Below are 288,358 nucleotides of genomic sequence, written 5' to 3' on the forward strand. Positions count from 1 at the left end.
GTCTGGTTTTTACACTAATCATTAAGTATTACTTTTTAAACGTGTGAAGACTGAATTGTTTGCAGGAAGAAAATAGTTTATTGCATCGTTTATTATATTTATGAATACATGAAATTAGTTTTAAATGTTTTAATATCCTATACAACTTCTTAATGCTTAATAAACAAAGATACTCCACCACAGTTGTTTTAGTGTGCGTTCTCTTATGAGAATTAATTAATTTACAAATAAATAAAGTTGTCTGTTAACTTTCAAAATGTGTAAGCTACATTTCGAGGTACAAGACCCTCTTTTTATCGGTTGTTTCAAAACTAACTAAACCATTTTATTTTCAAACTTTGAAAATCCATGCACATTTAAATAAATGTCTACTTACATACGTTAGAAACTACTGTACACCGTAAAAAGGCTGAAAACGTTTTTGTTTGACACAACTTTATTTTATTTATTATTTTTAAACAAAAACTTACTAGCTTCAAATTGCTATTTTTCTGTACATCTTATACTAATGGTAGGTTTTATATGATATTCATTATAGATATTATAAATCTAAACTGAAAATGATACATCATTTTGAAATTTAAACTTCTATAAAAATATTATCGGTTTTTTTTAATTTATGTTATTATAAAACTTTAATCTTTGTCTCAAAGTGTTATTGATAACATTCTTGAAATCGTAATAATTCCGATTACAAATTGTATTATTGAAATATGTGCATGTGATAAATAATAAATATTATCATCTGCAATAGATTATAGTAATATGTATTCGAAGATTAAACATTTGCTCTTGCGTAATAATTTTCATTTGGTCATTAGTATTATATTTATTTTCATTAGTATCAGTATTATTATATAATAATATAACTGTATAAGCATTGATTAAGTACATTGCTAACCATCTATGTACTTAATCAATGGTTTATATTATTAAGATACACAGTTATTAATTGTACTCGATAGTGGCAGGATTTGCATTTGTAAATAATAATAATACGTTATATTTTTACTCGATAAATACGTTTTAAACAATTAAATTAATAAGCACTGAGAAGAAAAACTAATAATTTATTACAGATATTATATACTATATTTCTGAAAATATTTCAATACATAAAATTTAAATTTTAAACAAAATAAAATTGTTCATCGATATTATAATATGCATTATATATTTGTGTGTATAAAAATGTAATAAAGATCAAGTGTGTTCGTTTATAATATAGGTATGGTAAATATTTTAATATAATTAAATGAAATATAAAAATAGCTCTAAAACATAATTTAAATCATAAATTGGAAAACATAATAATTTTAATCTATTAATATAATAATTATAATAGTTCATATTCGTTAATCGAATTGTATAAATATATTTTGTGACATATATAATATATATATACACAGTTAATTTAAACCAACACTACGGTCACTCGAGATAATATAGTGAATTTTATTCATTATATTATATAGTTAATACGACGTGGGCTGTTGCAGGCACACTCAAGTACTTGCATCCTATAGCAGTATACTGTATAGTACATACAAATATATATATTATAGATATTATGTGAGTGTATGTGCGCGTGCGAGATGTACATGCATGCCACTGTATTTATGAATAAGAAAATTATCGAACGGCCATACATACTACATAATATATTATGAACATATACTTACATATAATATACTCAAACCTTTCTAGAAATAATAATACGCACTACTGCAACACATGGGTCAGAGAGCCACGCACATTTCTCCGCGGATTACATATTATTATACTTATAATATACGTGTTATTTAAACAAAATTTTTGGTGCAAACTAATTACACAGATACATTATGTATGTATAATGTATACATGCATGTGTATTATAATATATAAGTATGCATGTATTCATGCATCTATGTATTAATGTATGTACTATTGTAAATATTATGCTTATAAGACGAGTTTTGTCTTGTTTCACACCACCAAAATTCTCAGCTCAACTCGCGTGTGTTCCCATTGAAAAGTTATTCATTTTTGTGATACATATACTTAAATTTAACCCGGCAATTTTAGCCGAAACAGGCATCAAAACTCAATACAATATAATATGATTTTAACATTTATATGTATATAAAAAATCATACGTGACTTGGATGTATATTTTTTTCTATAGGTAACTATTTTTCTCGTACCTATGTACTATGCATAATATCATAAATATTCAAATTTCATAAATATTTCATTAGTAAAGAACACGCTTTTTTTAATGGCAGAAATTATTATAAGCACACATGTTTTCAATTGACCGTCGCTTCTAATGGAGTTTTCAACTAATAAGTCGCTTATACTCATATTATACAAATCACGTGTTGTATTTTATTTAAAACATAAACATTGTACTTAGGCTTGGAACTATTTCAAAAATGCAATAACATTTATTAAAAAATATGCTGTGTAGTTTTTATAATAATATTTTATACCATACAACATGTATGAAACGTCTTTAATAAATTGTTTGTTTAATTTTAATCGAATAATAATATTTTCAAATTTTTAAATACGAATAATTAAACGAAAAAAAAAAATGGGGAAAGTAGGTTATTACTCTACTGTACAGTATGTATCGAGTCTCGTGTGTACCTCATCATTGAAGAGTAAGTCAATGTAATTTATTTGTTAAATTTGAATTCAATGATAAATCATTGCGTACAAAAAACGAGATTAAAGTAATTTATTTTAGTATTAGTATTTTAATAATTTAATAGGTTAAATTATTTTGTTCATAAAACATTGTATTTTAGAATGTCATTGTGTGTATAAAATATAATAATTAATAATATACGTTCGATAATATACGTATTTTAACTGTTTTAAGTACTTATAAATAATATTTTTAAATACTTCAAAATAACTAAAATCAATATTCTCTGTTTAAACATCTCGTTTTGTCTAAATAAAACTTAGAATGTCTATAAAAAAAAATTTATTACATTTTCAATCTTTACTTATAATAATTGAACATTTTATACATTTTAACTATACAATTATTTGTATATTTATAAATATTTATGATTTCGACTGAACTTCAAAATGCATGCTTAAAAACAAAATGCATCTTTAATGATTTTAAATAAATTTAATAATTACTTTTGAAGAATTTTGTATTAAATTTTCAATCTGGTTTACCCAGTGACCATTTTTTTATTTGACATAAATAAAAAAAATAAATAATATTAAATATGTTATCATGTATAGAATACGTTAATATTATTAATTTCGTAAAAATTTCAAGTATCTAATTTTATTTGTACATAAAAAAAAATCAGTTTTGGTAAATTTTCTTGGTTTTTTTGGCCTTAAAAAGTGATGACGAACAGAATAACATATAAATTACACATTGATACATTTAAAAAGTAACACATCATTCTAAAATAAATATATTTATCGCTCATCCTTACAAAATCTAATATTTTAAATTACATATTATTATTATTTTTTTTTACTTTATTATTTGTTATTATATTATGCTAACATTAAATAAAAAATCAATTTAAGTTTGGTTTATTATTTTAATTTATGTTTAGTATTTTTATTATTAGAATTTAAGTTTTGGTGATGCATTAAAACAAAAATCATTTTATTTTAAAAAGAACGTGAGGGAAGACTGATAAGGCGAACCATTAAATTGTATTCTCTATAAGTGATATAGAGAATTGTCTATCATAAAACGTAAGATAATAATAATAATTTTAATGCCATAAATTATTAAATCGACTATCGATAAAACATAATGTATAACTACTTTTAATAATTATGGTGTTCAATGATTACTGATTGTACTTATTTTTATAGAGCAAAAGATATTTCCTTTTTTGTACGTATCTATTCATGTTATATTTATATTTTTTTATTGTTTATATAATTAATCTGCAGTAGTAAACCACCCCGTTTAATTTTTACGCTTGCACTATTCAGCACAAGTAAAATATTAGTACAATTATAACTTGAGTGAGGAGGAAAGAATTATTGAAATCGTCTTAGAATTGTTTGTGTAAATGTATATACTTATTACAAGAACATTATTTTTGTTTTACAATTTTAAAAATTACAAAATTGTCGAATTTGCTATCTACATGTCTTATCTATTATATTTAATATAAACCATTACTAAAAATATTCAATAGTCTTAGAGTATAGATGAAAATAATGAATTATTAACTTAAATATCATGGAATAATAATAATAAACCATAAACTGTATTATATTAAGTAGCTATTCATTTTTAAATCTTAATTTTTTTTATTTGGTATACGAGTATTTAAATATACAAAAATAAGTATTAAATCATTGTACTCGCATAAGCATAATTATAAGCATTTCAGTTATGGAAGGTGGCTATATAGTATATATATATATATTTTTTTTTTTTTTTGATTGTAAATTAAGGTATTGAGAAATGGGATAGTAAAAGTTATAAAATATTACTATTAGTCGTTCTTATTTCTTCAAATGTATTAACATCGTGCATCGTAAAATATACAGCTTATTAAATCCAATGTATCCTCTTGAACGATTTCTGTAATTATTTCATAGTTAATGTTTATGATATAATATAATATATTCAAAATGAATAATAATCTTTTTATACGTTATAATATTCATAATATTATTATACATAGATGAATGTATATAAATGTCCTCCTCCTTGCGTTCGATCATTATAATAATACGTTGGCAACTGCATAATATTATTAAGAGTCAGTCACACGCACACACATGCAAAAAAGGACATGGTGATAGCTAGTGAGTAGGAGGGAGTTGAGACGGACAAGTGTATATATATTTGCGCGCGCTTATGTGTGCTTGTATTTGTAGTGTGAGTATGTCCCGTCGAAACGAGTTTCATGACCCCAACGCGAGATTCCTTAACCCGTTTTGCAAACACCGTATGAAAAAAAAGTTCTATCCTCCGAGGAGTACGTTATCCGCATGCACAATTATTAATATAAATATAATATCCAAACGCGGGCTCCTTATATGCCGCCGTAGCCTGTTGTTTATCAACAATGTTTAATTTCGCCATGTTAGTCTGTTGCCGTTATTATTGTTTTAAATTTTTGTCCGATCAGATCATCGATGATTGGGTAAGCTAACGAGTTCGACGATGGCCACGCGATTGATTATTATTACATACTTATATAGTTATATACTTGGAGTTACGCAACGTCGGTGGCGGTGGCGACGTCGACCTCCGCACGCACTTTCTATGAATGAACAACCGCCGCTGCGTGCCGGTTCGATCGAACAGTTGTATTATAGTATTATAGGACATCGCACACACAACGACAATAATAATAATAACATACGCGTCATGTTATATTATATTGCACATTATGTCGTGTATGTACGCTGGTACGCGTTTGTGCATGTATCTGTACAAACCGCTGTCGGAATGCACCGACGTGTGCGGTTTAGTGCAGTGTTTGTATAGGCACGCATAGTATTATTACGATGGTAATAATATATGCATTTATATGCGTATTTGGACATGGGGATCATGGTGACAATGGTTATTGAAGGTAGAAAATTCGTCTAATTTTACTCTTAAATACTCGGAACTATAAACCATTATATGTGTTGTATAATGTTATCATATTATTAATTAATTATAATTCATAACGAATACCAACTCGCCGCATTCGAAAAAGTACAGTTAAGATTTCGAACTTCATGAAGTATAATAATAATACCTATATCTTAATTTATAATCGCGCCTTGTACAATACATTTATGTGAAATTAAAAATCTAAATATCCACTAAAGTATAATATCGCTGTGTAATAAATTCGTGTAGGACGATTTATATTTAATATTTTTTTGATTCGAGTTTTGTGAATAGGTAATTTTTTCGAATGTTTTAAACTTGTACATTTCTAACCAAACGATAAACCGCGTCACATTTTTGATCACTCTTATTCTGATTGAAAAAATCATAATAAATTATAAATGAAAATCATTTTTACAATTTATTTTTTTTATGTTAAGACTGCATTATATACCGTATACCTGGAAGAAGTTTATATCTACTAGAAAAATTCACTGTAGATCGCCATTTAAAAAAACAATTAATGTTATTAATACAGAATTAAAATTATTATAAGTACTGGACTTTCATGTAGTACATTAAAAAAATATAATTCTAATGTTTTAGGTGGTATAAATAATAGTAAAAACGTTTTGTATCACTACATGAATCACAACCCTATCCCCTAGGTAAATGGTAATCCGTATCATTGAATTCATATTCTTGGTTTTACCAAAATCAATGTTTTATTAATTTGTATTTAATTTATATTTTTGATAATTTATCGAAAATAATTTTAAATATGAAAAAATAGTAACGATAATAAATTCTTAAAACATATTATAATTTTATAATATAAGCAAATACTTGTATTATATATGGGTACATAAATTCTATTTACTGTACATAATATATGAGTATTTAACACATTATTATAGGTCTATGTTATATGTAGTTCAGACACATAGCTTCTTAAATACGCAGTGAAATCGGCTAAAAATATATCGTATCCCCATAAAGTAGTTGAATATTACTATGCTTTTATATATTGGTGTATTTTTCGTAGGAAACGACACAGTAACATAATAACGTAGCATTATTATTATTACTTACGATAGGTACTTAAATCCATTCCGCAAGTGTGGCTGGGATGGTATTTATGACTGTGTTATTTTGTTTGAAATTAGTTACAATAAGTTAATGTAAAAATAGTAATAAATGATAATAGCACGCGAATCGGCACGCTCGTATTTTTCACTGCCGTTATAGCTAGGCGGCGTCGGGTGGTAACAGCAGCGTCGCGCTGACACATTTGGTCGTAAATAACTAACACGCGAATGACGGATGGTGACCGTCGAACGACTATCCTCAGCAAAGAAAAAAAATTGTTTTGCAGATTTATTATTATGATTTAATACTTAAGTCTCGTTTTATTGATTCCAATAGCGGAAAAGATAAAACTTAAAAAATAATAGGTTTTTTCTTGGTCTCGTTATGTTTATTGGATGTCTTTGTTTATTATGTATACCTAAATTAACTGTTTATTTTAAATATATAGATAAGTCAATACTATAGGCTATAGTATTCGATTACATAAAGTTGTATGATGGCGTTTACTTCATTATTCCTCATTAAATATATTATATTATGTTTAAAATTCTATCATATTTTTTTCCATTGTTAAAATAATAAGGGTTGCATCTTATATATTTATGGATTATACATAAATACAACTTATTAGCTAGTTACTATAATCTGGATAACTCTTAATCAAATAAACATGTAATTTTATGTTTAAAAAATAATCTCCGTAACAACAAGCAACAATATACCAACAAATAAGGTTACAAATTATATTTTGTTTGCAAGTTAAAGTTAAATAAAATAAAGTGGTCAACCTACAAGTCAAAACAATAAATCTATTGTCTTACATTTTATGAAGTTCAGAAATTATTTACTATTATATTTGTACAAAATAGTTAAAGTAATTTTTTTTTTAATAAATCTCATTTCGAAAGCCAGAAAAGAAAGTCATATCCCATAGACAACATATTTTATTAAAATACAACTAGGTAATTGTACATATCCATATTAAATGTTACATATAAGCTTTTTGAAGATAAACTATTATTTATTAAAATAATATAAATTATAAGTAATGAGGTATTATGTTTAAATTGCTTTTATAACATGCTAAGTTATACGATTTTATAACTTTGAAATAAAATAACTAAACATATAGATACAATATATAATATATATAATTAGTAAAAAGTTAAATTTTGGTCAACTACTGTTTTCATTTATTTATTTATATATTTTTTGATAAAAATACAAAATATTTTTTATTTTAATCACAATATTTATGATGGTTAACTCGAATGTAGATAGTACATGCACTATCATGCCATGTAATGTTTAGAATTAAATTAAATACTTTTATTTGTAATTTGTTTGTAAGATTAAAACCAAAACAGTTTGATGTAACTATGTAAGGCAGTATTACTACTAAAGCAGTAATAGGTATACAACGATGATATTTCTAAATGTTTTAACTGCAGATTATATTGATTATAAGAAAATAAAAATTCTAAGTTTATATTTTTGTATAACTCAAATATCTATAACGGAGGATTTTGTAGATATATATATATATATATAAAGGTGAATTGTATGTATTTATTTCATATAAGTAAATTACCTATAAAAGAAAATATTGGGAATAATAATGTAATATCTCTCTGTATCTATGTATATATATAATACATTATACTTTTAGTCAAGCGAGGATAAAAAGCTTTTGCCAATTCCATTATAAGCTAAATAGACGAAACATTATGTTTTATAATAGTATTGATTTTAAGACTTGACATTTTCAGTCGATTAAATTTAAAACCAAAAGGAACTAAAGATCAAACTGCAATAAGAACCTATTAACTTTCACGGATGAATGAACGGCACAAAACTTGGTATCTTTTTATCACAAATTTTCTTTTTTCCTTTATTTTAGACAAAAACACAATGTAAAGATAATACTGATGTATTTTAAATAAATAATAATCTAATAAGCATTAAAAATTAGCATACATTCTAGTTCTTTAATTTAAAAGACTGCATTATATTAAACATTAAACGTAATATTAATACCATTAACTTATAAATTCCTAAAGGTATTATATATTTATATATTAAAGTTATTGGTTTTTTATTAGAATAAAAAAATATTAAACCATAATAAAACTAAAAAGAGTTATTATAATAATAAATGAAAATAGAGATAATTCTACTACAACGTTAGACAACATTTATATTATATGAAACAACTAACAATGCGAAAACAACTAACTTTAATATACATCAACATGTCTAATACTACTGTATATCAAAAGAAAATAAACTTTATTTTAGTTTTGGAACAGTTAGAAATTAGCGTATATATCATACAATTAATTTAAATTTAATAATATGATGTATTTTCTATCTTTACCTTAATTTTAATATTATAGAAAATCAAAATATAATTTCGTATAATATTAATTGTGTTTTTCGTATTGTAACTGACAAGGTAGTACATATAATATTGCATTTTTACACCAGTTTTCACAAAAATTTTGTTGTACCTACATGATTTACGTATTTATATAAGTTTATTTATATTTTATGATGTTCGTGTTTTAAAAACAAATATTTCATTTTATTGCGATGATGGGAAAATTATTACATTCTTTCAAAATTATAGTTGACCAACATTGCGAAAATTATATAAACAATATAGTTACAAAAATAAATAAATTAAGCAGTAACCTCAATAATTATCATTTGTTTTTTATATATAATATATAGTATTTACTATATACTTATTTTACACCATACTTTACAATTAAGTAGAAATATGATGAGTTTTCTAAATTCAATTCGTCATACGTGTCAAAAATATTTAAGATGTTTAAAATTAAAGGTATATGAAATATGAATAGGATTCAACTAGTCACGGTGATAATATTTTTATAATGTAATTAATATTCTTTATTCATTTTATACATGGTTTATCGGTATATATATATATTTATATGTTACTTGGATTATACTATATGATGTGATAAGAAGCTTTTTAGACATATATTTTATAAATAATTATATAAACAATAGGCTTAAACAATAATAACATATCATAACCGTCCTATCGTATACGTTACTCCTGTATAAAATGTTCTCCATTAGGTGTCATTGACTGGTACTTTCACTTTACATTTGTATTCTTGGGAAGACTTAACTACTAAGAATTATGTGGCATTTAAAACAATGCAAGTTCGTGTTGTTTATTACTCTTTGTGATTTTGCAATAATGACAAAAAGAAAGTCCATGACATATTGACATGTCAAATCTAACTTTGAAAGACTCGACTGACAATAATTTCTGAATTGAAATCATTAAAAAAAAGAAAAAGAAAAAGGATATTCTTTGGACGTTTCAATATATTTTAAAATATAAAATAAATAACGTGAATAGCTTTTGTATGTTAAACAATTTTTTTAATGTATTAAGTTGTAAAAAGTCATATTATTTTAAATTTTTAAATCATAAATGATAATTTTGGTTACAATTTAATTTCAAATTAAAACATATACTTTATTTAAATGTCACGATGTACAAAATCTATATAAATTATATTATATGTTATATTTATTTGAGATGCCTGCGCCGTAACTCTCATAAATCAGACAGTGAATAGTGTCTAACTTTTGCTAGTTTTTACTTGTAGAAAAATAAAAGAGCATATTATATTAAACGATGAATAAAAAAATTAAAATTATAAAAATGTCAAAGTTACATAAAAAATGCATTTAAAGTTTTGATTAAATTATTTTGCTATAGGTAATTTAGTTTTTTTTATTATCGATTGAAAGTATAATATTATAGTCATGAACAGTAAGTTATGTATTTGGTAATACATAATATAATAATACAATTAATTTATATACATACAACTTTTCAACCTAATATAATATATATATATATATATTATTATATCGAACGTAAATTATTGCAGAATTCCATATGAACCTTTACTGTATATTAAATATATATAAATATATTTCTTAATCTAGTTAAATCTGTCGTATAAAACCTATTGAAACGTAAGATTCGGTGATAACGCGCTCTTTTGTTGATATAATGTACGAGGTACTTAAAAAAAGTTTCAAACAGTAAGTTATTGAATAATTAACAAACATGGTTTATTGAAACAGGAAGTTATTAAAATTTAATATTAATTGACGCGGAGAAAAGAATGTTGGTAAAAAAAACAATATAAACGATAAACAAATTAATATATCATTTTAGTACTAGGTATGTAGTTATTAGTCACAGTGCTGATAATAATATTATTATTCTAACATTATAGCCGCATGTAGGTACGGTATATATGTGTATTGTAAACTACGTTTTATGTTTACCTATACATAAAAACATTAATATTGATGATAATCGATAATTATTGTAAATACTATGTTGACATTCGGTTTTTGTTTGCACGCGTGTGTGCATGCAAATTTGTATAATATGTTACATTATAATCTTAGAAAATGTATAGTGTTTAATTTTATTTTTGGATCAGAAAAATAAGTGTAATTTTTTGTAGGACACATTAAACGGTCATCCGTAAGTTGGTGTTGAATCTTTTTGGCGTTTGTAGGTAGTTACACGCACTTCACACACTGAAATAATAGTGTATACTGTATGTATATTATTATAACCGGTTATCATATTATTATAATATTAAATTCCCACCGTCCGATAATATACACGTGGACGTACACGTTCATTAATGATATTATACATAATAATAAACTTGGCATATCACTCACCAATTCAAATTATCTAAAACATCAAGTCCACCTGCAGCATAAGGTGAATTCGATATAGTCTGCGATATAATATAGTATAGTCTGAGACTATAAAATGGTATGGAAAACAGCATTCTTTTAGCTGCCTCCGTTCGGCGGGCGGTATATACGTTTTGGCCACGTGAGCCCCACTGTGAAAATGTCTGGGTGATGTCTTTGGTTTGAGCGGGTGCGGTTTTGTGGATTTGAAGTTTGTCGTGTAATCTATAAATGTATTTTACATACATATTACATATTATAGGGATATAGTGACCAAGAGATCACGTATTGCTCAATGGAAAATAAAAATATACATATATATATATATATGATATTTTAGTATTTGTATTTTACTTTTTTAGTATACAATATAATATATTATTTAATATTTTGCATTGAATTATTTGAATTAATGGTTAAACCAATAGATTGAATATTGTATTTTTATCAAGACTGGGCATTAATGATTAAAATATTTAATTTCATTCAATTTTAACTTTTAACTTAATTATAGTTATTTTTGTCTTTAAATACATGTGAAATCATTGAACTAAATTTTCATTTTAAAAAGTTAAATTAATTTATTTTGTTTTAAATTTTATTTTATTATATTTCGATTCTTTTTCTATTAAAAAAAATCGGCTAACGTTTGAAGTGAATTTTTATCATTTTATTTAGTGAAAATAAATTTAAAATTAGGCTATACCTAGTGTTATAAACAAAACTAAAATGTTCAGGGAATGCTTAAAAATTGTGTATTAACTTTTGGTTTAAATAAATTAAATTTTAACTATTTCTTACTATTGTGAATTAACTTAATTTGACTGAGTTATAAAAAAAAAAATGAACTTTCCCGCTTCACCAGCTTTAGTTTTAATTATATACTATACTAATTTATACCAAATGTAGCATGTAGGTATTTACAGGTATAATTTGGTTGAAGAGAAGCTTAAAACCAAAATATTGCGAAAAAGACTTTACACAGATTCGGGTACATGTATGATAATATATTATTTTATTATTATACAAAATATATAATAAATATAATAATATAATATACCTATTTTTTGTAACCTTCTCTTCAAACAAACTATAATACCTATACATACCTAAATAGTAAACACATATTATTTTATAAATTAATAAAATAAAATGAATAAATTATATAATATATATATATATATATAATAATGAATAGGTATATTGAAACACTAACCGGGCATTATATTATTATTAACATAAATTTGCGCGGGAGTATTAGTGATACGAGCGGCTAGTGAAACACGATATATTATCATGACATGTGGTGCCGGGATATTTAAGAAAAAAAATAAAAATATTTGCAATATCCGGAGATTTGGTGGCGGCGGCTAGCTGGGTCTACCGAGCCGATAGATGGCGTTGTCGACGGAGGCCGCGCGCGCTCGGTCTCTACGCATAATCGAATATCGTATTCGTGTATGCGCGCGAACGGGTAAACTCGCCGCGCCGGCACCGGCAAAATTACAGTGTTCAGTCGCGAGCGAGAACACGGGCCACCACTTGCCGCTTCTGTACGCCATAAATCGTTATCCGTTGTGTTATTTTTTCGAATTCTCGTCGCCTTGCTCGTTTTAGTTTTTTTTTCGATTCGTACTCATTATTTTTCTTTTTTTTTTAATACCGATACATGTATAGTGCTTTCCGTTGTGACGTGTTTTAACTGTGGAAATATTATCAATACTATTATATTATTATTACTATTATTAGGTATTTTCATCGTTTTTATTATTATTGTCAATACCGCGCTAATATAATATTATTATAGCCTACATTAATTTTTGCCGAGTGTCCAACACGTTCGTGTATATCTACGGTTTTTACGCCATAATTATTACTACCGTCACTGTATCTAATATTATTAGATAAATTCGGTCGCGCATTCGTTTATTACAATATTTTAATAATAACAGTCGATCGACGACGATGACCGTTTTCCCGGTGATCTAATATTGTTGTGCATAATACGTCCACACAAAATATTATCATTACACGTATATACTGTGAATATATTGTTACACCTAACATATATTTTGACCGTATAGACTAAGCTGATCAGCTGCCGTTATCGACGCCACTGCCGATAAGGAATCTCGCAAGTTCGGACGTGCTTTTGACAACGCATCCACGATGGACGTGCTACCGAGTGGTAACATATTCCGGGAACTTCAAGACATACACGATACCGGTTATTTCTCTGCACACGTATCACTCGAGGATCACTGGCAACAGGTAATTCACTTGCATATGATGATACAAAAAATAAAAACTTATTTCGAAAGCTCTCAAATCAGTATTAAACGTTACAAATTTACAATATAAACTTAATTTGTTTTATATAGTGGGTACATGGTACACACGAGTCATGTGTTATAAGTCATAAGCACTGGCATCGGAGTGAACCGCAGTAGGGTGTCTGGTGGACAGATATCGAAATGTATACAAATATGTGCATAGGAACGTCCAATTATACCCGCCTTATATTAATATATTATTTTAACTTAAATTGTATTTTTACAATTAGTCACATAATATGTCCTGGGCAATAGATGGGTTTTAGTTTGATAAAACAGTGTAAGTGGATGGATGAAATAATCATCCCGTTTGACGAACTTTGGACTATATTATATTATAATATTGTTTTTAAATAACGTCATTGCAGTAGCGAGTTTCTGTGCGGTCGCACGTGCGTCGCGTCCTTATGTAACAACATAATATTATAATTATATTTATCTCATGTAGGTACTATAGGTAGTATAGGTACACACATTCCACCTTTCACGCATAATATAAAATTTCATGTATTGTTGTGTCACACGTGAGCTCTAGCACACGGGGGTTGGCTGCGGTAGATTAATACGATTATCTTACCATAATTATTGTTTTTTTTAGTGTTGTATTTCTGTTAGAATTTTTTAAATTTATTTTTTAATGTACACAATTTTATTTTTGAATCCTATTCTACTGAAACGCCTGTTGTGGGTTCAGCAGCACCACATTTTACGACTACTGTGATTAATCGTATTTCATCAACTTATTCATTCGGTCGCCAATATCAATATAGAATTAATTAATTTATCATTACCAATGAAACATTAACATACAGTTTTGCGCGTTTGTAGTACACTTTGTATACTGATACAATAATTATTGGTAATTAAGTAAACAAAAAAAAAAATCGTATTACGGTTCGTGGCTTATTTAGAAATATTTACAATTATCATTAACAGAAAAAAATAACTAGCAAAAAATGTGTAGGTATGTAACAAAAAATGTGTGTAGGTATGAACAAAAAATTAAAATGATTAAAAGTCGGTGATTGAAAACCTTTTTAATTTTGATAAATTGATAGTGAATACAGTGGGACTGTTTTTATGTTAAGATTTTTTTTCTATGTCAGCAGTTTTTGATTTAACGTATACAATTTTTTTTTGTTTGTCACCGTATGTGTTGGTATGCATTATATTTATGTATATAATATAAACGTATGTATAATATTGTGCGTATGTGTACCTATGTGATTCATTTACTGTTGTTATCAGAGGCTCAGGCTGTAAAATAAATTATGAGTCCCGAGGAAACACAAACACACGTCTTTCTCGGTAACAAAATAGCGAATGACAAAATTATTAAAAAAAAATTAAGTTGAGATAACTAACTATAATAGTCTAATATAGTAGCATTACTCATTTAAAATGTATATATATATATATATATATATTATAAATGGCTAAATATATTTAGCTAGCACGATAATATATTTAGGATAAGTACATATATGTTATAGAGTTAAAACTGTATGGTTTATGAGTCGTTCTTAATGAAATTACAAAAATTGAAGGCCATTTATAATAAAAGTTTTTGGTTCATTTTCCATGAAATGAAATCTGATTGTCGAATAACTCGTGGGTCCATTGAAAAGAAAAGTTTTATACGATTTTTTGAGAATGAAAATGTTATGCCATAAAATGCAATAGTTTTGAAATGCATTTTTAATATCGTGCAGTCGCATATTGTATTGTATACGAGTAGCAGCATGTTACTTTAAATTTTTATTCAAATTATTTTATATTAAAATGAAAATAACAATATTATAGTAATCCTTTTTTTTCATTCAATTCCGTTTAACATAAAATCGATATTGTCTAGTTGATGAATTATGATTTGTATTTTGTGCGTTTATCTGTTTAATCACTGACCAGTAACAGACTAGCAGACCGAATAATAGTAAAATGATTATTGTGACATTTGACCACAAACTATTTAGGAAATGACTGACGAGTAAAACTATTCTAATTGCTATGGTTCTTTGAACTTACAATATATCTTTAAATACCATAATGTAAAACAGTGTTTATTATAATAATTGTATTGAAATGAAATGCCAGCAACAAAACTGATAAACCGCGATTTATATCCCTGGAATGGTTTAGTAATCAATTGAAAAAATATCATATTTTAATTGATTTAATTAAAAATGACCTTACATATTATACACCATTAAAAGCCTCATAGTTATGGCTTCCATGTAGGTACATACGTAAAGAATTTTGGTAGTACAATTCATAATTGCTTTATAACGTAGAAATAGATTCTTTTTTCATTCAGTAATAATTGTTTAATGATACTTATAAAAATATATGTGTTATGTAACTTAACTGCAACCATTGATAATGACATTGTATATTGTGAGTCTTACAGCACACAAATCCAATATATTATCATAGGCCAACACAAACCCCTTATTGTCACTTAAATATAATATAGTGGTATAATATCTATTTCTATTATCTTTCGATTTAATCGGTAGAAAAGAAAATATAGGTTTACCCGTATCTCTGCCCCCTTTAGTATAATTTTAGTGGATCAAAAGACATGTCGTTCAAAACTAAAGTAAAACATTGTATAGAAAATCTCTGACACGAGTTTTGTGGGATACATCCAAAATGTAATTTAGTGGCACATTGTGTGCTGGTTTTTTTCGTTAAATGATCATCAACTTAAAAAAAAATCGGATGATAAAGACTAGGGATCGATTGGTAGACGTGTAATTTAGAATTTTAGATACGAAAATGAATAATTTATCGTTCTTGGCATGCCATAGTCGTAAGGAACACGTACAATATTATAGTTGATGATGACGCCACGTTACTCGCAGATGAAAATGACGACGACAAACCTAATGAATGAACTTTTTCTCGTTTGGATACATATTATTATAGTATACTACTAAATTCATTGAACACTGTCTATAAGTACGATAATACTGTCAATCGTGCTTTAGATTGTAGTGATATCGAAAACTACCTACTGACAATATTAATTTACACGAATACATGATAAAACAAACATATTATCTATTCTAACGGCTAATTTTTAAAATCTTTTTTTCTCAGAATATCGTGTAAACGACAATCTTAGCCACAAGCCTGCGAAATAAAAAAATAATACTAAACTACCACCAATAATATCGATAAATTTATTCCGAAATACAATAGTATACGTATGTAAATATTTTTCTTCTATCTAGTGATGAGGTATACATCGATATAATTAAATACTTTCTTTCCGCATTAGCATGGAAATTTCAAATCTTTTTTGTCTTAGGACAGTTAGGTTTTATCTCGATCTGCATTTGTTGTACAGAACTGTGTAATATACGTACCGAATTTTAGAAAACACCGTGCGTGTGTCCTGTATTTAATAAAATATATTTCGTTTTTGCATTCGTATGTAGTGTATAAGTGCAGTTGTGCAGAAGTATTATAATCTATATTAATGCATGTATATGATACACACACACGTAGGACGGGAGGCGAGGAGAACGAGGACGACGTGCGTGCAGAGTTAGTGTTGCGACGGCGGCGAATGCGTTGTAAAACGGGCGCGCGGTAAAGTGATCTGAAAAGCGTCGGCGGGGGCGGTATGATCCCCGCGCGCTTTAACGGTGTCCCATTAACGCGGTGGCCGTGTGGTGGGGTGGTGTGGTGAGGGAGAGGAGACCCCGGGCCGGATCGATGCGGCGGTGGCGGCGGCAGCGTGTACAGAGCGGCAGCGCAGTTTTGGCGGGGCCGTTATACGGCCGATGACGGCCCTGCAGCAGTCGTGTATACGCGGTTGAGCTCGCGCGGTACGCGTCTCGCACGCTCTTCGAAATATTAAACCATCACAATCATTATCATTATATTGTTACCGTGCATAGGTGTTATACTTTTTCCGTGTACACACTGCCCACGTTAATAATATTTTATTATCTCGTTGTACGCATTATGTGTTGAAACCATTACACCAGTAATGCATCTGAAGTTCAGGTTAATAAACACCTCTTGAATTTATTTTTTACCAGTAAATTTTATCAAATTTGCTGATTTTACAATTTTATTATTCGATTCACCCTTTTTCCTCTCAAACTCGCCATTGAATAATCGATCACTTCTACTATAATTCCAGTTTTCCGCAAGTACTTGTAGTCGTCCACAGAGGGTCTCGTATATTATTTTGTTCTGCCGGACTTATATAAAACAATATGCTCTATAACGTTGCCGAGATGATTAAAACCTTAATTTATACGGATTTTTTGAAAACTAGTTGAATATATTATAGTACGTATATATGGCGTTCGAGCGGTATATATATACGCAACCGCCAACCGGTGACGGGCATAATATTTAGGTCATTAATATATGTATGTATGATGTTCATCTTTTTCTGAAAATGTTAAGTTCGCCACATACACTTGAATTCATAATAATAATATGTACTTATGTATATAATATAATAATTATTAATTATGTTACGTGTACAACGACGACAGCGATTACATTATATTTTAATGTTATACACAACGGGCGGCGAATTTTCTCACGGGTCGTCTCCGCCGGTTCTCGGACCATCATCAATAACGTTGCCGTAGTATATGCGCAAGTGGCGTGCGATGTATAATACACGTCGCAAAGGCGCGGTAATAAATAAATATCGCACGTATCCTGATGGCTTGTACATAAAATATCCTTCCGGTGGTGCCCTTTTCGCTGTGGTAGCGGTACGAAGTGAGGGGGGGGGTTGGTGGATGATGCGAAATTATATGATGGCGAATCGTCTCGTTTCCTCTATTCCACCACCACCGCCGCCGACCATTGCACTTTCTCCTTATTCGTATATTACTATTATTATTGTGCTTGTACACTTATACAATGACGTGTACAATGATGAACGTGTAGTGTATAATATATATATATATATATTATAGGTATATGTATTGTGTGTGTGAGTGTGTGTATAATATGTATTGTTGACGTAGCTTGCGCCGCAGCACTATACATCATTCACGCGGGCTAAATGATAAATGGGCGCGGACCTAAAGTGTATATATATATAAATACACACTATCCAGTACCTACACACTTTGAGTATCATATAGTGATGTGCGCGCGCGCTTGAGGCAATGTGTGTGTGTGTGTGTGAGAGAGAAAGCAATTGCTTCGGGATAAAAAAAGGACTATACGGCAAAGACGACGCGTCCTGCGACGTAGCGACGACAGGTGGGCACAGGTGCGATGCTCGATATATACGATATTATATTCATACGCGCTATCTCTTTGCCTATATATTATTATATACTGTGTGCGTGTGCGTGTGTGCACTATAAGCGAACCGACCCCTATAGTCAAAGAGTCCAATCGGAAAACCGGTAATGTGTATTTCACCGCCTCCTGCACCACCGTCGTCGTCGTCGTCGTCAAACGCGCGCGAATGAGTGTGTATAGTATAGGTATATATAATAATACAATATATTATATTGTGTTGGTGCCTAAAACGAAACCATTTGTCTCGTCGCCATCAACGCGCGGCGCGGTATAGCAATTTCGGCTGAAATCGTTTGTCAACCCTTCTCTCTTTCTGCGTCCTCTATTTCGAGGATTAATGCCATCTGTGATCTGCTCTATACCCGGCTCATTGTGCTCATATATACGCGCGTACGCGCTCTCGTATGTATATAGATAGTGGATACCTATATACACTGCACTGCAGCCGATGTGTGGGCGTGCGCGGAAAAATAATACCGTACGATTTTTCGAAAAATCTACCTCGGAAACGTTGTCGTCGGGCTCACGGCAATTTTTCTTTCGCGTCGCCAAAAATGGTCGGATAGTTTGTAAATGTTTGTAAAGTATATTATGTAGGCGGTAGGTATACGCACACATAATATAACATAGGCATTATTCGTAATATAATTAATGATATTGCACGTATTGCAGTCGTGTGAAGTACTCGTAAAACGACTTATCAGATGATGTGGTTACTTGGTCTTTGGGTTAGGTTAATGATCTTAGCATTAAACGCATAATATATTATTAGGTACACGATTGCAGGTAATATTACTGTCATAGATGAACGAAATTGTATTTCTTTTTTTCGTTTTTTCAAGGCGAATAACATTATATTTGCTTACGAATTTATCTATGGATTGTATTTAATTTTAATGCAGTTGCGTATAATAATAATTGTGTTAAGTGTAAATGTAATGTTCACTGGTAGAAATCTTTTGGTTTAATGTTATGTAACACAAAACTGTGTATGAACAAATTTGCATGAATTTAAATTTATTTTATTTTCATCTCTTCGTTATTTTTAGAATAATTCATAAAACAACAATCGTTTATTAAAAATAAATTCATTGTTTAACAAGAAAAATGTATAATATAACTTAAATGAAATAAATATTTTTTTTTTTTGTGCGTTAGTCAAATAAAGTGATTTCAATAATAATGATTGCCAGTTATAGACAAAAAAACATGATTTGCCAATGCTAAAAAATGTACTATAATGCTTTATGCATACACTTGTCAAAAACTTTTGTTTTTATCCAATCGCGTTTATCTTGTTTCTCGTTTTATTCTTGCTCGTGAGTTGCAGCATTGGTCGTTACAAAAGGAAACATTGCCCTTTTAACTACAGAACTACTTAATAACTCTCACGTTTTCAACTCTAGCGATTTCTGAGAAGTCAGCACGCAAAAAGTGTCTGCGTGTTACACACACATTTGGCTAGGGTCGATCTTCTTATCTTGCTGAGTAATTGACGGATTTCTAGTACACTTTATCCACCACACGTAGTTAAAGGGAAAAATCGGAAATCAGACGTGGGTTTACGCTACATATTGTGCGGATAAGGTACCAATCGAGAGGCTTTACATTTTAAAATGCAGATAGATGTTTTAAACATACGGATGGTTATATATACATAATATTATCTTTTATTTCGTACATAACCTGCATGATTTATGTTCAAGTTGAAACTTTATCGCACTGTTCCGGAATATTAAAAATATAAAATGCAATTTAAATGTAATAATAATATATTGTAAGCCTGGTAAAAGACGTTTAAAAATTTCTTTGTAAATTTTTTTTTGGTTTCACGATAAAAGTGGATATTGCTATTTTTCACTGTACAGTCGTTGACCTCTACCATTTTTTCTTAATCTTTATGACGTTTTGAATAATTGAAAATAAATTATGACGATTAGCTGCCTACTTAAACATTTTATCTGATACTAAATTATTCAATGTGACCGATGGATTTAAGTTCTGGGAATCACTTCTATAGATAATAATAATGCACTGGTATTAACTAGAATGACATTTTCTGTTCATTGAGGATCACATTCTACTGATACAGTCGTCTTATCGGTTTATTATGTAAATCACTTGAAAGACAATTATTGTTAATTTTTTCAAATTTACCAGTCTGGTATAATATATACATTATAAATAATATGGTATTATAATTATTATGTCGGTACCTATGTATGTTTTTAAAAAGATATGATTAGTGCTGTGGCTTATAATGAATAGTGAATTGAATATTATAAGTGGGTACTCATGATTTTCCAAAATTAAATTTATTGTCCAACTTATAGCTTTAAATGACACCTGTTTGGTTTGAAATATTTAAATAAAATATGTAGAACACATTATTATTTTTATTAACATTATTAGGTACAACACGGCCATTAATTGATTTAAGTTTATATTGCTTCGCGTATAATATATTTTCATGTTAACCAAGTCGGTTAATTACTTTTGTCCTTAATTTATTCATAAATCACATTGTTTTAATTTTTTGACGAAATAAACAGCATACCTAACTTTAAACACTATTATATGGATATATAGCGAGGTAATGAAACAGTTAAATTAGATATAATATAAAATCTCAGTGTCGCCTAATATTTTTATAACAATCCGATAAACAGAGGAATGTTATAATAATAATAATTATTATTATTATTTCTTAACGAATAAATCTGAATAATTTAGGATCGACAGTTTGATGAGTAGTATTGTAATACATATTAAATACGGTAAATTTTTTTATTTTTCTAACGGTTTCGTAAAGTATAGTTAATGTAAAAGTCGCGCACGTATAAATAATTCATTTAATCAATCACACACACACACAATCAAATATATATATTCAACTATATAATGAACATTATAGATAGATTATCCACATTTTTCAGTGTCAAACTATAGTAGAAAACAACACGAATCTAGAGTATAATAATATTAATATAATATAATACTAAATATTATCACTTAACCTCAAGTTGATATCAACCCTTTATTAATTCTTTAGAGAAATATCCAAAATATCTAATTTTTTTAAAATTTATATTATTATTAAGTCGCTATAACTCAAACATTGGCTTGCATTACATATTTATAAGTTAAGATTAAATTATATTTTATAAATAATATATTCAATAATTATACATATTTTAATCATATGCAATAGAGTAAAAATTACCCTATTTTTGTATTATACTTTAATTTAATTTTAATATAAAATAAAATGCAATATATTTATTATTTATAAGAAACGCCAATAACCATATCAGTTTAGGCGTATATAAGAAAAAAAAACAAAAATATAATTTTATTTTGTATAATAACATTATGAAATCATCACTATCAAACCTCTTTAAGTGCCAATCAAAATGTCATTTCGGACGATTATTGAAAAAAATACCATGTACTTATTATAATATAGAACTGAATAATTTGAAAGTTTGGCCGTCAGTTTTCCAAGCTGCGGGCTTAGTATGATTTGTAATAAATATTCTAACGTTAATAATATATTATATGTATGTGATATAATCCAACGAGGTGATTGCATAGGTGATGAGTGATGACAATAATAAAACAACGTCTGCTGCGCGCCTCGGAAATAGACACAATTATCGTTATTATTGTAAACAGGCCGAATATAACAGCAATTATAATATTGTTTGACGAAATAATTACGCTTTATTGTGTATAATAACACTTATAATATAATATATACATAAATTATATCTACAAAGTATAATATTGGTACTACTAATCGGTTAGGGAATTGTGTACGTTTTAAATTCAATTAACCCGTTCATTCGACTGGCGTTAGTTTAGGGGGTTCAAATGCGTGGATAAAGTTGTATATATAATGCCTACAATTTATACTAGTTGGCGGTCACCTCAAACGTATTCTAAACAATCAAAAGTGTTTTATTAATTATTAATTACGTTACACCTATGTAAAAATATATAGGTTTAAGTTAATTTACATATTTTATTATTATTATAACTTTTTTTAAATTATTAGTTTTATTTTTTACATAATTTGATGTAATTTTGCATGCAAAACAATAGTTTTGAAAAACCTATTTTTATCATTATCATTTTTAAGTTCAATTTTTTTGAAAGACGACAGGTACATATTTAATGTATCAAAGTAAAATATTTTTTGGAGTTTTTCGATATGCAGACATCGAACTTTGAACGAGTAGTTAATTACCTAGTTATGACATTTGCAATTATCGATGTTAAGAAGTAGACCGACCTTTTGCTGTGTTTTCCTACGCCAATTTTCTCCGTTCACCTATTATACCTCTATTACTTATAATTATAAATAATTAAATAATCGGTTGAAATGTGACTGCTTAGAAAAATTATATTAAATGTAAGTAGTCGTTCTAAAAAGTAAAAAAAAAAAATTACAATTATAAAATATATATTTTAGCAATGACATCAGATTATGTAAAAATATATTTGCAAAAAAAGTAAAATGGTTTAAACTTCAAAATAATGAGTGTAGACACTTAAATGGATCATTTTGTGTATACTGTCGTTTGTTGATAATATACTGTATTATAATTTATAATACAATCGTTATGGTAGAAGGATTAAACGCTATATTATTATTATTATAGGAAATAATACGGCAAACAATATTTCAATAAATAAAACCTCGCGTATCCATATCGACCATTGGATTTATCATAAAGTAATTTCTACACTTAGGCCTGCAGGACAAGGATTAGGTGTTTCTCTTCTTCTCACCGTCAATTTTAACCTTTTCAACGACTAACGAATATACATAATACAATTCATTTATGTGGACATTCATATTACACATTTATAATGTACAGCTAGAGGAAATAGTGGTATTCAAAACAACTACCAGACATTAATATTAATCAAACGCACCATCATATATTTTATCGAGACGCACAGCTCGGTTCATTTAGTCCTCTCAATTAACCATTACCCATCATGTGGCGACATCGCACGACCGATGACACGAACTGGGTATGAACACATTGGCGATCGGAATCGTCGTGCAAAACCCTTTGAATGTGTATATTGTATATAGTCTTACAAGTAACACATGCGACCGTATGTAGTAAAGCTTTGAAAACAATATTTATAGTGCCTTAGCTACTACGATCATGCTACCACTGCTACAACATCTGGTGGTTCTATCGCGTGCGGTACCAAGGAAAACAGTTTGAATAATATCAAAATCAATTTTTTGTTTTCAATCTCTATTTTTGTGACATTCCACGTTTATTATATTTGGTTGGTGTTTTACGCTTAAATATACGAGTAAAAACTATATAAGACGAAAAATAACATTACTCAAAAATAAAAACCATAAATATAAATAATAAATATATAGGTAATATAATGCTTGTATAAAAATTGAGTGTAGTAGTTTTTTATATGTAAATATGCTACGTGCCTTTGAGGATCGATGACCTTTGATGGTTAAAAAAGGTCTATAACTTAACGGTTTCGATAGTTTTTTTCCCTGTTAATATAATGTGCAGAGACCGTAAGATATTTGAAACGAAAAATCACACGTAGCGGGAATAAAAAGTGGACTATTTATATTTTAACTGAGATGACGGGCGTATATAACAGGAAATAACAGGAAAAAAAATATTTTTTAGTAATTTTCTTTGAATTTAGATTACGTATTATTGTGTACAACTCACATTTTATATCGTTCAATTTTTTTTTTGCAATATATATTTTGCATATCATTTTATTGATAATTTATTAAGATAAAACAAAAATTATATAAACTATTATATCGATTATTGTTTAATTTATAATACATAGCTTTTCTTTTTTTGTTATTTTACTTGATTTTATTATCCTTTAAACATAATGGATTTAAATAAAATAAAACCATTATTAAATTACTTTCGATTGGAAGAATCATTTTCAAAAGTTAGACTTGAATTAAAAATACAATTAAATTTTAAATAAAAAAAATAAAATAAAAAATATCGTTATACGTTTTATTATTTTACATTCCGTGTTCAATATTAATTTAATATAATTGTATACATTTTTTATGTAGAATTAAATATAATTAATATAATGTATTAAATGTAGAATGACAATTTATAACGCGTTTGTCGATCGTCTATTGATTGTTTATTTTATTCGAAGTTAATCCGGAGGGTACGACTTAAAATTCTTATTGGCACCTTTATTTTTCATATGGACGTATTAATATTATATTGGTCATTGTAAGTTAGATCATGTATACATATTGTAAAAGGGACGATTTCGATATAGTCTATTGAATGCAATTATTAATTAAAAAAAAAAAAAAAAACCAAAGAAAATTGTTTGATATAGTTTTTTAATTAAAATTCATCAATCACACGCACAATGAACTTGCCGATAATGCTGTCGCCGCCACTGCAGAGCTGCTGTTGTTGTAAGCGTATGTGTGTGTATTAGTTTTTTAGAGAGCTATTCAAGGGCACAGGATCAGTTTATCGAACCGTTTCTTCCTAACACTTTCTCTCTCTTTCTCTCTCTGTCTTTCCTCTCTTTTTGTCTATCTCTCTGTCACTCCATAATATTATTTCTCTATTTCTCCTTCAAGTGGCACGTATTAATATTTCACGGTCCCGGAAAATATGTATTAGCGTTTCGTATATTATTATACACATCGGTTGACTATATATATATATATATATATATATATATATATATTATATACCTAAACCTAACCTCTGGTATATATAATATATTTGTGTATAAAAATACCATCACGGCAACGATGACGATATATAGTCGATAATACCTATATTGTGTTGTATATGTATATTATACATAATGCCTGCGAACGTTTCGTATAATATAAGCACATTATTATTATTATTATTATCATTATTATTATTGTTGTTATGCATTATAGTGGATTCTCGTAGTTTTTCGACGATGCATAGCTCTTTCGAAAGAATCTTTTCTTTTAGGTTTTTGAAGATGATGGTGTGCCGGCGCGTGCAGCGTCTGTACACGCGTGTAATATTTTGCCTAAGAAGAATAGTACGTGTACGTAATAATAATATAATGGTAATAATAATAATAATAATAACTAATAATAATCATAATGGCGCGATCCATAATAATGAAATAACTTAGCGCCTCGATCAGTCTGCAACGGTGCAGTGTTTGAATATTCCCCCATTTTTTTTATACACTCACATACCTGTATTACACCTATATTAATAGTATAATATGTTTTGTTTGTGTGTATTATGAGGCCACGTGTCGAAGCCGTTGTTCTTCTAGCCCATGTAGGATATATGTATAATGTATATTGTACATAACCACCGTCTTATTAATCCGATGTTGTCTACTCGTCTATTATGCGGCGATGACGACGACAACGATGGTAATAACGCGACGCGCGTGTATAAACCTCCGTCAAACGAGCCGAATCAAACACACGTATACACACACACACACACACACACACACACACACATACTTTATGTTTTATTTGTTATTACTTTTTTTTTTGGTTTGATTAATGGACATTGTAGTATTCGTAAATGAACCTGTAAAATACTGTACCAATATAATATTTATAATGTATATTCTTCGGTATACATTGGAATGACGACGACGTTCGTCGTGCCAATTTTGTTTACTGCAGTAGGTATTATAGTTTAATATATTATCAATTATGATAATATGTTATAAAGAATTATTATTATTATTTTTTATTACAAAGAAACGTCCTCGGTTACAGTGGCTATTAGAGTAATAATAGTAATTCACAAATTTTAAACTTTAACTAAATATATATAAATATTTTTAAATTTATTTTATATATTAAAAAAATTAATATTAATTTTAAGTTTTAAGTCTTAAGTGAATAGTATTATGTATTTAAATAACTTATTGATTGAAGAATTATGCCAGATTATGAATTTCGCGGAAGTAGGTGGAGGAATACATTTCTTTCCTTTCTATTTAGAGATTATGCATTTTAGTTAGTAGATGTTTGGTATAGAGTTCTACGCCGTGATGAATGAAAGAGGATCCTATCTTGACTACGTGACCATAGGTATAAGATTTTATTTTTCTATTCCAGTCAGTTTAAAATAGTTTCGTACCTACTGGTAGAATTTTTAAGGTAGGAAAAGCTTATGAGATAATTGTTGATCTTATAGTTTTGCTTAATATTTAGTCCACTTTTTTTACCAAATGTCTTGAGTATAGCTTTTATAACTTTATGAGAACTTGAGTATGGGTTTAAAATTGGGTTAAACGTGTATGAGTTTTGCTGATTTGTTGGCTCTATCGTTACCGGTTATATTTATGTGACTTGGGATCCACAAAAAATAGGAATATTTTGTTTTTTATATACAGCCGATGTAATTAAATAAATATTCTGTATATTTCTTACAATATCGGTTGGATGGAGAGTGTTGTTGATACTAATTATAGTGCTGAATCATTAACTATTATGATTTGATATACTTCTACTATAATATTATTGATTGTACAGTACCTAATAAAAAAACGAAACTCTCTCTAGAAAATTAAAACTTCTTACGTACCTACATGCATGCTATTATAACATAATTTCATTATATGCGCTGTGCTTAAAATTACTGTAAGATGATGGGGTGACCATGCAGCGGTATGTAGACGTTTTAGGTGTGGAGGGTGGACCCATAAAAACTTCACGGTCGTTATACATATATTATGTTTTTTTTTTTTAAACAAATTTGTTTTTAATTATGCGCGACTCCAAAGTAGTACCTACGCCGGTGGTAGAGGTATAACTATATATGCCTATATATATATATATATATTTGTAGTGGCGTCGGTGATAATTGCGCGTCCGTTAACGTAAAAAATTGCTTTGGGTTTGTCATCGGCGCGGCGGCTGTAAATGCCATCGTCGTCGTCATTACATAATGTATGCCCAGGCACGTGGACGACTGTGGTGTGTATAATATACACATACACGAATACAAGAAAAACAATGGTCGGATGTTATCCACACGTAAAACGTAATAAAAAAAAAACTAAAAAATACGGGAGCTATAGATCACAAAATAAATATAAAACATTTTTATTTTATTTTTTTATTTTCTTGGACGCACATTAATATAATATATATTGCGTAGCATAAAATTCTTCCGGTTAACGCCATGCATAGTGTCGCAGCTGAGCAGACGTCTACGACCATACATGAGGTGCCAGTGGAATTTTAATAACAATAATAATAATAATAATAACAGCAGCAGAGGCGACCACCCGCTGTGGCCGCATGACGTTGTACGTGAAATAATTATTTTCTGTAAGGGTGGAGGTGCGCCGTGAGAGGTGTGACGACGACTCAATGTGTGTATAGGTGTGTGGGTGCACTTAGACCAAGACCCGAGTCGTATCATCATACCATTATAATATACGCATCGTCCGCTAAACGGAAACAAACTATATGAGTTTATAGGGTTGTTTAAAAGACTTGGGTCCGGTAAAATTTGCTAAACGTAATTATAATATACCCCCTACAGCTTGCGGATGAGATAAAAATGCTAGTGACCGGTGAGATTGACCCTGTTGGCAGTTTTTTAAAAAGGTATATTTTTTGAGTTTATAATAATTGTTATACTTTTAGACATTTTTATTTATTACAATAATATAGTGTAAAATTATTATTATCTAACCTTCACTATAATCCAATCTTATTTCCTAATCAGCATTAAAAATCAATTTTTACTACAATGAATATTTATTTATATTTAATAATCATATTTATTTGCTAAGAGTTACCTATTGATTGTTATAGTGCTTGTTTAACAGTAGACGTCTTCATTTTTTATTTATCAGCCTTTTGTTTCCTATAACATAATATTTTATTTAAATATACACTTTAAATTGCAATTACGTGTCGATGGAGGTATTAATGAAGGGGAATGCAACCCTCTCCAAAATCAAATTAGAACAATTTAAAAATGATTTTAGTGTTTTCGAATGTATTGCGTAAGATACAACTATTTATTAACTTTCATATACCCATTATAGCATCAATATACCAAACTTATGAAGGATCCTAGTTAAGCTTTTTCTATATAGCCTCACTGATTAATAGTATTACTGTAAAAATTTGACATTTTTAATAACGAAGGGGTTGGTGAACAATTAGGATTTACCGAAAAACTTCTCAGTAAATCTCTGTACAGACGTAATATATTTTCAAAAAATACACATCACTATTGGTGAATGTATATGATAAGCATTATGTACTAGTATATTAATTAAAAAAAAAAAAAAAAACCTTTGACGTTTAATACATACGTGAGCATAATGCGCACGTGTTTATATTGTATTGTATATAGGGACAGAGTTGCGAGTGATACTTTGTTGGATACTATGTCAAAATGGCTGAAGTAGTTCTAACTCCATTACACCCCCCTCTTATCATACAACTTTAAATCAGCATATCCTTGCATGACTACCTGTTAAATATATTTTATTTAATATAGGTATACAATAATATACATGCCGTGTATAATCATATTTTTTTTTTTTATTTCGACGCGACCATGCGACGTGTTACTGATTATATTCGTTATTCGTTTGACCATGCACAGGACTATTCTGGATTCAACACCGTTCTCTACTTTGTTGAATATGCGATTGTAAATGTATACCTGCAGCATATTAAGTGCCTGAGTTGATTTCATTTATTTTATATTTCAAAACTGATTAATTCACAGCAATAGTTTTGTCGACACTGTTAACCTCTCAAAACTATATTGTAATCTAAGTATTTTATTTTATACGTTTTAATGTACCAATCAAACGTGCAACCCTATGACGTGTACCTGTATATAAGAGGTAATTATAATTTTATAATAAGTAAAAAATGATTTTTTTTTATTAACCTAAACTGAGACACTCGTAAAGACGTTTAATTATTATTTTGCATGCAGTGACAAAGAAAATATTTTATTATTATGAGAGATTTATATAATTTAATATATTATATTTTGTTATCAAGTATTTTTAGTAATTTAACATCATAGAAATGATGATTATTTTACATTACGTCATTATGTAAGATTTTTTGATTAAATAAATAATAAACAATGCTAGTTGAATTTTAACGGATATATTTAAAATACAACTTAAGTGTATTAATCAGAAAGAGTTCAATTTTTTAGATCGAATTTTATTGTAATTAATATTTACCACGAATACAATAATATTTGTTGTTTTAAAAAATATAAAATAATAAGAGATAATTTTAATTAATTTCGTAGGCATTATATTAATTTTTTACAAATTATTAAATACATTTCTTAGAAAAGTTGTTAGTATTAGCGTTTTACTATATACAACAATATATTTTTATAACAAACTTAAATGCGTTAACTCTGCATTCATAATACAACATCACCGTTTATATTGTATATAATTAAATATTATTCAGAATAATACACCCAAACGCAAGTCTATTTGAAACATCATGTAATATAATAATGTATATAATACGGAAACGGTTTTCAACTTTTTGAGGTTCGATATAAAAGTCATTAATAACAATACAAAGAGTTACGACAAAAAAAACTCCATATGCGTCACCATATAAAAACTATAGTTGTTGACCGGAAATAATTGATTTTTTTCGCGTCATATATTACGAAACATTCGTAAAACGCGTAAACTTTGAAAGATTTGTTTACCGCCTTGACTATTCCCGTCGACCGACGTGGTTTTCCGCTAACATCGTATACTTGGTATACATACACATTTAAACTGCTGGGCCGTCCACGTTGTATAATTTACCGATGATCGCATCAAAGGCGATAAGTCGTACGCGGGTCGTTGGTTGGTAAAGGGATGGGAAAAGTTAAATTCGGAAATTGTACTTCTATACACCGCGTGTATAATATAAATAATATATATACGTTTGAACCAAATCTAATCGCAATATCTCTCCATAAATGAATATTATATATATATATGTATAGAAATGTGCAAAAAAAAAGAATCGTAGCTACCCTAATATATATCTCAAATACGTATGAGATAAACTTTTCAAATAAATACGTAACGGATTGAGGTCATCGGAGGAATCGTTTACTAAACGTACATAAATTCGCTTAGCCGGCCGAACAGCGTATAATACATGTATATATATATATATATATATATATATATATATATATATGTGTGTGTCTACAATTCTAAATGGGTATGTCGGTGTTAAAAGTTTAAGACGTATTATATTGTGCTAAACGGCGCAACTACCTAGTCGCGGGTTTAGAAATAATATATCCAGATAAACTTTCCGGTTGAATTTATGAATTTTTTTTTGTGAAATTATAATATATAATGCGCTTAAACTTATAACTGTATAATGTATTACTATCACGATCATCGTTCTGCCTACGTTCATTCGTGGAAAAGGGATGATTTTTATATTTTTTAAGACTGAAAATGTAATGCTATGTATGATATTTGATTGTGTAAAATAAACGAATGTTATAAATATGGCCGAATAAAGTAAGACTTTCCAGCACGACCACCAAGATTTTGGCAATAATATTATACGATGCATTGGTGTCTAGCGGGATGCGGTCGAAACTCAGGGTGAAAACAGACCGCATAAAGTAAATCCGTTCTATTCACTTACGGAATCGGTAAAACCGCAGTGACGGACGCGCACACATGTGACAATTATGTATTCATAATTACATATTTTAATTACGGAAGCTTTAACCAAGTGAAAACAAAGAGTGATGGGCTGGCCCGAGAATTTTATATAATATTATGATTATTGTTATTACACTACTGAACACTGAACTGCAACACGATGCAGTGTAGTGTAAAAAACCGTGTTTTGGTTCGCCGTCGTTATCTCTCCGTATACACAAATACACACGTATCCCACAAATTAATATAATATGCGTCTGTGTGGGTGGGTTTGTGTTTACGTCTGCGTGTTTGCGCAAAGCGTGGGCAAGTATAGACTCGGTGGCGGAGACCCCCAGCGAACACTGCAGAGCCGGCCGGTGCACGCACGTCAAACGCATCCAGCCGGCAACCAGATGTTGCCGCGCGCCAAAAATTGCCACCGCTGGTCTATTTCCGTACACCGGAAGTAAAGGGTCGACTGCTGTACAAGCGAGCGAAAGGGGTTTACGGCGAGACGGTTAGGTGGCCGGACGAACTGGCGGCGACAGTGGTGGTGGTGATAGAGGGAGGGGGGCACTCGCTCGAAAATGCATTTCGCGCCGCTTCCCGAACGACGTCTAAAAATACGTGATTGTAGTATTAAATGTAGACGGTTTTTTTTTATCGGCGGCGACAGCAATGGCTGTGGCTCATCCGTGCGTCTGGTCCGAGTCTAAACGAGAGTTACATGAATACTTACCTAAATACATATCATAATAATAAATTGATGTATATATATTAACCGTCAAATTGTATTAAAAAAAATTACTACACGAAAAATTCGAATAATACCGGCATCAAATTATTATTAAAATATTATGCACATCGCAACCCGGTGTTGTTTTCCGGGAAACGAGTTAGATAGGTACCTATCAACGGGATTTTGGATATATATATGTATACTGTGATCGTGGTCCGTGACGCGTCCGAACTGGACGGTAAAAAATTATTGTGAACAGGCTTCGCGGTTGTAATGATAATATTATTAATATTCCGTTGCGTACTGTGTGCAGCTCTGAATACTCAAGGGGGTTTGTTTGGCGGTCGAGAAATTGTAGGGGTACGATCGCCGGTATGGAGATTTATGTTTTAATAATCATTATTAATAATTAATATCGCCAAAAACACGATTACGATGTAAGCTTCATAAAATATATATCTAATAATTCTATAAATAATGCACAGTCATTTATACGTTCCCCGAAAAGCATTTTCTCAAATATATGCTTTCGAGTTTATAATCAATAATATTATTCCGTTGATTTAATAATAATAAAAATGCTTTGATTTTTAATCGATAAAAATAACTATAGGTATAGTATATATACTACCGCAATATGATATAATATATCTACGTTTTTGATTCCGATGATGCACAATACAATATTACAACTGCATCTTGTCAAACAATTATTCGTCCGTATAAAATAGGTAATAGATAATTATTATTATTATTATGTTGTTACTAAGCATTGCATTTGGCGTAGGTAGATATGCTCTGTTTTGCCACAGTGCGTTGTCAGGGTCTTCTTATAATATTATTACGCAAATAGTTCTAGTGGGTACACGGCGCGTGTGTATATTATAGTCTCGTTCATATAGAATATTATATTACAACCTAACCGCAGGAAAGATGGTGCGCAAAGTACAAAGTTAATACGAGTTCGTTGAAAACAAGGCGACGATGTGGTGACGGGGTGTGGTAGCTGTGTACCACATATGTATAGTATAAGATCTCGTGAACAACATATATGCGGAGTATGACTTGTGTGCGCCAAAGCGGCAAATCGTGAAAAGTTTCCAAGTCAACAGCATATAATAATAACAATAATAATAATTACGAATAAGAATAGCTTGCTACGACACGCCGACCTTAATGATAATAATAATAATAATAATAATAATATATATCGTTTACGATTACACAATACAATACACGCTGACTTCAGCGCTAAAGCTACTATAATAGTATAGTTTATAATATCGTGAATTATTGTATACATATAATAATATGTGATAATATTTATTGTGCCTTTGTCATATCTCTTGAAAACTCATTTTAAAGCTCATATTGTACCATATATATAATATAATAATATATACATGCACTGTGACGTCTCATTTGGAAACAGACATTGCACAGTTTATCGTATACGTCTTACGCTATGATAACAGTATACATTATCATTATTATTATTGTAGTATAACAGTAGAAGACATTTGAGATTTTTATAATAACGGTCCACTGCAGACTATCGCAGCAAGGTGGAGAACCGGGTTCGGGGTTATAAGAGCAGGACAATTAATTTGTGCTCGTTTATAGAAAAACAGCTTATACGGGGCAATCCGATTACTCGGTCGCCGTTATAGTCGTATAGAGAGACTTCAGCAAAAGAATTACACGCGCAATGCACATGCACATGTACACAATACATAGTACGTCATTCCGTACACATATACTTATGGCGGGTACATTCCGCTGTGTCGCGGTCGCAACAGCGGAGAAACGACTGCAGATTGTCATCCGTCTGTCATGTTCGGCGGCCGCGGGGTCCGTATTCCATAACATAATATTATAATCCCATGCCATCACGACAATCGTATATTGTTATATTATATGACTGCGATGTCGCGGAATCGGCATCTGGCGGGGATTTGAATTGGCGAACGGGAAAAATAATAAATTAATATATCGTAGAAAATCATGTACGCATAAAATATGCGAAATTCCATTGTTATAATGTATATGCATATAAGAAATAGGACGTCGTGTTGTTGTCGTCGTCGTCGCATAATTATAATATGTATGTGCAGTATAGGTCAAGAGAGGCGATTTGTTTTATCGTCCGCAAGCGCGTGGGACTGTATGATACCGCCGCCGGGGACGCATACTGCAGTATTGTAATAATAATAGTAGTAATAGTAATATGCGAGTAATAGAAATCTCATCGCCGAACTATGTCGTGTTTTGCGGTTATTTTTCTAAATCATTTCCTTCTCACCGGCTGCTGTTTTGCAGTTCTTCTGATTTTTCTTAAGCATACATAATAATAAATTATAATTTACATATATTATGTACATGATTATTATATTATCGTTTAAATTTTCGGGAACGCGATCGTTGTTTAAACACCGCACAAGTGCTATAATACACAGCCATCGGTCGTGAGTGCAGTTTTGTAATATCTTGAGTAATGTCGCTTGTATTTACCTAAGCGCATACATTATATCTAATAATATTATTATATTACTATTGTATGTGTAATAATATATGTGTGTGTGTTCATATATATATATATGAGCGCCATGACGTGCGACGGAATATCAGACGAGCATACATAAATATAATAATAATAATAATAATAATAATTGAATTGTCGCCGCCGCCGTCGTCGAGAGTTTAATAAAGTAGTCAGCTGTGTGTGTATATGTATATGTGTAGTCTCTTCGCCCGACGTCGCGCACTCGCGTTGTATTACCAGGAAATTAGATCGGATGCGTGTTCATTGGTGCCGAGGGTGAGCCTTATTGAGTTACCGAGTTATGGTCGGGTGGGTACATACACGACACGACACACACACATATACACATCCTCATTGACGTATGTTGTACATGTGGACGGGTAGGTATATATGTATATATATATATATATTATATTCGAATCGACGGTCGTAGTAGAACGACGCACGTCCTATATAGGTATTTATCTATCTATCTATATATATATATATATATACGTATAATATAATATTATATTATATCTGTATATACGGGTATTGCGCTGCAAGCAAAATAATAATTGCTTTAAAACCTTTGAAAAGTGTCTTGTACGTACACATAGGAGAGGCAGCAGTGCGTTTGTGTGTAGTGCAGGGCCGCCGGGCCAGAGCGAATGACGGTACGACGGGTCGTAACTACCGACATCCCCTCGACTCTTTCAATCGAAAGTCGGTAGTCAGTCGATTCTCGACTACATTCTTTTTTTCTTACCTATTTACTTTGTAAAATGCTTTTTTTTTAATCAGTTTTTTTTTTTTTTATCAAGGGACAAGGTCTATATTATCACATAATTAAATTTTTCGATTGAGACGTTCAAGAGTATTTTCTTTTTTTTTTTTGTACGGGAATCTTTTATTATCGGCCAATTGGCGGCATGAATAGAAATATAATGCATTCATCTCTGTTATTGTATTTTTTTAGATCATGCGAAGCGTATATGTATATATATTATGTGATATAAGATCACTGAAAAATGTTCAGTGAATTTATTCCTTCTTTATTTTCTACACACATACACACACACACACACACACACACACAAATTGTTTTAACAAAATAATATAACTGATTTCTTATATTTTTTTATAGTAAGTTATATACTATATTATATGCGCATTTCGAATGAGTAATACAATACAATTATACCTGTGTATGTCATTACTCATTACATTTATTTAGTTAGGCATAAAAATGTAATGAAAAAAATTCTAAACTTTTCGCCATATAATTACATTAATATAATGTGTCTCTGCCGTACACGAGCTTTCGTACAATTCGTGTATGCTATTCAGTGAGACTTCCTTAAATCAGTCAACTGTTTTGGACGTGTTCGGGAATAGTAATATGATATAAACGCATCGTTAATACATGTTTGGAGCCACTGTACACACATATTATCGTGTCGAGCAACAACTTCTGATGTATACGACGAAACATTATATTTTAAGCTTATTTTTCTTTCGAAAATGTAATTATACGCGTATATTTACGCGAGCACACAGAACCGTCTGGGTTTTGTGCTATCAAAATGCGCTGTCGTATATATTACTAAAATATAATATTATAATATTATTATAATGTATACACTATACACGCATAAGCTAACTAAATTCAGTCGGCAAGACGAGCAGCTTCACCGTGTAGTGTTTATGCACAACGTGCTTTCGAAACGATATACATAATATCATAACGATAATATAAATTTATGGTGTGCAAAAGAGTCATTGTAAGTGTTCGAGATAAACCGTGAGGTGAACGTGATTTTCAAAAAATACAGAAAACACAATACGCGTGAAACGGATTTAATATTTATTATTTTATCATATAATGTGTATATTGTCTTAATCACAGATTAACATTTAAACAATCATGAACTAAGATAATATACATAGACAGGCAACGAGCGTAATAGTATAGTATTAATTATTAATGGTTATTTAAAGACTAATAATTAATTTAAGTATTAAAATACTTGATATAATGTATTCTACAAACTTTTTGCATCAGGCCTTTATACTTAGTTATTGTTCGTATATGAATATAATTCTATAATATAGATCTATATGAGTTTAACATAAGTACATGGTTAGTGGCGTAGACAAGAATAAGTCAAGTGAGAAGTCTTAAACAAATATGATATTATAATAACGATCTACCGTCTACTTGGCTACTTGAATATAAAAATACCATTTTATTAGGTGTATTTGTTGTTTCTTATCATTCGAACGATTGCGCATGTTGTACATAGTTACTGTACTGAGCATCGTTGATAAGAACAATTCGGCTATCTAGTTATTATACATGTCTTTGGTTGCAACCAAGCTCGAAAAATATTTTGTTAAGGTTTTATGTTTTCACAAGAAGTACATAAAAAAAAAATAATATTGCTTAGTAAACCATGCGACGTTCTGCAGTATGCAGAAAACCGCATACATATTTGTTCGGCCGACACAATATTGCAATAGAATTATAACGACCACAAGGCACAAGTATGTCATCGTTTATATGGATAATACGTCGCAAATCTGTCGTTAGCATACTTGCCGATTGAGCAACAGAGTAAAAATAATTACCAATCTCGTGGAAATATACCGCCGATGTCGTAAACAATTTCAGGTCACCATCGTTATCGATTACAGTACAATACCTAATATACATACTTATTATAAGGGTTTGTCCGAAATACGATATTAATAAATAGGTTAAAACATTAATTGTCGATAATCGTTTAAATACCCCATAATTACCAACACAAAATGCATACATTTAGTTTTATGGTTATTATATATTTTAAAAGTAAGTTAATACAGTGATTTACACTGGAAAAATGTGTTATTAAAAATAAACACATAGGTACACACAATTATAGTTTATAATATTATACACATTGCAGTAGAAAATGCAATAATTATTGGTTTTAAGCATTTAAAGAGACTTGATGATGTGGTTACACTTATAATTATATTTAATTTGTATACATTATTTATTAAGTACGGAAATTATGGTAATACTAATTGATCGTTAACAAACTAGTTTTATAAATGTATTAATTGTTCATTCAATATTATATATTTCAATAATAAATTCGTATGTTGTTATGTATCATTATGTATCAAAAGAAATGTATTTATTGTTCTCGTAAGTTGTTTTAAATTGTTGTCAAATGCTTCGCCTAAGTGTCATCCAGTGCATATTTGTAAAAAAAAAAGTTTAGTCACCCACTGAGTGTGAAACCAAAAAAGGCTGGTTTTTACTCTTCGACAGTTGCATTATTTGGAATGATATATATAATTTTATGTTTATAAGCTCACTTACACCTTATTACTGAACAATTATATAATGTTCGCATTTTTTAGTCATCTGTCGCATTGTAATCATATAAATATGTGACATTCAAAGACAGAAATATTTTTTGGACCTATATAATACTAATACATTAATACGACGTCATTTAATTATGTACGAGTCTGATGGACGTCTTAAAATCAAATCCATTTTATAATTCGTTTATCGTCTATTTGTCGATGGTAGATATCGTGGCTATGTTAGATGTAGTTAGATGCTTTTTTTGGGTTCTCGCAGATCTATTAAATATTATCATTGCTATTATTATTATTATGTACGCGTACGTAGTAAAATCGTTACCTATCTCTTTGTATAATATTATATTGTACGCGTTTGTATATATTATTATAATAACAGCGTGCATTGTTGTAGTAAACAGGTACACGAGCGCTGTACTATAGCCATGTTATACTAATAATAATAACGATACGCGTATTCTTACACCGTTTTCGACGATTCGGTTGTGTGTGCGAGTAAAATAAATCATAGCCGCGACAACGGACGGCCGTTAAAAACTCAACAACGACTCTCTAGAGGGCTATTGGACGCGAACGGAACCACTACCGCTGCCTGCCTTCGAGTGTTTTACTATTTTTCGTACGCGCCTGAAAATATTGCGCGATAATGGCGATGAAATAAATTTCAAGACTTCGTACACGCGAATATACGGTGTATTTGTTATATATGTATTCTTGTGCACATCTAGACTATACGAGAAAAGAATAAAAATCGTACGTAATATACCTTCGTCGTGTAACGCGTGTTCTAACGATTTGTTGTACCGCGGGTAAGTTTCGTTTGTTGACAACGGCGAGGCCTAATTTTCTAACACTCTACAATACCGTCTTACAATAACACATAGCTATTTAATAATACGACGGTATAAACTATGTGTAAATGTTTAAATTTAAAAATGACATTATAGTGAACTGTTTAATGGAGAAGCACATCTGATATTTATATTCTATATAATACTGCGATATTAACAGACGGTAACTTACTCTACATGGCTTTTATATAATTGTTATCGTCGCAGAGTGCGTGCATATCGAAAAGTTTAATAACACAACGTTATAATAATAATAATAATAATAATACACGCGTCGTGATATAATGTTATAATATATATATATGGGTGTAATAACAGTATATATAATATTATGTACACGCGGAGACTTATACACTATAGGTACCCATAACGACGAAACCATATCATGTTTACCGACTGCGCTGCGCCGTCGTGTTCGACAAACAATAAATTTTGCAAACGCGGACATTTTTTTAAAAATCTTTAGTTATCTTTATTTTAACCGGTCTCGTTCAATTTAAAACACGGATTACCTACGAAAATAAAACCATCATGTCGTCAGAGTTCTGCGGGCCTTGCGCCGACATCGAGTGTATGGAGGTTACGGATTGCGAATCGGCCGCGCTCAAGACGCTCTATCAGCGGATGGCGGACGAGCGGCCGTCCGTCGACTGCGACCCGCCGAAGAAGCCCACGCCGGCGGAGGCCAGGGCGGCGGCGGACGCAGCGGCCGAGGCGTGCGGCCGGCCACACGTATCGCCGTTGAAATACTTCGACGTGCAGATGATGGCCGCGCTGGACGCCCGTGCAGTGAGCACCGCCGACACCAGCGCTAACGACAAGGCCACCGTGCCGGACCCGGTGCTGTTCGCCCGGTGCAAGGCCGTGCCGCCCGGTGCGATAAACGCCGTGCTGTGCGGCATGGACGTGGAACGGGCCGTCACGGGCCGGCCGGCCGAGCGGGACGCCGTGCAAGAAGCGGCAGAGTGGCTCCTTATGGCCGAGGCGGCGTGCAAGCACAGCGGCGCGGTGCACGCCGCCCAAGTGGCGGCTATTGTGCAGCCCGAGCCCAAGTACGCAGAGGACGCGGCCCGAATCGGCGCCAAGGCGTACACGGCAGCTGCACGGGGCGACAGACCTGGTGGATCCACGTCCGAGACGCCGGTCGAGGTGGTCGGCTATGTGGGATGCACCAGACCGCCGGCCAGCGATGATGCACCCAAGAGGAACGCTTGCTGAAGATCGCGAGCGCACATCCATGTATATACTCTTGTACGATTTTAAAATCCGTTGTATATAATACATATTTTTTAAACATAATTATTCGCGATGCCGCCTTATTATTGAATTCAGTCTTGCCGTTGGAATGGTTATGGTTAACCGTTTTGCAATGGTCACCGACAACGACGTAAGCTAACTGTTAGATTTCTTTATTTCACATCCCTATTGTGCAGTTGTTTTGCCAATATTTTATATACCCTACTATTGAAAAGTTTTAAATTAAATGAACGAATATTTTTTTCTTAATAATTATTATATATTTTGTATTATGGTACATATCGGCTCTTCGAACTTATAATTTTTATTTACATTCATTTTTGTTTTCAATTCTCAAGTAGTCGCGAAAACTATATTACCTGGGTTTCTCGCAGTACTATTTTCTTACACACACAGTAGTTATATAATTCGTAAATAATAATATTATACTTACTAATATAAAATGATTGATAAATTTTTTTAAGGATTATTACGGGGTATAAAGGTCTTCCGCTGACATAGCCCTTAGGTACACACCACGCCGTATATAACAAAAAAAAAAAAAAAACCGCTCTTCGCATAGTACCAATATTTGGTTTTTTTAATAAGGATTTTTGACGTCATACTATTGTTTGAGCAGAGAACAGAGTAGTAGAGAGAGAAAAAAAGAGAGAGAGAGAGAGAGAGAGAGAGAGTGAGAGAGAGGTGTATACCCTATATAGGTGTATACCCCTTAACGTCACGCCAGTGTATGGGTTTTTTATTTCGGAGGATTAAAATTATATTGTTTTCATATAAAAAATAAAATGGAACTTTGAAACGAAACTCGTCGCTTCAATTCCACCGTCGGATTTCGGAACTAAAACGTGTGTGTGGCCAGGGATTTTGGTGCAGGTTTCGTCCTAGACTAGTTAGTGTTCCGAACGTTGCATTCAACACGTTAATTATACACATGTAAAAAAAACTGTCCCGATGTAATTATTTTTTTAGTCGGATCCTTGAAGCGCATCGTTGCATAACGTTTGATGAGAAACAAACCGGCGTCTCAATTTTGTAAACAATTCGTGTGACGTTTGAATGTAGTGAAAAAAAAATTATTATCATAATAATAAAACGAGAAGGCAAATAACTAGGTGAACAATGTAACTGCAAAATGAAATGTGTGTATGATTGTTCCGTTCGAGTGTGTGAGTGTAAAACAAAATGTGCATTTCTCGATTATATATTAAACGTATACCTACGTAAATACATACTATTTTTTTATTTTTGTATACAGAGTGAATACGAAAATATATAATATTCGTTAATATTAAAACAACACGTTTACTGTGTTCTATATAGTCAAACACTATTCAGCGATACGGGTTAATGGTCACAAAACGTCATGTGGAAATCATTTCTTTTTGTTTTCCTTTACCCCATTATTGACTTGTGCGTTACCGTTGTTTAGTACTAATCAACATAAAGTTTGTCGTCTTATGAACATTTCATTGGATATTCTGTATGTTTATAGAAGTACTGCGCCATTTAGAGCTAATTACGGGGTTAGCGATACAATATAATTAGTATATTGGGTATACCTATAATAATTATTAATATGTTTACTATAATTGTACTGTACAACATTAAAGGTTGTGTTTTACTATCACCTATTAAAAATGTTATCACAAAATGGAAAATATAAATAAGTTAGGAAAGCTCACTCTGAGAGCGTACTTAATTTCCGATTTCTAAACGTATTTTAATACAACAGTATAAGTATAAATAATTTAGTATCATTTATATTTTTTCACCTATTTTTAATATTGGCGAATATGAATCTATAGTAAATACTTATATTTTACAATTTTTAAACTGTCTATTATTAATTTCATTTTTTAATTTCAACAACCGTAACAATGTATTGGTAACTAACAGAATACAGGGGTAAAGGAATTCTAAACTTATAATTAGAAATCTAAAACAGAACTAAATCTGTAATATTATTATATTTTTTTTAAAACAATACAAATCTTGGTTTTGTGTAATGGAATACTGATATACTCCATATCTTCCCACTCGTAATATTATATCCATCTCTAAACATTTGGCACACTGATTTCTAATTCAATAAGGTGCACGTTTCCTAAAAATAATATTCCGAATAATTTACTTATATTTTCAGGGATATTTTCTGTATAAATTATCGATCTTTTGGGTTAAGCATTTTATTCAACATCGGCATCGTTGTGTATAGAACTAAAGGGTAACAAAATGTAGTAGGGATTTAAGTATCATAACCTAAGGTTTACACGAGTCTATTGGTGCATACTGTTACAATATATATACGCTGTAACAACAATAAGACTTGCGTATTTGTTTGTTTGAGTGTAGTGTATTCACATCGACGGTGACAATTTAATAATTATAATTATCAGGGTTGAAACGCGATAATAACAATAATTTCCAATTTACCATTCAGTACAATAGTAATATTGTACCTCTAGTTTTCCGCGACAGAACTAAATAACGATAATAAATTCACCATCATTATACGTTATGGGATTTAGGTACCGACGTTTAAAATGGGCTAGTAGAGAAAAAAAACCAAAAACACACGAACCGCATATACGTGTACGATGGTATTATTTTATATTATTTTTTGCTACTTGTATAATACAAGGTGATTCATTTTAGCGTATATTATGCTCACTAATTAATAGTCATGTTAAAACGTTTTAACTGTTTAGAAAATTGTCTTTTTAATTATTTTTATGTCATTTAAAAAAATAACACTTAATAAATAATTATTTTATTCATAATTTGTATTTATATGGTTATTATTTTTATGTTTAACTTTTTTAAAAGACTACATGTATTTCTGTTTTTAGTACTAAAATATACAATAATTCTATCTCAAATGAATATTATTAGTAAGTTGTTATAAATATTTAAAGTATTTATAGGTGAAGTGGAGTAAATTAGTAAAGAGATACCTCGAAAAATGTCGGTCCACATTTTGGCTATCCTATCTTCAAATACTTACTCGTATGACAAAGACAAATTAACTAGGTATTAGTTTTAAATTGAATTTTTATGTATCAAAGTTCTTTTAAAAATATTCTATTAAGGATTCAAAATTAGAAGTGTATGTTGTTTATAAAAAAATAATAAAACTTGATAATAAATACGATTAAAATATTATTTGTGTTTATCACAATGCCATCAAATAATGTAAAAAAAGTCAAAACTTTTCAATATAATGAGGAGACACTTAAATAGATCACCTTATAAAGGTACTATAATCACTCCGTTGATTTTAAAAACAATACATATTATTTGAAACGGAACGTCGCTAAATATACATTTCTATCTAATACAATATTACTGTATATTTAGTATAATATTACGATGTTTATACCTTATATCTTTATAAACCTATAAGCAGTTATATATAGCAGTTTTAATGTTTTCTATCTATTGGTAACATCACAATATATTTTATAGTATTACGTATTTTGGTTTTAATTTTTTTTTCTAAGTATTTTTGATTTGACCGACGTAGGCGCAAGTACCGTTTAAAATCCTAGATACTATTTAGATAGTAACTAATAAGTTATTAGTAATAACTGAAAAGTAATCCATTAGGAGAGTTATATAATATTTATAATAATATGTTTGGACGTAAAGTGTAATTTATCAATTGTCTTTGATTTTATACTTTTCCTGTCAATGGCTTTACAATATGAATTTATATAGAAATATGAGTATATGTGTGTGTATGTAGTTAGATAGTATTTTTAAATTATTCATATATTAAATAGGTATCTATACGATATTCTCTCGAATTTATTGTTATTACGCAACATTTTACATAACCAGCCGGCAGTCAGTATTATAGAAAACACATCGTATAAAAACACAACGTATGTTTTCACTCCATATTGTATTATTTAATATTGTTCAGGATACTTATTAACTTAATTTGTTTTGTTAATTTTTTTTCGTTAGTTATTTTAAGTAGGGTCACATATTATATTCAAAACACACATTCCTCAAGAAACTTATTTTGTAGAGTAGAATATTATTATAAAACTACGTACATCTTTACTGCAGTTCTTACCTTGAAAAAATTTTTGTTTAATATCGCCAAATTATTAAAAACTGTTATTAAAATAATTGTTATGATGATTATGACATTGTAAAAATATGTGTTAACATAATATTACTGTAATATGTATGTACTATGTATATTTATATATTTGAATGAAATAATATTTCTATTACCAGAATAACGGGCAATAATTATAATATATTCTTAAATGTTTTTTTAATTTTTATATTCATGGTCAACGCGATTCAAGCAATATTATTTTTGACTTGTTTTTCTTTTATTTTTACAAATGATAACATTTATCTATTTGAAATTCATAGAAAACTTCCAGTGTTATTGTGAAAAAAAATAGTTGACGCGATGCGTGTAAAATGTTTACATAATACGTTATACCTACTATTAAATCGAAAAATACGATTGGTTCATAGAAATTTGCCTAAAATAACAGGTTTAGACGAGAGCGATAAATACTTTTTACGAGAACGGAAAAAAATAAATACAAATTAGGAATATGAATATAATAAGATAGAACATAATAAAATACAAAATATGTATAAAAATATAATGTTCATCGTATTATGTTTAATTCCCGATAGAAACAATGACTTAGTTTATAATTTTTACTAATTATCGGTTAAAAATGTTGGATCTTGGATCAAAATATTGTCAACGGAATTTCATTTATTTAGATAGTCGTAAATAATTTGTATAAACTTATTGCGTTTTCATGCTATATAAAAAAAAAGATTTCATCGGTGGTCTAAAAATACGTACAGATACGCTTATAAACAGGAAAGACTTTCGGAATTGTAGTGTATTCGTTATAATAATAATATTAAGTTAACTTTTTAGCTATTGATTTAATTATTTCCTGCATGTATCGCGCAGTCACACCTACAATTATCAACGCATTTATTATTATTTTTTATAATAATATAGTATATTTGTATTGTTTATATTATTTTCTCACTTGTTTGAGATGAACGTCGGCGTATGTTGATTACTTTGTGTGCTGTAAAATTGTACGTCATCGTCACTTGGTTTAATATAGAATGTATCACCAGGCATGCTCATACCTACCACTACCACAACGGCACTACCATATTTCCTTATAATTTATTGATTAAAATTCTGATTTTTGGGATTTTTAAATATACTTAATGCCATATTATCTTTAAATACTATTAGGTGTTGAATTATATTTGAGGATTTTCTAATGAAATTACCAATTTCTGTTTTTAAAATTGTTTCAAGATTATGATGGATCTAGATCAAAAGTTAAATGAGTAATTTTTGAGTGTATATTTAAGAAATAGGTCTATGATGATTTGTTAATTTGAGCTATTAAAATTACAATATATCATAGTTGTATTATTTGTAAAATTTTCTGAGTATAATAAACACTATATTTGTATTGTTATGTTTTTATATTATTTTAAAATGATTTATCCTTAGTTTATACATATTAGTAACATAGAAACTACTCCTCAACATTTTTATTTAGATTCATCAATAAATTATAGTAAACCAGATTGGTTCTATGTAGAAGTTTTTATTGCCACAGGAAACTCCTTAAATGTTATAAAAATCTATAAGTAATTTTAAACATGGTCATTGTGTGTACTTAAAAACTCAAAAAATTAGAATTTAAATTAATTAATTATTGAAGTAAAAAAGTGAATGATGAATCACTCTATACATTGCTGGTAACTACGACATAATAATAACAAGGAATGTACGCAAATAAAATATTACATATTTTTCGTTGATATAATTTTTTTTTAATCATGGTATTGTTTACTTGTCTAAGAAAAAAAAATTAACTTTATGTTGTACATTTTATTTGGAAACTGCATCATAACAACAGACAATTTTTTTATATAACCACGCGTGACGGTAAATATTCAAATTACCGATACTTGAACCTTTCTGCAGCGTGCTGAAAAGTTCAAATGACATATTATTTTGACTTTGAACAATTATTCGAAATAATAAAAATATGGCGTGTTTGTATGGCTTTGTCCTGGGTCGTCAAATCCTCCCTTGCGATTTAACTTTCGACCCTTGAGCTATGTGCCACACAATGGAAATCATTGGTCGCCATTCGAAAACTAAAAGACTGTGTTTTATTAATATCTTCATTGAATTGGTTGAAGTTTGTTTTTTACAAAAACTTTTTTTTGTCCTCTTTACGGACAATACATTTTTGGTCTAAAAATTGGTATTATTTGTTATTTTTGACTCAAAATGACCTATATTGGTAATGTTTTTTTTTTACTATAACTGATAACCTTTTATTTCTTATACCTATTTATTTTTTATTTTTAAGGTTTATATGGTTCTAGCAACCAGCTAGTCGTAGTTGCGTAGAATTGTAAAGTACAGCGTAAAGTAGAGACAAGCGTGTAGTGATACATTATATGATTTATGACGTAAAATATAATTAAATAATGTGATTAGAGTTTTAAAAAAAAGACCGGAATTTTTTTTTTAACTCAAATTTACAAGATTTTAATGTAAGTAATTGGATTTAAAATGTATGAGATATTCGATTATCCAAAGATATCTAATTTAGGAAAAAGCTTACAAAGTACTACAATATAATTAGATAATTTTTTTTTTAATAAATCAAATTTAGAAAAGTGCAATTTGTACTCACAGCATATTATTAACTTATAGTTATTTTTTTTTTAGCACAAATCATTCATTTATTAATGTTATCATATTATTATATATTGTATAAGTAACATGATAAGTTGAACACAAATCATTCATATTATTGAAAATTTACATCAAAGGGTTGTATCTTGCCGAATTCCATGGAAAATTATAAATTCAATCGATCAATTATATTTCCTTTGACGCTTCGGTATCCTCGGAATTCACGCTTCCACCGGAAGTGCCGCATTTGTCATAACGGTCGCAACAGTCACCGTTGCCATGAATAGCTTTAATATTTTTTGTGTCAAAATGCGAATAAATAAATAGTATTGAAATACCTTGAAGTTACTTATCTTTGTTTATTTCATTCTGTGAAAGCTATTACAACAGATACATACGCACTTGGTGTGAAAATGCTAATCGCTATAAGAAAACGAAAATGTCTAGAACATTTTTAATTTATATCTTATATTATGAACATTTTAATAAAAAACCTCGTAATATGACGTATGGGAGTGTTAAAATGAAGGTGTATCTTGTTGTGGTACCGAGAAAAAATTAATAACATAGCGTATTAAAACTCGTTCCTCGTATATTATAGTACTATATTTATTATACGACAAAACAAAACAAAACCATAAAAACACGTGCACTATATCGGAGTATACATGGTATGCGGTAACCAGTTACGGTTATGGTCGTGGTACCGGAAACGATTGTCATTCTAGGTATACAGCGATTATGTATAATAATATAATACCTAAAACAGCAGCGCGTGATATTTGTACTGAAAGAAAACCCATATTGTGTGCACTGTTTGAATTCCATTCGCGTGTATATAATTTTACAATCTGTGTTTACGTTTTAATAATAATAATGATAGTATCATTTAATTTATAAGGTACACAAATACAGTGCCATCACTGCATATATGATTGTCACCAACTATAATATAGGTACGCGTTTATAACGGTGGTTGCTCACAGCGTTCTTTAAAGTCGACTAAAAACATTAAAAATATGATAAGACATTTTTATTTGAAAAATTAACTTATAAAAAAATATATACAAATGTATCAGATGTAAAATATTTTAAATTAAACATATTATTAAGTGTAATGTAGTAACAGAGCATACACAAAATATTTGTGAGATGAAAATAAAAAAAAAATGCATGCAATTTGTGTACAAAGTTTTGATTAACAAAAATAATTTAAAATATCGGAAAAAGTAATAAAAAATAATGAAAACAAATACTCAAAAAGATAAGAAAAATCCTAAAATATCAAAATAAAATAAAAAAGTTAAGTTTTATTCAGTATTAGTGCTTACTTAATTCAACCTTTGTGTTTAAGAATTTTATTTTAAAGTTCGTAAGCTTAAAATAATGCATTTTTCTAGAAATAGCTCTAGTTATTTGTAATATAACGCTAACTTTATTAACGTATATATTTTAAAGTATTGTATGTTATAGACGCCGGGCAATGCCTACGCGTAATATAATATATACAATATCGTACGCGTCAACATACGTACGATTAATTGGTATTACATATTATAGATGCATATGATTCATTGTGAATGTGGCACGTTATGCCGATTATCAGTGTAAGCGGAAAGAAAGGTTGCGATAGGGGAGCTCTGACTGTGAAAGAGGATGCAGAATAATAATAATGTTGGTGCGCCTAAATTTTGGCGACCACGTTAATCGTGTGTCAATTTTAATTTACTGTCCTTCTCATTGGCGGTATGTACCCTAATATATATATTCCGAAGTCGCTTGCACATACACATCACACAAAATCCGTCAGGAAGGTATATAATACAAATATATATATATATAAATATAAACGTTCCTAAATAATATCTGTATACATAAAGCGAGTAATTCACGCTTATTTTTCTTCTTCAATATTACACATTAATATATACTTAAAGACCATATTTTTTAAATTCTGGAGATTTTTTGGTACTAGATACAAAAGGGTCCAGATACAAATTTCTGTTCTTAAATAAAATACACCCCTTTTCTACTGTAAATTATTTAATGAAAAATGTTACTGGAACATTTGTCGTATTTAAATAATTTTTATTAAAACATCTTAAAGACTAATTATTTTTGAAAAAATAAATTGAATATTAAGAAACTAGTTAACATTTTTAATTAGAAAAAATCGAAACTAAAATAGTATATCCTCTAAATAATTTACAGTAATAAAGGAAGGTTTTCATTTAAAAAACCAAAGTTTGTATCATCTCAAGAAAATCCATTAGTAGTACAAATATTCCAAGAATTTTAAATTATCTAAGTATACTGAACAGTTCCAAAAATCAGAATTTTAAAACATTCATTACCAAAAAAAGAAGAGGTGCGTCAAAATGCTTAATGAATCACCCTGTATATATGTGCAAACTTACTGTGTGTGGGTGTAGACTAGAGTAAATCGTTTCCACTACGGAAGTCGAGAACAAAGTCTGACTTCGAATGTATATGTGCATTGTGCATGTTGCCAAATGACTGGCACGTAATAAATTCGCAAACCACCAAACCATACACCTGGCAACGTCGCACGTCATGTCGGAAGTACGGCAAGCCGCCGGTGACGTTGAGTCTGTCCGCGTATCGTGGATCTTAAACCACACAACTTCCGGACGATAGGTGTTGGTGCAGGTGGTGTCGGTACTGCGGGGGTGCGGGGGTGCAAGTTTTTGTGGAAAATAAAAACCAAACTAATGGTTTATCTCAAAGAAATGTCGCCCACTGACACAACCGAAATATCGTTGTAGAACTAGTCAGAAGTACTTCAGTATAGCTACTATTATTCCTATTATTTAAGGCCTTTTATACGAATTTTATCGTATCGTCATCTTACCGGAAACGTTTATAGTTTCTTTCTAATTGGTGTGCACCCTTTCTTCAATTTTTTTTTTATTTTGAAAGACCTCTGTGACTTAGTTCTTACACACGTTTAATAGAAATATGCACGATTATAATATTGCGTATATTATTCTCGTATACGCAACCGCCGCTTCTGTGGAGTTTTAACGCCATCCGTGCTCGTGTATTCCGACTTAAATCACATCGTTCATCATTTTAAGCCATGCAATTGAGCAACACTCCTCCTCATCTCGCCTTGAACACCCGTCTTGTTTCATCCACACACTTATCATTTTGACAACAATATGCGTGTATATAGATATATACGCGTATTACGCGATTACGCCCTCCTCTTATTATCATCGTTCAAATCGTTATTTATTCTTATACTAAACGTACACACTACCACAACAACAATAATGTATGTATATGTACTGCACTTGTATTCAGCCGATGGATGACATATATATATATATATAGTGATGTATTTAAATGGTCTATCAAGGGAGGAGGGTAGACGATCGACCCAAGCGAAACTTTTGTTATGTGTGAGACATTTTTGTACGTAGTGTTTAATAACTTTATAATGTTTTGTATCGAAAATGTAATCTAGATTTGGACTCTCGTCTACTGTTGATCATATGTATTTAATTAAATTTATTTTAATGTTTAAATTATTATTTAACTTTATTACAAGTTTAGTATATTATTATTACACTCAATGCTAGTTCAAACGGTGAAAACATCTCGGTTTATTTCAAACGTTATATTGCTAATTTTCAATTGGTTTACGACGTTTACGTACTATCAATATTCCAATAGTATAGATCCTGGGTTAACATAAGACTATATATTATATATTATATACACATAAATATATAAATACATAATATACGATAGATTTTACTGTTGCATACTCTTAAAAAAATGTTGATTAAAATTTGAGAAATAAAATATTAACTGAAACTTATATACTATTTTGAAAAGTACAATTCGTGGTGGCCAATTTACTGTACCATAATCCTTTAGTACGAAGGTATATAACTAACGAATTTAAATTCGATTAGGTTAGTCACTTAAGTCTTAGATGCTCGCAAAAAATATAATACCTATTATTAATGGCAGGTTTTGATTTTGTTATTTATCTAGTTTTTTTTTTATTGAGAATAGAAAATAAGACAATTTATACACATAATTTGTGCAATAAGTCATTGTGATAACAATAATACATAATGGGAAATATGACATGAGTCACTTGATAGAGGAAGTCACCCACTGGTAATACCCTATCAAAAATTCCCTAGATTAAATTACTTATCTATTTATTTAGTTTAAATCTTATATAAATAAGTTATACATACATGTATCTAACTGAATGCATATATTGTATAAATGCAGTATAATACATATATTATGTACCATGATTTACAGTCAAACCTATATTTATTACTAGCTGGTTTTTAGTTGTCGTCACTTAAATTTTTCATTTTAATTTGATTATAAGATTTTTGGATTAGAAAACAATTATCTGTTGTCAAAAATGTATAAGAATATGTAGGGAGAAAGGATGCGAAAAATAGCGCGGGGTTTCTCAAATCGTTAGTACGTCTCAGTATAGTATTAGTATATATAAAAACTAATCATTAAACTTTTATTGGATTACAACAACGGGTTCTGTGGACTGCGTATCTCATCGTACTACGTTTTAATTATCGTATTTACTCACCAGATCTGAATTATTTATTAACAATTTCGTTAACAAATTTCATTTGCGAATTATATTTTTTTAAATAATCGTTACACTTCATTCCGGTGGTTTTACACATTCGGGTGGACCTCTGTCTCACGGTTTTTATTATGCTGTGGATTGGCGTCAAGTTCGTTTAATGTATTTGATGAGTTTCTATACCATGCAAAAATCAAAATGAAAAAAAAAACTGATTAAGTGACCCTGATACATGCATATTATTATCCGTAGACGTTTATCGACGGAATGTCTAATATTTAATTACCATTCCATATAATGGCTATACAAATTATAACGACTCGTTGTATAGGTTTATCGTAGTTTAGTTGTTGCGGTACAGTACAGTGTCATTAGTTATTACCAGTGTAGTATATATATACGTATACTTTAGTGAAACTACTGTACGAATAACAAATATTTGGCTCCATAATTATTAATGCACACGTCTTGTGTTATCATAATAATTATTGAGTTATCGTAATTCGCAAACGCAGTTTGACCGCAACAATATAAACTAAAACATATACTAATCGTATAAGAAAGGGAAAAAAATACCTATTTACAAAACTATCGTGCCGTGGTGCTTTACAGTCAATTGTGAAGCGACGTTGGAATTTTATTTTTGTAGCATTTTTATAATTAAAACTAAATAAAAAAAAAAAATACAAAACAACGAATAATAGCTGCAGTTGAATAATATTTTTCATTTTAAAATTTTGTAGATACCGTGTTTTCCACCGTTTAGGCATATAAATTTTCTAATTTTTAACAAGACACATAATATTATAACGTGATTGGCAAAATATTAAGATATATTTTTATTGTGGTGAATCGGGAATAGTTTCATTTTATTATTATAGCTGACAATATAGTTAATTAGATAATCTGTTAAAATAAAACAACCTTCGATGCAGGTGGCTATTACTTAATATTAGAACGGTGTTTTTCGATCGTGCACTTTTCATTTCATTTATTAGTTATTATTCACACAGGTATAATGTAGTATAAAATATTTTTAGTATGAAGTTAATGTTAATACTTTTATGGTGGTAAAAAAAAATAATATAGTATGTAGTAAATTGGTAGGTATAATACAGATATTGTAATTTAATCACACGAATTATTTATGACTGCTTATTACGAACAAAAATATTCGATTTTCCTTTCGATCGCTATAATTTATCTTATTTAAGTAGGTAAATATATTTATAAAAGCAATAAATAATAATGAGAAATTATTTTCCTTTCTTATTACATTTCAAAGGTATCAGTGGTTAAAATTAGCCGATTAATTTATATTATTATATTAAACATGATACTATGAATTATCTGCTGTAATAAAATAATGAACATAATTAATGTTTGGATAACAATAGATAAGATTCAATTTTTAAGTGAATCTGTTTTCAATGTAAACAAATTTGAGGGACAGTTTACGCGTTGTTTCTTTTGATCAATGACTTTATATTTATGTTAAATTTGTTTTAATTAAAATGTATTAACGTTTCATTTAATTTAATTTTTCTTGTTATTTTTAAAGTTTTTTTATAATCTAAATAATATATTTATCTTGTATAAATTAATATAATAATATTCTAAGATTGTATAATTATGATTACTTTAAATGATTCCGTAGATGAATATTAGTTGACAATAATGATAAGACGCATTGTGCATATACATTATACATACACGATCCATTATTGGACTGCTGATTTATTCACTTAAAAAAATATTTCTAATATAAATTATAGTTAGATTTTAGTTTAAATTATTAACCGAATGCTTTTACAATGAATCACAGAGTAAAACTAAGAATAACTTTAGTTTGAATTACATTATCAATTATTATGTACGAATAAATAATGCGCTTGTATTTCTATACTATTTTGATATTTTTATAAAAATAATTTTTAATAGATAATAGTATCGCAGTAAACACTATTTTTAGTCTAACAAATACGCAAAAGCGATAAAAACAGTCAGCGAAAATCTGTTTACGAAAAAAAAATGTTTTATTATTTTTCAATAGGATTATGAAATAATAAAATTAATAATGATAGTTTATATTTAATAGTAGCGTGGAATGTATTATGTTATATATATTTTTATTTCAAGTTGAATTTATAATAATATATTATTAATTATCATCGTTTTACTGAAAACAAATTTTGCATATAATAATATAAATAGCTTAGTCCTTAAAAAATGACCAAGGAAAAAACATGTTTAAAAAATAAATAAAAAAAACATGTTTAAACATATCCTATATTTAGAGAAGAGAACTAAAATAGTAGTTCTTAGTATCCTAGGACTATTTGTTGTATTTTTTGTGGAATATTTCCAAATAAAATAATTTTTAGCCATTTTGTACCCAATTAGTATTTTAAAATACGAGTGTTGTGTGTATCCCTCAAAACTTACTTTCATCGCCTTTATTGAATTTAAAATTTCAATCTCTAATAATTAACACCTTGTTAACAATAACAATTTGTATACCTACTAATACAAAATTTTTATCAGATTTTTTAAAATGCTTTCATTTTATTCGTTTTTACCGATTATGAATATACACGTAAGTACACGTAATACTATATAATGCGTTCATACAATATAGTTATTATATTCATAATATACAATATTCCTGTGATATTCTAGTAAGTGTAACTTTAGGTATTTAATAATATTTTACATTAATCATTAAGTGCTACCCTCCGCAAGTAGTATGATTATTTCATTATCAAATTCAATTATTTCCATACGTCTGTATGTTATTACATATCACACGTACACTTGAATAAAAAACGTGATTTTTTCGAGTTAAAAATCGTACACAATTCATTATCATTAGGTGCCTTCTTAATAAGACCTTGTGATTCAGCAAAGGATGATATAATATTATTTCTGTGTATACCGTAGCGGATGAGCGCGCCGGCGGTGATGTGTGGGGCCGAGCGACTGAGCGAATGCGGACGTAGAAAACCTGAAGGCAGCATAGATAAGCTTAGATAACTTACGGGCAATTGATGTTTTGGTCACTGTATATTAGAAATACAGTGAAACTTCTCCTGAAGAACTATCTAAATTATGGAAATTTCCAAATAGTGTGGACAATTTTATGATATTTTGATTTTTGATTTTGAACAGTATTCTTGAAATTTAGAATAATAAAATAGAAAATAAAAGTTGACCACATTTACCAATATCGATTGTAACTGAAACAAAATGGGTGTAGATAATAATTAAAAAAATAGGTGTCAGGTTTATGCAATTTACTTTTTTATCAATTATTTTAGTTACAAATAGGTTGGTACATAATTATAAATAATTACACAAACAAACAAATTCGGAACATTATCATCATTATACTGGGTTGTAATTATTAGTCTTATAAAGTATAATTCATTTCTCCTTTTAAAAATTGAATTTCCATTGAATGATTTCAGCGACTGTTTCGCCTTTTCTACTTTTTCATTGCGTGTTACGCCGCAACACCACTTTACACCGCGTAATAAAAATAAATTATTCTCTGTGGAATAAACAATTGATGGACGCACGTTACGGGTTCGATAAAATAATGTTTATCTTAACGCGTGTAAGTGAATTGCTTATTCTACAAATGATAATTTTGATTATATTTTGTTGTTATAATAATGTAAAGGTCCTCGTAAGTTTTTCGCGTGAAATAAAATTGTTCCGAAAAAAAATAAAAACATTATTTCGTTGATTCTGCACGGTGATGTGCCACGTCAGTGGAGTCAGTATGTAATCGAAACGTATAATAATAATAATAATACATAGGTACCAATACAATATAAATAAGTATCTACGCAATTCGTGGTATTATTTGTGCGTAAGGGTGCGCCACGCACAAAATATTAATGTAAAGGGAATTGGTGAATTTCCGTGGATATGAAAACCGAGGGGGTCGTGATAGTGGTGGCGGTGGTAGCGGGGAGTGTACCGTAATTTTTGAACTTTCCAATTGTAAAAAGCTTCGGGGGTCTTGGGTGATGAATCCCTATGTATAATTCCTGCAGTATATACATGTTCGCCCCGCTCTCTCTTCCCATATACACGTGCAGCTCTCACAGACACACACGGCGTACGAGTTGTTTGGTCTCCAGATTACATTGTAGCCCGATTCCCCCGCGAACCCTTACCCGACTGACTTTGAGAAGGCTTATGAACGGACGGTGTTCGGAGTGGTGGTGGCGGTAACGCGGTTAAATCCGAAGGCGAAGGGATGCGCGCGTTCGGACCAACAATACATAACGGACTACATAACCCGTGTGCAATACACATGTACTATATACAGCGTTCTAGAGTACCAGAGGTATGGTGTATATATATATATATATATATATATGTACAGTGGTTATAGACGTCATTGTTTACCGATAGTTACCTCGGGGAAACCAAACGAACCGCTGTGCGCTCGTCCTCAGTCCGTATAGTACTGCAGGTCTCTGTGCACCGTCTTTCTCTATTTCTCGAATATATATATATATATATATACCTCTGTGCGTGGCTGCTGCGACGCTACCGTTCCATCTCGATCAAATAAATTTATATTAAATTTACTCTACCGTATATTATATATATATATATAATGTGTAGGTACATTGCTACGACGTACAACATGTATATATGCGTGTGTGTACTACTCAGATGAAAGGGCCGAAGGCATTCGGGCCGCGGGGTGATGGTGAAAAATTATCGTCGAGTAAGTTGGAAAATTAAAAAAAAACTGTGCTGCTCACTCGTTTATTGTATATGCGTTTTATATAGGTACCTATAGCTATTATTAAGTACACGAGACATCACGCGTCTTTGTGGTTATCGATAAAATATTTTGCATCGCTGCAGCAGAAGTTCGCATTGTGTATACAGCCTGATCAGTGGTATTATTCTAAAAATTTAAATTTTTTTCCTGATAACTCGGACAATTCTTTAAAATAACTGATTAATGCAGAGGTTGTGTCACTTTCGTTGTTTAATATAGCTAAGGAATATTCGCTAAATAATGATAATGTAAAATATGGCGAGACAGATTTAAGAATATAGTTTTAACTGTATACGAAATAATTGATCGGAATTATAAGAGGATTCAAACAATTAAAAAAATTAAAATAGCATATTGGGGCAACAGTTTTTTGTTGATCCCCCTCTAAATATGGACAGACCGTAATCTTTAATAGGACTTATTGGATATTGCCTGACCGGATTCTATATAATATATAGAATATAATATCACAGTATCAACGCCATCGTCATGGCTAGCCGTTTTCAATATTGCAATATTATTAGTTAGTTACCCAATACTTTTCGAATTACGATGATTTATAATCAAACTAGCTTGCGCTCACCTTTACTTATACAATAGTTTGTACAAAATAAATATCGAATACATTATCGACATATCTGTATACATAATTAAATAAAACCCTGATTTAATATAATGATGAATAACGAGCGTGCAGCACGCTAGACTTGGATATTATACACAATAATACTCTCAGTTCTCAGACTTTTCAAGATTTCTTTCGTACAATATATGTTATTACTCTTCAGTTTTTTTTTTTTATAATAACATCATAATAATTTTGAAAATAGATGTTTCTTCATTTTCCATAAATATCATAAAAGGTAAATAGAGCTTATTAAAATAGAATCCTTGTAATCTAGTAAGAAAAATGGTTAATAATGACATTGTTTTAGTTTATATACTGAAAACTCTCAATCCAAATCAAGTATGAATTAAAACATGTATGTCTTACATACATAAAACTTATATATTATCACACGCTTACAATGTTTAAATATTTGATAGTATTGAGTGCTTCAAATTTTTCTGTACTGTATTTTGTACTCTTTACTGTTGGGTTATGATATTATTTAATGTTCATAGTCTATAAGCACTTTATATATAGAAGATTATTATTATTGACTTTTCAACGATAATTTAATACATTACTATATTTGTTTTACGCGTGCTGCCTAGCACATGATATAATATATTTTATTACTCAAATAAAAACTCCGATGTGGATCATAATTTATAGTAGATTTAACTAATTTGGTATAATATTTTCAGATTATCAAATGAAATACAACATATTGTTAATTTTTAATATTCAGGTGCATGTGCGCTTACTGTTTTGTGTATCAATAATGTTTCATATTTTATATTGCCATATTATGCATATTCACTCTCTCGTATGAGATAAAACAAATTATTTTTATAGATATATTATCCTTATGTCCTCGCTTTATGCTTTTTAGCTAAAAAGCATGATAATCAACTATGTTGAATTATTACACAATTGTGTATATTTTATTATTTTATTTAATTTGAAAATTACGAGAATTGTTTTTAAAAAATAATAATATTTTTTATAAAATATGGTGTATACTTATAGTTAATATATTATTTAAGAAGATATTTATATATATATATATATATATATAGATATTTTTATTATTATTATTATTACTATTGAATTATAACTGCTACAGTTTCTAAATTAGGAAATGATATAATAATTATTAATGTATAATAAGTATATTATCATAAAATTATTTTTGTCTACAAAGAGACAAATAATAATATTATGGTAGAGGAATGTCAATAACTTTTTAAATTGAAAATATTATTTACACCATTCATGTTTAAAACATTCGTTGGAAAAAAACGTCATGGATTAAATATTGGATTGAATATTTTATACATAAAACAGACATCGAATGAGTAACGATTATATATTATTATCTATTTGTATTTTAATTTATAATTCGCTAATGATCTATAATACGTCTATGTATTTTATGTTCATGCTATATAATGTGTTTTAAATTATTTACTTGCTACCTTCAATAGTGTTCGTTAAATCTTTGAGGGTTATCGATTTTTCGTGTAGTCACGTCTGGACACTTACGTGGTCACAAATCCACTAGTGTGGGTCTATAATGTCGAGTACGGGTTGTCGTGTAGTATTGCACTGTACGTAAATCTGAAGAGATTAACCTTAGAAAATAATATCAGAACGTTTCATTTGACGTTCTTATATTATATTATTATTGACAGTAGCACTTTAAGCACATATTATGTGTTATTTGTACATGAAATAACTTTATAACATTATATATACGTTTTTGTTTTGAGGGTTATAATATTTAATTATTTATTTGTTCCGTTAGCGATAAAGTACTAATAAAAATGTTTTATTTTTGTTGTTGCAGGTAATATTTTAAACCGATAAGTTGTATTGAAATACCAATATGTAGAAGTAAGTACGTACGCATTATAGTTAATATTATCACTTATCAGTAATACCTATCATATCTAACACGCGAATTTAACAATCAAAACCGGTAGCTTGTGTAATATAAAAACAAGATAGTTTCAATTGTTCCCACTGTTTGGTGGATAATAATATAGTATAATAATTAAACTCTTAAGTAAATTTAATTTATATTTCATCAGAATAAGACGTTTAGCCTCCATGTTCGATACACTCGTCTACATAATGTAATATCAATAAAACAAATCGTCATTGGTTTTCAATTAATAATATAAACCCGTTAAAATATATATTTTTTCCCTATCGAATTTATTTCGTTTACCATTTTTTTAGTACTTTTAGGCTGCAGTAAGTCGTGTATAGTGCTGGAATCGACGTTTAATTCATCTAAGATGTAGTAAACGGCGTTTGACTACCGTCTAAGTTTCACATGTAATAAACGACTGTTGGGCACAAAAAGCTTTTGGCACAGGTTTCTGTCATTTCGCAAAACCTTCTCACTGAATTTTTTTTTCAATCTCTATAGATAATTGAAACCGAAATCCTGCCAGAAAATCGCTGCAGTCTATATCGACGGGAATCGAAACCGTCCAAGCGTCACATCGCACTCTTTCCTGTAGTAATGGGTTGTTTCCTACTGACGCGGAGTCGTAGCAAGTGGCGCGCAAGGACGGTGTGAACGTTGGTGGTTGTGGTAGTATATTCGGGTACACAGTAAAAAAAGTTTTCACGGCAGTTAAAAAGAGAAAGAGAAAGATATAGAGAGACCGATAGTAGGAAAAAGTCGATCCGCTGCAATGCGTCCGTTTTAAGGAATATTTTAAGCATACTTACAACTTATGGATATGTATATTATACTTGGTTATAAGCTCTACTGGGATCAAAGGGTGCAAATTCAAATTTACGTGGTTGATTTTTACGAGTGCCGTTTTTGTCTCTTCTGCGTTTATTATTATAATATTATTTTAATAGTAATTTCCCCCACGATGCGAAATAGTAATAAATACATAAAATATCAATAGCAGTCATTCTTGTACCTAATTTATAATAATGTACTGGCATAGCAGCTGATAAATAAATATATTTACAAGACTAATGGGTGTACACGAACTTGTCATATTACAGAAACGAACACCGTTTACGCGCGCCGACCGTAACAGACCGGAAGTTACCAATAAGCTTTATTAGTATTCAATTAAATGTTTCGCAAACACACAATTTAACGTGTCCATTGGAAATAACTATAGCACAGAAGTTTTTTTTTCGCTTAAGGTCATCCTGCATTGCAGTAAATTCCATAACACTATGGCGTCAACGACTAATCATTAAAATATGTCAGAGGAATTTATATAGGTATTGTTGTTTATAATCGAATCGCGCATTTTATAATAGGAATTTCATAAATTATAATCGCTTCTTTTTTATATATATATATGTATTGTTTAGGACGAAAATCATCGTACAAACCTTAAATCACGCTAGTTCAACAAAATGTAATTTATATAATATATCATAATATATTATCTAGTGCGTGTTTCGTCTAGTGGCTGTGTAATATATAATAACACTGTTTGTAGTGTAGCGCCCATATACCACGTCTAACCATATACCTGTTATATGCTATAATCGATTAGACATAATATTGTAAATTATCGGGAATATTCGAGGATAATTGGAAACGATATTTAGAGAAATGTTATCCAATAAAAATCTATTACGTCAATGACTAATAAACACGTGATAAAAAAAAAACCTAGTTGAACAAATTTGATGTATCTTATGTTATAATATTTGTATACTATAATTTAATAGAATATTATTATTATATAATGCATTTTTTGGAAATTCGATAAAGGACTTTTCTGAGACAAATGCGTTTATATTTCGTCGTGTCACCGCAAACTTTTCAAATTCGATGTTTTTGAGCTTTCAAAACACGTATATAAAGTTTCAAAATATATCTGATTGTATAATAAAAATAAAATCAACAAAACCATTGTAAAAATATAAACAAAATTCCAACTGATGGTTCGCAATATTCTTCTTATCTCTACAATGTATAATAATGAGATATTATTTTTTATTTTATTTATTATTATTTAAACTTGCTCTCAACGGGTGAGCTCGTAACATAAAGCTAACCATATCTCGTGAACTCGAATAAAACTTTGTTGCGGTAGAAAATCCACTCTAGACAAACGATGAGACTTCTAAGAATAATAATAACAACAGCAATTATAATAATGTCTGTTCACCGCGTGCTTGTAAAAGTATCGAGTGTACGTTTTAACGTATATTACAAATTTTTAGGTTCTTATAATCTCTATTTGTTACGAATGCAACATGATATTTTTTTAGGTAGCGCAAGAAGTACCTCATTTTAAATTTGGAGTAAATAATGCTTAATAATTTCTTAATGAAATATTGTATAAGTTTTGATTTAATTATAAAGTCTAGAAAACAAATCACCGATTTTAGGACAAATTACGTTGTTGTTTCGTTATCATATAATTTTAAGTTATAATGATGTTACAAATTTTATCTTTGTATCAAATCGAACTATAAAACGGAATTAAAACGATTCAAATCAATTTCTTATTGTTTGAAAAATGAATTACTAATAATCTAATAAATATAATAATTAATAGTAAGGGATATGATAATATGTTATAGTGTTTGGCCACAGCCACTGATTGGTGCAGTGACCAACCACTGCCTAGCATTGATAGCTTTTGGATGTTCTTAACGGTGAAATTATATTCTACTTACAAGAACTCGCGTTCCACAAACACTATACGCAAAAAAAAAAAAAATCCCACAGTAATAGCCATAGTTGTTATAGCATAAGATTAATAATAAAAGAAATATAATGTATATAATAATAATAGGTTTTTAAACATATGCATTGAATAAAAAAATTATAATTCCTTTTACTATTTTATTTGTATTAAATTAAAATACAATTATTTTATGACACATTGGTAATATATTTTATATATATTGTTTGGTCGACACATCGATACAAAAATCGAACATTTCAATTACACCACTAGCTTTATATCTTCTAAGTACCTTTGATTTTGCATTAAAATAATATATTATTGTATAAATCGATCGAACGGATGAAGACTTTAGTCGGTTTTTGCAGTGTAATAGCATAATGTAATATTGCTCACGCGTGCCACGTACGAGTATAGGATGACGACCAATCGATTTCCACACAACACTCACACATTCGTTCGCCGAGTTGTCCGTTTCGTATTGTTTATAGTTTAATATATTATTATTGTTATTGTTACCGTTGTTGGCATTGTCACCCGCGTTTCCAGTCACGTTTTCGGAAAACTATTTCAACCGCGCACACATAATATATATATATATATATAAAGTTTTCCTTATAATAATCGAATTATAGTATTATATGCCGCGCACACGCTCGCCAGTAAAAACACACGATATTATAAACGGACCATAAACCGTCTCTAATCGGTTTTCGGTCTCCGCGCAGCCGACGTTATTCCGCGAGGGATTTGTCACCCACCGCCTAGTCCGTGATCGTCCGTTCCGTGGATACGTGCGCGTGACGCACACAATATTACTACGCCACTGACTGTCAAAATATTCCCGAAATCCTGGTCGATCCGTGTTCCGGCGGATAAAGCATGAACCCGGCATGCGTGCGCTTAGGCTCGGGATTAAAACGTGCGGTCGTGGTAACGTGGTGCGACGAGTGACAACACTACTGCACGCATGCCGGTGGTGATGAGGCTGCATCCGAGGTAGGTACGAAAATAATTACAGTTTTAAATTGCGTACGAATTGGGTTTGGGGGAATAAAATATTTTGTCTGAATTGGTTTCGGGTGTAAAAAATTATGTGTTCGAATTGGTCCGTAAAACATTGTCTTATCATCATGTGCGATGGACGAATACAACATATTCATACTTACCAACATTTAAGATTAAGTGATTACAAGATAATTCAGAGTTAGGTAATTGTTTTACAAATTATATATTCTACCAGATAACAAACAATCGTGAAAGTTCACAGTTTATTTAGTAAAAAATATATTTATTTTATAAGTTCTCAACAATATTATTGGCTAAATTTAAATCTTCAATAATTCGAACTACACAAAGCATGTTAGTTATTCCATTTACACTTAAATTGTATAGATGAGGGGTGGCTAAATCGCGGCTCGCGTCATAGACTTTTGTGGCTCGCATCTTAACATTTTTTTAATATGAATTTAGGTTCTTCCATATTTATTAATATATTTGGTGGCTCGCGAATTTCTTCTCGCTGGCCACCCCTGGACTATAGACAGTCCTAAGTTAGTTAAATGGGATAAAAAATTATTTTTTCTGGAACCCAACCATAGTGCATTAGTATGAATTTTACCACGGATTATAACTAGTTGATATTTCAAGTTTTTATCATCATAAAGTAAATTTAATTAAATTTAATCAACCAAAAATACCATAAGTACTTAATTCAGGATAAGAGCCATGTATTATACGCAGTGACTAGTTTAAAGTATAAATACTTTTACTTTTGTTTAATTTATCTAAAAAACCTAGAGCCGCCACCGAATGGAGAGTAATTAACCCAAAACGTACCAATAAATTATATAGTGGAACATTTGACTGTTTCACATTCATCGCTGGAGTAAGTTTATATATCACCGGCGTATAAAACGTGCGGTCACCAAATAACAAGGATTACAAAATTACTTTAATGAATTAAAAAAAAAAAAGGTTAATGTCGGCTTCGATGCAGTGTAACCAATCTCGCGTTGTGATTTCGTTATGCTATACATAAATGTATTACGGTCTATGGACAAATATAATATAATATAACCAAGAGCTCAATTTCGATACATACGTTCTCCAGGGAGTACTATAAAAGTTTAATCGAATCCACTTTTTCCCTTCACTCTAATAATTTATACTCTACGCTGTATCTTTATTATATGGTGCACATCTATTGATTATAATATTATTTCACCTCGATACAAAAGTATTAAAGAATTATAAAAAAACACAGATTTATTGTATTTTGGGAAATATTCAATGTCGTAAAACTGCAGTGGCACACGAGCTTACTCACTCTACTGAACCAGTATAAACAGTATAGTGTAGTGAGTACCTATATATAGCAAGTATATTGTACCTATCTTTTAATATTATTTTCAATACATATAACATTAATTAATGTTTTAAAACACCCGATAAGCATATCAAAATATTATGTTTTTGTAGTTTTGCACGTCACTAAATTACTATAAGGCACCACCTATACAATTTGTATTGTGTATACTCGTAGTATTTTAGTAGTGAATTTTATTATGTATATATATAATTCATAAAATATATCAATGATAACAATATTTTGTATTAATATAGCGTTAACTTAGATAGCTGTTTGTTAATTTTATTCATACAGTAGTAGTACATGATATATTGCGTTTACGGCCTTATCGCAAAACTATTGAGATTAATCAACATACCCTAATTGAATTGAACTGTTATAGTTATTGGTATATCCGGTGACTTCTTACAAAAGGATAATTCTACAGAGTTTCAACGGGGGGATGAATTTATCTGTAACCAAATTATCGATATAGCGTAAATTTAACACTTGGTTTGGATATAGACCAGAATTTACATGAAAGTTTCGAATACGTATATAACACTATACAGTTATTATTACAAATTGTTTTGTGCGTCTATAACCTTTTGAATGAAATATAATTTGCTCGTGACATCATGATATATATATAAATGCATTAATTTGTTATTTGATTTGAGCGAGAATTGTGTTGCTTTTATTCAAACTTCACAACTCATAATCTTAAATTAATACAGATTATATTAATTTAAGATTTGTCATATGTATACAAAACTTACCTATATAATATAATCAGGTAAATTAAATTGCTATTCATCAGACTAAATTTATCATCATAAAATCGGTTTTATTTTATTTTTTTAACATTCTGTTCCATTGAAATATAAAAGTTTATTGTATTTGTATAGGTAGCATAAGATGTAATTTATTATTTACCGACAATGTGAGTGGTACGTGTCTAAATCATAAATTAAAATAAAGTTCTTTTAATTTAGTAGGTCAAGCACAACAAGTGATCTCTACTTGAGGCTTATCAAATATTTAATACATGTGCCCGATTTATTAATGGGTTCATACCAGCCAAATGTTTGATAATATTTAACGTATCTCAATAAGTTTTACTGTTATGCTGGTATGATAAATTAAAATAATTGCCGAGTAATCGTCGTGACTAAAACGCAATCAATAAAATATCACTACAAATTGGTCGTAAAATATTTATTGATAATATAACAACCAAGATGTCAGCGATTTTCGAGTGTTAGATTTTACTTATGCATTATATTGAATGTCAAAAATATGATAGGTAATAATCATCATAAGCTTCCGATATTCCAAAAAAACTTCCTAGGGCTATCACTTTGTTCGATAGTTGTATGACTGCCGTGTATTGGTACTAAAAAAAATCATGCCCAATATGATATATTGTGACATTTTCCAAGCCGATCACAAGTATTTTCTCATAATCATGTGATCACAATAATATACATATAATCATCATACGATATTAAAATGTTACAAAATTATATAAACATGCATTCATTCAACTGACTAGTACACAGGCACCTATTGCTTAAGTTAAAATATTGAAAACAACAGTACTTTCCCTATTTTTATCTGGTCTGAAAGTTTGAAAAATACTATAAGGTCATCTACAGTAGGTACGCATACTTTATAATAATTTATCGAATCAGGCTATTTAATGAGCGTGCACTCGTAGAAAATACACAATAGTGTGAATAGTCGGTGAAATTTCACTCTCAAGTGGCACGTAATCCTATTAAATTTATCATATTTATATGATAAACACGTATTATATCACGTAGAAAACGAGAATACTACTCGATGACGTCAATAACACAGAGGACTCGATGAAAGTGAATTTTAACATGCGGCTATACGTTCTCGCTCGACATCTGTAATACTACTAATAATAATATAATATTCGAACACATACAAAACGCGATTATCTTTATCGTTACTATGAATAAACATACGTGTGTGTGAATAGATGGGTACATGTGTGCATCATAAAAAAAGATGTGTACATAATATTACATATTTATACACTATAGTTCAAAAAAATGTGCCAAGTCTAAACCAATATAGTTCATTGGCGGGGAGTAGAAAGTTGTAATAATTATCAGACTAAACAGTCATTAATAAAAACTGAGTTTTTCTACAATAACACATCATTAGTATGTATTTTTTTTCATACTGCCATCAAATAATGTTAAAACATTTTTTATTTAATAAATTAACGGCTTTGACCAATACGGTGGTTTAAATATTGACAACCAAAGGTTAGATTTGATTTCGGTATTTCAATAAAGTGAACAATAAGCGTTTACATTGTAGGTATAATATAGATACTTACATATTGTCTTTCGAATCCAATTAGTTTTATCCGATTACACGCCTTACTGAATAACAAAATCGTCTTATAAAAATTACCGAATATTAAACTAATACTAATGTATATATATATAGCTGCGCATAATAATTTATAGTACATAGAAACTTATCATATCTCATGTTTTTTTTTAGAGTATTTACGATTAATTGACAAAATTGTTTTTGCACATGTATAATTGGAGATTTTTGTACAGTGTTTTCATAATCATAATCAATTTTACAGTTGTAAACTTGTAACCCTGTCTAGTTTTTACCCTCTCCATATTGCTAAACTTGCGTAATTACATGTAGCTGTCTACTAGCATAAAACTAGATTACCACAAGAACTTTACTATTCGAACTGGTTCCGTCGAGATTCGTGGAATCGATGACACTGAAAAATCCCGAAAAATGCTTACAAATACATCGGCCGTTGGAGTTTTCTAAAAAAGCGCGACCATTGTCAGCTTGCGTCACGTGGCAGTCGTAAAGACGAAGAGTGCGTATTACTGCGTTAGATCGTTATATTTTCAGTCCCCGTGATTACAATCGTATTTTAAATTTTGTTTTAGTTAGGTGTACACTAATAGTAATATTTTTGTATTAGTTTTTTGATTATTCGTCGTTGTATGCGTTTATTCATCGGAAATGACGTTTACACGCATGTTTTTACCACCGAAACGGTTATGGCTGGATCCGAACCATTGTTGCCAGAGTATCTAAGTAGCAGCACGAGTCGTTTTCGTGACCGAGGACCGGGTATTTGGTAGGTCGTGACCTGACGCCTTATCTTATCACTGTAATAAACACCGGTGGCGGCTATAGGCGTGTTTCGCGTTTACATCGCATTATGTTTTTGTAAAAGTTCTCTGCACGGCTGACATACCTTGCATACCTTCTAAATACAAGCTGATACTACTATTACCTACTACTATTTACTATTACCGCAGCGTTGTCGTAATAACATATGATTATAATAAAATACGAGTATAGTAACCATATTATTATATATATATTTATCCTTATTGTACGTTTTTATATATATATAAACAATTTATACGCCTATGACTGCATAACTAATACATAATATATTATACAGGATGATTCTTTTATTTCGAACCAGACGATATAAATTTTTTTTTTTGAAAAAAATGTGTATCTTAAGTTGTAAAAAATATGTTACTTACGTTACGTTAGTTTTTACACGTTTAAAAAAAAAAACTATTAATAACGCATTGTATTTTCTAATATTATGTAAGCTGTTTGGTCCAAGACAAAATAAACACCCTGTATACAATATCATATATGTCTAATAATAATAGTATGTATTACAATAGACGTTCGTACCACTGCCCTACTTAGTGAAACACGCGCGGCTCGGCTGCACGAGCTGTCGTCTATCCTCGAGGGGCTTACGAACCTACCTATATGCATATTGTAAAAGGCGTATGTAAAATTAATTTATCTTTAATCTATATACATGAACTTCTAGATCTTTGACACATGATGATTATAAAAATATTACAATTATGCACTTATATGTTGTATATATGTAGTCCTAATAAATTCGTAATAGTAAGTGAGATATATAAAACAACCGGTCTCTTTTCTTGCACGTCTATATATATTGACACGTAGAAGCTTAATATAATATATTTGTTACAACATTATTATTATTATTATTATTATTATATGCATAAATCTGTCGACGAGTATATTATATTTATTCAACATTTTATATCTTTCGAGTAAAAATAAAAATGTGAGAAGGTACCTATATAATCAAAATAATACGGCGTGTATATAATAAAATATTGTATCTAACGATACGGACACGAATGAATTCCGCGCGTGTTATACTGTCTTATACCACTACTCTCGGAGTTTTACTGTGTGTTTATTAAAATAATATTATTATTAAGGACGCCTATGCGTGTCGTTATCTAAAATTTTCCATCACATAGTCATAGGTAGTTTGCAGAATGGTTGTTTACTTACATATTTGTAAAAGTTTTAACTAGGGTTTGGATATGAAGGCAAATATTTTCTATTTTGTATTATTATAGAAAAATAAGTCTTACATAAAAAAATGTTAATTTTATTTTTAAAATAAACATTATTTTTTTACCTTTTTACCTAAAAATTCCTTTTTTCTTATTTTTCCTATTTTTGGTGTTGAAATTATCAATTGATTATAATAGTTGTATATATATTTACCGTACAAATCGATAAAAACTAGAGTAGACAAAGCATTTCCGATGTTATGTTTAAAATTATCTTTAATGAATATTTATTCGGTGAAGTTATTTTGGTGATTATTAAAGTGTCTATATAATATATACAGATTAAAAGGTTCTTGATGGGTACATTTAAAATTGTTTATCAAGAAATGCCTTTTTGTCATTTATTACATTTTAATTTTTTTTAATTGTTTTTATTTCCTTCAAATTCTAAGTTATAATAAAATATTCCCGGAAATACATAGGTGAATGTTATTATATTTTTTGAGTATACGAAAATCACATATAGAGGCATCGGCAATTGACTGATAGTCTTTGTTTGGAGAAAGTTCCCAATCTAGAAATGAAAAATTATAAATTTAGTAGTATGGTTTGGATTTGCAATATGCTATTCGAAACTTATGAAAATATTTCAGCCATACCGGATCAATTCTCATTTCTATTTTTCTTTATAATTTATTATGTTCGTAATTTTTTTATAACATATATATTTCATTTTTCGTTTAATCACCACCGTTAGGGAGCACAATACATTGCACTTCACGGCGAGTGGTGGTTCCGTCCGATTGCTGTTTTGTCGTTAATGTTTTCGCGCTATACACCCATATTTTATATTATGTATATAATATATGTTCACATACATATGTTTAATATTTGTGACGGGGACTCAAGTGGTACTCATATGTGGTGCTATACGTTGTGTCACCACGGTAGGCAGTTGACCTTTCACATTTTCCCGGAAAATGCATGAAACCGCGTAAGTCGAGAGCGCTATAACGAGCAGCGAGTGTATATTATGTAACTGCAAGTATGGTGAGGAACTACTGGAACATATAGTATTATGTTTTTTCGTCACAATGATGAGTGCATAATATTAAGGAAAATTATATATTTTTCTATAATATTTGTTGGCGTACCTAATACTATAAATTATGATACTATCTAATTTACTTTAAGAATATTTTGTATAAACTATATGTGTACTTAAATACGACTATAGTTAATATAAAATATAGGTAATATTACTACTTTAGACTGTTTGAATAGTGTTTGGACCCATGATAAATGTGTATAATCAGATTACTTTTAAATTACTTGTTTTGAAAACGTTAGACTTTATTTTTAGACTCTATTCTATACTTAAATATATGAGTACACACGACGAGTCTATAATAATTTGCACTATAAAGACATTTTTTTTTTAATCATTATTGTTATAGTATATAGTAGTAAATTTAATTCTATGTAGGCATATCTGTGCGTCAAAAATTATATTATAGGCTGAACGCTAAGTTAAAAACAATTACAATGATACAATTATTGCATTTACCGGCAGCATTCGTATTATGCACGAATTTAACGGTTTTTTTTTTTTATTACAACCAACTGCTATTTTGTATCGTATTAAAATGTAATATCGGTTATTTGAAACCTATTGTATAGTAGCAGACAGCAGTCGTGCATGTGTGTGTCATTTACTCATATCATGCCGCAATGAGTATTTCGTTCCGAAAGTTAGAGTTAATTTTTTTTTAAATGGTTAAAGCTCCTATATTCCATATTAGAAGAATTTTAAACAATATATTTTTTGAGCTGACATAATATATATATATATATATATATGTATATATTGTAATAGCGCATATACAGCAAAAGCCAAAAGGTAATGGTGTAAAATCAAAAAGAAAAAAATACCCATCAAACTTATATTTTTTTCGACAAATTACATCGAGATTAATATAGAATGACATGACATAATAAATACTACTCAGTTTACTACAATACAGTCTGTCCGTGGCATATATATATACATATAGACATAGGTGTGTGTGTGTGTACGCAAACGCAATATACTATGCGTATAGGAAACAAAGCATTTTACGACATTTCGTTGCTCAATTCCACCTTGTTATATTACTACCCTGCACCAAGTTGAAATAATATAGCGGTCACGCAATTATTTTGTATATACTACAAGGAACGAAAATCGTTATGATCGATGCGAAAACGTTTTCATAAGCCTCAATTGTTTCCGAATACGCAGAATATGTATGAGAGGGTCCAGTGGTAGAAATGTGACATGCAGTACAGTTGAGTTCGTTCATACTTTATATTTATATATATATAAAAAAAAAAAATCAATAAATATTAAAAACGGGCCCCTCGTTTAGGTAATATACGTATATATTTTATTGGCATATTCTAGCAAGTTGAAAATAATTACTGAAAAAATGCAAAACTCATCAAACTACACCACCAACGTCATTGCCCAAAATCCAAAAAAATAATCTATTATGACCTTAAACTCTGTATCGCGTCATAGTTTTCTGCTGTAACTGTCGCCTTATGTAGATTATGTGTAGATATATATGGTATACAATAGTATAGTGTGCTAATATGTTTTTGAAGCTGGGCGTTTACGTTTATCACTTAACTTTACAGCGATACCCGATATAGATCGTATTTTTATATAGTATTCCTTACAGTTCATTACAGCCAAGTATAGGTATAATATTTCAAATTTGAGTTTGTAAAACTATCTTAAACACTTCTGTTAAAAAATATATGATATAATAGTATGGCTAGATAATATTTTTTTTCAACGTGCCGTTGATTTTTTTAAATTGATATAACACTGACGGGAGGAAAAAGGAAAATTAACTGTGACCAAAAAAAAGTAAAAATAATTCGTTAGGTACACGAAATGGATGATGTGGGGCCTCTCCACCCCGCAACCGAAGGCTGCACAGCTCCGCATGTTGTGTACACAAACACACTATACACACCCATACACCCATACAGATGTGCTCGTATTCACTCACAGGCGCACGCGCATATAAATATATTTGTTTATCTTGGCTCGTTGAACAGCACTTTAGACTGCGAGTCCTTTTAGCTTAGGGTCTCTCGGTGATTATTTAAGTGGCTGACGACGACTACGACGGCAGCGACGGTGTTTTAAAGTTTCACTACGATAAGGGCGCGAGCAAAGACTTTACGCGTTTACGTAGTCAATAATATATATTATATAATATATACATATATGTATACTGAATGTTATTATTATTATTATGTATATGCTACTTGCGTATAAAGAGACGGCAGAGCTACTGCGTTCGGGATATTCGTCGTCTGCGTGTTTACACGAGCAATTGTGTACTTCTTACCACCCTCCACCATCTCACGTCTTGTCAACCCTTCCGACCACCATTTTATCGGGAATGACGCCGCCGCCGTTATATTTGTGTGCATATTTTATTGCTCTCTAAAGTGAGTTCCCCACCATCGTCCGAGTATATAATAATAATAATAATTATATTATAATATCACAAGTATATAAAATATGTGCATGATACCAGCAGTGCGTCGTACCTTTACATACGCACAACACAATGTAATGTGGCATGATATATTATAACTGTTTTATGAACGGCCTTAACAGCTCTTATTTCGGTAATTCACGAATATACATACATGAGTGTGCATGTGTGTTTGTGCACGCCTGCCCGTGTGTTTGCTAGCGCAGGACGTCATTAAATATTTGCTATTCAATGTCAGTTCGTACTTAACAAAATGACCTATCCTCTTAGCTGCATTAAAAGGTTCCACTAGTTGGCACACATTATCCTATACATATATACGCATATAAAATAATATCTACATTTATATTGTACGTGTTTGTTCGACGCATTAGATGTACGCGACCTATAGCATTCTATATTATAAGACCTATCGGCCACCATGGGACGCACCCGTCGACCGATTATTGTTACCGCACCCTAAACCATCGGGGAAGGTTTTGACGGGATTAGAATATCGTCGTAGTAGTAATAATAATAATATTATACATATACTATTATACTACGTTATCGTACGTATAAAAAAATCGTGTTTTTCATTACTCCAAGTGTTTGCTTGCCGATTAGATATACATATTGCAATATGAATTTTTTCGATCGAAAAATTGTTTTGGAGGTTAAGTCGTGTGCCGGAAAAACGGTGGTTGGAGAACAGTGTAGTGGTGGAGTAAGAATTCTGGTGAACTCCAGTCGCCTATGGTGGCGTAATGCCAGAAAAGTTTTTCTTTTTGCTCGAATATAATATACGTATGTAGGTTGGTACCGTTTCGGACGAGTGACGGTAGTACAAAGGGGTGCGTTACCTCGACTTTATGACATATATACAATTTAATGGGAAAACAATTAATTCAACTGCCACTGCCTTCTCATCATTTTATTCCGCTATAGTGTATACCTACGACTAATCTGAATTTATCGTCTTTGACAACCGCCAGGTTTTTTTTAACATTTTATTTCATATGACACAAAATTAACTGGTACTATTTCGTTGATTTAAAGTACATGGTTTGGTGTGTGTGTATGTATTATTTATATGTACGTAAACACTAAGCATCAGCATATTGTATTTTGTGGAATGTGAAATTATATCATTTTACGTGCTTAATTTTTTTTTAGGAATTGTGAGTAATCATCTGTATTATAATAATGTATAGAAGTAACTGATGCTCATCAGTTATAGTTTAAAATGGTCGGTCAAATATCGAAGTTTTTATAATCTGTGAAACATATAATTTAAGTTATTATCTTTCCACGTATAAAGAAATTAAAATAATTAAAATAAAACTTATATTAAATAATTAGGGCAATAGTAAATTTTGGATTTAAACCCTTCATATATGTATAATAAATATACTATAATTATTGATATAATAATTTAGTATTAGAATTATATACAATATATATTAGTTAATTACATTCTATTATAGTAATACATAAAATAGTTACCTAAAAATGTATTTTATATTGGCATATTGTATATTATAACCTTATTTATAGGTATTATGTGATCTGTAAGTATTACATTATGGCTGTATGACTGATATGTGCTTGTGGCGTACGAGGCTGTTACTATTTATTTTGAACGGTTTTATTTAAAATATATTTTTCTTCAATAAAATCGATTTTAAGTACGGTGCAAGGGTAGTTAAGTTTTAAATAATTTCGACTATCATAACGTCCATAAAAAAAAACAAAACAAACGTTCATGCAGATTCGTTCATGTCCAACATATTATAAGACAATTTGGGTTACAAATATAATACCTACCAACATACTTTGATATATACTTAGACGGAATACTCGTGTTCATATGTTTAATATATATATATACTATTAGCGTGTATAGTATACACATATTTTTGCTATAAGCACAGACCGTTTTCAATGCTCTTGAATTATATATAATAGCATATATATTTATTGAAGTACTAGTAATTTTTTAAACGTTTAATTTGCTCGGATAAACGTTATTTATTTTTGAGTAACAAATAATAATATGCGTTCTCAAGTATCATTTTATCAAAAATAAAATTATCTCATAAATGATGTTTTAAGTTACACAGTGTTATGAGAAGATAAATATTATACGCTGATATACCTGCGTATAACATAATATAATAACAATAAAGGTAAAAATGTGTTAATTATTTAAGTATCTATTAACTTTCATAAAATAAACCTTAATATAATAACAATAAGTGTAATAAGTAAGGCTCGGATTTATATGTAAATACATATTTTTACTGTGATTTGATAAATTAATTTAAGTGAGTACAAATTCGTTTCAAGAGATTTCCAATGAAATTTACTATATTTTATTTTACATATTTTTACATAGTTTGCCATAAGTACATGTTTTTACATATTTCTTAATAACTCCATTTTTTCCTACATATTTTGACAATTTGTTCATTTACGATTTTTTAATAATTATTAACTATGTACGATTGTATTTTTAATGCAAACAATTTCCCATATTTTCAAAAGTACATAATAGTAATAAGATAATAACAATTATTGAACTTAATTTACGGTAGATATAACTTACTTCTTAAGACATAGTCAAAATGCAATACTATCCAATAACATCAGTGGAATTTCAAAATTCAAAAATGGCTGTTATCATAAATTGTAATCAAGATAATTAAAATTTTTATTTTTTTTCAGCTTTTTTTATTTATATTTTATAATTTGTAACAACTTATTTTAAATAATTTTACTATTTAAAATATAATTTGTTTCATTAGAAACTCATATGAATATAATATTATAATGTATAATTAAATATTCATAAATAAATACATATTTTGGTTTTATAAATACATACAAATCCGAGCCCCTAGTAATAAGAATAAATAAGTTTGTATTTATATACATATATATATATAATGTTACAATAATGTGTCGTCACTTTATACACATTTTTACGTATTCAATATATATTATATACTTGCACGCGTTTTGAAAATTAAATGTTATTCGAACAATAATTACCACCCTCAATTGCAGTAAAAAAGATACGCCAATGTAAATATTTTGTCAATATTAGTTTTCAAAAGCGGCAAGTCGTAAAGTATATTTACTCATTCGCTTTCGTTGTATTTTTAGTCTATTTTTAGAAACGATTTCCTCAAGTCTTTTTATTTATTTATTTTTCGCTCGTGTTTATATTTATATATAAATATGTGTATCTGAAAAGCTATTCAATATTTTCTTTTTATTTGAAGCTATTGACGTACATTGTGAAACTGATTAAAAATATTTTGGAAACCAAACCAAATGTCATTGTACTTTTTTATACAAAAAATCGTCCGCATATCATAAAATAATATTTTTTTTTTGTATATACTTACTACTCTTATGCCGTCAAAATTAATTACTATATTAAGCTAGGCGTTCATTTTTGAAACATCAAATACGATTTCTAAAAAATAAAGAGTCACCAAATGTATTTTGTGATCTCTTATACGATTGCAGCTGATGAATCATAAACAACAGCAAATTCTGTACAAATTATGTGATGTTATCGTTTCGGTTGATGTAGTATATTTTTAAAAGTATAAAGAAGAGACATAATATGTTTTATATATAATATAAATATAGCTGGTAATAGGTATCTCGATGTTACCGGAGACGCAACCACAAACAGTCAAAAATGTTTGTTTTTATACAAGTATAGTAACACAAACGTTACTAAATATTCCAATTAAATTCGTTAATTATGATTTTCGAATAACTGATTTTGTGGTTATTATCAGTTAATGATAAAAAAAAAAAATGCTTTACACAATATACAATTTATTGGTTAAAATCTTTTCGATATTTCACGGTAAAAGATTATTACGTTCTAAAAATAAAACGATTTAAGGTGAACGTTCTATAATATATAGTATATACATTTTTATTTTACATATTTATAAACCGTTGTGTTTTGTCAGTCACAATGCTATGCTTGTAAATATAACGGCCATTAAAAAATATCACATTGGGTATACTAAGTTAATTCAACTGACAGCAAATAAGTTTCGCTAGTTTTACCATAATTACCTGAATTGTTAATTTCGATTATAACACGAAACAACTGTGCAATCTATCCGTTTACTTTACTATATAATTATAAATTTAGATTTATAAACATATTTTGATTTTACACTACGTAATTTAAATATATTGGTAGACATGTTAACAGGTACACTTAATAACACAATAATAGGTCATTGTTATCATTGAACGTAATATAAATCGAAATTTTTAATTTTCATAAAAGCTGCATATTTTGTACATTTTATCAAATATTTTAAAGAAAAAATTATTTCTCAATAAATAAGTTATATTTGAGTTTGGCCATAACTGTTTAATATTGGTTGATTTCGACTTATTTAACACAATGAGCATCTGATTCTAACGACAGTATTTAATCGTCCTTAGAAGTAATTAATTTGTTTTGAATGTACATCGGAACTTCATATGTACCAATGTTAAACTATGCCGGTGCTAAAATTAAAAGATAATAATAACATGTTCATAGCATTATTAAATAAATAGAAAATGAATTTATTATGAGTTTATTATTCGATAATCTTAAATAATTATATCAGGTTAGAACGTTTTAATACTGGCTATTCTTTTATTTGATAAAAATATTCAACTTATTTGGGCCAAGAACTCGTTGAAATAAAGATTTTTCATTTTATAGCTACAACTATTACTGCGTTTACGTAATTAAGATCATATATAATGAGAGAAATTGACTCAGCACTTTAAAATATTTAAAAACATAGGTATGAGGGTGGCACAGTATAAAATAAATAATTTTTCGAAAAATGTTTCGCGTTACATATATTTTATAGACGTTTTAGAGTTTGATTACCATTTTTGAAAAGTGGTAGATATTTTTTGCGATCAAAATTTCTATATTTTATTACAAAAAAAAATATACATACAAAAATACATACATCAACGTTTACCCCTGTAATACTTAGATACCTGGCATTTAAAGTGAGTATATGATTGTATATTACGTCGAGGTTGAAACAATATACATAGATATATACGTATATTAGTGTGATGGTGTCGAATACGCAAATCGTAATTTGACAACGGCATATGATAATAATGTTCTCGAAATCGTGTATACCGTTATCGTACACTATTATATATATATATATATATATATATAAATGTAGAAAATAATTAAAACCTCTCATAAGTGCTATACGCACGCGTCTGGACTGATGTATTTAATAAGGGGTTGGGGTCACTATTTAACCTCGAGTGACTTCTACTGTATGAATAGTCATTCATTGTTGTCCGTTAGCCGCCACCGCAGCTACCATATCGTTTTCATCACTCTTGTGGCAGGCCTTACAATTATACGAATATAATAACAATAGTTTTACGAGTCGCCAAGCCTCGTTTTTCTTTCCGTTGAAATTTTTCTCTGTGATAGTCACTTGCTATAACTACTATACTATACGTCGTCGACCATAATATTTTCTTTTCTACACGCCTCGTCTGTTAATTTGCACTTTAATTGCCGTGTCATCGGCACACACTACTAAATATACGCTATGTTCTATATAGTATTCTGGCACGCAAAACGCAATAATAATATTATATTGTGTACGCAGTGGCAATTAAATTCATTGGAGAGACGGGTCAATTAATATATATATCGAGAAAAAATATTGCACCCTCGTTGGTGGTGTCCGGGAAATGCATAAAACAAACTTTGTGACGCCGGTCTTTGCACCGGGTGGAGCAATCACTTAAAAACGTCGCGACAATTACCGTCCATTTTTAATTCTTTTAAGTAACCCCGGCTATAGGTTGTAAAACTCACCCTTAAACGATCCACAAGCTTTTAACACTCACTTATTTCTTCGTTCGGACGACCCCGCCAAATGTGTATATTTCTACGAGTGTTGTAACTATATAATATATATATTATAGATTCTCGAGAGATCCGAACTACACACATGCACTCAGTAGCGGTTCAGCCACTACCTCAGACGCGGATAGCTGCGCGTGACTAGCGTTTAAAAATATTTTTTTCGTCGATTTTTTTGTTGGATGATATTATATAATGTATTATATTATATATTAAGGATTTCATAAAAACGTTTTTCACGCGACGATCGACAAAGATGGGCATAGTATAATAATATAATGCCGATACTATTATTATTACTTTTAAAAAAAAGTTTTTTTCTGGTAATAATCCGATATTTAATATATATATATATATATATAAATGCGTATACCGATACTTGATACAGAAACGTTATTCGTTTTAAAGTAAACGCGATTTAATGAAAATCGTGTTTTGAATTCTATATTTTCGTTATTATGAGAATAATATAACAACACGTCTTTATATTACTCTAGTCGTGGTTAAATAAATTACAAAAAAAAAAAAAAAAACAAATATACAGTAAAAGCAGTTACAATAAACTAACGATTTGTACTCTGTAATGATAATAATATGTATCTAATATATAAATATTATACATACGAGTATACATAGTCTATCTATACAAGAGTAAAATGTTCGTAAATTTAAAATGTATGGTAGTGTTAAATGTATTTCATATTAATGTATATAAATAATAATATTATAAAATATATATCATTTTATGATTAATTATGAAAACACAAATCAATAGTATCATTATGGATCCAATTTATACATAGAAAAGTTAAATTGTATAATTCATACTGATTTCGTGACTAATTTTCATGTGCTTATAAAGAAGTATTTTTTTTTACACATACGATATAACATAATATTTACCTACGTATAATATGAGCAGTGGAAACAGAATTACCATAATTTATTATCCATATCAAATATACCAAGCAATAGTGTTAAAGTCTATACAAATTGTCTCTGATATTTTACAAACTTACCTTTTCATAAAGACATTCAGTTACAAATCATGAATGTACTAGCAATTTATGGGTACAGATAATTCAATGAAAAGTTTTTCAACAAAGTAAAAAAAATTATCCTTATCAATGAAATAAAATTACCTTATGCCATCGTAGAAGAGGCTAGTCAAGAGACTTAATGACAAAGCTTATGGTACCTATTTTAATAGAGAAGATTAGCCAAAATTATATAACTGTTATTATCTTTATTATATATTCTGTAAATAAACACAGATTCAAATCACATATTTTGACAAAAAAAAAAAATAATAATATATTATATTACGACTCACAACTATTTTTCTCATATTGTCAATATGCGATCATTAAATTAAAAGTTTAAAATAAATATTAAATATAGTATTCAGTTCAATACATGCACACCGTGATAAATATATGTCATATTCGTTATGCTTTTAATTTGATTCAAGATTGTGTAATAATGTATAGTTAATATGCAATAATAACGAATACAGTGATTAATATTTGATAATTACAGGAATAATTCCATGAGATATTTGATCTAGGATTTAAATTTGACAGTTTAAAACCGAAACAATTGTTTTAATTGATAACATATTATGCTGATGTGTTAATAAAGTGCAAGCAAACGTGATTGTGAGTAGTAAATCAAAACTATTTATATAAAGATTGGTAATTTGAATTGGAAAAATGTCTGTGGTAACTACTATATAGTACATTATACATTTGTATTATAGTTTAATGTACATACCGATTATATATAATATGTAGATGTAGATATGTTAGGATTAACAAACTTTCAAGATGCAACTATAAAAATGTGTTTCAAAGATATAAATTTGTTGTGTTAAATTGTTTTGTAATTTTTTGTTATTAATATGTAAAACGAGCGTATTATGTTTTTTTATTTCAAACGAACCATTCGATAAGATAAGTTTTAAATGAAACGGAAAGATTATAAAAAAAAAAAAACAAATAAATAATAAAAACAATCTCAATGCGGGAAACAAAATGTTTTCTTTTTATTGTAAAAAAAACCATGAAAAAACCCTCCTTTTAGGTATGACATTGATAAATTAAAAACAAAAATACAATTTTTATACGTAATTTTTGACAAAAGGTGAATAAAACGGTAAAACGAAATTAATTAAAACAAATAGTGTAATAATGATATTCAGATGTGAAAAATACAACCTCGGTGAAATAATAATATATATTATATATTTATATAACATGCGTTTAATGTTATGTACGAGCAGTTTGTTGAGGGGTGGTGGGGATGAGAAAAATTACCAGTTTTCGAGGTCTGCGTGCTCAGTATTCGCAATAAAAATGCTGTGCGTTGTTAAACCGATTGTTAAGTCTAAGGATAGAAAAAATCGAAAGATAGACGAACGGACGGATAAACAAACGAGAACAGGATCGCGTGTAGAAGAATCGCAGAAAAAGAGAGACGGTGTTTCGGCGTCAACGGTGCAGGTGGGTGGGCACAGAGGACGCGTTAGTGGTGAAAAAAGAGGAAGAGGAGATGGTATTACGTCACAAAGTGATTGCCCGTCATGAATCATTTAGCAGGCGCCTAGGCATCAGCACACACACAACCACGCTTATATACTCACACACTTACATATAACGTGTGCAAAGAAAGTATATACACGCGAATACGTTATGTTTATGTATACATACATATAACCTTTTTTACTCCATCTTTCACACACATATACACGTTTTATACGATCACTTTTATATGTATATATATATATAAATATATACGTATACCTTAAACCACCACCACTGGTGTTGTAGTATAGCCGGCGCCTTCGACCATTTATCAAGTCAGACCGACCGATAAACTGTGCGTGTGAAGGCTTATAAATACGTACACACACACACACATATATATATTCACACACGATGTATAAGTCTGCACAGTGAACGGGATCGAGGAGAAAAGCGCGGCAGCGGTGAAGGGTTAACAGGTGTTTGAGCTTCTGTATATTATTATATACATATATCTTGTATAGTTCGTTGCGTGCACGCAATGAGGGGTGGGGGTGCCGTTAAAAGGAGAATCGGAAGATTTTGTGGGTAAAAATGTTGAGACGACGGAATGGTAGATATTTGCAAACCACGCTATTCAATTTTTATTTCTTTTCATAGTCGCCTTTCTCAACCCTTTCAGTGCGCGAGTATAATATTGTGTATTTAGCCGACCGATTCACGTGAAGGCGTTCGATTATACTGACGATAAATCAACATAATATAATACGACAATCACAATACTAATAAACGGCATACTCGTTATACCTTACGCCAAAGTACGCCAAGGCCACCGATCTCGACGCTAGTACGGGCACACATGTATACTGCAAGTTATATTATACAATATTATATATATATACCTATAATGTAGTATTATTCCGCTCGCATGATCTACGCCGCCAGAGAGAATGAGTTTAATTTTTACATGGTTTTCCTGTTTTACCACAGCGTTTGTTCATGCGCATACAATATAACCATAAATACATTACCTAATTATACAGACTTCCTCTAATTTATGAGTGAGTACAAAGTCATTATATTTTATTATAAAGTTAGTGCAAACGACACGCTGATATCGACATAGAAATATTTACTATTTATGCTGAATATTAGTCGTTGTCAATAGTACCACTTCCCCAATAGCTTAACACTTTTTCAGAAAAAAATAAGTCAGTGCTATTATAAGGTTGCCCGGCGCTGAAAACAATTTAGTTTAACTAAATATTTATACTAAATATAAAATCGAAGACGTTGACACAGGCCTTCAAACACTTATATTTTTTAATATTTTGATAATTCAATAATCTATTTTAGGTTGGTATGTGCAGTTAGCTTTACCATTCGTTTCTAATATAAATATTTTAATATATATGATGGTATAGTAGTACAATAAATAAAGATTCGTGTGACTTAACTTTCAAAACAACTTATTTAGTTTTCAATTCGCGGCTGAAATTATTTAAAACTAATTCTGATAATGATTGTTTTGAATACAATACGGATTTCGTTTTAAGAAAACACTTTAAACATATTAGTTCAATAAACTTATGTAATTGATAAGTATGTAAACGTTAACTGTGTAATATTATTTAAAGTATTAAAAGACCAAATAGAGTATATTAAATTATCATTTCTAAATACATTTTAAATTATTAATATTATACAATTTTTTTTATAGTATTTTTTTGCTGTGTTTTTTAAAAATAAAAACATTTTGTTTAAAAACGTGTACATTTGAATACGATTGTTAAAGAACATGTTTTTAAGAAAAAAATATTTTAGAAATAATAATCTAGCCAATATAGGATATTTATAATATTGGACCAAGTTGAAAGTATGATTGATAGTTATTAAACTTAAATAACTTTATAAACTTGTACGGATATGGAATATAAAAATATAGGATATCTACTGTTGTAATAGCATTAATATGGTGACGTTTTATTAATTTACTAATTTTCTTTTTTTATTGATCTAAAATTAACTTCAGCTGCGTAGATGATTTTTTATGTATAATTTTTTGACTTTAACTATAGTTATTTGTAATAACATGAATATTCATCAACATAATAAAGATTCGTCTTATCCTGTTTTTTATTTGGTAGATCGTGTATATTCAGTAGATCATACGTAGTATCAGGGACATTTTTATTTTTAAACTTATAATTTTAGCGTAGTCACTAATTTGGACGTTATACAAATATTGTAATAGAATATATATATAATATATGTTTTATATGCAATGCAGTCTTATTAAATTTATCTCATGTAAAATATAAAAATAATATATTTTTTTTTTTTGTATTGCTATTATATTTTGTATTTTGATGAAGTTTTGGTGTTTCTGGGCTTACCTACCAGTGTTTACAATTCAGAAAGCAAGAAGAACGAATTAACAGTCAGGTTAATTTAATTTTCGTGTTTGGGCTAATTCAGTTGAATTACTTAGAGTTCACTAAAACTTATTAATTGCAAGACTAATATTCTATAATAATACAAACCTAATTGCTTTGTTTATTTTCAAGACATTTGGTTAAACACTTTTCACTATTAAAGTCTGGTTGATTAAAATTAATTAACGACAGTTTATGGTAAATTGTATACATTTGTTTGCAAAAAAATAAAAATATTTGTTATTATTTTGAACATGGTTTATATACAATAATGGTATTATTACGTACCATATTATTTTAAATAATATCATGTTACGATTTAAATGTGAAAACAAAAGAATAAAAGTAATATTTATTACAATTCGCGATGAAAAGATAACGTTTATCAATGAATTATTTTAAATTCGTGCCAAGTTAAGACCGTATCATCTGTATAAATGGTATTACAAAAAATAACAAACTAAAACCCATATTCAATTTAAGATTTCACCTCTGAGATAGGAATTTTTTTTCCATTTTACTGTTTATACGAGTATACATATTTTACGCATTATCTTTTGTATATAGGTAGCTGTTTATATCGTGTATTATATATGTATGTATAGTGGCCCTTAATTTGTTCATTTGCGTAGTATAAATCATATAATATAAATATATATATATATATAAATCTATATAAAGATAGGAGAGTTTATGTTTCAAAACTGTGTATGATATATCCATGTATTTATTATTTTTGCACAACGATTTCAGAAAAGGATTCAAAATACAGCGTTGTTGGTCGAGTATAATAAGATACCGTTAGATTTGGGACTTTGAGAGTAGGTATTGCGTTTTCGTTTTATATACTTATAGTAATAATTCGCAAATTTGATAAAGGTATGACATATTTTTAATTGACTAACGGCGGCTAACGCTGGTGGCAATGGCGTCGCAGGAGAAACGGCCAACATCAGCAAGACATGGTATTCGTCGTATTATTATTATCTCCCCGGGGCCCAAAAAGCGAGATTGAAATATTGTCCGAAAAAAACCCCAGGTTTTCCAGTGCGCGCATGTGGTTTCGCATAATGTTATATTATAGTGGCGTTGACACGTAAATATAAAAACGGGGAAAAAACTATTTTATTATATACACGTATAATACGTATATATATATATATATAGAGGTACCTACATGAAAACGAAATTATCGCGTGCACTCGAGCCTTGAGATGGTAATTCGATTTACACAACCAAAATATATATATATGAGTAAGTGTAATACGTATATATATATAAATTATATATATACATACAATATAGGTACCTCTCTCATACATATTATACATTATGTAATGTTGTTTGTCCGGCATAAAACCTCTGGGGGATTATCCTTCGGATTGACCGAGCGTTGGGTTGGTACTTTATTATATACACCATAGTGAGGAAAAGGAAAAATATTTATTTTATATTATTATATACCTACGCTGTAATAACAATAATCATGTTAAAATATAGGGAAGAAAATAATAATAATAAATACATACCGTTCGGAATTAATCTTAAAAGTCGAGCAACTACGTTGTATATATATTTTATATATATAAAATTATTTGTGCTGAAGCTTCCGTTTAGTGATAAACGGAAGTGATTTCGGAGAAGAGACGGGTAAAAATCTTTTATCGGTTACACCGTATGGATAGTAGCATATTATATGTCTTGTATTATTCGGAGAACGCTCAAAAATGATACCCAGAAACATACTTTTATCGTATATTCTGCGCTTCACTGGTGGTGGAAAATTCTCGCCTCAAGTAAAACTTTTCCTGACCCTCTCACGCCATAAGTTCACCCGTTTGTCTTACTGTCTTTCTCCTTGTCCCCTAAACCTGTATCTAATAAGTGCACGCACAAAAACTTTCTGGTCAAACTTTTTTAATAATTCGTCTGAGCAAATGTGTCTGTGTCTAGACAACACTTGAGTATAATAGTCGTGTGCCCTTTGGAATCTCCGCTTTTCCTTTACCAAGTACTACTGCAGTCCTTACCTAGAAACACGTACACGCGTATAATTCTACAACACACTGGAACATCCCGTATACACATATCTGGAGTGTTTGCCACCAGTGGAGTAAGAACGATTGCCACACATTATGGATTGTATGTGTGTGCAGCATATATATATATATATATATATATATATATATATATATATATGCGTGTGTGTGTGTGTGTGTGTGTGTTTCGTAATAGATATTTGCTTTACAAAGTTAAATACTTTGTACGATTTTTCTGATCCTTATTCTACAGTACTCTTTCAGTCCAATTCGTGTCTACGTTTATACTCCTCTTCCTCCACCACTATATTTTATTGGTCATGGGAAATCACTACCACTACTATAGCGTAGAATTGCGTTCATTCTCCAATGAACGTACGTAATATGTGGTCATCGGAAAAGAGCGGAAAACCACTCCACGGAACGCTGAACTATCAAATGATTGTACTCATATTTTTTTTGAGACCACCACTGCAACGTTAATTGTGTTCTCCCAAAAACGTACGTAGTTCTCTTTTTCTCTTTTGATGGTTGTAAAATTAATAATATAATAATACTGCAATGTGACGACATGAAAAATATGTAGTGTAATAATTTTACCATGGCTGGCACGTGGCCGCGTATTATACATCAAACGACGCGAAATATATAATAATAATAATAATATATCTACACATGCCGTAACCTATATACTTATAATTATGGTGCACCTCGTGTGTGTATTTGTATAAAAATACATCTATATCGTTAAAAAAGCACTTTCCTATGATTAGGTATTAGCTACGACTAAACGCGCGGCACTGTACATTGCAGTAGCATTAGTGCAGATAATAATAAACATCACAGAAATAACAGACTGAAGAGACCTCCCCTAGTGGATATACTTTGTCAAGAGATAAAAGTTACTGTAGTTACTTTATTTACACACTTATAATTTTTTAATTTTATGTATCTAAGCAGGCCACAATAACTGCTTTAATTTTAAATCAACTTCTAAGTCACAGCTATTTTGTTTCACATGTTTTTGATTAGTTTAGGTGATTGCCAACGTTATACAATTTTATGTTTATTGGTTTAATTTTACTCGAACCTAATAACTCTTGGAATTTTGGAACAATTTTTGTCTTTTAAATAACTTTTAAATAACTTTTTTTTTAATTGTTTAGTTTATATCGTCTTTTGAACAAAAGAACATCACTAAAATAAACATAATAATTTCAATTCACTCATCCAGAAATTCATACGAGTGAAACCACAGAAATAATATTTCTAGAAATAAAAATAATAATAACAATAAACAATATTTGTATTTTAATAACGCTAAATCAACATCTTGGCGACTACCGGTTATGGAAACAAAAATAAATTAAAAATTACATTATAATATATTATTATAACACACATACATACACAACCAAAACTCCCTATAAAAGTGCAAAGTCGATGCGGGGACGGTTAGGGTAAAATATATTTTTATTAGACTTTAACCCCGAATTTAAACTTCGATATTTACTATAAAACACGGGCGTGTCGCCTTCGCATCTAAAATGTTGTCTACATAGCCGAAAGTCGTAAAAACTAGAACCACGCACCCGCCCGATTCGGAGGTTTTATAACAGAGTGCGATTTTACCATCGTAAAAACGCAAAAAAAAGTATCCAACCGTTACGATGGTCTTTATACTATAATATAATAGAATACATATATATATATTTATATGCATACATACATTCATACATATACATATAAATACTTATACGCTTAATGATATTAAAGCCTATTGGTTCCCTAATATAGATGATAGCTCACAATAATAATTACGATTATTTGGTCCAATAACCAGAAGTTGTCGTATATTTCGCGCAATATTCAGCATTCCGTTTATTAAAATAAAATGTGTCGTTATATAAATTGTATACGGTTAAAAATAATATAATATCAACAGTTTAAAAAATATTTTGACGATTAACGTTCTTTTGATAGGCTTGAATGTTGTTAAGCTTATGATTTCCATAACATTGTCAATATAGTTATGTCGAATTGAAAACGGATCATTAGATCGTTCTGGTTGTTGCATTATACCATAATACTGCAATGTTTGAGTACAAACGTTATGATTATGTTATTATGTCTAGTATATACATATATATCAATTAAATATTTGTCAAAGTAATAATATTATATTTTGTCAAAATCAATTTGATTCTTAAACACTGATTAATGGCTAGGGAAAATAATACAATGAATATATGAATACTTGATGGGCTGTTTGTGCGATGGCAAAATATCGTGTTGACAGAAAGGTTTTTTTTTATTTATTTGTTTTATATATAACGATGTGCATAGACAGTTTTGTAATAAAATATTATTATTATATGGTTACAATGAATTTATAACATCTAAAAAAATTTTTTCTAAACGATCGATATAATTTGCTTTCTAAATGGCTATATAGATTAAAGGTATTGTGTAATTGTGTATTATAGTATATACTTTGTATCTATATATTATTTTATTTTATTTTATTATACGGGATAGACCCATTTTTACAAGACATATTGTATAGTTTACATTTAAATTTAAATTTAAGAGAGTTAGTAGTTATATTATAACAAAGAAGGAATATAAAATATTATACAGAGAGAACTTAAAGTAGAAAAGAGGGATCAGCATTATAATAAGGATATTATAATAATATGAAACACAATCAATGTGTATTCTAATGAAGCGGGCTTTTAAAATAATTTAATTGTAAAAATAAAACACATACAGATAAAAAGAAAAAAATACTCGACCGATATCGTATGACTATATGTCTGATAATGGTTTAAAGTGTACACTTGTGTTTATCATTTATATATTATTATAATTTAAATGTATTCAGATTTGTATTTTACAATTTGTACGCGACATGAGTGTTATCTGATATAAAAATGAAATTATATTGCTGTATATATAGTAGTTATAGCATGGTTTAAAGTCGTGTTCATGAAAACGTATTACAAAACCAATTAATTATGTTGCTGAATTTTGAAGAATTTTATCAGTAGATAATATGAGTGTTGAAACGAAGATGAAAATTATGTTGTTTGTACACACGTACCTACTATTTTAGTATTTTTTGTTGTTACAATTTTTAAAATATTAAGCGTAATTAATCGAATAATTAAACTAATGTACACTTATATACAGGATGAATACGTTAATTAAAGCAGTAATTTACATTTTTTTTTTAAATATTAATATATTTTACAGCAAAGTTATTAATATAATATATTGATTTGTAAATAAGATCGAATTAACTAATTGTTTGTATTAGAGACTATTGGTTTAACACTCAATGCTTGTTGATAAAAATTATTTAATTAATTTGATTTCAAGATAAAAATAATGGTGATCAAAAATAAACTTTTAAAAAAAAAAATAGGCAGGTATAGTTGTTGAAATTTCATAGCGTTAAAAATACATCTACTATTAAAACGAAATGAAAATAAAATGAAAACATTAATGTAACACAGTAACGATAATCAATCCGTAATAATTCTAGACCTATAATAATTTAATTGATATAAAAATTATGAATGAAATGCACAATATAACAACATACACCTTTAAAAATTTAACCCGGAATCACGTGAATACTGATTAACAAATAAATATATTGAATTTATAATCATAATAATATTGCTCGACATGGTTTTGTTTTAAAGGTAATTATACCACCTATTCGTATAACGCATGAGTCGCGACAACCACTTTTCTATACATAATTGTGTAATATATATATAGGTACTAAAATTACTACCTAGCATAATATCATCCCTTTATGGATAAATAAGTAAATATTTGCATAATAACAATTAATTGTATGACCTCTTGGAAATTGAACACAAAACTCGTAAGGATCCCCCGTCTTATTATAATTATTTTTATTTTTACTATTATTATTATGATTCTTATTATTACAGGATCGTCTGACGGTGTAGTAAACGATTAATGGGTATCTATAATGTACGTTTAACATATAAAATAATATAATTTATTAAAAATGACTCTTCCATATAGGAGTGCGTTTTGCGAAAACTATTTACCTACACATCGATAATGCCGGGCATGTTAATTAAAAATTTAACGGAAGTGGGTGTAATTCGTGCTAGTACTCATTGTTACTATATTATTAAACAGTTTTCGATGAAACATTTTTTTTTTAAAAATCGAGGCGATATAGTATGGCGAAGACGCAGTGTAATATTCACATAATTTACTATATTATATTAATTTGTATAATCTCTCCACGACCAACAAGGCGCATAAAAAACCGATCCGCTATAATAATGTATTTATACTCACTGCGGAATTCGTAAATAAGTTATCGTAAATTAAAGTATATGATACTAAATTACACTATACGACGCTAACGCCGCTAACCTATATTGTGGCACTACTTTTTTTTAGACTACCTTTTCCCGGGATTTTTTTTTCTCACGCCTTTTCCTATTCTCTGCAGTAGTTGTTCGCCGTCGTCGCCTTTTCATCTTTTCACTTGCCGTGTTTTGGTTTTCGTTGCTACTGCATATTATTATTTATTTTCAAACTGACTTACTGACAGACGGGTGGAGCGTGGAGCGGCTTTAAGTTTAACTATATGGGTGTATGGCGTCGGGACGTCTTGCGTGCACACGATTTTTACAGACGGGCGCCCGGGTGTCGGCGGCGGCGGCGGTGGTGGTGGCGTCGTCGAGCCATACACAGCCACTAGTAGGAGGGTGGTTATTGTAGGAGAGGAAAGAGGTGATGTGTACTGTGTAGGACATGGTGAAAATGCGAATAACCTTTTTTTTTTTTTTAGACAGAATTAATAGTATTATTTTTTTTTGTGAACGTGCATAGTGGGATAATAATATGAATAATTTAACGTTGTCTGCACACGGAAAAACCTGCCTCGTATTATTATAATAATATATATGTCGTGTGCGAAAGACTATTTTTTTGTTATATTATTATTATTATTTTCGCTATATATTATTTGCTTTCGTCGTCCGCCGAACGAAACCGGCTGCGCTTTTGAGTTTTGATCATATCTCTTGGGTCGAACACACGATGACGTAATACGCACACATTGCAACCAGCCGCGACTTGCTGCAAGTCTGCGTGTATGCATATAATAAAATATTATACGTTTACTACAATACTGCTCCACCAATATATATATCGGTCGTGCAGTGTTAGATCGTGTGCGTGTATGTGTGCCGACTGGTCCGTTGCCAATTTTTTCCGTCCCCTGACCTTTACAATTCGATAATAATAACACCATCATAACGCGTCATTTGCACCCTTAGGGAGAAAATATTCACGTATACTTTTTCTCTTTTTAATTATACATTATTTTCCAACCCCTTTTATATTATATACTACAGTTACTACAATATATATATAATACTATGTAGGACTGTTTAAATTGTATATTATAGTCCTCGCACGTTACAAATACTACGAATGCTGCAGTATACGCAAATTGTTATTATTATAACCTACCTACTATTTTATTTGAATATATTCGTATAGTATTACGTGATTTGCCTTCACGTATATTATGCATGTTTTGAACTCCAAAACCGGTTAGATACCAGAATTTTTGTCAGACAAAATATTGCGTTTGGGTGGTAATAAAACCTATGCTATACGCTTTATATTCCTACTTCTATAGTCGTAACTCGTAACAGTATTGTAGGTGTTTCGATCATCAGTTGAGATCCAAAATTGTGATAATAGTATTTGTAAATTTCAAAGAAAAAACAATAATCGTAAAATGTGCTTTATTGCAAATATTATGTTACTCAAACAATGCATTTTTTGCTTGAATTTTTTTTCTGTTATTATTGACGAGTCCCTAAACAAGGGAATATTTACCGTTTATGGTGCATCGTAAATAATAGTTGAAATGTGACAATATAGATAAATAATAATATTAAAATTTATCCGATCTCCGCTAGGTACATAATATTATATAAGTCAAGGAGAAATTCGGTGGTAAATATAAGTAATAAAATATTCATGATGAAAAAAAATGTTTGAAGAACCATAATTTAATTCGACTGTCGGTTATAAATACGTTTCCAAATGCCAATTATTATTTTTTAGCATGTTTCTTGAAAAATAAAAAAAATATATTAAGATAAAGATAGTTAAGAATAAAGTGTCAAAATAGGGAGTTAAATAATGTTCACCGAAGCTGTTCGTCAATTAGTTCATTGTTATAATTTAAATGATATTTATCTTGGTGGTCGTGATAAATAATTGAAAATTGTTGACGTCATTTGCAATCAAAACAAAAAGGAAAAAATATTACAAAGGAATTATAATATTTTTAAAATTAACCAATTTATTTTAAATTAAACTACCATATAGTTGAGCATTGTATTCCTTAACTATAAAGAAATAGCTGGTTTCTTAAAATGTGCGGAATTTCGTTTTAATATATTTGTCAGTTATATGAATATTATTTAGTTGTAAATATTTCTACCATGCATCTATTAAAATATATACTTAGAATAATACGTTTAATGGAGTTATGTAATCTCATACGCTTTATGATCTTATTATAATATATCTTTGCCATTGTAGGCACTATTCTAAAATAATATTATAGCTCATTCAAAGTTGTTTCAACAATATATTTTTTTTTTTTTTAAATAAATTATTATTATAGTCACACTTTTACATATTATTATGAGTTATAATTTTATTACTTTAATAATAACTAATATTTATTAATATGCATTTTGTATGATATTGCATAATGTTATATAACAATGTTTAAATTTGCATCAATTATATTTTTCATGTGTAAATTTGCAGTGCGGGTAAAAAGTGAGAGCAGGATAGATATGACTATAGCTATCATTGGTAATATATTTAATTAATACTTTATTTTCTTATAATGTGATGTACCTACATATTATAATGTGAATAATGTGAAACTATATTAATTGTGTTTGTTTATTAAAATATATGGTACCTACACGTAAGTAGGCGGTAGCCTAGAGTTGCGTATTGGGCATGTTATTATACAGCGTGAATAATTATTAATACTCAAAAAGTACTCATAGAATTAATTAACCAATAACCAAGGCTAGAGCTTAGAATAAAGTTTGAATATTTTTTTTATCTTTCTTTTATATATTAAATGCTTATAATGTTTATCTTTGATTTCACAATTTACAGATAGCGTATTGCGAAAACTTCTAAAACGATTAATTTGTAAGAATAAACTAACACTCGGCATATCGGCGTATATAAATATCAAATATACATTGTAATTATGTTCCCAATTATTAATATTAGATATCTAACATATTTCTAAGCGTTTTAACTTATAACTTATAAGCATATATCAGGAATATAATTAGGAATATTCAGTGAATTCGTTTCCTATGAATGATTCCGGCCACAGTACGTCTTTGAAAATTGATAGATAAATATTAAACGATCTGGTTGTTATAATAACTGTCAAAGTATCCCTAATTATATGCATCCGTTCTCTGAGCCGTACACAAGAATTCAAGTGATATAATTCCAAAATAATATTATATAAAAAAATTAATCTTGTACTGCAGCAGTTATAATTATCTATAATTGTTATTCATTGAGATTATCATAAAAGCTGTAGGTACGTTCAGTGGGTATATATTATATTATCATATACACGTAGAGAATGAATCGAATTTGACAGTTTAATAACAATTTAAAACGTGCAATTATCAATTACACTAGATACATCTTATATATAACAATAAGTATAGGATATTTCAACATCGATATTTGCTAGATTAATATAGACGTTCATTCCTTAATAATATTACACTCGATAATATAGTATTATGTGTAATGTTTGGATTTTGATAAAATATCTCAATGGTTTTGTTTTTTCATTTTTCTAAATTTCGGTGGGATTAAATATTAGTTTTTATCTTTACACTTTGAAGTCTAAATGTATTATTGAATTTAATTTCAACTATTTACTAAAACCGATAGACACATATTTCGTGTAAACCATTTATTGCATTCTATAAAATCGTTATCTATTCAATTTGATTGAATACTACTTAATTATTATTTCAAACAAAGTTGAAGTTTGCGTTTTCTTTATACATTTTCATATATAGTAGATAACATGTAATATGAATGAGATAGTTTGGGTTTATTATTGTGCGCTTTGTTAAAATCTAAAATCCTCATTAACTGCCATAAACATCCTATATGCGTAAAGTTATTTATGATAAATGTTCTAAATGACTAGGAGAAATTAAATAAAATGATATACTTCAGAAATGTTTTGTATAAATAATTTAAATCATCGCATCATACAAATAAAAGAAGGAAAACACGTATTTAAAATAATGATGATTACTCAAATTTGGTTATTTTAACTGATTAAATGTTATAATTTATTATTTCAAATTTATACAATACAATTTATTTATACAGTATAGTTCTACAATTATTCAGTCATTAGTTTTGCTTTATGAATGCGATGAAAGTTTAAAATTAAATTAAACGGTGAATATTGGTAGAACTCGTTGTCTCTATAACTGCAAAGGCTTATATATACATAAAAAATAAATAACAAAATACCAACAGTTAAGATAATTAATTTAACCGAGTATAATTCTGTAATAACGTTTTGTTTGTACACATAATATTATAATTTGTGTGATATAATAGTCCTTGTATTAGAAACTGATGAAAAAAATAGGGTATAATTAATGTAATATGCATAAAAGGTAGAAAGTATAATTTAACAATTTTATAAGATAAGTATACATTTACACTTAATCGTAATAACATTATCTTGAAACCGGAGAAGGTTTTTAGTATAATAGTTACTATATTTTATATTACTTGAAAATTATATTTGATTAAAATTCTTTTTTTACAAGTGAATGTTTAATGTAACCGAAATCAATTAAAAAATATATGTTTTGATTGTTTCTGACACATGGTAGATACATGAAAATTAATATATATAGATTAAATGTCATTAAATTAATAATGGTGTTCTCGGTGGTCGTATTATTTTGTATACTAATGAATTTTAAATATAACTCTTTGCCAAATAAAACGAAATGCTTCAATCGCGCGTAGTCACGGAAAAGTGTGAGAGAGAGAGAAAGTAAGTGTACGAGCACGTTTCTAGATCAATAGTGTATACACCCTAATAAAAATGATTGCGCTCCGAGATGTAATATACATAGAGACTATTTCTTCGATAAGGGTAGCCGACACATCGAAACAACAGCTTCGACTTTGTTTATTTAAACCGTATTATACTGCAAAATAATGCGAAATTCTTTTTTTCCATAATTTAAATATTCTAAAAATAGTTTTCATCAAATATAATAAACAATGACAACGAATGTGACTTAGAAAATAAAAACTTTAATTGCGAATAAAAATTAGTGGTCTTACTTATACTTACTATTACTATTACTATTACTTACTTTTACTTACATAAAAGTTAAACGTTTTTTATTTTAAATTTCTATTCTATTAATTTTATTCCAAGAAAAAAATAAATCGATATAAATGAAAAATAACTGATTTAATATTAGATACATTTTATTTGGACGTTTAAAAATATCGATTACGAATAAACATAATTACAATATACCTAATCTATGTAGTATGAATATCATTGAATTGAATTTTCGCCTTCGTTTCATGTTGTATAATATATATTATTATATTTATACGTTTCCCTGACGAGAAGAACGCATACAATAATAATAAATACATAAATTAAGAGATTTATAAGTTACAAACAATGAAACAACTGCAGCTCGCTCTTACAATTAACTTTTAGATTTATTTAAAAAAAATCCTGTATCTTTAAGTCAATGATGATGGTTATTATCACGAGCATTTAGGGCTACTGTGAGAACATTGAACAACCGTTTTTCGGTTGGATTAACAATAATTTCGTTTATCGTTGGTCAACTACATCCTTAATTGTTTTTAAACTGATGACTGCGAAGATCCTTTTCCATAAAAACAGTACATATATAACATACTAAAAGTACATAATTTACTGTTTGTAGATATGATGGTTTATTATTAGTTAATTTATCTGCAGGTACATGCCACATGGGAGATGCTTATCGCCGTTTATACCTTTACAATACGTTAATACTAAGTCAATGAGTTAACCTAACTTAACTTTACTGATAGAATTAGGTTTCTTTTGATTTCTATGTTATATTAGATTCATGTATTTTATGGTTCTGTGATAAGAAAATCAATCTGTATATCATAACAGCAATGAATCAATAATGTACATACCGGTATATTACATGTGACGCCAGCAAACGTGTGTCTTTAGTTCAATTTTATAATTTTTTTTTTTACAAATTTTCATTTATGATCTTGTTTAAAAAGATTTCAATTAGAACAAATATAATATACTAGAACTGAATACCTATGTACTATTTTTTTGAGCAAATGTTGCTGTCGACAAAACAGACTTCTATTTAAGTACGTGTTTTTACATGCGCATTTCATTATATGACTGCATTATTAACGCAGGCATACAACAGTAATTCAGTATTAAGCGGATTAGACAATGCCACTATTGTTTACACTCGTGCTTCTGTTAGTACATTTCTATGAAATTCTAGTTATCAAACGCAAACAGAGACCCCGCGCGTCGAATAATCCTTTCATTCGCACCATAGTAAGTTATTATATAAATATGATTTCCATCCAGCATAAATGATAGATGGTTGTAAAAAAAAAATATGTAAAAACAAAACCCGCCGGGAACACGTGTATAAATATAAAATTTTATTTAAAATAATATTAATTTAATCATTGTAACTTGAATTTGTGACAGAATAACCACATATTATTTTATTGCTCTATGCGACGTATACACATTATGCATCGAACTGATCAAATTAATACCTAATACGCGTGATAATAAATAATAACGTAGTTTGGTATACCCCGGTCGCATAGAACACGATCGGAATCGCAGAAGCGGTAAGTTGTAAGAGGTAAATGTAGCTTGAAACCATGAACTTATATGATGTACATTTCACACTGATGTATAGTATGGTGTACCCTTGCCGTTAATTTGCTTTATAATCGACTTTTCAGCGAACCAGGCTTTGAAGGTTTTTATAAACATGTGATCTTGTGATATTGTTCACACCTTCAAAACTTTCTGAACTTAACGCTAAGAATGATTGAAGTTTTTTTTTACTTCCGTTTTAATAGATTTTGTTACAATTTTTTAAGAGAGTAGATTAATATTTTTTTTATGTTCTCATAATAATTTTTGAGGTATTGTCTTAACAGCTATTATACCATCGTTGATTGGTTGTAATACGTAATACATTTTTTTTTTTTTTTACAAAATAGTTGATTATAATATACTGATCACATCGATCAGTATAAGCTATAATACTACATATATTACACTAATATTTTACTTTCAATCGCTAGTTATATAATTATTTTACAGTAACTTTTTCGTCCAACATATATTATTGGGTTATACATTTCAGTTAAATGGAAGGTAGACGATTTCCGTATGATACGACGAGCTAAACACTGGGGTATTTATAGGCGTTAAATATTTTAACGAAAAGCTCAATTATAGTATTGACTGCACGTCCATCTATTATTACCTATGTTATTTTTTTAATTCGAGTGCCATGTGAAAATTAAGTTGTAGTTATACTATTTACAATAACGTTATTACCTTCAGTAAATTAGTCATCACAGACAGTTAAATTTAAATGTAAATTAGATGATCTATCGATGTCCGAATATGTATGAAGTCAATTTTAATTTTATTATTATTGGTATAAAATTCGCTGTCATATTATAAGGTTAGGGTGTGCTTATATCAACATTATATGATGAAAATTATATATTGTAAATATTTTCGACATTCATGAAAATATAAAATATTTCTTAAATTATGTAACTCTATATTATTATACAATAATATTATTTATACTTATGGCGTGGTGTACTTGCTTTTATCGATAATATAAAATTTAAATAAAGTTTTGAACAGTATAATATATATTATAGAGTTATTGATGTCTTTACTACAGTGACAGTGCATTTGCCGATTACTATGCATAACTTATACACGTATATCTCTATAGTCATATATGCGCGTATTATATATATGTTTATTGTATATATATATATGAATGTAATAAAACATAACTTATACCAACGGTAGGTATATGTACAGCAGGTACCACTTTATGTAGCTGGCCGTTCAAAGTGTAACGATAAAACTCGTTTGGGGTGGTGTGAGTGTGTAGAAGTTTTTACGCCAAAGTCGTATTTGTAAGCCGATCGGTGTTGGTGGAGGGTCGAAGTTGTAGGTGAATGTATAAAATGCCACGTACAAATACGACGCGAAACGGTCCTCGTCCTCCTAATAATATATATTATATATCTATACCGGAAGTTTAGTGTATATATATATAAAGTCTGCCGGGGATATGTACATACACGCTACCGTGGGGACAGTGTTGGGGTGGGATGCGAGAGTAGGAAATGTGTCGCAATGGCGCAAAGGTTTGTTTAATCCCTTGCGGTCGAACCTTTCGGCTTTAATTACCCGTGTCCTAGGGAAAACGCGGTAAACGCTCGTTATACTCGTCGTCGTTGTACATTATATATTGTGAACGAACTCTGTGCGTTTGCGCTTATGCTATGTTATTATTATTTTCGTTTGGTAGTTTCATTTTCATCCCGGACGATAGTGAGAAAAGGAAAATAGTGCTAGCGCACTGAAATTTGATATTTTCGTCGTACACTCGTAATTCCCAACTAGCATTTAACTATTATTATAATAAATAATAATTATATATACTAATATACTATATACAATTATGTATTTATTATATTATTTAATTGCCAGAGAGGGATAGCGTTTACAACTTTAATACATTCGAAAATGCGTTTTTCTCGTTTTTACTTTCTATAATATGCTATATAAAACAAAATACCAATACCAATTTCAATAATATGTTTTTTTTTTTTGTTTAATGTTTCAGGTAATAAACGAAAATTAGTTTTATACTATACATACAGCCGTTGTTAAAGCGATTATGCATATGATCAGAGTTTATGGTAACGTACATATTATTATTACTTGAAATGTGTTTATTTATTTATATAATTTAGTCTAATACGTGCACAAACAAAATACCGTGACAGCGCACATTTGCAAGATTAAATTTTAGTTGAATTATAACAAACCGAACAATGGAACGATATAACAATATAATAAATAGTAATAATGCCTATATATGTTACTGAACAAGTAACAATAACGTTGACAATAATCCTACGCATAGTTTTGTTAGGACATAGGTACTGTAGTTTAATGTGATTTATATTAATAATTAACGCTGCGATATTATAATTAAAAATTGATTGAAAGTGTTTTGTACTGAATTGATTATTATATCACAATATTATTATAACCGCGAACGATCAATAAATTCACGTATTATAATAAAAAAAATATTCAAATATATTTATTATTAGTCGCTATTTTTTAGATTTTGAGAGGAGCAATTAATTATACTTTTTATTTTATTGATTTTATAATGATGATTTTTTTTTATATGTGTCTCATCACTTTCCGGACCAGTAAAAATGATTTGATTTTCAACTTTAGGGGTGGTTTTTTTATCATAAAATTGGATTTAGTAGGTACTCACTTTAAAATGTTATCACATCTAATGTAGTTATTTATTTTTTAAATTTTATAAAAATTTGGGACTTGTTAATTCGTTATACAAATTTTTTTTTATAGACTTAGGTATGCAATTTTAAGAAAATGTCTTGGCACACATTAATTGTTAGACCCATTTTGTCTTAAATAAATAATTTCCTGTATTTTTTATTATTAACAGCTTTCAATTTATTATGGTAGATATAACTGCTATACACTTGCAATCGTTGATCTTTATAATTGCATTATAAAATTCATGACTATTGTTGGTCACATATTAAATCACAATTAATATCAACCAAGTTTTTATATTATAATTGTTGTGTATACGATTTATGGTATAATTTTCAAAATATTTTAACTTTCTGAGCCATTTATACATGACTGCAGTTTTTGATTTCTACATTTGTTTTTTGAATAAAAATAATTGCATAAATCTAAAATATATTTTTATAGACATTCGAAGTTACTTTATGAATTTTGTCAAAAGATCGAAATTAGTAAATTATTTTATATATAAATTCATAAGATTTTTAATATTCATACCTAAGATTTGAAAATGTAATAAAATGTTCTTTATAAGTTTTCATTTTTTATTTAAAAAAAAAAAATATATGTAGGAAAATTAAATTAATTTTTAATGAGTGTTTGAAGTTCAAATTTTTATTTCATTATAGTTTCACCCATAAATTAGCTATTTTCTGGATATTTTTTTCATGTGTTTAAAAACCTCTCCGTTGAACTTTATGTGTATCGAATACCTCACATTCAATTATTATTGTAAATCTTTAGTGCAGACAACAGTAGCAACAAAACAATTTTATATTTAGTAATTAGATAGATACTAAGTACTAACTAGTAACTACTATTATTATTATTACAATAGTAGTAGTCTTTTTTAATCTTGGGTTGTGTACTGTATAGGTAGGCATAATAAAAATGTATAATAAGTTTCAGTAAATGATAAGCAAAAAAAAATGTTTGATTTGAAAAAAAAATCAGACAGAAAGTAAAATTGATAACATTTTATACAAATAATTAAATTTGTCTTTAACGAGTAATATTACGAGTATATTATTATCACAGGTAATAAAAATATTTTTCGTTTATTTTTCAAACGAATTTTATAAATGTCGTTATACTATATTATCCCTATTTACTAGACACAATTTTGTTCAATCTTGTACAAGTCGCTTCAGTCCATTTTTGATTGTATTATTTTAAATGAATATTAAACGTTTCGTCGGAAGATGACGATGCGACGTTTTGTTCAAGTTAACGCTTGACAAGCTAGGTATGTACTATGTATACGCTCGCTTGTTTTGCAGCGTAAAACAATGCAACAAACATGCGTCCCATGTGGTATTATTATGATCTGTGACTTATTACTGCGTATCTTATTACCGTAGTATACGACTTCATATTTTATAATACATTTTATTTAATTATTTTTATGAAGTAAAAACGATGTATTCACGCGACTGACGACCACTGTGGTTTCCCACGGTTTCTCCCGAGTCTTTCGACGCAAGTGGTAGTATAACTGTTATCTATATTTGATATACTCACTATACGTGACCTACCCATATTATATTTTATTTTAGTATATATATATATATTATATATACATATATTTATAGTATATAGGTATGTAAATAATATAAAATGTATGTCGCGCGACCGGTGTGTGACCAAAAAGACGAAGTAGACCTATCATTAGCCTTCACCACAACCGACACTGCGGGACCCGTGATGTCCGATGCTCAGCCACAAATAATAATAATGTAATGTCGCGTAGAATAAACTTAGTTGACTTTCACGTGTCATGTGTGATGATATTGTCGTATAATACCTACCTATGATACGATAGACTGCTATACAATTATAATATCTGTAATAAGCCATATAGATTGAACGTTCTACATAATAATAATAATTATTATAATAGGATAATAATCTCATATATCTATTAATTGGAGTGGTCGAAACCACATTATAAATATATTACATACGTATTATTATTATTATTTTTATTAATATTTTATTTTATGTCGTTTATATACAAATTTGTGATGTTGTAGTTCTGCAAACGACATTCAACCTCTATATAGTATATTATTATAATCATAATGGTGGTATATGATTATACTAAAGACCCGCACGTCGACCAAACGTGGAACTAGGAATGAATACCGTTTCAACCGCCACCACATAAGTCTATTCTGTGGTGTTAAGACCCCTTCCGTAAGCGTTTATAGTTTTCTCCATGAGGGCATCTCGCTATTCAAGCGCAATTAAACCATTTGATCCGTCGTTGGTGGCGGATATGGGTCAAATTAATGACTAATGGGGTTTGTTTGGTTTTTTTCGTGATGAGGGTTACACGTGAATTAAGTATTGAAAGATTTGAAAGTAATTAAGTTATCGAATTTAAAAAAAAAACTGTACGTCTACAGTACAAGCAATATATCCAGTGCTTATATTTTTATCGGTGAATTATTGTTAGACTACAGTTTGGATTGATAGACAAGGTGACAATATCATATTTTACACGAAATTTTCAGAGAATCTACCCTAAACATTTTACACTTATAATATGAACAAATATAATTTCATTTTTAATTAATAAAATATTTTACAAATGCGTTGAAGCCTTTTTTTTTTATTAATTGTAATAATTATAATTCGTATAAAAAGATTAGTGTAGGCAATGTGAAAGTCAAAAAACATTTTTTTATAAAATGTTCTTACTTATTCATAAATAACTTAATTATGATTTATTACACAAGTATGTTCGTTGAATTGTATACCTACCTATATTAATATTATAACATAATATTATTATATTTATTCGTGTCATACATAATCTATAATATAATTATATTCTAGGTAATATGACTAATTATTTTCATCATATATTTAAACGCTTATTTTAACTACGTATATTTTGATTATTAAATACGCATGCTTATGCAAATTAGAAAATGGATAAGTTTTAAAGTGTCTAATTTATTTTAGTTGAACGCTCCGAGGTGGCTTATAACTTTTGTAAGTAATGCGAGAGTTGTACAAAACGAATGAACGCGATTTAATGTAAACATAAATCATAATCATAAGTTCAATCAAAATGTGTAAATATATACATTTGTATACATTTGAGGTAGACTCTATATACATACATTTTACTATAGAAGTAATGTGAACTTGATCTTTAATGATATTTTATACGAGTGAAGTCAATAGCGCACACAATAATATTTTAAGAATAAATTATTATTTAAGCACATATTATTAAAATATAATAATATATACAAAGATTGAAATGTGAAACATAAAAACTCATGCGTCGGCATACAGATGCGTTAATGATAGTGTTAATATATGATTACATAGGTAGGTACATATAAGAACATTTGAAATTATTTAAGTTAGTTTAGAATGAATACGTTATATATTCAACGAATACGTCTTGAATAATACATCCACTAAATTATTTTTAAATTCTTTAACCCATAAAAATTAAAAAAAAATTGCAAATTAAGAACGTAATTATATTGAAAAAAATCTAACGATTTATCATCAAACTCATGTGTTGTTGTGTTTATAACAGTACATTAAAAAATTACACCTTATTGTTATTCGTTTCATTCATAAAATATACTGAATAATTGTGAAACGTGTTATTGTTCTTAGCTAGTGTATTTGAGACTATAATTAATGACAATTATTTAATGCAGTATTTACAATCGGCAAGTCAGCAATTATGATGTACATATTATACGTACTTGTGGATTGTATCGGAAGTGTGCGATATTGGCTTTGTAGAAATTACACTCCATTTTATTTATTAACGTTCTTCGTTCCTCTCATTATGTTTTACGTCAAATATATTATATCTAACTGTTTTCACATTACTAGAAATAATTAGTGATTATTAATTATCCATTGCAATAAATGTACATAGGAAAAAAAATCGTTTTCGTTAATAGATGTATAAAACAATTATTTTCATTTGAATTTTCGAGTTAAAAATTTATAATGTGAACATATTGTATTATACCCCTAGTATATATCTATACACTCTTCTTTTATGTTACCTAATATAATAAGATAATTACTACATATTTTGGGAAATTTATTAATTGCACCTAAAATTACTTTTTTTATATACCAATTGTGTTCCAAACATTTTTTGGTCGATAGACCAATAAATTGAGTTTAAAACATTTTACAATACCTAAGATAAATGTATTAGTTAATTATAATTATTATATAATAAAAGAAAACACTAACTGATTTTTTTGTAAAAATACATAATATAATATGAAAAATAAATATTTTTTTTCCCATTTTACAAGCTATTTTTTGATCGTCAATTATTCAAAATTAAATGGCAGTTATATTACATTATAATTCATTTCATAATATTCCGATACTGTTATAATATGTATTATACCCTGTCACTTTAACCAGTAATCTGCAATTTATCAATAAATAGGTTTTAATTGTCAATCATTTTAGTGTGTTATACAAGCAACATTTGTATACTGACCTTAAACAAAAATTTTGTGTTAAGCGCAATTGGCACATGCCCATATTTTGTACTCTGACAAATATTGCATGACAAAATAATACAACAGAATTCTAGTATTGTCTTTCTTCGAATACCCATGTAATCGAATTATTGTTGATTGTGTATGATCGTATGTGTGTTTGTGTGTATGCACTATGCAGGTCATTGGTTACTGAGGTGAAAACTTGTTATTTTTAATTCCTCCATAATTTGTGATATTTTTACTATACTAGTATTATATTATTTTCATCAGCGCTAATGATATACGAAGGGAACAAATTTAACGTGTTATTTCTTTCGTATTAAATTAATTACTCGAATAGTGGATAGACTACATTGGATTTGACCTTCGGTGATTAGCCATTCCTAAAATAGTTACATACATATTATTATATTTTGTAGGAATCTGTTTTTTTTTTCTTTTTTCTTTTTTTTTTTCGCTGTTACTTATAAATTTATGTCATATATATATAAAATCAAACTAGACATATTATTGTGTGTTATGTAATATTGAATTTTAGATTGCATTATAATTATCTGTAGAATGTTTTAGTTAAAAGATATGCTACTTATTTGATTTTTTTCTGCGAATAAAGTTATTTTGTTTCCCTTCACAAATGTAAATATCTATTTTTAAATTTCTTGGTTAAATTTGTATAATTTTTTTCATCATAAAATAGAAACATATCGTTAGATAGTATCATAATAGTTTTTCAATTACGTTGAATAAATAATGAAGCAAAATCATAAGATACAGAAAAAATGAGAACAAGAGAAATAAAATATGTAATAAAAAATGTCCGAATGTCTTCGAATTTATTATTTTATCAAGATTATATATTATATATATTTATATATTGAGACAAGTAAAGTATCTTCCTATAAATACCTTATAAATATAAGAACCTAAGAGTTATGAAAAGGTTTTAAGACTCGAAGTGACTTACCCGCCTATAGTAATAACTTGAGTGTACGATTCCAATCATAATAAGTATTATGACCATTATAATTTAAGAGTGATTACTTATAATATAATAAAGTTAATTATTTTATCATGAACTACAACATCGGTATTTTTTATATAGATACTCATCCAGAAAAGTGATGTGACTTCGTTTGAATTATGAAAATGTAAATAGCTATAATAACAAATAATAATGAACCAGTGATATCCATTTTTTTGCAGTCATAATAATAGTTTTCTTTTAACGATGTAAAAAAACACTGGTATGTTTAGATATGATTCTAAAATGTATGTATACTGTTGACAATAATATATAAATAACGAATACGACACCGTAATAACACTATTTCAGTGTACAATATATACACGATAAAAGCATATCAATTAAGATTTAAGTTATTCCAAAATTCTTAACTCTTCTAAAATTAACGCGTCAAGTCTTCAACAAAATGATTTCCCGTTACAAAACGAAATTTGCCTTTATGGGTCGTAGTCGTTATAATAATGACTTCCTCACAATCAACTTTTATTTAGTTATTATACGTTTTTATTGTGTACTCGTGTTATCTCAGTGTTCACACGAATTCCGATTATTTAGCTCAGTAAGTTATCAAATTATCGGCTCCCATTCTAGTATTTATCCGGTGAATGACATCGAAGTTCTAATATAATTTTATATGCATGCAGTTAATCAGTAGGAAATTTTGCTGTACAGTTTACATTTATTTTTCGTAAGACCGCAGGTTAGGACAGAAACTGGAGTGAAAAAATTCTCACTTTTGTCTCGCTCCCTATCTTTTTATACGTGGCTACTATAGGATCCCATTAACTCGAACGTGCCTTGATGCAGTGTATAATATATTATTATATTATATATGTATATAATATAGGTCAAAGACTTATCCGGTGCCGTGACCGAGTCTCACGTCGACCAAATCTCTTTGGACTGAAAAAAAAAAAAAACATTTATACGTATTGTGCACTAACCAAAGCCCTCCACCACCCTTATACTGCGTGGAAAAGCACGTGCGTAATACATATTATATCGCGACCACGACAATGGCTAGACGCACAATTGAACCGGCGGTGGCGACAGTAGAACTCCCTATCCCTGTGTGACATAGAGAATGCATTAAAAACTTTTGGCGACGATCGGGTGGGAGGAGGTCGAAGAGAGCTAAATAAATTTACTCGTTGCGAAAGTGTATATATAGGGCACACCAAAAGGCAGCATTTGAAGCGCATATACATAGTACCCGAATTTCCTCTTTTCTTTTTTCTGCCCACTCTATCTCTCTTTCTCGCCTTTTCTGCCCGCATATATAAATAAATACAGCCTTCACCGCTGTCGTATTCTCGCTGTTTCACTGTTTTTCTCTCACCCCTTCTCTCTCCAACTTCACGCTAGTGCGTCACTTTACCCCGGCGCGAGCTATGTGTACGAGCAATGTAGTGTCGGGGGTGCCCCGAAACGAGTGCCTAGGGTTTTTATTTTTATTATTTGGCCCCCAACCCTACTTTTGTCTCTTTTATTTATTTATTTACTTTTATCTTTAGCCCTCGTTACCCACCCCTTAACTTCCCCCTGCAGCCCATACTACCCCACCGTGGACCCCACAGCCACGCGTATACACCCCGACCAATACTGGCACGGGTATACGAAACCGGCGGCGGTCCTTCCACTCTGCACCGGCACCATCACTCCCGCGTCCGTTACGAGTCCACACCACCGGGGGCTCGTTATATACTCGTCGCTGCAAACTACGTGCACCATGCACTGTATTGTCTGCAGCAGGGTTAAAATTTACTAGCACTTAGATACCGATCGATATATATATATAACGAAATAATAACTTTATTTTATATATAAATGTACACGTCCACTTAGCATAACTCGTATCATAACTTATTAGATATCATAATACTATATACATATATATATATAACCATATATCGGCATAATACTTCATAATATTATGCGCGCACGTGTATGCATATGCATATGTATACAATTAAGTTAGTTTCAACTAATATCTATATCCATAATAATATTATGTCCATCGTAAAGTTTATTAAAAATTAATCACGGTGAGCGTTGATCTTTATGTACTTACATATTATATAGATTAAGTGTATCTATAACGTTAATCATTATTGACTAAAAACTTTTCTCCCGAGCAGAATTTCACATAAAAAAAATGATAATTGATATGTCAGTTGAAAATATAAAAGTGAGTACCTATACCGGCTATACCCACGCACTAATGTACATGGAACGCTCATAATTTTTTACTCAAATTTATAATATTGCTGTTTCAAATACAATCATAATTGAGAGTTACAAATTAAAATTATTATAATAATAACCAATTACTTATCATCTCAATGACATTGGTCAAAGTTCCTGTGGCACTTATGATTTAGTTGACAAAAAAATAGCATATATACCTATATTGTGTATCTATACTTAATATTTATACACGTAATATTGTAAATAGTGATATAGTGTTGTGTACATATTGTTCGACTCAATGTATCGTTTTATTACTAGACTAGAATCGTATTACATGCAAACTACATATAACAGTACATTTTATAAATATATATGAGCACTGTTGTGCAGTGTGCACGTCAATAATTTTTCACGGAATATCCACCGGAAAAGAATATTGGTACATAGTTGTACGACGGGAAAATTGTATACACGCGCACGCGCGAAATGAGCAATTTTATATATTTTTTGTATGTGAGTGCGCACTGCGCATGTTATTATTGAAAACTAAAAAATATATACCTAATAGATATGAAACAATATATAAAATACTGGTAGTTATTGTTTTCTAAAAGTTGGAAAATGATCATGTTTTTCTGTGATACCGGTGTTTAAACTGCAATAATAATCGTGAAACAATATTTATAAATTGTTCGGTGAGCTGGTGTACCTTTTATGTTGTTCTATAATATTAAACGGCCACGGCTACACTTACGCAAAAACAAAGAGCTCTACTAGCTAGAATACACGAATTGATTTCATAGTATTATTTATACAGTTTAATAAAATATAATATAATATAGTATAATAGCTATAATAATTATTATTTTAATGGGAAACGCACTATGCACGGTTGTTTTAACCTGTGGAGTACTTACCATCTGCAGATATGTGTAATTCCCGCTCTTCTGTTTTAAATTCGTTTCAAAAGGCACACTATTATGTTTCTGAGTATAATACATTTAAATTATAATTTTAGAGAAATGCTTTGTTTATGTTTATTACAATAACTATAATATACGTGTACTTTTGTATAAACACTAATTATCCGCTTGAAAATATATTTGTATTAGAATAATTAAAATCTGAATCGTGTTACTGTCTCTGCGCATCTCGTCCGTATTTACAATTATTACAAGTTATAATCATTATTATTTGTCCCATCTCTTATAGAATAGATCATAATTTATAATTTATTATTTGTATCACTCTTTGCGTGATAGTTTAATAGCCTAATATTGTATTACGTGTAATAACTAATGAGTATACTGTCATATTATATTAATATAATACAAATCATTCAATGTTTTTAACATATAAACATATTATTAAGCATGCATTATTATAACGATTATGATCGTTATTGGTTAGGTTAATATATACAAAGAAAATACGATTTGAATGTAATAACGATGGCTAATTTGGTGTACACAAAAATTCGGAAACAACGACCTTTGTAGTCGTGTTATTTACTTAAATCTAAACATAGACTGTTTATACAAAAACGTTATCTACATTTTTTATAACTCCATGAGATTTAAATATTACAAATCATTATAATACTATAAACATTGTCCGAGTCCATTAAATTTCGAGTAATGATCGTTTCGGCCGTGAGTTAAAGTTATTGTTTAATCAACGAATAATTTTATCTCGTTGTATACAAACTAATACGAATACACGACGATGTCTATTTTATTTAAAATAGTTAATAATGTTAAAGAGTTGATTACAATATATTGTACTGTTAGCTTTATCGTTTAATGGACGATTGGACTGAATATTTGTTCTAAGAATGCTTTTCAAAAAATTTCCCATCCATATCTCGCTTGTAGAGATTTACGTTACCCAAACAAATCATTACGCTTTACATTATTACATATCATTGTTATTTCAAATTTCATCTAAAAAATGAACAAGCTCGAAACCGATGTTAAGATAATTGAAAACAATTTTAGTTAGACTTTTTGTTTAATTTAACGAATATTGATAATTTTTACGTGTCAGCAAGGGTATAATTACTCACTATCGTAGGTTAGGTTAGGATGGTCTTCCCTACCTATCTAGTACCGGCTTGAGTAGCGGATAAACTTTCTTGACTTGAATTCTAAAAAATAGAAACAACACATCGTTATAAAAATGATTAGTATGTATATTATATATATATATATATACATGACAGGATTCAATAGTGTCGCTCGAAATAAAATACAAATTGAAATAAGTTATAAATAACGATTTTCCACAAAAGCTTTTAATTAACGTAATTATATGATAAAAAATAAAATAAAAAAATGTTATGGTCATAGGCAGTACTGTACCTAAAACTCCGCTTAGTGACATTGAACTAGAAGTCATAAATGTGTATATTATTGACACACGCGTTCATAAATCCAATGTATAATTTTCTCCGAACTAACTATACAGTACACATCTACTATATTAGTATCTTTACTGGAACGGTGCGCAGTTAAATTTATAGTGCAGTAGGCATTGTTGTTATTGTTTTCGTCGTTGTTTTTATTGCACGTTACACATATAAAGTAACAGCGTTAGAAAAAAAAAATTAAATACAATTGTTTATAAAAAATATTGTGCAAACGTCTTGAAACTATGTATAGGACCATCGCATCTGTAGAATATATAACCTATATAATGTATACATATATTCTGTGAGCTGTAACAAACTAATACAAACTAATACGCACGCAAGACACCTATTATTATTATTATTATTATTACATGGGGTAAGGTATTTCGTATAATTTTGTTTCGTTTAAAATTTTGTATTCGGATCGTAAATAACATTATTATGTAAGAGCAAGTCGTATCGAATGTTATGGTAGTGGTTGGTTGAAAAACACGAGTTTTCAAACAAAAAAAACCTTATTGTGTACTAGGGAAAAGGGTCACTGCTGCTGACGACCACACGACGAAAATGTAAAATCAAAATGCTGATTTGCAAACAACTTTCATCGGAGGTACTCCAGCTTTTGTCGTCCTTTTTTTCTGTTTATTTTTATTTTCCTGGCCATCTGCCTTCCTTTCGGACACGCGCTCGTAAATATATTACCTGACCGAATATTGCATAATTTATCCTGATTTACGATGGGCTGAACAAAACCGTTCACTCTCCCCCACCATGGTTGAGAACTGTCGGACGTGATGGTATGAATGGAATAGTTGGAGGGGGATAAATTGGGTCGGCGAGACGCAGTAATTTTGGGTCCTTTTCCAGTGTCCTCTTCACCGATGAGCATGTTGGGATGCACACATATTGTCATCGGTACACTGATGGGTCCCTTGTCGACGTCTTTTTAATATGGTCGAAGATGACGTATAAAATTTAACGTTCTTACGTACGTGTATAAAGTATCCTGTAACACGAGAAATTACTGTACCGTACAATACTGTTGCCAGTTAGTTGTCAGTGGTATATACAGTGTTTATTAATATAAAAAAAAAAACGTTGATGACTGTAGCAAAAAAGTATTTTTATATGTATTCGTTTTTATGTAATACTAGTCACATATCCCAATGAAATTTAATCAAACATTTATTTTTTTGGTTAATTTAATATAATATGCGTTAATAAAACAGTTCTATAGCTAGACTTATAAACACTAAAAAATTTATTTTTATTAATTTTACACTATAAAGTATAGTTGTGTTTATTTTTTGTAGACCAAATTCGTTAATATGACTTCATCGGGGGATGTGATTTTGTTGTTTCTATTTTCACCGATAGAGCTGACCCATGTTTCCTTTTTTTTCTTTTACAAAATATTACTGAAACGAGAAAATACCAGTCATGGTTGCTTTAAAACGTAAAATAAAACAAAACGGTAAGTGAAACGTTTTTGTTATTCCTTATTGATTTTACTGTCAAAAACATAATCATTTTATTTTAAATAATTATAATTTATTATAAAAAAAAAATGTCATCACGCGGTAAGGGTGAAACAATAAAACAATATTTATACTGTACGTAAATAATTGAAAAATATTATCTAGTTTGAAAGAACGATTCTAATGGCTGAATAAAAAAAAACCAAAACTTAACATATTTATATACAGTCCCGTTTTCTATTACGGAAGTTCCTGTTTCTATGTCTTATTATACAGGGATCTTTGAAATCAATAAATTACATATACTGTATTATTAATCTATGTATTTCGAAAAAAAACGTATTACTGGTATAGTTTTTGTTCTGTACTGTACAGATTGAACGATTAAGTTAGTTAAAAAGAAAAAAAACAATGGAAAAAATAAATAATAATTACAACAAGAAAAATTTGCGAAATTCTCGCACACGAGCATTCTGCTGACAGTTTATGATATGCTATTTATCATTTAGTTTTTCATACTATACATGTATAGGTATTGTACGTAGGTGGTATAACGTATAAACCACCAATTCGTCGACCAACAGGTCGAATTAGCTTTTGAAAACATAACGCATCAAGAATTTTTAATCTCTGGAACTTGGATAAAATAGACTCACAGATCCGTACCTATTATATTTATACATGTGAATTTATGTGAAGTAAAACCTACATCGTTATATTATGTGTAAATTATGCTACCTGTATAAGTAAATTAGTAATAATAATAATTATAATGTATAGATTCTACATACCTTCGTCTGGTGTATACGGTGTCTTGCTGTAATGTATGATACGTTTTTAAAATATAACTTGTTCACTAATTCACTAACATAATTATACGATATTGCATTATATTATCTAATACAGCACGTATAGTAATGACCAATGGCCATATACACTATAACACCTTTATTGTTAAGTTAAGAACATGTGCGTCAGGATTTGATTTTTAAAAAGTAGCGTATCATTTTTACATTTCATAATTCGAAACAATATACATTTCTAAAAACTTATTTAATAATAATATATAGGTATAATTGTTGGTGTACTAATAAATTTATGGATAAAGATTTTTAATACTTATTATTATATATTATGTTTTTTATAGTTGTTCAATGAGTTATATTAATTTATTGAAAAGCTCACAAACGAGGTTTCATTTATACTATATTATAATAATTGACAAAATTATTTTGAATACCATTTAAAAATCATAAATTAATATATTTGTTTTACGAATAAGTAAGTAAAGGGAAAATAAATATGGAAATATTTATATAATAATACTAATTAATATGGTAATATGTAAATCTTGAATTTGAAGAAAAAGTTCGAAATTAATGTGTTCTCTGTTTTAATAGTAAAAAAAAAAATAATTTAATAATAATAATAATTTATTATCTCAATTTAATATTTTTTTATTTGTTTTTTATACATTTTACTCGTTGTATTTTTATATATAATATATTATATATATACTATAATTTAGAGTACTCCGTTTACCGTAATGTATAGATAATATTATTTTCTTGTATTTGAGCGGTCATCAGCTTACATATGTGAGTTCTCTTTACAATTTATATGGTAGCAGTGTCTATCGTAAAAACTGATCGTTTTACTATGTAGGTATAAGCATTAGCTGCATAATTGTACAAAAGTTAAACTTAATGTCACGGTTGCATACTTCATCGAATTTAAATGTAAATTCTAACTTATACATACTTCATGTCCCCATATGCGCACACATATTATATTTTGCTTTTGAAGTAAACCCGAAATAGTTGTAAAAGCAACCGTCATCGTTTGAGTCTGAAATTACAGGGTATTCATAGAATGAATAAGGTAGCTGTGTGCGGTGGTCTCGGTGGCGGTTATAAAGTTTTTAAATCCGACAAACATTATTAGGAAATTAGGTTCACCTATATATTTTATGTTATACAATTCCTACATATTAATATATGTATACCGTGTAATAATTTTTTTTAAATTTTGATCAATATTTTATGTGTTTGATTAGAAAAATACTGTAAACTGAACATTGATCATAATGTATAGAATGATTCACCAAGCATACTCACCCCTAGTTTTTATTAAACCATACTGTTTATCAAAATCTAATTTTTTGAATTTCAAAATATGTATATCTATTAAACATTATATATTTAAATACTTGAGATTGTTTTTACTATTCAATGATTGACCTCCGGAGTTTTTAAATGAAGACTCTAACCTTCCCAATTTTAAATACTAAATTAAAATTCAAACGAGCAGTTTTTGAGAAACTTTGTTTACTAATAGGAAACTATTGTTCATAATAATAAGTTAGGACTTTTTGGAGGATGTGGTTATATGAAATATTGGAAATTAATAATAATCAATCAATATATTTATTATTCGTAAAATGGTTAGTTAATTAAACATTAAATCCTATATTATCTTATTGTATGTATAATATATATACTACATCTATTGTATATATCTGTAAGATCAATTTTAAGAGTTGTTATCTTCTTAAATATAACAATTTTATTAACTGAAAAAATACATCAAAATTAATTTTTAAATTTTAAGTACCTACATTAACATTTAACAAAAAAAACTTATCCTCTAAATAATTTACAGCGAAAAGAGGCTTATTATTTAAGAAAAAAGTTTGCATCACCACATAACACTTCTTAAGTTCGATAATACACACAAGTTCATGAATCTAAAAATATAGTCTTTAGTATGTTTAAAAATAAGAATTTAAATAAATTTATTGAATCAAATATACAATTAGATTTTTTATCGAAAATTAAGAAAATAAAAAGGGATAACAACAATTTTTAATATTATTTGTTATCTTAAAAAATGGAACTGGTAAATTGATAAATTACAATTAAGAAATATGGTGAATATTGAGAGATGCGTTGGTGTTGGCGCCTCTGTAAATACCATAATATATAATCCCATGATACAGCGATAGACCACATTTTCGTTTAACAGTTAATTAAAAAACGTAATCTCTATAAGAACTGTTATATTTCACAAAATAATAATAACATACAAATTATTATGTCTGAAATTATAATTGCGAAATAGTAATTAAAAAATTGACTTGTCAAATATTCACTCGCACATCAAACATTTTTTTTTTTTTTTTTTGACCCTTTCGTTTTTGGTAAACGCTATACAAGGCATTAACTGCAAATTGCTTATTCATTATCATGATCATTATTTTCCGAGTCAACTTGTTTGTATATTAAAAGTTATCATTCAATCAAGAAAATATTCATCATCACAGGCGTCTTTTTGTCTGTGCGGCAATCGAAACGAACGTTCGTTATTCGTGATCCTAATGGTGAATTGTCATTTTGTGTAATTAAATTGAATGTGCGAGGTATTATTGTGCTATATACCAGCCGCAAAACGCAGTTCACAATTAAACAAATTTCGGTCTTGGCAGAAAATTATGTGTAGATGTATATTGTATGACATTGTTAGTATTAAGTAGACATAAAAAATATAATTTTAATTGTTATTTTACCATGATTTAAAACTAATATATGTAAATACAAAACATCATCAGTGTTTATACATGTTCGTATAATTATATCTATATTATATTGTACGTGTCTATTGGACGTAATGTGCAAATCGAACGAGTCACACACGCGTTGGCGTATGCATAATAATATTATGTACAGTGACACGGCCATATGACACACCACGCACCTAGATAAAATAGTGTAAAATATAATATGATAGAATCGTGTAAATAATATAACATAATTTTATGAACAATAACTGTGTTCATTAAATAATAATTCCTATTGTTTCTAATATTAGATCGATTCGTGACTTTAAGTTTAACTGAACACGACGAAATAATCCATTATTCGATACGTATTTTTTCATTTTCATACATTTTATGCGGACACTTTTTTATGAACAATTATTATTCATTTTTGATTACTGTTTCCGGAGATTGTAGTCCTCACAATATTACACACACATGTATATATATATATAATTAGCGTTCGTTCTTCATTATAAAATATTAAATTTAAAAAAAATATATTATTTAGGGTGTCTGCAATAATTAAATTTGAAGGAAGTTCCCCCCCATTTTTTTAATTTTTCTTATCATTTAATTTTTGATCAGATTTCTATTAAATTTACTATTTATTTATCACTGTACTCGTTGATTCCGTTGTCGACCACGTTTGTATTTAAATTAGGTATGTCCATTATTATATCTATTATATATTTTGATGCCGTCCGTAATATAATAATATAATAATCGGAATCACGATTTACAAAGGCTTGATTTTTATGGCATGTACAAAAATAAGCTCTGTGATCGAGTGAAATACAGTCGCGTATAGTGTGCCGGCGACGAATAACGTTCATATATTATATACAGTATTCACGTAGACGAAACAATGGTGTTATATAGATCGCACGCGGTGAAGATCGACGAATATCATCGTGATTTATCTTCTTTTCTTCGAACTCGTGGAAATCAGACGCGAACGCGCATACCACATACACATATCGTGTAGTGTCGCCTATACCAGAAAACACATGATGATTATATTATATTTTGGTCGGAGGTGGCGGTGGGCTTGTGCTTTGCACATGTGTTTCAACTGTGCAGATTTCCACAGTAAAAATAGCTATGGATATAATGTATATTATAAAAAAAAACACGCCGGGTACGAAAAATAAATTATCGACGTGGTATTTGAGATCAAGAGGAATCGTTAAAAAGTTTCGAAGATTGATGAATTACGCGTATATACAGTATACATATTATAATATGCATATGTGCGTTAGTCACATACGTATTATAGTTATAGTAATAGACAATAGTACATTAAATATTTATAGATCTAGGATACATGATATGTTATGTGACGTGTATAATAAACGATCGGCGTGCAGCCACTGCAGTTGTCTTAGCGTACGACAAATGTGAAAAATGCGAAGTCGAATGGCGTCAGCCGGTATAATTCCACTGTCGTCATCGGTGGACGTTTCTGTAATAATATTTAAGACCATATAGCCCACGTGTAACACTATATATATATATAGTTTATAAAAACAATTGTAATATCATACGCATAACGTTTATCTCGTTGGAAGATATCGAAACGCCTCGATGGGCATAACGACAAAATACAATAATATTAATAAAAAATTCTATTAAATGCTAATAATATAATATTGTTAATAGTTTACGACTATCGACGACACACGACTACACAAGCCGGTTTCCAGAGAAATCTTGAGACGCGCATTTCAATTCCATGTATAGAAGTAGCGCTTTCTAACGGACGACCATAAATTGGCACTATATATACGTAGACAATAATAATAATAATAATAATACTATAAAACAATATCTCTATGTAATAATAATAAATCGGCACAACAACCTGGGTACACTCGTTGTATGGGTTTAGTATTAATAATAATAATAATAATAATAAATATGTAGTTCATGGGAGTATAATATAATATTTATATATGTATAGTAACCAACCACGGACCCCTGTGTATATGTACAATGTGATATTGTATATTATATTATATTATTATTACAGTTATCGGTATTGAATTATATGTTTTTTTTCCGTACGGATTTCGGTGACAAACGAGTTTCATTGTTTTCCACTGCATAGTTGAAAACACGCCGTGATCGTGAAAACTTATCGTCAACGGCGTCGATATGGCGTATATATATATAATATGTGTGTAGGTAAAGAAAGTTTGGAGTCCCTCGACCGTACTACCAGTATGAAACGGGGCGTATAATATTATTATCATTATTATTGGCGCACTGACGATCAAAGATTAATTAAATTCGCTATTCACGTCGCATAGAATAGATAGAAGTGTTGAGTGTCGTTATCGCATAATGTCCTATAATAATTCATTACATTACGGCGAACCCTATAAACTCGAAATTTCTAAACTCAGGATAGTTTTAAAAGAAAAAAAATTATTCAATAATTTGAAAACATGGTCTTTAATTGTATATCATCCCCGTTCATGCAAAACACACTAAGTCTAAAAATCGATTTTCCCTGTTTATTATTAAACAAAGTTCAGTTTAAAAATATCTACAACATGTTACATTCAACTAAATCCTAATAATATTCTAAAATATTAAATAATTTAAAATTTCAACTAAGTCTATTCAATACTTTTCTTAATACGCAGAAAAAAAAAGTCCACGTGTCTATTAAGTCCATGTGATTTTGATAAATTTAGGTTGTGCTAGGTCAACAATTACATGTATGCAAAAGACACCAAGTCCATCTTAGTTATTTGTATTTTAACAATACTATGAGAAATATAAATTTCACATTGCCGTGTTATTTACAACTATTCATAAAATAACTACTATTCTTAAAAAACAATCAATTAAAATAAGCAAAAATAAAATTAGGTTTTATTTTGCATACGTTTAAAGTTTGAATAAATTTTCAAAGCTGAAACTTAACAATCACGTTTTTAAATTTGGTGTGTATTGCATGAACAGGGACGATACATAAAACTTCCAAAAATTAGATTTGGAATAACTGTTACAGAAGAAAAAAATTGCGTGAATATACTTGGTGAATCATTCTGCTTAACTATATATTAATATACATAAATACACCGTAATCTGTTCTAAACGGTTTGTAAATGCGGTGTATATGGTATTATAATCGGAACGTGTGGCTCATTAGTTTTTCCGCACCTATTTTACTGTCTTACTCATAAACGTAATTAAACGGGTTACCAAATCGATTTCGGCCTTCGGTTCTTCCAACTGATTATATGACTTCGAGGCTACTACGTAGAGTGCGTGCGTGAGGGCTTAGGATACAATAATGTATGCGTTTTAAAATTATTTATAGAATATAATATTTATTTTCGTTATTTTCTGTTACACGGTATTTTAATAAATTGCTATTGCGCTCACAAAATCATTCGATCCGATTGTGTAATCTAATAAAATCTCTGTACCGACAAAATCTATTGTGTAGCTCGCGATTTTATATGATTAGATTCACTGTCACGGTTAATAACAGAATATTTTGCTTACATAATAATAAAATATTATAAATTTCAATCTTTACGATGAGACATACTTTTTTCGCATAATATATTATTATATGGTAAGTGACTCATTGTCGTCCAACACATGCAAAATGTATTATTACGAATATATATTTTGAACCGTCGCATGATCGCTCGCACGGGTTGTAACCCGTTGCGCTACTGGTGGTGGAGGTGCACAACTTAATCTTTTATTTCGAATGATCGCGTACCCTCTATAAGGTTAGGAAAATGGACCATAATCATGGTAATATGATAACCTGCCTAACAATTTCCCAAAGAGTATAACTCCCCAACTAAATGTCAATTTATTTAAGTATTGCGTACTTACCATTTTGACGAAATGTTTATTATATTCACGTGTAAACTTCAACAAAATAAACTATAAGATCGAAGGATACATATTAATATATTATTAACATAATTGTTGAAAATTGTTCATAAATATCATACTATTTATTTGTAGGTCAGGTAATTTATTTGTTGTTTCTGACATTTCCAAGGGTTAACACCCCTTCTATGTTCACGTCTGCTGTTTTCACAAAATATTGAATAACAATATTAAACGCTGTAAGTGTATTTAAAAACAATACAATTTATATATAAAAATTGGTAAGATATAACTTAATGTATGATAATTAAGTTTTTATAATAAGGAATTAGTATATCTACTTAAAATAATTTTTCACTTACAAACATTGTAGTTAACTTTCTTTTTTATATTAAGGACGATATTAATATATATATATCTGTTTTAACTGGGACGGAATTGGTGTGTAACGTTATTTTCAATCCGGACGGGATTGGTATGTACCCACCTTTTTTTTAACCGGGACGGAATTGGTATAAAAAGAAGTTCTTGGGACGAAACTCGAATGCAGTCCACTTACCTATCAGATCTTAGATGTTTAGAATTTTTAAGTAGTCTATTAAAGATTCATACTATATTTTTAAATACTTAGATTTTTATATAATTCAAATTTAAAAGAGTGTCCTGCAATATATACTTATTTATTCAAATTAAAATCACTATTTTAGCTGTAAATATTTTTAGCAGTTGATTTTTTTTTTAATGTTAATGTATCTAAATCGAAAATCTTTAATAATGGTTTTACATAAATTTAAAATTATACCTAATACCTAATAACCTAATAGTTAATAAAGTAGATAAATAATTAGGAAATAAATCTAAGATTTTGAAAATGTAATAATATTAAGAATACTTCCAAAGTTTTCATAAATCAATATTGGCATTAATATCACCTGTTTAAAACAGGACGGTGGGTTACGATCACATTAGTATTAGTTATTAATAATAACTTAATAATTACTAATTATTAACTATTATCATAGACTAAGATTTAAATGTGTACATTTCTTATACATATATATAATATACAATGTGCTCGTTTCGATGACAATAGCATGTGTAATGCGCGTGTAAAATGATATATATATATAGAAGTAGAACGTGTGCTCGTGCTGTACACAAATACTATATAAATCGAGGCCGTGAAATTTTATAATTATTAATCATTTAGTCGATTTTTATTGATTATATATAGGCGTGCAGAATAAACATGATATTAGTTTTTATTTATGTAATGATATTAACAATCTGTATGAATAGGTTTTACCTATTGTACATAATATGCATTTTTTCTGAATGGTATGAACAGATACAAAAAAAAAAAAAAAAAATTAAATACTTGGTTTACTATATTGTCAGAAAATACACAGATAACACTGCTAATTTTAAATTTATTAGTTTGATAATTTAATACGATGATTATTTAAATAATTGTGCTTTAAACGTTTAAATAAAGAAATATTTGTTAATTTTCTAAATAAATATTTGAAAATTTCGTATTTAATTTAAGTTTGTTTTCTTAGAACTTCTCCATAACTAAAGTCCAACCTTATTTTAAGAGTTTTTAATATTAGCATTTTGGTTTAATATGTTTGCATGCTTATTTTCAACACTCATATTTCTGAAGGATAGGCAGTGTAATGATCATAAAAATCAAACGCTCTCAAAAAATTTCTCTTATCATTCTTTTCTACGAAAATATTACATTCGCCTAAATCTGTGGGTTGTGAGATAAATTGTTAATATTAGCATACTAACCAAATCGCGATGTTCTCGTTTATCAGGTCGATCAAAAGCGTATTTATAATTAACCCTCTTGTCTCGCACATGCGTTGCCGCGCGTTCACCGCGAAAATCGTTGAAGCAAAATAACATAACATCTATTATGTTATTATGTATATATTGCAGAAGTTTTCACTCTGCAGACAACGACACTGATAGCCGTCGCCTATTAGAATGGAACCCGCTCTATATTGTACAATGTATATTATGGAACCAGATTCGAGAGAAATATTTTCGCCCGAAAATTCCACACGCCAATATCACATATATTATATATGTGTGTATACATCGAAGTATAATAAAGTATGCTTGAATCACGAATTGAGATTGGCAGCCGAACACATATATGTACACGTGTGTGTATTCATACACACGGCTTGAAGAGTAATTACGCGTCTATCTGGCCCCATTGTTTGAGCGCGCATATATTGTTTTCCTGTGAGACGGCATAATGTATCGTTAACGGCATCACTATATTACATATTATTGTATTATATTGTATGTATACCGTTATAAACCTATACCTATACCTATACCTATGTATTTTATTATGAACTCATCGTTCTTGTTTCGAGGATCCCGTGCTCTCGGGTCTTTCGACATCCTATCTCCCTTCGCGACGGTGGTCGTATTATAATACGAGTTTAGCCCCGTGAAGATATAAGAATATAATAAACTAAACCTGCATCAGGCCTTAGAGGCACTCAACGGTCGAGTGGAAAACCGTAAAAATCAAACCGACAAGTCAATAATACAAAATATACGGGGATAGGAAGATAAAAAGAAAATGTTTAAGAAATAGAAACAGAGAGAAATACGATGCCTAGCTATTAATAGTAGGCAGTATCATACATCCTGAGCAAACGTGCAAATATTCATATAATAATATAATGCTCTGGTCAGCTGATGGGTGTAATTCTCTCTTTCTCTACGTGTATAAGAGCTAAAATATATACATTCCGAAATTGTAAATGGAGATGACGACGAATCAGTGTACGTCTTGAATATATCTGTTTATGTAACTACGTGTTATTTTTACACAATTCCTCAAGTACGCTGTATTGGCCAACCGTCGCCGGTACCGGACATCACGTGCACACAATACGCGAAGAATTATTATTGCCGTATATAAAATATATTTTCACGCCTATTAATATTACTAGAAATGTATAATATGTATATCTCATATAAATTAATAAAAATACACAGTACCTTTAATCTACTGCGAGTATGTTTTATGAAACTAAAATGTAAAAAGTACAGTATATATTATAATTTTTAACTACATAACATATATATTCGATCATCATGCCATAAAAATTATTATATTGTGTTTGTACTTTGAACTTTTTAGTATTGCCCAATTGACTCACTTAAGTATTAAATAAAAATCAATCATTTTTAAGAAATGATAAATATTGTTCTTATTATTGTTTTTGGTTTTTACTTATTATTAAGTAGACGATTTTTTAAATACTAAAGATACCTTTCTGTAGAATAAAACAACATCTTAAACATTATAATTATAAATCACAATTTACGAGTTAGGTGACTTATTCAATTTTAAATATCTAATAACAGTATAGCTTGTAATATTTTAATATAATTACTATACTTTTTTGACTAAACAGAATGTATTTTAAAGAAAAATCAGTGTAGGTAATAAACTAAATAGAATAACGCATAGTCTAAAACAAAATAATACATTTATAAAATAACAAAATAAAAATAACTCATTAAAAAAGTAGTTTCTCGAATGTGAAATTGCATGGAATTTAAAAAAATATATTATAAACGATTTCACGACATCGTTAAAATATTACGTGATACGGAATAAGTCAAACTCGTTCCAATTTACTTAAATATAATGATAATAATAATTTATCTAACAAATAAACGGACATAAAGAACGTTGTTGATATAATATATATTTAAACATGATATTTAAAAACTTAATGAGGTTGACTATAAAATTCAAATTAATTTTAAGATTGTATTTGATATAGTATGAACGGCTTGATTGCAGCTTAATCAGTTATGCGTAATACGGATAGATCGACTGTTCCTTTATTGCACTCCAGCAACAAACGAAAGTTAGAAAATTCAATTTTTGTTTTTATTTTAGTTGCATAATGAAAATAGCTCGGTGAAAAAGGTTTTATGACGTCTAAGTGATGGTGAAAATTCGTTGAAGGTGTAGAGGTTTAGATACATCTTGGTATTATACATAGTATAAACAAACATTATACATATATAAAATTATATCTATTATACTTATATTATTTTATTATATTAAAGGGTTTACGGGTGACTATAATATACTAAAATGTATGTCGTACGTGATAGTCTATAAATGTTCAGTACATCATTAATAAATATACATAATACCTACCCTATATCAAAGTATCATCGCTGATAATAATATTATACAATTCGATTTTATTTGTTTGCACAGTCGATCTTTCTAGAGCACATAATATTTGGAATACCCTTGGTATCAGAGCATTTCGAGTATAACGATATTGGGTTGTTTGTAGTAATTGATGTAAGCATATATTGTAATAACATTATAGATACTGCAGTAATGACACGTTCAACAAGTTCGCGGTATTTGAACACGAATTCGACTAAATTATATCCGTGCGTTTTTAGTCGGTCACACCTTGTCGTACAACAATGTACTCAATACCTATAAACGGCGCTTATTATAGTGTTTTCCGACTATTTATTTTCTTTTCTTTTTTTTAACGTGGTCAATTTGACGCCGCTCGATGAGTAATAAAACACGCCATGAGATGAGTAGCGTATAAATATAATAATAATATACACGCATGCCCCACTCATGAAACCCGGAGACTGTCACCGAATGTGAAATAAAAATTTTTATAGTGTTACAAAATAAAAGAGCTAGGTACGTCCATAAATAATGTTTTATTGACAAATGTCTTCTTACTTGATCATTATTATGCTTCGTACAATATCATACGAGATATCTATACAGACGGTTAGATAGGCATGACCAACGGAGTTACAATATATATATATATATATATATATGTACTTCGTCGAGGTTTTCACCATCGGGATGTCTTAGTCGACAGCAGTAACATCGAGACCGTACAGTAAACGATAATATTAATATAATAAAAATTAAAAACCAAACGCATTTAGTATATTATCATTAATGTGTATAAAATATAATTAAATTTTATTTATTTAATTAACGACGCAAACAATAATTAAAGTACTGTCATTGTATTAACATAATATATTTTGGATGTATAATCCGTAGCCTATAATATGTCATAATACTTGAAAGGTAAGCACTTTCCATGCACTAAACAAATTAAGATTTATATAATATTAAGAAATATCAACAAAATTGTAAAAGTTTAAAAAAAAAAATCAATAGTTTCCTTCCCATTTTTTTCAGACTTAGGGTTGTCATAATTATTGCCACGATATTGGTGTTAAGTATTTTTATAATTCTTGACAATTACCATGTCTTTCCAGTTATGTATTTATAGTATTCTGTAAGTAAAATTATAGTTACTTATATAGTTATATCATTATCCGACGACCATAGATATACATTTTTTCTTCTGAAACTAAGATTTCATTGCAATGTACAATTGCCTACTATTATTCCATAGAAACAAAAATTATTTGATTTTTTTTTTTACGATTCTAACATTTAGCATTATCATTGCACGTTTAATTTACTAGCTGGCACATTTACAATGGAAAATATTGTAATTCCAGATAAATAAATTACACATGTTTTTTTAAAGATATTTTCATATCAAATACTATATGATGATGTGTGTGTGTGCGTGTGTATTTATGTATATATAATGGTGTAAAAAATGTATAAAATTAAAATGTCAGAATAAAAAAATAAAATTTAAATAACAATAATAATAGCTATGGCTTACACTTTTTTTTTTTTTACTTGACGTTTGAATATACTGCAGTTATTTGTAGCGTAAAAATATAAAGTGAACATCAGTGAACCGTATGAACTATATTATAACATATAAACATATTATTTTTACACACATTGCACTTGGTTAAGGTAATATTTTTCCGTTATACTATAAAATAATTAAACTTCATACACACTTCTTTGTTATACTTTTATAACTTGGAATACTTTGGTATTTGTGTATGTTATATTATTGTACAACATATGATGTATACATTAATATATTATACTACGTTCAATACTTAAGATGTAATAATACAGTAATTAAATAATGGAATTTCGTAATTAGATATATGGTAAGGTATAATATTTAATAATAAAAAGTCAAATCCGGGTAGTATTAATGATTACATACAAAATATTATTATTTTATTTATACAAAAATGTATTTTTATTTTAAAAAAACATTACTTCCTAAAAAACGTTTGCATTTTTACAAAAGATAAATATAATAATAATTGCATATATAAAATTGTTCGTGTATTAATTTAAAATAAATAACTTTTGTGTGTGTCGCATAAATAAGATTTGTTATTTATTACAAAAATAAAAAAAAAATGAATATATTTTTCAGATTACTAAATTTTGCTTAAATTCCGTATTGAACTTGATTTTTTTAATTTAAAAATGTTCAAACAGAAAAGAAAAGTAATTTTACAACAATACTTCTTAGAGCTGTAGTTCCAATAAGTTCTTTACAATCATTGGTATTCTGCATGACGGCCGCAATATTATTTTTTTAACTGTTTTTGGTCGTTATTACGATTTGTTGTATCATTAATATATACAAAATTACTACAATAACATTTTGATAATAGATATATATTAAAGTTCCTAATTATTTAAATTATTAAATTTATTCGAAAGTTTTTACTTTTAACTGTATAATCTTTTTTTTTTGTCCAAGTTATTTAAGTTTATGGCTTATTTATGGCTTGTTTGTCTATTTGTTTGTTTGTTTGTTTTTTTTTTTTATTTACTTTATTTCCTAAATATAAACCACGTTGAAGAAATAGCTTAATTTGATTATTAATATAACTGAATAAATAAACAGTGTTGACATTTTTCATACCAAAATATTTTGAATTTTTTATTACGACATTGTCATTTGTTTAGATAATAATATGCACCTGGAAATATTTAACAGAAAAGCTACCGTTTATTCCATCTCTTGTATAATATATTTTAATTTGTTTTTATTATTTGATTTAAAAGACAATTCATGTTTTTATGAATTTTCATTTATATTCTACATTTACAATTTAAAATTTATGTTTAACCTATCTGGTATAACTTAATTTTATCTTCTGATTTCACATTTGTATTTATGTTTTTTGCGTATACTCCATGCATAGGTATCTTTTAGATTTTATGATGCAATTGTACATGAGTACAATAAAATAAATTATACGAATATAGTATAATAATTATATTGTTATATTGTTATAATATATAATAATGTAATAGATAATTTAATTAAATACAATAATTTTCATGTAATGATATTCATTACGTATTTTTTAAAAGATTATTGTTTTATGTACCGCTTTGTGAAAATAAGGTTTCAAAATAAATACATATTTTTATACATTTTATCTATATTTTTATTGAAAATAATGTTTAGTATTTTCACTTGAAATATATGAAGCATGTAACCTTTATTAAATTGTTATCGTTTTTTTTTTTTCCATAGTTGGTACTTTTTAAAAGCAATACACATTATACCATTTATTAAAATAAAAACAATTGTTTAATCTCAAATATTTAAATATCATACCTTTAGAATGTGTGTCAAATATTACATACTATATCTACTTTACCTGTATACTGATTTTAACTTGATTTGTTTCATTATTAATGAAATAGACTTTATAAATACTCATAGAAAAAAAAAATTCTGTTGGGATTTATATATTTACATTTTTTGTTTACTCCCTCTGGACACGCTGTTGTTATATTTGCTGTTAATAAATTAATTTCGTATACCACGTGTTGACTTATAGATAAAAAATAATAACGAACACTATTTGAAACCCTCATGGTTTGCTAGAATTTTCAACTCACGAAAATCTCGACGAGGCTGTTGTTATTTCACAGCGTCATCAACGCTGTTACATAGTTATCGCAGCGGTAGTGGTATACAAATATTTATAGTTGGACACCGTTTTCCTGTTGTAATCCTTATGGAAAATCGGAAAATACAATTCCTTACCCTACACACAAACCCACATACGTACTAGTTACGGTTTCTAACACCAAAACAACCCATATCCTACACCAGTACACTACTACCAGCTTCCACCGACGGCACCTCGATATACTACGCCTACGGCGGTGACACCATTTGTGTGTACAGTGCAGTACACTTATATAGAGGTATATGCATGTTCTCGGTCACCGCTGCATTGAAGAAAAATAAATAAAAAAGGGAAAAGGGAAATAGCATTCGGGGAAGGAAAAACATTGGTTTTTACGGGGATTTCCGCCGCAGGATGCAAAGCAAATATAATAGCTACGTATATATACCCCCCTGGTTTTATTGGATTGTGGGGTCGCAGTCGTGTCACAAAGGCCATAAAATGGCCGTTCTATTTATCTTGGTCTCGCCCTGGATTTTGTGAAACGATGTTTCGGAGGTGTTTTGAATTACGTCATTACGCGGCGGTAATGCGGCTCGCACCGTCCTCGTTACTCTTACCCGCTCCATAGAATATTTATATATATATATATATGATGGCTGAGGTGGTTTTTGTAGCTTTTATTTCCGCGCGAATATTATTCACATTACTTTTTATATACGCGGTTGTATTTTCACTTTTATTAATGTTCCACTGATATAGTTATTTGACGGAAGACTACGTGCGTTGCATATACATATATAGTCCATATTACTTACTTAATTAACATTAACGATTAGTAAAATTGTCTATCTCATAAAATTCTACAATTCTATTGTAGTTTTAATAAAATTACTTAAAATTAAAATCTTTCGCAATAACACGTTATACTTGTTATGTAAATTTGAATTATACGAATACAAGGTATTTACTGATAAAACAATTTACCTAAATGTATATTAAAGGGATAATATTTTTAATTTGTTTGCATTTGACGTTGATGTAAACAATAAAGATTAGCACACTAATATTTAAACACGAAAGAATTCCTTATTTAAAATATCGGTTATTGTAATATATTCTGATAAAATAACATATTTTGTTATATTATTATCATATTATTGTTGTATGTCTTAGTCATGAGTAATGACTAATTTTTTAATTGTAGACCACACCTTGTATTAGTTTAATTATAATATGATATTATTTTAATAATGATTATACATTTATAAAAATATCTAATTCATATAATTCCCAGAGTGTTGAACACCATAACCGGAACATCCGGATCCATAATCATTAATACAAGGAGACGTACGTATTGACATATGTGCGTTAAAGTGTTAATCATATATATATTTTTAAATATGAACATTAAATTAATCAAAACTACTTTTATTATTATTATTAGACCTATGAAAACATGAGCCATCTGGGTGTACAATTAACAATTATCAATTATTATAAGGTATACAAATAAAACAATGTTTATACATTGAATGCGTCACGTACATTTTGTAGGTTTATATTGAAGACTAGTGGTGAATTTGATGATTTTGGAAGTTGACTGATGATGATTTTGTAGAATTTCAGCCTTTGATTTTGAAAGGTTGAGGCGTTTTTTGTGTCGAAATATATTCTGAACTCAGTGAGTATGTGTTTTATCGTGACTTAGTTTCTACATCCTTAGCCATTAAGAAACTATATGTTATTTGAGTGTGACCGATTCTGAGTCTTGTTATATTAACTCCAAATTTTCTTGATATTTCATAGGGAAGGTCTAATTGTTGATGTTTTGTTTTATTCTATTCAATTTGACAGAGCATGATATCTATCTCTGATGCCATGGCATTTTTTTTTTTTGTTTTAATCATTTTAACGGCTCTATAAAAGCTGATTGATATGAATGAAAACAGTGGTGAGGTTATTGCAGTTTTGGCTACGAGGTGAGTGAGTTCATTTTCATTTATGTTGGAGTTTCGGGGTATCCAAAAACGTTTAATTTTGTAACTAAAATTGTTTTGTAAAGCAAAAAAACTAATTTTTATGCGTGCTTCTATCTTTTTAGTACATTTCACTTTAAATGTATATAAAAATAATAGGATTGATTATATAATAGATCGATAATAGGTATGTTCTCTACGTTATTCGCTGAATTTTGAACTACGGCGTAATCACTCGACCGTTGTCTTACACGCAGTCTGATTCAAGTTTGATAAGTATATTATTCTCGTTTTGTTTAACAATATATAAACATTTTCCTACCACGCGTGCCACGCTGCTGACACAATACTATAGTTTAGTGTGTGTATATGTATATTATCTAAAGATCTCGGTGTATCTAGATTACACACTTTAATGGGATAAAAGTTCAATTTTCCAAAGTCCATATGCCATTACAAAAGGTAGAACGTCAGAAAAACAAATAAAAGATTTCCATATAAATTCTAAGTATTTGCTTGATATTTTCCCTAGTTTTTTTTATGTCTTCTGTTAAATTCAATGCATTATTCTCCGTGTCTTATAGTGCTAAAATAACCATATTGTTAAAAACGATTTTAATTATTTTATTATAATTTTTTATAATTTTATTTTTTTTTATTTTTTTTTTATCTATATACCACGTGAAAAGTTAAACATTCTTTATTGGTTATTTCGAATTTAAATCAACAAAAAATAAAAATAAACAGCCGTTTATTTTCCATGCGCCACAACCTACATAAATACATTTCTATCTATATATTCGTCATATAATATTAAGTCACAATTAAGTTCTATAAAAATAAATAAGCAATAAGCAGCATATTTTTATTTGAGTGTTTCGATTTTAATTTAAATATGCATATGTCTTTTTTATTTTTATTTTTCAGAGCCTATTATTATCATATTATCATATTATATTAAATTGTATGGATAATGTCGAGAAGTGATCTATTTTAGTCGCAAGTAACGTGTGGCACGAGTCGCAGTTAAAGGCTGTATTTCACCCAAGACTGAAATTGGCTTGCGCACGACCCATACACATACTATTTTTTGTTTCAACTCTGCCTCTTATCGATTTTACCGTGGCCATAGATGATAGTAATTTATAACACAAACATTGTAATAGTATAACATTTTTGCTCGAAAGATTTTCAATTTCATATTTTGTTGATAATAATTGTATTATTACAAAAAAAAGATAAATAATTGGCATGATCGACGATAGTTTCGTTGTTGGAGAAGCGAGCCGAATCTAAATCAAACTCTGATGGAACAATACCGACACAACGATATAAAGTAGATACATATATTATTTATAATTTATAATTTATATATAGTATATTATACTATATTTAATATTGATATCCTAATTATACCTATACCTTAAACTTGTTATTATTGTATATACTATACTATAATAGTTTCAGTTATTTAAATCGTAATAGTTAAGAAAAACTGCTCTTGAATATGACTTACACATCGTTGTGATTTTGCCGTGAATCGTAGTTCCGTTGGATTTAAATGCAAATAATATATTATATATATATATATATGTATTGGTTATTTACATAAATTTACCAACTACTTCCATTATATTATAATAAACATTAATATTTATAATTTTTTCGCTTATAGTTAACACGTAATTTGTATGCATGATGAAGATTTTTTTTGAATTTAACTTACCCCGTGTTTCCGTAAAATCAATCGTAAAAACTACCGTAATATTCTAATTATTTTCTGGGAAGAAAATAAGGAATGCAAATTTTTGAGATAGATTAAGTACACGGATATAAACCTTTTTATACAATTATAATATAACAATTGTATGAATAACGATCGGTGGCTGTGTATAAATAAATTATATATGTGAACAATGGCATGTCTACTATCGTATAGTGGTGCTCTAAACTATGCACATTATATTTTGTATTATACATCGGTGATTATTACGATGGTCTTATAATATTTTCAAGACTCGTCGGTGAAAACTGAAGTATTTTACGGTATCTTATATTTATAATAAATAATAATATAGGTAGGTTGTAGGTGTAATGTATGCTCTTGTCGCATGTATATTATACATATAGTCATAATATTATATGAAAGTTTTATATTAAATCGCTAAGCTCAATACTAGAACCACAGAAGATCCGTAAGACCGCACTTCATGTTACGATTGTAAATTTTCAATAATAAGAGAGCATATTCATTTATTATATTATAACAACGCGCTCACAAGAATGTTATATATTATTGCGATATACCTAATAGTTAAGTAATAACTATGTATTTACCAGAAATTAGGATATTATATCTAGCTTTAAATCCAGCGTGAAATTTTAAAATCTTTGAAAACAAATCTATTTTCTATTACAGTTAGTATTTATACTCTCGCGTATACCTGTTATAGTTGACAGTTATCTTTTGTTTAAATCATCAAACCTCTCAGATACACCTCTGTTTTTTTTTTTTTTTATCAATTAATCAATACCACATATTTTGTTGTATTTATCATAGTTACAATTATATATATATATTATATTTAAATGGCATAATATATTCGATTAGAGGTGCATACCAATTGCATCTGCGCAAAGGTACAAAAATAAGTAAATATAATATTATTGTACACGCGTTGGTATATTAGTATTAATAGTAGACTTTGTTGCACGTATACATATATGACATGTCTAATTCCACATTTACTGTCATCAGTTGTAGACCATCATTACACATAATAGTCACCGTTAATGAACGAAAAAAAATCAATAAACCGGGGTAGAATACTAATGTTATAGTATAGTATGGTACCTATGTATGTGCATACCAATGATGGTATACGACTACGACTGGTGACATACTACGTTATTAGTCGTACTGATAATGTTGGTAAGCGGAGTAATTGTACAGTAACAGTATAATGTGTATACATATACACACACACATATAGAGTGACGTATATAATTACATGGTTTCTTGTTGGATTTTTATTTGAATCGCGACATCACGTATATTATATAATATGAAATATAATCTAGCTATTGGTCGACGTACAGTATTAGGTACTATTGTACCTTCATCATAGTCACTGTTTTCGTAATTGGCCGAAAGCCATTTCGAAACTTACCGGGAAAATGGATGGTGGTGGTCGGAAACGTTTCAATTACCGACAACGGTCGGGCGGTGAGTGTTAACTAGGACTCTCTATGAATCGACCCAACCGCTGCCACGTTATCCGAATTTTAAGCGAGATCAATGTAGCAGTATAAATATATATGCGATTTCCTCTCCAGTTCACTAACTTCGTCATTCCCGGGCCCCCTCCCTAACAACACAAAAATCAAAAGATTAAACTCTAGTTTTTTATACTTAGAGGTTCGCCGTGATAGAGAAAGAAAATTTTATTTTCCAAGTTTTTAATTACTTTAGCACGTGTATTAATTTATGTTCGGAATTTTGTAGGTTTTACTATATCGTGTCATGTTTGCGACAAATAATTTTATGTACATTATTTATAGCTTTTAGGTACCTGTATACCATATTATACATTTACCTACACTGAATTTGGTTGAAGTTACGAAATGCGCATATAATCATCAGAGATGTTATGTCCTGCGCAAAGTTTTTAAATTCCTGTTGGGGCACGTATGAGATGTTATATTGTGGTAGTTGTATATTTATTATATATATGTCCATTATATGGCAGGGTAATGTCTCTAGACCATGTACATGTATATATATTTTCACGCGTGTTCTTAAATTTCCAAAGGGTCGTTATGGCGTGGGAGCGCACTCTCGCGATTTTTATTATTGTTATTAGGGTCTTATATGTTCCATATAATATATAATATTATATCATGTACGCTACGCGTATAATAAAAATAATAATAACAATAATGTATGGTGTGCGGGAAAGAAGAGTCGACCGGTCGTCTCCGTATATTATAAAACGTATAAAATATAATAATTCTTGTTCTCTCAATATATCGTTCGACATCGTCATATAATATAATATAATATGAATGTGTGCGCGCGCGCTTTTTATAATATATATATATAATATTTATAATATTGTACGGCCGTGCAGGGTCCGGGACAAATATTTATTACGTTCGTGCATGACGGATGATACGTACGTGACCCCGGGGTGAAATTAATAATAATTCACATCCTGTGGTGAAATATCCTGGAATCACGTATATAGGTATTATATTATTATTACATTGTACATATAGGTAGCTATAGCCTTTAGGCATAAATAGGTATACTTACCTACATGCGTGTAGGTGTGTATAATAACATTGTCGTGGATAAGTCCCCGGCGGTCAGCACATGAGTTACTGTAACTTACAAAATACGACTCGTCTGTAAGATATATTATTTTAACGCTAGAAATATATGACCTGTTGTTATACAATTCATCGTGATAGATAAAAAAGTTTAAACATTTACGAAAAGAATAATTTGATTCTTCCTGCCGTTTTGAGTGTGCTGCCGCCGTGAAACCAATTATTGTCCTGGCGTTCCGTGAAAACGTTCCGATACTACACGGCGCATGTTTTCTCAGAATTCGAATTTTAATTTATATCATAATAATATTTGCTTAAAAATGTATTTAGTTTTTTTTTTTTTTTTTTTTTAATTACTTCGTTTCTGTCGCCTTTCCCAGATAACATTGTAATACATAACCTGCTGCCACGTCGTGTTGGGTTAAATGACGCGAGATTTTTTTTATTTAAAAAAACCTTCGGTCGTTGTATTTTGTTTTGTTTCCGCAAAATTTGTCTGTTGGGAGGGACGTAAAAAAAAAAATGATAAATGATAAACGTTTCGTCGATATCATATTATTATCATTGTATACTAGCTATGTGTGCTCATAATACTCAACTGCATAGCACGCGGTCGTCCTTGTTTCGGAAAACAACAATGCAGAGAAAAACATAACGTCACGCATGAAATTATCCGTAACTCTTTGCAATTGGGTCATGGTTGGAAAATATTATTTTTTTTTATACATACATATTGCATATAGGTATTATAGACATTTTACCGCGTGCGATATATTCGCCGCCAACCGATTGTTTGGCGAACCCGTTTTCCTGTGCGTCGTAGTTATTATAGTATTATCGTTAAACACGAGTACATTTTTTTTTCATACACATGTGTGCGTGTATCACAGAAACGAAAATAATGTGCGCAATAGCACGCAGTCGCGTTCATATTATAATGATAATATTATTATGAATGAACGAATAATATACGGCATGCAGCGTATCACCCATATTATTCATTGTGTTATAAGACGACCTTCCTGGTGGTGCATTGATTTTGAAAAAAAAAAAAAAAACGAAAATCGTTCGAGGCACGGTTCGTTTTCCATGCGTGGCCGTTACCATATACAACATAATATAATAATATCATTATGATATATTACATATTTCTATGTGTATATTGTATTTGTGACCGCCGATATAAAAGACACCAGTGTTTTCGCCACCGTCGCAACAGAAGGGATTGATGACATAATATATCATAAATATTTTCGTATATATATTATACTGTACTTTTTTTCTACGTATTATACCCCTTATGTATACATATTGTGTATTATTAAATCGATCAAGCCAAGCTGATGAACCTGCATGAGAATAGAAAATATAATATACAAATGGCGCGGATTGTTATAGTGGCACGATTCAAAAACTCGTGTCAAAAATCGAGTTCTATATGTCGTCATAATATTATAAGCTCATTGCCGAGAGTTATTTTTTCGTAAGTTTCTTAGAATTAAAAAAATAATGTCCTTACAAGATTTCTATTTTAATATAAAATAGTACTATTACATTTATTACATTTTTCCATTTTACCTATACATATAGAATTGAAATAAATTAATTAAAAAAAAAAAAAAAACAAATACCTACTTAACCCCCCAAGAACACGCGATCCATCATGCTCCAAATTTAACTTATATAATTAATAATTGTGTAAACTAACTTAAGGAGTATCGTAAATAAATGGTTTCTCTCTATCTGTCCACGTTTACGTTATAAATTAATTAACCACATAAAGCTACTTATTATACAGTATAGTGCACTTAGTTTTAAAAAAAAAGTCTCTTGTAGGACGACTTAAAAACCAAAACTGTAATTTTAATTTTTGAGATTAAGATAAAAATTTCCTTTTAATAATCATATCTCTTATTTTTACATTTTTTCTATATCATCCGTGTAAGATTGTTCACTGTGCCTGCGTTGAGATGGTAGACATCTTTGTTTATTGCCGCGTTTAATATTGAATATAGCTGTAACGTGCATTTATAAACGGCTCTAGGACACTCGAACACAATACCCTTTATCAAATGTGAAACGGATTGGTGATACAAATATTAGACATAATGACTTTACCCTTTACAGGTACAATAATATCGTGTATCGCTACACGCGCGTACATAATAATATGTATAATGTTATTATAGTTACGTTTCTGCCACACCGTGACAGTAGATACGCTATGTAGATAGTAGTTATGTTTACTTAATATTATATGATATTGTTACTTGAGTATAATTTGATGGAATAAGCAGCAGTTATAAGTATTGTCTAATGACGACAAAAATGCGGCAACACCGTAGACTCGACAGAGGAAGTGGTGGAGAAGGAATGTATAGACGTATTGGATTTCTACGCGACTTACCTGCAGCTTGTATACAGGGCGCGTATGGTGAAGACGTGACGATTTAACGGTTATATGCCAGCTATTCGTGATGCGTACCCTGTATTTTAAATATTATTATTTTTAATACACACTCCATGGTATTGTTATGAGACAACAGTAGCGTACGAGTTACTTTCAAACGTCGTTTTATCTACGCAAAAATGTGCCTGTATTATTACTATTATGTGCACGCATACTATAATACCGTCGTCTGACACTCACCCCCCCCCCCCCCTTACAGTGACTTCCATCACGCATTTAAATATATATATATATGCCGTGTAACACAAGTACAATAATAATAATAATAATAATAATAATATAATGTAATACGCTCTTTGCCTACGACGTCTGTTATGGTATTTGACAAGTAGACGCCGCCATAAAGTTATCTGTGCCGCGATAGCAGCTATGCGGTGACCGGGGACGTCATGAACACTGTCGACGACGACGTCAGACAGTTGTGCCTTCTTCTAGTCGTTGTCGTGTCATCGCTTGGTATAATATTATTATATTATTATTATTATTATTATTAAAACATCTAACCCGACGATGATAACGACTGAGCGACGACGACGATGACAAAAACGATTATAGTAACATAATAATATGAGTAGTGTTGAAGAGATCGAGGAAATAAATTGATACGAATTCAGCGATAGTGTAGTGGTATACTTAGTTGCGTGTATCAATTTCTAGATGGATTTCTAATCGTTACACTTATATAAATTGCATATACCTCTATATTTTGATAAAATAAGTGAACATCTCTGTGGTGACTTTTTCAGAAACCTGTTTAGGAAATAACAATATCGCCATAGAGTTATCAAACATAGCCCAATTCTACTTGACCCAACCCAAGAGTAAAAAACAACGCATCCCACAAAACCTGTAGTGACGGTGATATCTTATCGCACAGGGTACTCTAGCTATCGTTTAGGTAAACAACTTATATGATCGTCTGTTGATTTAAATATTAACCTTATAGTGAGACGTATTTTGTATTATGATTTATACATAATTTTTTTTACAAATTTTGATAAAATACAATACAGTGCGATTTCCGATGAGCTAAAACCAACTTTTAGATATTAATTGCAAAAATATTTTTTTATTAACTTAATTATAGTAATTTTATTCTTCTTAACCATAATGAATTTCATGTTTTTTTTTAATAAAAAAATATATTAAAATTGTATAAATATACTAACATAATAAAATGAATTATCATTAAACCTCAACTATCAACAAATGGGGTTCTATCGATTCCGCCATTTTAATATTAAAATATATATATATATATTTATTATTACTTGAATGCATGTCAAACATTATCGTCCCATTGGGAAAATCTAAATAGGTTTGATACAGAAAAAAAGTAAAAATAAATAAAATATTCAATGTAAGATTTGTTTATATGTTAAATTTAATTATAATTTTTTTAAATAGTAATTTGTTGCCAATTTTATATAATTGAATCTATCAATGTTTTTTTTATTTAAATAATTGTCAACATTTGTTTTTATATATTTGTCTTTATTTTTTCTTATTTAATATATGCAATCAAGTTTAATGTTTTTCTAATTAAATACATATAAAAACAAAAATATATAGGAAGGCATGTTCTAATATTTAATGAACTGTGCGTCAACACGTAGACGTACTGGAAAATTTAAGAACATAATAATCGATTATACTTTTATCTGTAATAGAATCGATTTATATATCTAATTAATCTTTTTTGATATAACATAAATATTTTAATACATACTAATGCCTTATATACTTATATATTTAGGATACAATATAAATTTTAGGAGATACTTTATCACTGTTGGATTATATGTTTATATTTATTATGTTACATTTAGAGTATTTGATAACGTTATTTTCTTATGAATTTACTACAAATATCTATCAGCTAATGTTTTTATTAATATAATAATATACGAGTTATTGGAATCAATATGAGTGTATCTATATGAAAGTAAGCGTAGTTGATAGTAAACGCAATCGATAATTTTCCAGTATTGGTAATAAGATAATTTCGGTGGAATTTATATACACTCCGAAAAATGTCCCTACACAATCGTAAAATGTTTAGATAGGATTATGTTTCGGTGAACTGTACGTCTGTACAGTAACCGCATTTTCAAAAGTATAACACTATATTTTTTCTTTTCTGTCGAAAAATACTTGTTCGTTAGACTGGTCTATTATAACATTGTTGTTGTTTTTGTAATTGTTGACGTTGTTTTAGCCGTAAACCACGGTATATATACAGACGACGAAATATTTAAAAATATTCACACGCGCATTGTGTGTATGTGTGTGTAAAAATAACGACGTAATAAACATTAAAATATGTGTACGAACGTGGTCGGGTGCGTGCGTGTGACGTGTGTCCCGCCGAACGGATTCGTGTACACAATGTAATAATTTTTACGGGTTTCGGTCAAGTGATCACGAGGAGAAACGGACTACAACGGACGCCGGAGTCGGCGGTGGAGCGCGCGTACATAGAAAACGCATAAATAACACACTACAAGTAGATAAAGGACACACACTCACACACACACACACGCTTGCATAAATATATTATGTACCTATTGTTTTATGTATATATGTATATATACGTTCTTTTGTCAACGCCACAAAATTTGTGGTGCGCATACATTTTACAACAATAATATGTACACTTAACTCGTACTGCACACATACGCATATGTACGCGTTTAAGTCGGATATTGTTTGAGCGCACAATGAATCTGTACGAAATTATAATAACCAGCGCAGGGCCCGTTGAAACAATGCGCACAAACTTTTAGGTTTACACGGAAAAAATCGGTTGGAAATGGATAATAATGTAGATATGTATAATAATATCCTATAATATTCACTATGTGTAGTGTTTGTACCATCGATTTTTAACCAGAACCGGTTCGATTATTTTCTGAAAAAAAGCATCTGACATAATAATTATTATTGATATAAGTAACGCGAAAAACATGTTTTTCAATATCAGTAAATCAAAAACAAATCAGTTTTACATTCAGAAATTAAAAAAAAATAATAATAATATGTAATAACGTAAAAAATAGGAGAATAAGAAATATAAAATTGTGATAACTAAGGAGAGCTAAAACTAAAATATGATAGGTCCAAGGTCTGGGGGATTCTTTTCTACACTTGTAAGTGACGAAGAATAAAATAACCTACCAAACACAAATGTTAAATCCATGCTATTACCTTTCTTCTGCGATCTTCGGAAGTCTTTCGAAGTCGTGTATTCTGATCAAGTACCTATTCCATTTAATACAATTTATATCTTAAGTATCAATACGAAATAAATGTAATTAGCTCGAAGCTGTATTTATATATATATATATATATATATAGTGGATTAATAATAGTAATGTGACACAAATGACGAACTCTATCAACACGTGAATCCAAATAAACACTGATTTAGTTTATTAAAATAGAGATAAAATTGTCGTTCTCGGATTTGGCGTTGAAAGGTATTGCTAATGTGACTGGTGCGCATGCACTGACGAAAAATACGATACGGTTATATCAACCAGAGAAGCTGGCATTATCAAAGGCTTCTGAGATTCCAAGAAACTAGCTTTCTCCTTGATGACAGAGACCCTTAATTCGTCTGATGCCACATAAGAAAATATCTATTATCTGCGTACGATAACTTGATCGAAATTTATTTGTCATTTTTAAGCTGTAACACAGTGATAATATGTTAGCATATCATTACACATATAATACACTTTATCTGTGATTCAATAATATACACGTATATTCACTATTTATACCATGCTAATTGCTCATATTTTTCGAGAAATAAACCCGATTTTTATAGAAAACTAAAACTTTTATTTGTAGAAATATACGTAAATGTCTCAAGGGTCTCTTCAAACTTTTCAAAAGTATACACCACTTTGTATGTATTTACCTATATATATACACACACACACACACACACACATATATATATATATATATAGAGAGAGAGAGAGAGAGTGCACGAATAATAAAACTCAATTTATTCTGTTGAATGCCCTTAATAATCTTTTGGAAATTCAAAATTGTTTAATTCATGTACATATATACAATTATTTTTCTTGATATCTCAAAAAAGTTTCGTCTTGTTTTTTTTAACAAAACAACCTATTGTCTCAAAGACAATTACATTACAAAAGAAATACTTGTCGACTTACTTTAATTATGCGCCGTACTGCAGATATCACAGGGGGAATGAGTTACGTCTTTGCTCTTATTTCTTCAAATAATTGTGGCAAAAAATATGTATTATAATAAAATAACACAAACACACACACACACACGCACATGGCACATATACTACATAATGTTTTTAAATTAATAGTATCTTGAATACGAGTATATGCAGGTTTATTTACCAATAATACTTGCTAATCCCAAACCACTCCTTTAATCATTATCATTTGATAAATAATTTCTTCAATATATTTTTTTTCGAATTTAAACCATTATTAGTTAAATTCAACAGTAACCAGATGATTATTTTGAAAATGTCTATATACTTTCATCAATACTCAAAATAATTTAGTTTCTAAGTTATTAAATTGCATGTTCTAAAGATAATAGCTTATAATAATTAATAATAATTGTTTTAAGTAAAATAAATTGTGGTTTATTATCGTAATACTTACTTAAATGGTAAGGTATAATTAAATAATTTTTATATTTTATTATAATATTTTAATAAATTACTAATCGGTATAATTACTCATTGCATTTAATTATTTAAATTCGTTAAACATATAATTAACAATTTACAAAAACAAAATACTGCCTAACTCGATACTCCTAGAACGGTATAAAAATTTAAGGTGATTTAAAGATAATATTATTTATTAAATAAATATTTAACATTTTCTAAAAAATAAAAATTCGACTAAATTTATTATTTAACTATTAAAGTTAAGAAATGTGAAATGTGGATCTCCAAATTGTGTATTTAATTATTAATTCCTATTAGATGACGCCTTTAAAAATATAAAGTTGATTATATAATAATAATGCCTGTGAAACCCGAGTAAAAAACCCCACTACGCGTGTGCGTGTTGATTGTTTCACTCATCTCACCATCCCACAATAGTATAATATATATTATATACACGTGTATATATACGGTTATGCGTGTTTATTTATGTTACGGTTGTATACTGAGAATGTCACATAATCATAGTGTGTATTGAGAATCTGTTATATGCAATATTATATTCTAATGTATACTATAACGCTATAGGTCATACGATGCGCTGACCGTATTTTATTATAATGATAATAATAATGTATTAAACTGTGTAGGCACTGGACATCTATATGATATATACGACAATTATATCAGTATGCTATCATAGGAATTTTATATATACATGTGTGTGTGTGTGTGTGTACAATATGTATTATCATTATTATCTTGACGTATCCTGTGCACGCAGTAGATTTCGATCAGTGCAGTTGTTATTTTATATCCACACTATTATAATTTTATTATTTGTTGTTAGACTGCGTTTTTTGTAAAGCATTTTTCATTTAACGCAATATTTTTTTAATGCACAATCAACTACCTACAACACAAATATGATTATTTTTGGACGTGGTAAATTAGATATTTAATAAAAAAATATCTTCTTTCTGATTTATTTTTATTTATTTTAACGTAGATTTTTGTAAGTCCTTTTTAACAATAAATATTTAGATTATGTCACGAAAAACACTCAAAGAGTTGTGGATGCATATATGGTACACAGTGCACGTGTCCTACGCATCGTCATATATATATTAGTTAATAATATCCTTCGCCCGACGCGCCATCATCGTTGACGATAGTGGAAATCCCGTATATATAGGTACATGACACATGTGTATAATATAAAAATATTTTTCGCGAACTACATTATATCGTTGGTAATGTCGTGTTTCACGGCCTCGCGTATTTGACGTATAGTTGCTCTTGTACGGCTCACGTAACGTAAAGCGTACGCGGTACAGTATATATGATTATTATTATATGATGTACGCCGTCACACGTGATCAACGAGGTTTCTCTCGGTAAGGATTTGTTGTAGCTGGCAAAAAACACTATATATAATATCATAACGTACAGATATGGATAAAATGTGTGTCGCGCTTAGACGTGTCTCGAGGGGAGTGAAAATATATATCATTCTTTTTTTCCTTTTTGGGAATGGGGGAGAGCTTAACTCGTATGACGATTGTCAAATCGGTCGTCACGTTTGTCCGCGGTATACCGCTAATACTATTGCAGTATTATGTAATATACACCGGAGCGAGAATTTCGTTATGAATAGCTTCATCAGTCCCTAGAACCCGATGATCGCCCGGAATATGGTCATTAAATGCGCGTGTTTGTGTGTAAGCGCGTACGCACGCTTGGTATGTTCGCGTCCCCGTTATCGCATAAGCAGTGCTCTTATTGTATAACATACAGGGTGATTATAGTGTTTATTTTGTTGATTACCGAGAGATGTTATTGAGAAAAGAGATTTTTTTTTTTTAATTATGAAAATAATTTGTAGAAATACGTAAAAATAAAATAGTTTATTACTTAACGATCAAATACAATTTAAGACATTGTATTTACAATTTCCCAGTCTACGATAAAATTAGCACTCTGTATACACCTAATTTCGTGGCTGTTGTTGTTCAACTACCAACCACAACCACCGCTATTTCTACTATTGTAAACAATATATATATATAAGAGACCCCGCCGTTAAAATTTTATTTTCAATTGTATATATAACTATATAAAAGTATACGTGTGTTGCCGGACGTTCTGAACTTTCTCACACACTATTAGAACAATATTTAGTTGGTGTGTGTATACAAACGTTGTTGCAATGTATTGTAAATCGTATAATATTGTACGCATCAAATATGACGCCGGAGGAGTAATTACACATGTTAAAAACGGACCGTGTTTCGTATACAACAATAGACGATCATTTGTACAAATCGGTCTAAATATACGATGATAATATATCGTAATGAAGGAGTTTTATTGTCGAAAATTTTTTTGCCAGCCGAATGCCATGAAAATCACATTCTATGTATAATAAGTCATATTGTATATTTGAGTTTATTTATACACTGTACTTACTTATTAAATACATTTAAATCGATCGGCCACTACAATATATTATATTATTATATGATATTTGGATTGTAGAATGTTCAACAAATTTAAGTATTGTCTTATACGCGTAAACCTCATTTCGTGGTATAATTTATAATAATGTAACTATTTTTTTTTTGTTTGTTTCAGGTAATTTGAATAAATCAAAATAGAATTTAGAACTTCGTGTCTTCGTTTGTTTATTGGTAATGTACTTTTAGAATCATACCTACATAATAACAAAACATAATATGCGTGCAATACGCGTTTGATAGCGTTGATTCGATTATTCGCTAAAGTTTATAATTAAGCATAGGTTCGACGCAGTGAAAATTGAAACTGTACAGTCCAGTTGGTCATATTATAATAACAAATAGTTGTACTAAAACACAATGATATAAATATATAAATAACATATAAACTTAACGGTGGTTGAATATTTTGATTTCCAAACTTTTTGAGGTATCTAACGTCCGCGATTGTAATTAATTGCATTGGATCTAGTTTGGCCAACGTATTGTATACAATCAAAATTCATATTGTTATGTTAATTTACAGTGTTTCTTTAGTCAAAAATATTTTTTTTATTTTTATAATTTGAATAATAAAAAAAAAAAAACGACAGCTGATATAGGTAATGTAATGGTTGATTTATTGCTATTTTATATCCCGAACAGTGTGAGATTGTATAGATTTTAGTGATTTTACAATGTTTATTTGTGTGTGTGTGAGAGAGAGAGTGCTTAATCACACGCGATATATTGTCTATACAATTATTCGAGAATATTATCGATTTTCAACTAAATATCACGTTACTGTTGTGTTATCGTAAAGCGTATATTTTTATTTATTTTATTCTTATCGTTCCTTATATTATTATACTATATACATTCTTCAGCAGCAGTGTACAACGATAATTCGGCGACTGTATTCCGTCCGCGCGCTCGGCCAAAATGGATATTTGCGGTTCGCGCGCAAAGCTTTTTTCCATGCATGTATATACATTATACATACTATGCCAACTCATTCTTAATATATACATGTTTACATTAACCAAGATAGTGCCGCGAGCTTATAATAATATAATACATGCATGATGTATATTGCGCGTACTGTATATGTATATATTTATATATTGTAGGTACCTACTCATACGTCGCATAATATAAACCTAACACAGCCGGGTATACATATGTGTTTATATATCTGACTTCGTGTGTCAACCGTAGGTTTTTTTGAGTGGCTTATCCCCGTCAGCCCACACATGCACACCACAATAAGCTGCTACTGCTCTTGAGTAAGTACGTGATCGACTAAAAATCCGTACAGTACGATGACGTATAAATGTATAATATACAATACATATATATATATACGAATAAAATACTATTATAATATAAACACATCAGCGTGCAGCGCAAGCGCACATTTGCGAGTTTATTCGCGATATGAATAAGCTTATCGTGCGTTTTATCAGCCTATCGCAATAGTAACAATATTTTTTTCACTGCTGTATATTTACGTTGTTGCTTTTATTAAATAGGTATTTTTTATATACATGCCTCGTGTTTATTAGTGTGTTTATATATAATTGTTTTCCTATTTCGTTCTTACTGTTCAAAGGGGCCCAATAAATATCAAGCGAAATCATTATTAAGATACTAAATTGCACAGTATATCTACCTTCGTTGTTTTCGTCTACACACGTTTAATAAATGTATTATTATTTACTATAACAATATACACGGGATACAACTTTTGTCTAATTAATATTTTTGAAGCACAATTTTGGAAAATTACTTCTATACAGTAATATACTAAAATACTTGATATCTACAGTTAATTATATATACATGATATGGTTTATCGCGAGCTTAAATAAAAAATAAATAAATAAGAATAAAAAGTTTGTTTCTTATATTTCGTGAAATTAAAAAAAAAAAAAATAGTTTGATTTTCCTCATTCGTTTATAATATATTAATAGATTAACACACAACTTGGAAATGAAAAAGAATCCTATCTGTAGAATTTATACTTTATTTAATGTTATATAAATATACGTATAAGAAATACTCGGTGCACTGTACATATTACCATAATGCGTAGGTATCACGAGGAACGATTTTTACATAGACATTAAAACCATGGTCAAAACGTCCTGAAGTCCATCGTCGTCGTGGACCCTGTTCGTGACCTACATGCATGTTGATTTATTAGGCATGCTCGTCCCCATTTTTGCTTCAATTATTTGTTTGTTTGAATTTTGATTCAATTACACAGGTTTATCGTGCAATTTAAGGAGTATCTAGTGACGATATAAACTTCTTTTTCAATTAAGAATCACCATTTTTTACTGTATGGTTAAATAATATATAATTTTTTTTATTAGTTGTATACTTTTTTTCGTTGAACCATGTGTTTATCTACTTAACATTCGAAGTATACTATTATGGTTTTCATTCTATGACTATACATTTCTGAGAGGGAAAACTAGTGTACAGGGAAATATGTGACGATATAAAATAACAGTACAAAGTTCTGTTTATGCCCACTGTGGTTTTATATTATCAAACGTTTATCGACGTGATTTAAAATATGTATCTTAATATTTCCTTGTAGTAAAGATATTATACTAACTTCGTTATAGTATATATAAATATATTATTAACTTATCTGTCTCCGAAATGCGTTATTTATGACATAATTATAATATTACTAAATAAATTATATTTGCCATATCTGGTTAATCAGTTGGTTAATGTTTCAACGTTAAGATGTATTGTTAAATCGTGTAAGACCCAATATTAGTTGTATGTTGGCCCGATACAACGTAATCTGACTTGCACGCGTGTAATGTAATTTAATAGGTACTTACCATCATGTATCGTTTGTCACACAATCTGTTAGCGTAATAGTGCGTATATAATTACGTATAAAATATTATTATGTTTATCGTTATAATCTTGATTATTAATTTCGGAAAAAAGAGTGTGATAGGTTTAATTTTTAGTTTTTATTTCACGCCGTCGAATTTTCGTTATTTTTCAGTTGGCGCGTCTTTTATTAATAATCGTCCGTTACGTATACGCTGTAGCACATTAACATAAACATACTAGGTATTAAACATATATATATAGTTCTTTCTCCAGAATTCAAGAGATCGTTAATTTGTAATTCAATTAAAAATCCATTTACCTAATACTGCGAGAGAAAAAAAAATAAGCGGCCGTGTAAAGTTCGGTGATGGTGGTGCAGTGGTTGAGAAAGGGAGAATAACGAGAGGTGTTAGCGTAAGGGAGTTAAATATAATATAATATTATTATATATTACAATAACGTCATGGTGAAAATGCGGGTCTACCGCTGAATCCCTGTGCGAACAGATCGACCGTATAAGCAACCTAAATATATTATATATCCATCATATAAAATACCGTTATTATGTTCAGCAACGTTTTGGATCTTTCGCTGTGCGCTTACCTACCATCGCTGCCGCTGTTGTTCCGCTTGGTCGTTGAAAAATGTAAGTTTTCATTCGTGATTTGTATTCGAACCGATCATTTTCCATAGTCTTATATATATATATATTATTACATAGGCTTCCTAGTAGCATTCAGCATGCTAAAATAAATAATTTTACGTTGTGAAATTACTTTAAATTCTACACATTTAATTATCCAGACGACCTAAAACAATTGTTTAATAAGTATCAGTGAAAATAATAAGTGATTTAAATTGTTTGTCTAATCGACTACTAAATGTTATACTTATAACTATAAACTAACTGTATTATGATATATATGGTAGTTATTTTACATTTGTGATTGTTTAATACGTCAAAAACAAAATTGCACAATTCCTAAAATATTAAAATAATAATAGTATTTTATATTAAAGAACATTAGTCATACTATAGATATTAAAATCAAAATAATATATACACTTATATTGCAAATTGAAGCCATATTTTATTAATTTGGTTTGTATCTATTTTATGTATTTCGTATTTACACCGCAATAAGAACGGGAATTAATATCACATACATTTATCAAGAACGATTAAATTGAAGATTTCAGGAAGGAAGATTTAGTTATTTGTTGATAAATTAGACAAAAACGAAAAAAAGTCTCGTCCTTAGTTACGAAAAAAAATGGTAAACACTGATTTTAACACTGCAGCGGTAATACAATATATTGGTCTAAATCTTTAAACTTAAGCAATCTTTGTATACTTGTCGACTGTATTTCTCGCCGAAGTTCATACGAATAAAACACGTTATGATAACATAAGGTTACAGCGGTTGTTTCGTGTTCGATTGGATTTCAAAATATTTAGGGAAACAAACTACCCGTTCCCATGCTTTTCGAAACAGTCCGGAAGACAACATGAGATTAAACAAAAACCACAAGCGGGTCGTAGTTAATGACACCACATATTATATAAATATATTATTATTCTGAGATGGGCTGCGTGACGTGGACACAGCACTGACTTTGGGTGTTTTCAAATAGTCGGGGTTTAAAAAACGTTATGTGGATAAATAAACACGGACTAATGCCATTATTAGTAGAGTAGCAGAGTACTATTATACACACACACACACACATATATATATATTATTTATGTTATACAAATATCGTGTATTTACGCGCGTCTTACGCGGTTGCATGGGTAGCATAGTCATAAGTGTAAATATAGGATAGGGATAAGGGTCTTAGCCTCGCTTAGACCATTTTAGTAGTATTTTTTCTCTTTATCCTCTTTTCTGGTTAAAATCCAAATTCTCGCATTAAAAAACTTTCATCGATTGAATATGTAAAATAATCAATTATATACTGTTTCAAGTCAATCATGACTTAAAACATATTCAATAATCTGTCTATTATAAAGATAATTATAATATAAGATTATCGAATACCGTTAATAAATATAGGTAATTTATTCATCATAAATATTAAGCATATATAGTTATAAAATATATATTCTACTTATTTGATTTTTTTTATCTACGAAGTTAAAAGTTTTTACTCTACACTAGAGTTTATTTTTATTTTACAAGACTTCCCGTAACCACGAAACTCCCGTACGATCATGATAAGTGGCGTGGGAGCTTTATTCTAAACTTTTATTTTTCAGGATACTAGCCTGTGCATCTAGTTAATCATAGTTACGCCCATTCATATTGATCCGTCGTTTTCTAAATGATTTGTTGAAACGGATGAATATCGCAGCATCATCGATTACGTATAACGCATGTTCGTATATGAATGAACACGTTTTATATATTATATATGTATAATGTATAATATTACATAGTACAGACGCAGACTTCGCGCAGCCTATTAATTATAAATAATTAATAAATAAACATCATACGAGGAAATCGCGTAGTATACGGTCGCCTAGAATCACTGCAGCGTGAAATCTTCCAACATAACCTCTAAGTCACGCATTCGAATGAGTTATATCTTCTTGTGATATTATTGTGTAATTAAACACAGTGGTCAGGCATAAATGGTTAATAAAATGTCAGTGTTTAATGAGATTTATCAATTTACTAATAATATTACAGTGTGCACTTGTATACGGAATGTGCCCGTCACTACATATATAGGTATAATATATAATAGTACCTACCTATTATACTCTGTCGATAATATAACAGCACAGCAATAAATCCATAAATAATAATAATTGCGTCGGCGAGTTTTTAATTACTATTGTGGGTACTGGGTAGGGATCCTAGGTTTTCTGATCCAAAGCATTTTTTTTTTTTTTAAACTCATCGGTTCACTAACGTTGGTCAGAAAATTATTATTATTATTCATTATTAAATCGATTTTGTGAGCCAAACATCACGGGGTGGATGGGAATAATTATTATTTTTAAAACATTTTAATCACTATACCTATGTATATTGTATACAAAATAAAAATGTGACATTATGATAATATACTATATGAACGCAACAAGAACCTCATTATTGGATGGAGATAATTTTCAGTCAGTGTGCAACACTAAAATTTTTCAATAAGTTCGTATGCAGTCAATTGTTTTACGAACAAAAGAAATATATCAATCAGTTAATATAATATACAACATTAACAACATTGAAATGTCATCGGCTACTCGTACAATGATCATATCATATGTCCTCTGACATACATATATTGTGCTAAAAAACAAATGTATTAACATTTTATCATTAATGTGAATAATAATCAAAAGCCAATGAAAAAAGTATATGTTTTATACAAAGGAGATAGAAATAAAAAAATTGTTTCTCCTAAAAATGTCATTTCTTACTTAAAAAAAAATAAATATTGCTTATCGAAAAAAATTAAAACTATTAAGATCACAATAAAATGTTTTTGACTTTCCTGATAAACTCTCTTTTTCAGTTTTATCGCGTAACCATCGATATTATTATTACATAAACCGTAAACAGTTCTCTGCCGCCCGTTGTCCGATTATGTGCAGAAGCAGAACTACGTACAAACCTTACGACGGTTTATGATTGATGAACTGGCGGATGACGAACGAGAGCTCTTATATTCGTGTACGACGTTCATCAACTAGCTGACGTGCTGCCGCACACACTATACATTGTATATTATATATATATATATTTTATATTTTATATACGCGTACAATAATGATATACAGTAGTTGTAGAGTTGTAGTTAATGTATCTCGATTGCGATCAAACAGTATTGATTGATCTCTGCCCGCCGGAGTCGTTGTCGACGGGGGTATGGGGAACTACGCGGCGTCAACGCGGTCAGACGGGTGTACTAACGGCCAACTGTCAAGAGAATGGCGGGTTGTATCACCAGTAGCGATGGAAGCGTTTTTTGTCGTTAAGGATGCCGGGATAAGTGATTATTACACGCAAATAGGTACTGTAGGTAATATATAGATAACTGTAATAATATTGTCTAGATAGACTTGTGGTCTACATATTAGAATATTATACATGCAGAGATTGGAAGTATACTCTTAGATATATTTATATCTATTGTATTTTCCATCTATATTTCACATAAGTAAAATATTATATTGAGTATTGTGCATCTGTTTGATTTACTTTTTGATTTTAGATACTAGATGGAAATTAAAATACACTTTACAAAAATTAATACGTTTTCAAAGTATTTACAATATTGTATTTGTCTAGTTGATTAACAGAATCATAAAACAAACTTAAAATACGAGTACTCTGAATTTTGCAATGTATACATAGTACAAGTTAAAATCATTCACTCAAATAATATACAATTTATAGTGTATAAGTATGTTGTTTATGTATAAATAAAGATTAAAGTGACAGGTGGTTTTAGTTCTGGGGACAAAATGTTTTAGGTGTTCATTATTTTTTCTAAGTTGAGCAAACAATATTCAAATATTTTAAATTTTATCAATTATACTTACTAAAATAAAATAAATAAGTACATTTATAGTATAGCGTAGTATTTACTCAGAATTTTTGAATGTATCTTGTATTTATGTAAATATAAGTATGTATAAAACAGTCGTATTAAATCGACAGTAAGATAAAAATTCCTATTTGAAAAGAAGTATAATTTGTGAGATATCAGGTGCGCATCCATATTCGGTTTTTACTTCGACTATCAATGGGAAGATGATTTCTTATTTTTCAAGCCCTATGGCTGCAGTTATGAAGACTGTACAACTACCATATAATATACGTACAACAGTAGAACACGTGTTGGAATAATTTTCTGAAAATGCGTGAGGTTGTTTATACACGCATATACGGTGCTCAGAGAAACAGGCGAGAGTTTTTGTTGGAGAAGTTTTAAATTAAATCCGTCGAGTCACGGTGCGGTGGCGGTGGACCCTGCATGCATACTAGTATACTCGTGTATGTGTGTGTGTGTGTATATTATACAGAACGATCTCTCAGACCGCTTCTGAGCTCCTTTCCCCTGTGTATCACCCGTCATTCTCAATCTCCCCTACCCGCCACAACTAAGCAAGTCTTTCTCTCCCCTCTTATGATAGTATATGCGTGTTTTTCTATTCCGAATACACAATCGCATCCCTTCTAAACCCCACCACCGTTTACACAGAAATACGCGACGCTGTCGCGTCTGTCTCGGCATATATATTATTGTCCTTTTTCGGAATTAACTCGGATCGCAAAGAATAAAAAAAAATATAATATTAAAATAATAATAAAATGAAATTACTGTAGTCCCCTCTACTGCTGTTTTCCGTCTTTTGTTTTAACGCGACATAATTAAATGTCGTCGGTGACGTTGTCGTCTCGGAGTCACAAAGAGTTGGCTAAATGTGGTGGGTGGATCGCGACAAGGCACTAAGAAATAATAATATCACATGGAATGGAGAGAGCACTACAGTACTCAATATAATACGCTATATTAAGAGGTGTCTGAGGCGTACTTTGGAAGAATAACGTGTACAGACAACATATTTATAATACTATGATATATGTTGATATATAAGTATAACGTAGGTATAGCTAGGTATACCAGATGTAATCTGGTATTTTATCTGTTTTGATTTTTTTCTGTCAGTCACGTGCAACGATATTATATTATATTTTGTGTATTTGAAAAATGTGGCATGATAAAATGTCCAGTGTAAAGTTGTTAAATTTTCCAAGTGCATACTTTATACTGAATTAGCTATGTGAATGTGGCCGTGGTTTCTTAATTTTAATATTTCACGTCTATATACGTGGTATAAATTTAAAAATTATTCGTTAACGTAAGATTATATAATGTTTTATTAGTAATTATTTAAGAAATTTCACATTGTTCGATATCAACGGTTTTTTTTTTTTATTTACTTTTATTGGGGGTTATCATTGTGCGCCTGTTAGAGTACAAAAAAAAAAAAATATCGTATAATTCCTAATGATTTTTTAAATCACATTGGTCTAATTTATTGCTGTTTTGTTGGTTTATTTTTCATTTTTAAAAACAACTTGGCTGAAAGTATGTAAAATGTTGAAAAAATACCGTAATTGTATTGATACATAAGACAGTAAAACCCGAACTAGTCCGGCCATCGTCAACCCTCATACATCATACTAAAAAATACATCAACGACGAAAAACATTCTAAATACCGTTGTTAATATATTATTAATTATATTTTCTATATGAACAGTGAGATATAACATATTTAATATAAAATTATCAATGCATAAAGGCTTGAATATTATACTTTAAATTATTTTCTTCAATATGATAAAATAATAATTAATATATATCTTATGGCTACTTTGTCCAGTGAAAGATCACACTATAACCCATAAAAGAAATTGATTCTTCTGCCTTCTGCGCATACCCACGTGGTATTCTGCAAGTAAAATGGAACCTATCTCGATAGCAGGGTGTTGCACGGGGATGTGAAAAATTGGCATAGTGTCTCGTTGGATAGAGTGTAGGTATAGGTATTAGTATTATAATGATTATGATGGGTATGTTGTTGTAATTTTTTCTAGAAAAGTCTTGTTTCCAATTTCGTAAATATTTCGTAAAATCAAGCAAAAACCATAAAGTTACATTCTGGTATATATTATTCATGATATATGAATTTCCGAACTGCAGTATTGGGTTCGAAGCAAAATTAAAATTATAATGTAGTTTTGTGAAAAGAAAATTAGAAAACAATGTTAGCTATTTGCGAGTACACTCCGAGTTTGAAACTTTAAGCTTTGTTTCGGTTCGGATTTTTGTAAAACCACGACGACGTACAGAAAAAGTTTTTTATACACAGTGCGACAAGCGTGCGTACCACCACGCTACTTAGAAATAAAATGGAACGCCAGTGGGCTTGAAATTCAATTTTAACTATATAGAAAGAGAGACCTGCATAAATATATGCATTTTTTATTTTTTTATATATATATTCGCGTATACAACAAATTCAATATCATCACTTTATGCGTTTTATTTTTAGTCACACTGCGGTGGTACTTCGTTAGAAATAAATATTGGATATCCAAAGTATTATATTATTGTACGTACGTATATATCGTCTACTCAAAGTTATTTGTTTGTATATATATATATATAAAAAAAAAAAAAAGAAATACAAATAGTTACACACTGTTTGCTATTGCCATGTACACATATGTATAGGTAATAATATAATATTATGTATAGCTTATATAGATGCATAAGTTAAACATTATATTAAAAAACTTTGAATTCGTTTGACGTGGGATATGTATGTGAAAATAGATGATATTGTATTACATATTATCGTTACATGCTCAACGTAAAAAAAAACGGTATGGCAGTAGGTATATGTAGGTGTTCGTGAAACAAATGTGTCGCAATCAATTTCGTTTTGGTAATATACGTACGTGTGCGGTTAATCTACTTTGATTCGTGTGGTGGATTTGCCGTGTCGTACCCAACCTATATAAATTGTAGGAAATGTGTTTTTATTTTTTTTAATTTAATTTATCATAAAATTTAAATTCGCAAAATTTATCATCGTAGCGAATTTGACTGATGCTAATTAATCGATCTATAAAGTGAAATATTTTGTAATTTTATTTGTGAAAAAAATATTTTTAAAGTTATGTCATAAAAGCAGCACTGTTGTGCAAAAAATATCTACAATTAAAATTATTTGAACGCACTATACTTTAATTTAAATGCATTACATTTTTCATAACCCTAAGCAGTATAGTTAAATATAATAATAATTTAAATTTTATTATATTACTTATACTATTTTTATACGAATAAAGTATGATTTATTTTTAATCAGTTATACTTATTTCTTACTCTAATTGTATTTATTCTAACATTATAATAAATTATTCTAATCTTTTAGTATTGCCAAATTAATTGAATAATTAAATGTAATTTTTATAAACTTTAATCAGCTGTTAATCGTAGAACTGTTTTGCCCAACACGCAATATCATTACTATACTCGATGTGTTCAAATTAGATCTAAACAAAAATGTATTATATATTCGATTAAATAGCACACTGATTCAAACGACTTTGCGCCAATAATAATAATATTAAATCATGTATAATGTTCACATTAATATTACAATAAAAATAATAATGTATTTATTATTGTATAATATTATACAATTTGTGGATTTATTTTATTTATTTATGTATAATATAATAATTCGTTTCCAAGGACTCGTCAATTTATTTATACGTCAAACGTATAATAATATGATATAAATGAAACACAAACCGGTTTACATACTATTATTGTCATGTTATCGTACACGTCAACAGTAAATATAGATTTAGCGTATTATACTGATTCACCGGTTAATTCACCTTCAGCTGTTTCCCAGATGACACTACCTACATAATAATAATATTATCATTATATTATTCTAGTCTCTGCGTTTGTTTTCTCGTTGATATTTTTAGGCCTTGAATTACGATCTCTATACAAGTACCAATATGTCTTGTATTATAGTAGTACATAATGATATTTTATGTCTTAAGGTTAACGGTCGGCGCCGTGACGAATACGAATGTACGTTTGCTACTGTTTTAGCGTCATCCATTAATATTTTGCAATATTGTTATGGATATTGTGTAGATAAAATAACATTAAAAAATAGTTTGCTATACGAACGAATTTTATTAGATAATTTACGTCGAGTTTCCGATCGAAACTCTAATGTATGGTAATGAGTACTTAGTCAAATGTACGTACGAACAAATACATACAGCAAATAATATCTTTGGTAATTAAAATACATCGCCCAAATACTTGAAGAAACATTATTTCATATTATTATTGTTGAATGTTTACTACGTAACGTCGTTAATAATTATTATGTTTTCATAAGTTGCTTTTCTCGCCTAAATATAATATACATAACATTTGCGACGTAAATTGTCAGCGCAAACACTATAACATTGGCGTTTTAATAAAACCGACAAATAGATGGACATAGCGATTACATATCGACGCCTATATTATTATTATCATTATTATAATATATAGGTCACCAGTGTGGCAGCTGCCATTTTTTTTTTTAAATGTATAACATAGAAATAGCTCAATTTTACGGATCACCTAATTCTGACAAAAAAAATAAAAATATGATTAATGCCCAAACATTTAAAAAAATACCACCGAGAGAACCGACTCGGATGACACGAAAAGTCCTTTGCCAGCGAATTTCTCAGAGTTTGTCAAATGGTCTATTGTTTTACGATGAAAAGCGGAATATTGTGCGGATATTGTCTTGTCTTAGGTTTTGTTATTGCGTCTCTTCATTTTGAATTAAGAGAATTTTCACGTTTAAGACTCCGGAGCTATATTATAATAAATACGCATTTAGAACGATTAAAAAAAAAAAAAAACTGCGAAAAAAGCGTTACAAACTATTCCACGAGACGCACATCGTCTATATATAAGGTACCGATTATATTATTATTATTATTATTATTATTGTCGTGACTCGTAACAAACGATTTTTATTAAAAGCAATGGTTTTCGAGATCAAAGACGACGATAATTATTCTTCGATTGATCCATCTTCATTCATCTACGGACTTCCTTCACGTAAACATTTCATTATAAAAAATGAAAGTAAATACCTAGTAATAATTTTCCGCGTTTTCATTAACAATATTAATTAATTATTATTTACGTTGTCGAAGAGCCGATTGGAATTTGTTTTTCAGAAGACGTCTCGCCAACGATATATTAAGTATTGAACGTAGTATATACACACAATACGACGTACGAAATAGTATTTTTTTTCCTTACAGGGTTCCATTCTCTGAGTTCCTTGGATGAAAAAAGACTGCTCTGCTACAATACGACCGTTTTTCAATAATTCTACACAATTCGATCTGAACGGCGCGACGTGCATTTCCGACGATTCCTATTCATCAATAGACCTCGTATATACATGCATACAACACTGTATGTGTTTCCTCCGTGCATATAATATATAATATATATTTTCGTACCCCTCGTTTTATGCGCATACGGTCTCTTAACATTGTTTGCATACCGAGTGGTATTGAAAAATGTGCGGGAAAATAAGTAATATTTCACCGTTTCTAGAGAGCTTGGGAATGCGTTGTGGAACCATGAGCGTCAGTCGAAATAACCGCGTGCACACCAAAGTATGTCCCGCATACATACTCATAATAATAATAATAATAATAATAATATTATTATTATATTGTTGTCAGTGGCATAACTAAGCAAGGAACTAGGAAAGGAGGGGTGAGGTAAAAATATTGTATTCATCAAAATCGAAACCATTGCATTATTGTTGGTCTTTACATAAATCCTAAAACTTTACGGTATAGAAATAAATCGTAGTGTAGTCATATCAATAAGTAACATTAAGTAGGTACATAGGTATATTCATTAAAAAGAATAATGCAATAACTACTATTTTAAAAACATGATGTGATGATAACAATGTTATTGTAGTTCATAAAATAATATTATTGGGATATTTTTGTAATTTAAATAATATGATAACGTCATTATCATTACGTCAAATTAGTCAAATAGTCAAATATTAAACAACAAAACAAATTAAATAAATTTAATATTAAGAAAAAAAACACTTTTGTCTTATACATTTTTTTATTGTATCAATTAATTACTATAGACAATTAAAAGAATTCCACTGTTTGCATATCTATAGAGCAAAATAATATCTTTGCCTCTTAAAATTTTAGAGGAAAAGTTTACCTAAGGTTAGACACAAATTAAGTTGTCATGGAGGTTACTAAAATTATTTAAATTACTTCAAACTGTCTTTTACCGTTCTTGACTTACTGTAGATATTTTAGAAAATCTATATTTTTGTACTATTTTCATAATTTACGTCACTGATTACATAACATCAATTCTAATAACTATTAAATTACAAGACAGTGTCTTAACAATCATTTGTTTCGTTTTAATTATTATAGTCTGACATAATGTTTTATAACAATGACGATATCGTACGTTCGTGAAAAAAAAACGCAAAACTAACATCCGTCCACATATATCTATGTAGCTTTTAGGTAGGATTTTTATTTTTTTATAATCCGTCTGTATATATTATATATAATACATCCCGTTTTTGACGTAGATAAAGCACTGTATATAAGTCATATACTATTATTATACGATCGTGACACGAATAAATACTGACGGCGACGACAACTATGAGGTATAATAGGATATTATATAGGTGTGCGTGGTATCACATTATTGCCGTTCTTACGTTACCTGCTGTATGACTATACGTATCACAAAAAGGATTGCTATTTATATATATATATATATATAGGCTTATTTTTACGAAATAAATTCGTAAACGAAATTTGTATTGATATAACGTAACGATGATTCGTTTGGTAAACGTTAACAGTGGCAGCAACCTCACAAACTGTTGTTCTATTACTCCAATCTTAAATTTAATAATAATAAAATAAACTTATTACTAATTATTACTCAACTTTTGTGCATTAAAATAATCAGAAATAATTAACGTTATAAATGGAGTATGAAAAAAAAGAAGATATATGGAAGATTATTCAAACAATTAAAATCCATCAAAAATATTTTAATTATAGAAATGTGATTGCTTAATAACTTTCAAGCATGTAAAAAAATATTTTTAGAATTTAGGTTAAATAATAAAATTTTAAAAGGAGCATCATCTGAAGATAGGTAATTATATATACAATAGCGTATAATACTATAATTTTTGGAAAGCTCTAGACAGAGAGTTGAGAATTGGGTACTCTTGACACGGAGAGTGAGTGGGAGCGATGACGGAAAGAGTGGCTTACATTTTCGGGGGCTGTTGTTTTTGTCGGAGCATTCAGTAGGGCTGTGGGTCGTCGAGACTGGAAAAAAACAGAGAGAAAAAAAAGTGGGAAAGTCGGGGCCGGTTGCCGAGTTTTTGATATCGATCCGGCGGCGGTGGCGGCTGCGGCGTTTCGTTCACTCTCCTCTATATTATTTGTACGCCTCCATCCCGAATACCTACGGCCGTCGGCCGACAGCGGCGTCGTTTTCGTTCTCTTCGCACTCTACTGGAACAATAATACCCATTTTGTATACGAATATTTGATAAACTTACGATGTATAAAACAGTTCGCCGATTCGAAGCTGACAACAATGCGCAATGTCTGCCAATGTTAATATACATATATTTATATTATATCCACCGACGTTAGCTACCTATACTTTTTTTCTTCTGATTATTATCTATCGAAAACGTTTTGTTTTTATATTATTCGGTTCGTCCAGGGAATAACAACAATTTCTGAATACTCACATTTATACATAAAAATGTACTCGTGGCTTTACGCGCGTGTGTGTGTTGGTGACTTGGTGTATACCAAGGTATACTACCGCATAGGTATTTAACATATATATATTCTGCGTACGGCGGTTTGTGTGTACTGCACATCGCAGTACAATTTATTCCGGTCAAGGGAATTGGAAACACCGCACAACCGCGTCGTTACAACCACCAACCAAGAGGACATTATTGTTTTTTTGAAAGGATAAAAAGTGCTATTAAATTATAATATTATATACATAAGTGAATATTTATATATTATGTTATATTTACAGTCAGACAGACGGACGTAACAGTATTCTAGTGCACAATAATTCGATATCAATAGAACGTTGTTCGACAACACACGCTATATTACCGTATATCTTACGCTTTATACTCGTGCGTATATTATAATAATACAATAATATTAGAATAACAATGTACTCTTAACCAACTTTATATAAATCGTAATCTGATATGTCGTGACCACGTTATTATAATGTTATCATTTCAGCTGTTAACGAAGATTTAAACGTATTTTTTTCCTTTCTACTTTTTAGATAATAGATAATTTTTCCGGGCGCCAATCGTACAACACCATGTACATAAAAAAAAAAAATGTTCTTATCGTTCAATACAAGGCCGTTATTTTTTTTTTTTATTCCAAGTAAAATATATGTTTTTTTTTTTCATCAAATAATATCTCGCACGTTCTTGAAACATGAGAACTAAATAATACATACTATTATATTATATTGCCAGTATTGCGCAGTATGTAACATTTTAAATTAAAAGTTTTTAAACAAAATACATTATAATTTAAATCTTTCACAAAGTGTTACAAAGAATCCCTTTGAAAAATATTTTTAATTCACGCCCTTTACGTGGAAAAAAACATTTGGCTCCGTCAAATCATCCGGAAAAGTTTCGCGTCTGTATTATATATTATTATGTCGACGAAGACTTAATTTAAGTGGTATATTTTGTTTCAAACAATAAATACAAAGTTAACGTTTTACACTCTGCGTACACTGTACAATGTGCATATTTATGTGAGCGCGCTCGTAGTTCAAAAGTCTGCAAGTTTTTTGTTCCTCGTTCTTTTCATCGCTAGATTATAAGATAAGGTATTGTGTTACATTAAACGCTAAAAGTTTATAGATAAAGGAAATAATAAGATACCTAAATGTTATATATATAATAATATTGTTTTGGTAATCAAGCACCTATTAATTGTTCGGTTGTCGTTTTAATATAATATATATATATATATATGTTAAAATTAGCATGTAAGATAATTTTTATTTCACAATCGGTAAGGGATATACGATAGGATTATTTTTGATTGTTTGTATAATTATTATTAATATAACAACAACTGCTTGTGTGTATAGCGATTAAAAAAATGTATCTTTACGTAAACTTCGCTGTCACCGGCGCCGTCTACTCAAATTTTATTTTTTTTTCGTGTCCTTCGACATTTCAGACTTTTAACGAGTTGTTGGTGGCGATCCATACACACCCCTAAGCACTGTAGTCGGGAGTGTTGGCTTATTGAGAGTTTTATGTGAGTTGGGGGGGGATGGTAATGTTCGAGAAAAATAATTTTTCGCTACCATCAATCATTTCCATATTATTATTTTATATACGTATAGATTACCCAGTCCTCTCCTCATCGCATTCGCCCTCGTATCGCCGTTTGATCAAATCGTTGGTTGCCTTGTGCCGAAATTATCGCGAAAAATAATCTCCGCTGTTGTTTGGAAGCGAACGACAGTTTCCATTTGAAAAATTAAATAATGACGATGGCGCGCGCTACTTCATTCCTCATTAGCGACGACGTACATTTTATCGGAAGGAAATGTGTCCGTTTGATACTCGAAAGATATTAATGATGGAATAAAACGAATTATTTGCTTCGTTTATATCCCTCTTCCAACTCTGTCTCTCTCAGCCTGTATATATATTTTTTTTTTTTTTTATTAAGTATAGTCATGATTTAAGTTATAAAATATATATAATAAACGCAGCCGGCTTAATCGTTTTCGAAAGAAAATCTAAAAAAGTTCGTTCAGACTATAACATTTCAGACGCATACAATATATTATAAAGATTGACTACCCTCTATTATTTATAAGGTTTCTTTTAGTTAAACATTTTTATGTATTTTATATTTGATTTTTTTTTTAAACTTGAACCGAGTACCTATACTTTATAGAATATTATAATGTTATATGCATATCGTTTGGACGAAAATATAATATATCCATTGTCATTGTGTGCATAGATACGACGTGATGTTAACTTTTATACTTTTTGAGATGTAAAATGTTTACTGAAAAATAATCGGAGATTAAAATAGTTTTTGTTTGGGTCCGTCAAACAAGAGCTAATATAACGGTTTGCTGTGTGGAACGATGAGAAAAAAATTGTACTCGAAAAAATACGTACGCATTAAAAAGTGGTTTTTATAATACACCGCTCGTGTTCTTCGAATTAGTTGGTTGTTCAATATTTATTCGAGCGATGGTAAACTATTAAAGATAAACTAAAGAAAAACTAAACGGTAAATACTGTGATTACATCACATCTGGCTAAAAACGTTAGTACAGCGGAGTTTAGCCAAGAGATTCGTAAGACAATGATTTTAACAAAAGGCGAGGTTATTTGCACTGGATATTAAGATATAATATTATAATATACGACTATTATGTGAAACGTTTATGTTATTAATATTTAAAATATTGAGTTGATCGGTTTGTATTGTTAATTTTTCACGAATAAATGGAAATAATATTTTGCTAAAATAATATGTTATCGACTATTGTTATAAATCAGCGTATAATAATGGTAATTTTTCACTCGTGTCTATATTATATAAAATATATTAACAAACTCACTGATATTATATCGAACCGGATTTTATCCATTCAAATCGTCGAGTGAGAACAAATATTTCCGTGTAGTTGTAAACTTGTGACGGAAGTTCCTGTTGTTGCGGATCTGGTACTTTCGAGTTTTCGTCACTTAATTAAAAAACTGCATTTTTGATCGTTATTAGTTTCTTAATACTGTTTTATCGACCGTATCATTGTACGAAATAAATATCGACGTTACGCCTGATACACCGAGCCATTTTATAGTTCCACGCGAGAAACTTAACGAGAACAATGCCATACTATAACGTTTAAGAATGAACAATCGATTTGAAATATATCACTTATATGCACGTGTAGGGTAGGTAGTTATATATGATAATATAGACGTTAAAAAATATAAACCTGCAGTGACCGACTGGGTCGTAAAAACATAAAAATAAAGTGGAGATTATAAAATATGATATAGGAGTTTTTTTATCGTTCGTTTAGGGTTAATCCGACCGGAGTAAAGGGCCCCTCTTAACCTTTTTGGACATATTATATAACATTATAGTCTATAATATTATAATGTACATTTTTTTCACCAACTTCCAGATTCCGGCTTCAAGCGTATCAATAATGCACAGGCCATATTATATATTATTAATACGACAATAATAAATACACATTATACAGATGACGGTCAACCGCTTACACGTAACCCATATAGCTATAATATAATATTAAACAATTGTTATTGATGGAGTTTGTTTGTAGTCGCGCGTCATCTGCTGCTCCGGTGTGCGTTTATGGTGCTGAATTGCCTATATAGTGCCCCGTGTATGGTATTTTTAATATTTTCATGACATTTATTATATTGTTTTATTTTGATACACAATTTTATTGTATTTTTTTTTTTATATATTAATTACCAACGGTAGTAACCAATTTGACAGAATATATTTTTACATCTAGTCCAGTATCGGCGGTGGCAGTGCTTTACCTGTACTTACGCTTTTGCTTTTTGATCAGTACTATTATGTGCCCACAACGGGGGGGGGGGGTGACATCCGATCTAAAACACAGTAGTGGGGTTGTATACTATAATACGACGGGCATTTTTAAAATGTATTTTCAGTCTATTTGTATTATTCCGTATCGTTCGCCAATGACAATAGTATAATATAGTAATAATTATTGCCATATCTGTCGTCGAAATATTTTAATCTGATTTTAGCGTGCGAGTCTCGATTTTAAGGCGTTCGGTCGTCCGGTTGGTTGGTTGTTCGACACGACCTAAAATCCGTCATTCGTTATAATGTATTCACCACCCTCACAGCCATGAAAGCTTGGGCTATTTTAATGGACTGAAAATAACGTAATTTGTTGTAAGGGTCTTCAATTTTTTAATGATTTCTATTATGCTATACATCACAACAATCGTCTTTTCTTATGTTTCGATTTTTTTTTTTTTTTTATATATAATTACGTTCAAACTATATTATATTAGACTATGGGCAATATAAACGTGATTTCACATGACGATCGATATAAAAATTCAAAGCAACAACAGATTTTTGGTTGTGAAGAAGTTTTTTAGATTTATACGATCGACAAAAAATCGTTACGCATATGGGTTTTTTTTAACCCGCATAAACAATATAAGGGCATTATATTCTATCATTGACCGCGTATAATACGTTTTGTTATTATAATTACTATTTCTTATAGCCTTTATTAGCTGCGCGTACACTGTACACGACGCTAATCGGAAAATATTTCCCAACTATGTATATAGTATGTCACTGTTCAAAAATATTAAAACAATTATGTTTCGTATAAGCGTATTATTATTTATTCGGATTATTTTCTATATCAGATGTAGTATTTTCGTACAAATTCCGAAATTCTCGTTATTATCTCTATATTATTTTTAAACAACAGATTCTATACATCAAATATAATATAATATTATTGTGATGATTAATTTTCGAATTATACTTTTATGTAGTTGTAAGAAACTAAATAATTATACCTATTAACGCGTATCATTTCAGTACTTTTGTATTAATTTACAAACCTTTTAATTTCGGGGATTCACTGTATGATAGTTAAGTGTAACATCGTATAAGTACGTTTTTTGAAGTTATGAATTATTTGAATATGGAATAATATGCCATGTATACACATGTATATCTAAGTTCTATAATGATTGGTGTGTGCTATTTTAATATTGACGTTTAAAAAATACCATTTTGATTCAACAAACCATTAACAACATTGGTATTAATAGAATATAAATTGTGGATAAAAAAAAAATATATAAAATGTTTTAAAATATCGAAATAAATAAATATGTATTTATCATTTGCATACAGGTTATTAAGATTAACGAATATAACAATAGAAGCATATACAAATTATTATTATACTAGATTTATTTTTAAATAAACTTAGGACATTTTTAGGTTTCATTTTTAAGTTAATAATTTGAACAAAGTTATTGTTAAAAATTAGGCATTACTTATTGAGATGTGCTATACAAGTAAGCACTCGAATAAGTCGACAAATTGTTAGAATTTATGTATAAATTATTTATAATAGCAGTATAGAGTGAATTCGTATACGTACAGTCATCGTGCTCTAAACATTTATTATAATATAAGTCACGCATTTCGCGCGTTAACTTGTACGTGGTTTACGTGGTAAAATGTAGGTAACTTGTATACATACCCTGACAATCGAGTTCGACTCTGTTCGGCGGATTCTCGTGTTTCGTGATACAAAGGCCACAGATGTAATATAATATATAATACGGTATATATATATACATATATTTGCGCTTGGGTGCGCGCTTTAACTTTTGGGGTTTTGCGTAAGTCGAGAAGTCGTGGACGCGATTACTCATGAATACTACATATTCGATGAGGTATTGCCTCCACGAATCTGATTCGTCGGAATTGTTTGTAAATTGTTTGCACCGACCCGCGACCGTGGATAATATGTACTTGGGCCATTGCCGAAGTCAAGTTTCATGGACTCTCAAAAGTTAACCCCCTCCCAACACACACACACACATACATACACACGTACATGCAAACACAGATTTATAATAGTGTGTCGATAAAGGAACTCATGCGTTTAAATATCGTATACTTTGTCAGACAAGCATTTTATGGTTATTCATAGTATCTGTTATAATTTCTACGATGTACTGAACTAATTAAGTCTGCTAAATTGCATAAAAGTAATAGACGTTACTTGGTTGAATTTGAATGTGATATATTTTTTAATACTTAGTACACGGTTTGCATGTTATCGTACATATACATTCGATTATTAATTTTGTGAATGCTGTGCAGGTCTATGACAATAGGGTAATGATTTTCGTGTTCACAAAGTGATAAACATTCAAAAGGTTAAGGGTTTGTACACCATAAGAGTGCTTACAGCATTATTAATTCCAGGATTTCTCGAAGCCGTACGATCGACATAAGAATAATAATACCTTTACTTTGGTCATTGTTCTACATCCCACGATTCCAAAGTTTCGTTATGAGTGTTTTGCATAAAGCATCGCCATAAATAATCACGAGAAATATATTAAATTATTATATCGCTCGATGCACTAGCCAATTTGAATAATTAAGAGTATACATTTTTCTTATTATTAATCACATTAAATAGGATCGCGATAATGAACATTGAGGAGGCCTGTATACTGCTTGCGTCCCAAAAAAAAATATAATTAAACGATTAGTTAATTACCAACAGTATTATAATATAATACAAATTATTTATATTAATTGTTTTTATTAAAAGTAAATTATCTTATTTTATAGACTGTAAAAATATATAAATACTTTATGGTGCATAAAATTTTATATTATATATAAATAAAAAAATTAATTGTAATCAAAAATTTAAAGTACCTAATTAATAAATCTTATTACTTATTATTGTTGTTATTTTGTGCTACATAAATCTATCTAAATAATCACTATATAATTTATACTGTATTTCATGTACAAGAACTATAATATTTTGTGCCATTTATAAATAATATAATTTGTTTTAACTTATTAATATGTATTTTAAATTATTATTAATAGATTTATTTTAAACAAATTATTACAGTGTTTATACATTCAAATAAAAACTTTAAGATAGTTTTTTTTTTTTGTAGGTATTGATACTTTGTGTAAATATGTAAAAATAGGAACATGATAATTCACTATTATTTATTTACGTTTATTCACTGATTGGAGCTCGGCTAACTGAAAGTGTGACGTAGATAACACATTACACCATTTCTTTTCTTTCATAGCGCAGATTTGTCTGTCACAGATAAAATCTAATTGTATGTGTTCCAAATGTTGGAATTTTGGATAAAATTTCAAGCACTAAAATTTTCGCCAAATACCATATTCCATATTTTTTATAAACCTTTATTATATATATATAAATGATAATCATAACATTGAATATCTGTCTCGTAAAATGAATGTCATCGATTACCTACTTATTGCAGGCATTGCGTATTGATGATTTCATGTTTTGTTACAAATATACTAGATTATTTTTGTCCAAAGCAGGAATAAAGTTTTAAATTATTATTAAAAAAAAAAAAAAAAACAATATGGCATATAATTTCATCAATTTAATTTATTTTTACATCGTTAAAACTGAAACGTAATATCATAGGTATTTTTTTGATGCATACATACAGTTATAGTTTTATTAAATAATGAAAACAAATCAGAATAGAACCAATAATGTTGTTAAAAAGTTTTTTTTTCATAATAATATTATTATTTATTATACATAATATTATAAATATTAAAATTGTTCACGAGCGTTAACGGTGGCCGATATTTACAACGAAAAAATGGCGTATACAAAATGTAAAAAGATCATTTATTTTCCGTTGTTTACACATATAAACGGGAAATCGTGCACGAAAATTGATATCATAATATAATAATATAAATGAGTGCACGTTTTTCATATTATAATGTATTTATGTTGCAGAAGAGTATAAAACTTGATAATACAATGTTTTGAGCCCTTTTTTATTATAATAATAATTATTTTAATAAATGCTAATTCAACCCATTAAATAAGGTGACTCAAGTGAGTGCTTAAGAGAGCGTTTCGTAAGTAGAAAAGCAACACAAAATGTATGATTAACATTAGTTTGAAGTATGCTATTCTCTTTCGGGTAAAAATGGACTGCCACGCTTGCCTTACGACAGTACGCCAGTTACACAAAAATTAAACTTTTCCTTTCGCGATAGTATTTTGTGAATTTTAAATAATTTATTTATTTATCGTAAAAAAAAAATAGTGAACATTATTTTTGAATTGTTTTTAATCATATCTATATTTATAAAAAGCTATACGAGGATAACACAAATAAATTATTATGCATATATAGTACATATTGATCTATAAGCGATCTATTTTCTACTTGTGAATAATTCATTTAATTATAAATTTAATATAAGCGGCTATCAATAAACGTGATTTACGTTGTTAACGACCATGCTCAGACAATTAATATAATATATTCCCTACCTTGATATTTGGATAACAACAATCGATTTCAGTCTTATGAATACTGAGTTAATAACTCGACATATATAATTTAATATCGTATTATCGACGTAAAATAACAAGTCAGGTGTAAATTAATTAATAATATATTTAATTTAAAACCTATGATATATATATATCAATAAATTTGTTTACAGTAGTTATTTTTTAAATTAATAACCGACTAGTTATGTTTTGTTTTTGGAAAACCGCGTGGTAAAATATTAATTCCCGTGTTCAAATTATTTTTAGCATACATTTCATTAACCGATATTTCTGCAAGGTGTGTTTTATACCCAGATAACTAATACAAATATTGCATTTTTCCACGCACATATTAATGTAATAAAAATCGGTATAATAAAGATAGAATTATGAAGTGTTCAAACGACACATTTACTCATACAAGAGTATATTTTTTAATAACACGAATTAAAAACAGTTTTAAAATTATAATATTTTCAAAAGAGTCAAATGTATTTTCATATAATTGTTAGCAATGTTACCGTTCGTGCGTTTTAATTTTTACAAACATATATAATACAGTTTAAAACTTTGGTTATATTATATAGAAGCGTCCCTTGATTACTCCAAAGATGGCGATGATATTATGTAGGCACACGTATAACGCCGACTGTTGGATATTAATTATTATTTATAAAAAAAAAAAAATCATGGCACGTAATTCAATTAAAAATTATTTTAATGAAATTAGTAGCTCAGGATTGCAGTGTCGTTTATATACTAGGTACGACGATAACGTGGGCGAGATGGTGGTGGACGCACGCGGTCCGACTGACTCGATTAGTTCGTCTGACCTAGTAAAACGTAATCGTTCATATACTGCACATCCCTCCTTTTTTAACGCCGCCGTGCATCCGTGTAAAAATATAAAGAAAAAATGGGTCATGTTCCCAAAGCACCCTTATTTTCTGCGGAACTGTTTTCGTCGTTGACTCAATTTGTATAAGATTTTATTTTTCGTTATTCGACTGCAATGGTTTATCCGAATGTGATTAAAACTGATTAAATTTTCGCGGTTTTATATTACACACATTTCTAAATAGTTTGTGAAAAAATTATATATTTATTTTAAGTATATTCATAGTTTTCATTCGCAAACTATATTGTAATAGATAATCGAAGGAGCGCTGCATACTATACACGTAAATGGTTGTCAAATTGTGTTTCTCGTAAACGTTACGTCAGGAAAAAAATACATGTATAGACAAAGCAGAAATAGACCGCAGGAAATCCGTGGTGCGTATAAAATATATAAACATGACGATATATTATACGAACGGAGGTATACATATTATTCATCCTATGGAGGGGTAGCTACCCTCTCGTGCCGTCGGAGTTCGGTCTCACCCCGCCTGGACGTCTGTCGTCCTTTGGCGGTGGTGGCGGGTGTTACGCCGAACTGATTGCGTAACCCGATTTTATTCACGACCGATGGGGGTGGCGGAATGCGGTACGTGGGCACACAGAGGTGGGAAAGGACTAGCCGATGGTGTGCGTGTGTGTGGGGGTGGCTATTGCACGGAGAGTGAGAGCGGCGTTGTGTTTTCGTATATATACATATATACTGTGTATAGAGAGAGAAAGTGAATATATATACACGCGATATCGAAAAACGACGGCGGGCGCAGGTGGGCGCAACCCGGCGTCGACGCGCGGGGAGCACACTGTATGTATGTATATAATGTAGTATACGACTGCCGCTGCCAACGACGACAACGATCGATACCCGAGTGAGCGGTCGCTACTGCCGCTGTAGCAGTCCATGCATTTCGACAACGTCTACGACTATGACGACGTCTCGCAGCCACCACCACTGACAACCGCCAGCAGCCCACCCAGACTTATAACCTCCACCGCAACCTCGACAACCATGTCCTAACCAACAGCATAGTCAGAATCGAATTACTATATGAAGTATCTATGATCATTTTCGTTCAGCAGTGGCAATTGAGATGTTTATTAATTAATCGAAATAGTTAAATATTACATAGCTGTGTTTTGAAACCAGTAAATAGATGACTTTAAACTTCGCCGTGATAAAAGTTAACCGCTATTTTAAAATTAAATACGTTTTGGTACTGTGATTTGTTTAATCTTTCCATTACTAATTGGTACATCGCAACGTTACCATAATATATATTATATCAGACAGTTAAATCCAATCTAGGCAAATGTTAAGCCAATTACCACTTCACTACAATAGAATACGACGATTTCAAAATTATTTTTTTTGGGAGGAAATCACGGTTGACATCACGAAGCAGTTTGGACTGGCTTTTAATCTGTTTTTGGTTTTTTTTTTCTTTCGGCAAAACGGAGTCTTTCTAAATTGTTGTTGGCAGAATTTAGGAGTACATATTATACACACAGCGTACTGCAAGTAATAAATGAATTATCTGATATTTATTTTCAATAACTTTATGTCTCAAATCCACTTGGTCAACGAACTGGCCAAGATACCTTAATATACACACACTATTACGTAAATAATAATATTATAAATTATTTTATTATCTTTTATACTTATTATTATTATATGCGTGATTCATGTTGGCTTAAAGATGCCTTTATAATGGGTACTTTCAGCTTTGATACGTAATCGCGATTCATTCATAATCATTAAATAAAATATACACTTGACCTAGTGATCTTCTAAACGTCAACAGTTCAATGGCTGATGGTTAGATTAACGCTCAAAACGGTTTTCGCAAATTTAAAAACGCTCGATTTCCATTATTAAACCCTGTCCCTATCCTTTATTTTCATCAATCGGCTTTGCTCAACTTTTTTTAATCACATTACTTTTATTTATTTTAGTAGAGTTATCAGTTTCAATGTATTTTATATAAAATTAGTTATAATAATAAACAGTTAGCTAAGTTGGCGCTTTATATAGGCAATTTGTGTACATAGGTGCAATAATCTGTATATTATTTTTATCCATAAAAAATAAAATAAAAAAATATATTATTATCAAGTAGGTAAACGGAGGCAAATATATTGAGATTTATCGTTATATAGTTTTGTTTTTGACATGTAGTGATTTTATGAATCTTGATTTTTCTGAACGAAATAAACATTGTTAAATTACAAAACTTTAACCGAGCGATTTGAAAATGAAATTTTTTATTTGAATTCAGACCAAGCAATTAGATATTGGTTTATTTTAAAAATCTAATAGCTTCAATGAAAGCTAAAGAAAATCATACAGATTATTATCCTACATTTTTAGTTAAAATTTTAATGACGTCGAATTTTTTCATTTATACGCTACAATGTTATTTTTTTCTAAACGATATTGCCTCTATACTGTGTGTTTTATTAGTACGATTTATTTAAATTATTATTTTTTATATTTATAAATAAGTGTTAACAAACGCGTTTTAAATTCGACTTTTCTGTAGCTATTGGAAAATTAATCACAGTTCATCAAAAACTTAATCTTATAGTAATATTATGTATTACACTTAAGTACCAAGCTATTAATGACATGCAATTTCATGCATTCAAGTGTGTGTAAAAAGCGTATTACGTTTCATGTATATATAAATACAAAAAGAAATCTTAAAGAAATTCGCCATAATACAATCATATGTTTCGTAAGATTGTTTTAATATTTTGGATTGAATCGTACATTAAGACTAAAATAGAAAAATGCAAACAAAAGTCACGAACTACGTTAATTTATTTGAGAGTATGAAAAAATAATTAAGACGCACATATTGACATATATCCCATCGTCACTTACTATTCGAATTGAGGAGATCAGATAAAAGCGTCTGACCATTGGCTATTAGACGTATTTAATATATTTAATCGACTGCAAACCAACTGCTACACATAGTTTTGTATGACCGTATCGTATTAGTCACGTATGCGTTAATCGCTTGAAATAAATAAAAAATAATATTAATCGAGATGATTATGATGACGGTTAAAAATAAACTTTCACCGAGAATCATATATACATAAACCGTTTAGTGCGATTATGCTGGTGCAGTTACAGGCGATTACCTTTAAACGTTATACGCATTATATACGACAGGCGATTAGGCTAATGTATATGAAAACCTTTAAAATAAAAACAGAATTAAAACGAATTGATTTAATTCATAAAATGTTGCAGTGTATTGGTGTTCATTTTAAACATAGTATGATTTAACATAATAACCAATTTAACGCAATACCATTATCGTTGTGATATAAGTATGATAGAAAGATTTTTTTGAATAAATTGTAGAATGGATATAAGCAAGTGAAAAGACTAACCTTCCTTTCTCTAAATAAAAATAAATTACAATTCGACTCTGTACAATAAATATCGTTATTATAGCCTCACGTGGTTTGTATGTTGCACTTTTCGCGAGGAGTATTTAAACGATTTATCGTGGTATCGATTATGCCACCGACCACTGTCGTCGCTACACAGTGCACAATCTTGTATTTATTCAATTTATATTTGTTCATTATCATATTTAATTTAAATGTAATTAAGTTTGAATATACATAAATCACAGATAGCTTTGATGACGTGGGGCTTACCTGACAAATATTACATTAATTTTCATTTTTATAGTAAATAAAAATAATTATTAGGTATTGTTGTCTACCAACGGTAAAAATAATAAACTGTATAAAAAAACAAATCAAATAAAAATAATGTCAGCAATGATGGTGCATGGTCAGGACTCTTCTAGATAGTGATAATAATAATATAAAATACGTTAATAATGATAATATTGAAAGCGAAGGGGACGAACACTATAGCTGTGGTGTGGGCGGAGACGACGGCGGCGTAGTTATTTATTATATTTATCAGTTGAGTGACTGGTGCCAGCAGTTAGTGCCTATAGCCGCGGCGGAGGAGCGTGTTGTGTATGTTGCGCGCCGCTTTTGGTTGGGCGCGGAGAGAAGTCTGCGGTTAATGATTTAACATTTGTTTTGGCGCCAGAACCAGAGGCTCTCCCACCCGCCGTAGCGGTGGAAGCGACCGTGTAATTAGGGAGCTTCGAGCTCGACTGCCCCCCTCCCCCCGGTCTTTATACACCCACACATAGTCTAAACCACAGCGTTTCATATTCACTGAAAAATTCACAAACGCCACGCTCGTGTTCGTATACAATATAATACACATAATGCTTTTTTATTTGTTTGACCACATATATTAAAACCTACCCGGAAAAGAAAGACCCGCTCTGAAACATCGTTAGTCATAGGTATTCGCAAGTAAACACACCTAAAAAGAGCTACAAACGTGACCCTCTATAACACCAAGCGCGATCACCGAAGTCCAATAATTGTTACATGTCAATTTTCACCGTGTCTGATAATATCACGGTATCCGAAATCGATGACAATAATGAAACGAACACCGTAGACGGATGAAGTTTACATCACTTTCGAAACCTTAATATATATGTGTGCAGATAACCGTAATATTGCTAAGTAAGATACCCGTAATTAGAAAACTCGGTAACTATTTGAAAACTTATTCGATTATATCGTTTCACAATAACATGGTTGTCTAGACAAGAGATTATCAAAATGATGCATTATTTTTATGATGATCAACTGCTGACAAATTTAGATTTCGGTTATAACTGTATACTCCTTTTTAATTCAATAACAAATTTTCATTTTGGACTTTATAGAACTATTGCTAATGTGATTTTCAGTATTGAAAAAAAAAATATTTCCGCGTAAGTTGTATATGAGATATGAATCGAATACTATACATGATAATATATAATATGAAGATATATTTCATGACAAAAGGAAATTTATACCGAATACCTACGTTGATAATAGCGAAAAAATAGAATGATATAATAGCGACGCCGTATCATCGTTTAATTCGCTACCGCTGAGTTTTAAATCAAACGTAAATATGCAGACGTATTATTATAATAAAACTCAGATGAAAATTCACTATGCGAGGTGGGTAAAATGATGTCAAAACATATAATATTATCATTACTCGGCAGTATGGCTGTGCCAATCAAAAAGGTGAGATAGAAATAAAAATAACATTCAGATCTTACAGAGTTACACCCTGTTTATGTATGTATGTATATATTTATATACTTTAAACAAATCATACACCTACGCGTATATATTATTTATGATACAAACCACCGTAATACATTTAATAATAAAACAATTTCATTGTAGTTATTATTTAAATGGATTTTGTCGTACTCAGTGGTAGCATTTCTTAAACAATTATAACGCAAATTTAAAGTCAGCCCGGAGCAGATTATGAAAATTCTATTTACTCGAGCTATGGTCACTCTTTTGTCGACTCCATATTACAATTTATGTACTATTCTGAATAATGATTATACCTTATATCAGCTTAAATAATTATGAATCTATGGGAGCGGGAAAATATCAATGCGACCGCTGTATTTATTCCACCAAACCCCCTCTAAATTAATCAAAATAATTATTCCATATTATATAAACTCAAGGTTCAGGGAGTTAACGATTTTTTTTTTTTACTTCATTAAGTAAACTTAATTTGTCTAAGTTTCACATTTTTCAAGTTCTCTGTACTAATAAATAATGTGGCTACGTTGGGATTCTTGAATACAAATTAAATTAGTATACTATTGTGGAAAATAATAAAACTTTTAGAACGACGAATACTATTTTTGTTGTGCACGAGGTTGAAAATTATATCATTTAAAAAGGTATCTAATCCAACTAAGCACGTATACAAGTATAAAATACACTCAGAAATAATTTCGATTAGAAAACATTTTCTAATTGTTATTCTTGAAACGTACGTAGTATTGTACGATATTCGAAAATTAATTACAACTGAAGCATCGAGTTCACGTTAATTACGATTAAAATGCAAATTCAATATTTTTGCGGTCAACCGTTGAAAATTCTTTACATTCATAACAACGAATAGTTTGTGTATAATGAAATATGCGTATGTGCGTTTCGTCGTCAAACGAATCAGAATATTATAATCGCCGGAAGAATACGTTTTATGAAGTCTACGCTTTGCTACCGTTGGTTAAGTTAGGTTAGGTACACGCGGTTCACCGTTAGTTCATCGCTGACATTTGATCCAGCTCACAATACATTTTATTTCATCTGTGAATACTTTGCCCCCGGTCTTCACTTAACTGCGGTAAGGCATGCGTTCGTGTACATATATCTTTGTGAGGAAAAATATGTTACTCTTCACGAACCATCCCTCGCTGGTATTCTAATAATGACTTACGTGCAACATAAATATTTTTTAGTATACTAAATAACTATTATTTTCTTTCCCCGGTTCCCTCGTGCTTTTTTTTTTTTTTAAACCTGTCTTAGTTCATAAATACAACAGTAAAATCGCATAGGAATGATTTTACTACAACATTATCATGTAGTCAGCTCCACGGTGAACGGTAAACTCTTGATATTATACTATTTATACTTATTTACAATATGTTGGTACCTGCCGTATATGTATATCATGACAGTATTACGATAAACAAAAAGTATTTGTGACAATAGAGCGTGTGTAAGGGCACTGTCCGAGTTCATTTCCAATGTTAAGAATTATTTTTTATTTCACGTCATGCGTGTATTTAGTACAGGAAAATTCGTTTTTAACAATTCCACGTTAAAAAACATACTCGTAATAACTTTAAAATAAATTTGTTTTACAGTCTTTTTAGAATAGCATAATACATTTTGTGTATATTATATAACTATTCTATGACTATCTATCTAGTCCTCGAAATTAAACAAAACATTTACATACAAAAATTCATGCGATAAAAGAAACACCATGTAATATATCAATGTTAGTATAGTGCTACATCGCTCACCTCCACTCCACCACTATGTGATTTAACATCTCGACGCTATACCCGGGAAATCCGTTTCGGATATAATAACGTTTGGAAAAAAACGCAACAAATACAATATTATAATGTATATAAAATTATTTATTTAACATCAACTCCGAAACGTCGGGATTCTAAGTGTGTGCGTTATAATATATACATATATATATATTTGTTTATTTTTTTTTTAACAAATCGACCGCGATAAAGTCGTAAACACCGAAGTTCGAAACATAGAGGAAATGATTTATAATTGTAATAAGGACCAAAACAAATGGTGGAAAATACGTTTTTCGGTGTACGGCTACAGCTGCCATCAGATATTTACCGAACGAAACGGCACGTCCGTGATGAGGTAGAAAATAACTCCGATCGAAATCCTTTCAGTCGAGGACCGGGCTGCTACATCGTCCAGTCTCTGGACTGCGGAGATTTGCGCACCGCCGTTGCTGTTTCGATTACCGTCGAGCGGTATCCGATCGGAAACGATCGCAGTGGGAATAAACTACCGCTGGTCGTAAATTATTCGCTGTATACGTGCTGTTTACCCGAAAACTATATATATATATATTGTACAACTATCGTGCATATACGCGCATTACACGCACGTCCGCGTAGTAGTGCTGGATAAGGATCGACGCATATGAGATCGAGCCGGTGACCGGCTTTCAGGATACTAAAATCTAGTTCGACATTTATATTATTATTATTATATTATAGTGTAGCATGTACCGTGGCCGTAAATAAACTAAACTTAACCAACCAGTCCATTACGTACGGTAGCGTGCATCTTTATGACAGCGTTGGTCGAAATTCGGTAAAAACGGTATGGGTCTATATTTAGACTGCGAAACCGCAACGTCCCTCTTTTCAATCGATCTATATTACCATAACATTGTTTGAGAAATTTTTTAATTTACTTATAGCTTTAATAATTACAGCAAATCAAAACATGCAACATTATAATATTAAAAAGTATATCTATAATTATGGTTTTGACGTTTTTAATTAATGTATTGGAACTTTATGCAAACAACATGATCATAATATATAGCTCTATACTCCGCAGTTAAGTGTATAAGATACAAATGTACCGTAAACAATATAGTTTACTATACTATTTATAATTCATACAGATACTATAATATCGTTTCATTGTATTATTTTTATATTTAGAATTAGTGTTTTATGATTTTTCATATATTTTGAATAGTAATTAAATACCTAAAAATCGTATCATGCTCTCCTATATTAAATTTAAACACTAATGCTCAAGTATCTCTAAATGGTGATTATTGACTAGTAATGATCATATCTAGCGACCGAAAATGCAAAAAACAAAACAGGATATTTTACGATAAAAGTATAATTTATATAATAATAATCTAACTAAATTGTATTATTAAATAAAGCTCCGGTAGAATACACAATTGTTATCAGCCATTTTGGGGATCCGAGAATTTATATAATTCTTGAATTTTAGATACCGCTCGACTTTTACTAGAATAGTTTAAAATCAATAGTAATAAAAATAAGAAATAAAATACACAGTCCAATATTTATGTATTTGTGGTCTTCTGACGTATTAAATTCTTATGCTGTATTTTCTTATATATTTTAGAGTACCAATATTGCCTAACAATGTTATGCCTTTCTGTTTCCACTATGATTCGAATGTTAACATAATGAAATAATGTTTAAGTTGTTGTAGTATAATAAATTGTGTTTTACTTTTTAAATATGGGTATTTAAATGTAAATCAATTTTACATTAATATTGTACTCTGTGATAAAATACATTTTTAGTCCATGTATTTTTAATCAAAATCAATTCGCTTAGTCACTAATTATAGTGTTAATCATAAAAACATTCATACAATTTACTTGGGGTTTTTTATTTTTTTTTTTGTAATCAATTTAATGTGAGCTAAAAACTCTTTTTGTTGAATTCTTTTATCAAATATATACATAAAAAAAAAATACTTAGAATTTATAAGTTTTCCTATAGCGGACAACGGATAATGGCTGTAGTAGTACACTCTGTACAAGTAGGCACTTGTATGCTATGTGCGTATGATGCCGTGACGTTAAACACAACTTTGTATACTCGACTGTTGCGATTGTTTTTACAATTTTATTACAAAACAATATAATATTATACATGTATATAAGTACAATATTTAGAATATAAAGTAGCGCGTGAAGATCATGTATCGAAAATCGGTCATAACCATATAAAATAATTTGTTATTGTATAGTCGTAACATAACTGTTGTAACACTACAACTCTGCGCGTGCATTTTCGTATTATACAATAAATATTATTTAGTTTAGTGTTTATGATTCACGTATATATGTACTGGAGTAAATTTAATGTCTAACTATTGGTTTACTCTCTCTCGTTCTGTCTTTTATGTCTGCACGGTGGTAAAACATATAAAATAAAATTCCTGTTGTAATGGCATTTTTTTAGAATAATAAACACTACGATGTTTCAAAGCGTATTATAACGTACAAACTAAATGTAATTAACAGTTCCACATCGACCTTGTTGATACTTTTTAAACAATTATTTATAATAATTTAATACTTTATACGTTAATAATATGAGTTATATTATGTTGATAAATTGATATAGTGTAAAATAAAATACGTTGTTCAGGATAAAATCGTATGAAAAATTTAATGGAAAAAAAAATAATAACACAAATAAATTAATAATAAATAATACACATATTAATAAAATAATAATAATGTGAAATATTTTATTATATACGTTTTTTGTTATCTACATCATCATAACGTCATAACCGCAAAACTAGGTTATTATTAGACTAGGGGTCAACAGACGCGTCGATGTCTCTCGTTCCACCGTTATTCTGATGACTTGAGTCAACCCCGTATTGTTATCGTAAACATGTTAACATATATTATAGTATGTTATGAATTTAATACACACTCGACCCTAACGTGAACGATAACAACCACATACCGTTCGATTTGTAATAGTGCAGCCGAATGGGGGCGTATAAAATCGTCACTAATTTTCTCCGTAGGCTTTTGGTATAGAGGTATAGCAGAACGTGTACGCATACGCATATACTCGTATATCATATCAAATGAAAAGCACGTCTAACGAGAACAGTTTTTTTTTCGTACTCACGACTGGCCCACCACTGCCTTTGCACGTAAGAGTGCGAGTGACGCCGACAAAATCCAAAGTTTTCTGGCGGCTTTTGTCGTCAGCAAAAACAAAGGACGAACCGCTCGACCGGGCACGTGACGGGAATGGTAACAATGTACAAACAAGAGAGTAGGCGATTCGCGCGCACGACGAATACCAAAAGCCAAATGCCGACCACGCATACTACAGCTATAGGTGGCGGGCGGCGGGCAATTCAAAGTTTGGTATGACCACGTCAGGTCATTTATATATACAGCCGTACACGCACGTTGCTTTGTGTGTACGTTTTACAGCTAAAGCATTTATATATATATATATATATATATATATATACACACACTGACTGGATTGTTATAACTTATAATATTATTATATGCGGTTGAACATGGTACAAGGTTTTGATTAATAGCGCCTACGCCGTTGAAGTGTACTTCGTGGATGAGATCACACGTTTGGTGACCGGGAAATTCAGAAAATTTACTCCGCCAGTGCGTAGGGGCATGGTTTGATACATGGTGGCATGGTGGCGGGTAGCGGAAACGAGTTTGTTTTTATTTCCAGACGTAATGTGTGGCTATTGCGGTTTACGGGAAACTGCCGTCCGCGGAGAAAAATATAAAACAGCGTATTTATACCATTTAAGTCCAATGAATTCCACCCCTCTAACTCTCACTACTCACAAATATATCGGTCGCGTTATCCAGCCGTGATTTATTCTGAATTTCGGACAAAACGGCCGTCACCAGCCGCGTATCTGCCTATACGCGTAAAATATGGATTCAATTTCTAGTCGTAATCGAGCACGAACAGATTTTGCGGTCGGCGGAGATTGATGTGCAGTAGCGACATCAATCTCGACTGCTATAAGCATATACATGAGCTATATATATATAATCGGCTGCTAGGTATTCACCCACCCGCCCGGCGTCTCATCGTCAAGTCAATTCGTTTTCAGCGGACAGAGAAAACACCAAAGAAAACAAATAGATACGATCCCCCTCACCACAGCCCACTCCTCACCGTCACATTCGGCTGAACACACGATATTGATTGCTGTGCGTTATTTTTTTAAATTAAATCTCTTGTGAAAGGTAAAAGGCACATTGAAAAATAAAGCTGCAGGAGTACACACTACACACACACATGCACGCATGCGCTTATGTTTTATGGAGATCCGATAACTTCTACCGCCATCGTACCAAGACTTGCATACATTATAATATAATATGTGTATACGATATCCATGAATATATATATATATGTATAGGAACTTCCACGGATGGGACCTTTTTTTTTGTGTGAATGTAGTGTTTACCTCCTACCCCCATAAAAACCCTGTGGTCCACGATGGAATTCTCTCTGTGCGTGGATAAGGTTCAATGTGCGTTTTCGCTTCGTATACTCGAATATTTTTCCACATACATTATGTAATACATAGGTAAGTATTATGCGTACATGTAAGGGTACCTACTTGTTAATTGTAATTTGCACTGACTACACCGGGCCGAAGAAAACCGTTCCCTCGTTTTGTGTATTCCAATCTCGCACACATTCCGTCTGCATAGTGCGCATATACCTGAACATAAAACTATCGTCGTGTTTACTTCGCTCCTACCATCCTCGTACACTTCAATTGCGTCGTACGTGGCACGTGAGATAAGTGAAGTGTGCGAAGTCACAAATAAGATCGTCTGCGTGTGTGTCGATGTTCCGGTTAAATCAGATTTGGGTTGAGGATTAGTGTATAAAAGAGAACGGAAAACACACGCTGGAGTGCATGCATATGTATGTGTTTATATATATATATTTGTGTGTATATACAAGCGACAGGGACTATAACTTTGACTACATGTATATACATATTTATACTGTATATATCGTGTATGGTGGTAGAGCGGTGGCGACAGTAGTAGCGGGTGTTTGTTTACTCTTTCCATGATGACGAGCGTATATATATATATATTTTAAGTTATTCCACGAGCGTAGAACATGAAGTTCGCGGCTCGTTAAAACTCGACAAAAAGCCATTATTATACGTGGATGGGGGAGACCAGGCCACACCTTCATCATCTATCGCACGCGCGTTTCAATAGGATGTATGACTTTTCAACCTACGTAGCGTGCACACCATTTTTCGAACCGAACTCTAAGTATAAAAATTGTACAAGAAGGATACATATGTCAGTATTTCGCTTTTATAGTTGACATCGGACGTCTTATCAAGTCACGCATACTCGACCAAGAGATGCGATTCCAAACTGAGCAGCAGATTGAATGTAATAGAGTGAAAGCTGAAAAACTGATCGTTTAGATGCACTAATTTGTTTGTACACTCTTCTCTCATTGCAATATCACGCGTCAACATCACCACTGTATTCGCACTTTAACTCCCAACTGTGCCACATTGATTTTACTATTATACCCGGAGACTTACATCTTGGACGTCTGTCTTAGTGATAAGATTACTGTTACGAATCGAGATTTTTGACTTGATTAGTCGTAGGGTACTAGGGTTACGTATTTCACACTTACATGTGTTTCACGAGCCTAACGTACGACATACTGAATTGATGTTTGGTAAAAACAATATTATGAGATAGCATAACAGTATACACCCGTAAATACAGGTAAACATCGTTCGTTATTAATTGCCACCAAAATTGTGTGTCACCGCAAATAAATTACAAAATAAATCATTCTCTGTAACAAAAAATGATGCGAATGATGCAGTTGATATGATTTTGCGCTACCACACAAACGTGGTATTTAGTTATCATATATTATTTTGTTTTAGTCGCGATACACTGTCGTTTATTGTAAATCCTAATTGTATAAATATTTTATAATATTTCACGCGTCTGTGCAGCAGCTGTTGTTTGAATGTCGTAACGGACGAGTTCAGTCGTGGATTTTGGATAATCGTCATTTGACATTGACGGGAAGGTTTGACGGGGTAATTAACACTGCGACAGTACAGTTATCATATGATTCATGTGAAAAACAGAATAATAATAAAAGTTGACATTGATCCTATGGAGTTTATTCGTATACAGATAATAATATTATTTCCGACGGCGCTGAAGCTGAGTCAATTGCAGAGGGTGACCTCATATAGTTGTTGTATATATTTTTTTTATCGTTTTCATCTCTCTACAAAGTATCCCGTGGCATAATTGATAGGAAATTACTGGTAATTCAAAAAAGGACTATGAAAAAATTCCAGTGCAGAGCGTGGAACAATGAGTAGTATTGTAATAATTGTTATTGTTATTTTACGTGTGAATAAAAGTATAAGATAGAATGGATATACGATAATCACAATAAAACTAAAACTTTATTTTATATTAAATTATGTTTTTTTTTTTTTTACTTACTTCATGACATTTATTATATTTTTAAAACATCTATTCGCAGCAAAAAGTGCGGTTTCCATATACATTTATACAGTGAATATTCACTTTATTATAATCTTATAATGTATCATAAATTACAATAATTGGTTGTCCATTCGTCTTAAATATCATACGAAAATATACGTTATAACATATTTAATTGGGTTATAACTGTGGCTATTGAATTTATTACACACCACCGTGACCTACATAATTTACATTTTCGTACTTTTTGATATACTATTGGAGTTGTTGTCTAGGACACAGCGTGTGTAATCGAGTAGAAAAAATGAAAAAAATAAAACAAAAACAATTTGTTGACAATAATATGATTGTTGACCCATGCGTTTACAGTTGAGAATAATAAAATGAAGTAAAATAAAAGAGGTTTTATTTTTGCGTTTTCCAATAATTAATCGAAACTGCTGTGTATATAGTATACATAACATGTAATATAATATTATTATGTCCGCATAAATATATATTACGTAATTAATGTTTTAATTGTTAATTGTTATTATCGTTATTATTACGGATTTAGGCTTTTAACAGTTTAAACACGACAGAATTATTGTATACCGGTGCGTTTCTGTGTATGTTGAGCTATTAAATCGACTATGCTTTTTATTTTCTGCTGATAACACTTCGAGTCAGTATAAATGCACTTAAATTTTGCACAAATATATATAGGCGCATAATATATTACTTAAACAGTGCAGCATACATAAACATAATGGAATGTAAATAATAATTGCATTAAAATAACTTTTATGTATCACCGCGTTAATGTACGTCTTTGAAATATATGTCGTGTATGCAATTCTCTCTATTTTTATTATTATTCGTTTTATTCTTATCTCAGTAAAATAATACAATAAGACATTATACATATTATTATTGTAGATTATGGAGCACGTTCACAATCCGAGTATTCTTTTTCTTTTCTTTTTTTAAAAAAGTTCAATTTTTACGTCCGTGCCGCTAAGATGTATATACGGTGTGTACACGTGTATAATATATTATAATATTATGTGTACGCCAAGTTAGAGCCATAAATCGTAATAGGTTAAGGATTGTGTGCGATGCGTACAACTGGAATATGTAGGTATATACGTGTGTACGACGTGACACAGAAGAAAAGGCTACGGAAAGGCTAATTTATTCTATTAAATTTCGCATATACTCAGTGTATATATAGAGAATTAAATAATATAATAATATATATTATATATATGTACGTAGTACTGATAATTTAATATTTGTGTTTATTTAATATGTTATACTCATGTAGTTGTCGTTCGACTTAAGGAAACGAGAACAACTACATTATTATAATATTATGCACGCCTTAGGTTTAGTGCGGAATTAACTCTTGATATAATATATTTCAAATAAAATATAGTTCGATATTCATATTCAAAGTACACCAATAACGTTTATAAAGAAAACAGTGTTATTGTTATTACCTATTTTATTTCTATACCTTAAGCTTTCACGTGAGCAACAATATCACATAATTTAGCTGACGTATTTTTTGTTGTAACAACGTCCGAAAATAGTAATAATTATTATTTACGTACATTGTTTGTCCTATGATAATTATCCAATTTTCTGGCCAGCTGCAGTATATTAAAATGCAATGTAAATACAAGAGTCTAGTGGCTTTAAATAATCCAATGAATTCAAGTATTAATATAATAATACACCATTTAAATAAAAGTCTCCGTCTACAATACTCTTCAGAAAGCAATACTATTTTTATATAGATTAATTTGTTTGTGTTTTTTATAATTAATGGTTTAAAATTAATTATTAATTAATTAATTTTTTTTTTTTATTAGATGATCAATATTTAAAATTTGTATGAAATCATTACAGGAAGTAACAAATATTATAAATTTCAAAATATTGTACGACTTTCGAGAAATTTGGTGTTAATTAAAAGTGTACAAGTGAATTTGTTAATGCGTTAACGATTCAATCATTTTCATTTAGGTTCATATTAGGTGCATTTACACATACATGTCCAGTATAAAAAATAATAGTCATATATTTTTTTCTATGCATTTGAGGGGTGGTGACATTTTCGAAAATCAAAAAGAGTTATTGAGTAAAAAACAGGTTGAAAAACACTGATCTCTATCGATCTACGTATGAAATACGACAAATAATATTACTTTAATAATAACAATGAAAACATCGACAACGACAATCTGATTAATAAATGAACACAATTTTGCAGACTTGTTACGAGATGGAACGGTACCTAAAGGAAGAACCGATGGTTTCGTCGTCACCCACGCGGTCCGAGTCACCGTGGCTGACGACGTGGTCAACGCGCGTGGAGGTAGAGGTGGGTCTGGACTGTGCAAGTAGCGTGACGTCCAACAGCAGCTCGCCATCGACGTGTTGGTCCGGATTCGCGACGCCGCCACCCAGCCCACCGGACGAAACAGACGTGTCGCCGACAGTGGTGGCGTCGCTGCTATCGTCGGCAGCGGCCGCTGCTGCAGCAGCGAAAGCCGCGGCTACCGCCGTGACCGTCAGTACATCCGGTCGGGTCACTTCCACCACGGCCGCGTCCACCCACTCCACACCAGTGGCCACCACCACCGCCGGTCTGTTGAAGGTGACCGTCGCCCCGACTGCGTCTGGAGCGGCCGTCAGCCCGGCCAGCACCGTCAGTACCACGGGCACCAACAACGCCAGCACCAACACCACCGTCACCGTCAGCGGTCGGACGGCGGTCGGCACCGTGGCCGCGGTGCCGACGGCGATCGCCGCCGCCGGGTCACCAGCGCACCGGGAAACCGGCACCGCCTCGGCCGCGGTTGTCCACGCTCCGGTGTTGTCCATCACCACGGCTGCATCGGTCGCGTACCACCCGAGACTACACCTGTCACCGGACGCCGCCAAGAAGATACACAAGTGCAAGTATCCCGGCTGCGAGAAGGTATACACGAAAAGTTCGCACTTAAAAGCTCACCTCAGGACGCATACCGGTAAGTCATTATAAGTGTTAATTTATTTATCAAATATTTTTTTTTTTTTTTGGGGGGGGGGGGGTTGAAAAAGTGCTAAAACTTAAGTTATATACGAAGGACTTTAAACGATATGATTTGTAATAAATTCAGACTGTCGATACGACCATTCTCAAGCTTGCACATAAAAATTAATGTATACCTCACATTTTGTTTAGATTTCAATGGATATTTTTATATTATTATTATTAGGCGTACGGTTTTTTATTGAGTTCACACGAGATTCGATATATAGTAAATTGTATGTAGTCGAAAAACGCTTAACATTTATATTGGCTGTGGGAAATGTTTTAATTTAATGTCTGAATAATTGAATCTGTATTGTTTTTACGTATTTGACTTAGATATTTAAAACTAAACCAATATATCGATTTCCAATACAACCTACATGTAATATTATAATACTATATATATATATATATATATATACAGAGTGCTTCTTTTATCAAACAACACTCATTATTTCAAAAAGTATTAATGTTTTTGAAAATAATTTTTACATATTTTCAAATTGTTAAAAAACAACGTTTTTATTAAAAAATTATATTTTTAATATTTTTTATCTTTATAATTTTTTAAGTTTTTTACTTTTTTGAATGACAACATAGTGTTTTAATTTCATATTCCAAAACAGGATAATTTTTTGAGTATTTTGATACATAAAAATCGAATTAAGAACGAGTAGTTTACGAGTTATACGTATTTAAAGTTTAGTTACGCGGAGTGGAGTGGTACGGGGTTACCCCGCAAAATGTTTGTCCACTACTCCGCTTGTCTAAACTTTAAATAAGTATAATTCATAAACTACTTACCCTAAATTCAAATTATATGTATCAAAATACTCAGAAAATTATTCTGCTTTGGAATATAAAATTAAAACACTATGTTGTCATTCAAAAAAGTAAAAAACTTAAAAAATTATAAGGATAAAAAATATTTAAAAATATAAATTTTTAATAAAAACGTTGTTTTTTAACAATTTGAAACGATGTAAAAAATAATTTCAAAAACATAAATACTTTTCGATATAATGAGTGTTGTTTGATAAAAGAATCATCCTGTATATGTACGAGTTTTTAAATTTAAAATATCATAGCTGTTATCATTGTTTAATACGTAGAATAATATTATTAAAATATTTTAATATTTCTGTGATTCAAGAAAAGATACGTTTTAATACTGTTCAGTCTCAAATTTTAACTTGCATAATAATTAATAGAAGTATAATACGAGCTGTAATGTTTTTTATACCTATAATAAGAATTCCGTATACTACCACGAGTTGGTCTTACAAAAAATTTCAATTTATTTGGTATAACTCGCTTTTTTTCAATAACAAGTTAAATGAAAAATACTTGACATATAACTTCATCTTATAAAATACGTGACAGTTTAGTATTAACTATTAGGCATCGAATTAAATTGTTATTTTCCCTCAAACATTGACCTCGAAATTCCGAAAACAGTGAGTTTGCTGTGACATCTCACTATACTGATCAAACGTCACGAATAGACTACGAATCTTTCTGAATGGTGTAGGATTCACACCAAATCTTTTATAAAGTCGGCTTATCTCGTACACGATAAATGTATGATGGCGATGACCTTTTGAAGCAGACTGTTTCAATCCGGTGGAAAGTAGCAGCAGTTTATACATTATTTCGTTACATACGTAACTCTTATAGAGGTCCATATATATATATATATATGTATATATATGCAAACATGAGTTTTATTTTTATTTGTATCGCGCCATCGTACATGTATAATTTAGTTTGGTCCAAAAAAAAAAAACGTAAAAAGGTGAACGGTGAACTGTTAGGTTTCGCAGGGATGCGCACCGGACCTGGAAATTCATCGTCTCAGATAAATTTCCTCCTTTACATTATATCAGATCCGTAGTATTTATACAATATATAGGTATGGTGCAAATAGTCGTCGTTGAGGTTTTATTTTTCCACTCTACTGTTTTCATTATTATTATTATTTATTTCTCTTTGGCGCAGCGGCAGCAAAACCCAGCGGACGCTTTCTTTGTAATTTAAATCCTACCCTCGCACGCTCACCATCTCACCACTGTTTGATGCGGTAGGAAATCCCTAGTGAATTTTTCGATTCCGCGTTCTCTCTCTCTCTTTCTCTCTCACGTGGGCGTATATATTATACGTACACATCGGGATTTCACGAAAGACAGTGCATGAGCGTGAATACAGTTTGCGATCGATATTCGTTCAGGATTCCGGTTTTTCGATTGCGGCCATCGACGCCGTGGATAAAACGAATTCCGCGGTTTTTAGACGTCGGTCTCTAATTAAATATCGACAGCCATACGAAAAATTTTAAAGAACGCTGTTTGTTACATGGTTGATTTCAGATTTATATTGAGTGGCATTTTCTAGACGAGAGTCGTATCGTTATAATGTCATTAAAATATAACCAAACTCGACTGCGAGTGAAACGAACATATATTAATTTATATTATGTGGGACTTGCAGACTCTAAGATTTTAGTAATATGAATTCAACTATTATAATATTATCGTATAGACCCTGTGAAGACGAACTCGTTATCGTAGTCACAATTATCGTGGTCGATTGTAGTCATCTTCGTCGGTACGCATCTGAGCAAGAACAAAACATTTTTAATCTCGATGCTATTTTGAAAAATTTTCCGCGAAATTATCGCTTTAGACTTCGCATAAAAAACGACGCAAGTCACCTAGTTACCTTAAAACAAGATTTAAAATATTCGGAGCTCCGAGTTTATCTAATATATTTTTTTCATCGCTATATATCCATTATAATATTTTGTGGTTCAAAACTGAAGCTAATTGAGATGGTTACGAGAACATCAAATACTATTATATATTAATAACTACGTACAAGCCACGTACTTTTGTGATGTATAACGTATCATCTATCATAAGTACTTAAGTCCATGACGCTCACCAAATTGGAATTTGGAATTATCACGAAACTGTAATAATATTATTATCGTACTTACAATAACCACCATAATCACTGCAGGTATTTTTCGTATATAATAATTTATTCCTATTACGGTTGCGTTTCTGGGACGAATTTTACACCAATTATGTCGTCGATTAGAATGAAATTAGCATCCAGTGCGGTGATTGAAATTAAAACATATTATAAACATATCAGTGGCGTGTAATAGGTGTAAGTAAATGTGGTTTTCGAGGTACGCCGGTGTTAAAAACAATGGCTTCTCCGTCATTACATTAATATAATACAACGACGGTGCTTACGGGCTCGTCTCGTGGTTATAAAGACAGACTGCATTTATACTCATAATAATAATAATATACTACACCGACCGTGCCAACGCGTCTTTGGGTAGCAGTCCAAATTATTATAGTCCACAACGTTTTATTTTAAAGTTTAGGTTAGATTATACTGTTATAAATTATACACATTATGTAAATGAAATGTAACAATATCAGTAAACTGATCTTACTAACTAAACGTTGTGAAACCGGTTATTTGCATCGATATTGGATGGCAATTAATAATTGGTTGTATTTGACACACATCGAACTAAAATGGTTATATTTCAATTTTTTCTTGTAGAATTTTAAATTTTAGCACATATTAGTTATGTTTTTGTAATCAATACATTTTGAGCAATTCATTATGTTTAATAAAATAAGATTTTTTTTACCGATTTCTTAGATTATGTTACTACAGATTTTGAGATTTTCACATTCACTATATGTCAACTTATACTCTATCATTTGCATAACACCGAATTTTTCAGTGAATAGTAAATATAGTAATTAGTATAGTAATAATTAGACTGTTTACGTCATTTGATTACAGTAACAATTGCTATGCATGTGTTTAATTAAAAACCGGTTAAAGAATCGATTATCATGCGTTGTAGACAAACAAATAGAATTACAGTAAACAGAATTTTAACGATTTAATTGAAAAAAAAAGTGTAGGTGCTGTTCATAAATAATAATAAATTGTATTATAAAGCGTAAGTGTTGATGGGATTCCATGCTTCATACGTAGCTGATAGGCGTAGTATTCGTGTTATTATTATTATTATTATTATTGATATTTTACACATCTTCAGTTTTCGACTTCCGATTGTATTTATTATTTGAATGGTTATTGCTGCACGTTTTATATTTATTTTTATAACTTTTACATATCCCATTTATACTCCGGCTGCTACAACTCCTGAGACGTGTCATAAAATGCACAATTTTAATGTGTGTATTAAAAAGAAAAAAAATGTAAGTGCATACATTTGCACGAACATGAAGTCAGTTTGACTGTTTCAAATTTCGTTAATCCCGAGAGACGTCGTGGAGTTTGTGATTTCTTTGGTAATCCACTTCAAGCTTCCTGTAAGAAGTATACCTCGTCTGCAATAAATCTTCAGCCTGCGTGAAATAAATAATAATATCGAGAGTCGCGAAAGGCTATATATAGTTTTATACTGCCTGTAGTGACATCATTTTTTCGTTTACATTTTCGTATTAATTATATTGTTTTAAATGAGTAATATTTAAAAAATAAAAACCATGGAAGACAAGAGTTTTATGAAAAAATAATTATATATTATGTTAATGCACATTGATATTATCGTTATGACTTAATTGGATTACAGAACTTGAAGACGTTACAGAATCGCTAATCGATGAATATTTATCTTTGTAATACAAGAATTATTTAAATTCGCTTATTATTATTATTATTATTATTTTCAAAGCGTTATTTTTACATAATTTAACAACGGATGACATATACTTTGAAGGAGGGAAAATATAATATTATAGAGAATACTACTCATTTCTGAATATAAAGTTAGAATACGTGGAGCTTAGTCGATTGAATTAATTTCAAGACCCTTGTTTTCGAAATCTGTCTACGGCCCATTTAAAGACGTCCCTTTTGAAAACAAAAATACATTTAATGTACATTTCATTGTTTGTCCGGACAAGGCTTAGGATTATCTCAACAGGCCCCGAACATTTATTCTACACGTTCGTAGTTCTCATTGTTATAGATGTTTACTAATTCACTTTAGTTTAATTTTCCGATTTTTTTCGCCCGTATGTATGTATATCGTCAAGAATGTGTAGCAATTTTACAAACTAATGTCTTTTGTATAAATCAAAAAAGTAGACTTTTATAAAAAAAATCTCCTGTTAGTTGTATTTTATTTTTCCTCGTTTTACAAATTATATACTTTAATGCAGTGTCAGTGAGTCACCATCGCTTTATAATGTATTGTTATAGGATATAATACAGAATACGAATTGAAATGTACGTATTATTATTTCTATTTGGCCATTTGGTATAAAAACCACATTCAATAAGTATATAATTCAAGTATCCATACGATTAAAACTGTATGTATAAAAACTGTTTTGACGATAACATGATTTTTAATTCATAATTATTTTATGTTATACTACGTAAAGTTATAAATTATAATTTATAAAAAATATGTCAATGCATAGAAATCCTAGCCCTAGTTATAACTCATGAGTATCGTTTTGAAATTTCCACAACTGCAATAATATAATACGTTATTTGTAGAGAATTTTTTTTTCTTCTTATTCGACGCTTCAACTACAATGTGTCGTCGGCGAGTAACAAAAAATTCTAACTTAGCAATTCAAAATTGAAAAAAATCACTTTGATTGGCAATGACGTAGTAGGTATAAAATATATAGATATATCATTAATATAATTATTGTAATTAGTGTGCGGTTGACGTTTCGATAAGCTGCGTATCTTTTTTTTTTAACAGACCACGAATCTACGGGACATTCTATAGAATGTACTTATTGTTAGGTACATTTCATATGAGTTTTTCCTTCATGTTATGACATCGAATCTTAGTTGTTTTTTTTCCGTCATCGTTAACAGAATGACGAGTTCTCGTGTGTGTATTTTATTTCACTCTTTATTTTTTTTTTTGCCATTTTGTCGGAAATGCTTTTGACGTAGAACTGTTTTATCGGTACCAAATACCGGTGGTTTATAGTGGTAGTAGTGGTGGAAGGGTGAAACGTCCTAAAATGCTATTGCGGTTTAAAGCGTCTACACGCGAAACTTCCGCTGCGGGGGTGAGCGCGCAGCACGCGAATCGATGAACAGACGTCTCGGCGGCGTCGGTGGCAGTATTTGTGTCGCGCCGTCGGAATGCATGTCATCACCATTGCCGCCACACGCGATACAACGACGCGTGCGTATGTACTATAATATATGATCTTATTATTCTTTTAAAAATATATTCATAACATAATTCGCCATCGAGGATTTTTCCCCTAACCGATTTATTACGATTCAAAAAATTGTTAAATTGTCTATGCACAGCGCACAGTTGCTGTGACCGCAGTGAGGGAGCTAAAAATGTTTGGACTCATGACTGTGGTTATCCAGCTCCCATCTTCCCATAACATAATATTGTATCACGACATTTCACGATATTGTTACGAAAACCACTCGCACACAACTACGTTTGTTCGTCGATGTTCAGATCAATTTGATTTACTTCTCCGAGATTTGTATATACATATTTTAGACTTATTGCCGTACACGGTCACATAAATATATTTATGGACAGTCAGATGAGTTAATTAACGTTATTATAAAAACAGGTGATTTGCATGTTCCGTTATTGTAATTAATTAAATAGATGAACGACATATATCGACATGACTCTCGCTGTGTTACTAACTGAAAAGTTTGTGGCGCCATCGCCGTGGCCGCAGATAACCCGGAAACCACGAGCTCGTAAATATATAATTAACATACTATTAAATTTGAAATTTTAAACACACATTATAAATTATAATGACGTATCATTATGCTTATATTTTACCAAATTACACAGTATAACATGCAATGTTAGTATATCATATAATTATATTTAGCGTTCAATAATTGATAACTGTTCGGGGATAGATGGGTATTATACTTGATATATAAATTTATAAACACTCTGTTGTATGTTACAAAACGTCCGCAAAGAACAAAAATCGATTACATCGATATTTTTGCATTTCTGTCCCCAAAAAAATTTACTCGTAATAAACATTGTCAGTTTTACATATATTATCGTTTCATCAAAATACTAGTGAAGTAACTAAAAAATTGTTTGCATATCATGATAATTATTATAGTAATAAGTAAGTTCTCGAAATCGTGCAGTTCTGCAGTATTTATATATATATATATATATATCGTATGACTTAAAATATGATCTCCGAGTTTTAAAATTGAATAAAAAAAATTGTATGTGTAATGAATTTTTAACATAGCGTAACTCGCTAATCTCTAAAAACATATTTTTTCCTTATACTTCAATATTATATTATATTCATAGCGATTCAAGCAAACTTAACGTCCGCTCGTCGTGTTATTGTATATGGTGATTTTTTTAAGCCATTTAAATCGCAAAATTACTCATTTTTTAAAATTTTATTTATGAACTTAGTTAAGTTACCCATGTACAATGGATGAAATTATATTATACAGTATATATTTTTAACATTACATTATAATCGGAAAACGGATTCTTCATCATTGTCGGATCGTTGCCAAAACTGATTCGTGGATCGCGGTAGAGCGGCCTCGCACATTAGTAAAATTAATTAATCACTGGCCCGTGTTTCCGCATATATATTCCGGTTTATTTATCGATGCGCATATGCGCTAAATAATCGTACTCGACGCCGAAATCATAATGTATAGTAGGTTGGCGTACAAAGAGGTATATATGCGCGTGTGTGTATTATAATATTATAGTGTTTCATACATTCGTACAGTGAGGTTGAGAGGGTTAGAGGGAGGGACTTCCATCAACGGCCTTTATGTACATACAATATATATGTACGTAAATTATATTATAGGTTAACGTAGCCTTTTGTGCTGTTGTTGTTATTATAACATTATATACCTACACGTATCGCGCTCGCCGGAAAACCGGATACGCATTTGTATTGAGTTTAATCGTTTTACGTCACGGCGGCTCCGTTCCAAACTCTCTCTCACTCGCTCTCATTCCCTTTCACACCCTCTGCGTCTTTCCTTCGAAATGAGTGCGTGGAATCTTTCTGCGAAAGGGTTGAACGATATCGTACCACCACTGCAAATGCCCTAACACTGCAGTTTTTTTGGATCTCTTCCAAGACGGCTGGTCTATACATAGATATATAATCATGCACAATAATAATAACGATAATAATGATGATGACGTTAATAATAATAACCGTAATAATAAAATACCGCGTATAAGCGCGTGTGGTTTTGCCAGAACGATATATTTTATGTAATATCGCGTTATCATAATTAATATTGTAATTTCGTGATATTTCATCGGAGCAGATATGTTCGGAGTTTCTTTAGCTAACCTAGGTTTAGTAGATTTAATAAGGATCAATTCACAAAACATACCGTCTTGTTGATAATATTATGATACCTATTGTTCTATAATATGATAGGTACCAGGATCGTGATTCACTATTATAATAAATATGATACTGACAATGGTGTTCGTATCCTAATTGTTATTTTATCGGACCTATCTATATGTAACCTGCAATAATATAGTACGAGTTATAAATATTACTTCAATCGAATATCATATCCGGAGTCTTGATTATTATAATATTATGTCTGATGCTCGTTTGTATTTTATTACTACGCGTAATAAACAGACAGTTAGGTTTGAAAGGATTCACGTAAAAAATTTTGCTCAAGATTTCTCTAATTGGTATCCCGGGTAATCGCCACACCATTATTATTTATTTTTTCAACCGATTTTATATTAAATTTCAGTCGTCTGTGTCTTTCTTCTCAACGTGCTCGGTATTTTATATTTTTCAAATGCTGTTCGTACAATCTTGGCGACGATGTGATACTAATGTCTTAAGACAAAAACGGTGGTTTCTAGGTTATCCCAAAATTAAATCCACGGAGTACTTCGGGACAGCGATTCGTCTATTGCAATGTCTTTGTCAGAATCAATTGATCTGATCGTTGTACTGCAGCTGCGATATATAATATAATAAAACATACTTTATTAAATTTATACTGGGATTGTTATATAAAAATATCAAAAAACTCTGACATAGCATTTTTTTCTACTATTATATACTATCAATACAATATAATGAAGTGGTTTTTTTTTTAACTGTCGAAGTCAATTCGGAAAATTTAAAAAAAAAAATCACTAAATTGCAACGTGGTTAACGTTACAAATCTAAGTAATAGATTGACAGTTAGTAATTTTAAAGTGAAAAAAAAACAAAATAGCTATTTTAAAACAGGACGTTTTGAATTCTTCCTTCCTTCGTTCGTCGTACTATAACAGCACAATATTAACATAGTATATATTTTACAAAAACTTATGGTTACTATTTTAGTCTGTGAAATATCATAAACCGAAGTTGCGTGGTATATAATATAATATACTATATTCGTTTTTACAAGCGAGCCTGACTGTAAAGTCCCCAGGCATAATTATGATGATAAAAACTAAAAAAAAATCCAAAATAATAAGTTTCTAAAGAATTGTACGTAATTTAATACGCGGTCGACGCAGGGGTTGTAAATAGATTTTTTTCGTTCAGCTCTCGGTTCTCGTTATTATTATTTCTCTCTCTCGCTCACTCTTTTCCTCGGACTAATGAAAAAATCTACCAGAACGGCACTGGCGCTCGTATATACATATACACTACAGTTAGATGCTGTAGTCATATATATATATATATATATATATATATATATATATATATATATATATATATTATATATATACCCGCCTTTACCACTCCCTTATCTACAGTAACAGCAGTGGTTGTGGTTATGAACTGTCCGAAAAGGTTTTAGCGAGCGCGTGGTGGGACAACGGGCGACGTAATCCCGTTTCAAACTTACCCCGCGACGAACCTCCACGTAGAGAGTCTAATTAAAGGACACACGACAAGCACGGTGTGTACATGTATATATACACAAAAACTTGTGACTGGCTGGAGGGACGACCTCGCCGAGGGGATGGAATATGCGGAATCATGCATCGTATATACGTATATACGGCTACAACCCGAAACGTCGAGCAGGGAGGCGGTGGCGTGGAGGATCCAGTGACATTTTGATTGACGACAGAAGAACCACTACGGTCAACTGTCATTTTTCATTCTGGGCACCCGACACTGTCATTGTTTCCTGCTGCAAAAGTCCTCGGCCACAATGTATATGTCACCCGCTCCCGCACTCGCAGCATCGCACGGCTCAGGCTTAAGCTACGCCGTCCGGTGACTGTGTTATTACTACTACTACTACTATTATTATTATTATTATTATTATTATCGTCGTTGTCGCCGTAGTCCTCTCGGCGGCTCGTTATACCCCAAATACGACTTTGTCGGTGGCGGTGTGGTTTTATGTAGCTAGGGTTGTTCGACGAAGGGGTGTGGAATGAAAACCGAAACATATATACGAATATACGTGTGTATGTACAGGGCGTGCGCGTATATTTCGGTACACCATATGATGACCATGCAGTGCGCGTCCTTGGTCGGACCGCAGCGGCCCGTCATAAATCACGACGTAATTAGGATCGGCTTTAAAATATTCAAACAACGTTAGCCGGCCCGATCTCGCGCGCGTTCCGTACGCAGACACTGCGCGCTGTGTAATACGACGGTCGCACCGCCGAAACCAGCGGGCCGTGAAACGTAATTTATCGCAAAACTTCGGTGAAATCGGTCTCAGCCAACCGTTTTCCCATCCCAGATCACCTCTATCCCGTGATATCAACCCGTACATTATTACATAATATCTGTTTGTTTAACGTGATATATCATATCGTGTGCCGTTTGGAACAAAAAGCCGAACACCATCATCGCAGTATATTAATGTTTATAATTACGTAAATCATGATCATATTTAATGAATCAGAAAAATGTACAAGTTCTTGTGATTTATTTTATTTGTTCTAAAAGCTCCTTTGCAGTGTTAATTTCAACAGATTAATACCTCTCTTCTCCAGGAGAAAAATGTATATAATTTTTTAACTTAATTTTATTACTTACTCCTATGGCATACCCCCTTGAATATGTACAATACGCCGCCGAGAAAGAAGATATGAAATTAACACTGAACTCCGGCATAACAGTGAACCTGTTAGGAAAGTTCTGTAACTAACTGGCCTAGCTGATGATTATCACCGTGAATGAAAAATAATTCTCCATGTGCGATTGACTTCACATATCTATTCTCTTGTGAGTATGTTGTAAAGTTGCATCTCGCAGCACTCGTTTTATAGCTCCTTTACTAAAACCATCTGTAAATTACATCCTAAATTCAACTTTTGCGAAACTAATGTCTATTACGAACAATTATCCAACTTTAATCCTATCCCACCAAACTAATTCGTAAAATTACTATTTATTCAGATCTTGTATATTTATCATAATATCATGTTCTGATATTCGATATTCTATTAATGTTTTTTATAATTCTATGTGTTGTCTTAAAAATATAATAACATCAATACATTATTAATAAGACATTTTTTTAGGACTAGCATGTATACCATATTTAAATAAAAAATAAATTCACACGTACTCATATACGCTCCAACTGTGTCCGATCACTATTGCACTAATCGATATTGCCAGTGACACATTCAACAAATAATTGTTGTATTATTCATTCTAATAAAATATTCTAACGTATGTCTTGCATACATATCCTCCACCACATGTATATAAAAAATAAGACGTGCCACACTCGTCTTCCTCCCTGAACAAGTAGTCTGTCATAACACTTAAAACGCTACACGTGATCCGTACTTGACCAATAATAGATTTTCGCACGAGAGCGGTGCTGTTTATTTAACGAATGTGAATACATTTGGAGGGTTCGTGGCTTTATGATTGAAACATCGTATGAATCGCGATATATCGAAATAATTATCACTTTTGAAGTTATTTACACATGGCAGTTTGTTGGTGAAATTTTATTCTAGAATTTTATACCGATATCTATGCTGGTAAATATTCTGATTTCGTAAAATTATATGGCTCTAATGGTATGTAAATACATCGTTACAAAATATATGTATTTTTTATATATTATTTGGATAATAAACAAAGTTTACATTTTCAACGATTGTGATACGGCGTCTTAGATATGCAATTCATATACACTGTGACTCGCGTGAATTTATTTTTACGACCTTTGATACGTATTGCATTTTGGCAATATTACGAGTGTTATACTATTAGTTTATTATGCTCTTCATACAATATTTGGATAATCATTTTTCACTATTCGATGACGTACAGGCACTTTTTAAGCGATGATCGGTGATGAACATAATATATTTTAATATGATGTTTTATTTTTTGCCTAGTTGTGGATAATGAACTAACGACGAATAACGACGATAGTATTAAAATATTGTAGTATCAATGTGTCTAAATAAATAATAATAATATAACTGCGATAGTAATTATTATAATAATTTAATACTTATAATATACATCAATAAATCATTGTAGTATGAACTCTCAGGAGATTTGATGACGAATTGAGATAATATGGTTAATTGCATGGTTAACTATAATAATCATACGATATTAATATCGTATAATAGACAATGGTAAAACAGATGATTGTGTTCAATGTATGAATATAATAATAGCATATTATTAGCACGTTAAGTGTAGACTCTGTACTTCGTTGTGGTCCTTTTACTGTAACCCGAATTCGTGTATATTCCTCTTCGAACAATACTGTATGATGAATATTATTATTGAAGCAGATGGGTTGAGTCGGTCTTAACGAAGTGTGTATATTATGTTATATGTGTTATAATGTGTGTTATATGTCATATCATCGTTATCATCGCCTTCGTCCGATGATATCGTGTTTATACATATAGTTGTCATTTCGATATTAGATTCGAGATTCTAACAGAAACAACGAGTGTCCCGCTGCAAGTGCGAAGTCAATCACATTTCACCTAATATATTATAATCGTGGCATGTCGTTATTAACAACACGATGATTGATATGGTCGATTTTAATTAAATACACTTAACCGTGTATCATTGTGGAACATGGTGTGTATTATGCATGTGTACTAAATTTCGAAATCAACTTGTACAGTTAGATATTTTTTATTATACAATTATAAAAATCTAATAAATATATGTTATACATTATTATATATATTTATCATGGTAAAATTTTAGATTTTTAATCTGTCCAACATTTTCACACTATATTTTTCCTTTTGTATTATCGTCATAAAAAATGTCAGATTTTATTATAATATATGTCGACAATTGTTTTTATTTTTAATATTCAGACTCTAAGCCTACCAAGTATGTCTATATTGTATTACCATGTATTATATATATATATATATATTTGTGTGTGTGTGTGTGTGTATTATGATATATTATCCCAAAATAACACTTTTTTAAGAAAATATAAACAAAATATGTAAGTATGCCAATGGGAGAAGAGTTTTGAAATACATATGAAATCCGGACGCACCAGTTGATTGACGACCCTGGTGTTAAACTAGCGGTTCCATTGCTAGTTCCTGGATGAATTACCGCTTGGAAATGTTAGCAACATACTCGTCATCCCGCCATTTCCCACCTAAACATAATTGTCGATATAAAAATAGTATCTAACTTAAATCTTTCATAACATAAAAAAAAAAAAAACTATGAAATCAGTAAAAAATTAAAATTTTAAAACTAACCTATTTTTTTTTATATAATAATAATTGTAATTACCTATCAATATATATTATATTTAAGGTATTAGTTTGAGCATTTGCTTATAGAGTAATTTATATTTTTGGAAAGCAAATAATATCAGCATCATACTCTGCGATCAAAGTTTATACATGTCTATAAAACACTATATTATAGTTTTTGGGACGGCCCGTTTTTTTTTTTTTTTTGCTACGATACGTCTACAAGTCGATGTACATTTAATATTCAAATTTTCTAACAATCGGCTGTATACGCCATTCGAGTTATCCAGAGTCTGTATAATGTATAATGTGCAATATACCATTACTATTATTATTGCACGTGACTGAAGAACGTATACCGGAAATTGGAACGGAATGATGGATGTGAGGGATCGTGAAATAGATAGTTGTATTGGAGGGTAAACGGTTGTAGAGCCGTTTACATAGTGTTACAATGCGTCGAACGCGATAACAATCCCGTCGAAAACAAACGTGGAAAAACACGCGTATACACATACCCGTCATACGTTATTATTGTTGTATAGCCATATACATACTGTATTTATATTCGTCCAACTCGGAAATCCTTACTCCCCACTTACCCTCTTTGAAGGTCGTAAAACAAAACTCTTCGTTGTCGTCGTTGTCGAGGGCGTTTAATGGGTAAATTAGACGGGAGCCGGACGGTATACTAAACTTGAGAAACGACAAACTCATAAGCCACACTTATATGAACAATATAATATGATATTATTGGGTATGATATTATTTCCTATGTTGACATGGTTAAGCACATATTCGTGTTTGGTTTTTCCAATAGAGATTCTATCCGTTTTTGGACTTGAGAACGCAAAACCACGAGAATACCAATCGAATATTATTGTGTTGGGGAGATCTATTATTCCTTCTTGATTGTAGATAAGATATTAAAATATTAAATAATCATTTATCCCATTTAGGTAATTTTAACAAATGCATATCCATATATTATATTTTTAGATAGGAAAGTTTTTGTTTTAAACTATAATTCGATTGCAACTTTAATTGAAGGTAAGACTAAACTTGTCTAACTATAACTACATTGAGAGTGCGAGTGATTATGAATAATATAGTTGTTGACTATATTTTAATATGTAATATAGATAGTATAGAGATACATACATTTTTCTAATACGATTAAAAAATTGTAAATCAACTAATACACTTAATTAAAAAATATTTCTACTTTTATGTTTAATTGACTAAAATAATAATATATTTTATAATCAGTTAACTGATCAAAAATAAGATAAACAATTCAATACACTTTATGAAATATTTTAAAAATTAAATTGATTTATTAAAATGTTGTTTTCTTATAAAATGTACACAAATTATTTTTAAAAATGCTTGTGCAATTTTTATATTATATATATTTTATAATGAGAATAATTCTTCTGTATTTTCATTATCTTTTTGTAGAGTGACTGAAGGGCATAGATATTTTTGGAAAAATGGCCTTTTCGACTAAATAAACAATTGTATTTGAACTACTTGGCCCTTGGTGAAATGCGTTCGTTTTATTATTGTTTGAACAAACGCCGCATGCCAACTAAAAGAATTTCACAGTTTTTTTCGCGGGAAAAGTGTCCGATTACGACCCCGGTGGCAAATTTTAGGAGAATGAAAAGTTTCATAAAGAAAGTTATTGAACGAAAGTTGAAGACAATCGCATTGTCAAAAGAAATAGTATACTGTTATACCGTACAATAAAAGTATTATAAAATGAAAATGGTTTTAAACAGTTTTCAAAATGAGTAAAAAACATTTTTTTAGTCGACGGCATAATAATAAAATGTCACATAAGATATTACGGTGTCGAACTATTCTCCTTTACTTACCTAAAAACTAGAAACAATGACTTAAATCGCAAAAATCATTTGTCGTCATCTTTTATCCGGTCGGCATCAACACGTCCGACGGGTACATTACACAGTCAAAATATCTTATAAAACTCAATACCGCAGTTTTCACCGACATAAAGTAAATACACGTAAGCATAATCTGTCCTAATTCTAATATCTGTGACAATGTGCACAATAATATTAATAAATATAATACATATATAAGATTGCTATATGTTTAAAATACAACTTAACTATATCATTATATTATATTTATATGTGTAGATGTGTAATTTTGATATTAAAAATAGAAGTTTTACCGAAAATTGATTTACTCGGATGTATAAATAACGATTTCTGTGCCAGTAACTTGCACGATAGCTCCCTCGAACCTTCCATTTTGTTTTATCAACGTTATTATTATATTTAATCGGATGGGCGTACACGGACGGACAGTCGCTCGTCACGATATTTTTTATCGCATACAACTATAATTTACAATATTTCTTGATTTATTTTACTTTTTCCGATGGATGTGAGTTATGTGTCAAACAATACCATCCTTAAACGAAACATAGTCTTTATCTGCAGTTTTGGAATGTATGACACGCTTGTGGGAGAAAATATTATATAATATTAATATTATTGTGGAATTTGTATAAGAACCGCTGTTATTAGTTTGTCGTTCCCACTGCCCCGAGCATTATGCTCGCGATTCATACGACGTAGGCGAAGTCCAGAACGCCGACGGGATGCACCGATCGTTGTACAATAAAAGTTTAAATGTAACACCAATTTTGAAAGAGCCGTGAGACGACAAAATAAAACAAAAACATTCGAAACATCTATATTTGGTCTTAGACGTATAATTTGGAAAAATTTTACCGTTGGTGCTAAAATTGTCACTTTGTGGCAAAGACCAAAAAAAAAAAATATATACATAATAGTGAGACAAGCAAAATAATACTAATAATTTTTGCGCAAGTCGAAGTAATAATATTTTTGAGTCATCTTTTTAAAATCGTATACAGTGAAACATCACCTAATGGACACCTAATATCCAACGAAATTTTGATAAGCAATAATACCCGGTATTAAGAGGTTTCACGGTGTACAATGTATTGATCATAAATCTTTTTAAAATTATACGGATTTTTTTTTTAAATTGTATACATTATATACATTGCTCGACGACAAAAAATCTACTTAGGTAGGTTAGATTATAACGGCAGTTTTTAACTCATTTGAGCGTTTAATTTGATGTTTTACTAAAAATTATAAAAAACATGTTAATTAATGTTGTACACACTACTCATCTAGTCGGTGAAAATCCAATCGGTGTTTAAGATATACACGATTTATTCGTATTTTAACTTGCGTCCTCTTCAAATAACAACTATATGAACATTTTTGTCCATGTTTAATTACTATACCTTTAGGTTGTGATCGCCACAGTATTGTTTCCGTATAGACTTATAAGGCGGGTATGACGTCACGTCTTCGTTGTTGTGGTGTACTTAATATAATAAAATAATAGTTTATTTTACAGCAGTTGGATAAACTTAAGTGTATTAAAATAATATTATCTACGTCATAAAACTCACATTATGTGGACAAGTTTTAGACTCAAGAGCGTGCGCATTGCGGCTCACTACCATTTTGTGTGGGGGAACGGTTGTCGGGTTGACTCTAAACGATTTTAATTAGAGTATATCTAGCGGTTACCTCTCTTTGTCAGTAGTGGGACGTGGTAGTAGAGGTAGCGCTTATAAACGACAAAATTAAAATGTAGAGCCATCAAAGCTTCCGCAATATCACGCACGCGTCTCGTCTCCATCATGTCACTGTAGGTCGTCTTTTATATGCGACACGATGATATTATAATATGGTAATAATAATATAATCTAGACCCGACGTCTGCGGTTTCTCTATAAACGAGCGCATCCTGTCGTCTCTCCTAAACACTTCTTGAAATTACGCATACTCTGCGGGGTTTTCCGTTCGCCTTTATACTCGTAATATAGTGTACGTCATTTTTACCATCGCTGGGTATTTTATAGGCCGTCGCCACCGGTAATTATAAATCCCCTTTTCGCTCCACGTTCGTCCCATCGCATCGCGTGACGAAACGGTAATTAATGGGCGACGACATTCGAAGCGGTATTGGGGGGAGGCAGGGGGGTTTATGATGTAGTGGAAGGGCAAAAAAATCTTCAGAGCTTGTTTTCCGTCGACGGTGATTGATGGGCTGTCGTAATGTTGCAACAGTAGCTCATGTTGTTACGATATTATATAATATATATATATATATATTTACGATGCATACATATATGATTATCAGTTACTTTATAATATATACAGTAATACATATTGTGTATACGTATATGCGTATGATGTGTGGTCGACGCGACGGGAACTTTAAACTTTGTTTAGTAATTTCACTCGAATTTCGGGGATCACCTACAGCTGCTGCAGTTATAATAGTATATAACATATATTTCGTTCTTTTCACATCCGGATCGACATAATATTATGACTTTTGGTCAGAAAAAGCCGTAATTTGAGTTCAGTCGAGGGGTTGTGGAAGTCACTAGGCAGGACGATGGGTGCACGTGAATCGGCTTAACGCCGTCCAAATGTATTTTATGTTAATACAACAACGCTTGTATTACATGAGGTTTTCGTTAAAAGAGCTTAAACTATATTAATAGGATTCCGAAGATTCCGTCCGGTAGTATATACTATATTCTGCATCTTAATAATATGCACAAGCTAATATATGTACATATATATATCCCGAGTTTTTCATTTTTAAGCGTTTCGATTTTTCCAAAGAACCCCACCACGCCCGTACCTATATATTGTATACGCGTAATGTTCACGCCGAACGTGTGTATCATAATCACGATTATTATTATTGTGCGATCGTTTTCTGTAACTATACCGCTCACGTTCCAACTGATCCTTTAACGAACGGGCGTCAGTAGATTTAACGCTCGATGACAAATTGCCGAAATTCCCCATATATTATGTGCCACTGCTCCTGCCGCCGCTGTTTTGAGGGTGCCTTAAGTCTACCCCGTGATGTTCAAAAACAGATCACGTTTCGCCTTAGACCGTCGACCGACGCGCTTTCTTGCATTCCAAATTATGGCGTTCTTCCCTGCTCATATCCACATCGAATACGTTCGCTGCAATTATATGTAGTAAATGGGTGGACCAAAATTATGGAGTAAAACTAAAATGTAGGTAAAAAAACTCGCAGTGTTTTTTTTTTTTTCACTACGATTCGATAATTTACTTCGAGAGTATTGGCGGTTGTGTACTACGATACATGACGAATGGTGCTGATCTATACTCGTACGGAGGTTTTATTTTATCTGCTTACTTCACACCTGATATTTTAGATCATTTTTTTTTCGCCACGTGTGTTATCTTTAATACCATTATGCAATCATTGTGTTAAATTGTATACCACCGATTACAACTTCGCAACTGCGGTGTCGCCAGTTGCACTAGTGGCGTGCTCAATTAGTCATTTGTTATTTTGTAGCATAATACTGTACTAACTACGTATGTGTTGTATATGTTTAGGCATAATTGTAATAAAAACAAATCAACATTAAATACTAAACCCCATAGAGCTATAAAAATCACGGATAAGGGATACGCAAATCACCCTCTATACGTATTTTCTTACACATAAAACACGATATTCAATTCAAGTATTATATAGGGTTGAATGATTATGTAACGTTTATCTTAAAATATATGTTTATAGTTAGGTTAGGTTAGCAAATTGATTAGTTTTTAACTCGTATTTCAATATGATAAAATATAAATATAAACAATTTAATTATTATATAAATGTGCATACCCCCCTCCACATACACACGATATCACAAATGCGTTTGCTATTCATAGATAGAACACAACAGTATTTATATTATAATATAGGTTGTGGTTGCCGGTAAAAATTAAATTCAAAACTTAAATATATCGTCATTTAACATTACATTTATTTAAGACTATTCACGTTAACTACGTTTATTTAATGATTTTAAAATTTAAATATCATAACGTAAGCGAAATGATTATTGAAATATGTAATAATATCTGTAAAATGTGCAGTGAACAATTTCCATAACTATATAATGATTATAATGTGATAGAAATGAAACTAACTTGACATGTTCCACATTATTATACAATAGAATGTGTACAAACCTAGATGGTAGTTAGAACAAAAATATGAAAAATAACACATTATTGTGATTTGTGATACAAAATCTCAAATAGGTAATTTCAGTACAACGATGTCACCGGTACGTTGATCACAATCCACGGAAGTTGAAAAAATGCAAGCATGTAGGCATATACGATGTATTAATATAATATCGTTAACTTATTTAATTTTTTTCTTCATTTTACATGATTCTAAGAAACTGCATTCACACGTTCGTCGTGTATGAATTTCAATAGCAATTCGGCAAGAGCAACGCTCGTATACTGTAATAATATACAATATATAACATAATAATATTGTATCGACTTTCAAAAGAGCGTTCGACTCGAATTACTGGTGACGGTGTGTGACTGAGCACAATTCTCTCGAGGATTTCGGGGCTGGAGTTATTATTTGGTCGCCTAAAAGGCCGCGTGCGTATAATATGTGCGTGGACTTACGACCTTTATTTTTTTTCTTTTTCTTGATCTCGGTCGCTAGGGACGTTAGTACCGTGGTATGGTGGAACGGTGCTCTGCGCGTAAAATAATAATAATAAAAATAATAACATACTCGTAGTGCACCTATACACGTTACAATATACTGCCTACATATACAGAGTATTATACAAACGTGTATAATACCAAGATGCTGAAAAGGCCTGTTGAAATACTGTTTTTATCTCGGACAACGATGGTATTGTTATTGTTTATAGCCAACAATATTACTTTTTCCCATAAATATTATAGTTTTCGAATAAACACAACATGTCATTTGGTATACAATACACAATGGCTGTTAGTGCGTGTAAGTCAAGATTTTCGTTGATATACACTTTATTTCAAAAAATATCGATACGATATTTTGAAATATAATTCGCACTACCATATTACTAAAACTTTGGGCAGATCGCGAATGTATAAAAAAAGATCAACAACTGGTTCAATCGTTTCCGAAAATGTCATAATTCTCCATATAAAAAAAATATACATATAACATCATAATCGTTTTTGGCGGAAATGGTCATACAATGTATATTTTCATTATTTAATTTTCACTTTGTTCTGACTATATTTTTAAAACTTATCAAAAAAATCAAAAATTATCTCTCTAACTATAGTACCGTTATTGTGTTCAATTCCAAGGGGTACATAAAACTTTTGAAGTACTTTTACCACGGTGAAAAAAAAATGTTTTCGGGGAAAAAAACACATTGCGCTAAAAAAACCAATAGTTCCCTCAGTCTGCAAAAAATCTAAAAAATTTAAAATGCGTAAACAAATAAATTACATTTAATAATTTATAAATGTAACGAACATATGAATAATTTATAACGTGGAACATTTTCAAAGTTGTGAATAGTTAATTTTTAAACCATGAGTGCTTTGAAAAAAAAAATGTTTTTGTTTTAACAATAAATCACGTATTAATAATTACGTATTAAGTCATTGTCGTAATTAATTTAATTTAAAATTGCGTTGCAAACTCACATAGCTGTCAAAAAATGTCCGAGAAGGTTTGTTTATTATACAGTGATATCTAGATGATCATTTTTCGTTTAGCACCGTATCATGTTTCTATATGATCAGGAAAACACGTAAAATATCGATACTTTATTTAATAATTCAATAAGAATTATCGAAATTTGTTTGAAAATATAATTTGCTGACTGCGCTGTGTAAGCATCAGACTCCGCAGGAGACCGTTGGCATCTGTTGTCTAGCGTTATTTGGACAGTTTAAATCTAAAAAGTTATAATGGGAAAACTTTTGAACGCATATTTCAAACGTGTAAGGTCTGAATTTAATATAAAAATCCCGTGTAAACATTTTGCATATAAATTATTCAAACTTGAGAATTTTTAGGTTATAACATTGGTTTTCATTCAATGTATTTTTTTTAAAATAAAACCTTATATTTTCATAATAATTTCGAATGTTGAAACTAAGAAAATGGTATTTATTTAATTTCATAGTGTTGATAACATTATAGTAATATAATGCTTAAAAATTGTATAGAAACACTAATGACTACATTATTCTTACAGTATAAATATATTTTTCTAAAATTACCATAAATAATATATATTATAATGTTTTTGGAACATAATGAAATAAAAAAAAATTATTATTTTATCAGTATATCTTTTATTACATTAAATTATCTTCTTTTTTTAAAAAAAAAATGTTTCAATTTAATTTATTAATTACCATAAACAGTTACAACCTTTTGAGCGTACCAAAATATAATGTGATAAATAGAACAAGCAGGGAACTTGGGACATTTAAACGTGTTTAATATTATCGTCGTCATTGTTAATATTAAAACAAATTAAAACTTAAACTTGTACTCTCAACAAAATTCCCACGAGGATATAGCTGCAAACAACAATAATAGTAATAATAACGATTGTTGTTATTATTATTATTATTATTATTACAAAATTGAATTTGTATTATATTACAGTCGCATCGCGTTATTAATTCAATTAGCATTGATAGTATAATATTTTTGTGTATACTAGCTGTGTACCATAATATTCAAATATTTCTAAAAACGATTTCCAAATTTTTTGTGAATCATTTACCATACTATGCCACATACTAATTTAATTATTAACAAAGTCCAGGTTAAAGAATATAATGTAATAATGGACTTTAAAGAAAATCTTTAGTAAAACTTGGATGCTTGCAATGGTAATATTGATCCAGATCAAACATATTTTATAGTCGATGATTTGATTAGTTTTCCGGTTAGATTTAATAAATTATAGGTTAATTTAAATCGTGTTAATATAAATCTAAAACTGTGGTTAACATTTAAAAACTAATAAAATATATTATGTATAATCACGACGTGGACAATGATTATAAAGAATAAAGATAATTTTCGATTTAATTTAGTAGACATAATATAGTTTACATGAATCGCTACAGAATGCAATACGAAGTAAAATTAAAAGGAAATGGATATTACTTAACAATATAATGGTTTGATTGTTTGAAAAAAGTATAAAGTTGCACAATTTCTATTATGTGATTTTAATTAATATTAGTAAAAAAACTAACTTCTTTTTAGCTGAGTTAAATTAATAATTTTCTCAAAATTAACTTTTAGAGTTAAATTTATTATTTGTCGACTTATCACCAATAGTAACTTATTTTTACCCGCTAGGTTTTTTTTTTTTATTTTTTTCATAATCTTGCCCAATTTTTTCGTTTAGGTATCTCGTATTATGAACGCATACAGCACAAAAACTCGACAAGAATATTATAAACCATCTCGAAAATAAAAAAAATATGACTCGAACCCTTTTGTATAATTAAAACGGTCGTTTGGGATGCACACTACTGTATAATATAACATGTATTTATACACTGTAATCGTCAGTTTTTTCTTTCGGTGTTTATAATATTATCTCGTTGAACGCGCGAACGAACCGCCATTACAACAGTGCAATTCCGATCGATTTCGGTGGCTCCCTCATTATTATTATTGTGTCCGGGTCGTTATATTTGGCGCGCGCGTGTGCGTGTGTGTCATGTTTACACTGCTGCACCCGATTATTGTTACGATTCGAATATTATATTTTTTTCTTTCCCTTCGTACTCGCCGCGTGGCGCTGGCACTTTCGACGGCAAACGTATAATAATATTTAATACAATGTCCGAATATTATCACTGATTGACCAGCCGAGACCTCCAAGGGCTTGCACTCCACGAGTACATTATTATTAAATATCGTGTATTGAAGCAGCGGTGGCGGAGGCATAGGCGTTCGTAGTGTTGCGCTGTTCGGTTCATTATAGTAATATTATACATAATGTGGTTGCTCGCCGGAAATGCCCAAATGAACCTAAACGCGACGGTTTACTGTATTATCACCTTCGGATCCATATTTAAAAGGGACGGCAGAGGGATTTTGTTACCTTGGTTATAGATAACATTGAGTGAATGACTGTTTTGTTATTATTATTATTATTATTTTTTTTTTCATTTTCATGATTATATAATTCTTTTGTAACTCCGTTGGCTCCTATCATTGATTATTAAAATAATTTGTTATGATTATGATTATTATTATATTAATATAATTAGTACAATATTCAATGTCTAAAATGTTATATTTTTCATTATTTTGTGTGTTCGGTAGTAGAGTGCTATAGATATGAAAATATGAAACTCGGTAAACTCGGTCTTATAAACTTTTTAAATAATACACAGGTTTGCCTTTTTAAGATACCTTATTGTTATACAGTTTTGGATAAAATGTTCGGTAAAGAAATTTGCTTTGAAATTAGGTTTGCACTCTCCTCCAGATGCAAATTTAATGACACATATTTTATTTTTAACATTTTAAACGACTCTGTTAACTGTTATAAAATCCTATGAGTTAGCTAATAGGTATTAGCTAGTTCCCACTTTTTCTCCAGGTATAGGCGTAGTGTTTGGACGCAGTCGGTCAACGGTGTTGCGGTTAAGTAGCGCCCAGATTTGGTAGCTCTCGAATGCTGAACGACCGGATTTAAGGGGACGAAACCAGATCCCACATATAAGAATACGTGTTCCAAAACCTATCATATCGTACCCTATCGTAACAAAAAATCCCACAAATAATGACTATAGTTACCGAGACTTAATTCATTAAAATATATGTATATATTTAAGCGATAATATGTATGCATATTCCACATAGTGCATATACGTCGTTACTATTATCATTATTATTATAACTTGTGTGTGTGTGTGTGTGTGTCTGTGTGAATTGCGTCTTAGCATATAACATAAATTGTTTAAAATAATAATAATAAAAATAATTTATCATGTAATTGTATTATGTAATATATTATTATTATTTATATTTATTTCCGTTTGCAGGCGAAAAACCGTACAAATGCGAATGGATCGGTTGTGGCTGGAGCTTTGCCCGGTCGGATGAGCTGACCCGCCATTACCGCAAACACACTGGCGCCAAACCATTCAAGTGTCGCCACTGCGAGAGATGTTTCTCTAGGTCCGACCATTTGGCGCTACACAAGAAACGGCACTTCACTTAAACGCAAGCATACGCACACACACAAACAGAATCGCGCAAAAAATACACACACACTACCGTTTTACCACCCGAACCGCTACCTCGGTTACATTGACCCTCTGAAAATATTATGTTAGAATTCGTTAAAATTAAATACCCCTCAAACTCACCTTCACATACTCATGTTCATACCAAGTAAAGATAGACGGACGCTCGTAGTTAAAGTTTCCGAAAAACGGTGGTATTTATTTAATTATTATTGTAATTTATTATAATTAATATAATTATTATTATTATTATTATTATTATTATTAAAGATTTATATATTTTACGTTTATACATAATATTTTGTTACCAGTAATACTCGTATATTTGTACGTATATATATATATATATATATATATATACTATATTATACGTATAATACGCGTGTGTATATATAATAATATAATATATAAAAACCAAAAGTATAATTAATGCATTAAAATAATTTTCAAATAAATAATTATAAAAATTAATAAAAATAAAAAAAAAATTAATAATAATTAAGACATGAATTTTTTCAATTTAAAATATTTAAATGTCATAAATATGTAATAATATTTTTATCGTCACGGGCGATCATAATAATTGGATTATAATACCATTATAATAATAATTATCAACGTGTTTTCAATTTTTTTATCAATATCGTCATCATCATCATATTATTATTATCATTATTAAATTAACTGTTACAATAATATACAATATTTACAATATTTAAGCCCATTATCGCGTATGATAAATATGTAAAATCATTGTGTAAATATAATAATATCTATAATGACTCTGGAGCCTAATGATCAAAATCGTTAAAAATCCCAGGCGAGTGTTCACTCGTCGCGCCCGCCACATACATTATTAGGGAAAACATATATAAATTACGTCTATCGTCATGGTATTTTAAAATGTCATGCTAATATTAAATATAACTGACCGCTCGTTGACGCGCACATTTATTATGTTGCATACTAGGCCATGCAGACCTCTATTGAAGAGGAACGATATGGATAATAATCGACGATCGGGATATGAAGGATACAAAATTTAAAGTTAATACAACTTTTTTTTTTATCATGGGAAGGCTTTTTAGAACAGTTTATAATTGTACAGAAACGAGAAAAACTATTATTTATTTTTTTTTTTTTTCTGTAAATAGCATAATATATTATTGGCAAAATGATAATTATTAAAATAATTATAGTAGTCTTTGTAAATAAAATTAAACAAATATAAATAATTAGCATGAAAAAATTATTATTCGTAAGTTTATTACTATCGTTTTTAATATTATAATAATATTATGTATTATTATATTGTATATTAGATGAATGTGTTTTAATCCAATGAGACATTTATAGAACTGATTTACTAGATCCAATAGTCAATTTTTTTCCTTGTATAGGTGTTATAGTTATAGTGCTATTAATAATAATAATATTTATATCGTTTATTTATCATAACGGTTGTGCTCTTGCCACCTTGTGCGACATTTTTTTTAGGTTTTTAGTCACTCCAAACCACACATAATAAATATTATATACTATTATACAATAATATATCATTATTATATTATAATTACGAATCGTTTATAACATCATTGCATTTCCATAATATTGTGATTATCATGTTTCATCAACTAATAATAATTCATATATATATATTATATATTTATATGGTGTTATTATTATATTATTTCATTAAATTATTGTATATTCTATTATTCTATTGCTATTGAAATTCGTTCGTTTTAATATTTAATTTAATAATCGATTATAGGAAATATATTATAATTATTATTCTATGTACAAGTATATAAAAAAAAATATACGATTGAATATTATAACGTAAAAGAAACAATTTCCTTGCTTACCTTTCCAATCTTCTTCTTATTAAAAAAGAAAACCAAAATCAAAATTCTCCACGCGGCTCCAATTTACTGCCTCTATAAACGCGTGGGCAAGTCACTGCCAGGCAAAATATTAAAATACTATAAATAAGGATACTATGAATAAAATTACCATCACAATAAATTTGTATTCAATTAAATTATAAAATTTCGATTTTCGCATAATAATACTTAATAATTTAAATTTAAAATATTTATATGCGATATGTGAATCACGTTCTAATAAAACAGAAATAACATCTACAACATAGTAAAAATAATTTATTGTTTTAGTCGATAATATAATATAATATTATAATATAATAAACTGTATACATGTTTCGTAGCGCAAAATGAAAGAAATGGGGCCAGTAAAATAAAAAAAAAAAAAAATGTGGCGTTATTGTTTTCGTTTTTATTATTGGTTTGATTATTATTATTTTTTACTCGATATTATATTTTATAATTAAAACCTGTTTATTTATTTGATAGTTTGAAAATATTCTATTATAATAATTTATTGTTTCGTTTTTTTAAAAAAAAAAAAAAAACAAACCTTTTGTTTATTTATTTATTTATTTATTGTATTTTGTTTTTGTTCGTACCACATACGTTTAATATAATAAATATCGTAAAATATAATATAATATTATTATTATTATTATTATTATAATGCATCATGTGTTGGTATATGCATAATATAATACTTGAAAATTATTATCATTATTATTGTTATATTTATAAATGAAAAAACAATTATTATTTTTATCATTATTTTAGTATTGTTTATTGCCTGTAGACAGACCGCACCTTGACCTTAGGGCCAAATATTTGTTGCGTATATTTAAAAGTATGGAACCATTGTGTTTTTATTTTTTGTTTAATATTTTTTTTTCGTTATATGATTGTTGTTAGACTATTGTGTGTTTTATTGCTATATATTATTATTATTATTATTATTATATCATCATCATCATTTTTATTATTAGGCTAATGCTTAGAAATATAAATACCATTTAGTTAATTATTACAATTGTTTTGTTTTATTTTATTTAAAAAAAAAAAATAAAAAAAAAAATTATATAAGTCTTTCTTAATATTAATAATCGTCATTGATATTATCATAATATTATTGTATTTTGTAGTGGTATAACATAAATACTTAAAGTACTACCTAACCGAACCAAATTCGATCTGTTATATTTCGCCCTAAATTCTTTTTTCGAAAAACACGTTGTCAATCGTGAATTCCAACGGCAGCGATCTATGGTGTAATATTATTGTTAAAAATTCGCGTTTAAAATAAAATCATGGCAAATAATCATCGTCGCGCAACTTTTTTTTTACAAATATTTCTATCAAATTTTCCTAGAAAAATTTCCATTGCATTTTCATAGCGTGATATCATAACATAAAATAATAATATTATATTTTAAAATCGTTCTCTACGTTCTCTAGTCGACGGGACGACTCACATTTTACATTTTATTATGTTTAATATACGTTGTCTAAAAGACGGTATTTTTCAGGCACGCAATCATCGGAATACGATTCAATGATTCGAAGGATAATTGTAATAACTAATAACGTTGCGAATAAGAGAAATAATAAAGTGTTATTTAATTGACAGACAATAGAATTCGAACGGATTTTCTTGCGGTATGCAGTTTTTTAATTTGTTACGTTAATTTTTTTTTTCCTACATTTTAAACCCTATAATTCGTACAAAATATAAGAGTATTATTAGTATTTTAAGGGAAAAAATGTTTTAACATACCTATATCGCATATATTTATATAATTTATGTACGTTATATTATATTCTGTATAACGCATATATATCTACATTATTGTAATAACAATTATAATTATAATTATTATTATTATTATAATGTGACGCATACGATTTTTTGGCATGCGTTGTAATATACATAATATAACGCCTATTTGTTAATCGTTCCGAAATAATATATAACGTCTGTCATGTTATTATATTACAATGACGATGTGTATATTATTATTATTATTATTATTATTATTGTTTTACATTTAAAATATTACAATATATATTATTATATCTGTATACATATGTGTATTATAAATATTTATAAATACATAGCATAATATTATTATTATTATAATTATTATCATTATACTCGTTTAATTTTTTTCCTGGCTTAAACTTTGTACATTTTAAGATTTTATTAATTTTATTATGACGATAAAACCATGTTGGATTCGATCGTTGTCAAACTATACATATATATACAATAAAAACGAAAAAAAAAATATTGAACTTTAAAAAGTAATTGTTTTGTTCTTTTTTTTTATTTTACTATAATTTCCTTTTGTCAACCTATCCGCTAATGACTATTATATCTAAACAACAGTGGCGTTGCTAGGGGGAGGGCCAAGGGGGATGCAGCCTCCCCCCAAAAATATCAAGAAAATTTAAAAATTATTAAATTTTTTATGGTCTATGAAAATCGCTACAAAAATCTTAAATTGTATTTACAAAAATTGATCAGCCCACCCCCCTACGAAAAAAAAACGATAGTATCTTACATAGGTTTTAGTTCAGAACCCCTACAAATATAAGAAGGTACACATGTATACGTTCACTAAGAATAATTAAACTTAGTATTCAACGGGGTCCTTCCGCGTTATTTGTGATTTTGGTGAAAGTCAAGTAAATGATACAAAAAGATATATATTAATTTACGTATACTCGTGTTGTCAACATGAGCTACATGCTTAAAAAATGTATTTTTATCTCTAGGTATATATATATTTTTTTAATTTAAGACAGTATAGATACTATTTATACTGTATCTAAGATTCAATATGACATTTTTTTTTTAATAATAATAATAATTGAAGTAATTTTTGTAAAAACCAGAAAAATATCCTTTTGGCAGCATAATTAAAAAAAAAAAAATTACCAATAAGTGGTTACAACAATCAGTTCATTGTAGGTATATGAATTTTGATTTAAAGTTTTAACTTAAATGGACTAATCTCTTTTTGTATTTGTTTTAAAAATCAGATAATTCCGGATTTATCTGTTTTTTTTTCCTGTAATAATGGTTGTTTTTTAACTAAATATAAGTAGAAAAGTAGGAGTTTGCTTAGTAGTAGTACTTTCAAACTTTATATCAGTAGGTTTATTATTTATTTAACTGAGTATGAATAGAATATAAAGTATAACAATATAATTCGAAACAAAAACCCTATACGATTAGCGAATTATGACGCCTGCGGGTAGCTATAAGCTTTTCGTGACGAGAACATATAAGTAATTCTAAGATACCAATAAGTAAAATTAAAATCATACAATTATATAAGTTAGATCACAATTATTAGGTACCTACTAATGATAATTGCAAATATTAAAATTAGAAAAATGAGCGATGGCAAAAAATCAATGTTGTTTTCATGGTTATTATCTATTTTTAATATTTTTGTTTTCGTTACAAATTCAACAGTTATCTGAACTACAATTTAAACTGCAGACACTTTTAAACTCGTTTCACAAGACATGACGTTTTCATCTAACTTTGTGATTTAACTGTTGAAAAAAAAATCAAAACATCATATCCGATGCTAGTATATTTTATATTTGTAAATGTTTATACTAAATAAAAACAAATTCAATGTCTTACGATGATGAGCCAAATGATATGTTGCATAATATGTCGTTTTAAGATATTCGATTTTAGGATGGTTTTTAGGACTAAAATAAATTGTGTGATATTTAATATGAATGTAACACACTAGCGGTTAAAAATTTGGTTTCACTGGTTAATAGTTAGACAAGAAATAGTTAAAACGAATATCACAGACCACAGTAGCACTCGCATCCTGATGCATCTTTTACTATTAATAATAAACCAATACTACTAAAAATAAGGAATTAAAAAAAAACTATAATATTTAAAACATTTGTAAAAATTAATGTGTAGCTACAGTTAATTTTAATCGTCTATAGCTTTTCACTATCGGAAAAATCATTTTCCACTATGCCACAGACCATCAAAGACTAGTTTTATAAATTTCCTTAACATTACAATACTATTTCCCTGATGGCCGTTCAAACAGGTATTTAAAAAGTAATCTGTTTTCAAGGTCCTTATTTACGAAAATTGTACAACACATTCGTGTATAAATTAGGTAAGTACATATTTTGTTGTAAAGATTCTTCGATCGTAATAGATGTCGGAGATTTGGATTTAAAGAATTCCATTTTTACTACCATAGTGTAAGAATTATTGATGTTCTACATTTCTATGTATTATCGCGTCGCCGTTGTCTATATTATTACAATCAATTCATACCGATATAAATACAATTTTAAACAATAATTATTCCTAATAGTTTTAATACTACTAAACAGTATTATATTAGTATCATTGTTTATAATAAATAATATATATTTCTATGGTCGAAAATCAAAATGGAAGTTCTTAGCGACAACAATTCAGTTTAGCGTATGCCATTATAATAATATTAAGAATAACATAATGTCATATCGTTTTTCAAAAAATTCATCGTTTTATGGTTATTTACATGCGATGTACAAAAAAAGACTGTCATTTAATCGACGAAAGCGCCAAATTTTATTATATCATCCAGGCGAGTGTACCAAAACCGTTCCTCTATAAAATCTTTAAATATTCTGAAAAAAAAAAAGCAGAGACACAGCCTTCGGCTAGCCTCTCCTCACCCACTTTTCCCGTGTATACGCCTTTGTATAATAGTTCCATGCATACCGGAGAGAGTAATAAAACGACGGTTGGTTAATTTACGACGTCCGACGTGATATTGTTATTATGTTATGTCGCGTCGAGCCAAATGTTCGGCTGAGTACACGCCAATATCTAAAACATATTATACAGAGTGATTCTTTTGACGGTAAACATTATATGATATATTATCTAAAATTATTTTAGGATTTGCATTAGGTACACGAAAGGACAACACATTCATCTCATTCAAAGCGTTTTAAGTTCATATACGATAGCAGAGTATGGTAGATAAACACTTTACGTGATACCCTTACAATATGATGCTACTCCACTTCACAGATCTAAGCTTTAAACATTTATAATTATAATTAACTATACAGAAGCACTAACAAAAATGGTTTTTTGCATCAAAATTTAAAAGAAATATTAGTATTTAAAAAAAAAAATGTGTATGTATTAAACAATATTATAAATAATAGTAAAAACATAATTATTTTTAAAATTATTTAAAAACTAATAATTTCAAAAACGTTAATATTTTTATAGACAACGAGTATTTACTGTTAAAATAACCACTGTGTATTACATACGTAGAACGTTGTATACTATACATTAGTATAATATTATATAAACAGAAAAATACGTATGCTAACGATTAGACGATATTATTATGTCATTAGTAATTATATCACGTTATACTATATAATTATATCGTTTCGAATAACTAGAGAAATTTACAAGAATTCAGAAAACTATTTGTTTACTATTTAACACATTATTATTATTGTTACTGTTAAATGGATTTTTCAGGGCCTCGTAGTCAGATCTGAGCATTCGAGCTGGTGAAATACTATAATATATTAGATATATTTTTCCATATCGGTACTTTTATATACATGGATGGGCAAGATACTCAAAAATCAGTATCGAGATACTAGATACTCGTTACTTACATTTTAAATATTTAGATACTAGATACATTTGAAAAAAATAGTCATAGCCTATGACGCATAGCAATTTTTTTAAATTTTATTTATACACAATTAAGTAGGTTGTGAATCTAGACAAATGCATTTAACTTTAAAATTCCAAATATTGGTTAAGTATAAATATATTATAATAAGTCAATTATTATTAAATTATATGAATAAATAATAATAAAAATAAACTATAGATATCATCATATCAAATAGTATGTATGACAAGACAAAAAACTTTAAATGCATTTAACTTTAAAATTTAAAATTTGAAATATTAATTAAGTATAGTGATATAAATATATTATAATAAGTATATATATATATATATTATAGTAATAACTGACATATATGTTATTATATATATAATAACTTTTTATTTTTATTGACGAATACTTAAAACTAATTTAATATGTTTTTATATCCTCAATAATACAGTGGGTTGAGTCCAGGAACATAAAAACTATACTAAATAATTCTAAAAATAGTCCACAATAAAATATTATATTTCAAAATAATAAGAAATCATTGTATATGCGATTTTATGAACACTCTTATCGAAATCTAAATTATTAGACCTATCCACATTAATTGAGGTCTGCTGCTGTATCGACTATGATTTGGATCAAAACGATATTATATTTAAAATGTACAAATAAATATCATAAATTTGGATGAAATTCGCTTACAACTTCAAATTTTAACAGCGATTTAAAATAATATTATTCTTTAAAAGTCACTCGAGGCATTTCAATATTCAGTATATACTATTCACATAAATGTATAACGAGAGTTTATAATATTTATTATTTTATTTAAATATATTTGGTCGACATTTTTTCTGATATGCTCATCAGTATACATTTTGAGTTTAACGAACACGGGGAATCGAATATCGTCTAATGATTATTGTTAATGTTTTTGTTTGTTTTGTTTTCATATAATATTGTGTCGTAGATATCTTGCGACATCGCTTCATATGCCTATACTATTTATAGAAGATATTTGTCGATTTAAATTTCAACAGCGGTGGCCCGTGGGTAAATGTGCTGGAGAGACTGAAAATTTAAATTTATATATATTATACAGCCAATAAAATAATACAGGACGGGGAGTAAGAATTAAACGTGAAGCGTAATGCGTACACAGTGACATGACGAGTGATGATGAGTGCGGCGCGGCAGCCGGCGGCGTACGATTGAACGCAATTTCAATATACTATCTATAAACGGTAGCTAATACACCCCGTCCTTCTCTGAAACACACAGCCATGACATTACATGTTATTGACTGTAGCGGTCGGCCAGCAGTTTCACTCATCTGGCGACCGGCGTCGTTATTTTTTTTTAAATCCAAAAACCCGTCGAAGGAATTACAAATTTATAAGAAACAAATTATGTGCTTGCTACAATAATTGTAAAACAGTACTTTTTTATATTCAGATAAAAAATATAATTGCATTATTATTATTTTATATTTATCATTATAATTATTTATTGATAGCTTTTATGTATATATTTTTATGGGTAAAACCTATACATATAGGTATATATATATATAAAAGACTCGAAGTGATATTATATTAAGTCGTTTTCTTAACCACATATGTTGTGGTTCGGTTTTGAACTATAAGAATAACAATGTTTTATTATTATAATATAAAACATGTTATTGCCGTGGTTATATCACATTTATTCGTACCACAACACTTACGTTTTGTAAAATGTTGCATCGCCATGTTGAATTATATTGTACATCGTTCAGTTAAATCAAACTTCTACAATATTGTGATTATTTATTTTATAGATAAACACTAATTTCATTAGAAAATACTTACTTTTTATTTTTTTAGAAAATTCATTTTTTTTTCAAGAGAACACAACACCCGCATTACGTGTTGGTTCTGTCTTACAAGTTCGTAACATAGCAAATTTACGCTCAGCAGTTCGTGTTTAGCTCCGTTAATTTAATCATTAGAGTGAGTCGACTAGTTTTAATGTTATCCGTTTATAATATATAATATAATGCTCATAACTCACTTCAAAACCGAAAAATCGTAAAAGTCTAACATATAAATACGGTTAACGTTCTTACCATCAAGTTTCATTGAAGGTCGATTTACTCTAATTTGCTATGTTACGTACTTGTACGACGGAGACAACACATGCGGGTGTGATGCCCTCCTAATAAATACATTTACAATATTGTACTCATAAGCTATGTATAAACGCGTGTTTAAATAATTCAAACGTATTTATAATAATACAAAATATGTGTATCGCCTCTACAGTACACGTGTTGTATTATCAACTATGGCCTCTTGGCGCTTATTGATGTAGGATCCCGTACTACAAAGGCCTACTGTTCTGCAGAACCATCGGGTCAGTCCGTCGCTGTTTGGGATGCGCAATAATGCGGTAATATCACATTGGCTGATTTTCGTGTTTGGCCTGCAGCAAACGATAATGTTATTTTTTAGCGTTTATACGGCGTACACTGCCGGAGTGCTATCGTTGAAGCAAGGCGAGGATCCAAAGGGGAGGGGCAAGAGACGATAGCCCCCACCCCCTCGCTGACCGGTGAATTTTCTATAATGTTTGTTTTCGGGAGCCGATAATATACATCGTCTTGTCGATAGCGTTTCGGCCGTGTCCTTTTTTATCCCCCCCCCCGTAAATATATTTTGGATCCGCATCTGCGTCAAGTGACGGTTACCTAATGTATGTTATAGACTGTGTATCCACGAGACAAATACTTGTCAATCGCAATAGAATAATTTACTGCGCTCTATTTATTAATTCTGCGATCGAGACGATATTATTTAATGTCCGGCATAATCGCATAATGAATAGTGCCACGAAGATTAAACTGGTCAGGACTACGGGTTAAATGGCATATCGAAACCTTATGACGCGGGCGTTGAGGCGGGCGGAAGCGCTTGCCAGTTTGCCCAAGGCGCTGTTTATGCATCGATCGTCGTGGTCACTTGGGCGTCGTTCGTGCACGGGGCCAGCGCGGAAATGGTGAGCGATGCCATCGGTCCCGTTAACCCGGCGGTGACGACCATACACTATATGTATGTATATCACTGACGGTTTCGCCTCCGGAGCGCCGGAAGTACTACCGAGTCTTCGCTGGCGCCCGCAACGAGAAATTCGCGTAATGGATGTCTGGACGACGTTCACGATGGTATTGATCACGCGATCGCTTTGCCGACCGGTCTCGTGGCTCGTCCGGCTGTACCAGATGTGCAAGACGCGGTTTTTTATTTGCTGTTTCCCGCCGATCCGGGACAACGGCTCCGCGTACACATTCTACACGGTCATACGGCCGTGTTTCGAGCACAGTGTCGGTTCGGACTGATGTCTAAATAAGATCTCTTACAAAAAAAAAAAAATAAGTATGTCTTGGTTTTTTGTTTCACGAATTTTACATTACAGTTTTTAAATACAATTGTATTATGTCTATTGACTATTATTTCCATTCTAAGATAGACAATGATAAATTATAACACACTACTGTACACATTGTATACAATGAAATAAATACTTTTTAAACGTATACAATACTAGATATTTTTTGAAAAATAGTTTCAATTTAATCTGAAACATTTATTAGTTTATCTATCATATATACATATACTATGTATTACAACAATAACAATTGATTGTTTATTTTTTTGTTGAACGTGTCGCAGTGCCCGTGACTGCGGGCCGACTATATAGTAATCTATTTTCAATACGTAGAGGCGATGAAAAACGAGCATCACGATGATTATTGCGCATGCGTAATTCTACTTAATTAACCAGCCGCGTGCATACGCACGCATGTGTGTGTAATTCGTGTACACGAGTACAAAATCAGAGGCGACGTAAAACGGTGCCTCTCTGACGTCGTTGGAAATACGCTGAAATACCGGCGTTCGTTTACGTACTAATTATTTCGTGCGTTTCTTATCGGTTTATCTATGCATGTTTGATAATATTCACCGAATGATAGGTACAATAAAATAATAAATAATAATTCAAATTAAAGTGAAACGAAGAAAAATTTTTTAAATCATAAATACGTTAAAAATTACTAGCGAAATTTCATGTACTATTAGTGAACCGAGAAGTTCACATTTTGAGTATTGTTTACCACAACATTTTAGATGAGGCGCCCCCTCACTTGCCTCACCACCAAAACCGCCACTGTAAAATTTAATTTCTCCTTTCTTTACGGTGAAATAAAAATTGTGAAAATTTGTTTTCAGTGCGGTTTATTTGTGTATGTCCCGAATAGACAAACAAAGAATATTGTTTTCCCAAATGTGTTGGATTGATAATAAAAAAATTGGAAAAAAATAAATGATTTTCTAGGATGCATTTTTGTTTTGGTGCTGCGAAGCGCACAGGGGTCGGCTTTTATAATATATCATTCAGTATATTTTAGGTAATAAAATGATATACGACGTGTCAATATATTATTACCTTACATAACAAAAAAAATGAGCAATTTATATCATTTAAATAATAAATAAAACTGTATAGTATTGTCTTAAAATGTTTTAGATAATTAAGAAATATTGTGCATAAAGTAAAAAATGTCTTTGTTTTAATTTGGCGGCGCGTTGTCATCTGTAATCGACCATTCGCTTTGGTAATGCGTAATGGGGGAAATTAGGTTATGAGCGATGCGCAAGCCGGTATATTTTCATTTGCAATACACTGTATATTATGGTATATCGGTATATATGTAAGTTTGTATGCAAGTGTGTATGATAAGCATGTATGTTTTTGTATAAGTGTGTATGCAATATGTATGATATACTGGGTGATTATTTTTCAAGTGAACAACCCTCGTCGCTCATTATTTCCGATCAAACTAAAACATCATTAAAAAAAAAAATACATTTTTTATCGTTATAATTTTCAAATTTTTTACCTTTTTGATTAGTAACAATCATAGAAAAATTACTCTTACAAATTTCGATTTTCATTATATGATATATCATATCATTTGTTATATCGAAACGTTAAAAAATAATCTGTTTTAGAATATGAAATTATGAATGTATGCTGTCATTTGCAAGAGCAAAACATATAAAAAAAATGATCTTCGTACTTAGTTTAAGGTCCATTTAGGGCCAACGCTGCCTGCCACACATCCCCACACCCTACATCGTTCCCTGTCTCCAACCTGTATCGTGTCATCTATGGTCCGTAAATCCTTTAGTACTGTATCTAGCCAACTTTGACTAGGTCTTCCACGAGGTCCTATCCTATTTAATTTATTGTATAGTATTTCTTTCATTTCACTTTATATTGCTCTAAAAACATACTCAAGCCATTGTATTCGTTTACTTTTGAATAAGGCAACGGCATTACGATGTTTAAATAGATTCCTTAAATATTCGCTGTGTCTAAATTTCGTATTGTTCTGTAGAAGTATTGTAGTAGGAGCTTTATATTATTCTTAACAAATTTCTTTGTTCAAGCGGTTTTTGACGATTTTTAGCTTGCTAAATGCGCGTTAACAATTGGCTCGAGTTAAAAATAAACTTACAATGTACGCATAAGCTCTATATAAATGCGTTTATGCCGTAGAATGAATATTTAATAAAGAATACAACAATTTTTAAACGCATATTAGACAGTTTGAGCTATCATGATCTGTCGTGATCTATCATCTGACGGCGACAACATCAGAATGTGATTACTGTCTAAAATAACACTATAACAAAAATATAACACATTGTCAATCAAATAGATCTATATAATATTATAAGAGTGAGTGACGAGTTGTGGTTTATGGTCCGTTGAAAAATTTAGTTCAACATTTTAATATATTATGAGGATTACATTTATATAGGATGCACTTATTAAAGTTATATAAATAGAACATAAATCCGAATGAATAAAACAATACTTAAATCATAAATATAATATTTAGTAGAGTTTGTAATTTCGCAGTTTTTTTTATCATATTATCATTTAGGTTCCTTATCATTAAATATTATTTATAAAATAATATTAAAATATTCTACGAACTTACTTACAGATTATTTATGAAAATAATGTGAATTATAAGATTTAAAAAAAAAATGTATTTTATATTTTAGTAAAGGATATATTATATTTTATAATTTTTCAAGTAAAATGAACTTACTAGTATGTTTTTAAAAATATGAAGATTTAAAAATTTGATTTTTTTTCCTAGTTTGTGACTTAAAAGACATTAATCACGATACTTACCATAATTGTTATTAAATCCTAAGGTATTTTTGATATTGATAAAGATAATATTATTATACATTTTAAAATATAAAAATATAATTTTATTCGTAGAAAATAATTTAATGAAATCTATTCCGAGAGATTTAAAACAATGAAAGTTTAAAAAAAAATTAGCCATACTCTCAAAATAAACGTAGAGCAACATCTTCCTTCCCTCCCCCACCCATATATGTCGTATACTACTTAGTAAATATTCGGTTATTTTGTTTCAGTCTTTGTATACATTAAAGCTATACGGATTAATATATTTATAACCAAAGCCGGTATACCAAAAACTTAACTTATAAAACAATTGAGTCTCCGAATGTGGTTATTACTATGCGAGCGCTGCGAATTAAAAAAAAAAATAATAATAACCGAGAAAAACGCTTCGTTCGCAGCCAATATTATATTCACGACACGACTCGACGCCGACTCTTTATATCTAACTCCGCCAAGTTGTGCATTCTCCACATCTTCTCTTTGTCCTCCGCCTCCTTGCCCCAACAGTATCATCGCGTCTACATTCCTCTTTACACTGTTCGTCATCGTTTTCTTCTTTCCGCAGTTCATTGGTCGTCACGCGCGCGTGGTCCGAAAAAATAAATGTGACATTTTTTAGCCAAAGACGCCGCCGACCCAACAGAAGATGTTTTTATATCCATCATATTATAGTGCCTTGCACCATGTTTGTCCTAACTTTTTGTCTCGTAACCGATATTTTCGAAATACAATATAAGTTTGATAAATATCGTATTTCGACAATGGGAATCTTACTGGATTTCTTTTTTAATTGCGTTTTTTAAAACTGAAACTGAAACAGATATATTTAATAAGTTAATGATAATTATTATTATAATATTTACCTATCGGTAAACTGTGTACATTTTGCATTGTATACTACATACGTTACAATAATAAAAGGTCGAAAAAAATTTCGGGATAAATTCGTTTACTTAGTCAGTATATATGTTTCCTAATTGTATTCAAAAATTAGAAAAACTATACTACATGATAATTTATTAATACTTTGTAGCTATAATATCGGGACGCCAATTCACACATTTGGGTTGTAAATATTGTAAATATATATATAAATCATTTAAAAAAAATCATAATTTGTTTTAACAGTTAGATAAAAACTGGAAATTGAATTTTTCCGTATAGAAATTAAATTTTGTTTTTCTTAGAATCGAATTAAAAAACAATTGTAAATGGTTTAAGTATCTGAATAATTTAGTATGCATTTCTCTTGCGATGATAATTTTTAGATTGAAGTAAAAAATACTTAAACAAAAATTATCGTGCTTAATTAACTTGACAATTTTGTGCCCTGTTTATCATTGCAATACCCGAGTGTTTTGTATTCTGCATGACTATACTATTGGACGTGCAAAAATCTTTAATAGGAGTCAATTTTGGCAATTAAAAACACTCTTGTGTAATCTGAGTATCGAATGATATTATTTTTGTGTAATAAATTCAATAAAACAGCTCGTAAATAAAACATTACTTTTTAAATATGTGTTTTATTCTAATTTTTTTTTTATCCGTCTTATTTGTCTCCGACCAGAGCCTTACAATTTGTCGCCGATATGACAAATGTATGTAGGGTTTTCCTATTATATTTCCACTTCATTCCTGAAGAAACAGTTGTTGGTACCTACATAGTTCGCTTTATTAAGCAAACGATTTTTTTTCCATTAATTTTACGACTCAATAAGGTCGTTAACTTTAACAATACCCAAAATTAAATTGGACGGCGTTTTGGCGATGCAATTTCGCTACACGCTTGTATGGTGTTTTCATTAAACGACAACGAAATACGTTCGACTTCTTATTATAATTATTACTTAGCGAACACGTCTAAGTAAAAGCAATATTGTAATAATAATATTAATTATAATAATCATAATTAATAATTATTATCGTCGATGTTGCAGTCACGATCGTAGTGACAAAGGATTAGTGTTATTTATACATTGTTTGCCATATCAAATAAATAAATAATGTAAGATGCGTAGACATACAAATGTATTAATAATTAGAACGCTTTTTCATCACTATTCCTTTGCTACACCACGATAAATTTCTGTTGTACCTATCGATTCAGACGTTCAAATTGTTTGCAGGAAGTAGTAGGCTTCTCTATTATACAGAGTGGTTAAAAAATATAAGTTCACCATTTATTACTTGTTTAATATATTAATTGCAATTTGGAACTTTGGAACTTTTTAGTTAACTATTATGTTATATTTTCAATTCATTATATTTTTTTTATATTATTTAGTCAGTGTACTGTGGTTATACTAATTTTGGAATACTCAAATAATAACCATCCTTTTAACTGTTAATTATTTTTTTTTTGAAAATATTGATATATCTAAATTGAAATATTATATTTATAAATTAAAGATACCATAAAGGATAATAGTTCATGATAATGAGTTTACCTATTTTATGTGGACTTAAATGATTAATATGGCAATTGTTATTGTAACTAAAATAAGTACTAACCTATATTATTTCATAAAGTTGTTGTCATTGTAAACATTTTCTGAGTATAAGTACAATAGATATATAGATTAATTTTTACATATACTTTATATTTTTGTAAATAATTTTGTGCACAGTATTAATACTTTTTCAAATTTTGATTGAAATATTTAACATTTTAAAAATTGATCTACTTAAAAAGAAGTTTTTCAGTGCCCCCGGACATTATTGATATGGTACAAGCAACTTATTATGTATTTTAAAATATGCCTTTGAAGTATACTCGAAAATTCCAAAAATCAGAACTTGATTAAATGCATTAATAAAGAAAAAATGAGTGTTAAAGTTAGTTGATCACCCTGTATAAAGAATAAATCAAAATTCGTTTTCGATTATGCGTAGGTACAAAAAAGCGTTGAAAAATGTATTATTCTTCAACATTTATGCGCTGTTATAACCTTATTGCCGATTTTTGATCTGTAAACGATAACTACGTATTATAAACTTTTATCGACATCGAATATACTATGTGTGTAGTCAACCCAAATAAGATTTAGCAGTGGGTTAACCGTTTTTTTTTTATATATATATTTATACTTTCAGCAGGTATAGTTAAGTTTAAGTACTATATTATGAGTATGATATAACATAACCGCGAATTTACAAGAGTTTTAACACATTCAACTTAATGTTTATAAATATTTAATGTGTGGTTATTTTAAATTCTACCCCGTTTGTATGCTTAAATAAATTCTGATCTTATATACACATCTTAGTGTCTTATGTTTTTTTTTTTTTTAATTTGTGGTTATTGAACATTTTTTTTACGATTTCTTAAGGACTATCTAGTGACGAAACAACATTTATTCCAAATTCGAATTATAAATATTCAGCGACACCTGAGGACGTTGTGTTGTCTATCAAACTCACCATTCCATTAAAATCGAATAAGACCAGATGATTTAGAAAAAAAAAACAGTGAGTACCTATATAAAATTTCTATTAAATCAATAATACAAACAAAAATATTACATGTAAGAGGTAAAATAATTTTAGAAACTGATTATCGTTCCAATAATAGAAATTACGTAAGATTTTAAGCGATACATTTACCTAAGTACAATCATATATTGGTTATTTGCGTCAATTATTAATTTAGTTAAAAATAACTACAATATTGGATTAGGTATTTTCTACTATTCAAAAAATATTGCTATAATATAATCAATAATTTCTTATATGATTATTTAATTAATCGATTTTTCAGTTATTTCAAAATGAAAAATTGTACAGTTATTGATCAGCCCAGTTCTATTATCTGTGTACAATGTTGAATGTACATAATATTAATATCGCCGTACACGTATTAATCGTTTAAAATGTATTTATCATGTAAAAACAAGGTATTTGTTCTATGAATACAGACGCATTAATTATCGCTTAATTTTTCTTGAATATTTAACAAAGATAATCATATAATTTGGTGCACATCCCTTGTATTATAGCCTATATAGGATAAATTAAATGTTTAATCAATTTAATATCTGATATAAAGTATCAATGGTTTACAACTTAAAATAAACAATAAATGCCTTAAACCAAATCATAAACTTAAAATGTTAAACGGCCTAGAAAAATAAAAAAAATCATTGACTAATCTTGTTCTTATAGTCCTATTATTAAACCCTTAGATATTTTTACTCATATCAGCAGGCGATATAAACATATTTATTTTAAAACGTGAACTTCCGTAATATATTATTTTTTCTAATGCCAATAATATTATACTTTTTTCTCGAAATTTTTTATGTTTATTAGATATTGAATATTGTAATCAGAGTTCTAATAAACTTATGATTTAAACGTAAAAAACTTGACCAGATCATCATCTGTAAGTGTTATATTTAATGTTGAAAGTTTGAAACTCGTCCGACAATTGAAGTTTCGATTTAGATGTATACGTTTGATGCGTAAATCTAAAACATTTTGTCTATAAGTTAACACCGTTAGTTTGAGCTCGAGCTTCTCAATTCAGTAAATTCCGTGTTAAAAAAAAAAATACATATATACATACAATTTATTAATTATACGATACAATACTGTGGGTATAATAGCGGTCGGTGGTTTTTCATCGACGAGCGGCTGGGAATTTTTCGGTAAGTCGTCAGACGATGTGCAGCCCCAAGTCAGTAATTAGAAGAGAACCCATCTCGATGATTAAATCACACGGGTAGTATAATCGCCCAATTAATAACCGTTGGTTATATTATTATATACTAACACAATCTATACATAATATATATGTATATGTCGTAGGCCATATGGAAAATTAGTTTTTTTGCAAAAAGACTAGCCTCTTTGCAATGGAGCAGCCCGTTTGCGAACTACTTATTATTTTTCCAAACAGCCTGCTGTTTTTCAGGCTCATTGCATACAGACTAACAGCAGTTAGGCCTTTTAAGAACTATAGTCATTTTATGGTAAAAACCATTTTAATTATTGTATTTTAAGGGTTATTGATAATAACACAGTACAATATATGTAACACGTAACATTATAATTCATTACTTATTAGTAATAAATTATTACTTATTAACAGTTGTACAGTTGTTGACTATTTGACTAGTCGTTTGATTGTTATAATATTATATTGATGTTCAAAATGTATTATAAATATTATTACATTCAATTACCATTATATAAAATTCTATTTTTGTATAAACTTTTGTTAGATGTCATCTCTACTAGCGCAGCAAGTACTAAGTCATCCTGTTGTAGAAATTTGAACACATTCTTTTATTAAACTTCAAATAATGAAAAACATGATTATCATAGTAGGCTCAATAGGGATTTATATTGTTGTCATCGCATTTATTGCAGTAGGTATATAATATGACAGTATATTATTATTCAGTCATAATTAATAATTATATTTGAATTTTAAAACATCAATACTTGACTTAGTATTCCCTACACATAGTAAGTTATAATAATTGTTGAGGTGTTATACTATTATTATAATACCTCCATTACTAAAATATTGAAATAGTTACAGATTTTAATTTATTATAGATTTATTTATTGATTCTTGCATAGGTAATATTTTATACAAATGTCCTTTTCAAAGTTGTTAATAAACCAAGTAGATACTAGGTACCTAACTAGTTTAAAAAAATAGTATGCATTGATCAACATAGTATGATAGCTGTCGCTTAGTAATATGTACAAAAGGTGTCAAGTCAGATATTGTTTGTGTCATTAATGACAAGTCACTTACAAAAGTCTTAAAATGATTTAAAATTTAAAGTTAAATGAAAATCTAAAAATTAGTATGTCCATGAGATAGAAATAACTATTTTACAAAAGTAATAAGTAATGAATAATAATGTTACATGTTAAATTTATGTTACATATATTGTACTGTGTTATTATCAATAACCCTTAAAATAAAATAATTAAAATGATTTTAGTTCTTAAAAGACCTAACTGCTGTTAGTCTGTATGCAATGAGCCTAGTATTTTTGTAAAAAACTAATTTTCCATATGGCCTACAACATATACGTTATAATATATAAAAATTTACCGCATGTCCCAAAACAGTTTAAACTTTATAACTTAGTACCCTAAATATATATATATATATATATTTGAATTATATTTGGAGAACTTTAAAACTAGGAAACTAAAATATAAATACCTATATCTTATAACTGCTTAACGTGCATATTTTGTGTACCGGCTAAACAATTATACTTCACAAACCATTATTTTGAATGTTTTGATTTGTTTTTTCAAATATTTTCTATACATAATACATATTCTATATATTATATACGTATATAAATATTCAAAGTATCAACTTATATTTTAAATCTGTATTTAAAAATAAACATAAATATTTTATTTAAATATTTATTTTTTTAACGCGTGTAATTAATATACATTTTGTATTTTGATAATTTGTTTTAAAAAATAAAATTATAATAGTTACAAAAAAATAATATATGTATTATATTATGCACAAAATATGTATATATTTCAGGTAATCTGGAAAAATCGGCAAAATTGACGACAACCAAAAATATTAAAGAATTATTATGTATATATATTATCTAATATTACAGTCAACTACTACTAACTATTCGTACTACAACCAACAGTTTTCATTGAAAGACCCATGTTTGGCTGATTACGATTTCCCCTCTCTCGGGAAGGTAATTTAGCCATTGCATATCACCCAATGGGGTAATACGATATGAAAAAAAAATAACGATATTTTTTTATAATTATATGAGCGTAACGTGATCTAGCTAACGGAATCCATGGCATCATGATTTGTTTATTAAAATATAATTTAATATATTTTAAAAAAAAAAAAAAAATAATAGATAAATTGGTAAATTGGTGGTGGCGAGATCGTTTTAATAATATATTTTATAAGTTATAATAATACGACTTATAGACATAAATCACATGCATTGTAATATATATTTATATATTACTATTATTAATAATATAATGACATTATTAGATGCATTTTTTTTTCATTATTAAGAATAAATATGCATTTTTAATTTTTTTTTAATACAATTCTTAGCTTGTTATCATAAATAAATAATTTATTTAAATTTTAATTTCAATACATATGATTAATAATAATATCCTAAAGTGTATATAGAAATAAACATAAGTATATTTTGATTTATCAAAATACAGCGTTAATTTTAAAATTTTAGAAAATAAAATATTGTTTTCACAAAGTAGGTATGATATACAAGGTTTATATTAACTAAAAATTATGAAAATAATAATTTTATATTCCAGTCGTTACTCACATACCAGTTGTAGTAATGATCCAACCTTTCTATAATATTAACAATGGCTGATGTACAAAGTTATTCAAAATGATTCATGTGATTTCAAATGCTTATATTTATTTCTAGATTTTCGGTTTAAAATAATTTCTAATAATGTTTTAAATTAATTTGATGATACCTCTTTAACTGTTTTATGTGATTTTCCTTGGTCACACAAATAACGTAATAAATTTAATTCGAACTAATATTAATTTCGGGCATAACCGTTTAATTGACTTCGCTAATCTTTTAGTTTCTTTGTCCTTGATATATTGATAATAATGATGGTATGTACACAGTGTATCTTTAAAATATCTCCAAAAAGGTCACAAATAGCATAATATCAGGTTTAAAGCATCATGAGTATGATTTTGAAACGAAAACCATGCATTTAACACTAAGTTGGTTTCCAACGAGTGTGGCAAACTAGCAACTATCGTATTCTTTGTAAATTTACAGTATACAAATATATAGTACTTAACTTTGCTTTATTTATCGATGTCTTTTCATGCGTTATTTTACGATATGTTTTGTTAAATTATAATTATTACAATTTTCGCATTCAGTGAATTTTTCAGATAGTTCTTGAAAAGCAATATGTGCAGTTTTACTACCATCCGTCCATATCCGACCGTTCCACTTCTTAGACGACTACAAATAAGTTTAAATAGACCCCGAGTAGGTCACACTTGATTGACCTAAAAATATTTCATGAAGTCACGACTAGATCGGAAGTAAATCAATCCGATACATATGAAGAAATATACTCATGGCCACGTAATATGCAATTTTTAAAACTAAAGAAACATCAAAGCCAACTTTGGAATAAACAACAGCAACCTTATAGAAGTAAAAATCATTAGGATCCGATTTTAAATTTTTTTAAATTATCATCATTAAATAATACCTAATAATACCTATAATGTTATTTAATTATAATAGATAAATGCTATTGTATACTACTCTTTTCTTTTTTTTTTCTTTTTTTCATAATGTACAATTAAATATATTACATTATAACATATACATACTTCATATTTAGCTTCCAAAAGCCGATAATCATTGTTGTTCTGGTTTCTATTGCACCGTTTTTATATTGATCATAAGTACACAAACAAATATTCTGTTGAAATTTATTTTGATAATAGTATAAATAGCAAAATACCCAATTTTTATTATATATTCGACAATACGAAAAAAAGCTATATTTTTTTATGCACACAAAATTTAATTTTTATTGTACACTTGTACGCATATAATATTTATTTCACAAAGTGGCTTATGCAACGAAAACAAAACAAAAAAGATAATTTATTATTAATAAAAAAAAGAAAACAATAACTTCGGAAACAGAATTCCAGATCCTCATCAACACGGCAGCATTTGGAAAGATTTTAGCGAACTGGTTACGAGTTTACGACTACATAATTTTACAACTGGTACTAGTCGCCCTACAGTTACCTACGTTCGCTGCCCATCTTATCTTTTTTTCATACTTTTCCCTATACGTATTATTATCGCTATGAATCTTAATAATTACTACTAGTTTATCAACGATGATAATTATCGTTATTACACATTTTCACTCCATAATATCTTTAGATACTTTGTAAAATGAACCAATTAGTATTCTTATTCTTATTATATCATATAATCTAACTTTTTTTTATATAACATCTGTTGTTATGACATTTTTTGCGTTGTTTGTACCTTTATTGAACATTTATTATTATTATTGCAACAGCAACTTACATAAAATAAGTACCACGACTTTATTTGTTACATTGTTTTTTTTTTTTTTAATTATACTTATCGTGTAAAGTTGAGTCTTTGAAAATCCGAGTAGGAAAAAGTATATAAAAACGAGAATAACACGATCATACAATCGCATCCCGTAAAAATACGACCCGTTGCAAGAATATATGTTTCAGACGCGCGAACAAACAGAGACAAGTTATTTTGTGTCCGTTTTTAACGACGACATCGTATTATTATATGGCAGCGCGTATAGTATCCATTCAATTCCATTAACTCTAAAACCGCTTTCATTAGTTAACGAGAATGACGCCGTGACAACGTTCACATCCAATTGGTGAAACTCTCAATCCAACCGAATTTTATATCGACCAACAGCCATCTGTGTGCAGTGTCTTCAATCATGCAGCATCCCTTAATTGGACACCACATTAACCTAACCTGGTCCCGTTCGGCGACGAGATAGACTTTGTCTTATTCCCAAGAATCGCGAATATCAGATATTTCGCTCAGTTTTCAATGGTACCTAACTTAGATATAATATTATTTAAATTTATTGTTTAGACTACTCAACTGTACATCAGTGTGAATTTTAACTGTGTAAATTGGTTTCTTATCGTTTCCTCGGCCCGATGATATCGGTAGGTGTTCGGAGATTCATTTACTTCGTACAACTCGTCGGTAGAAAAATCTAAAAAATATGCAGTGTATAATTTGATGAAAATATTAAAATTACCTATAGTTGAAATTTTTTTTAAATGCATTTAAGTTCAACTTTTTTAAAAAATGTCTAAAATCACGAAAATGTACAAACTATATAGAACAGTATTTCGTAGTAAAACATTTATAAAATCTTCAATTTATATATCTATGATTTGAATTGTAATTCAAGATTTATCGTAAATAATTTATAATACTGATGCCTACCATAGTCATTATAATGAAACAAAAAAATATATAAGCGCAATTTATTTTGTATAAAGACATTTGAAGTACAAATTTAGACAAAATTACATAATATAACAATGAATATATTTTAATAATTAAAATATATCATTTTTTTATAACTATTGAAATATTATATTTTGTTAAGAATTTTATACTATACGCAATAGAAATATCAATCTTTACCATATTATTACCATTATACTATTAGGTATTAAATAAATCAATTAATTTAATAGACATTTCAATAAATATATTTATCATGGAATGTATAATATATAAGTTTAAAGACCGTCTCCGCTCAAAATTATTTTTCTTAGGTTTGTATCTATAAGAGAAGATTCATTGGGTCTAAACACTTTAAATCCCCCTCCTCAAATTTCAAAGATAAAAAATAAAAGGTTTTGTATAGCAATTATGTAAAAAAAATTAAAATTGAAATTGTATTCAAAATTATTTAGACCCAATAAAACCGCATCAACCCCTTATATAAACAAAAAATAATAAAAATAAAATCCTGGATCCGTGCCTGGTTTTCGTATACAATAATGTCATTGAATTCAAATTTAACACATCGATTGCATTGACCTACTCACTACCTATTGTACAGCAGAGTGGTACTCACTTTTTTGATATAATAATATATTATCTACCAGTAGAACGTTTATTATATTATTCATAACGTGTATTATTATTATAAGCATATTATGCTATTTAGTCTCGGTGACTGCAAAAAAAAAGAAACATATAGGTAGGAATATATATGTGAAGTAAGATTTCGTCGCGAAGAGGATTTGTTTTAGTTCATACCCGTAAATAGACGTTTTTATGGAGGAAAAAAAATTTAAAAACGTAACGTTACATTAGTTTTTTTTTTAATAAAATTATTACTTCAAATATGTATGCGCGCACGATGGCCATTAAGTAGAGGAATTGTTCTTTTGGGGGTCATTCCGGACGAGAAAAAAACTGTTTTATCGTATATACATATTGTATAAATAGCGTACCGCCGTTACACTTTCAACTTAGTTTGAATAAAACAATTGTGTAAAAAAAACTAAACTTAACTAAAAAGGCTCGACGGTGATAAATCTCAAGTAAAACGAATACATAATAAATTACTTTCGGGAAAATACGTTATTAAATACACTACAAAACAACAGCGTGCCCTAATGATCGTTACACACACACACACACACACACACACACACACACACACACACACCCAGAAATATATACTCGCGCGGTCGTTTTCCGCCGTCTAGACGCGATTGAGACTGCAGTTACAAGCACGCCCGCTCGTATTCATAAATATATATTAGTATGATTAACATTTTTGATTCGGAGAGGTTGAACGAGGAGAGAGAAAGATAGAGTTAGTGAGAAAAATCTTATCGAGAACACGGTGTTATGAGCTCGATGTCGACTTATTGGAAGGAATACAGTGCCCGCATAATGTAGATTTGTCGTACTATAACTATGGTGGAAACCGTTCAAAATTACCCCGGTTTTAGTGACGGGCTTAATGATCTAAAATTAAATGTTCTAGTACACTCATTTGTTTTGTTATGCTAATTTTTATCGGTTGTTCGTTGTCGAATGACGCGTTCAATTAATGGACATTAAGATGTAGTATGACGTTTAATTGTTAAAAGATTAAACAAACAGTATATCATTACATTAGGTATTTGTCCATGACGACCACGGAGCCATTATAAACGACTGCTACGACATACTTTGAATAGGATTAACCAATGGAGAGGGTCGTTGGTATAATGATATGTAGGTACGCAACGAGCGATTAAATTGTTCAATTTTTAGCGCTGTCGATCGGTATGGCAATGTAGCATGGTGAGCAGCAAAGTAGAAAATAAGTGGGATAAAGATAAGCGCGTTGTCGAAGCTTATACAATATTATATATTATAATCGCACTTGCACAGCCCGCCGTTTTTTTTTCGTTTTCACGCCCCACGTGATCCGCCCTGTATACAACATTACTGTCGTGGTGTTATATTTTAATTCTATTATATTGTATCGATAAATTTGGTGCGTTTGAAGAAGAGGCAGTGGAGGCAAAAGGTCCACAGAGATTTCGCGTAGCAAATCAAACGGTGCTGGTATGAACCGGATAACGTAGTGAAAAAACACCCATTCAACTGGACCCTCGACATGTTGACAAGTACATTACTGTGCGTCACATATTGAATAAAATATAATGCGACGATGAAACTAGTGGGCTGAAAGGATTTTTGTACGTTTTCCATTTTTATCAAGTCATTTTAATAAAAATAACATGGTTTCTTACTTTCATAGATGCGAGTTGCAGTAATACAAGCTGTACTCGACACGTCCACTCTGAACACTATCGACCAAAAACCAACACTAATATTTTGCAATCGATTTGGTCCGCTGATTTGGATGTTTTTAAAATCAACTACCCGTAATTTGTACCTGAATTATTTATTCGGTTTTAAGAGTTAAGACATTGTAACAATAAGAATTCCGACAAACGTTGGCTGTTAATTATACCGCCATCATTCGAAGTAGTATGGATTATTTTATGATTAGATTAAACTTAAAAAAATACATTTATGATTTAAAGAATATTTCTTGAATGTTTATAGAAATTCATTATACTCTTTTTAAATTAAGGACAATCATAATTTAATTAAATTATGAATTAGTTATAAATGCAAAAGTATGCATTTTTATCTTAATTGCCGTTGGAGGTAGCTCGCAATACCAATACATCGTATGACACAAATAAGTTAATCAAATCATTTTTTTCGTCTATTTTTGTTTAATGTAACAAGTACGGTATAATGTAATAAGAATGGTATAATGATTAATTATAGTACATTGTCTAATTCAGTCGCTTATTGTATGTACATGAATGGATCTTCGGAAGAACATTTTTTTTTTTAATCCGTGTATAAAATTGCCTATAATATAGCTCTTTTTCTACAAGAAAACAAAATTTGATAACATTGATAAAATAGATTTATTCAGAAAATTAGATTATATAGAAGTACAATGCTTTCTATAGTAGCTGGTAGATTACAACAACTTGAATTTATAAGAGTTTCATACACTTATGTATATATTATACAGGGTTACTTTTGGTAGCTAAACTGCAGTATTTAGTATATACTATTGTATACTGTAGTTATTTTACTTTTTACGTATATAAATTAATACATAAGTTACTTGGAATATAAATAATAACTATCATGGATAAAATATTGTTTTAAAATAAAATAATATTTAATTAGAATATTATAACAAATATTTTTTTTAATAATTATTATCTTATTAATATATTACTGTATTATCATCAATATAACCATATATTAAACATAATATGCTTATTTTTAAATGATTTTTTTTTTAAACTGTGCTTTTTTTTGCATTATAAATGTAAAATTACATATTAAAAAAAATTAGGAAATAATTTATGTTCAATAACCATAATATATAAATTTTAAGTTTTTATTGATAAATTAATTTTGGTGTTCCGTGTAAACAGCATTCGGCATTTTAAATTGTTTTTTCTTATTTTAACATAAGCGACAAACCCATTGGCAAATTAGTGAATAATGATTATAATATTTTTATTATATCATATTAATCATTTTTGTTTTCGCAGAAAAGAGGTAAATATAGTCAAATGGATCAAACATTTTTTTTTTCTACGAAAATCCATTCGTAGAAATCGTAGAGCCATTTGACTGTACATAATGATATTATTATCGTGTAATGTATTTGTTGTCAATTCGAGCCGTGTAGACCACGCTGCAGTCGTTTTCGTATGGCATGTGTTACCCTAATCGTAGGAAAATGTAAGAGAAAAATAAAAAAGGCATTCGTACCAGGTTCGCCTATCACGATAACCCTATTATAGAACTTATCATTATTCCTGTATGCATTACCGTCTCCCAGAAACGAATCGAATCGTGATTAGGACCGGAGTGCAACCCGCTCCAGTTGTCGGACCGTGATCAAACTGTGACCACTTTGGTGGTTCGGGTCAACCCGCAGAATTGTAAAAGTTCTCAATGAATATGGCGGTCTGTTGATATCGGGAAAGAATAAACGACGAGAGACCGGAAAGTGGCGGTGGGTGCTGACTATGCGTGCGTGGAAAAAAAGCTTGGATAGGCGCGATGCAGTGATATGAAACCATCGGCTTGAGAACGATGCGATTCTCGGTTTTTCACCCCGACAAAAAATCGAACCGGAAGGAAAACGATAAGTATAATCGATATGAGAATGATGTGGAATTGTAAAACGTGTTACGATGATAAAACTGCAGCCGACGTTGGTGTTATTTAGTTTTACTGTGAATTTCTATCTTTACAGTTTACACACTCACTGCACGGGAATAATTATATATAATTGTATACGTGTACGACGATGAAGCGACGAGTACTTTTCAATCAAATTCAAATCTATCGTTAAAGTATACTATTGCTATTTACTATCGAATTACTCACATTTTTAATTTTAACTTCTTAAAAAATCAATGTATGTTATTTTGTATTTTTTTCTTTTTAAAAATGCCTAAATATCTTTAGCATTTAGAAAAATAAAATCAAAAATGTAGAAAAATCTATATTGCAAGTAGGCTTAACAACATATTTAAATCTATTTGCATAATGTTTATCGGTTGACTAGATCAATCGTTCGTTCAGGTAAATATATCGTTGGTAATGAAGAAAACACCTATAAACTTGTGGTATTGGTGTGTTGAATAAAGGCATCCAAAAATCATCACTTACAATCCTCTTTTATGTAATTTTATTATGGTTTTTATACTAAAATCATCACATGGATGTTCATAGTATTATTATAATAGTTGTTCGTATCAAAATATTTAAATAATTGATATTATTATACAAGTCCACGTGTACGACATTATTATACCAGTTTGCATCGGTAATCTGCAAATTGTTATCGTGTCGTCTCGACATGAAAATAATGAATTATCAAAAATAAAACTGATTTTTGTTGTTGCTATTTTCAGTTTTATTGTTATTTTGTACATACCTGACTAGTTTAATTTATCGTTTCTTTTTATATTATGGTTTTTAAGGATGCAAGTGTATATTAACGGTAACAATAGTACACACTGCACGGGTTTGGTTAAATTACTATTTTAGTTCAACTGGTCACGCCACGGCTCGTTAAAAAAACAACCCCTTCCCCACAGGGTTGCTTTATCTCGTTGTATTTATTATCGTTATTTTTTAAACATTTACAGATTAGCGAAAAAAACTTCGGTGTAACACAACACCGAATAATGATTTTTGTTTTTAGTTTCAGTTTCTTTATACGAGCGGTTCTAAGAAAAAATAAAAATCTCGTTTTCGGTTTTCCAAAATGATGTACCTTTGTTTTTATTAATGAAAATCCCAATAAATATGGAATAATACATAAAGTATTTTCAAAATATAAATATCTAAAATATTTCTATTATTAATTATTATTATGTTGCTAATTTTTGGTATGAAAAAATTACTTACTAAATGTGGCACATGTTATTGAAATAATAACAATGATAATTATAATCTTATACCTATTTTACTTAATTATTATTTTATTTTACTATTAATTTTGAAATTAATATTATATACAAATAATTTCCATTTATGAATACAAAATAATAAATTTACAATAAAATATATAACCATTATGTTTTATATTGGTATGATTCAAAATATTATTTAAACAATTCATTTTTAATGACATAAGAATAATATAATATTCAGAAAATTATACAGGTAGTTTAATTTTCATTTGATGCTTTATTATTATTAATATGCAAAAATAATATTTTATGAAATAATTATTTGATATTTTGTTAATATTTATTAAATTATAATAACTCTATAATTAAAAATTAACATTTATAAAACATTGAAATTATGTCAATGCTATCCGGGTTACAATTAACACTAATCTATTATTCGAAATAACGTAGGTACTTGTGAAAATACTAATAAAATGTTCTTGATCGTCATGTCCGGCTCACGGAAAAACTAACCAAATATACCCTTGTGATGTCTAGCACCGGTTTTTTACAAATATTTTTTACATCCGATTGGTAATAAATCTTACTGGGTGAGAGTTTATATGTATATTATTCTGAGAACTGGTGACTATACGTCGACGGCGGTGGTAGAACAGACAAGTGGTATATAACTCGCAATTTACATAAAACTTTCATTACTTAAAATAACGCTCTTACACTTCACTTTGTCAACCTTGTCTATTTACATTTAAGTCGTCGTCGTCTTCGCAGTCGACCAAATGTTTTATTCAGCGGTGCTTAAACGAGTGGCGTGTTAAAAATATACGTCTCGCGTAATTTGAACTCCGATTCGGCGTAATTTTATTCCCTACAGACCAAAAAAAAAAAACCGCAATATAAAAACCACTGCGCCCGACGACCGGTTTACCACATATCCCTTAACACTTGTTTTTCGTACGTTTAATAATGTTTATATCTCTAACTGTGTAAGTATTATCGTATATAATATATACTAATCTGTCTAGAACCGGGTAAGCACGAATCCCCAAAATTCGCTTTCTCGCATCTTTTTCTAAATACGAATCGCAAGTTGTGACCGATGTCGACACGACGTTTTTGCATGAAACCGTTGTTATATTTTAATACGTTAATAATATATATATATAAATACAAAATATTTGTGTAATAAAAACGAAATTCAAATGAGCTGTCTCTGAGTTATTGGACTTTGTGTATTCAACCATTCACAGAATAATAATTCCTAATAACCTAACGTACACAACTATATGTAATATTATAATATATAGTATCATATACTTTTCAAAATGATTTAATTAGATAGACGAGTGATGGTCAACTTAATATTATTGAGAAATCGATAGATCAACATATCATATTAATATTGAGGCTTCTTATTATTTTATTTATCGAATAAACCTAAAGTTCTTGTTAGTTTCTTCTATATCATACGTACTTTCCTTTTTATAATACATATTATGGCAGGAATAATAATAAATTGACCTTATGATGCGTTTGGGGAATAATAACCGTACATTATTTGGTGAATAATGAATGATTAAGAATTGTTCATACTTTGCATTTGACACATTATATTTTAGTCTGTTGATTGTATTCATTTTTTTTTTACGCCATCATAATATATATATAAATAAATAAGTATAGTTTTTACAAAATACAAAATGTAATTAAATTAATATAATTTTAAATTCATCAAAATACAACCACCCACACATTTTGAAGATATTGTTTTAAAAAAATATTATATTATTCTCATCAGTACCTCTATATTGTATTTAAAAAAATCGAAAATATTCGTTTGAATACATCGAAATGCACTACAAAAAAATAATACGCAATAAATATATTATAAAAAGTGATGTACAAACAATTTCTAAAAATAATTATTTGTATTAATTCATGAATAATGTAAATTACAGGTATAATCATACAGTTTTGTTGAGTTATTCTGTGTTTTATTATTATTATATAAACAAAATGTATTTGATTCAAATATAATATTATAATTAAATGTATTATTTACAGCAGAGTAGCATACCCGTGACATTCCGTATATCCGAGTACGAACGTTATGGAAACTGAGTCAAAAGCGATTCACACATTTGTATTATATTATTATTAATACGCCGTGGGACGGATAAATCTAAGAAAATAAACTCTAGTACGTAATTATAAGTATGCGAGGCGCCGCGCAAGTAATCCACAAGATGTATTTATGAATATTTATTACGAATTATGTATTGAGATATATACACTAATATTATAATAAAATAATTTGCAATTTAAATGTCGCCGTCGACGGTGATATTAAACTTTGCGTGGCTTACAGTGTATCGTGTATCACAATAATATGATAATAATAACGGTAATAATATTTTGACATAAGATAATTATTATGGTCACAATATTGTAGCAGGTTATACATATAGTATGGACCAGTGTTTCCCAACTTCTTTTACTCGCGGAATCTTTGCAGGAGCTTGAACGTTTTGTGGAACCCCCATATAATTTTTGGAGCTATTCAATGTAAGAACCATAATTCAAATCAAAAATATTATTAATTAATTTATATTTTCCCAAATTTCTTACGGAACTCTTGGCACCGGCTGACGGAACCCTTAGGTTCCGCGGACACCAGTTGGGAAACACTGGTATAGACGATATTATACAATATACGGTGTAACCGTTTGTAAAGAATTACGACAATTTTCTGGTTTTCCGAGATCGATTCTACATAAAAGAAATATGTACTGCTATTAACGATATTATTATTTATTTCATCAATAAAATATTTTCCAGTAAATGGTTCAAGACAGAATGTTTTCAGTCCGATTCCTGTTCCTTGTTAGTTACGGAAAACGAAATAACATGTCAATTTCATTCCTCTGTTTTGCAATATTTATGTTGAATTATGGATTGTCTGTATATTATGTTAAAATTGTATTACCTTTAAGAGGGACCCCGTTGACGAACTCAAATCCAAAATGCATTTACGATAGAACGAGTGAAAAAAAAATTAAGTGCCCATTTTTAAGAGTACTCTTACCTACTACATAAAACAGCCTTATGCATTCTTAAGTACCTATTTTTAAAGTAAAAATATCTTTTTTTTATTTCTCGTTAACTTTTTGAAACCGAAATGAATTTAATTTGTTATTTATAGTAAACATTTATGTTAACGGTTTCATAAAATAATATTAAAAAGAATATAAATAGAAAACAAAAAACGAAATAAAAATGTGTATGCGTCTAAGTAAAAACCATAAAAAAAAATATTATAAAGTTTTCATTTTCACTCCTTGTTATTATTTTTTTGTTGTTCCGTATAGTCATGTCATATTATTTTGAGTGAGAAAAGTTTAACCAAAAATTCAAAATCAGAACGATTCTGGTGAAAGCTTTGTAACATTAGCAACTCACTAATCACATGAAGTCTTGACGTTATATATTGCTATTAACTGACGTAGGTCAATTGACCTAACCAATTCAGGTAAGAATCCATTATTTTGTAGATAATAACTGATAATATTTTTTTTCGGCATCGATGTTTTTTTCTTATTTAATATTTTTTGTTTGTACATATTCATAATAGTTATAAAACACTTACCTTAAGCTTGGAAAGCTCTTTGCGCTTAATTAATTTATACGGATTTTGGGTGTTGAATATATTAAAGTAATCAAAAGACCGAATTAAAAAAAAAATCGACTTGATATGGATATAGGTGATTAATTATTATTATAATTTGCTTATAGTTTAAGAATAATTAAAAGATGAGTGATCAGTTGCATGATGTAAATATTTACCACATAAAAAAATATTTATCGACTATCATAAGTATAACCTGCCCCCCCCAAAAAAAAAAAAAAAATTTTATTTGTAAGTACCTATAGTATTACATTAAATACATTTAATAATTATAACCTTTTAATAATAATATTATTTATTTTGAAAATACATACATTTTTTATTTATTTAAATGTGTAAAAGTCAGATTGTACGGGTTTCAGGAACTTTATTATTTATAGGATTTTTAGAGGTGTTACGAGTTGAGGTTCATTCGGGTACAAAACCCTGCTTAAAATGTTTATGCATTGTATCTAGATGACTACAAAAACGAATGTTTTCTTGCTGCCTGAAGAAATCGCTGCTCACATTCAGTTATAATATTATGTGTATATACTATTCATTGACGCTGCATGTAGCTATAATATTATAGGTACGTCATCCCGTATAATAGCGGAGTGTAATCCGTGTATGGGTAGTCGTCGTTTTTTCATCAATGGAAGATTTCGCGTTAATTTTTATCGACTCGTACCGCCCGTATGATCGATGATGATACACGCACAAAAAAATGGCCGGGTCACTGTGCGTTTATTTTATTTTTTGTTTTTTTTTTTTTTATTTATCGATCGTGTTGGGCTCTCTGTTCGTCGTTGTAATAATGATAACGACGGTATAATAGTACCACGCATCACATAGTCGGTCTAGATACGAGACTAGAGTTTGTCGTGATCAAGTCGCGCGAAAAACGGCTCTCTGGACGAGGTAACCGCGAATAGCAGTTCTGTACGTTGTGCCCACTTCCCTGCACCTATAGCAACGACGTCGTCTATCAATCGCGCTAGACAAGTGAACAGCACGGTAGGGTGATGAAGGGAGGAGTGAGAGAGAGTGCATGAGAGATGGGCTACGGCGGTGAAGGAGAAAAAAACGTTTCTGATTTATAGCCTGCCCATCAATATACTGTTATTTTCAATACACCCCCAAACCCTTGCGCCCTACCACTACACAACTCACCAAACCATGACTCACGATCGATAAAATATGAACGCGGAACGTGCAGATAGTGCGAGTCGTATGCGTGTGTGTGTGTGAGTTGGGGGAGGGTACGCAGTAGGCACTCGCCGAGATTCGAAACGTCATATCGCCCCCAAGACAAATACGTCTTAAATTACATTCCAAGTACAGATTCGTCATTCCCGTGGCCAGCCACGTGCGCAACCGAAATTCGGCAGCGAAAAAGAGCGGGCCGGGAGATTGCTGCCGTCGGGTTGTGTGGGGACCGACGAAGTGGAGAGTGGTGAAAAAATACGATACGATAAATCCTCGCCGACGACCTAGTCTCAAACGTATATATGTCGTAATATATTATACATCGCTATGAGTTATTGTCGCACGACGACGACAACGACAACGACGTCGACGAGGATGAATTTTCATGTCGGTTCGGTCGGTCTCTCCCAGCCTGCACTCGCATGCCTAATATGCACGCACGACGGTCACATGAGAAAACAGAGGAACAATTCCCACGGATACAGCGCAGCTAATATTATACGCGGCGCACCGCTTAGAGGATAAAACTTTTACATATACATGAACGTACATACATGAAACTGAAATAATATACTCATAACATTAAAAAATGGGTTCAGACATTCGAAGCTACTACAACGGTTATGAACTCTGTTTATAGCGTCCACGTCGAGTCTGCTGCTGTTTTGCCGTATACATATGTTATGCTTACTTAAAAGACGGCCGCGCTGCTTATAATATTATTATGTTTACAGTCCTACCCGTACACTTAAAAGTTACAGGTGCACAGATTTCATGTACCAAGAAAGCGATACATATATCGATCATATATGTAGGTGTTTTGCGTTGTAAGACCCACCCCACTGACCAATAGTTTCAGTCGATTTCCACCTATGCATTAGTGGATACGTGGAGTAATCCTCACATGACGTTGTTAACTACTAATTAACTAACCTTTTAAATTACAGGTAAATGCTCTGATTTTGTAGAATGTGGAATCAAAAATGTATTCTGAGATTAAAAAATAAAAGTACATGATATAATAATTATATTATCATTTAATTAAAAAAAAATGTATTTTTAAAACATTAATTATTTCCGAAACAATGATGAATTATAAATATTCATACTGTTGAATAAATCATGCCGTATATGCGGTAGATCACATCACGAAATGCATATCGATCGGACAAGTGCCATTTTTTTTTTTATGTGATTACAAGAAACTATAATCATTTCAAAAACGGCTTACGAAAATTGCAGCAGTATAATAGCAGCCACTTCGAAAAGCGTTCGTAATCACGGCTTACATAATACACAACTAGCTAGCAGCGGTTCGGCATTTTCGTTCACAAAACGTATCCGTCAACGCCTATTTAAATCGATTCCAATCTCGGAGTAACAGCTGCGCAAATAATGTTTGGAAAACAAATAACGATTCGCAATATTTATCTTCTCGACAGCCAAGACATCACCGCCGACGGAGACTCAACGAATATAATTACGAAACCATTATCGTTGAATTTTGTATCGTGGGGCAAGAGACCGACATGGCGCAAGTCGTCCTCCCAAATATTATTCCCATAAAAACTGTAAGATATAACTAAAATTTAATGAAAAAAAAAATTGAAATTATCTGCTTATAAATTCGCTTGAACCAATCCACAGTTCATGTTTATGGGTGATTGCGGTTTTGACGTATATTCGACACTAAATGTGATATAGCTAATTATTTTATCATAATATTATTATTATTTTATAAGTAACATCATTCAAAATGAACTCCAAATAATTACGTGTGACGACAAGTATTTTATTTTTTTTTTTTGAGGGGGGACAATAAACACACGCTAAGCAAAATGTCATTTACACTTTATCCGTGCAGGACATTTAAATTTTGATTTAAATACAAATTATATTAATAATATTGCAAACGGTATTATTTTTTTGTTCACATGTAGGCCATTTTAATAAAATAACTGGTACTACAATGGTATGAAAAACATTAACTAACTAATCTTTTTTTAATTAATGATTAGGGTTAAAAATTCAAGGTAATAAGCAGCGAGTAAACATAAATTATACATTTACATATTTTTTTCTTGTTGATTTTATAATATTTATTGCTTAAGTAAATAACTACAAACAATCGTTCGCAATTTTTGCGATCAAATACCTACTCGAATTATTTAAAGCATATTTTTGGATTTAAAAGTAATATTTTTGCAAATTGAGATAAGAAGAGAAAGTAAATTAAATAAATGTTGAAATTGAGTAGATCAGTGTGTGGTTTCGAAAGCGGTGTGTATTAATACAAAACTATATGCAACTTACTCAGATGAAAAAAAAAAAACGTTCAAATGTATTTTTGCAGATCAAGACGAATCAATTAAACTTTTGGAGGAAATGAAAAAAATACTATCGGATTTCCTTATATTTTACATCTCAATAAACATGAGAAATTCTTTAACTTCGACTCCTAAACTTTTTAATAATATGTATGTGGTATATGTATATACTTATTTTTACTCCAAAAACGGCATTACCATTCGTTTTTCTCTCATCGGTTATAAAACCAGCCCGTGATATAAATAATAAAATGTATTTAAAACAAACTAATATTACTCAGTTTTTTTAATTTTAATAGTATCTTAATATAATAACTTATATTTAATTATATTTTATAATTTAAAATTATATATATAAATATTAAATAAATATTTGGCGCAGCGTATTTCATAAATATAGTTTTTAGTAGTTTTTATTGGATAATATGTATATTTCTAAATTTGCATCAAGTTAAGTAAATTTCAATATTTCTTGTATTTTTGATGACTGTTATATGTGGATATTTTATTGTTCTTTTAAAAGCTAGCCAAATAAATCATCAACGTAGCATCTTAATCGAAATTAAACTTTTTTTGATTTGGAGTTTAAAACACGCTCACTTTATCAATTTATCATACATTATGGTTTGTACAACAAATTATTAATTATTAGGAACACGTGAAATGACTACGATAATATAAATAACAATAATAGTCAGCCTCAAAAAAAAAATATCACTGCGAAAGTTGTATGAAATCCCAAGCAGTAAAAACTTACTTTGTAAATCGTGTGATTAAAATAATAAAAGACAAAATATAAAACATTTTATTATTATCGATACAATTAATAACATAATCGATAATTTTAAATAATGTCAAAAAATAAAAATAAAATACTTGCTGTCAAAAGTAAGTATAACGATATAAAGTGAGTATTTTTGAGATTTCAAGATTTTTTTTTAAGACCACTAACTGGTTTTAATAGAGAGGCTTACTTAATAATTTCTTAAAATATATTGTTTTGATAACGAAAACATATATTGAAAAAAGATTTTTATGTACAACATATAAAAATATGAGATTTTTCAAGATTATTATAAATAATAATAATATAAAATAAATAATATTGTGGTTTATTTAGTATAAATTCAAATTTTAAAGCGATCAGGTTTTCCAGATAGCAAAACAAAATATTTTATATTATTTCTGTATTATTTGAGGCTACTCTGTTTATCTAGATTTTTGCATCATAAATTATTTCATCGATATTTTTAAAAGAAACCAAAAAGTTTAATGATTTGTTTTGTAAACAGACTAAAAAATGTAATAATTTATTGGTAAAGATTATTGGATAACTGGGCAAGAAAAGTCGTGTTTTGTGTACAAACTTTATTGTGTTTTTCTTATGCTTATTTCATGTATTAATTTTTTTAGGGTTTTTGTGAAACTTGTGTTGATTGCTGTTTTAATTATTTTAAGACAGTTTACTTATACATATTTATTATTATTTGTTATGCAAAATATTTATTAACATGTATAATACAATGCGTCAATGCACCATAACGCCTATGGCATGAAGTCCGAGTAAGTGGAATAATGATGAAAAGATATTTTTCGTTTCCAAAAAATATGTAGTTCCAGGTTTTCATAAAAATATTCTAATAATTTAATAAGCACATAATAATATAATGTTTATACTATAGACGACAGCATTGTGTAATAAGTCATGTATTATTACAATTTATTATTATTATTATAGTTCTGCGATTTGGTTAGATAAATGCAATTACAATTGTTAATTTGATACTGTTATTTTGGAAATACGATATAGATTTTGCTTTTTGAAGACAAACCTTTAGTAACTCATAAAAAATAGACTTAAATCTGATGACTTACCAATAATAATATTTAAAATTTGTTCAAAGAGGTTCCAAACGTTAAACAATTCCAAATCCTACTGAATAATAGTGTTACTAGTGAAAATAATATTATCTTGTTCAACATTTATTATTTGTAAATAATACTTCCAATTCATAATTAATTGTTATACCCATATACTGTATCATATTATATATATATTGTATTTGAGTAAAATTGTGATTTATGAATTGCTTAATCAAAATAGTTGACAAACATTAATTAATATGACGATTACAAATTATTTTATTACAAGATAAATGGCACTAAGAATAATATAATATTATACATATGTATATATATTTTTTTATCTTAAACTTGTTTACTATTAGCATATATTACTATTACCACGTCAGATGCATCAACATCGTTTGAAATTTAAATGAGTAATATGGGTGTTCAATCACTAACGTTCCTGAACGTACAACAACTTAAACTCCGTGAAAGGCTTGCTAAAGAAATTAAATTGAGGAAATAATCTGAAAGCAGAGAAAAGAATTTGTTATTTAAAATGAATACGCTAAATTTATTACAGTTGGTTAAACGACATTCAGTAGAATATTGTTTTAATGCGTGTTAGGAAAATTGAAAGAATACATTTGTTAATACACAAATGAAAAATTTAAAAATAAAAACTTGATAATGACTCATAATGATTTTTATAATTGTATTATAGCACTAATAAACGATGCTATATTAAAACATAAATTTTGTTTAATTATTTCTTAATTTAATTTTTAGAAGAACTTTTTGCTTATGAAGTTGTGAATTATTTGAATAAACTATAGGGGCACTATACTATTTTAATTTTTTTAAATATGGTTTTTTTGGCCAATGTTTAAAGATAAAATCATTTTTATTAAATACCAATGATAGTTACAATGTATACTGCTGTAATTATTAAATATATTTACATTATAAAAGCATAGAATATTAAAGCTTATCTATTCCGAGTGAAACTAGTAGAAACACTAAAAACTAGCTTTACAGCTTATTATCTAAAATATATTGTATACTAATATGCTTATTGTATTGAAAATATTTCGTGCTACACTTTAGATAAACACTGATGATGAGCTGTTTAAATATGGTGGACTATATTAAAAGGGTTGCTGCCTTAAGAATCGTGTATTTTCTTATCAGTTTCCATTCTGATTCAATCTATCCCGTGTTACTATCGCAATAATAATATGGTTTCAACTGAAGATTAAACAAATATAATAGTTGTGGTAAGTGCCCTTAAAACACGAATAGAGTTTTCAATTACATTCATACTGACACCACGACGCCATGCTAAAAGTCTGTACCGACAACCCGGAAACACCACGTGTTACATAATATCGTTATAACTTATATAATAAAATAATAATAGAACGTCCCTACAATAAGACGTATATACGTGATGCCACGTTATCATGGTATCACCAATATATATATATATAACGGACGTCGGTGTCGGGCGCTTGTGGTTTGGGACAAACGTCTTGAAGATAAAATAATAATATGAACGGTGGGCGGAGGCGGAAGAGTCGTAGATAAGAGAGCCAATGATTTATATGGGCATACCTATAAGAGCATATTACGATATTGTACAGATAAACGCGTCGACGACACACGAACGCACGCGCGAACGTCATGACGGCTTTTAGCACGTTGCAGACCAAATAGATTTGCGACAGAGAGTTACAGCTATTGCGCGTTGTACGATAATATTATAAATCGAACGAAACGTATTGTCGTATTTACATGGCCAGTGGCAGCCAACAGTGAGGGGGATTCGAATTACGATGCGTAGAATAAAACAAAAAAAGGGACACTTTTTTATTATGCGTAACGTTCACTGGAAGGAACGACATTTCGCTACTCGCCGTCAACGGCGAAAATTCGAGAAAAAAAAAATCGTGACTCGGTAGATTGACGATTTTCGTATTATAATATTATAAGAGTAAGCGGATCTTTGTATATGTTATCGGCAAAGTGTTGAGTAGTAGGCATTCTATAGAATTCCTTGAACTATTTGGCAATGTATTAAATTTGAATGTTTTTTTTTTTTTATATTATGGCTAGGAAATCTATACATTTCCTAGGATTTCTATAGAACGCCAATACTATGTTAGGTAATATATTAAATCAAAATATTTTTATTATTCTTTATTGCAGCATATAACTGATGCATGACATTTCGAACTACATAAAATATTATTTTTTAGATTGACATTTTGTTTTGCATGTGCATTTTATAAAATCTTTTCCAGTTCCTATAGACTGTTGAGTTGCAATTGTACGTAAAGCAAATGTATTTTCTCTTGGAACTTCTTCAATCGTTATTACATTTTGTGATTAATGATTTTTGATTTTTTTTTATTAACTACAATAAAAACAACTTATAAGAAACCTTGTATTAAATTTTCAAATTTTTTTGGGGTGCCAAAAAAATGTTTATCAACATTTAAAAAAAAAAACATTTAGAAAAATCGAAAATTTAAATTGTCTATAAATAGTTTAAAAAAGCCAAAATATTTTGAAAATGTAACCGTGTATAGATAACGCTAATATATACTTTTCCTGCTTAAGGTTAGGTAATATATAGAATACCTAGTTATTGTATTATAACTTATACTTTTCCTGCTCATCTTTGGCATTCTAAAGAATACCTAGGATTTCTGTATGATATCGGATTCAACATATTGTCGGTAACATATATAAAGCATATAGGGTCCTAAGTGACATGGTTTGAGAAAATGTACGTCACTAAGTATGTGAAAAATCAATATCGTTTGATAAACGCGTATTATTTAAAAACGTATCGCGACTGCAGTTAGATTGTATGATTTAATTTAGTTTATGGGGGGTTCTGATAACCACTTACCGAGAAATCAACTTGGAGGATTGTGTGATTACAAATCACAAATAATTATAAATTAAAATAATATATTACTTATTGATATTGTTAAAAACCGTTTGGGTGGTTTGAAGGAGGAGAAGGGTTGTGTATAATTGTTTCTTATTGAGAAACTAGCTATAATTTTAAAAATACGAGCTTACAAATTCTAAAAACTTGGTTACAATTAATACAGTTAAAAGTCAAATAAATTAGGTTATAACCGTTTTTAAAGTAGTCTTTTGAAATGGATGAAGGGAGAGAGCTAAATCCAAAAACTTTCGGCTTTTCCAAATCTAATAATTGTATAAACGCCAAGAGTTAAACTCGTTGACAGCAAAATAGCAGTAAGTTACATATGTGGTTGAGGTTCGTGCGTGGATATCACTATATCAGATAATATAGAGGCACCAGCTGTAAAAGCACACAATCGCTATAAGGCCGGATGTAGATCTCGTTAGTCTTGTCGCGGTATTTGCTTCATTCTGCAGAGATCGATATAACAACAATTGGCAATTGAAATTTGTATTCGACGGAATTATATATTATTGTCGGCGATTGCGTAGTTTGTCTTGTTTCCGGAAATACGCCCGTATTTCCGGACCCGTAGGATCGGCGTTTCAACCCGTGATTAGCAAAACCGTCAGATTAGTAAGTTGGTATGGTCGCTGAATTTCAGCTGAATCGATCGGAAACGCGTTTCGGTCCGCGCACTTATATAACGCCAGAAAATTGGAATTTAAATCAGGTTAGACGAGACGACCAAGGAGTTTTAACCTTACAAAATATTGTATTCAACTGAGACGTAGCCTGCGCTAATCGATGTCATATTAACTGGCCAAGACCTACTACGCAAAGACAAAGTATTATATTATATCAGAAATAATATTATTAAAAATAAAACGTTCAAGATATCTATATTATGATATGCGATTTGTGTACTATCAATTTTTTATTTATTATTGTATGCGAAGACTAGAATGTAAACCATACTTAAATTTTCACATTTTTCAATAAAATCAATTAATTAATCAACCACTATATTAACACAATAATCTTTGTACATTTTTAAATTTTTTGTTAAGTTGATAATTTACAAATCTTTTTTTACTTCTTTTGAAAATCAACTGAAACGATATTTTTACATTTTATTTTGTAAAGTAAAATATTATATTCATTTTGAAATGTTCAAACATCGATTATTAAACCAATATTTAATTATGTGACTACTGCAGGAGCATTTTTTTATCTGAGTTTTAGTGTGCAAGCTCTGCACATTTAAAATTGAAGTGATTATAAAAATAATTAACTATACTTTATATTGGTTATTTTAATAAATAAATAAATTTCTATTTAGAGAAAATTTAAATTAAAAATAACCCCCAAAAAATAAAAGCAAAATACTACCCTGATAGAAAAAAAAATGAATAATAAAATGTTATTTTGTAATATTGGAAAAAATATATATCGTCAGCCTCTGAGAACATCGAATTTCACAACTGATAAGTACAAGCTCTGCAATAGTATAAGAGAAAACTTTTGAAAATTAAGTGCATCGTAAAAAGTAAAAACACAAGTTTACTGTTTTCATGAATGAAGTCGAATTTGAATTTAAGTATATATAGCTTTGAAAGTGTATTCAATTTATTAACAAGCGCCTAACAAAAATACGTAAAGTGGATTAAAAATATTTATAATTGCCTATTATAATGGTCTAAACTAATAAATGTATAAACATAGTAGTGGATGTATAGCAGATATTATTTAAATATATCCAAAAATTTGAAAGTGTATTTATATTATTATTATATTTGTCAGATATTGTTGTAAGGTATCATCATTTGTGTGACTTGATTTTTCTTTATATGGATGTAATTTTATGTTATAAGTTTGCATTAATTTAGCAGTGAATTTTCAAAAATTTGTAAATACTAAACTCCAACTAATTTACTCTCAAGTAAATTGTTGGATATTTTTGTGTGGTCTTTTTTTAAAATTATTGTCGTCCACGTTTTCAGATAAGTGCTCTAGTTTCTTTTTAACTACGGTCTTAAACGATGATGTAATTTTAGATAAATATGTGTTATTAATACATATTATTATCAGCAAGTGAGGAGAGATCATCAAACTGCACTATGACCATACAATTTAAAAGTTTGAGCTACACTCGGGTTAAGTTGGTTAAAAACGGGTACCTAATGTTCCGAATGTCCCGATGCAATCGATTTAATAATTTTATAAAATTTACAATATTAACTTTTTTTGATAATTACATGTGCAATGTGCATACATATTTTGTCAATAATTTACATTATTTATATTACATCACTCATTTATAAATAATCTCAATACAAATTATTATATTTTTATATTTAATATATGTAACTTTAATATTATATAATTAGTAATTACTTTAATAAAAACAATACACTTTAGATGTTAAGATATTGATAATATAAACTACTTTTTCGACCGTTGAATGATATTCATCGATAAATAGGTTTTATGTAATGCTCAAAATGGATACAGTTTGAATATAACATTTTGATATCCCGAGTCCAATTCAATAAAAAAAGCAAAATTCGTCTTTAGCCGTGTATTTAAATGAAGGGTTTGAAAATTGTGTGATAACGATCGGTTGTGATCATAATTATTATTGACTGGAATTATTAAATGATAAATTATCGCCACGTATATACATTACCAACCAAGCGGATTTATATAATTAGGTAGCTATAATACGTAAGCTTAATTCGTGACTGTTATAAATAAATTCTCAAACGCAACAACACGACCCTTCAGTTTACGGCGGATTTGAGAATAGAGGTCTCAACGCAGCACATGCAATTATTATAATAATTTAAATATTTTTATTGTATACGCCAAAACTGTCGCAGTTATATCTATAATGTTATGGGGATAGTTTTTATTTTGCATAATATTATTTTTGAAGACTATTTTAGAATTCAAAATGAATTATGGACGTTTTGTATTATTAAAACGTATACCGTTGGAGTGTCGTGTGTATATATATGATAATGGAGAAATGATAATATTGTCGATAAATTCCATAGTAAAATAATAATATTACGCAATACAATAAGCGCGATTAACATAAACACAATAAAATCAAATGGTCGTTTCTGAAGTCCGAACAAATTTCACAGACGGTTAAATAAAAATCACGTAAGACCACGCAAGTTAGATTATATAATGTTCATCATCGGGGTGAATGGAACATGACTAAGATTAAATCGAAGTAGCTCAAACAAAAAGTAAGGCGAAGGGAAAAATAACCGCCAAATAATTTATTATTCAAATAGACCTCCCATTGCGCGAAAAAAGTTTATTTTTACATCTTTTTAGATTTAAATTTTTATAAAGTTATACTTTAAACGTCACGAATGTTAACAAGGAGTTAACATTAAACATTAATATATTTACTGGAAGATTTGCGTTGGTAGAAACGAGTAAAATAATTTTAAATATTCAAAGACAATTCGATTATACAAATTTATATAAACAATGCGAATTCACTAGTACGATATATTAATCATTCTATAGCTTATTAACTACGGTATTACGTTGTATATTGTTTTTATGATAGAAAATGAATGAGTATTACAATCACAATACATTTTTCCAACTTACAATTTAATCTTACGTATTATATCGGTAGTTGGTGCATTCATAATATTATTACAACCAACTTACTCGTATACCTTATTAAAATAAAATCTGTTTATGTAGGATTTCGATTTTAGAAGTATCAAAATGTCTTGAGTATACAACGGCATATCAGGATTGTTCCAAATATGTGTCCTACCTCTGAATTTGACTTGGTACAAATATACCACTTACTACTGTACTGGCTTCCGTCAAATTTTGACATTATGTTGTTGCATTACCAGACACTCATACTATACAATTATATATACATAAGCAAAAAAACTACTGACCGCTGTGGTCATAGTATCCAAATCGGATAGAAACTTCTAAGAGGTGATGGTTTATTATAAGTTAGGAATTTTTTTTAGTGTTCCAGATGTAGACAGTTTTTCGATATATGATATGGAACGTCAAACCGCGGTGGACCGGAAGAGCTGTTTCAATGCGTTTCCACTTATCCAATTATCACTCGGGTTTGTATTTTTTTCGCGGTGTGGTGGGTTCTATTTACGTCCGTGGATACGTTTACGTCCTTATACGTCAGCGGTATTAGATTTTATTCGGCTCACAAGCAATTTTAGTTATTAATTGTTCGTGACTCACAAGTTAAAAAAAAAAAACAACAAAATAAAAAGTTGATTGATAAATAATAGTTATTAAGTGTAAAAACGAATATTTTTTTAAATCTGATTTAGTTTATCGTGATATTTTTTTTTCATTTTATTTACTTTATACCGTTTATTTAAATATAATTGTATTAAAAATATTATAATATATATATTATATATTCATCAATAACTTATATCGCGATGTACCCGTTCAATACTATTTCAGGTATACCGTATAGGTAGGTACACTATGGAACGACGTGTTGATAAATTTTAAATCGCGTCCCTCGAACGTGTCTTAATAATAATAACGACTATATACTATACCATGATTTTAGTCTGCGTGTCAATTATTATATCGCCGGCTTGCACTTGAGCACTCTCTGTACACCACCGAACCGCATTAAAAGTTTGTGGCGAGACCAGAAATCGTAAGGAGAAATGCAAACATTTACTGTCAGTCGTTAGGAAAGAGGAATGTATCGTATTGCGTATGCTTTTCTGTTCAAAAGGGCGTACTTGTTTTCGGATGGACCAGCCACGCTGCACCGCCCCATGATGATCTCTAATATATTATATAATATAATATATCTATAGGTGGTAAAGGTTTTCGAGTGTGTCCGAGAACAATCTCCTCTTCGGCGACGGGGTACTCATCCTTTCTACAGAATATAATACGGAACCTTTGTCTCGTCTAGCCTGCACGCCATGCATCATAATCAGGCGTTATCCAATTGTGTCCCACTTCGCCCATTTATACTTTTCCAGTATTCCGATCGCGTCAATGCAGATTGCAGGTAAATTAAAAATATGTCATTATGTAGACATATCAATATGTACATCAATATTTTCAACAAAAAAACAATCATAATATATTCTTAGTAGTTTACAGGAAAATGTGTGATTCTCATTTGGAAAAAAAAAGAAGTTGGTATCGTCACCATAGAACACTCCTTAAATGACATAAGAAATCTAAGCAATTTAAAACGTGTTGGTTAGTTTATACAAAAAATCAAAAGCTTAAACTGAGAAAATATATTATTACCTAAAGAAAATGTTGGAGGTAAGCATGCACAGTAAATAATCTTATATGTATACCGATTGACGACATTTGTAATCGCAGAACGTCATTTTGATAATGTATATAAAAATAAAGAAATATTAGTCATCCAATATATAAAATGAAAACTACGAAATTTTCTGTTTTATTGATTTAATGAATTAAATTTGATCTAATTGGTTATTTAATTATTAGTAATATAATAATACGATTATTGCTATCATTATATTGTTTATTAAAATTTTTAAAATGTCCGTATGTATTTTAATTAAAATGTTAATTCAGAGGTTAATGATAGTAATAATACGTTTACACAATATCTTCTTGTATTGTTTCAGAAATAAAAAAACAGCAATGATTAGTCTAGAATTTTTTTTTCATATTTTGTAATAATATTCAAATATTAAATTGTTTTTTCAAATATTAGTTATTTTGTTTTTTGTTAATGATATATTTGCTTATTTAATATTTATATGGGGAATTTTAGTTGAATCCCTAACTTCCATTTTTTCTTTGAATAAAGCTAATTTTTACTGTAATTTATTTAGTGAATAATTTTTTTTGAAAATTTTAATATAGATGCATCACTATTTAAAAATTGAATTACAAATTAAATTTAAAGCGGTAGTTTTACAGTTATTAAAATATTTTTACTTCTTTCTAGACCATTTTTTAAAACTATACATATGCGTACGGGAAGTTCGTTGCATAGCTATCACCCGTATTCACAATTTACTATTTAGTGAGCATATAGCCAATGACACGTAATCAGTAATGATAATATATACATATCAATTGATTAATATTAATTACTTATATATGTAAATCACTGTTGCCCTCATATCTTCCAAACCTATTATCATGAACCTTTTAATTATTCTTAGAATGTATATAAATTTAAATAACTTAAGCTACAAATTATCTGCTTAATATTCGACAGTAAAAAGGGTAATTAAAAAAAGAAGAAGAAGTTTGTATCTAAATAGGAAACTTTTTAAAAAGTAAAAAAAATTTGGAAATAAAAATATGTGGTCTTTAATTTATTTAAAAATTGAGATTTTTAATGACTGCATTATTCAAGTTAAAAATAAAAATGAGCATGCTTGGTAAATCGGCCTTTATATTTATATATAATTACTATAACTTAGTTTAAGGTTAATACTAATAGTATATGGTAGCATTCTTTGTGAAGAATTTTTCCGCGGTAAGACTGAACAAAACATTTTACCGAGTTCACACCAGCCCGACGAAATATAAATTTTTATATTTTAAATCTCCCAAAAAATAGAAGATCAAACAAATATTTTCACAACGTTATCTAAACTAGCCATACAATTTTAATGTTTTCGGAGACATTTCTGTGTCCGCTAGTAAACATGATAGGGTTTATATTATTATATTTGTTCGTGTTTTTGGCAACTATTTTGTATTTGGTGTAAATGGGTGTTAACTCGACATCCGGTAAATTGTATTGGTAATAGTTTGTCCTGTATGTATTTAAATTGTATTTTACTGGTCGAATGAAAATATAATGTTTTGTTGCTGTTGCCAAATAATCACTAAACTAAAAAATTAAGTTTATTGCTGTTGTGCTTTTTTTTTTTGTTTTATCGGCTTGATGTAAATCTAGTATTAGTAGTATAACACAACATTGCCAACTCCGTGTTATTATCGCATTGTTCTTAAATTGGAATGGATGATAATTTTAATAATAGGTGTCATGTATCATATAGTGAATAGTGACTAATATGTTTAATATTATTGATGAAGTATATTATTTTGCAATGCATACTCAAATGGCTCAAAGTCTTATTCTACACTTTAACTTCTATTATACTACGATTTCAACTTTAAACATGTATTACTGAATTTATTACGTTTAAATTTACTAGAAGGTATTAACAGAAAATTTTATAGGAGAATCATCCCACAACATTCCTAGATTGAGGCTATAATATACCTATAGAGTTAAGATAGGGGAGTAAGTGACGACACAGTTTTATTTTTTATCTTTTGGGCGGGTTATTGGGCACTGGTTTGGTTAGACTTTTTGCTGAATATTTGGGTGGTCAAAGAGTGAGTTGTGGTAATATGATTTTATTGCAATTTCTGGCACTGTCTTTGTTTACTGGTCTGTGTTTGATTGATTTTATTATATGAAAATAAAATATTATTATCTATCTCAATAGATAAATGTTTAATAATTATCGAAAAAAATTGGTGTAATTAAAGATCACTATTTTTTTTTTTTAAAACCGTAAAAAAATTACCATGCTGATAAATTTTATGGCACTTGTGTCATTTATATTATAATAAATAACTTTGACAATAATAACGACAATATTATTGAACGTGTAATATTTCTACAGCCCAACAAAGTTTGGGGTACTGAAGTTTCTTTTCGACTTCACGTCACGCCTTTTTTCCCCATTACAATATAATACGACCGGTGGCGGAGAACAAACTTTTATTCGACGGCTTACTGCAGCTGGCAGCGGCGGACCGTAAGTCGGCTAAAATTGCGTCTATTAAAAAATATATAGATCTCTATCGAAACACGTAGTCGTGCGCATATATATATATATATACATTATCGTAAATACTTGTCATCGCATCACGTTCGTTCCGTTCAATACGGTCGGGGCATGGTTAGGCGCCGGTATAGTGGTGAGCTGGATGAAGATGCGGAAACATTTTTATTTTACGATTTTTCCATTTTTTTTTCTGACTATATGTATATGCGCATAAATTTAAATATAACATCACTTCTAGAAACGTCTATATACGCGTAATACGCGTACATTTATACGTTATATGTATTCTTTCACAATTTTTTTTTTCCTTTACTCGCTTCTATTCCCTTTTCGCAGACAACCGATGTATCCGATACGAACACGGTACGCTGTGGCCAATACTAATAATAATGGGTCTTTCGTGCATATATATTTATCACGCAATAAATTACTTTGCCAACGTTATACTGGTAAATATATAATAATTTGTATATGCAACCGCATAATAACGCCATCATGTCTTGAATAACTATATACTATAACACCTATGTCTTATCATTTTCTTGTGCACGGATTTTATATAGGTATACATTTTTTTCATCGAACAAACCTCATAATTAATATTCCAGTTATTACATTCGTAAGTTAATACTTCATCTGTCACGTCAATATCATTATCGATTACACAAATAACACGACTCTCAACCCGTTTACTTCAGCTTGTATTTAATACAATATCTAACATGCATTTTAAAAATAAATTACTTATGTACAAATAATCGATCAATAGAACCTTAATAAACACATAATATTTAAAATCAGGGCTCTGCTAAATCCACAAATATAAGCTTATTTCAAGCCTTCCAGTCAATTAATATTAAAAACTTATCACTGGTTTTTTATCGAGATATAATATACAAATGCAGCCCTCAATAACAACTTAAAATTACAAACAGTAAACGTAGCTCTAAAAGGCTCTTACAAAAGATTTCATTTTATATCAAATCAACTATAACAACCCTTTCGTTAAAACATGTATTCTCTAAGTTTACCACAAAATATTACTCGCAGTTTTAAGATGTCCGCGGCAAGAGACATTTTAAAATAAAACAAAATGCGTGCTTAAAATTATTATAAATATAAGAATACATCATAATCAAAAAATGCTCATAATTTCAGTCGATACAAATGTGTTTAGTTTAATTTACTATCAATGAAATATATTATGTTTTGATTATTTTTAATCAAAAAAAGATGCATTTAGAATTCGTCATAACGAAATAATAATACATATTATTATTATTTACTATTTAGACGATATTATCATTCGGATATTATTGTCAATCGTATTTATGTTGACGCTTGTTCAGGTGGTATGACGTCCAATGGTATTATAATATTATTAATATGAATAGATTAATACGATTTTTGTTTTTGGCAGTTCTATAACATAAACTAGTAGTTGTGATGCACATGCACCCGTTTTGCCTAGTTTCGTTTTGTGTAAGAGAACCGTGTTAAATTTTCATAACTTTAAATTTCCTGTTTTTGAAAAATGATTTTTCAACTATCTATTTTTAATTTTGGAAATCACGTTTTATGGATATTAAACACGTTAACGTTACACGTATATACATCTGTAAACGATAATATTTACTACAAATATTCAAAACTTTAACGTCAAATTTGTTTAGATTTTTTAAATCTCACATTGGAGGAAAAATGCTATTATTATTATATAGGAAGTCGGATAAAAATAAACGAAACATATAAAATACATTTGTGCAAATTTAAATTAAAGTTTTTAAAACAAAACACAAAATATTGATTAATGGATTGTTTAACAATAATTTCAGAGATTAATGCAATACATAAATAACACAATATTAAATTATAACCATTTAATATTAATTTTAAATTAGTATTATTTATTATATAACCAAACCACCAAAAATATACACATCATGTGTAATATTTTTGTCAATACTTACTGAAAAATTGTTGGTAAACAATTTGATCAAAAAGTAGTTCATTGAAAACAAATCGTTAATGACAATTTTTTTTTTTAAGTACATTTTATTGATAATAATAATATTTTATATAAGTATATTTCATGTTCATTTTCAAATTAGCCTTTTATTTATTGCACACAATTCACGAACATCGACTGTTGTTAAACATTTGAAACACAGATTTCTAAATAGTTTTCTTGAATCTTGATACACACTAAATCACTACTAGATATATAAAAATTATTATTCGGAGTCATAAAAATCGTATTATCTTTTATCTTCTTTAAATTTTTGTTCGATGTTAATGTTATATAGTATTCGTGATGCACACGGAGAAGCCACACGAAATGTCGCAAACGCTATTCCAAATACAGTTGAGATGAGTGGACGACATAATATTATATTATCGTCTACGAATTGCCAAGATGCTTTGAAGCGACTGCCGGAGTTACATAATAATATCATATAGAAATTATGATTATATTACGGGTTTCGTCAGCGAGACGTGCTCGATAAGCAATTGATATGATTTTTCGAATTATTGACGCAGCGTACCGCTATTAATGTTACGCTAAACGTGTCGGGAACAGCAAATATCCAGATAAAAATATATAGGTCAATGCGTAATTGCTGGGTGGCGTTAGGGAGAGTGAGGTAAATGTGAACGGTGTTCCACGGCTATTTCCCCGATAATAAATAATCCGGCGGGTGAATGATATGCGTTTCCAAGTATCTATATAAACACAATACCGTGGATTGTAAATTAATATTTTATCGTATGGTTCAATAACACACAATATCATACTATGCGCATGCGTGTAATTGTGGACAGTTTTGCTGACAGCCGATGAGATAAAGTAATCATTTATGTGAGATTCAATAAGTTAAAAATCTTTGCATTACAATGATGTATATATTTGATTCAGGCCGATTCGCCGAATACTCGTTTCGTCGACGCGAAAATAGATTTCTTGTAAAAATGGAAAAAATTTCGGATTCACCGACAAATTGTATATTCAAAAAATATAAAAATAATTTTATTTAACAAACGAACTTTGAGATTAACCTTATAGTACAAAAAAAAAACTACAATTGTTTACAAAAAATGAAAACTAAATATCGAAAATTAGAAGACATATTATAATTTGCAAAATAAAGGTATAGCATTTAAAAGTTGAATAATATATTTTATAAAAAGTGTTTAATGAATATTACAGTAGCTTTTAAAAATTTAAAATACGTGTCTATGTATACATTACAATTTAGTAAAAATGTGATTTCTAATCAAATATCCTCATAAGCTTTCAATTAATTTTCCAAGCTATTTTACGACTAATATTTATCACTTAAAAAAATACTTTATTGTTATTTTCAACGTCGTTCAAGTATGTAACACAAATACAGCTGTTCTTGTTATTAAACTAACATAGTATTATAATACAATGTTTGAACTCTGAGTTTAATAAATTCAAACGTGCCTATTTTAAACGAAGTAAATAATATAGGAATGCCACAGCTATAGTTAAAAGTTAACTAAAACTAAACATTTCTCGGTGTATATGTATCAAGTGTAATTATTTATACTTTTAAGTATAGGAATTTGGTGTGTTGAAATTGAAAGTAATATACAAATATTAAGTTACCTTATATTATAAACAAATATCAATGTCACGGTACATATTTAACTCTCATCGACGATTCACGTGTATTTATCTTTCAGCAGTTTATTCCAAGCGTGCTTTTACAAAGCTTCAGATATCGCACTGCAGTCAACAATTCATGTAAACAAGGTATATGGGTTCATAAATTATTTAAGTTGCACAGTAATCAGGATAGATAGGAAAAGTTAATTCTCTTAAATCCCCCAAAGGGGTAACCCAAAATCAAAATATGCGCCTCTGAATTACTCAATCGCTTAAAACAAAAAATAAAACTACCACAACATTACCTAACGCCGAAAGTATAAACATATTTACGAGATCAAAAACAACCTAAAAATCAAAGAATGTAGATAATTAAATACATTTAAAAATACATATGGCATTGACAAAATATATAATTAAATCAAGTAAAAAAAAAAAAAACTCACCGGCAATTTTCACTAATAATTAAAACAAAAGGATAGATACTAAACTCATACAAAAACAAAATACAATTCCTAAAATGACTTAAACGAAATTACAAAATAAATCTGATTGTCAAAAACAACAATAAATTAATGACTAATCCAAATAGCATTTCTAACAAACAAGGAAAATCTTTTTATTCCAACATCAACATTAATACCTCATACAATCTCAAATTTATAAGACTTAAGCCGGGTTCACACTACACCGTGTCGTGTATTTTACCGCAAAGTGTAGTGTATCCTATTATGGACTACCACTGTCATACCGCATGGTTGGACCAATCACGAATCGGTGTAGTTTGAACCCGACTTCAAAAACGAAAAAGAAAATACACCTATTATTGATGCATACCGCTGACCACAATGAATAAAATCAATTACAAATTAATTCAAAGATAACAATGGATGAGATATCGTACACACTAAAAAAAAAATGTAAATGTTTAAGTTTGGAGCCAGACAGATTCCCATTTATCCCTTTCGCAAATAATAAATGTTTTTTTGGTATATTTTACAACTGACATCACAATGGTGTAGGTAAATATAGTACTATTATAGTCCTGAATTTATTTTAGTAGTAAGTATCTACGAGCCCACACAAATATTTGGTTGGTTTTATAAATGTATATAGACTAAAAAAGGTTAGATAACATGTTTAAATCTGTACCACACAATTGTGCAGGTCATTCCATATATGTACAAAAATAAAAAATTGAATGTTTCAAAAATGAATTATTTTAATTGTAGTCGTCTATGACTGTTTAAATTTGTTTCCATATCATCCAGGTTTATAGGTAGTTAATAAAAAACATGCACATTTGAGTAAGCTTATTTTAAAACAGATGATTGTGTGATATTATATTCGTTGTTAGTCATACGCTAAACAACACAAAAATATGTATGTATAGGTACGGTATGAAAGTATAGTCATTCGTATTGAGAAATGTGGAAAGTGTAAATTCAGTACTGAAGGATATCGGCCAATCACTTTATTTAATACCATGTGTAAATTTCTGAAAAATATTGTTGACTTAGTCGATTCCTAGAAAAATCAACTACCCAACTCTATATCAAAATTACTTTTCGAAAATATCACTCCACATACAAAAATGTTACCATAATAAAATAAAAAGTTGAGCAAGCACTCTACAAATATACAACTATTAGGTTTACTCAGTATTGACATGTCAACATTTTAAGAAGGATACATTATATTCTATCGAAACTAAATGAATTCATATTTCCTGGCAACATGCTAAATTTTATAACAAATTTTACAAAAATTAGATCATTTTAAGTCAAAATATCAAATTAACTTCTCAGAATAAAACAGCGTGTACCATTTGTTTAATGTTCATCAAATTTTATTTTTATTGATAAAGTATACTATACTGTTATGTAGGATCATTTTTTTACAACACTTAGAAATATAGATGTATAGAAAATATGTAGTATTTACAAATACTTGCAATACTTGTGAAAAATGCATTTTATATTTTTCAGCGCTCCACTTGCTAAATTCTGACCTATACAATTTTATTTTGCGTGGTAATAAACGAAATGTTTCTTCAACTCATGCATCGTAAAAACAGGTTTTCTCATGTCTATAAAGATTTTCAAAATTGTCTATTTTTATTACTGAGTGGCAAAAAAATACACATTATTTTGAAATTGGCAAATGTATTTGACCAGCATTTGGCAAAGACACAGTTGAAAAAATAGAAAATACTGGTTTATTCGTATTTGGGGTAGGTGCATCAGATTTTAAGAGCTTCCTTTGCCAAGTTTCGATCAAATTCAATTCCAGTTTACAGTAATAAGTTCTATTTTTTTGTAACTAACAGTTTCAAAAAAAAAAAAAAAAATACACACCTACTTATCTTAAATAAAAATTGCAGTTTTATAATTTGTTATTGACTATGAGTTGAACTTACAATAAAAATTTGTATTTCCAAATATATATGTTAAAATCTAAAATATCTGGTACACCGTAAATGTGCACGCATCGTTGCCATATTATAATATATTATCTTAACTCCGCACGTAATTTTTTTTAACAACAACCTCCGTATAGAATACATATACATATATTATATACAATACACATAACAGGTATTTATTTTTGTAATTATTTATTTATTATTGTTTATAAGACGATGTACCTATCACTAATATTTATAATCTGTGTTTTTACATAAGGTAAATCTATGTAGTATACAGCTAATAATAAGAATAATAAAGTTAATTAACTATAGACATCGTCGTTAGTATAAAATTAGATCTAATAAAATTATATGTAATGTAAATTAAAATTAAATTGTATTAGATGAAACTTAACTTTTAACAAAATTATAACTGTCAAGAATTAGGTTGTCCTATTTTTTTATTTATAAATTGTACAATTATTATTATTTTATGTTGTGTTTTAGTTATCATGTTTTTACTATTATTGGCACAATTAATTCGTATGCAAAAATCTGTCTGCATAGCTAATATATTTTCAATCAAAACTGAAATATTTGGATGGGCTTGTAGAAATAAATTACCAAATTTAGCATTAAAAGACACACAGTTATTTGTTGTTCTCTCAAATATTGCTCCTTATTTTGTTCCGAAAATGTTGTATCGATTTTAAAGTTTGTTTTTACTTTTTTCTAAGTACGTGATAATTTTTTGAATTCGTACATCTTTGGTTGTTCATTTTCAAAACATAACTCAACATCATTAGGCTCAAGGAATAAATACCAAATAATTGCCTCAGCCATTTCCTATGTTAGATTCGTTGTTTTTATACTATTGGACAAAATCAATTGCTTGTATTCGCCTCGGCTTATTAACGAATAAATAAAATACATAATAATAATCATAAGTTATACAAAAATATTATCTATACGTACTACGAGTGACTAAAATTAAAACAGTATTCAATTATATCTATATTAGAAAATATATATTTTACACTTGAATGAATTGCCGTTTCCAAATCGATCATTTGTGTTTTTGGTAGCAAACATTTGTTTAACGATTGACATTTTTGCATGAAGTATTTCCTAAATAGCTGTACATACTGTATTCTTACTTTTATTCGGAAGCAAACAGAACACAACTGGTACAAATACTCCATTATGCGTGAATACTAAATATCCGGTGAAAAATTTTGTACATACGTATTTAAATGTACCGTCGACGTTTAAGTTCTGAGAACCATAAATACAATTAAATTAAATTACGATACAATTAAATTTGAATCACGTGAAAATATAATTATATGATATAATAGGTCGTCATTTGTCATAATAACTTTTATTGGCTTAATATTATCAATATATTCATGCACTTCGGGAACTCATTTCGGAAGCTACGGTAAATGTCACATGCGTTTACGAGAAATGCTATCTCTAATTAATTTCGTGTCTTTGCATATCAAAGTTGACGCTGTTACTACATAAGTAGCTATTTCAAGTTTTATTGACTTTGAGGAACGATCAGTAATATAATCTCGAGCCCCTTTCGTTTTATCCAGCTACTAATCATATGTCGATATTCTTATGTGAATGTGTTCCTGATTCCCGCGAAAAATATTATAGTCAACTCCAACTGAGGATAATTTTGCTTTACACTTTTTTCGTAATATTTGTATGCATTTGAGCATATTATATTTTTCCATTAATAATTTACCCTGGATATTAATTCTGTATATTTGGAATAAATTTTATTTTTTACTAACAACACATTTTTTCGTTGACTGAATATAAAACGTATCTCACTTGTCATATGTAATTAAAACTTAACTAATAGAAAATGTTCAGAGAACCGAATTCGTCCCGTAAAGTTTACTCGAAAAAATGATTTATTATTTTTAATGTTATCAAATTTATCAATTTTACATGGGATGCGACAATTCGGTGTTTAAAATATTTTTATTTATGAGGTGTTACGATGTGTCTAAAATATCAACCAAACGAATTAATATTACAAATGATTGCCAATATATTAAGTAAAACACAGTATGCACAATATGCACAATATTAATTTATGTTAAGAAAAAAAATACCAATAATCTACATCGTAAATAGATTAATTGTCAATTTATAATTTAAAAGTCTGGATATAATAATGTATACAGGATGTAACAGATAGAACTGAATTTTGGAATAACTTTTGTTCTAATTATTATTTAAAATTTTTTTTTTATTTATCATTAAGAAACTCTAGCGTTATAATTTAATTTGTTTATGTTTATTTAGTACTGAAAATAAAAAAATAAAAATTTGATTTTAATTTTTTTTAATAAATTTAAAATAGCCTATTTTGGAATCTGATTATAAGAACAATTTTGATGGTAAAAAGATTTATCTAAGTCAAGTAGTTTATTTTTTAGAACTTTTTAAAAAGATTAATATTTTTTGATTAAATTTATTTGGAACGTACCTATAATAACTTTTTTTTAAATATGAGTTTTAAGAATTTTCTGACATGAGTATATTTCTTAAATTATTTCCTCATCATATAACAGGAACAATTTTTGTCATACGTTTAAGTAGCATATTTAATTTTTTTCTTGGTCAAGTGTATAATCTGTTACACTCTGTATATTACAGAGATTTATTGGCTTGTTTATACACTGAGTTTAATCAGAATATTATACATAATATTGTAATCTTTGTATTGTGTAGTATCTAAGATTTTATATTTCAGCGAATAATACTTTCAACGATAGTTTCTTATTGTACTAGTTATGCATAGTTAATATGGATATATATTTTTAAGATATTCTTTTAAAAATCATAGTATTCATACGCAATATCGCAAATATGCATTATCTTTATAAATGGGGGACTGGCCAATCACATGATTTATTTTTTAAAGATTAGTATAACTATGACAGAAATATAATAATATTTGCAAATATACAGTACTCGTATATTGTTTGAGAGGATTGTAAAGTTTTTAGGGGCTAAATATTAGCTAGGCTTTCCAATCCTCACTTAGTCACTTTGTCATGATAACATTTTGCTCATAAAGTGCAACATCAATTTTTATTGATAGTTGGTTTATCTAACAGGTCAATTACCCGATAACCATTCGTCTACTCACCTATACGGTGAGTATAACATAGCGTCCCGTTAAGTTTATACAAGACATAAGTTTCGAAGATTTTATATATTTTTTAAATTAGTAATTAATTCATTTTTTTGGTTGATCTCTTCAAATTTGAGTTATTTAACCAAGTAGAATCGATTATATCACAAAAATCAATAATGGTTAAAAAAAAGGAAAAGAACACTAGCTATAAGTAGTTTTGAATACTGTGAACACGTTAATTATAATCGTTATTTGTTAATATAAAATATCAGTGCAGTTTCGTTTTAGTGAATTTATAAAACAACTGTGGGAGAGTAATGGTGCATCAATAAACGCACCAGGTATACTTACTTTTTTTTTGTTGATATATAATTATTATTTACCATCATATACACTTGTATAAGTACATTAACTTTATACTTCTACAATATTATTTAAGTTATTTTTACAGGAAACGGAACCATGTTTTTTTTTTTTTTTTGTCAACATAGCATGTAGGTTAAAAATTTCCACTTGTCTGTTCATTTAACGACCAACGACCAATGACGACAAATAAAAAAAACCACTCGTCTGATCGAGAGAATAACATTTCGTTGGAACAAATTACGATAGTTTTTATTTGTGCACACCTGCGGGTATACTATAATGTACACGTTTAATGGTTTTTATTTTTTTTTTTTTTACTTTCATAAATCAAAATAAGAATAATATATGTTTTTAATTTTATATTACTAAACTAAATGAATTTTCTGAGTATTTTAATTTATACTAATCGAATTTCAAATGAGTATTTGATTTGTTATGAATATTTAAAATTTAGTTTAGTAGAATAGTGAAGTGAATCATAAGTTTATTAATTATTATACTCTTACTACCCCAGTCGATGAATTTGTAGGGAAAAAAATATGTAACAGAATAACAAGTTAAAAATATACGCTACACATCTAAAAGCAAAAAAAAAAAAGTAACTGTAAAAATAGTAAAAAATTAAATAAAATCGAACATTTCGTTTTTTTTTTACAATCGTAATAATTTAAAAAAAATACCAGCTAACGAGTGGTTATTTTCAAAATTCACTCTTTATAATATATAATATATACACACTCGGTCAGTTTTATAAAATAAAATACACATGATCAATACACCGCTCACTTACAGTAATGACCGTCCAGGCATTTCGATAACAATAAATGTTTTGTCGGCACTCATTAGACCTGCTTTCAAGTGGCACGTATTTATTATCGTTCCTACAACAAGTAAATAAAAGCATGGCATTTACGTGGTTGGAATTATTGTGTGTTTGATTAAATAAAATATTACGCATGTACACTACTTTCTGTTTGACGTATTGTTACAATAATATAATACAGGTAAATCGGTTTTGATGGACGTTTCAAGTTTTTCTCCGTTTACAGTCCTTATTTTGATTGGATGACGGTAATGGCCAGTAAACATATTACCAAAACTAATGAATTAACCAGTTAAAGAGTAAAATTGAGTTAATTTTATTGAAATTAAATAATGAGTTTAATATTTTTAAAGTAACTTCTAACTTGTCAGTTTTAAATTTGTTACATTATATATAATTATTAATCAAATAATTAATGAAATAATCACGTCAAGATATTTTTTTTTCCATAATACGAATAACATAGATTTAAATCATATTTTGTTTTGTTCAAATTATTGTTTTTCTAAAGAAAAGAAAAGAAAAGAAAGTATAAATTTAAATATTATTTATGGATATAATTTTATAAAATGTATCATGAATACCAACTGTTAAATTGCAACATTTATATATTTAAATTAGGATCAAAATATTGTACATGAATACATCTTTATATAAATTTCAATAAATTTAAAACAACTAATAAAACTGATTTTTGATTAATTAAAATTATTACTTTTTAATATTGTTTGATTTTACAACAATGTATTTTTAACATTTTTAGGGTTGTTTCTGATGGAAAATTAGATCTAGTTTGTACTTTAAAGAGGTCAAAATAGAAAATTCTCAATATTATTAAAAATAATCAAGAAAAATAAAAAATAAATAAAATAAATTAAGAAAATTAAGAAAAAACATTTTCGTTTGAGTTGAAATTTCGTCAATATTGTATATTTAAACTATTAATAATGATATTTATTATTTTGTTATAATTCAAAAACTTTATTTGTGGGGACGTAGACCTGTAAAATTATATTTTATACACACAATGATAGTTTCATATTTTAAGTTAATAACTAATTCATTCTACTTTTTTTTTATTAATAGTAAAATAAATTACTGTAAAAGCAATATAAAAACAATTATATTACACAAGTATAAATAATGATGTAATTATTGATCAATCGACCGTATCCACTCAGACTTGTAATTCTATACAATGATATACCATTTAATTCAAATTTAATATATCCGTAACAGTGTCACCACTCGACAACTACTGTACAGCAAAGCGTAACCACTTGACCACCTTTTTTCTAATTAAATTGTACCTTTAACACATTAAAAGTATAGAAAAGTATAATTATAACATTTAACTTTAAAACACAATTTTTTTTTTTTTTTTTATATATATTAGCTATAACGAACAAGTAAAAATATTATTATACATGCCCAGCATTGCTAATTACAATCTCATTTAGTGAAGGCACACAATAACATAATATATCCATTAAGTATTTGGTAAGTACCGATATCGTACATTTTTTTTTGTGAAATGTAAGTTATATGGTATAAATAGATACTATTTTGACTTGATCAAAAATAATATAAATTACACTATCAACATATTACCATTTACTATACATAATCGATAGAGGTTATGAAATAAAAAAAGGACTTTGTTCGGAATAAACTGAACAAAATCTTTTGAGTAAATTTTGTTATGTTTAAGGTCCTGACAGTTTTACTAACATCTCTGGTGAAAATGCACGTTACAATAAAATCGTATTATTCTCTTACTGGTTTCTCTTTCAATCTTCTTTATCTTAACATATTGAAATTTAATATCATAAAATCCCTTTGTTGATTGGATAACTTAACAATAAAACGTATATGTTTAAGATAATTTAAATTTTTTTTTTTAAATTTGACATTAATTTTCTTTAACTTTTCACGTATTTATCCTAAAATGTTGAATGTAGAACTAAAATTGTTATGTATACAATTAATGCTGAAATTGTTATCCATAAAAAAATATGGAGAATAATTTATCCTATAACCGATATTTTCCATACAAAAATACATTTTTAAAAATATTTTTTTTAAATTTTTTTCTAAAGAAAAAAAAATATTAAAATGTGTTAAAAAATTTGAAGCTCCAGAAAATATCAATAGTGACTTAGATAGAAAAAAAATAAACCTATCTCAACACATATTTTTTTGTAGATAAGTATTTAAGTTGGGGAATAATAACGCCAACAAAGAATCTACGTAAAAACATGTGTAACTTCCGTAGATGGTGTGGGACAGAGTACAAATAAAAAATATTGATTACGCTTTTGTCAAAAATGAATTGAGAACCCTGGACTAATTATTGATAGTAGGCTTAATTATCTCAAATATTTTTTTTTTTTTTTGGAGAGTATTTTTTCAGCTTTAACTATGTATTTAGTTATTTAAGTTGTACAAATATTTTATGATATACTTTCGAAAATCCGAAAAAAAAACTATTTTGGATTCATTCTCATCCCCTATAAGTTTAACTCGTACGTTTAATCGTGATCATTTTTAAATATAATTGGGATCTAAATCGTAAAAATTTGGAATTGAAAGTCTATCTTATTCTGTGTACTTATTTAGGCACGATATCAACTATAATATATCAATTTATCTTTTTTGTTTATTATATATATATATATATATCTAGATGACCATTCCGCATCTTTTATAAAATAACCAACGTTTTTTTTTTTTATTAAAAAATGTTTCTTAAGTAAATATTCTTAAAATGTCGTTTTTGTATGTATAATAATACATTGATAAATTTAAATTTATTTTTGTTACAATATTTGTTCTCTTGTTATGATTTTATTAGGTTATCTAAATCGTAATCAACTTTAAAAAAATATATATTATATATTTGAACAGTTCTTTTGTCGAAAGTTAAATAATATTTCTTTTTCAATTGCATATTTGGTGAGAAATTATTAATTAATATACATATTATTTCCTATTTCATAGCATGTTTAAACGAAAGTCGTATATTTGGTTGTTATTGTAGCATGTATAATTAAGGAGGAAATCTGGCGTTTTTAACTTACATTTATGCATATATTTCATTAATTTTGAGTGCATAAGTTCCAAGCTACTCTCTCTCGTTATATAAAATAATAATAATAATAATAATAATAATAATAGTAATAATAGTAATATGGTTATTGCATATTCACTATATTCTCATGTTAGCGGCATTCACATGCGCTACGCACTCAGAGTTTCAACTATTTATTTAGTTTTGCTTGATTAAAAACAATTACTAAATTTTAAGTACATTATTTATGTTTAGTTTAATCGCAAGATGAAATGAAACGATAAAAACACTGTTTCTTTATTTAAATTAACAACTTTTAATTAATGTGACTTAGTATAATATTATATTATGTATAATACATATACTCTGAAAGCTTGTTTAATTTATGAAAAATATCATTTGTTTCGGTGCACTCGAGCATTTAATGTATATAATTTAATTTAATTTATAATAATAGTAGTTGTCACAATTTATTATTACAGTAATATACTTTTCTAACAATTGTATAGGTTTTAAATCTAAAGTATTGGCCATGCCACTCATGCACTCGTCTGTAATTATTTCACTATCATTGTGATATCTGATTAAAAAATGTTTTGTTACTATTAATGATTTAAAAATAAATACAATTTAAATATGTATAACATCCATAATAGCAATTAGAATTAATTTCTAATTTCTAATGATACATATTAAGGCTTATTGATAGTATCAATGTCAATAGGATAACAAAATATTAAATTGATTTATTTAATTATTTTAATTTTAACTAAAGCATATAAAAAATATTATTAATTACATCTGTTTAAATCATCTAGTGAACATTATCGGGCAATTAAAGTTTAATTGCAATTAAGAAATGTCCATGAATAGAAATAACGCTGTAGGTATATATAATTAATTTCCCCTATTCAAGATAAACAGAGTTTCGCACCTGAATAATTTATTTGGTTTTTGGGTTTCTGTTGTTAGATGTATTTGAGCTATATGGGTTTTGAATGTTGTATTTTACATGGGTTTGTAGAAGTGTAACGGGTTACAGTTTATTCGGGTGCATTGCCTAAATTATAAACCAATTATCTGCAGTCTTATTAAATACTCATGTAAAACTAAATGGATACAAATATTCGAATAAATAAGTATCTAATCAAATACATTTTTCAGATACATTCTCAGAGTGGTTGTACCTATTTAAATATAAATATTAATATGCAAACATAGTTTTTCATTCAAATTTACATATTTTATATTTTCAATTCAATCACGTTTAAAAAAAAAGATTGAAAAATGGATGTGTTTACTTGTACTGTATTTAAAGATTTCAGAAAAAATATAATTAATGTCATAGTTATTTTGACATTAGTTTTATTTTTATTTGTGTATAAAATGTTTATAATACAATTGTTCTGATTGCTTACTATGGGTTATAGGTATGTTAGTTTAGTATGTATTTGGATCACTGGTAAAAAGATTTTGATTTAGTATTAAATATATAAATACAGTAAATGTACACATTATTACTTTTTACGAAAATTAAAAAAACACAACAGTCGATAGAAATCAATTTTTTTTCTGTTTCAGGAAATCGCAACACGAAGTCTCTAAGAGTTAGACGTTCCGTCTTTAATCTAATTTGTTATACTTCAATACTTACGTTTTTTTATTATTATTAACCAACAACTACGATATGTACAAATTAATAAAAAAATTGTAGAGTACAAGTAATTTCAGTTTACAATTAAAATTATAAAATGTTTTAAAGAAATACGTGAGCTTTACAGTTAAAAGATATAAAATCAAACACGGCCATTCGTTGATTGTTTTTTTTTAAGAAATTTTGAGTTCTAGTTATTGTATCATGAAGCTCGGAGATTTAACAAATAACAAATTGAGAACCGTGTGGCCACCGTCGAATAGACGTTAATATATTATTATTATAGAACGCGAAAACTTATTCGTTATCGGCGGGACACCGCCTGAACATAATTTCGTGAAGTAGTTTGCGATTAGGTTGTAGCTTTTTAGTTTTTTTTTGATTTTTTTTTTTTGTAATAATCTAATCGGCAAAAAAAGCTTTAATTCGCGTTTTCATCGCTTCACACCTGCACGGTCACTCGTTGCATTACAATTTAATTAATTACGGGTAAGTGTTTTTTTGCGCATTAACGAAACGAGAAACACCTCAAATGCCATTTGAACGATAATTGTCTTTTACCATTATTGCGGTAACCATTTTATAGTTATCGTACGATCGTACTCGATTAAAATAATCTGATGTGCAAAGAAGCGAATTATTTTAATCATTGAAAAAAATGTCATAGGTTATTAGCACACAATAAATATCTAATAATATGATCAGCAAACCATAAACATATATGTAGTTATCTGGAGAGAAAATCGAAAAATTCTAGAAAATCTCATGAAATAGAAATGCATTGCATTATAATAAATAACATTTTTTGTAGACAATCGTTCGATTTGATCATACATATTTGCGTATTTTTACGGCTGATATTTGTATTGCAAAATTTAATATTTATTGTATAGCAAAGTTCTAGGTTTTAATATACATCATAGCTTATAATTATTATTATTTGAGTTTAAATCAATCATTGACTATATGAAATTGTTCGCAATATACAAATTAATCGTATACATAGGAAAATATAGGTAAAAGCACCTTTTCCAATAACTGGTTTAATCATGAAATGCACAACATAACTATGTACGAGTTGCGATATTATTTTTTATACAAATACTTGATGAAAATTTTGCAGAGGTAATATTAGGTTTTTTTTAATTTTTTAATTTGTATAACATTTTTTGAAGAAAAAACTAATATTATATTAATATCGGTAATATTATTTTTACTATTATTGTTTTTTTTTTTTTTATATAATTTTTAATAATTAGAGGTTATTTAAATAATTATCCAAGGTCATCTTTTTTCGTATCAAACTAAGTTTATCGAAATGTATTCGTACTATAAAATAATATTATACTTTTTCCCAATTTATCTAGTTAAAAGTATAATATATATATATTTACTTAGCTTGTAAGTATTTTAAATTGCATTATTATGCGGTATCGGTGATGCTTAACTTAAGCAAGTATGAGATAATATAATAATGATATCAGAGTATTTTAAGTTATTGAATACCAGAAAAATAAACACAATAATAATATTATTGTTTATTAAATAATAATATTAAATATTGTATTATAATTTTTAGCAACTATAGAGGAAACGGAACATTAGTTAATCCTTAATACCATCTCAATAACAGACGGGTAAAATATTTAATTACAAATTAAATTTATTTTTTAACAAAATTGAATATAGTTTACATTATATGATTTGTACGTGTAATAAAAGTCCACTGCCAGCGACCGAAAAATCAATATAATATGTATGTAAATAAAATTTATATTTTATTATGTTTACAAATTTAAATTTAAATAATATCTAATAAAAACTTTCCAAACAAAAAATAGTTAACTTTGAAATGAAATGAAAAACTACTTTGGCTACTGTAATATGATATTTATTAATAAACAAATTTAAACAAACATAAGTTAAAATACCGTTCATATGTTTTATTATAAAATTAATTTTCATTTCATAAATGTATATTATTAGTTAATAATATTTACCTAAGCGTGTAATTATAAACTTGATGTAATTAATGCTCATTGGTTATATTTTTTATCTATAAATTATTTATATTAATTAATCCGTGCATTATTGGTATGGTTTATTAATATTTTTATTTTTTTTTCATTTTAATATGCATTTTATATTATTTATAACTTAATATTTGTAATAATTATATATTGTAGATTTTATTATTATAACATTTGATTTAATATTTAATTAAAAAAAGATAATTTATTATTACAATTTCTATGTTTTTAACAATAATGTATACATATTGTTATTATAATTTATAAGGTATAATTTGTAATTGTTTTCAAGACATCAACACAACATAATATCATAATAATATTTTTAGCGGGTCGGTTAGGTTAGGTTTTTTTTTCTTAATTTTATAAAGATATTACTATCTGTATATAATTGATTGTATATTTAAAAATGTCTCTGTAAATAAATGTACCTAAATTAATGTTAGAAAATTAACAATCGATTTCAGTTTTCAGTCATTTTCCGTACAGATGAGAAAATTATTTTTTAAGCACCATACAGTGTTTTGTCACGTACGTAAACATTCATTATTTTTAAGCACACTTAGCATACACTACGTACAACACAGTTAAAAATACCACAGCATATCTAATATGGTAATTTAATATTATTCAGTCAAATAATGAAATTGTACATAAACTTTTTTAATTTTAATATACGAATTATATATATAGGTAGGTTTAAATTTAAAATTATAATGCAAAAATAATTATGATAACACGGCGGCTTGGATATGCAATTTTACTACATACATTTTGACGAGAAAATGTTATTATTATTACTGTCTGTAGCAATACGTATACCAGCCAATATCATAGTTGTACTGCAGTTGCTTAAAAATTATCAGAGGAGTACGGAAATATAACTATGACAAGATTTTGACGGACTTATACATTATCAGGCATACGGTAAGATTGAATTAATATTATTTTAATATAGCTGCATCGTGATAATAAAATATATTCACGAATAATTACCGTTTGTATTACCCATTTTATCTAAAAAATTTTCGATTGTTTCGAAAAACATTTTTAGTTATTTAAATGCTAACATTGAATCGGGAAACAAATCAGTTGATAACAATAAATACGAGGGATGGCAATGTAGGCATTTTTAAAATTTCTCAATGGTCGTAAAACGATCACTTAATCGTATCTCAGTGTTGTAAGATTATACAATTACAAGTGTTGCGATGTACCTACTTATAATATTTTACTGAATATTTTATACTTTGAGGTAAAAAAAATCAATTTTAAAAATAATGGGTTATCGATTCACCCGCCACATACGTATGCATAGGCAGTTCATGGAGTTGTGGCCGTAGCCCGTAATACACCTTCATTCGTGATGGTATGGATTGTTGAGGAAATTAAATTTAGTTTTTTTTAAAAAAAAAGCTAAAAACTTTAATAATAATATAATAAAGTGCATACATTATATTATATTCGTGCGTATAAAATTGTATAGCATCGACTCCCTCTACTTTTATTTCCCATAAGAAAATCCTAAATGCACTACTGTAGGTAATGCACAGGCTGAGTGAAAAAATATAACGTTGAAAATATTTTACGAAAATATGAAGTAAAATAAAATAAATTTATATATTTATTGCTCGTTGCAAAGATTAAATTTTCCTCGTTCCAGTAAAATGTAATTTTTCGTACCGTGAATAATGAAGTATAATAGAATGTAAACATTTGGGAAGAATTCGAGTAACAACAACAATAATAATAATAATAATATGTATTGAATGGGAGTTTTTTTTTAAATAATGAATGATCACTGTATAATACATGTTTTGAATTTGTTGAAAAGAAAGTATACGCAGAAAAATATCATGACATCGAAGTAATTCCATAATGAAATTCCTTAATGCGATATTATGGTCGAGTCGAAAACGGCAACCACTGAAGTAAGTGGATGCCGTTTCGAAAATAACATTGCTATTAAATATTATATCTCCCATTTCAATCCAGCAACGTATTATTATAAAATATTTTGTATTCAATTTGGAATATTATTATATTTGTTAGAAAAAGTTGAAAAATAAATAGTCTCTATGACAAGTTACCACATAGATACCTAATCTACTTACCTAATGGTAGTGACTGTAATTCAATCTTCGATCGACAACTATGTGTTATACAACTTTTGTGTGATTTCAAAATTTCGCTAGCAACTTGTATATTAAACACTAAATTTAACTTTTCACTAATTTGTCACGATTTAAAAAATGCCGTGAAATTTGTATTTTTATGACTGACGCCAAATTGTGTATTGAGAGTCTCTAAACGAGTTGATAAATTAAAAAAACCTTTGATTCCTTTGATTCTTTGAACCAGAAAAATACTAGAAACCGTGGTATTTACAAATCTGTTCCATTCAATTCACTGATCAGTTATGACTTGCAATGTCAAGAAGCGTTCGAAAATTGAGTTTGTGAAACTTATTATAGTTCCGGTTTATATACGTTATGTCGTTGACGAAAAAGTTAAATAAATATTAATAAGAATATATTATTAAGAATATTAATAAAAATTTTTAACATTTTTAAGTATATTTAACGACTATATTACAATTACTTAAACTATTACTATAAATTATATAACGAGTATAATACATGGGTGATACCAGCTTCTTTTTTTTAAAATTGGAATACGTAAAATATAACCATGGTAATGAAAAAGTTTGTAGGCTATACAGTTGTATGAAAATAAAACAATTTATTTGTATATTAGTAATTAATAATTATTATTAATCTGTTAATAATTTACAATATTCGTAAAAATACTCCGGGTTTAATAATTTACTATTAGATTAAAATATATTATTTAATTCTTTTTTATTTTTTACAATTTTTAAGGATTGATATGTTTATATTGCATTGTATTAACATAATTATATGATGATACAATTATTTTAATAACCAAAAAACTATTTGTTTGAATTTTGATTTGGATACGTCAACATTTTCAAAAAAAAAAAAAAAAAATAGCTATAAAATTTAAAAAAAATAATAATTTTTATACATTAATAATTTCTAATTATTAATGTATTATTAGGAAATATTTGGATTGACCATGCTTGTTAAATTATTCTCTCTACAACTCTTATACAATAGATATATTGCATAGATATCAGGTGTGATAAACAATATGGTTTGAGTTTGGCGTTGGTTTCTAAATGAATTATTATAAACAATAATAAAATAATTATAGTAATCTTCTTACAATATTGGACTAGAAATATCAACGAGTCTTGCATAGGTCATATTATTATACAAGCTGTATTTTTATTGTTTAAAAATAAGTATCAAAATACGATTTTGTTGAGTTAAAATAGCAAAAACCACACAAATGTCAAACCACAAGAAATCTAAAAACTAATGGCGTCTTATATATTCTATACATCATAAAAGCCAAAAAGACAGTACACAATCTACGTATTTCTGAGCAGTATTTATGTCTTTATATTGTATTTTTTAATATTTGATGTACTTGTAAAATGCTCAGAAATGTATAAGAAGATATCGATGTTGTCAGAATCTATTTTTTTAGAATTTGTATAATGCAAATTTGCATGCATGTATTTGATTCGAATGTACCATTATACGTAAATCATCTACAATTGTAAATAAAATTATTGTAAACGGTGGATAATTAAAAAAAAACATCAATAGCAAGGAAAATCTTAGAAGTAAGTAAACTTTGTATATATTTTTTATTGATTTTTACAAGTTGTTTCATTTGAATATTAACATTTTTCGTAAGATAAAGCTATTTTGTTTTAATATTGATATTACATTTTATGGTATTTAATAAATTCGTAGTGGATTATTTTATAATACGTACATTGATATTAATTCTTTATATTATGTGTAGATACGCTGTAGTATCCATCACGCATTAATATGGTGAGTTTTAACTGATCAAACTAGTCATTATTGAGTAGATAACTTAATTATTTTCAAACTTACAGCAAGTAATGTATTTACTGAAGAATTATATTATTCGAACTAATATCGTTAAAAGTTAAAAAAAAAAAACTCTCACTATGTGATAATGATCCAGAGCTTGAATATTTTACCATACTAATATTATAAAAATATAACATTATCCACTCGACGAGATATCATATTACCTGCTGGAGGGTACGTCATCGATACAATGTAAACATGCATATTATTATAAAAATTACAATGCGGATGGATGTCTTTTTTTCGACGTCTCTGTGCCGACGTAGGATTTACTACACGCGATTCATCCTAAACCATGCTACAATATTGCACATAAATAATATTAAATTTCGATTATTTTCGTGCCATACGTTCGAATGATATTTATAGTTCGTGAATCGCATTCAGTATAAAAATAGTGATGAAAATATGCGTGTGTGTGTGTTTGTTTTTTTTTTATTATGAATCGTTTATAATTTAATAAATAATCGTAATTTTTATATATTTTTTTTTCTTTTTTTTAAAAAAAAAAAAAACATCTAAGACAAAATAACATTATTATATTAATAGAATATTGAATTTCGATTTATAATGACAATACCAATTTAATTTTAATTTTTAACGTTGTCAGCAGATTATGTCCCCGAAACAATTTTTAATATAAAAATAATATATTGGAACTGCGATGTATATTTATACACAATTATAAGACTATATAAAGCTTTAATTAATACAGTGTAAAATATTGCATCATAGGATATATTATAAAAGTTAAACCGTCTTTTATATATTATGTACCGAGTGAAAGGATCAGTATAAAATTGATAATGAAAAATATTTTACCAAAATATCGTTTTTATGCAAAAAATACGTATAATTTCGTTGAGAGGTAAGTACTTTAATTTAAGGTAATAATTCAGTTTAAATTATTTTCCAGATATACACTAATTTGTGCATAAGCAATATAGTTATTGTATTAGTAACACAATTGAGTAGTAAAATCGAAAGCTATATAATATTGTGTGCTGTTTACAAACTGCGTAACTTACGCGTTGATAAAGTTTGACTGCACAATAATAAATTATTTATAAAAATCAGTTATCAATTCCAGACGGAAGACAGTATGAATTCGACGATAAAATATTATATTTTAATACATATATTCGATATAATTATATAAGTAATGAAAAAAGTTTTAATATCGACGTATGTTCAATTCAAAATATATATTTAAAATAGCATTAACCTTTCATCTATAAATAATGAAATAAAAATGTTGGGTAATATCCGACATATTAATCGAAACGTACGCTATCGAATTACCATTCAGTGACCATTGGATAACTAAGAATCAATCCCATTGTGCTTAAAATTGTTACGAGTATTATTTTATTTATAATTAGCTATTTCACGAAAGCTTTATTTTATATAAATAGTATTACAGCGTATTTATCATTTTGCGGGACGAATTTCTACATAAAGGTAAACGAATTTTATTCACCATAATTTTTATGTTTTTTTTTTTTTAACTCATTTCCATTTTAACGTACCTAACGAACAATGAGTGACAACGACTCGGCACTCATAATTATACGCCGTAAATCGTTGTTTATTATTACCTATAATATTAATGACTTTGGAATTTACATAAATTAAACATTCAAAACACTTCGAAAAAGAAAAATAATAACGATCGTTTTAATGTTATCATTACGCACTACAAAAACGGTAAACACGAAAATAATTAAACGTTTCGTTACGCACAATAAATAATAATACAATTTGTAATATCAGTATGTACATAATATTATACTGTAGTTATGCAAAAATCTACTCAATGTACCGAAAGATCTCGAATAAAAATTACTATATCATTTTAATTATTTTCTATACATAAATAAAATTTTCAAATTTGACTTTTAAGGCCCAAAACATAGTGATTTGAAATAAACTTATATAATTAAATGTATTTTAAATATTTAAATAACTATAAACAGAAGTTAATATTAATTATTAATATCATTGTTGGAGATTTTAACTTAAAACAAAAATTCATTTTTTTAATTGCATCATTTTATAATGTCATAATACTCGTATAAGTCTGTATTGAAATTTATTGAAATGTATTAAAAGTCTACTACTTAGTAAAATTCATTGTATCACTCATTTATTATTAAAATGCACGTAACTGCATTCGATTTACTGATTTACTATCATGATCAATATCTTCAACAGTAATCATTATTTTAAGTACACTGCGCATATTTAATAATGTGCACTCTTATTTTTTCCTGTATAACGATTTATCACTGTTTTAAAATTTAATATTCTGAGTCACCACACAACGTCACACTACCTCATCCGGCTTTTCAAGTTTTCATGTATTATATCGTTAGATTACTTAAACACGTCATAATGATTATATATTTTTATGTGTTTGTTTTTATAAATGGTTTTTTTTTTTTTTATATTCATATTGTATACATCGTATCCGTATTTGAAATAATTCATAAAATAATAATTTGTATGTATTTTTTTTATTCTTATTATTTATTTATCCCTCTCGTTTATGCACATAACGTGATTGAGATGGAGACTTATACATTATTGTATACATATGCAGTATGTACACGAATAAACGAACTGTTTATATAATACAACAGAGAGAAACCAATATGATGGAAAAACAAAAATATAAAAGACAGTTTTTTTCGCATAGTTAAAAACTTACTATTATGTTATAAATATATATTACGTTAAGGTAAATTCAAACGTATAGGTAGTATACTTTTAAAACTAATCGTATTTAATTTTATATTTTGTGATTTTTTTAGATTTTTAAACTTGTATTATTTTATTTTTAGCCTTTTAGGTAGGAGATAGGTATAACGTGTATGAATAAATTATCTTAACATAATATATTTGATTAAAAAACGTAATGTTACCTATTTTTATAACTCTACAATATATTTTATAAGCAATATAATTTTTCTTTGTATATCACATTAATATTTTTTCAATTCCATTATACAAAATTTTCATTATATATAAACTTAAAATTAAACTTTTGATAGCACGGATTTAATATCAGGTGATCTGGTAATATTTAAAACAAATCTTGCTTGTAATAACCATATTTATTTTTATATTATTGTTATTTAATATCTGAAGTCAGTATGGTTTTTCCAAAAACTAATTAAAAATAAATACAATAATACTTATACAACAATAAATTCAAATTATTTTTTAGGTGCAATGTTATCGTTATTTCTATAAGCACATAGTCTATCTATTTTTTTTTTAGAAAGTATTTGAAATTTATTAACATGTTGGATACTTACTATATTAAAATATATAGTTATATAATTTATAAATATAACATAATTATTTACAATTTAGTAGATACTTACAGAAAAATAATTTATTTGGTGAATATTAGTTACAATAAGTAACATCACACTATGATTAAAAGCCACTTACTTTTAGTACTTCTGAGCAATTAACACTAAACACTTCACCAGTTCAAATAGTTAAATACATTGTACCACTTTAGCATCGACAATTTAACGGTAAGATTGCTTTTGATTTTGAGTTTGAGTTTAGATTTTAGGAGTGCACAGAAGTTACGACAAATAGTTAGCTAATGGTACCTTAAACATGATTTAGTGGTCCATTTTCAGTTCATTAAATATTGTTGAACCGTTAAATTAATACATTTTTCATTAACCAAACCTGCAAAAGAATAATATAATAATTTATTATATTACATTTATATAAATTAAACTATTGAATGTTATAATTATAATATAATTAATGAAGGAGAATATTACATAATATTCATATCAAACTAGTTTAATTTTATATTATTTGTTTATTAGCTGATTATCCAAACAATAGTCTACTAATTTTTATTTTTGTTTAAAATTGTCATTTATCAGTAATCCTAACCAATAAAAAAAAAATAATAATGATATGAAGATCGCAAAGTTTAGCTGGAAGCCTAGGACATCATAATTAAAGTATTAATTATATTATTATGTTATAATATTATTAATTTGAATACCTGTGCAAATGATGTATGTAAGTTGTCAACCAGTGTTTTTTCAAAACGATAGAGTCAACACATACATAATCTAATGCCATAGTAGTCAATAGTTATGCCTATGATTATACCACGCATTATATACATATAGTATAATATACTATTTTATTATTTATGTTGGTACCCAATATTATTAACACGGTGCGTAATATAATATTTTATGTTTAATATTATAATAAATCGATAAATAATTCTAATTTGATATCGAGTTCGATCGGAGCGATATAACGTTTAATTAATGCTATTAAATATTTCATCTCGGACTCATAAATCACGTATAATAATAATAGATACAGCGTAAAGTATACAATTATGCTGTGCACGCTTCACCTTACTCGTTTATTTAACCAGTAAAATACATAGCGATTTTTTGTAATATAAGACACTTGTAATATATCAAACATTTTATTTTGAGAACAACATCTATACATAAAAACCAAATTCCTAGCAAGTAATCATTTTAGAAACAACTTCATAGAAGTATTTAAAATCTTAGATGAGCGGGATAGTGGATGACCTACATTTTGCGGGAAACCGCTGTGCTAATACTCCACTCCACCAGTCTCGACTTTAAATACTTACCTATAGTTTATTCGTTTGAAATTCGATCAGTTTGCCTTTTTTTTACTCTGCTTCCGGGATATGAAATTAAAAATGAAATACCCGTGTGTTATCAATTGAAAAATTAAAACAACTTTTAAAGATTAAAACGGTAGGTATAAAATAGAAAAAACATAATTTTTGTTCAGAAACCATATATTGTATATAGTGACTTTAAAAATTATCTGTTAATGGATAATGGTTTTTAGAATAACGATACGATTCAGTTATAAAATACTAAGTACATCAACTTGTATAGTATATAGTAATAATGCATGTAATATTTTATCTATCATAATCTTTTTTTTGTATAATAATTAATGAAATATCGAATATGGTCGACTTTAATAAATATTAAAACATTTTTTAAGTGCATAATATTGTACTTGTAGTTTGTATTCGTAAGCTTATACATATAACACACGACGATGCGTCGTTTATACAATATTAAACTAATGGTATGTGTGTATTTGTGGTATATAAATTATGTATAATATACACCAGTCATTTTGATAAATTTCCTATAGAGGATTCTTTTTACACTTTTACAGTGATACAAAAATGTATACACATTTAGCCGTGGACATGAAGCGTCGTTTAGTGAGCTATTTTTGAATTTTGATTTGTGAATAGTCAAAATCTTAAAAATCTAAACGTAAAATTACGTATAATACCTATCAAATTTTAAAATATACATATAAACGCCTCGTAAAATATATTATGATATTCTATTAGATTATTCGCGTAATAGTATAAGTTACTAATTATAATTTTTGTTTGTCTGTTGTCGTTAAATAATGGCTATCTGGAACAAATTATCTAGATAATTGTATGTTGTAATATTTTAAATTTTATTTTTTTATAAAGTATACTTACTCGATTTTTTTAGATTTTTTACTTTCCTTCGTGTACATTATTTTATAATATGTGTATTTTATACCGTAGTATTTTGCGATATTATATTGCTCATCGGATATTGATCGCGTTTTTCAGATGTGTAACAAAAAAATCAACCACTGCGCTTTCGGGTCAAATGATGTCCATTAGAATCATTTTTCCAACGAAACCGACAACAAAGCGTCATCGGATATATATTTAAAGACCATAAAAATAATATAACAATACACTTTTCATGCATGCGTACGACTGAATACAGTGGCCGGAAACCTACGGCTCTGGCCGCGGGGGAATCAGTGGGTCATTCGGATTTTGTTTTTTACTCTCATCGTATCGACGTATAATATAATATTATGTTATTGTTTTAATATATTATCATAATACACAGGGACGGCCGGTGGGCAGAGCATAAATTATTTGCTGCCTCGTGTCATTACGAGCGTCCGAAACGGGTCGCACCGAAACGACGACCCTTTTAATTGTGACCGATGGCGGGCAGGGCCAAATGACGATGATTCAAGTGTTGGCGGCGAGAAAATAAAAAAAATATATTTATTAAAACGATAACTTATTGACACCACCGCCCACATATTATACGACCTGCGCCGATGCGTTGCTATCTACCAACCACTCGGTGCCAATAAAATATCAAAATAAAACAATGACCGATCGCGTATTCAGACTCCACGAATTATATTATATAGCAATATTAGTAACGGACGTAAAGTTATCGTGTTTATTTCATCAATTATCACGTCAAAGCGTTTACAACGTGGCGACGTCAAGTGAACTTAAAAACAGTAACTTTACCACTAGGCCAACTTATAAACTTGCGAGAATATTGTCTCAATAAATTGTGTGTGTACAAAAATAACTTAACATCTGAGCTTTTTATGCATAATAATTACTTTATTTTCTGTAACCAATGGCAACCGTATATATAAATATATAAACCAAAAAATATTCTATTTTTAGGTTACAAATATTATTATTAGTTATAACTTATAATAAACGTATATTCAAATTGTTACGCTAGTTTACTGGGGAACGGTACCAAACAATAAGCATTTAGTATATGTGTGAGTTTATGTGCTAATACAGTTTTATTTTTAATTTTCCGACAATTTTAATATTTCGACTTACTCATTTCCATTAATAATATTAACACTTGGTTTATATAAAGGTCATACTACTCTTATGGATTTATAGTTTTTTGGGCTACTCATCACTACTTATGGACTTTATTTTTAGTTAAAAGAAAATGATAATCTACTGATTATTGTTCGTCATTCTGATATAAATAAAATGTTCATTATTTGTATTTGTATTTGTAATTTTTTTTTTTTTTTTGTGAACAATTATAAAACCTTACTGATAACGTAGATTTAATTTAATTTCGATTAAAAATAATAGTTTAGATTTTACGTGGTTCGTTAATATTTATCTCTTTTTTATTTAATTTGATAACAAAATTTAGTTTTTTGTAAAAATATAATATATTCTAATATCAATATAAACTATTTTGGTTGCTGATCGTATTTTGGTAATAAAATACCAAAATAAAAATTTAACAAACATACCGATTACGGATTTAAATAATCCATGAAAAACTACTCTAAAAACTATATTATGTAAACTCTTATTATACCTACTAAGTTAATTTATGGGATTTATCTTATAACATTATTTAAGCTCATATAATATATTTTTATGGTTGTTACTATTAAAAATTTCTACTTAGATAGTTTTATAATAGGAAGTCTATTTCACTCGAAAATATATAGATATTCTAAGTCTTAAACATTGAATTAACTCTGTAAAAATATGCTCTGAAATACATATACAAAAGTTTCGTATTAAATAGTTGTACAGCCTAATGGGTTCCCTTTAGTTAATCCAAATGTTTTATTCGGTTTTCAGTTTATTCAGTTGTTTTGAATGAAAACAAAAAAAAAAACATTAGGATTTTATCGTGGGGTTTGAATGTTAAGGTTTTAAGAGTTTTTACGGGCATTAGGGTTTCCGGTTTATTCAGGTTAAACACCATGGTACCGAGTATATCGTTGGCCGAGTTTATCTATCGTGTTAATGTCATCGAATCACGCCGGAAACAAACACATACGCGTAGAATGTACCCACGACCGTATACAGCCGTTTGATTTTATTATATCCGGAAGAGTGCGAAAAACTTAAACGAGTTAACTCCGATCTATCCGAAATCGTGTTCACATATAATACGAAAACATAAAAAATAAACACACATTTAGCACTTTTGTATAATATGTCTGGAAAAACATTTGAATTTTCGACCAAAAAAACGCATAAGTTTTTTAATGTATTGTTTGTCTTGTGGAGTAACTCAGACGGTATTATTAATTAATTCGACCAATAAAGGTGATAGTATGACCATATAGGCGCCTACCTTTAATGTACCTATTAAATAAAATTAATGACGATTTTCCCATCAACAACATCGCTGCGCAGTTTTATGTCTATTTTACGTCATGGCGATGATATAATATTTTCTAATATGAAATAAAATTTGTATTTTAGGATTATTGGTGTACCAATATTGCGCTCTTTATATTTTACGATCGTCAATCGGTAGGTATTGGACTTACTTTTAGTTTAACTTCAGGTATGAAAAAAATGTTTTTATTTAATTTATAATATGTAGAATAATACGTAATCGTAAAATCGTAATAATCGTAAAATGATTGACCCTGAATTGCCAATCATGTCTTAACTGTATTAGTCGCTATCTTAAGCGATTTAAACTATACATTGCTACAGTGCATAATTTGTTTTTTTTTTTTTATGTATCTGTAATTAAATATTGGGACAGTAAAAATGCTTTTATTTTCAACTGTTAGAGTGGTTACTAATAGCAAATTAAATCTAATTGGTATTTTGAGGGATTAAGTTAATATTACCAGTACTTTATTAATAAGCGAAAGAAAAAAAAGAAAAACTAGAATTTTTAAGCTTATTGTTTTAAAAAAAATTTGTTTCTTTGTTTATCTAAATTTTATTAATGATTACTATTATAATTTTCTATAAGAACATGCTATAATATTTTCTAAACGTAGTTTTTGAGCTATTTTTTTAATAAAAATAATGAATTATATTACCACTTAATCATTTGATTTTTAATTTTTAGTTTAGAGCACAATTAGTATATACAAATGTAATTTTCGTACGGTTAGTGAGCTTCCAATATTTTCAAATAAGTCCCGAATTATAGCTGACATCTACCTGCATGTTTCAGAATAATATCCATGTAAAGTACTGTCATAGTATCGGAGAAAAAATCGCTGTTTATCTTTCTTTTTTCTTATGCAAAGCAATTACGAGAAAATGTTTTTATTACAACAATGTTAAAAATAATTAATCCACAAAAGTCAATATTTTGTCACGAGGGCTGTAAAATTTAGGACGATGGTCTATCGCGTATAAACAAACATAATAATACGTGCATTATGTATCGATAAAGCGTCCTATAACGTATGAGTATTGTGCATTACGATTATAATAAAATTATTATATTATTCGGAAAGTTTATGTGCATGCGTTTGTGGCCTGGTTTTTAATTAAAAATTTCTCATTATTTTCTAAAAGAAATTTCTAAGTTGACAGAATATAATATTATGTTTAATATACGTTGCGATATGTAATTTTAAGTTAAAAGTTTTCCTAATAGATTAAAAATATTTTTTTCTTTCCCTCTCTCGCTTTCTCGCTATATCACTTTCTCTTCCTCACCCACTGTTATTATTATTATTTTTATCCAAATGCTGGTAAATTTTGTTATTCAGTTTTATTTATATTTTAAAATCATATACAATCTTCAGCATGTCTGATTCACGTTATAAACGGCTGTTTGCAATTTCAAAAAAATTATGGTACGTCGCTGTCTTTGCTGTGTTGCAACCACATTGCAAATTCTATTTAATTTATTTTAGTCATCAAAAATAGTGCAATATAATACAATTTTGATATGTTATTCTGTGCTTTTGTCGTTAAAGTATAATATATACATAGTAAGATACTAGGATGGTAAATTAAATTTTGAGCATAATAAAACGATAGAATTTTGTTGAAAATCGATTAGATCAAAATATAGACAATAATTTACGTAGTTATTGATCTTTTAATGCTGCCACACAACATTTATAAATTTATAATAATTAAATTGAATAAGCAATTA

General features: G+C 29.2%; 1 protein-coding gene across 1 annotated transcript; it reads left to right on the top strand.

Annotated features, from left to right (window-relative positions):
* The first annotated feature begins 12,943 nt into the window (after positions 1–12,943).
* On the top strand, positions 12,944–208,444 carry LOC113556717 (Krueppel-like factor 6). Its single transcript, XM_026961836.1, has 3 exons — positions 12,944–13,735; positions 182,382–183,141; positions 207,936–208,444. Exons 1-3 carry the CDS (start codon positions 13,634–13,636, stop codon positions 208,112–208,114), a joined length of 1,041 nt encoding a protein of 346 aa, XP_026817637.1. The 5' UTR covers positions 12,944–13,633; the 3' UTR covers positions 208,115–208,444.
* Positions 208,445–288,358: the final 79,914 nt, after the last annotated feature.

The sequence above is a fragment of the Rhopalosiphum maidis genome, chromosome 1 (genome assembly GCF_003676215.2).
Source record: "Rhopalosiphum maidis isolate BTI-1 chromosome 1, ASM367621v3, whole genome shotgun sequence".
Taxonomy (NCBI): domain Eukaryota; kingdom Metazoa; phylum Arthropoda; class Insecta; order Hemiptera; family Aphididae; genus Rhopalosiphum; species Rhopalosiphum maidis.

What these genes read in the sequence shown, in the direction of transcription:
- LOC113556717 (XM_026961836.1), top strand. Translation starts at nt 13,634, where the DNA reads ATGGACGTGCTACCGAGTGGTAACATATTCCGGGAACTTCAAGACATA. An exon ending in TCGAGGATCACTGGCAACAG is followed by an intron (nt 13,736 to 182,381) that starts GTAATTCACTTG and finishes ACAATTTTGCAG; the next exon opens with ACTTGTTACGAGATGGAACG. An exon ending in TCACCTCAGGACGCATACCG is followed by an intron (nt 183,142 to 207,935) that starts GTAAGTCATTAT and finishes TTCCGTTTGCAG; the next exon opens with GCGAAAAACCGTACAAATGC.